Here is a 288,358-nt window from a genome sequence, read left to right as displayed (position 1 = left end):
ATGCTTAATTGCTTTTCTTTGGAAGAAATGAAAAGGCCTTGGGATTATTGCAAGATTCGGATACCTAAATACGCCACAAATGGAATCCCTTCTGAGTGATCACCAAATGAGTCATTTGTCCCCTATTACGTTTTTACAGAAAAATTAAAAATTGAAAATTAGGCAGCATAAGAAATTTATGAATTCAAAATATCTTGATATTTTACACTTGTTATCCATTTTCATAGACATGAAAAAAGAAGAGTATGAAAAAAATAGTTTTTTCAACAGCATTTTAATTTCATACTCTATATATTTGTTGCTTTAATTTTTTCCCTGTTTAAAAACTCTGCGAATTGAGAAAATTTAATCCTGTTATTTTTCGCAAATTTAAATAATTTAATCATTATTCGGAAGATCACATATATGAAGCTGAAATTTATCAATGATTTTTAATCACATGCGAGAAATTTATGTATATCTGCATCGAAACTGTTACGAATATTATTAAGCTGTAGATTTTCAAATGAATTTATATAGTTCCTTTTATATAAATTTGTCCTTTATTCATATCAACTTTTAACTTGGAATTTGATTTCCTGTATGAAAATCATGTCGTCCAATTAACTAGAAGCTATTTACATATTATTTCTGATATTTAGCAAAATATTCGTTGTTTTAATGAAAAGCAAATTTTATTTGCATTGCTGATCTATTGACAATAACATGTAAACAAAGTATTCTTGAAAACGCTTAACTTCTTGAACAATCGTGCGTGCAAAGCTTATGCACATTCGGTAAACATGGAAAATAATATTTTACTTTACTTCCAAAAGTTTTTTCGCAGAAGTCTATGAGCAAATGTTTTTGATTTCCTTAAAATTTTTACCCTGTGACTATGACTCATTCTCGAGGATTCAAAGTTTTACACCGAACTTGGATGAAAGGCCTCAGGTTCCCGCTGCTTTTGACCATTCTCAAACTAGCTTTCAAGACATCGTGGGGCGCCAAGTGCCTCGCCTGTGGCCACGTCTGTTAACAATAAAACTGATCTTTCTGGTTACCGACCGCATTATTTCCTTTTCACGGGATACAATAATGTTTACGTCCATTCCCAAAATGCCAATATAAAACAGCAATTGGAACGTTTCAAGATATTCGATGATTAAGAACTTTAGGCTTTCGTTATAACACTGTGAAGTTCATTAATTCCAGATTTCTACAACTTTTCAATTAAATCTAAAAGTGCATTTTATTTCCCTTTATAACTATATCCTTTCAGTACTTACTCTTATTATTATTATCATCATCAAAGAACCGTTTTTTGTATACTGTTTATAAGGAACAGAAAATGTTTTACATTTCACTTAGCACTGTTATCTCTGATGAAACAAAACTTAGTATCTACAAAATTTATTCACTTGTAGAGCAATAATCACATTTAGCCTACAAATAAAAGATTTAAAGAACTACCCAGATTTTTCAATTCAGAATTTAATATCTAGTACCAAGTACTTTAGAACTCTGACTATTTGGAGTTATAAAATACTTGTTTCGTATCCGTAATTAGTTCAACAATGTAAATAAATATTTTCTACATGCGCTAATCCAAACGTTAATTATGAAACAGAATATGCTCTTATTCAAGAATAATTTTATTTTAAATATGTGCATACTGCTCTACTTAGCGATGAAAATTTCAAATGAAGCAACACAAAGCGAGTTATGTGTTTCTTCAACAAAAGAAAAATAGCTTTCTGGCAACATGGTGGTTAAAAAGAAGATTTTTCTCTAATAAAACTGGCTAAAATAACGCTGATTATTGTTTAGAAACCAAACCTATATGTTCAAATATTTGATTACTATTATATAAATGTTCACGTAGAATTAATTAAAATTTACCATAAAATATTTTAAGAATATTTATTGTTAAAATATCCACATAAAATTATCGCCCCCCCCCCCAAAAAAAAAAAAAAGAAAGAAAGAAAAGAGAAGAAAAACTTAACTTAAATGGTGCAGTGTAATAAAATCTATAAAGACTTTATATTTTTAATAAGCGTGCACATATAAAATTTCAAATACACTCAAAAAATCCTTTTGCGACTACAGTATTTTAAATTGTTGCATACAATACGTCTGCATGCATATAACAGCATTCGAAATCTGTTAAAAATTTGTATATCTTCTTTTGTAATAAAAAAATTATGAGATTTTCATAAAAATTGCAATCTGATCCTGCAATATCCAACTTAATAGCTAATATGAGTTTAAACTGAAGGCATTCTGTACCATTTAAATTATACATGGCCATAAAAATTTTAGCTTAAATGACATACGGTGCATTTAAATGATGTGTATAAGCATAAAAACTTTTTATTAAGAGGGAAATTTATTATTTTCATAGTTATATGAAGCTAATGATCGTTATAACGTCATTTCGCATCCTTAGAAAATGTTTTTGAGTATCAACGGTATATGAAATATAAACCAAATAATTCAATTGAAAATAAAATTCAAAATAAAAATTGCACAATGTTATGGAAATAATGTTTAAAAAATATTATTCGTTTGTTCTATATTGCACGCTAGACGTAATTAACGTCAAAAAAAGTTGAATGTGATTTTAAGAGTGATGATGTGCGTTCTACATTCTAGCATTATTTCGATATTTTGAAACTGTTACGTATCATGGAAAAATGTTCGCTGAATTACAATTTTATTTATTACCTGATCTTTGGATACCTTGCAAATTGCCGTGTAGAGTCATATATGATGATGGAAAACATGGAAGGTAAAACATAGTCGGACACATGCATGAATTTTTCAGGAAAACACAGAAACTCGTTATATCTTGTTATGCTCATAGCAGGAATGAATTGCACTATTTATTTATTCGTAAAAGCAGGGATTTTTAATTTTATTTTCTGCATCTATGTAGCGCGAAAAATTCTGATAGTCATGTACAATTCACGCTGAAAACAATCTGCGAAACTAATTGAGAAATGAGAACTGAAAGCTGTAGTCTCAAATTCCGGGCATTCGTAACTTAATACATTCTTAGGAATGGCCAGTCTTCATCAGTTATTTAGCCATTCCATCACCGAGAACTTTACTGTGAGTGCGACCGATCTTCTGCCGTGAGAAAGGGAAAAGTTTCGTCGCAGTTTTGATGGAGAACACTCCGAGGGACTCTCACCTCTCTTTCCTAGCCAGCAAAACACTCGAGAAGACTTCCGACTCGTCAGTCTTATAAATGCTTCTTTAGAACTGGTAAGTAAGAACTTAAAAATATAATATATATTTTAAAATATTTTAAGGAAAATTTTAAAAGAATTTCCATATGTTTCTGTGAGACATCTAGTTAAATAAATTGCAGTGTTTAGATTTTATTTATCTCTTACGATCTGGTCTAATACTTATTTTCATTGCAATAGAGTTAATAAAATAATTCAGCAGAAAGGTTTGCAATTAGAAATCGCAATTTACAGGAAGAAAGTGCCGCATATGAAGAGTTCTTTTACTATGCTTCTATTCTATTTGGCTATGGAAAACAACGTAATTTTGAAAATTGTTGATGCACAAAATATATTTCATAAGTAACTTCAATTTTTAATTTCAGAATAATAGGATGAAGGGTAATAAATTAGGTGATAATCTAAACATACTATAGAAATTGCAACTTAAAAGAGAAACCCCGTTAAGGGGCCCTATGATCCAGCTTGCGAGGACTACCAAAATTACTTAAACCGACCCTAACGATACGATATGTTTTACCTAATTGTGGAGAACAGTTTTTCCTGCTATTCTGTTTACATTATAAGATTTTTTCGCCCTTCTTTCCGCATACCATCGTAGTGTAACTGCAAGCACGCTAATACGTATTCGGAGGATTCGGAATTCGAATCCTGGTGAGAGTACTGCGGATTTCTTGTTTCGTGAGTTCTAAAAAGCTTTACAAGGGGCGTCCGAAATAAAAGATGGTAGACAACAATTCGTCACTACCAGGATTTTTCGACTGAGCCACCTCATACTAATAAGTCACCCTAAAAGAGAAAGTATATAAGACTTCTTTTCCTCACGTGTTTCATGTTTCCTGGATCGATTTAACCTAATGATGCTACGATATCGTAACTGATCCTGCTATTCTGTTACTTATATAATCGACTCAAAAATAGTAACCAATGACACAAATAACAGGATCATGTTCCGAAATGTAAAGCAGGCGTTATTCACGGTAGTGTCAGTAACGTTTTACAAGAACGTTCTGAATTATGCCTATCTGTTACACCTTTTATCCGTATAATCGCACGTCAATTACCGGTATTAACAGTTTCCATTACATGTAAAGACAGTATAAAAGTGTCTCATAGACGGTAAAGTGGTTAGGGAAGCCTACTACGATACCGAAGGTCCCGGGTTCGAATCTCGGAGAAGACATGAACGTTTGTAAATATATAGTGTTGGTGCGGCATGGCGGCACTCTAAATATGCGGCGACCCGAAAGTCATTTCGTGGGGATTTGTGGAAGGGGAGAGGAGTGGGATATCCCCGGGATGCTCTCTCTCAAAATTTGGGGTGGAAAATAGAAGTCCAACCTCTCTTCGGAATAAGCTCTGGCAACCATTGTTCCATGTAATATGGACACGACAACAGCAACAAAGTATAAAAGTTTACGTAGTAGAGCACATTAAAACGTGTCACATGGACAGTGTATGTTCATGAAGTGTATCTTTTTTATATGTTTAAGTATGATATTCATAAATGTCTCTTAAGAATAGTTTAATATACATAAATCAAATACGTATGTGCATTTATGGATTCTTTGAAATACTAATGTTACCTTAAATATCATTATGATGTAATAAATAAAGATGTATGCTTTTTAATATTTCACAATGCATTTAAAAAGAAAGCTAAGAAAAAGGATGCTTTCTCGTTAAGCATTCAGATGCAGAATTCAAAAACACACACGAACATGCCCAATAAATAAATAAATAAAATTAAATTCGGAAAAGGACACTCTAATATTTCTGTGTTAATGGATTTAAATTTCCTACTACCTTGCAATCATGAAGATCAGCTTAATTTCCAGATATATTGGACAAATTTCAAAATATTCGAATATACTTTTTAACCAACTTTTGTTTACTATCAGATATAAAATATTTCATCATAGTCGTACTATGGTACGTTGATTTTTCTATGATAATTTTTCTAAAATTATAAAAACATTTGTTGATGTCGACGAGAATACGAAAATATGTTGGTTTTCTGCCATAATTATCTGAGTAAATTTTGAAATTAAAGTAACTTTTGCAATGTGTGGAACTTACATCACTTGCAAGGAAAGCTGCTAGTTAAATTCTCGACTTAATGAAAAATTTTAAAATTAACGCCTCCGTTTTTGATTAACTATTAAACTATTACCGTATAAAAACACTATAAAAGCCAAAACGTCTCTGCAGTGAATGTGTTGTAAATTGTAAAGTGCCTAGTAAAACATTTTTAATTTTTGGTCGATGGATTAATCAAAACAAAATGTTTTTTGTACGTTTACTTTTTTATCATCTCACTTGACTTATGGATCTGCACACAGTAGACTTTAGGCTGGAGCTCTTTCCGCTTCTCCATATGTTGTCCCACAGCACTATTTCTCTCAAGGACGAAATCACTTTTTTTCCCTCGAAGTACTCTCCCTCAAAGTATGCCCTGCGGTCCAAAAAACGTATGTAACCAATCAAATCCTGAAATTACTGACGTCCGGCTGACTCTGACCTCAGTCATTCTTAAAGAAGAAGGATTCGAAAGACCGGGGTTTGAGGTCATCAAGAACACCGCTAAAATTATTCCAGATCGAAGGGAAGTATTGATGTCTTTGTTTTATCCGCTCTACTAAAAGTGTAAGTATGCATATTTTCACATTTTTAATCGTATTTTTAATAATGAAAGTTTGCTAAAATTGTTTTGTATATGTCTAAAATCTTCCAAATGCAATAATCATGTTGATCTCAAACTTATCATAGCTCCCAACTCAAGTTTTCAACTCAGTCTCAGTTTTTCATCACATCTCAAGGTAAATTACCGAATCTCTAGATTTTAAAGTCTCGAAATTTAAATCTTTACTAAAGAAAATTTTTCCCAGCAAAAAAAAAAAAAAAAAAAAAAAAAAAAAAAAAAACGAAATTTATCAAAATAATGAAATTTTTAATTAGGCGAATTGTATTCGTCCACCTGTAATGATTTTCATAATAATTTTTCTTGTTAAACTTTATTTCACAAAACTGTATTTTTTTATTAATTTTATTGACCTTAATAAATTTTTCTTATCGGATTTCGTTTAATCTGAGTTGTTTTAATCTGCTGTAGACATCAGTAGATTTTTATGTGAAGATTTAGGCAATGTTTAATTAGTTAATTTTCGTGTTTAATTTTGTTTACTTTAGTACCTGGCATATTACTAATTTTATCTAGTGTTATTATGTATGTTAATTATTAATTTCACATGCATCATATATTTAAAAATACTTTGATAAATAAAAGCTTTGCTTCACTACTGAAGATTTCCTCAGCATAAAAAAGCGAGGAAATAAAAAAAAAAATGAAATTAGTAAAGAGCATAAATTTTAGACTATCTAATAAAATGCTAATGCATCTTACATCAAAATTGAATTACAAGTACTATAGTAACCTGAACCATCATGCATCATAAACTGAATCAAAGCGAGTTTGGAATTTCTTTGAAATGGTATAACCTCGCAGAGTGAAAAACCTTTCATTTTTCTAGAGCAAACCCGTCTTTAAAGAAAATCTCCCGTCTTTTAAGATTTTCCAAGGCTGGAAACTATAATCTGCATGCATGTACGATTGTGTTTATGGCTTTAGAAATACAATTTTTATACTATTCAAATGTAGTACTGGTATTTTATACACGTACTCTTTTCATTAAATTGTAAAGAAAAATTAAAACACTAAGAGAATTAGATATCTTATATTTACACAAGCAATGAAATAGACATTTTTTATTATTTAGAGTTAAAAACTGAAATTTTGGCTAGTTTTTTTAACTTTTTGATAACTCTTTTAGAGCAGTTTAAGTTCTCCAGCTAAAGCGGCAATAAATAAATAAACAAATAAATAAGTAAAAATTTTAACTGTCAATAAATCACTGGAACTGCACTGGAGCGATGTAAATGAAATATCCTCATCTCACATTGGTCTAAGACATTACGTACCAAGCGAATTTAGTCGTAAACCTAGAATGCTTTAAGAAATACAGAGTTGGAAGGCAACAAAGTTTCATTTATTTCTTTTACACACTAGGCCTGTTGTTATGAATTCAATTTTACCATCTGCTACGTACAACAACTTTCTTTTACTACATGTGGAAATTTTTATTTTAATAAAGCCTTCAGATATTGCTTTCTCTAATGATGCATTTGCAGAAAATGATTTAAGAGCTTTTGTTAAACACAGTATTCGATTACATGGGAAAATATTTATTTAATAATTTATTTAATAATGTATAATGTTCTATCTTTGATTCATTTAATAAATGATGTTCAAATATTTGGGCCTCTTGACACTTTTTGTTGAAAACATTTGAACTTTTTGGAGGAACTGAAAAATATGCTTTGTGCTCTTTCAAAACCTTTGCAGCAGCTTGCACGCAGATATGCTTAACAAACACGTTTTGACGAAGAAAAGGAATCAATAAGCGAAATTAGCAAAATATATCGTTTCAACTCTCAGAATTTAAGATATCTGCTGACACTGGTGATAATTGTTGTTTATTTATAGACAAATCAGTTATTATAATCAAATATCTGTTAGAAAATTCATCGGAAAAAGAAATTGTTTTTTTTACAGATTTAATAAACAAAAAGAATTTTAGTCATCCTTTCAGTTCTCTAAATTTAGGTGTCATTATAATTTCAGAACTATCAATAAATTTAGAATCTACATCAGTGGAATCTGTTAACTGTATATATATGCTACTGGCATATAGGGATTATTATGTTTGTTATCCATTATGTTTTTAATCAGGTGTACTAACAGAGTTTCCCTCAATTAGAAAATTTTAGACTGCCATGGAAAATACAAAATATATTCAGAAAGTCAGGGAGGAATTTTTCCAGAATGTCAGGAAGGTTGAGTTCGTATAAGACAAGCTTTTTAATGTTGATAATTAACTACATATAAAGTAAGATTGCTTCAATTCAGTCTCAGAACATTTACGGATTTATTTCATTACATTCACAGAAAATGGCATTTAGCGTTGTACATTTGCTAATGACCGATGAAGTGGCTGTCGTCTAAGCAAATGAGTGTCAGATGATAAAAAGGGACATGTAACTGGCCTTCGTATAAAGAAAGAAGTCACATGAAAAGAGCAATTCTGGAACACAGAGAACCAGATACATCCTGAGAGAATTTTTATATTGTTGTCGTGGGAGAATATTGTAAGTATTCTACAAATGATTTTTACGTCTGTTTTCCCATATTAATTTAATTGGTAGGAAGTTTTTCGAGAGCATAAAATTGAAATAATTTGTTTTCTGAATTGAAACATTGAAATTTTAAAAAAATGTTTTGATGCGTAGGAAAATGTATTAAGCTTACTTTAATTTTTCTAAACAAATATTATTTATCCTTATTCTGTCTAATTAATTGTGCTCATATTATATCAGCTTATGTTTTAATAGTTTCGCTCCGAAATAAATCATATCTACATTCTTAATTACGGTTCATAGTAAGACTCTAATATTAATATACTTTGCTAGTTTGTGAATTTTAAAACAACCTCTTTAAAAACTTATCCATATATAAAATAATGGATGCTCAAAGGAAGACTGAACGAGAGATTTTAGCCTGTGGATCCATATAAATGTCAAATTCAATTCCATTGAGTGAAGTCATGAATCAGGCTCCAGAATGTTAACACTGTGTTTAAATTTAATTAAAAAACGCCTATCTATATTTTATTTACAAATCTGAATAAAAATATAATTTTCAATAATAAGATTTGAGTTTTCTATAAGAAATGTTAAAGTGATTAACGATTCTAAACAATAAATATGCTGTTGAGTTGAAAGATGAGACTGTATCTAATGAAAAATGTATGCATTTTTGTAGCTAATTATGCTACAGTTGAATTTAAGTCCAAAACCGGCTTTAAAGACATTGAATTTTAGATTCAGGTTCAGACTTTGAAACACCAAAACAGAAGCGAAAGAGGCCATTAACATTCTGATATCAGAATGTTAATTCTTCGGATGATAAATTAAATACAAAAAGAAACAAAACAGAATTACCTCCTACTAAATTAAATTATAGCTAAATAAAAAGAAATCCCTTTTAATTTTTCCTCATGCGGTAGTAAATTAAATTTTACTACACTTTCTTAAGATTCTTTACTTAGTTATATTAATTACAGTAGTAGAAGATGTTTTTAATCATTTATTTCAGTTTTTATTTTTTTTATAATTAAATCGAAATTATATGTTTAATTCCATTATAATAATTTTGCTTGCTGATTATTTTTTCCTTTATCAAAATTAAATTTTATTTTGAAATTTTGCATTTTAACAATTTCACATTATGAACGTTTGTCTATTATAAGATTTTTGAATTCTACATTTTTCTTTTTCTTGGTGGCTTGTGCTTTATGTCACTGTACTTTGTCAAGTTCTTTTTATAAAAAGTTTGTACTTTAGTAGTACTTTTATAGTACATTTTATATAAAAGTTTCTAACTTTCAAATTAACAAAATTTGCTCTTTTCAAAAAAGTGTTGACTTTTTCATATTTTTATATATTGAGTAACTAATTTTGAATCACGTCAAAAATTAACTAGCTATTTAGTCATTTACTTTTATTTTTCAAGAATGTTCATTTCAGAGACACTTAGCGCTATGTTTAATTCCTCAGCATTAACTTTGCTTATTAGCTATTTTTTCACGATCTAAATTAATGAATCTTTTTTTGAATTTCATAAGTTTACTAAGTCCATATTTTCAAAATTTGGCCAGCTTTGCCTTCTCTGCGGTTTTGAATTCCGCATGTGTCTTTTTTTTTTTTTTTTTTTTTTCCGTGTACATTATGTCATTCCTATTTTCCAAGTTATTAATTTTTAAAAACTTTTTAATTTAAAATTAATAAATATGCTTTCACTTATTCTTCAAAATCTTCTAAAGAAGGCGCGTTAAAAAATACTTCAAAAGGCGAGTCCAGTCTATTTTGTCATTTATGTATTCGATTTTGAGTCACGTCGGAGCAAGTGATATCGTGATAAATACTGATTTCAGATACTTGCAATTTTTATCATTATTTTAATTTGCCTCATCGGTTGCTAAATGTATAACACTAGCGAAGACTGGGAGTTCGTCTTGGCTTTCCAGACGAACGGTTTTGTTGCGTAGTTGGTTTTCGTGGTTTTCCCATGAGTAGCATGAATACGAGCCAGTTTTCCTTAGAAATTCCTCCACGAATTCATTCCCTCCCTTAGGCAGATATCACTTGTACACTTCGTTATATTCGAGTATCCTTAAATAATCATTAAATAATTTTTAAACAGTTTTAAATTTTTTGAAAAATTTTAATTTTGAATTAAGGTTTTGGGCTTTTAATTCAAAGGACTCTTTGATTACTTGTACAATTCATCCAGATATAATTTGATTTCTCTGTTTCTAATTCTATTTTCTTTCGGCTGCTCTTTGACAAAGACCGAAGATATTTTTTAATTCTTTAAATTTCATGCGAACTTTGTTTTATTTATGTATTGATTTAATTTTGCTCCAATTTTGTTTTCCATGTTTTTGATTCATTCTTTTGATTTGTGACTTATTGTTACAGAGTTCATCATTTTAGGTTTATATTAACTCCATTTGTTTGAATTCACATGTCTCTCTGTATGTATATATATATGCAAGGAAGAGGAAAGTTCAAAAGCGATTGCTTAAAAGTACATTTGGAAATTAAAATTTTAAAATCAAAAAGTACCCTCCCTTCCAATATTTCACTTAAATGATCTTTGAGACTAAATCGCGATTTCAAAATACATAAAAATCATATTCTAACCATATTCTAATCATATTCAAAAAAATTTCAATGACTTTTTTCAAGGATTGTATATTTTTCTTCAAGTGAATTTAACTAAATTCAAATAGTGACATTACAGAGCGTGTTAATTTTCTATTTCAATCTCGAAAATGATTGCTTTAAACGGCGACCATTTCGAGAGCATTTTGACATAACTGACGATACATGAAATTGAAGCGCAATTTGTTGGCGACGTTTGGTGCTAAAAACAATTCTTGACCAATAATCTTCTACAAAATTAATTTTAGTAAGTGTTATAATTTGTTTGCTATTTCACTTTTAAACTTTGAAAAACCGTCAGTCATTTCTAGGATTAACCCATATTGATTTTTACTTTATATTTATTAATTATATACATATGTATAGATTTATATATATCCGTCGATCTGTTTTTTTATATGTGTTAACTTTTCACGTATCACATCGATAAGATTAGTTTTTAGTGCATTCACACGTTTTCCAACATTGATTCTAACAGTTTTATTTCGCGTGTAGGCTGTTTTTTCACCTTTCCATGTTAATATTTTTTTTTTAAATTACTTCCATGTTAATATTTTAAAAAATACTGCGTTGAACTATTTTATGGAGCCACAGCTTCTGGTAACTTTTTAGCAAGCTCACTAGAATATTTATTCCTATTCATATTTTTGCAGCATTTTGCCCAAAAGAATTTTTAAGAACAAATACGTCTTACGTCAAATTACTTGTTAGCTTTTCAATTTCTATTTCAATTTATATATATATATATATATATATTAATATATATGGCATTGCTTATTAAAAGTTTTTTGTGGTTAAAATTTATCAGATCTATTTTAGTAGAATCTAATGAGTAAGTATTATGTTGCGCTTCTTGTAGTTGTTCTCCATCACAGGTTTAAAATCATAAGCACTCATTAAATGAATCATGAAATAGCTTTAGCACTACTGTTATATTAATAGATGTAATTGTTGCCCCAAAATTTCGCTACTCGGCTTTCCTGAAGTCTATTGCTCTAAAAAAAGAAAAGTCTATAGTAAAATGCTTTATTCAATTTAAAACAAGGGTGCCAAAATTCCTAAATACATATTTGTAGGAATAGAATTGCATATTAAACGTTTTTCTCACTTACACATTTCTCCATTTACGTTGACAAATTTTCATGACTAAATACTACTTCACTTTTTGTTAAGATTATTTCACGTTTAATTAGATACCTGCGCAAATTTAATACAAATAAAGCACATTTAACAACATATAATGACACAATTCTAACTAATCAATGCACTAATCTCTAATATTGAATTGAATTTACATTGTAATTTGATTTTAAATTAATTGTAAATCTCTCATATTAAATTTAATTTTAATTTGAATGAAACACTAGGATAAAAAGTTATTCTGATTACTGAAATGTATTCATATATGCAAAATGTAAATAGCAAATAACATTTCAAATCAAATTTCTCAATTTTATATTTATACTTATTATATGTATAATAAATTTAAAAATATTTAAGGAGTCATTGTAAGATATTTTTGCTTGTGAGTCAAAGTTCTATTTAATTTCCTTAACATTCGTATTAAAATACATATATAGTGTGTACATACATACACACACATATATATATAATAATTTATTTCCTAAACAATATTGATTAATTGATTATATTATCTAAGTTTAATTAAAGTAGAATTATTTTAAAAGAGTATATATATATATGTAAAACATTTATCTTTACATGCATATATGCACATGTAGTTAAATTTTTTATCATAGTTGCACTGTATTCTGTTATATTAATATAAGCATTTCAAGGTGACAGTTTCCATGCTCTTTATTTTCGTTCGTAACATATATGTTGCCATCCTTTCAATGAAATAATTTTTTCTACTCCATGACTGTAACTCATATGAACCTTTAAGTGCGGTGCCGAAATAAAAGGAAAATAGGAAAAACGAATCTCCAGAATCGAAAATCTTTTGCAGCACATGTTACCCTTGTTTACTAGAGAAACTAAATGGGGAAATAGCTACTTGAAAGAAACACAATTCGACATTTTTTGTTTGTAATATTTCATAATTTTATGACCATTTCATTCTTTTCAAATATTTTAACTAGACCAGCATTTCATGATTTAAATAATCATTTTCGTTTCTTTTCTGGCAAGGAAACAAATTTCATTTTTTTATTGTTTATAATGCTATCTGAGAATGTCAAAAAATGAGGTATTTGTATTGCAAACCTCAAAATCTTTAACAAAAAATATCTGTTAAAAAATACTTTTTCTTAATTCCATTACATTTTTAGTTCCCGTTTTCTAAATAACAGTTCAATTTGCAATTATCTAATTTTTGAAAAATTGAAATTTATCTAAAATTTTGATTTTTTTTAAATCAACTCTAACGGCGAAATCTCAAATTGAAGCATTATTCAATAGTACTATTTCAAGATAACATAATTTTACATTAAACCGACCACATAGGATGAAACAGCATCGCTTTTATTAAAGTTTGAGAAAATTTATTATTTCTTGATTATTTAGTTTAAAAAATATATATTTTTTTATTCTTTTAGGTGCTTTCAAAGAAAATCGGGCCACCAGAGAGGTACCTTGCAATATTATTGAACATATTATAAAAGACTGGTTGAAAAGTGTTTCATTTAGAGTAAAATATCATAAACAAAAAGGGAAATGTACAACAGAAGGAAGTTTGTAAACAATGGAATAAAAAATTTGTGTATTAGCTTGTACGAAAATACTGTAATTAAAGTTATTAATTGTTCACTTTGTTTCCTAACTTTCATGAAGACTTGGATTGGTAGAGGATACTTAGCTTAAGCAAATATTATATCTTATACATTGTATTACTGAATATGAAAATAATTAGTTCATTGAATTTGAATGTTTGATTCTAGAAGAGAAATTTATTACATGAATATGCAATATGGAAATTAATTTCATTACATTTCCTTTAATACTTTTAATTTTGCTTTAAAATTTTATGAAATAATATAAAACTATCAGTTTATAGATTTTATGAATTTAATGCATTCCTAGTAGCTAAATTAAATTAAAACCTTTTGCAATAAATGCTTCAAATTTTAAATTATGACAATAATTATATTTTAACTGAAAATTGCTTGTTAAGAACCTTATCCATTGACTGGACCATCCACTGAACTAATTTTATAAATCAAATTTATAGCAAAATAATGAATTTGTGACAGATATATGTCATTTTATTTGTTTATTAACTTTCAAAATACGCCTTCTAACTTTATAAAAAAATTACATGGACAGAAGTAATTTTAACAGAGAACTGTTTAGTACAGTTAAATTGCTTGTAAACAGAACACAGGAAAAAATATTTATTATTTTTAAAATTTGCATACATTTAAATGCAAACTTTTAAATTTATTTTAATGACAAGAAATATCCAAGCATGCACTTTAAATTCCCATCATCCTGATGCTTTTAGTCTACTGCAATGACAAAAACTCTAGACAGCAGTAGTCTCATATAAAGTTTAAGTACAGTTATTAAACTGGCATATCAGTGTGTGTATTGAGAATACGGCAAAGCACACTAGGGCTATCTGCCTAAGGGAAGGGATGCGTTCGTGGAGGACTTTCTAAGGGAAACTGGCTCGTATCCACGTTACACATGGGGAAAACCACGAAAACGCCCATGCAGCCAGCCCGTTCGCGGGATTCGAACCTCGGACCGAACTACCAGTGTTCAGCGATTTTACCGCTCGGCCGCTGGTGGGTCTGGCATATCAGAGCTTATTAGTGTTGAAAGAAAACAATTTGTTTTTAATTTACTGCAAAAAAGTACCGAGGATTATATTTAATAAGAAATAATTATTTCGTCCAGAATATAATACAGTCTCCCATTAAAATAGTTTGGTGTATATGATCACATGAATAAGGTTTCAGAATTTTGAAAATTGCAATGATTCTGGCCATATATTAAAAATCGTGATTTGCAGTCTGATTCCTTTTCCTTCCAGTGAGAACAATAACTTAATTTCTTGGTTAATTTATTAAACTTAAAATACATTTCTATCATTAGAACTGTAACAAATCTTGTTTTTATATGTAGTTAATAAGAATGGTGTGTAAAACTTCTATGGGAATATAAGGTCTAGATAATATTGCATTGGAGGAATTGCATGTAAATGTAGAGAAAAAGTGTAAAGTTTCATTAATAAATGGCATGTACGTAATGAACTAAGAAAATAGAAAAAAAAAAAAAAAAAAAAATAGAATTTGAATTTTGATGCACATATAAAGCATAACATATATTTGTAAATGTAACATTTCAGGCTCAACTCTTCAAACAGATAATGTCTTTTCCAGAAAATTGCAGTGTTCTCTTCCGTTAAAGAAATGTAAATTATTATATGAATTCACTATTTGGAAACTAAGTTTCGCATTAGACGCAAATATTACAAACACAAATATTTCATGTACTGTTGTCCTTCAGAGTCTGTACATGTAAACCGGATTCAGAACGTTCTAGTTAGACGTAACTCAAAACGTTCTAGTTAAACGTGATTCGGAACGTTCTTTGCATGTTATACAGAAGTGTTAACAGTACAACTATTTGACGTGGTATTGCTCGTCATAAACCTTTAATCTATAGACGACATTCAGAACGCCTGCCCAAACGTTAAGAGAACGTTCTGCTAGCACGTTATAGAAACTTTTAAAGAACGTTATATAAAATTATTACTAGTACCACATTTTGACGTTCTATTGTCCATTAATGAACTACATCTTACAGACGTAATTCAGAACGTTTTGCCTGAACGTTAAAGAAACGTTCTGCTAGAACGTTGAAGGAACGTTCTGTTAGAAGGTAACGGAGCTTTCATATAACGTTCAAGGGACGTTTTATAAAATTGTTAGTAACACCATTTTTTGACGTTCTACTACCCGTTATTGAACTGTAACATACTGACGTGATTCACCACGTTCTGCCTGAACGTTAAAGGAACGTTCTGTTAGAACGTTAGAAGAACATTCATAGAACGTTATAAAAAAGTGATAGTAGTACCACTATTGACGTACTACTGTCCGTTATTGAACTGCAATACATAGACGTGGTTCAGAACGTTCAGGTAAAACGTGCCAAAAACGTTGTACTAGAACGTTAATGACACGTTGCATGAAAGTGTTACAAACACAAGTATTTGACGTGTTATTGCCCGTCTTAGAACTGTAACATGTAGACGGCATTTTGAACGTTCCCGACACGTTTGTGAAGCACTTGCTCTGAACGTTCTCTGAACGTTCTTGTGCTAGTTGGGTAAAGACATTTGTTGCTAATAGAGTATCTGTTATTCAAAGCATGACTGCTGTTCATGAGTGGTACCATTGTAAGGATCTTAAGTTTTACTAACGTTTATTTTATTTTAAATCTTTACTATCACTTCTTATTTTCTACTTCCGGCCAGAATTATAAGCGTTAAGGTTTTTATGCAAAGTTGTCTGGCGAACGCCAAGTATTTAAGTTGTGGCTTTTTGCCAAGCGAGAGAGAGGAAGCAGTTGAGTCAAAGCAGGCCGCTTACCTTAGAAGTTACGCAGTTGCTGTTTGCCTTCCAGGCCAGAGGTTTTAATCCTCTTGATAAATTTAAACGTATTGTAGTGTTCACAGTCTCTGTACTACATACGCTTCCTGTTAATATAAGGCCAATCTTCCACGTTTATTAGTTTAAAGTTAAATTAGAGTTTAGTTTTATTTTTATACTTTTACGTTAGACCCCAAGTAGCGGGTCAGTGAATTCCGAAGTACGGAAGTTATTGTATATAGAGAAAAATAAAGGGTTTTGTATACCCTACATGTGTATCCTGTCTACTTACCACAATTAGTGAACATAGCTTTAGTAAGCTCTCTGTTCCGAGTCAGGTCCTTGTATGTTCCCGAAGAAGGTAAGAAGGAACATTGACCCTAATAGTGGCGCCCAACGAAGAAGAATAACCATGGCCGAGTTTCAAGAAGAACCTGTGCTGCCTGCAGAAACGGCTCAGAATCCAGAAATGCCAGCTGCCGCCCTGGAAGGATTTGGTTACATCGTCCAGACCATACGCGCTTCGATGAAACCAGAAGCATCATTTAATGGAAACTCAACGGTAACCAGTTTTTTGGAAAAATTGGATGACCACTTCATGCTCTACCCCGTGCACGAATTTCAAAAAGTTACCTTAGCTACCAGCGCTTTGAGGGGCCAAGCGCTTAACTGGTTCAAATGTATAGGCAGAAGTCTCTTGGGTCAAGCAGGAAGTCCCACCTATACTCACGAGAATTTCAAGACTGCCCTACTAAAAGCCTTCCCTGTTGTAAGGGATCGTGCGAAATTAGAAACAGAACTTTTCAGTATATATCAACAAAGAATGGAAAACCTCTCGAGCTTTATTTTAAGAAAAATTCACGTTTTCAAGCTCTTGTATGGAAACCGTCCGGATCCTGAAATAATTCAAGTGATTTTGCCGAGGTTACTACCCCAAGTGCAAGACTTTATTGAATTAAGAAATCCGACTACACTGGAAAAGTTATTTGAGCTAGCAATCCAGTTTGAAAGTAGAAGAACGGCGGACGTCGAAAGAAGAAGCCAATATCAACAGCGAAACCAATTTGGTACGCCAAGACTACAGCAAACTCAAGCACACGGCTACGGAGGCAAAGCGAATCAGTGGGCAAGGAAACCCGAGCATTCAAAAACAGCCGGCGAACGTCGACAGTTCAATAGCAACCCAGGAAAAGTCTCAAGGCCAGTGGAAAAAGAAGGAAAGCACGGAAAGGAAAAATAATTTAAACTAAAACGGATTTCTGCTGACGGGAGGGTGCGGAAATCCGAAGGCCAAGAAAACCCCTCTTCCTACAAGTTAAATACAGTAATGGTGAAAAATCTGACTCTTCCGAAGATTGAAGTCTTGGTGAATAATATCCCAGCCACCGCACTCCTGGATACCGGCGCGCAGTGTTCCTGTGTGGCAGAAGATTTTTTTAGGAAGTATTTTCGCAAATACCGCATATATAATGCGGATAATACGACAGTGTTAGCGGCGCAAGGAGAAAAATATAAGTGCGTAGGTAAAGTACCTTTGTATATCCGTATCAAGGACGAACAAGTAAAGGTGATGTTTTTTATAGTAAAGAATCTGCAAGCACATTTAATTTTAGGAATAGATTTTCTTTCAGAAGCACAAGCTACGCTGGATTTTAATGAAGCGTCCCTTAAGCTGACAATGAAACCTGTTCGTACAGAAAACGCTGAACCGCCGATGTTAAAACTTGACCACCTCCCTAATGACGAGCAAGGAAGAATCCGACAAGTGGTAAGTGAATCTGCTTCGTTATTTAGTGATATTCCAGGATTTACTCAGGTTACTAACCATAGTATTGACACCGGAGATGCAATGCCAGTTCGTCAAAAACCATACCGGTATGATAAGAATAAGGAAAAAATTATAGAATGGCATATTACCGATATGCTACGTAAAAAGATCATAACGCCCATCTCAAGTAGTTATGCTAGCCCAATGGTTTTATGTAAGAAAATTAATGACTATCCTTTGACGCATTCAAAAAGATGGAGATTCGCTATTGATTACCGTAAATTAAACTACATAACTAAATATCCGGTATATCCGTTACCGATTATAGAAGAAATTCTAAGGAACATAAAATCAACCAAATTTATGACGACTTTAGACTTAACGACTGGTTATTTTCAAATAGGGGTGAGGCCTGAGGACGTGCCTAAGACTGCTTTTATAACCAAGTCTGGCACTTATGCATTTTTGCGTATGCCGTTTGGCCTTTCAGGGGCCCCGGCAACATTTCAGCGATGCATGGACATTGTGTTAAGACCTGTTCTTGGAAAATCCACATTTATCTATTTAGACGATATCATTATTACTAGTGAGAATCTCGACCAACATGTACAGGATTTAAGACAGGTGTTTTCTTTATTAAATGAGGCCGGTCTAAAAGTTAATGTCGAAAAGTGCAAATTTGCAGCCCCTGAATTAAAATATTTAGGTTACAAAATATCTCAAAAAGGGATCGAGACAGATGAATCAAAAATAATCGCTGTACAAAAGTATCCGACTCCAAACACGGCAAAGAAGCTCTCTTCTTTTCTAGGACTTTGTTCATACTATAGGTCCTTTATAAAAGATTTTTCGGCTATCGCTGAGCCATTATTAAAATTAAAAAGGAAAAAGGCAAGATTCTCGTGGACGGCCGAAGCCAATAGTGCTTTCGAAAAATTAAAACAAGCATTAACGCAAGCCCCTGTGTTGAAATTTCCTGAAAAGGATGAGAATTTAGAAATTTCAGCGGATGCTTCGGATTATGCGGTAGGAGCGGTACTTTCGCAAAATCAGCAGCCCGTGGCATTTTTTAGCCGAACTTTAAATCAAACACAAAGAAACTATTCCGCGACCGAGAGAGAGGCACTTGCAGTTCTGTTAGCAGTGCAAAAGTTCCGAGTCTATTTTGGAAAGGCGCCGAGAACAGTGTACTCTGATCATGCGGCGGTAACTAGATTGTACTCAGGAAAAAATTTATCCCCAAGGTTAATAAGATGGGCACTCAAGCTGCAAGAATATAATCTGGTAATCAAGCATACCCCCGGAAAGGAAAATATCGTAGCAGATGCCCTATCAAGAATTAAAATAGACGAACAAGGTAATACCGTAAAAGTGGCAATGCTTACAGCATGTACAATAAATTCCCGAGAAACTGTAATAACCGAACTGGGTAAGGATCCTGAGTTTGGAAGTATTTATGAGTATTTAAAGGATCCTGAAAATTTTAGCCACCAAGATATTGTGGCGATAAGAAATAGGGCGGCCCATTACGAACTAATAGATGGTCTATTATTCTATACAAAAACTACAAATTCCAACAACGAATTTCGACCTGTTATCCCAGCTAGTCTTAGATTAAATATCCTGCAGGAGCTCCATGACAGCCCTTTAGCTTCTCATGCTGGTATTCGAAAAACTATCCAACGCGTACGCGAGGCAGTCTACTTTCCTGAACTGCAAAAGTTAACAAGGGCGTATGTCCAGTCCTGCCCAACATGTCAAGCAGTTAATTATATTAATTTCCGCCCGGCCGGGTTTCTAAATAGTATTAAATCCGAATTTCCAAATGAAATAATTGGCATCGATTTATTGGGCCCTTTCCCAAAAAGTCAGTTAAATAAAAGTCGCTATCTCCTTGTTATGGTTGATCATTTTAGTAAATGGACCGAAATTGTTCCCTTAAAACGAGCCTCCGCGAAATTAGTTACTGATTCTATTTTAAATAAATATATTTTAAAATACGGGGCGCCCCTAAAAGTTATATCGGATAATGGTCCTCAATTTGTAAGTAATATATTTGAAGACATGTGCCAAAAACTGGGCATACGTCATTTAAAAATGGTCCCGTATCGGCCGCAATCAAATATAGCGGAACGGGTCAATAGAAATATAGTGAAAATTATCCGTAGTTATGTTAAAAATTTTCATAAAACCTGGGATAACTATGTCAGTGAATTTGCTTTCGCCCTTAGGACCGCAAAACATGATACAACGGGCAAAACTCCTGCTGAGTTATTTCTAGGCAGAAAGATTATAACACCGTTAGATAAATTATTTTATGTGCAACAAAGAGCCCCAGAATTTCAAATGGGCGATATAGAAAAATTAATTAAAGAAGCAAAGAAGAGCACTGAAGTAGCACAAAGAAAACAGAAATTATATTATGATTTGAAACGACGGGGAGTAACTTATAGGGGATGAAGTTTTAAAATTAAGCATTCACTTTCTTCAGCACCAGAAGATAAATCTGCCAAATTTTTTCCACGATTTGAAGGACCATATGTTATAGAAGAAATAACTCACGCTGTAGTAGTGTTAAAAGCCAGAAATGGTGAAACCTGTTCCGCAAACATTGATCAAATCAAGCCCTACTTCGATCGTAATAAAATGCAAATATTTTCAGATCTTTTGCAGGATCCGGCACGGCAGACACCGCAGGCACAAGCTCCAGAGGTGGAAAAACGACAAGTACAAGGGCAAGCCAATAAGAGGCAGGAGCAAGTGAAAAGAAAATTGAAGGTAGCAAGAAAAAGAAGCCGTTCCACCGTCCAGAAAAGAGAGTTCACGAACACCCCCAGAATGAAGAAGGGAGAAGGATGACGTATGTGAAGAGAACCAGGAGAAATGACGGCAACTATAACCCGGCTCTAAAACGGAAGATCTACTCATCCGACAGGACTCTCCGCAGCAAAAGTCGCCGAACTGCGGAAGGGCCATCAGCGGCGGAGAAAAAAGTACAAGGAAAATTTGAACGGCCAGCAACGAGGTCCAAGCAGGAACACGACAGAAGTTTCCCGGTTCCGCCAAGACCAGCTGCCATCAAACGGCCGAGACCACAAGCAGAGGAGAAAAAGAAGGTATTCAAGGGTGACCGAACTGGTGAAAAAAGGAAGCTTCCAGAGGAAAGCACTGAAGGGCGAGCCCGTACAAGAAGGAGGACAAATCAAACTACTATCTGCAATACCTTTAAAGACTGGGCCCAAAAAAGGATGTCCGAATATCACAAAGATAAGTAAAATTTTATGTTACTTTGCAAACTTAAGTTAATCTTTCATTCTTACTGCAAGTGGCAGATTTCAAGAAGTTTTACCTCATGCGAGGTCTACCTTTATCGCCAAAAGGGCGAGAAATGAGTTGTTACCGATTTTCGTATTATGTTTTTAAATTACTCGCGCGTAAAACTAAAGCTGATGTATAATAGCGTTGTGTAAAGACTTAAGTATTGAAAAAAGTTATTGTATAAATTTTATTTAAAACATTCTAGCAAGAGAGAAGTTTTAGTCTGAAAGACTTTTTGAAATGTAGTATTTCAGTGTAGAAAGAATTGGCACTTGCTTTGAAAAGAATAGAAGTTAACAATGTACTACTAATGTATGTTTTCAAATGTGTAAAATTAACGGCATGTTGATATGTTCTTATATACAATGTGAACTGTTATTTTAAATGTTAAGAAATACCGTGATATGGTAAAAGTGAATGTTAAAATTTTTTTATTTCGTGTGACTGTAAAAAGACTAAAGCATGGCGAATATGTGTTAAAGGTTGAATGATGTAGTTAGGCTCTGTGACGCTACACTTTAGAGTTAGACACTTTCAGAATAGTACCTCAGGGTTTAGAGTTGAAATTAGGGTGTGTTAAGAGGTCTTGTTATGTTGAATTTTAACACGTTAGTGTTTTGATTGTAGGAGCAAGTGTGGAACACGTAGACAGAAACACATTCGTGTTTGGTGTTCTGTTACAACACATGTCAGAGAGCACGGGGAGAGATAATTAAAATAGTCATGAATGAAATAAGAATGTTAAGAGAAGTATAATTGTATATGTTACTTGCCATTTCATTGTGTAACATTTCATTAAACTAGTTTTCCTTCCAGATCTCTGGAAGGAACCAGAATTGAATAAAAGCTCCTGTTTAGATGCAGTACAGATGAAAAAAAATTGTTGTATATCCTGGGAGCTGCTATTGTAAAAAAAAACAAATTTCTTTCTTTTAAATTTCTAGTTTCTAGCGAAGTATGTTTGTAAAAGATTGGCCTCGCGTTAGATTCTAGAGCTAAAAGTTTTCAACAAGGTCGTTTTAGACCTCAGTTTCAAACTAATTAACTCTGGCGGGAAGTATGTAAGGATCTTAAGTTTTACTAACGTTTATTTTATTTTAAATCTTTACTATCACTTCTTATTTTCTACTTCCGGCCAGAATTATAAGCGTTAAGGTTTTTATGCAAAGTTGTCTGGCGAACGCCAAGTATTTAAGTTGTGGCTTTTTGCCAAGCGAGAGAGAGGAAGCAGTTGAGTCAAAGCAGGCCGCTTACCTTAGAAGTTACGCAGTTGCTGTTTGCCTTCCAGGCCAGAGGTTTTAATCCTCTTGATAAATTTAAACGTATTGTAGTGTTCACAGTCTCTGTACTACATACGCTTCCTGTAAATATAAGGCCAATCTTCCACGTTTATTAGTTTAAAGTTAAATTAGAGTTTAGTTTTATTTTTATACTTTTACGTTAGACCCCGAGTAGCGGGTCAGTGAATTTCGAAGTACGGAAGTTATTGTATATAGAGAAAAATAAAGGGTTTTGTATACCCTTCATGTGTATCCTGTCTACTAACCACAATTAGTGAACATAGCTTTAGTAAGCTCTCTGTTTCGAGTCAGGTCCTTGTATGTTCCCGAAGAAGGTAAGAAGGAACATGGACCCTGATACCATGTTAGCACTCACAATAATCCAGCTGATTTGATATCACGTGGAGCTGAACCTAAAGATCTTCTTCATAATGATTTATGTTAGTATGGACCAACTTTCTTGACTAAGGAGAGGTTTTTGACTAATCCTTGTGAAGTAATTTCATCTGATATAGATGATGTGGAATACGTCAAAGAACTCAAGGGTAATGACTTAGTTAATTTAAATGTGAACTCTAATTCCCTTATTTTAGATCATATTCTTAACATCAGTAATAACTATATTCGTATTATTCGTGTGTTAAGTTTTGTTTGTAGATTTATAGCCGATTGTAAGGGAAAAAAATTTAATAGGTTCTCTAAATTTAATAGGTTTAAAGAATTGGATTACGCTGAGAAAATCATGATCAGGTATGTACAGTTACAACATTTTAGCAAGGATATTCTATCCTTAATAAAAAAGAATTGTGTTTCTCCCGAAAGTAAGTTAAAATTTTTATGTCCATTTCTTGATAATGATTCTCTTCTGAGAGTAGGAGGCAGATTTGTCAATAGTAATCTTAATTACAACCAAAAATTTCCTTATGTAATGCCAAAAGATCATGTATTTATTAGATTAATTTTTCAGTATTAACATGTTAAATATTTACATCTTGGTGCTCAAGCACTATTGCATCAGGTTCGCAGTAAATTTTGGGTTATTAATGGTCGAGATATAGCTCGAAAGGTTGTACATGAATATGTAACATGTTTTAAGGTCAAACCAATTGTATGTGAACAACTTATGAGAAATTTACCTGGTGAAAGGGTTAACCCAGGGTTTGTATTTAATACTTGTGGACTCGATTTTTCTGGTCCATTCCTCATCAAGTATAAAAATCAGAGAAAGGGTAATTATGCAAAATTATACGTTGCTATATTCATATGTTTAGCTACTAAAGCAGTACATTTAGAGGTAGTAACTGATTTAACCACAGATTCATTACTTGCTACTATTAAAAGATTTATTGCTAGACGGGGAAAATGCAATACTATAATGTCAGATAACGGTTCTAATATGGTTGGTGCAAAATCAGAACTGAAAAAAATTGCATAGCTTAGTCCTTAAATCTAATTCTGACATAGCAGATTTCTTAACATCTGAAGGTATACGAGGGCTATCCAGAAAGTAGATTACGTTTTGGAATAAAAAAATAAACAAAGTATAGGAAACAAATTTTATTATATACAGATGAAAGCCACACTCAAATACTACTTTTCTACATAGTCACCATACAAATTAAGGCATTTATCGTAGCGATGTACGAGCTTGGAAATTCCTTCGTCGAAAAATTCGGCCGCCTGCGCCTTCAACCACTTCGTTACCTCTTCTTGCAGCTGTGCGTCGTCATCAAAACGCTGCATAGCCAGCCACTTCTTCATTGCTGGGAATAGGTGGAAGTCGCTCGGTGCCAGGTCGGGACTGTACGGCGGATGAGGAAACAACTCCCACTTAAAAGATTCAAGAACTTTACGAGTGACATTTGCCGTGTGGGGCCGGGCGTTGTCGTGAATCAACAAGATCTTAGAGCTCAACATTCCTCTGCGCTTGTTTTGAATTGCTCTTCTGAGTTTTTGGAGAGTTTGGCAATACCTTTGAGAGTTTATTGTAGTGCCTCTTTCCAGGAAGTCCACCAAAATTACACCTTTTCTGTCACAAGGAACAGTCGCCATCATCTTCCTTGCCGACATTGTTTGCATGCATTTCTTGGGTTTTTGGGGAGAACTTGTGTGCCCCCACTGCATTGATTGCAATTTCGTTTCACAGTTCACATGTTTCACCCATGTTTCGTCACCAGTAACGATGCGATCGAGTAAAGAGTCACCATCCTTATGGTAAGCGTCCAAAAAGTTCAACGCTGCAGCCATTCGCTGATTTTTGTGGTCCTCTGTCAAGATTTTTGGAATCCATCTTGCACAAAACTTGTGGTAACCAAGCTTTTCGCTGATGATTTCGTGCAACAAACTTCGCGAAATTTGTGGAAAACTCAAAGAAAGTTCCGTTATTGTGAAATTTCGATTTTCACGGACTTTAGCATCGACCTTTTTCGAGAAGTTCGGCGGTCACTATGCTGGGTCTCCCACTTCGATCTTCGTCGTGAACATTGGTTCGGCCATTTTGAAATCTTATGACCCACTGACGCACTCCACCTTCAGTGATAATGTTGTCCCCATACACTTCACGAAGCTGCCGATAGATTTCTATCGGTTTACAGTTTTTTGCAGTCAGAAACCTTATTACTGAGCGCACCTCGCAGCTCGCGGGATTTTCAATTAACGCAGACATTTCAAACCGTCACAGTATCTGAACGGAGCACAGCACGAACCTCTCACTAGCACGGCTAGATGCAGACTGAGCTGCGCAACGCTCTGACCCCAAGATGGCCGCGCTAGCCCCACCCCTAGCGGACACAGAAGGCAACGTAATCTACTTCCTGGATGGCCCTCGTAAATTGGACACTGATTCCACCTAGAGCGCCAAATTTTGGTGGTTTATGGGAACCATGTATAAGTCATTTAAATATCATCTTCACCGTACAGTCAGCAGTTATAAATTAACTTTAGAAGAATTTTGGACTGTTGTCACACAGATTGAAAGTATTCTCAATTCTCGTCCAATTTTACCTTTATCAACAGATGCAAATGACTTTGAAGCCTTAACGCCGGGTCATTTTTTAATTGGACGTTTCATTACTTCATATCCTGAACCAGATTTGTCTCATCTTATAGATAATAGACTTTCTAAATGGCAAGTTATTACCAAGTTCATTCAAGTTATTTGGAAACGTTGGCAAACTGATTATTTAAATCATCTCCAACAACGCACCAAATGGTTTATTAATAAATAAAATGTAAAGGCAGGTATGTTAGTTGTGTTAAAGAAAGATAATCTTTCCCCATTTAAATGGTCTTTAGCTAGAATTCTAGAAGTTTTACCTGGTAAAGATAATAAGGCCAGAGTTGTTAAAGTGAAAACATCAAATGGTGTGTATATTCGATGTATTAGTAAAATTTGTTTATTTCCTATCCAGGATAATAATGCTTAGTTTACATAATGTTCTTATTGAAATTTGTGCCTTACATTAAAATGGAACTGTTTAAAGAGTAAGTTCGATTGTAGCATAGTGAATGTTAATGTTCTTGAATGTTTGTATAGTTTTATATTATATTCATGATGAAAGATTATCTATTAGCTTTCATATGGTACTGTAGAATTTCTTTTCTTGATTGTTAAATTGTATGTATGTTTGTAATTTTACATGTTGAAATTTGGAATTTCAACGGGCGGCGGCATGTTAAGTTAGAATACAGCGCCACCTATTGGATAAGGAGAGAAACGTTCACTTGGCCATCTGGATTCGGTTAAGCAACATGCCAGAGCATGTATTAGAACTGAATTTAGTTAATTACTGTCAATAAATTTAGTTAGTTCTTTTGCTATACAGTCCACTCATTAGTTTAGAATCATAGTACACCTACAATCCGCTTTAAGTGATATTTCGCGGATTTAATTCCAGATTCCCATAGTCCTCCAAAATTAGGTGTCCTTGGGGGAACTTCCAAAACGATTCCTTCTTCACCTAAATAATCTGCTAATTTTTTGTCGGGATTTCTAATTAAATTGTTAATTCTTTGCAATTCGGCATTTGCGCCAACGAAGTTTTTTGCGTTGTCTGAGAAAATGAGTGAGCATTTTTCGCGTCGAGCAATAAATCTCTTTAAGGTGGCAATAAATGCGTCACATGGACCTTATAAGAAATAGACCAACCCAAATGGGTTTTCTCCCTCGTCTGACGCGTTCTCGGCTCTTACCTTCATCATATTCCGGAGGAGTAGGGACGACCTGCAGAAATTTAACAGTGGTTGCCTATTGCAGCGTGTATAATTGTCAAGAAAATGCAGTCTGTAGCGCTTCATTTCAGAAATTAGAATTTCTCCATATTTTTATTTTTAAAACTGAGATTTATTTTTAAAAATTTAGCATATTTATCAAGCATAATTATAAAGCTATTGCATGCTTTCAGGGCTGGATATTTTTTTAGCTTTTCCTATGCTGTAAGGAAATTTGCAACTAATTCTTTTAGAAATTAATATTTTAAATCTGAACTAATAGAAAATTTTAAACAAGCAATTTTCTCTTGCAATTTTTATGCTTTTTATTGGTGTAAATAAGTAAAAAATACTAAAATATTTAAAAACGAATTTTTGAAAGTTTTGTTTAAAATTCTAAATTGTGCTGCTTTTTTAAAATTATAAATGAGTATTATAGCACAATTTCTATAAAGGAATTTTATGTCAATTACATTTCATAATACATCATAGTGATAAACACTTTTAACATCTTAATTTTTATACATTTAATTCTAATATTAAAATTGTATTTAACCGTAATAATTAATTTTGCTTGTATTTTATAGTGAACATATTTTTAATTTTATTTTAGTTCTGCATAAGATTTTTTTTTTACTTTTAATTTATTAGCTCGAAGCGGCATTTTGTGCTGTTTCACTATAAATGTCCGTGTCTCTTTGCAAATTGTTGTTACCAAATATTATCGCCCTGTATTATATTTAAAGAAACTAAACAATGAAGAATCTGCATGAATACATGTATGTTTGTCGCACTGTGACAAAAACGACGGTATCTAGAGCCATCAAATTTTGAATAATGTAATCCTCCACCCGAACTTGGGCATCTGGAAGGCCGAATTTCAAATTTGTTTTAATCTATTTCATATTTTGTAAAACTTTAACAAATTTTTGATTTACAAACTCAAGAGTTCAAAGCGAGAAATGATAACACTGTACAGAAAATAACATTTTTGTCTCCAGTGCGGAAACTCTAAAGATATGCTGTTTTCAAATGTATGTGGTTTACGGGCAAAGAACATGATATTCAATAAATATAGGTAACACAAACGTTAAAAAAAGGTTCCTGTTAGGCGTAATATAAAATCTGAGTGCTTCTAGATTTTATTTTATCTTTTTTTTTTTCCTTCATTACACTCAGAAAATTACATGCTCCGAATTTTATAAATTACTAAAATAAATAATCCACTTTAATGTTAATAATTTAATGATGATAAATGAAATAAATTATCGTTTTGTAATGTTATTATAGTTTTAAAAATCACTGCCTGAAAATGTCCATTATTATTATTTTTTTTTAATTATCAGATCTTGTTTAATTTTACCTTATTTATTTCAAAGCATCACGCACTATCAATCTTATTTAATTTTACTTTATTTTTATTTACGCAAAATTTAAGTTCATAAATTTTGTGCTTAGAGGTTTTACCGTTTTACCATAGTAAAGATATTTGTACAAGAATTACGCGTGGGAAAAAAAATGCGCGAAATGAAGTAAAATGTGCTTTAATGAGATATATTGAATCCTATTTGAAAACAACTGTGACTTCCATAATCTCATCACTATACAACGTATCACATTCAATAATTAAAACAGTTATGTGATACAAACGCCATAGGTTTCAGTGTTAAAGTAAACCAGATCGTCCCTACTCTTTCTTGCGGAATTGTTGGTGACGCGCGCACCGCCCACTGGGTTAGTCTATCTCTTATAAGTTCCGTGATGCCTCAGTGGGGAGGTCATTCTGAGCTGTGACTCCGAGCTAGTAGGTTGTGCTGTGGTTACGCTTAAGATTTTCGGATACTGACCCAGTCCCGTAGGCGGTCGGTGATTTTACCTTTGATTAGTACTTTCGGGTAAGTAAAATCTCCTTTTATAGGACAACACTCGATAGTTTTGATGAAGAGGACTACCGAAGCGAGCGTTCGTTCAAATCCAACAAGACCTATCCATTGAAGAAAGAGGATTTCATCCTTACGGCTAAAGACAAGAAAAATAAAACGAAAAAGGCGAAAACTATGTCAGATACGGAAAGCGGACAACCAAGTAAGAAGATAGATGTTAAGCCTGGTAAGGAAAAAAGAGACAGTCAAACACCGAATGGAGAAGCTACTCAGGAGCAGACACCAAAAATTTCATCAATGGAAAAAGATGAGGACATCCCAAGATTCGTGACATGTTCTGAAGAAGAAATACGGGGCCAGATCCCGAAATTTGGATTTGATGACATCTACAGTTACTTTTATAAAAGAGCTAAGGGAAATATGGACGTGAAAACTTTCACGAGAAAATTCGGTCCAGAGCAACTAACTGAAAGCAGAACAGATAGCAAGGAACAGGAATGGATTTCTTCTAGGAAAATCGCAAAAGTAACAGAAAATGAAACTCCAATGGAAGTTACGAAAGAAAATCGGTTTGAACAGCTGAGTGAAGTAGAAAATATGGAAGAAGAAGGAGGAGCCGATAAAGAGGAAATTCCACCTCGATAGTTTTCCAGCAGAGCGAAGTGGATTGGCCGAAAATTCACGAAATTCTTATCAACACCTGCAGTAAATAATTTGAAGATGAAATTGTTATACGTTAACACAATATCCGTGGATGATTATAGGAAAGCTACGCTAGCCCTACAAAAAAGAAGTATACCATTCCATACCTTCCAGTTGCTCAGTGAGAAGCCAATTAAGGTAATACTTAAAGGTTTGCCATCGGCGATGAAAGAAGAAGTCATACAGGCTGATCTGGAGAGAAGAAAATTCCCGATAAGCAAAGTCAAACAGTTTACAAGACGTTGAGGGGATGTTATCGAGAAACTACCGATATTCCTATTGGAAGTGAAGAAAACGAAGGAAGGACATGCAATCCATGGACTTAATATGTTAAGTGTTAACGTCAAGATTGAGAATTTTGCCCCAAAAGACGAGTGATCCAATGCTACAGATGTCAAGAGTATGGACATTCGCAGCATCTCTGCTCAAATCCTGAGCGATGCTGCAAGTGTGGACAGCAACATAGAAGTAAGGAATGCCCACTAAAGCCAGACGAAAAACCCAAGTGCATTTTCTGCTTACTATCGCATGTATGTTCCTACAGGGGTTGCCCCGTGTACAAGAAGCGCTTTGAAGCAAAAAAGCAGCAGACGAAGCCAGCAACCAAGATCCCTACTTCGGCAGATTTTCCGAAATTCATCGAAGCAGAGGAAGACTGCAGTAAAACCCAGATGAAACCCCTCTACAGTGATAGAGTAAAGAAGAACCCTCACCCAAAGAGTACAAGGAAGTCATAAACTGAATTCAAGATCCCAAAATCAAAAAATTTCTGAACAGTATAGTCGAGCACGTAGAGAAGATCTGCGCTGCAAAAACCACGGCTGAGAAGTTTACTGTCGGGTTCAAAGCAGCCATGACACTGATGAGGTTTGTTGAAAGTGAAGTATAATCATCAGCTTAGAAGCATATGAGGAGATTTCACTTTTTTACGATTTCTTTTACTTTTTCCAACACACAGGTTCCCCTGATTCCAGCAGCAGAGCTCAGTGTCAGTACTTGGGTGGGTGACCACCCACGTGACTGGCGTCGACGTATCATTTTTCTTCAACTAGTGAAGATACATCACAGCTTGTACGGCGGCCAATGAAGAACCATATGCTTAAACCCTCCTTCTCCTAAGTCAACTTGCCCAACTCACGTGCATTAGCGCATTTTCCAGCTTCACCTTCATCGGTGCCGTGTAAATCGCCCTAATTTTCTAATTCCTCCCAACGCCTTAGGGCATATCTCCATCAGAGACGGTTAAAGTAGCAGAGGCTACTAAATGCCGCCTAACCACTATTTCGATTTCAGTGGTGAGGTCACTCATTAGTTCGAGATGCACTTTGTTGTAAGGCAAATGAAAAGAACTAAATATACCTTATGAAGAGTTCCTTTCCTCTGTCCCTTGTACTTAATCAAAAATGGACTGCAAAAATCGGTTAGCAACAGAAAATTTTAGTACATGTGGAGGATTCTGAAGCCACGCTAACACTATGGTTGAGTCACACCACAGACATATTTTACTGATGTCCAATTTCAATAAAGGCACCACCTTTGTAACAAGCTTGCTAGCAGTACAACCGTGCAGAGTTCCAGTCGTGGTACTGTCAACGGTTTTAGTGGAGCTACACTGGACTTGCTGCAAAGCAAATGTGAAGATAAATTATTGTCACTTCACATAAATTATTGTCACTTCTATAACGTAAATAGATGGCTGCTCCATATGCGTGTTCTGATACATCTGAATATCCAGGAATTTGTATCTCAGAAAAACTGTTCTGTAAAACATATCTGCTCACTTGAAAATTGTTGATTGCATGGAATCAATAAAACGTTGCCACTTCTTAATTATCTTCTCGGATAAAGAATCGTTCCAATCAAGCTTCAATAACCAACGTATTTGGATGAAGATTTTTGCTTTTGTTATCTGGGAGCAAGCAGTCCTAATGGATCATAAATGCGAGCAATATCAGACAACACTGTTCTCTTTGTGTAAGTAGTTGGTTTCTTGATCGTTGATTTGTACAAAAAACAATCTTTCTTTGGATTCCATAATAATCCTAAAGTTTTGATGCTCTGATCGTCATCGAAATTACTGAAAGAATATTCCTCTTGTCCATCGGGAAACTGCAAAAGATCAGGATGATTAGCACAGCATCTGTGCAGACATATTCCTCCACGTGATAAAAGGTCAATCAATTGCTACTGTAATTATATAGCCTCTATTAGAGTATAGGCTTCTGTGAGTACGTCATCAACGTAAAAATCCCTTTGTACTATTTGCGCTGCTAAACGAAAAATTGTTTCTCTCGTCTTCTGCTAATTGGTTAAGTATGCGTGTTGCCAGATATGGTGCGTTGGAAGTACCGTGAGTTATAGTTTTCAGTCTATAAACTTTAACTGGTTCTTCTTCACTACTCTTCCATAAGATGCGTAATAAATCTCTTTGATGTTCCTTAATCAAAATCTGACGATGCATTTGTACATTGTCTGCTGTGAATGCAATTTTATGCCTTCGAAATCTGCAAATAATATCAAATAGTTTGTCTTGAACTAACCCTCCATTCAGTAGAATATCGTTTTACGAAATTCCAGTAGTCGCAGAAACAGTGGCATCAAACACAACCCTAAGTTTAGTGCCAGGTTTATCGGGCCTGAAAACACTATGATGAGGAAGATAATATGAGAAACTAGAGCTATCCCCTTCATCAATTTCTTCGGAATGGCCGAATTTATTATATTCCTTAATGAAATCTTCATACAAGGATTTCATTGTGGGATTGTGAGTTAAGCGTTTAAGTAGATAATTCAGTCTTTTACTAACGTTTTCTCTCGATTCGCCTAAAAGGCTAAGCTCTTCCTCCTTAGTTGGCATTTCCACTACATATCTACCGTCATCTTGCCTCCTGTGTGTACGAAGAAAGTGCTATTCACAAAATTCCTCTTTTTGACTCTTCACTTTTTTGTTTCATTAATACCTTCAGTCTCCCAAAACCTTCTCATATTGTCAGATGAATGATCCACAGTTTCAACAACTCCACAATAATTATCAACAATGCCTTGCTGCGGCATGCGTACTGACCCGCTAACGATGTATCTAAAAACTGACTGATCGAAAATCAGGTCCTGAATATTTGTTCCCAGTAAATCAAAAAAATATTTCGTTAGATAATAAAACATGTATTTTACCAGGTTTATAAAACTCTGGATCAGTAAAACAATAAGTTGCAACTGCTTAAGATCAGGAATGTCTAGATATCTAGCACGCGTTACGCAAGTTATTTTTGGAACATTGTAAGGTACGAATACTCGTTGTAAGGTACGAATACTCGTAATATCTCTAGTATCGTTAGCGATGGTTGCTATGGCGTTTTCCTTACCACCCATAACTGTACCATTGTTACCTGAAATAGAAGCGTTTATTTTCTTTTCTTCAAATTCAATAATTCAGCACATTCTTTAGTAATGAAATTATTTTGAGAACCGGAATCAAGCAAGGCTCTCAGCGAAATAAAATTTCCCTCACCACCTTTAACGAAAATAATTGCAGTTGAAAGTAGAACTTATTAAAAGAACTGGAAATATTCAGTGCAGTACTGTTAATGGGCTTTGCTTAGTTGGTTTAATTAGTGTCACTAACCTTTTGGCTGCTTGCAAATGGAGTAAATGTATCAACATTTTGAGAAAGATTACTGCTAAATTTATTAGTCTTGTTTGTGATTTGATTTGATGTGCCATTTGCTCTATCGAAATATTCTTCACTTTGATCAAAATATAAGAGCGAATTGTGAAATTTCTGACATTTTCTGCATGTATTAGAAATTTTACAGTCCTTGATTGTGTAGACCGAAGATAAACAACTGAAGCACAGTTTTTTTGTCTTTACAAATTCAAATCCTTTCTTGACTGTTAAATTTAAGAATTGCGCACATTTCAACAATAAATGATCACCTTTACAATAAGAACAAGTTTTTGAATTTTCCGAAAGTGATGTAAGAGCTTTGGTATTAAATGAACGTTTCGATTCCCCATGCGAAGGTTTGTAGTGTGATACGGTGCGAGCCTGTTCCTTCAAAAACATGTCAGTTGTTTAACTGTTCCTATTGTTCGAGATTTGCAAGAACTAACCGTTCGCCTTTCTCCTAATAAACTTAAATTAAAATAACTTTACATATAAAATTCCAAAGCGTCATATTTATTTTCAGAACTACAACAAAACTCACACGGTTGCCACTCTTACAGTGACAAACTATGAAAAGAAAGATAACAACTGAGGCTGAGTTCTGACAATACTCCCACCTTTTGATTGATGACATATACTTAATCAATCAAAACAAAATATAAAAATACTGTCCGCACAAATATTAAGGCTATATAGTAAACAAAAGAAAAAAAATTAAGTTCTTAAATTTCTACTCTAAAATAACTCAAGTAGTGTTCAGGTTAGAAATCTAGATGGAATTTTAATTTGTCGTCCACTTCTAGTCAAGACAGTCTTAATGTACTTTGATAAATCTGCAGCTGAATTATTTTTTGTTAATTTTGAGACTAAACTGTCTTCACCCTGCGTCTCAGTTTCATTTGCCTCATCTGACTCCAAAGACGAAGGTATTTCGAGGGGAAATATTCTCTGGATTGGTCGAACTGATTCTCCAGACATGGTTTTGACACGAACTACTCGAATGTTGCAGTCTTTTCCGGGGTATAGTTCAATCACTTTTGCTAGAGGCCACAACATAGTGCGTTTGTCATCACATTCGATAAGAACTATGTCCCCGACTTTTATCTGTTGAGAAATCGGCCCTGTAGATGGACGTTGCACTAGCAGGCCGAGATATTCATTTCTAAATCTCTTTCTCAAGAGCTTTCGTAAATTCTGTAAATGTCTCTTGTTGAAATCAACTTTATCAAGATGATCCAAATCAGGAACTTCAAAGACTGGAATTTCACCTAAAAACAAGATCGGTGTCAAAGGGATGAGGTCATCAGAGTCCTTTGACACATGAGTGAGTGGTCTGGCATTCAGAGTTGCTTCGCAGTCGCACAACACACTCATCAGTTTTTCATAATTCAGACATGACTAGCCTAGGACTCGACGCAAAAGCTTCTTAATGATTTGAACAAGTCGTTCCCAAAAGTCACTCCACCATGGTGATGCGGGTGGACTGAAATTCCAATAGATTTTCTTTGTGGCGGCTTCTGTCTCGATGGTATTCCAATTAATTGATCTCAAGAGATTATTGTTTCCTTTGTCGCTATAAATTATCGATGGCCTCCCTCTACGAGCAATAAATCTTCTAAGGCCAAGTAAAAATCCTTGAGTTGAAAGGGACAAAATCAGTTCCAAATGGGCCGCCCTGAAAACAGCACATGTGAAAAGTAAAATCCAAGCTTTTCTTTTATCCTTCAAAATTAATGGGCCAGCTAAATCAACGCCGACAATATCGAAAACATTATCATCTCTAACCGTTTTCTGTTAGAGTAGCAGGAACAGTCTGTAGTCGTTTACCTCCATATCTCCTGCACCTGACACATGCATATAAAGCTTTTCGAATCGTAGCTCTGCTTTTCAGGATTCAAAACGTCTCTCTAAGTGTTGACATAAGTACGTGAATTCCTGCATGAGATATAAATAGATATTTATCAATTATCAGTTTCTCCACAGTCTTATGATTCTTTGGAAGTAACATCGGATAAATAAAATTTTTATGGTCTTCCCTTTCAGTCAACCTAGACTTGGCACGTAAAATGCCTTCGTCATCTTTGAACACATTTATTCACTTCTTTTTAATATCATCAGATGAAAAAGAATCATGTTGAATTATCTTCACGACAGATTTCTCAGCCCTTGTCAATTCATAAACTTTTAACTCTCCTGCTTCTCTTTCTTCTTTCCTCTTTCGGTTCGACCAATCTTTCGGGTATTTCCTATGAATCTGTGTATCCACCCAATCATTCTAAGTATTTTCTTATACTTTAAAAAGTAGCCAAAGAATTGTAAAGACATATTGCTAACATTGCTTAACGAAACTATAACTGCTTTACGTTTTTCAGTATTAACCTCTTCTTTTTTATAGATTGGGATGGAACGAGGCCATTCTTCTTCCGGTAGTGCCAACCAAGGTGGGCTCTTACACCATCTTGATTCAATGAGTTTCTTCACAGAACATCCTCTTGATGGTATATCGGCTGGGTTTTCCGCACCTGGTACAAGTTGACAATTTTCACGGTCCGATAGGATTCTAATTTCTGAAACTCTGTTATGCACAAAAGAGCTCCAAACTTCTACGTTCTTTATCCAGAATAGTGCTGTTGAAGAATCGGTCCAGTAATATTCCTATGAAATTTCTATTTTAAGGTTTTTCTTGACAAATGAGGCTAATCGCACCCCAATAAGACAAGCAAGCAATTCAAGCCGTGGTATAGTTTTTTTTCAAGGGAGCTACTCGTGCTTTGGCTTGCAGTAGCGTCACTTTAACTTATTCTTTATTTTGACTTCTCAAATATAATACGTACGCAAACTAAAAGTTTGTCCTTCTGTCAGTAGAAGTAGTCTGGAAATCTTCACAGATGACAACAAGGCCAATTCTTTAACCCACTTCAAGAATTTTCTTTTGATATCTTCAGGTAGCTCTGCATTCCAGCTAAATTTAGTTTCCCAACTTTTTATGTCACAAACCAAACAATCTTAATATTTATCCTACAGAAGACCAAGCGCCTTCAATGGTTCGCCCCATTGTAGATTTTCCCTTCTCAGTTCTATTTATTCCCACCCTCTTAAGTTAAACTTCGCACTTGCCATTAACTGAGTTGATTTTGCAATAAAGTATTCTGCTTCTTTATTCGAATTCACTGAAGTGACACAGTTCTCACTGATCACATAGAAGAAATTTTTCAGTTTTGTAACCTCTTCCTTCAAAGAAGGTTCACATTGGTCTAAATGAGAACTGATCACTGCTCCTTAAAGAAATGGACTACATTTTAGCCCGAAGACTTCTCTGCAATGGCGAAATTTTCTTATTTCCTTTTGTTCCGAGTTTTTCCACCATAGGAATCTTAGGAAATCACGATCATATCTGACAAATATTTGAAGAAAAGCTTGTTTAATATCTGAGATAATCCCTATTTTCCCATGCCTAAATTCAAGAAGCAATCTAGGTATTAATTCAATTAAATTTTGACCTTTTGCTAAACAGTCGTTAAGTGATAGGAAATCCTTTTTGCTTGCATGAAGCGTCAATTACAGGCCTTACTGCTGTTGTACAGTTATCTCTGAAGACCGGTATGTGGGGGAAGATAATGATTGTTAACTCGTTCCTCTTCTTCTGTTACTTCTTCTATTACTCCAGATTCGAGCCACTCTTCGAACACTCCATTGTATGTTTCAAATTTATCTTTCAACATGAGCTGCTTTGTCGTGGAAATCAATCGTGTTTCAGCAACTTCTCTGTTACTTGGTGAAGCTTCTTTATTGTTGATCCAAGATAAATTGACTTCATATCGATCATCCACCCTCTTCAGAGTCTTGTGAAAGTGATCCCACATTACTTCTAACTCTGAATCAATTTAATTTTCTTTAGAATCTGTAATTCCCAGTGCTTCTAGCTTCCATAAATTTTCTATGTCACTGCTGTGATTCAAAATCGACGTTATTGTTCATAACATGGACGAGAAGTTTCATTCTGAAACTTTATCTTTCCCATGACTATCCATCCAAGTAGTGATTCCACAGCAGTTAGCCCATTTTCTAATTTCTGAATTCTTCCGGTAAGCAGAGCACCTGCGACGTCAGCTCCAATAAGAACTTCTTTTCAAATTCTTTTTTCCTACATCAGATGCATGGATATTCTTCTGTCTTAGTTCTTCTATCCATGGTCCAGGCTGTAAATTGACTACTGGTCCACAAATCTTTGACTGTTCCAACATGATTAGTCGTCCAGAAAAATCACCTTTCAGGCTTCTAACGTTCACTTCATAGCGGTTGTGAATTTCTCTCTTTGTTGTCACTCCTCCAAAAAGTGAATAAATTAAAGATTCGGATCCAATTGCGTGGCACCCTATGTCTACTGCAGTCTCCTTTAATATGTATGAATGTTGCGATCCTGTGTCGATAAGTGACCTTACTGTCTTCTGCTTTTTGTTTTCGTCTATATTAATTAATAGTGTTTGAAGAAACACTTCATCTAGAAAATTGATGCTCGCAAGTGATACGTTTTGTGTTTCCTCTTCTTTATTCTTTCCAATATCATTGCTCTTTTGATTGGTGAGTAAATCCGGACATATGACACCCCCAATGTATTTTCGAGCATATCAACATCGTCTTTCATTGCTTGGCTCTGTGTCCAAATTTGAGGCAGAAGAAGCAAACTTTCTTTTTCTTAATTTCATCATTCTTATCCTCAGAGGCATCTTCTGAGCAACAAAGCAATTTCTGACTTTCAGGATTTTTTTTTCACAAAATATGCAAGAATTCTTCTCACTATAATTGGTTGCTTTATTATGGCCTTAGAATAAATCATTTCCTGTAGGCACAAAATGTTCACTCTGGTACTTTTTATCTTTTCTACTTTTTTCTTGGCACCTGAATCAATTTATTTAAATCCAGTTTTTGCCAAAGAAATTCTCTGCTCACCTTCCACTTTTTTAAAAACAATAATAAATGTTTCAATTTCTCAGAGTGAGAATCTTCTGCTGCAATTATTGATGCATGACTTCTAACCCAAACTCGTAAAATTTCTTCGGGAATGCAAGATTCCACGAACGGAAACAGCATTGCAGCGTATTTATCGTTTTTCATTCCTATTGACACCAACGAACGTAAATGCGACTCTAACTTGTCATACAATTCTGATATATTGCATTTTCGCTTTTGATGAGTGACATTTTTAAAAATCAAACCTAATAATTCTCGAATATAGAATTCTACCAACAATTCGTCCCTGCCGAACCTATTTTTTAAGCTTTCTATAACTTTTTCATAATTTTCGGCAGTTGAAGGGAAGCTGTTTACAATATTACGTGGTCTCGTACCGGGTATGGTCGCTTGAACGAGGTAATGCATCTTATCCTCGTTTTCCAAGTTCCAAGTTCCGCTGGATGCGCCGCTGATTAACTTCCAGGATTTGAAAGTTTTGTTCCGGTTATCTGAGTTAGTTGCTAGAGCGCTGAAAGTAGGAGAATGCATGAGTGAGACCTAAGTAAGGATTGCAGATGTTGAGAGGGCGTGACTACCTTGTCACGTGAGGTGTGAAGAAGTCGTTAATACGTTGCGAGATTTCAGGTTAGAAATGCTGAAGAAAACATTAAATGTACAAATTTGAAGAAATAATTACATAAAAGTAAATTTTTTCTAGTAATCATCAGAGTAACAACATATGGAATAAACCAAATTTCATCACATAATACAGTCTAGCAGTCCTGTAAGTTGAAGTTCTGATTCCATGATAACGTGATCGGGGTGGCGTAAACAGAATCATGGTTTCATTATAACAGTCGAAGATGTTTCAGGAAAGCAATAATTTTAGTAAGAGTTACAAAATAACAGAATAAATGCAGAGCAAATGTTAATACAAAATACATATATACAAATTCAAGATGTCTATCCCAGAGCATACTTAGAATAAGTTACATATCACGTGAGCGGAATCAGGCATTACGATTCGCTTAGCGTAAACTTGTCCAAAACTGATGAAAAGAGTAAAATAATTAAATAATGGGTTGCAATAGCAAAAAATCACTATTTTTCTCATGTTTTTCAATATGATAAATATAAGGAATACCAGAAATTTCAGTCCTAAAAAATGCAGAAAGTCCTACAGCAAGGCTGAAAATAGAACTCAAGTTCTTAGGTCACGTGGGAGGTCACCCTCCCAGGCGCTGACTTTTAGAAGTGCTTCTTGAATATTGAAGAAAAGCAGTATTCTGGATTAAAGTAAAAGAAAATAAGAGTAAAATCACTATGTACACATAAAAATTTCCACTAACTTGGTATTAGGTGAGGAAATTTTCGTTTCCACTGAGTATGTAGGCTCCGAAAGGTCGAAGAAATCGATCATCGGTGAGAACTTCATATTAAAACATGTTGAAATGATTCATGAAGTTACATTCCTGCGCATTTTTTGAGGAATTTATCGTTAAGTTTTCGCAGATGTACCGCGATGGTATCGATTTTGAGGGTCTTGTTGCGCATATAATACTGTGCGTTCGTGATAATACGCAGGAGTTTATTTTGAACGATTTGGAGTTTGTTTACATCTGAGTCTTTGGCTGCCGCCCAGGCAGAAGATGCATAAGTCAAAATAGGTTTAATTGTGGAGAGATTGTAAGGATCCTAAGTTTTACTAACGTTTACTTTATTTTAAATCTTTACTATCACTTCTTATTTTCTACTTCCGGCCAGAATTTAAAACGTTAATCTGGCGAACGCCAAGTACTTAAGTTGTGGCTTTTTGCCAAGCAAGAGAGAGGAAGGAGTTATTGGAAGCAAGCCGCTTGTCATTGTAGTTTTACGAAGTTCCGCTCTGTTGCTGGTTGCCTTCAAGGGCAGAGGTTTAGCCCTCTTGATAATTGCAGACGTATCGTAGTTTTAGGAGCTCGGCGTACTACATACGTACCTTCTTTAAATACAGGCCAATCTTAGTACTAGGCACTTGCATACTAATTCAAAGTTAGTTTTTAGTTAGAGTTTTAGTTAGTGGTTTTTATATTCTTACGTTCAGACCACAAGTGGTTGGTCTCTGTATCCCGAAGTTCGGGAATACCTGTAAAAATAGAAAATAAAGGGTTTCGTATACCCTTCCTGCTTGTGTTGTCTATTTCACACCTTCCTGAACATAGCTTGAGTAAGCTTCCTGTTCTTATTCAGGACCATTCATGTTCCCAAAGCAAATCAAGAGAAATACAAGTCCTGATAGTGGCGCCCGAATAAGAATAATCATGGCCGAGTTTCAAGAAGAACCTGAGGTGCCTGCAGCAGCGGCTCAGAATCCAGAAATGCCAGCTGCCACCCTGGAAGGATTTGGTTACATCGTCCAGACCATGCGCGCATCGATGAAAATAGCAGCAACCTTTGATGGAAACTCACCGGTAACCAGTTTTTTGGAAAAATTGGATGACCACTTCATGCTATATCCAGTCCATGAGTTCTAGAAAGTCACCTTAGCTACCAGCTCTTTGAGGGGTCAAGTGGTTAATTGGTTCAAATGTATAGGAAGAAACTTTTGGGTCAACCGGGAAGTCCCACATATACTTACGAAAATTTCAAGACTGCCTTCATAAAAGCCTTCCCTGTCGTAAGAAGTCGTGCAAAACTGGAAGCGGAACTCTTCAGCATATACCAGCAACGAATTGAAAAATCTCTCAAACTTTATTTTAAGAAAAATACACGTATATAAACTCTTGTATGAAAGCCGACCGGATCCTGAGATAATCCAAGTAATTTTGCTTAGGTTACTTTCACAAGTACAAAACTTTATTGAATTAAGGAACCCGACTACACTGGAAAAGTTATTTGAGCTAGCAATCCAGTTTGAAAGTAGAAGAACGGTGGACATTGAAAGAAGACGCCAGTATGAGCAACGAAGCCAGTTTGGTGCGCCAAGGCCACAGCAAAGGCAAGAACACGGCTACGGAAGCAAATCGAATCAGTGGTCAAGGAAACCTGAGTATCCAAAAGCAACCGCCGAACGTCGACAGTTCAATAGTAAGCCAGGGAAAAAGTCTGAAGGCCAGCGGAAAAAGAAGGAAGGCATGGAAAGGAAGAAAGAAGATTTAAACTAAAACGGATTTCTGCTGAAGGGAGGGTTCGGAAATCCAAATGCCAAGAAAACCCCTCTTTCTTCAAGTTAAATACAGTTATTGTGAAAAATTTGATTCTTCCAAAGATTTAAGTTTTGGTGAACAATATCCCAGCCACCGCACTCCTGAATACAGGCGCGCAGTGTTCCTGTGTGGCAGAAGATTTTTTTAGGAAGTACTTCCGTAGATAGAGAATATATAATTCGGATATAACGACAGTGTTAGCTGCGCAGGGGGAAAGATGCAAATGCATAGGTAAAATACCACTCTATATTCGCATTAAGGACGAGCAAATAAAGATCATGTTTTTTATCGTAAAAAATCTACAAGCACATGTAATTTTAGGGATAGATTTTCTTTCAGAGGCAGAAGCAACGCTGTATTTTAACGAAGCGTCCCTTAAGCTGACCATGAAACCAGTGCTCGAAGAAAATAGAGAACCACCCACGTTAAATATCAACCACCTGCCTACGGGAGAGCCACAAAAAATTTGCCAAGTGGTAAGTGAATTTGCTTCGTTATTTAGTGATATTCCCGGATTTACTCAAGTGACTAACCATAATATCGACACAGGAGATTCACTGCCAGTTCGCCACAAGCCGTATAGGTACGATAAAAATAAAGAAAAAATTATAGAGTGGCACATTCGAGATATGTTACGTAAAAAAAATCATAACGCCCATCTCAAGTAGTTATGCTAGCCCGGTTGTGTTATGTAAGAAAAATAACGATTATCCAGTAACACATCCGAAAAGATGGCGTTTTGCAATTGACTATCGTAAATTAAACTCCATGACTAAATATCCGATATATCCGTTACCTATTATTGAAGAAATTTAAGGAACATAAATTCTACAAAATACATGACTACGTTATACCTAACGACTGGTTATTTTCAAATAGGTGTAAAACCAGAAGATGTGCCTAAGACTGCTTTTATAACCAAGTCTGGCACTTATGCATTCTTGCATATGCCGTTTGGCCTTTCAGGGGCACCGGCAACATTTCAGCGATGTATGGACATTGTGCTAAGGCCTGTTCTTGGAAAGTCCACATTTATCTATTTAGACGATATCATTATTAATAGTGATAATTTGGACCAACATATAAAAGATTTAAGAGAGGTGTTTTCATTATTAAATGAGGCCGGTCTGAAAGTTAATGTTGAAAAGTGCAAATTTGCAGCCCCTGAATTAAAATACTTAGGATACAAAATATCTCAGAAAGGAATCGAGACGGACGAATCAAAAATAATCGCTATCGGTGTTCAAAAGTATCCGCCGCCAAATACGGCGAAGAAGCTGTCTTCTTTTCTTAGGACTTTGTTCATATTATAGGTCCTTTATAAAAGATTTTGCAGCTATTGCTGAACCATTGTTAAAATTAAAAAGGAAAAAGGCAAGATTCTCGTGGACGGCCGAAGCCAAGAGTGCGTTTGAAAAATGAAAGCAAGCATTAACGCAAGCCCCTGTTTTGAAATTTCCTGAGAACGATGAGAATTTAGAAATTTCAGCGGATACTTCGGATTATGCGGTCGGAGCAGTACTTTCGCAAAATCAGCAGCCCGTGGCATTTTTTAGTAGAACTTTAAATGAAACTCAAAGAAATTATTCCGCGACTGAGAGAGAGGCACTTGCAGTTCTGTTAGCAGTGCAAAAGTTCCGAGTCTATTTTGGAAGTGCGCCAGTAACAGTGTATTCTGATCATGCGGCGGTAACTAGATTGTACTCAGGGAAAACTTATCCCCAAGGTTAATAAGAAGGGCACTCAAGTTACAAGAGTATAATTTGGTAATCAAACACACCCCCGGAAAGGAAAATATCGTAGCAGATGCCCTATCCAGAATAAAAATAGATGAAAAAGGTAATACTGTAAAGGTGGCAATGCTCACAGCATGTACGATACATTCCCGAGAAACTGTAATAACCGAACTGGGTAAGGATCCGGAATTTAAAAATATTTATGATTATTTAAAAGATCCTGAAAATTTTAGCCACCAAGATATTGTGGCGATAAGGAATAGGGCGGCCCGTTACGAACTAATAGATGGTCTATTATTTTATACAAAACTACGAATTCCAACAACGAATTTCGACCTGTTATCCCAACTAGTCTTAGATTAAATATGCTGCAGGAGTTGCACGACTCGCCATTAGCCTCTCATGGTGGTGAAAAACCATCCAACGCGTACGCGAAGCAGTTTATTTTCCTGAGCTGCAAAAGTTAACAAGGGTGTATGTCCAGTCCTGCCGAACATGTCAAGCAGTTAATTGTATTAATTTCCGCCCGGCCGGGTTTCTAAATAGCATTAAGTCAGAATTTCCAAATGAAATAATTGGCATCGATTTATTGGGCCCTTTCCCGAAAAGTCAGTTAAATAAAAGTCGGTATCCCCTTGTTATGGTTTATCATTTTAGTAAGTGGACCGAAATTGTTCCCTTAAAACGAGCCTCCGCGAAATTAGTTACTGATTCTATTTTAAATAAATATATTTTAAAATACGGGGCGCTTCTAAAAGTTATATCGGATAATGGTCCTCAATTTGTAAGTAATATATTTGAAGACATGTGCCGAAAACTGGGCATACGTCATTTAAAAATGGTCCCGTATCGGCCGCAATCAAATATAGCAGAACGGGTCAATAAAAATTATAGTGAAAATTACTCGTAGTTATGTTAAAAATTTTCATAAAAGCTGGGATAACTATGTCAATGAATTAGCTTTCGCCCTTTGGACCGCAAAACATGATACGACGGGCAAAACTCCTGCTGAGTTATTTTTAGGCAGAAAGATTATAACGCCGTTAGATAAATTATTTTATGTTCAACAAAGAGCCCCAGAATTTCAAATGGGCGATATAGAAAAATTAATTAAAGAAGCAAAGAAGAGCACTGAAGTAGCACAAAGAAAACAGAAGCTCTATTATGATATGAAACGACGGGGAGTAACTTATAAAGTAGGGGATGAGGTGTTAAAAATTAAGCATTCACTTTCTTCTGCACCAGAAGATAAAATTGCCAAGTTCTATCCACGATAGAACTTGGCAATTCCATGAAGGATCATATGTCATAGAAAAAGTAACTCAGGCTGTAGTGGTGTTAAAAGCTAAGAATGGTGAAACCTGCACCACAAACATTGATCAGATAAAACCCTTCTATAATCGTAATAAAATGAAAATATTTGAAGATCTTTTGCAGGATCCGGCACGGCAGGCACAATCTCCAGAGGTGACACGTCAGGCACAATCTCCAGAGGTGACACGTCAGGCACAATCTCCAGAGGTGGCACAACGACAATCACAAGGGCAAGCCATGAGTAGACAATTGCAATTGAAAAGAAAGTTTCCCCGTTGGAAAACTGAAAGTAACAAGATAAAGAAGCCGTTCCACCGACCAGAAAAGAGAGGGCATGTCCACCCCCAGAATGAAGAAGGGAGAAGTTCGACTAATGCAAAGAGAGCCAAGAGAAATGGCAGCAACCATAACACGGCTCCAAAACGGAAGATCTACCCATCGGATAGAAGTCTACGCAGCAAATGTCGACGAATTGACGAAGGAAACCCAGTTGCAGATGCAAGGAAGCAAGAAAAGTTTGAACAGCCAGCAACGAGATACAGGCAACAACGAGAGAGAGTTGTCCCGGTTCCGCCAAGAACAGCTGCCATCAAACGGCCAGGAGGACAAGCAGATGTTAAAAAGAAGGTCTTCAAGGGTGACCGAACTGGAAAAAAAAGGAAGCACACGGAGGAAGGAACCGAAAGGCGACCCCGCACAAGACGGAAGATAAACCAGACGGTAGTCTTCACCACTTTCCAGGATTGGGCAGCAAAAAGGATGTCTGAATATCATAAAGATAAGTAAAACTTTATGTTACTTTGAAACTTTACGTTAATTTTTCATTCTTACTGCAAGTGGCAGAATTTAAGAAGTTTTACCTCATGTGAGGCCTACCTTTATCGCCAAAAAGGCGAGAAATGAGTTGTTACCTATTTTGGTATTATGTTTTTCAATTACTCGCGAGTAAAACTAAAATTATTGTATAATAGGAATGTGTAAATACTTGAATATTGTAAAAGCATTGATAATATTTGAGAAAGGTACCTTAAGAAAATTGTAAAATTATTGTATAAAATTTTATTTAAAAAGATTCTGGCAAGAAAAAAGTTTTAGTCTGAAAGACTTTTGAAATATAGTATTTCAATGCCAGGGCAGTATCATCTGCGTAACATGCAAGGATAGAGTCTTTACTGTTGGGTTTAGGGAAGTCTGCAGCATAAAATAGAGTACAGGGCCTAAACAAGACCCTTGAGGTAGTCCACTTTGCATATTACGTTCTGAGGAGTAAGCTCCTTTCACGTACACTTTAAAAGTCCTGTCCGAGATAAATGAGAGGATGATCAGAAGAATTTCTCTTTCAAAATTAAGGTTGATTAGTTTTGCAATGAGTCCCTCATGCCAGACGCGGTCGAAAGCTTTCGTTACGTCCAGCATGAGGATAACAACATTCAATTTATTATGTAAAGCAGCTCCAGAATACTCCGTAATACGAAGAAGTTCTTTTGCAGTCGAGAGCTTCTCTCTAAAGCCAAACTGCTCCGGCGGAAGAAGTTGAAGATAATTTTTCATTCGGCTGAGAATCATTCTTTCAAATATTTTACTTAATACAGGCAGTAAACTAATGGGCTTGTATCCGTCAGCTTGTGAGTGGTGTTTTCCAGGTTTTGGTATTAAGATGACCTTAGCAGTTTTCCATAATTTGGGGAAGTATGAGGATGTAAGGCAAGCATTAAAAACACTTGCTATTATTCCGATAGTGTTTCTGGGAAGGCATTTCATAGCTTTATTTGTGATGCCATCTATTCCCGGTGCTTTCTTGGGATGGAGTTTCTTGACAATTTCTTTAATTTCAGTTGGGTTGGTGAATTTAATTAAGTATCTAGCAGTGGGGGAATATAACCAGTGTTTGACATGTGTCAAAATGTGCTATGTTCAAAGTCCTTATTATTTGGCCATTCATTGGGTGTCAATTGTTCCTCTAGGTAGGTCGCAAACACATTTGCTTTATCCTGATGAGTGACTGCGGGAGCTCCATTATGGGTAAGAGGGTGATTTGTAGTACAGTGAGATTTAAGATTCTTAATTAATGTCCATAATGACCCATCTCTAGTGTCAATATTAATTAATTTCTCGCACCATAATTCTTCTCTATAATTTTTTATTCTGAATTTCTTTATTAAGTTTATTGATTTCGCGTTTCATTCGTAGGTCCCAGGTCACGTGATAGGATTTTCTCATTCTGTTGCGTTGTCTAATCTTGATGCGAATGTAATTAGGGAGTCAAAGGCTATTATCTTTAAGTGGTTTAGTGTCACTTGCTTCTGAAATAGCACTTTTAATATTTTCAGTAAGTGCAGAAACCGCATTTTCAATTCCTTGCACTGTATTAAGGTTATAGAGAGGAATAATACGATCACTCATAAGATTTTCAAAAAGATACCAGTCAGTAATTGTGTTAAGAGTACGAGCTTCAGTTTTAGTAATTCCCAGATAAGCGATAACGGGCAGGTGGTCAGATGAAAGTTCTTGAAGTACTTCAGTAGTAATAGGAATAGTAGTGGTAGACAAAGCGATGTCTAATATATCAGAGTACTCGAGTATAACTGGACGATAAGTATAATCATTTGGTGCATGAATTACAATAGGATTATTAAGTATGTAATTATATAAAATTTTGCCATTTGCATTGGATCGTCGACAGTTCCAGGCAGTATTCTTTGCATTTAAGTCTCCTGCAAGGACGGTCGGGATATCACTTGACAAAAAAGCATTTAATAAGTTATCACTAAGCCTGTTATTAGGCGGGTTGTATAGAGCACTGAAATAAATATTTTTAAAAACTGATAGCGTCACACAAACTGTAACTAGTTCACAGTTAAAGTCTCTGCTTTCCTTAATTAAACATGATAGTAACGTGCGTTTAACGTATATACAAACACCTCCACCACGGTGACTAATTCTATCACACCTGTAAAGTAAATAATTTGCAATCCTGAGACTGTGACACTGTTGCGCATGAGTTTCGGTAATCACAGCAATATCAATATCATGATACTGTAGAAAATTATGAAGTTCATATAAACGGTTCTGGAGGCCATTGGCATTCCAGATGACGAAACGGATGGGATTCACAGTTCTGGTAGTTTTATCCATGTTGCTGGGTTTTGTCAGGAAGTGAAGCTTTATCAGTAGTCAATTGCTTGAAGATTTGAGTTATTCCAGATTCCTGAATGATGGAAACGATGGCCCGTAAGTCACAAAGCACTTTTTTAGCTTCCATGAGAGATTCAGGGGCTAATCCAGAGCTTAAGGCTTTAGCGTATGATTTGTTTATGATGACTCGATCTATGACTGGTTTCGGTTGAGAGGAAGTTTTCGTCTTAGGAAATCTTTCACATCCTCTGTAGTTTGCTGTGTGTCCTTCCATAAGGCAATTCGCACACTTTGGAGGAGTAGTTTTATCTTTTTTGCATGTGAAAGATTCATGCTCCTCACCGCAGCGAACACAGCGCGGGGTGTGATGACAATTACTGAGAGTGGTGGAACCCTTGACAGCGAAAACACTGTAAAGGCCCAGCTCTTCCTTTATAACCTTCGACTTTGATTTTCATTCCAAGCACAAAATGTTCATGGAAGATGGCATTGCTCTTTTCCTCTCTTTTTAAAGTCACAAGTGACAGTGGTAAATTTATTATTTCTCCGTCACGGCGACGCTTCATTTGGTTGACTCTGATAATACTATATCCTTTTTCTCTGAGTTCTTCCTCTATATCTTCCGATTTCATATAAGATGGGAGACTTCTGATGACTGCTTTTACATATCTGGTCTCTGGCAGCTCGTAACAATGATAAAACACACCTTTATCTTTGAGTATTTTAATGATTTGGCGGTAGATGGTAGGATTGTGAGCATGTATTTTAATTCCTCCGCTAATAAGTTGTTCGTAGTAATCTCTGTTAGTAGAGAGGTTATATCCGATTAATAAGGCTTTGAGTTGCATGAAATTTTTCCTTTGGTCTTTAATTATTATCGGCGGTGTTCTTTTTTCTTTATCTTCATGTATTCGCCGAAATTGTCCCCAAAACGGTAACCAATCTTTAATTTCGCCACCTAATTGTTTTAACTCTATTTTAGGTAATTTCAGCTTCCGTTTGTTCGAATTCGGCGGTACACTTCTAGTAGATGGTATCATTTGGAGATTGAAGAATAATTTCGTTTCTACTCGTATTAAATCTAATTTTTCTTTGTATTCTTCAACTTTCGCCCATTCACTTTCAAACTGATCATTTGAAGAAAATTCCGAATTTAATATTTGAGTATCAATGCATTAAGTTCAACAGATAAACGTTCTTAAGTAAAATTTTCGTTTTTACAGATTAATCATCAGGAATTTCATTTTCTAATTCCTGCAAAATTGCATTAATTGTTCTCGTAAAAGACGCTCTGACAGGATTTCGTTTCTCATTTAACGATTCCATGTCAATAAAAATAAATTCAATAAAGTCAAATAGAATTAAATTCGATAAAACCAATAAAATTACCTTGACTTGTTTTACCACTCACTTCCGTCGTCACCAAAATTGTTCGAGATTTACAAGAACTACCGTTCTCCTTTCTCCTAATAAACTTAAAATAAAATAACTTTATATATAAAATTCCAAAGCGTCATATTTATTTTCAGATCTACAACAAACTACAACAAATCTCACATAGTTGCCAATCTTACATTGACAAACTGTGAAAGAAAGATAACAACTGAGGCTGGGTTCTAACAGCAGTATTCAGCAATGAAAAGTTCTGCAAATCATTTTAATATTATAAAGTACTAGCTAGCAGCTACGCGGCCAGCCTTCGTCTGGCTTTTAAATGTACCGGAAAAATGCATGAAGGCAACACCGAACGTTAAATGCGAAAACTACGCAGAATTTTACTTTGCAGAACAACTTCACTTTAAAAAAAAACAAATTTTTTTAAATAAATTTATTACATATAACAAAATTACAACGAAATAAGCAATATCGCTTAATACAAATATTAGTTATCCTAATAAATAAATTAACCAACTTTCCGTTGCCTTGTCTCAACAAACATCCAGTATCCAAGAGAAACATTAAATTTAAAAACTGCACAGAATTATTGCCTTCATTTCTCCAAGTGGAAACAGTATTGATTTTCTACAGCCAGCAGTCCAGTATACAATTGAATGATAAATTGTTGCCAAAACCAGATTTCTAAAAAAATGGAACTATTCAAAATAATGCAGTAAAATCGAAAAGTTGAAATAAAAAAAATCTGATTCGAATTTTGAAAAAATTACTTCGAGGTACACTGGCTCTTGTCTAGATGCACTTATATACCAGATTTCGTAGCCTTGGGTCTATTAGCTTACGCGCAGCATGAACGGAAGACTCACAGGCTCTTTCTTTTATATACAGACATTAATTACTAAGTTAAGCATCATTAGTTTACATCAACAAGAAGTTTGCCATTCCAATTTTTTCGATAGTAATGCCAAAAGAGATTTATTATTGTAGCCTCAGATTTGGGGTCTACAAAACTAACATAATATACTTTGCCATAACATTTGGCTTATGACAAAGTAGTCGAGGGCTATCTGCGTAAGGAAAGGAATGCCTTCGTGGGGACTTTCTAAGGGTAGTAGCTCGTATACACATTACACATGGGGAAAACCGCGAAAACACACATGCAGCCAGCCCATTCGCCGGAACTGGAACTCCGGACCTAACTACCAGTGTTCAGTGATTTTACCATTCAGCCACTAGTGGGCTCCATCAAGTTTCTATGACTCAGTTATATACAGTTTGCAGATACTTATTATTTAGCTTTAAAATCACATAAAATATTCCCCTAATTTCCAGAATTATTTAATTTAGACATGTTTCTTTTTCTGTAGTATTAACATCATTTAATTGATACAAAACATCAACAAATTCATTATCAGTAAGATCATCATCATCATTAAAATCTTCAATATCATTATAAGAAAAGTGTTGTAAAATAAATGAACCTTTCTTAGAAGACTGAATTTTAAGTAAACTAATTAATTTTAGTTTTCTTTCCGACTCTATAATTTGCCGTAAAGATACGTGATAATTACAGCCACTCATTTGTCGAAATTGTCGGAAACATACCTCAAGGTCATCTGTCTGAAATTTTCTTAAAAGAATAAAAGGTAATATAAAATCTTTTAACAAATAATTTGAAAGTTCAGTCAATATTATTGTTGTATGGGAACAACCTGGATTTGTATTGGCAGTTTCCCAATTTGTGACTTTTTTTGTTGTTGGGGGAAAATCGTTTCATGATATGAGCCATGAACAAAACTGTGATAAATATTCTAAGCTTTTATCCTCTGATGTACTTATGGGCTGTATAAATACATCTCGAAACTATAAGGCCTGTTTAGAATGCTTAACATTTACAATTTTCCACCACTTTCAAATTATATCAATATAAAGTGTTTAGTTCCTAAGACATTCTTCTCATACCCAGTTCTATTATTCTGCGATTCTATTTGCAGAGCATCTAAAGTTTTTTCATCAAAAAGTTTCATAGCAGTACTTACTTTCTGCTTCTCTATAGAGGATGGAAAAAAAACTTTTCTTGACAAAGCTGGAACCATTTGTTAAGTCTTTAGGACTATTTAACTGTAAGATTACGTCATTTGTTCTCTTCTTGGCGCCTTGCATGGCGCAGATGTTCATTACAGCAACCCTGTAAACGCTTACTCAGTTTTATTTTTATTGCTGTTGTTGTTAGTAGTAAGTCATCGCTTGAAAGATGGCACGCAGTTGATTAAAGTTGTCGAATAAAATATTTAGTACAGTCCACTTCTAGTTAATTTTGAAATTGTTATATAACAACGCACGCATCGCATGAACACTTTATGGCCCGCCGAGCAACAGGTAAAAGAAATCGTTGCTAAAATTAACCTTTTAGAACATGTTGTATCTTTGGTTATATTACGCATAACTTCATATAGAGTGTTTGGAATGCTTTCGTTTTCGTGTGGATTACGCAATTAAGATTGGATACTATGTCATCGTTCATTTCCGGTGTTGCTGTCGAGAAATCTGCAATCACGGTAAGTGATAAATTATTTACTTGTTCATGATGAGTGAATTGAAAGCCATTAAAGCTAACAAAAAGAGTTTAAAATGCAGTATCACAAAGTCTGAAAATAAGGTAAATTCTACAGTGGATGAAGCAGATATTTCCTTATTAGAGTTATACGAATAAAAAATATTAGAATTTAAAAAGGAATTAAGTAACATTTTCGATTCTTTATTTGCACATTGTGAGGAAAAGGACACTGACGAATTCATTAAGGGAAAGGAAAATGTAATAGATAATCTCGATGAAATTCATTTTAAAATTAAAAGAAAAATTTCTGAGATCAGTTCTCAAAGGAATAGTTGTTCAAATGAAAACGGTTCGAGTAAAGACATAATTGTTTCGGATATAAAATTATCTAAATTGTCTCTTCCAATATTTAGTGGAAAAATCGAAGAATGGATTGAATTTGAGGATTTATTTTCCGCAGCTGTGCATAAAAATAGCAAATTAACTAATGCGCAAAAATTGCAATATTTAAAGAGTTCGTGTAAGGCAGACGCTTTAAATATTATTCAGTCCATTCCAATTTCAGATTCGAATTACGACATAGCATGGAATCTGTTGGTTGAGCGCTATTGCAACAAAAAAGATTTGATCAATTCTATCATAAAGAAATTAATTTCTATACCTCAAACGAGTGATTCTACTTCGTCGCTTTTAAAATTTATCGATAAGGTGCATAAATGTTTACAATCCTTGGAAGCATTGGAGCAAAAGGTGGAAGAATTTTCAGACACGTTAATTGTTTATTTAATTAGTTGAAAAGTTGGGTAGAAATACTCGGTGTTGGTGGGGAAGGTCACTAAAAGACGAGATAGGAACGGTTAAACAACTGACATGTTTTTTGAAGGAACACGCTCGCACCCTATCACATTACAAACCTCCGCATGGGAAATCGAAACGTTCATTTAATACCAAAGCTCTTACATCACTTTCGGAAAATTCAAAAAATTGTCCTTATTGTAAAGCTGATCATTTATTGTTGAAATGTGCGCAATTCTTAAATCTAACAGTCAAGAAACGATTTGAATTTGTAAAGACAAAAAAACTATGTTTCAATTGTTATCTTCGGTCCATACAATCAAGGACTGTAAAAGTTCTAATACATGCAGAAAATATCAGAAATTTCATAATTCGCTCTTACATTTTGATCGAAATGAAGAAAATTTCGATAGAGCAAATGGAACATCGAATCAAATCACAAACAAGACTAATAAATTTAGCAGTAATCTTTCTCCAAATGCTGATACATTTACTCCAATGGCAAGCAGCCAAAAGGTTAGTGACACTAATGAAACCAACCAAGCAAAGTCCATTAACGGTACTGCACTGAATATTTCCAGTTCTTTTAATAAGTTCTACTTTCAACTACAATTATTTTCGTTAAAGGCGGTGATGGAAATTTTATTTCGCTGAGAGCCTTGCTTGATTCCGGTACTCAAAATAATTTCATTACTAAAGAATGTGCTGAATTATTGAATTTGAAGAAAAGAAAATAAACGCTTCTATTTCAGGTATCAATGGTACAGTTATGGGTGTTAAGGAAAAAGCTATAGAAACCATCGCTAACGCTGCTAGAGATTTTATTCGTATCTTACAATTTTTTGTTATTCCAAAAATAACTCGCGTAACGCCTGCTGGATATATAAACATTCCTGATGTTAAGCAGTTGCAACTCATTGGTTTAGCTGATCCAGAGTTTTATAAAACTGGTCGAATACATATTTTATTATCTAACGAAATATTTTTCGATTTACTGGGAACAAATAGAATAAATATGCAAGACCTGATTCTCCATCAGTCAATTTTTGGATACATCGTTAGCGGGTCAGTACGCATGCCGCAGCAAGGCAATGTTGATAATTATTGTGGGTTTGTGGAAAATGTGGATAATTTATCTGACAACATGAGAAGGTTTTGGGAGATTGAAGGTATTAATGAAGCAAAAAAAGTGAAAAGTCAGGAAGAGGAATTTTGTGAACAGCACTTTCTTCGTACACACACGAGGCAAGATGATGGCAGATATGTAGTGGAAATGCCAATTAAGGAGGAAGGACTTAGCCTTTTAGGCGAATCTAGAGAAAACGCTAGCAAAAGACTGAATTATCTACTTAAACGCTTCACTCGCAATCCCGCAATGAAACACTTATACGAAGATTTCATTAAGGAATAAATGAATTAGGTCATTCCGAAGAAATTTATGAAGGGGATAACTCTAGTTTCTCATACTATCTTCCTCACCATGGGGTTTTCAGGCCCGATAAACCTGGCACTAAACTTAGGGTTGTGTTTGATGCCACTGCTTCTGCGACTACTGGAATTTCGTAAAACGATATTCTACTGAATCGAGGGTTAGTTCAAGACGAACTATTTGATATTATTTGCAGATTTCGAAGGCATAAAATTGCCTTCACAGCAGACATTGTAAAAATGTATCGTCAGAGTTTGATTAAAGAACATAAAAGAGATTTATTACGCATTTTATGGAAGAGTAGTGAAGAAGAACCAGTTAAGGTCTATAGACTGAAGACTATAACTTACGGTACTTCCAACGCACCATATCTAGCAACACGCACACTCAATCAATTAGCAGAGGACGAGAAAAACAATTTTTTGTTAGCAGCGCCAATAGTACAAAGGGATTTTTACGTTGATGACGTACTCACAGAAGCCTATACTCTAATAGAGGCTATATAATTACAGTAGCAATTGATTGACCTTTTATCACGTGGAGAAATATGTCTGCACAGATGGTGTGCTAATCATCCTGATCTTTTGCAGTTTTGCAGACAAGAGGAATATTCTTTCAGTAATTTCGATGACGATCAGAGCATCAAAACTTTAGGATTATTATGGAATCCAAAGAATGTTTGTTTTTCGTACATATCAACGATCAAGGTGCTTTTATTGAAATTGGACATCAGTAAAATATGTCTGTGGTGTGACTCAACCATAGTGTTAGCATGGCTTCAGAATCCTCCGCATGTACTAAAAACTTTTGTTGCTAATCGAGTGTTGCAGATCCAAGAGCTAACACATACATGCCAGTGGAATTATGTGCGTTCAGAGGAGAACCCATCAGACCTTATTTCCCAAGGACTGAATTTTGACAAGCTGCATGATGCTGATCTGTGGTGGAAAGGTCCTCCATTCTTGAGTGAGGGTGTCATACCTAACAAGAACATTGACTTTGAACAATTAGAAAAAACAGAGACATTTTCTAATGAACTGAGAAAAGAACTGACATTGCTTGTTTATGCACTTTGCCTTCAAAATTTAGTGATAATGTCCTAGATATCACTAACAATTATTTAAAATTATTACGTATTGTTAGTTATATTTTCAGGTTCATTTGGAACTCTAGGTGTGCAAAACAGAAAGGAGCACAGAGAAGAACAGGAGGGGTAAGTTCAAAGGAGTTAAATGAGGCAGAATCCTTTTTAGTATAAGAGGTTCAAAAATGTAGTTTTTATTCAGATTACAACTCCCTCGCACAAGGTAAACCCATTAATAATAAAAGTAATTTACTTTCTTTGAACCCTTTTTTGGATGCAAATAATGTAATGAGAGTAGGAGGCCGATTACAAGGGGCCAATGTAATGTTTTCACAAAAGCATCAAATAATTTTGCCTGTTAAATGCAAACTAAGCTGATTGCTGAGCATTATCATCGGAAATATTTACACGTAGGTTCGCAAGCATTATTGTGTTTTATGAGACAGATATTTTGGCCATTACAAGGTAGGAATTTAACTAGAAAGATTACCCATGAATGTATAATTTGTAGTAAAAATAAACCAGTCACTATCGAACAAATTATGGGGTCATTACCTGCAGAGCGCGTAAATCCGAGCTCACCCTTTAATCATGTCGGCACCGATTTTTGCAGTCCATTTTTTACTAGGTACAAGAGACAGAGGAAAGGAACTCTTCATAAGGTATATTTAGCTCTTTTTATTTGCCTTATAACAAAGGCAGTGCATCTCGAACTAGTGTGAGTGACCTCACCACTGACGCATTTATTGCCACCTTAAAGAGATTTATTGCTAGGCGCGGAAAATGCTCAATCATTTTCTCAGACAAAGCAAAAAACTTCGTTGGCGCAAATGCCGAATTGCAAAGAATTAACGATTTAATTAGAAATCCTGACAAAAAATTAGCAGATTACTTAGGTGAAGAAGGAATAGTATGGAAGTTTATTACCTCACGGACACCTAATTTTGGTGGACTATGGGAATCTGGAATAAAATCCGTGAAATATCACATAAAGCGGATTGCAGGTAATGCAAGGTTGACTTTCGAGGAGTTATTAACTGTAGTAACTGAGATAGAGTCTGTTTTAAATTCTCGCCCTATTACTCCCTTATCTTTCGATGTAAATGATTTAGAGGCCTTAACACCAGGCCATTTTCTCATTGGAAGACCCTTGAATGCTATAGTAGAACCCGAATTAATTCATATACCTGAAAACAGACTCTCAAGATGGAAACGAACTACCAGATTTATCCAGTTGATATGGAATCGTTGGCATAGGGACTACTTAAACACACTACAACAGCGTTCAAAATGGAAGGTAAAACAAACGAATATTAAAATAAGTATGCTAGTACTAGTTAAGGAGGATGAGCTTCCTGTCTGTAGATGGGTGTTAGGGCGCATTACAAGACTTTTTCCTGGAGCTGACGGTAAGGTTAGAGTAGTAGAAATACAGACAGCAAAGGGCATCATTAAGCGTGGAATTACAAAAATTGCAATTTTACCCCAAGAAGAAGCTTCCTAAGCTAGTTAAGTGTTAGCTTATTATTATAAAACTTGTATTGTACATTGTATTGTGTATAAAATATTGTATTGAAAATTGAATATTATTATATTGAATTAAGAGAAGTTATTCCTATTGCTTTATTGTATAAGGTAGTAATTGTACAATTTTGTAGGTTATTATGAGTATTATCGCACGAAATTATTGAAGTAACCCTTCAATGCCGGGGGGGTATGTTAAGTCATTAGGACTATTTAACTGTAAGATTACGTCATTTTTTATCTTCTTGGCGCCTTGCATGGCGCAGATGTTCATTACAGCAACCCTGTAAACGCTTACTCAGTTTTATTTTTATTGCTGTTGTTGTTAGTAGTAAGTCATCGCTTGAAAGATGGCACGCATTTGATTAAAGTTGTCGAATAAAATATTTAGTAAAGTCCACTTCTAGTTAATTTTGAAATTGTTATATAACAACGCACGCATCGCATGAACACCATTTTAATGTTATCATTCTTTTCTATTTCATACTGTTACGAATTTTGTAATAGCTAATTTTAGTAGAATTATAATTAAAATTGTTTTATTTCCCCATGCAATGCAGCCCGTGATAAATTTTAAAAGAAAGCTACGCCGAAAATGTAAAAATACAGAAGTACGTGCATTTAACATTTAATAAATAGATATCTCGTAATTTATATTTAAATTGAATAAATGTAATTGACTACCGTGTTAGCTGTAACCGTTATTCCACCGATTAAAAGCTGTAAAAAGCCAGAGAGAGAGAACATCTCAGTTCAGGATTTTGAGGCATAAAAGGAGGTTACAATATGAGGAGTCTCAGAGTGCTTCTCTTGATATTTAGTAAATATCATTTTTGCTTGTTCTCCTCTATATGGCCAGTAACAGCGAACCATCTGATTCATACTGTTACAAATTTTGTAATAGCTAAATTTTATAATTCTAATTAAAATTGTTTTATTCCCCGTGCAATGCAGCGCGTGATAAATTTTAAAAGAAATTACGCCGAAAAAAGTAAAAATACAAAAGCACGTGCATTTAACACTTAATAAAATGATATCTCGTAATTTATATTTAAATTGAATAAATGTAATTCATTACCGTGTTAGCTGTAACCGTAATTCCACCGATTAAAAGCTGTAAAAGGCCAGAGAGAGAGAACATCTCAGTTCAGGATTCTGAGGTATAAAATGAGGAGTCTCAGACTGCTTTTCTTGATTTTTGGTAAATATCATTTTTGCTTGTTCTCCTCTATATGGCCAGTAATAGCGAACCACCTGATAGCAGCCAAATTCCTTGGCATGCTATTTTCAGCGATTATGATTCTATTTATTCGAATTATTCAGGAAAATCGCCTACATCCAAAGAGATGCCTGTAATTGCTTGAGATAACTCGGCGCTTCAGAGTATAATTGCTACTTCAATTTCTACTAAGAAAAGTAAATTTCAGAGAAAAGAAAAGAAAACCACAGGAAGTCCTACGAAAATAGCCGATAATACTAAGAGATTCAAAACCTCCCCTTAAAATTTTGCAGCAGTAGTTAAAAAACACAGAAAAGGTTTTCCTAATTTAACAGAAGCTATCTCGCAAGAATATCTTAATACTCAGCATCCGACAAACCCAAAAGATCTCGCACTCAAATTAGAAAACGAATCACCGATAGATTAAACTGTACTGAGTCTATGAAGACATTTATCTCCCCACCAGCAATAGAAATGCGTTCAAAGTTACAAGAAGAAATTCAACAAAATCAGTTAATTTTAATAAGCATTCAGAACACCCCGAAGCTTGCAAATTCTAAAACAGGTGATAAAACAATAAATCAGAACGATTGACAAACTTCAAAGAAAACAGCAAAAAATATTGAGTCTATCCTACCACCAGATATTCCGCAAAATAACACATTTGAAACTCTTAACGAAAATAACGAAGCTATGGAAGTTACAGATGAATCGCAGACGACTACAACACAGAATAACGCAGAAAGTAAAACGAAAATTCCCTCATTAGTCATTCCGGAAAACGATGTTGATTGGCCTGAAATAGACAAAATGCTTAGAGAAATATGTAAAAACGAATTTAAAGTTACAATCAAAGATAGACAGCTTTTCGTTTACACTACCACCGAAGCCGATTATAGAACTACAGTTGATAAATTCCAGAAAGCACAGATTAGTTTTCATACGTGCCAAATTTTCTCAGCCTCTTCAATTAAAGTTATACCTAAGAATATCTCACGATCCTACACCGAGCAAGCAATTCACACAGACTTAGAAGGCAGAAGCTTCCCTATAATTAAAGTAAAGCAATTGACGAAGAAACAGAAGATCAAATTATCCGTTTATCTATATTTTTCTTTGAACTAAAAATAAATTCTGCAGTAGAGAAAATTCATCAATTAAACAATATGTTCGGATTCAATATCACAATAGAAAAATATCAGCCCAGAAAACACCCAATTCAATGTTTCAATTGCCCGGAGATCTGGCACTCCCAAAATAACTGCTTTAAAAAGGTCAGATGCTGTAAGTACGGACAAAATCACAGATCCAATACCTGTAAATTAAAACCAGGTGAAAAACCAACTTGCATTTACTGTCACGAAAATCACGTTTCTTCTTATCGTGGTTGTAAGGTATACAGAAAAAGATTAAATCATTTAGAGAACATAGAAAAACCACAAGAAATTTCTTCTAAAGATGACTTGCCCAAATTTATTCAAGCTCCAGCCCAAACTAATCAAGAAATGCCTAAAAAAACTTTACAGTGGCAAAGTTAAGTAGAAACATTTAGCAGAAATCATTAACATTTTCAAAGATCAGAAAACCCTTTATCTCATGAAATCAATAACCACAATAGCTCAGAGAATTAAATCAGCTAAATCAAATATGCAAAAACTTTGTCTAGCTATTCAAGCCATCGAGATTATTTTGAACTTTGCAGATCAAGATTAATTCGCAACTTATTCTCAAGACAAGCATAGCCGAGCGGCAGAAATTCTCAAGCTGCAGATCCTCACATCGTGGGTTCGGGCCTCAGTCCCGTTCCAGGCCAAAAATGGCTATTCGTTTCTCCTACAATTTTTGCCAAAATATGGCTCCGCGCTTACTTCTCTTCAGGAGACTCTGCACTAGGTGAAAAAAGTACGTTCCATCTCACTGAATTCAACTTGTGGAGAACTCTTTATTATTATTATTTGTTCGCTGCCCCGAGAGAGGGCGCTACCAGCTTTCTCCCTCTTCCTCTCTGGAGGAAAATTCGAATTGGTTACTCGGTTCTTGGCTGCCGTCGGTGAAGCACGCACTCACATCTCTTTCCCTCCGTGATGTTATCGTGGCTGTAATATGACTTTCTTGATTTTTACTCATGCGGACTTGCGAACTGTAAAAATACTCATCTTGTAACTACATGCAATGTGATTGTGTATAAGTGAATATATGTTAAAATATATATCATCCTAGAATTAAATAGTATAAATGTTAATATTACCGAGTCAGATTTTGTTAACATTCAACGTGCAATCAAAAATGGCATCCATCAACAATAGCCATAAATGGTGACTCGTCAAGTTAGTGAACACGTGCCTCCTGTAACCTGGTTGAATCCTCAAGTTCTGTGATTATAATGTGCTATGAAGTGAAAATTATTTCTGTTCATGCAAACTACTAGCGTAATCCATCATTATTTTCGTGTCATCAGCAATATAGTGTGAAACACAGTTGTGCCTGCTTAACAACGTGCTTGTGAATTATCATGTGTCTCATGCAAATCGTCAAAGTGCTTTGAAGTGATCTCCATATAAATCGTACAACGTGGTTACATATCATAAAATAAGTTTTTTCGGAATATTTTTTCTATAAGTGAATTGTGTTGTGCTGAATCTGCTGCTGACTGAGCAAATATTTCTCGTATAATTCGGAGGTAAGCCACGCAAATTCTTAGTATTACTTATGCTTATATTTGGATAGCTTACCTGCAAAAGTGTTTCTCTCACATTAATGGTTACATTATTTATTTTGCACTAGTGTCGTATGTGAACTTATTAGTGACTGATTATTGTGTATTTATTTGTGTCATATTGGCAATATATATTTGTTTTTGTGAATCATGGCTCCACCACAACCCATCGCAGACGATCTTAATATTTCACGTGTTTCCGTCAAACCTCCCCCATTTTGGAAGGTCAACCCTACTTTGTGGTTTGCACAACTAGAGGCCTAGTTTGATATCGCTGGAATCACTGTTGACTCCACGAAATTCAATCATGTGATATCTGCAATCGAATCTGATATTAAAAAATTTATATCGTTTCAATTCAGTAAAAAACAGATCATTCAAAATTCTAGATAAGCAAATAAAGAAAGGTTGCTTACCTATATGATCCGCGTTCTTCGATTCTGGTCCGCCGCTTTTGTAGACTCCGATTTGGTTTCAAACTCATCTAAAATTGGCACTCTTTTGTATGAATCACTTTATTTGACATTTGACACAAAAGAGGAACAATATCTAAATCATTACACTATCAAAAAACACTTCTAACTACTTAGCATCATTGTTCTACATATCTAACAGCGTCATTAGTCTACTGCGTCAGTGTTCTAAAACAAGGAGGTTAGAATAGAAGGAGGGAAGGTTCAACTCAAACGGTGAAGCTTGGCGGCCATGTTACTGTTATCACTGTGACTTGTGCAAGGAAGTCTGTAATTGTAACATTTTTTACCCCTTTTCTTTTTGAAGCATGTCAGCTTATATTGCATATGGATGCACAAATAGATTTTCAAAAAATATTCCTGAGATTACTGTTCACTCGTAAGTATTTATTTTCTTTTTGTGTGTGTGTGTGTAATTTCATAAATATGTTAAAAAATATCACAATGTCATGTTGTTTTCTTTCCAGATGTGAAAAAAAAGACTTAATAATAATCGAAACATGTTAAATACATTTTAATGTTTTTGCTTACAGCTGGTGTCTTCGTTCCTTAACATACAATGGTATGTGCTAGTAATTAAAATGTATGATTTCAACGCTTAGGTAAATAGTTTCATAATTTTCATGAAAAGTAAGAAATCAATTGTTACTATTTTTATGAATTGTAAAAGTGTTAAATAAAGCAACGCTTTCTTTATGCATGAATTATTATTCATTTTTAAGTTTTGTGAACTGTTGCGAATATAATTTGTGCATTTGATCGAGATAAACTGTTCAGTTGTTAAAATGTTTTTGCATAAGCTTACAAATTTCTGGGCAGTATTGCGATAAACGTAAGTAAAATATTTACACAATTGAACATGTGAAAAGATATATCCAAAAATTTATATAGGTACATTTCTGTAATTCAGCTTAATTCAGGGTAATTTCTTTGAGATTTATAAATATGAAACGCGCATAAACTGAAATCATTGAATTCACATAAATCTGGTTTATTTCATTAATATTTATTTGCTTTTTGATATAAGGTTGTTGGTTGTGAAAAAAATCTATTTAAAACATTCATTTAAAAAAAAAGCAACATGTTACCATTTTTTTAGATAATTATCTGCTATTAATTTCAGGTAAAAATTATTCTAAGTGATTCTTTAATAAATTGTAATAATATTGCGAATAAATCAGAAATATCACTTCTTAAAGAAACAATTGGAAAGTATACCCAACAAGTTTATAATAAAACCTATACAAATTCTTGAAGTTATGCAGAAACATCATTTAGATTTCGAACTATTTCTTAATGATTTTCTGTACTTAGTAAATTACGGATATCATCTTTATAACTTTAAAACAAAAAAACTAACAATAGCGAAGCATTTCATTATAAATTTAAGATATTTTTACTGAAAAATCCCTGCATTTAACAGCTGAGAAACACGTACGTTTCACTACTGTATGGCAAATGTTTTGAAGTTACAAACATGGACGCCGCTTGTTCCGTGGAGCTTCATTCCCCGATAGTGGAGGAAACTGCGAACCCTCCCTCCTTCTATTCTAACCTCCTTGTTCTAAAAGCATACACTTATCGTTGCCAGTTCTCAAAAACAAACTTTCTTTTTCAATTCTCGTCGGTCTGGAGGCTCAATCCGTTCCCCAAGAGCGGAGCGTGCGTCGTTCGCGACACACTCCCCCCGATGAGTTTCACCAAGTTGAAACTCAGCCACAGTCTGGTTGAAAGTTCATGAGGTTTAATCGTTCAGGAGTTCGAATCACTTGTCCACATCTAGTTGTTTTGAGGGGATTCTGATTGAGTTCATCTGACTGATCTTTGTCAGTGGCACGAAACTCTGTAGATCCAATAGAAGTTGTAGGCTTATCACACATTTTTGGATCAGAATGCTTCTTTCTCAAACAGTTTCCTATATTATCCGTTTGTAAATGGACTTCCAACGGATAAATTCGTTGTATGGGTCGAAGGATTTCGCCACTTTTGGTGCGTAATTTTACTAAACGAACTACACCATCATTTCCTGGGATAAGTGTTATAATTTTTCCCAGAGGCCACTTAATTCTTTTCTCAGGCGTTTCTATTAACACAATGTCTCCAACCGATAGTTTAACACATTTCTCTGTTTTTAAAATATGGTTTTTCAGTTGCCCTAAGTATTCAGTTCTGAACCGTTTTCTTAGATCTTCTCTAACCTTCATCTGATATGCATACCTTTTTTGTAAGTATTTGGCATCAATAATATCTAGATCTGGAACGCCACTTTCTTTTAGATCACGAAAAAACATTGCAGGTGTCAAGGGTTCCAGTTCCAAGTCCTCGGAAATATAAGTTAATGGTCTGCAATTTAAGATATTTTCGCAATCACAGAGGATCGTATAGAGTTCTTCATATTTCAGTGAGGCATTACCTAAAACTTTTCTGAGAATGTTTTTCATCAGGCCAATCATTCTTTCCCTAAATCCACCCCACCAGGGAGAAGCTGGTGGGATAAATTTCCATTTAATGCGGTTGACAACATGATTTTTAATAAGTTTATCCCAGTCAATCATTTTTAAGAGCGAATTTGTACCAATAAAATTACTACCGTTATCAGTGTAGACAATTTCAGGTCTTCCTCTGCGTGCTATAAAACGTCGGAAAGCCAATAAAAAGTTATCTGTTGACAAAGACGTTAAAGTTCAAGATGAATTGCCCTGTATACAGCACATGTAAATAAAACGATCCACGTTTTCGATCCATTTTTTAAAAACAAAGGGCCAGCTAAGTCGATACCTGTCACTTCAAAAATAGAAGAATCTTTAACACGGTCCTTTGGCAAAGGTGCGGATTGTACCTTGGAGGGCCTCGAATCAAATCTTCTACATTTAGTGCAGTTTTCAACACTTTACGAATAGTTTTACGACTTTTCAAAATCCAGAAATTTTCTCGTAGCATTGCCATTAAAGTTTGAGTTCCGCAATGCATTTGTTGTTCATGTTTTTCCATAATCAGTTTAGAGACAACTGGATGTTCAGGAGGTAGGATTACAGGTGTTCTAAAATTTTCGAAGTCTTGTCTCATTAATATTCTTGACTTTACTCTTAAAAGACCAGATGAATCAACAAATGGTTTTAAATTTCGTAAGCGTTTATCCTTTTCTGTTTTAAAGGAGACCCTTTGCACAATTTTCCAAACAAGGACTTCAGCTGCATTCAATTCTTCGATTTCTAAGTTCTTTGACGTTGTTCTCTTTTTATCTCTGCAGTTATCAATATACATTTTTATCCAAGCTGTAACTCTAATTATTTTCTCAAAAGAAGAAATTCGTGAGAAATGCGAAAATTCTTCATCTACATTTGTTAACGAGGATACAACTGTTTTTCTTCTTTCTCGATCAATCATATCCTTGTCAGGAGAAATATCACAAGTAGGCCAACAGTCTGGATTCAACTTCAACCATGCTGGACCTTCATGCCATCTTTTGGCTTTAATAGTTTCGACAGAACATCCTCTTGACGGAATATCCGCAGGATTCAAGTTGCCAGGAACATAATTCCATGCATCAGGATTAGTAAGAGCTCGTATTTCTTTCACTCTATTCATAACAAATACACCCCAATTTTCTTCATTCTTAATCCAGTACAATGTGTTCCTTGAATCTGTCCAGTAAAACGTAGGTATATTTTCTTCCTTCAAATCTTGTTTTATAGATTTCATTAATCTTGCACCAACAACACAAGCTAATAATTCTAGTCTACAAATTGATGTGGGTTTTAGAGGAGCAACTCTAGATCGTGCTTGAACTAAATGACAAGAAATTTCATTTTCATTTTCATTTCTTAAATAAACGCAGGTTGCATATGCCATTCGGGATGCATCACAAAATATATGAAAGATAATTTCAATTCAGAATCAATATTAAGCATCATCTGCCGAGGAATTTTTATTTCTGTTAAACGATTTGCATCATTTTTCCATTTCATGTATTTCCTTTGAATTTCATCAGGAAGAGCTTCATCCCAAGTCACTTTTAATTCCCAGCAGTTTTGTAACAGAATTTTAGGAATTAAAATTATAGGGCAGGTGAATCCAATAGGGTCATAAATTTTATGAATTTCAGACAAAATTGTTCTTTTAGTAACAGGTTTGTTTTTTGATTCATTACTCCCTTAATATCACAACTTAATGTGTCATCATGCAAATTCCAAAGAAGTCCCAAAATGTTGACCGTTTTAGCTTCACAAGGATCATCGAAAAACTCATTCTCATTTAATTTATCAAGCTTCGACTTTTCTAAAATGGGTTCAACAACAAATGCATCCCTTTTATTTCGAGGATAGTTATATGCCCACTCTTGTAATTCAAATTTAGCACTTGCCAAAATTTCAGTGGCATCATTTTTTAACTTCTTTAATTCTGATTCATCATTCACACTTGTAACTAAATTATCAACGTACCAGGATTCTACTAATTTATTAGCACTCGCACGATAATTTTCTGGTACTTCATTCATTAATTTCGTTAGTGTTGCATTTAAGAGAAATGGACTGCTGGTTATTCCAAAGACCACTCTTCTATGCCTGTATATTTTCAAACGCTCAGAATTTCCCTGTTCCCACCATAAAAATCTTAAATAATCTCTGTCTTTAGGATTAAGTGCTATCTGCAGAAAAGCCTTCTTAATATCAGCGCTCACGCCAATTTTTCCCAGTCGAAATCTATTTATTATAGCTGGAACAGTATCAATCAAATTTGGACCCTTTTCCAAACAGTCATTTACGGAAGGTGATCCTTTAGTTCTTACGGATCCATCGAAAACCGGTCTTATTTTTGTCGTGGTGGAATTCATTCGAATAACAGCACGATGGGGTAAATAATGAGAGGGGTTATTAACTTCTTCCTCAGGAACAATCTCTATTATTTTATCATCTTCCCAAGATTTAAAAATTGCGTTATAATCTTCTAAAAATACCCCATCCCTTAAATTCTTCACTGTGCTCTTTAATCTCTTTTCTGCTATTTCTCGATAGTTTGGAAGTAGGAAACGATTTTCAATCCAAGGTAAACAAACTTGAAACCTTCCTTCTTCATCTCTTTTCACATTGGAAAGAAAATGTATCATTGTTTGTTTTTCTAATTCACTTTTAGTTTGACTTTCTGAAGGGTCTAATATCCCAAGAGTATCAAGTTTCCATAAATCAGAAGTTTTACTATCTGATACTAACATAGAAAATGCATAAGAACAATCATATTTATTTTCCATTTCTACGGGAATTTTCCCCATGATACTCCAGCCTAAATAAGTTTCAATGCAAACTAATCCACATTCTAACTTCTTTATTTTCCCTGTAAGCAATTTTCCCGCTATGTCTGCGCCTATGAGGATATGAATTTCAGAAGGAGAATGCTCAAACAACAATTTTTTATGCCTACCTTCAACATCATTCAAAAATATGTTATGAGTTTTTAACTCATTTAAATAAGGCTTGATGTTCAATTGTGGAATATCAGAACAAATATTCGCTTGATCAAAAGCTTTGAAGTTACACTGATAATAATCGTTTTTGATACTACTTAAACGTACAACGAACTGTTTATGAGTTTCAACCACTTCAGTTCCTCCGAACAGACTATGAATCACACTGCTTTCGTTAATACATTCGTACTGCATAGCATTAGCTAAGAATTTAGATACATAGCTTCGTTGACTCCCAGAATCAATTAAACAGCGGCAGTATTTTTCTGGACCATTGCCACGCACTCTTACAACTAAAGTTTGTAATAAAACTTTCTCTAAACATGATTTGTTCGTCAAATTGAGATCCTTCTTATTTGATTTTTTCTCATCTAAACTATTTTTGTCATAGATTAAACTGTTGTGTTTCCACCCACATGAATCACACTTTATCTTCAAAAAGCAATTTTTTGCCAAATGGTTACTCCTTTTAAGGCATAAATAACACATTCCGAGTTTCCGAAGTGACGCCTTTCTGTCTGTTACAGACTTCGGACAAGCTTTGGAAGTATGTTTTTCTTTTTCTGAATCCTCGCAAAATATGCAGCTGTTAATTGAAACCTTTAACACAGCAGCCGTTGGAATAGAAATTTTATTTATTCTTTTTTCTTTAGGAAAGTGGCTCGAATTATGGTTGTTTATTTTATCTTGAATTTGTAGCATGGATTCGCGGCACTCAATTTCCGTTTTCAAGAACTCTAATAATTCGTTTACATCGAAATTATCTTTCGATTTCCTTTTTCTTTGGAAATCAAGATTCAGTTCATTCGGAATTAATTTTAATAAAACTGGTGTCAATAACGTGCCATATGTGCCAGAAGTTACATTAAGTGATTTTAAACTTCTTATCTGTATTTCGATGTCATCATATAACTTACGTAATGCAAATATGTTGTTAGCATTCCTAACAGGTTCTAAATTTAAAAGTTTTCCCATATGTGCATTTATAATTAAATCTGTTCGACCAAAGCGTGTTTTAAGTAACTCGATTGCGGCAAAATAATTTTCACTTGATAATGCAAAACCACTAACGGCATTACAAGCAGCACCTGATAAAAATTATATCAAATAATTAAATTTGTCTGTATCTGTTAAATCACTATTCTGATGTATCGCATTGTCAAACTGGTTCCAAAATGATAACCAATTAACAGGATCGCCATTAAATTTATTGATCGATAATTTAGGCAATTTAATTTTTGAATGAGATACAGAAATATTTGAAATATCATTATTCACAATATTACCAATTGTATTCGAAACAGGAATTTCAGGTTTCCTATTCTCTTTTAACATAAATGTTAGTTTTGATTTCATGGAAATTATTTTCTCGGAATAAACTTCACAAGTTTCAAATTCCGATTCATATTCAGTGGCCTCAATTAATTCTTGTATTTGTTTATCTAATTCTTTTAGGCTGTTATGTTTTGAATCTAATAAATCAATATTTTCATTAAGAATACACAAATCGTGTTCTGTTTCTTGGAGGTATTCTTTACAATTATTTATCAACTTTGTTGTCATACTCCTAACCACAGTTCGTCTTTTCTTTAATTCTTCTATTTTAGTACACATGTTTAAATATTTCAGATAGAAAATATTTCAAATTAAAAATCAGTACTCTCAAATCATAAATAAACTTCTCAAATCAAAAGGAGATATTTTTTAAACATTCCTAAATCTTTCACTTCAAGATAGTCTACATCGGCGGTCCCTGTTCGGGCGCCAAAAAATTTATATCGTTTCAATTCAGTAAAAAACAGATCATTCAAAATTCTAGATAAGCAAATAAAGAAAGGTTGCTTACCTTTATGATCCGCGTTCTTCGATTCTGGTCCGCCACTTTTGTAGACTCCGATTTGGTTTCAAACTCATCTAAAATTGGCAGTCTTTTGTATGAATCACTTTATTTGACATTTGACACAAAAGAGGAACAATATCTAAATCATTACACTATCAAAAAACACTTCTAGCTACTTAGCATCATTGTTCTACATATCTAACAGCGTCATTAGTCTACTGCGTCAGTGTTCTAAAAGCATACACTTATCGTTGCCAGTTCTCAAAAACAAACTTTCTTTTTCAATTCTCGTCGGTCTGGAGGCTCAATCCGTTCCCCAAGAGCGGAGCGTGCGTCGTTCGCGACAATTCTCAATAACGTTTGTGATATCGTTTTACACCCACCTGTGACTGACAAATATGACACACTAAAAACACGCTTAATTGAATTGCATTCTGAAAGTGAGGAGTCAAAGATACGTACACTTCTTCAAGGGCTAGAACTTGGCGATCAACGCCCATCACAATTACTTTGCCGTATGCGAAACCTCGCTGGAGAGACCGTTGGAGAACCTTTGTTGAAATCCCTATGGATATCTCGTCTCCCGCAAAATACACAAAGTATTCTTGCTCCCTTAGTGATGATCTTCCAAAACTAGCAGTTGTAGCTGATAAAATTACAGATCTCACAACTCTCCCGCACATAAATAGTGCTGCTACGGCATCTACCTCTCCCATTGAACAGCAAGTTGCAGAGCTGACAAAGCAGGTAAATGAACTTTCGCTAGCCCTCAAAAACAGCCGTGAGCGTTCCTGTGAACGAAGAGACTATTCCCAGCGCAACAGTAGGCGTAATAGATCTAGTGAACGCTATCGACAGTATAAAGAACCGTGCAACAACATCTGTTTCTACCATACTAATCTTGGTTCCAAGGCACGAAAATGTGTTTCTCCGTGCAATTTCCGGCAGTCGGAAAACTAGATCGGTGATCGCTTGCCGGCCAACGTTTCGACCGCCACATCAATCGAATTCTTTTGGCCGATTCATCCTCAAAGCTGACTTTTTAAATTGACACCGGAGCCGATTTATCTGTCATTCCCAAGAGTTGCAGTCAGCATGCCAAAATACCAGCTGCATTGGAACTTTTTGCCGCTAACGGCACTAAAATTGCAACGTATAGCACCAAACTTTTGACCATCAATTTAAACTTACGTCGCTCATTTATTTGGCCTTTTATCCTGGCAGACGTCAATCAACCCATCATAGGTGTTGACTTTCTCACAAAGTTCAACATACTCATAGACGTTAAAAACAACCGTTTAATTGATGGACAAACAAAACTATATTCTTGCAGTAGACTTCCTAATGTGAACCCGCTCAGTACTAGCATTCATATTTTGATGGGTAACTCAAAATTTGACAAAATTCTTGCCGATTACCCTAGCTTGACGAATCCTTCGCAAACTTTTGAGAGGCCATCAATGTCAACGATTTTCCATCACATTGAAACTAAAAGACCTCCTATTTTCTCCAAACCTAGAAGATTATCTCCAGAATTGCTTCAAGCTGCACGTCAAGAGTTTGATTTTCTCCTATCAAAAGGCATCATTCAGCCTTCAAAAAGTCCTTGGGCAAGCCCCCTGCACATGGTTCGTAAGGCTAATGGCGACTGGCGACTGGCGACCGTGTGGGGATTATCGTCGCTTAAATGCCGTTACAATTCCGGATCGCTATCCCGTACCCCATATTCAGGATTGCACTCAAATGTTTTCAGGAAAGAACATATTCTCAACACTTGATTTAGCACGTGCCTATCATCAAAATCCTGTTAACCCTGAAGACATTCCGAAAACTGCCGTCACAAACCCTTTTGGTCTTTTTGAATTTTTGGCTATGCCGTTTGGTTTACGAAATTCAGGCCAAACTTTCCAACGTTTTATACATGAAGTTTTATTTGGATTGGATTTTTGCATCCCTTATTTTAACGACATCCTTATTGCATCGAATAGCGAAGAAGAGCACATCCGTCATCTTCGTCAAGTGTTTGATCGTTTAAATAAACATGGTTTGACATTAAACCCTAACAAATGCGTACTCGGAAAACCATCTGTTTCATTTTTAGGTTGCCTCATTACTGCCTCAGGTGTAAAACCCCTGCCTGAGAAAACAAAAGCAATTGCCGACTTCCTAAAACCTACCACTATTGTCGATCTCAGACGTTTTTTAGCCATGATAAACATTTATCGCCGCTTCTTACCAAAGGCAGCCGAGACCCAAGCTTCACTGAATGAACTCTTAAAAGACTCGCGTAAAAATGATAAACGCCCTGTTCCTTGGAACGGCGAACTTGATCAGGCATTTGAAAAATGTAAACACGACCTTAGTAATGCTGCAACTCTCTCCTATCACTCTCCTAACCAAAATCTGAGTGTTATGGTCGACGCTTCTGACATTTCTATCGGAGCTGTCTTAAACGTTCGACATTCTAATGACTACCAGCCGCTAAAATTTTTCTCACGTAAGCTGTCCCCTACAGAACAAAAATACAGCACGTATGACAGAGAATTATTAGCTATTTACGCAGCTATTAAGTATTTCTGGCATAATCTTGAAGGTCAACACTTCACTATATTTACTGATCACCGACCTCTAACTTATGCATTCACATCAAAATCAAATTCTGCTTCCCCGAGACAAATTCGGCATTTAAATTATATAGCTCAATTCAGCACTAATATTCAGCATATAGCAGGTTCCAGCAATGTCGTCGCGGATACTCTCTCACGTATTCAGGGCATCGATGCCAATGCACCACTGGATTTCACGCTTATTGCTCACTCGCAAGCTACTGATGAGGAGCTAAAACGTCTGAGTGAAGACCCAAACTGCTCGCTGAAATTCCAGTCATTACAACTTACTCGGGACCTCCAACTATTGTGCGATACCTCCAACAACAGACTGCGACCTTATGTACCACTTGAGTTCAGGAAAAAAGTTTTTGACTGTTTTCACAACCTATCGCACCTAGGTATCCGGGCTTCCAAAAAGCTTATCAGGTTCAGTGTTTCTCCTTACTTGCTTGGGGAACATTGAGGAACCTGACCCGGAACAGGGAGCTTACTAAAGCTATGTTCAATAAATGTGGGAAGTAGACAAGATACACAGGAAGGGTATACGAAACCCTTTATTTTTCACTCTTTACAATAATTTCCGTACTTCGGAATACAGAGACCAACTACTTGTGGTCTGAACGTAAGAATATAAAAATATTAACTAAACTTTAACTTAAATTTGGAATAATAAACAAGGGCCTACGTGGAAGATTGGCCGTATATTAACAGGAAGCCGTATGTAGTACAGAGAACTGTTAACACTACAATACGTTTAAAATTATCACGAGGATTAAACTTCTGGCCTGGAAGGCAACCAGCAAACGAGTAAAACTGCTAAGGTAAGCGGCCTGCTTCGACTAACTCCTTTCTCTCTCTCGCTTGGCAAAAAGCGACAACTTAAGTACTTGGCGTTCGCAAGACAAATTTTGCATAAATAAGTTAAAGCTTTTAATTCTGGCCGGAAGTAGAAAATAAGAAGTGATAGTAAAGATTTAAAATAAAATAAACGTTAGTAAAACTTAAGATCCTTACAAGCTCATACAAGAAAGATTCGTTTGGCCATCCATGCTAAAGGACATTGCCAACTGGACTCGTTCCTGCATCATGTACCAACGTTCAAAAGTTACCCGGCACACACATAGTCCTTTGGAAAAAATTGCGATGCCATCCGAACGATTCGACCATGTCCATATAGACATCGTCGGTCCTCTGCCACCATCTGACGGTTATCGATATCTACTCACCTGCATTGACAAATTTACTCGTTGGCCTGAAGCTTTTCCCATTCAGGACATCTCTGCTGACTCTGTGGCTCGACAATTCATCACCGGTTGGATTGCACGATTTGGTGTACCATCAGTTGTGACTACTGATCAAGGTCGACAATTCCAGTCACACCTTTTCTCTTCTCTGACATCTATGCTTGGAATACGCCGAATTCTCACTTCACCATACCATCCTTCCGCCAACGGCTTAGTGGAACGCTTACATCGCGATCTGAAAGCAGCCCTGAAGTGCCGTAATGACACCCGTTGGACTACTTCACTTCCTCTTGTGCTTCTTGGTTTGCGTTCTTCTTTCAAGCAAGACCTCGCAGGTATCCGCTGAACTTGTCTACGGCACACCCCTTCGATTACCATCTGAGTTCTTTCAGCCATCCTCTGCTCCAGTCGATCCAGCATCCTTTGTCCAGACTTTCCGAGAGGCGATCCGGGCTTCCAGAGTCAGGTCGGAGCTTAAGGTCAGGTCAGGTCGGAGCTTTAGGCTACGAGTGCCGTACTACCTAAAGTACATGACTCGTTCTTTGAATTAATCCATTTAAGGTATTAGGAATGGGAAATTTTTTGATTCTTGAAAAAGATGTGTGGAATTTTAAGTTCTAAAAGTCTTGAGTTGCATTGAGTTCAAGATGTTATTACTGAAGTAGGCACTGGGCACATGATCCCTAACCAGGAGGGTGATTGGTTGGAGCGAGAAAAGCTTGTATTGTCATAATTTGCAATATTTTTAGATATATATACAAATATTTACATAACAAACGCTTGGAATTAAATACTAACATTCTTTGTTAGTGTACAAAATTAACATGATGATGATGATGATGATAAAATAGAATATATGAAAAATAAATACTTGATTATATGGGCGTGGCTGCTGATAGCCAATAAAATGCAGTAAAATATGTTAGAATCTTGGTTAAATATTTCGTTTACTTCAATAAAAGTTCAAAGTTTATAAGTTTGAAGTAAAATCTTGATTAAATAGAACATAATAAATGATGAATATTTACAGTTGAGTATATACAGAATTCACCACCGAACATTGTGATGAATTGTCCGGGGCCGTTTATACGTTTGATCGATGAGATAATCGTAATTTCCAATGTTTTGTATAATATTAGAGGGATGGTTTTGCATCTTATTGTAAACAGTTTTGAGGATTTCTTCATCTATTGTATTTATGTTTAAATCTCTATGTAAGACTTCGTTTCTGCAAACCAAGGGGCACCCAGCATGGTCCTAATTATTTTATTTTGAATGACTTGTAGTTGATTTCTATTTGTTCTTGCAGCTGCAGCCCAGACAAGTGCTCCATACAACATGACAGGTCGAATGAGCTGTAAATAGATAATTCTTTTGGTGTTGATGCTGAGTTTGGAGTGACTATTAATGATAGAGTAGACGCTCATGAAAGCCTGCAGTGCTTTAGTTTTAGTTGCTAGAAGGTGATCTTTAAAGTTAAGTTTGTAGTCGAGGAAGATGCCGAGATATTTGACAGTATATTCTGTATTTACTGGTTGATTATTTACATAAAGTTGTTCGCAGACCGGTCTTCTTGTAGTTCTTCTGAATATTATATTGTTACTTTCATGAGGGTTAATTTTGATTTTCCATTTTTTCAGCCAATCTAGGATATTGTCGACAGCATTTTGTAGCTTATGTTGAGCATGATTAGGGTTGATAGATATTGAGAATATTGCTGTGTCATCAGCATATTGTGCAAGCTCAGTGCCTGGATAGCTAGGAAAGTCGTTTGTATAAATTATATATAAATACGGGGCCAAATTTCCTCCTTGAGGGACACCCGCATTTATTCTTCTTTTAGTAGAATAATCATTATTGATGCGAACTTGAAAAAATCTGTTTTGTAGATAGCTGTGAATGATTTGGACTAAAGCAGCAGGAAATTTGTAATTAATTAGTTTATAGATGAGACCTGTGTACCAAACTTTATCAAACGCTTTTTCCACATCGAGGAAAAGAGCGGCTACTGTCTCCTTTTTATTAAAAGCTTCACCAATCTTTTCGACGAATGAAGAAGTTGTCTCCGACTCCTACTTCGTGCCACAACAAATCTGCCCTTTTCGTGCACCACGCACGGAGCACTTGCACTCATGTGTTTGTGCGAAACGACGCGGTCAAACCACCACTCACTCCTCCATACGATGGACCGTTCAAGGTCTGTGCACGTAACAATAAGCATTTCACCGTTCTCGTGCGCAATAAGGAAACCGTTCTGAGCATAGATCGTCTGAAGCCTGCTTTCTTCGAAGCTTCAAACACTCAGGTTCCTGTGACCAGCGATCCTCCTGACTCCCCGGATCCAACTGCTACTCCTCCTTCGACGGACCTTACGCTTCCTCCCAGTGCTCCACCAGTCGTCACACGATCGGCAAGACGTGTGCGCTTCAACACCAGATATTTGTGAACTGATTTTTTTCATCGTACCTTTGGTACTCGGGGGGGGAAACTGTGGAGAACTCTTTATTATTATTATTTGTCCGCTGCCCCGAGAGAGGGCGCTACCAGCTTTCTCCCTCTTCTTCTCTGGAGGAAAATTCGAATTGGTTACTCGGTTCCTGGCTGCCGTCGGTGAAGCACGCACTCACATCTCTTTCCCTCCGTGATGTTATCGTGGCTGTAATATGACTTTCTTGATTTTTACTCATGCGGACTTGCGAACTGTAAAAATACTCATCTTGTAACTACATGCAATGTGATTGTGTATAAGTGAATATATGTTAAAATATATATCATCCTAGAATTAAATATAAATGTTAATATTACCGAGTCAGATTTGTTAACATTCAACGTGCAATCAAAAATGGCATCCATCAACAACAGCCATAAACTCATCATTAAAGATACCATATTTGTAATATATTAGTAAAGGCCGCGCTAGGCCGATTGCCTCCTAATTGCGTTACGACATAGACATTTCAGTTCGGTTTCGGCCGCGTCTGGCATGAGGGGCTTATTTACAAGCTGATTTTCTTTGAAAGAAATCATTGAAATTATTTACTCCTTTATCAAAAACAGGAAATTCTTTGTCGGTAAATACCAATAATGATTTATTGCTCGACGTTACCAGCTCTGCTGAAATAGTGCAGTGAGAACGACAATTGAGATGGTAATCTACGTGAAGGGTATTGTGTCCGTTGGACGGTGACTTGAGTCCGGGAGAAGAAGGGGGTGTCGATGTTACACTATGAGGTGACGAGCAGCACGGCTACACCTGTCGTCGCTCAGGAGAAACACAAGTCGTCTAGTCTAGTCGGTACCAGTATCGCCGGGATATCGCGCAAAGCGCGATGGATCCGGCTCTGTGAGTATTTGCCATTAGAGGCCGATGACATAAGACCATCAGGACGGATGGTTGAAAGGTCAAATGTAAAGAGAAGGGGGTGACCGTGCATCACCAAGGCTTGTGAAGCCAAACTACAGCAAGTGAGGGACGAACAATGGAGATGCGTGCTGCGGCGAGTCTGACAATTTCTATAAGCTAGAAAGGAGTAATTAAGTGCAAGCACAAGACAAAATTTAGGAATTTCCGATAAGTATAATACTTACAAGCTATTTACAAAATTAATCTATATACAAAAATCAAGCTATTTACAGCTATGTACAAACATTAATACACAATACTTATAAACATTAATACTTATTTTTTGAATTACATGGAATATAAAATGTAAATTTAATAAAAGGAGATATAATGAAGATCAAGTATTCTGCAAAATCTGGATGGTAATTATACAAAATTAGTCATAAAGCAGGTTTTCGTAAAAAGTAGTTCCAGCAAAAAATAACATGCCAGCAATCTCCTGAAACTCTAAGTGGGCCTTTGATCTTCGCCCTTACGTAGAATCTTCAATTCTGCTTAACTTTTGTGAGAGCAAAGATCAAAAGTTTTAGGAGACTGCTGGCGTGTTTCCTTCGCTCGAACCACTTTTATGAGAAACCTTCCGTATAACTACTTTTGTATAATTACCGTCCAGATTTTGCAGAGTACTTGAACTTCATTACATATCTTTTCAGTAAATTTATATTTTTATGCTATGTAATTCCAAAAATAAGCTTCGAATAGGATGAATATTTGCACATTCTACTGAATTGCCTAGATCTGAAGAATTTCTTTTACATCCAGATTTTTACCTTATGTCTGCATAACCTGCATTTATTCCATTCCATGTCTGCATAACCTGCATCCATTCCATTTATACATTTATTCGTATTTCCATACGAATAAATGCACTCGTCTTCTTATTATTGATAGGAAAAATTAAAGTTATGTGAGAGATTTAGAATACTGAAGTTCATATGAATGTTGAATACTAAGAACATATCCTGCATTCTGTCATAGTTGAGTAATACTCTGAATAATAAAATTTTAAGAAAAGATCAGTTTCATTCACGGGAAAAAATACATTTTCCAAAAACACATCCAGGAAATCTACCACAAGTGTCAACATAAATGATCTACAAATATATTTTTAAGTATTTAAATTATTCATAAGCTGAAGATAAACCAAGAGAAAAAGTATCGAGAATTCATTGGCATATATCAATAGCAAAGATAAAATAGTTTCCAATAGCAAAGAGAAAACAGTTTCGAAGTGTTTAAAAGAGTACCGAGAGCACACTCTCTCAAAGCGTTTGCAAAAAGTCAACGACATCACAAATTCATAAATTTTATGGAACATGACATTATTTAAAAATTTTCGTTCTGATATAGTAAATGCTCATTAAATTATTAAATATGGGTATTCTGTACGTGTTTTTAAAGAAATAAATGTATACATTTTTAGGGAAATTTTGCATTCTATTTTGGTAATAATACTGATAAGTTAGAAAATTTTTTCTGTATTGAGTACATATATCTACGAAATTCTTTGCAAAAAGCAGATAGTTGATAATCATTTCGATACTTCATTAGAAATCAAGTGTTATAGATGAAAAACAATTTAAAATTAACCAAGAGTACAACGGAATACATGTATAAACTATTTTGCTAACCAGTTATGAACGTTTAAGTTGGATATATCCAGAATCTTCAAAATTAGTAATGAAACGTGCAGTTTAACGTTGAGATTTTACTAAAGAAGTCTCTGTAATAGTAAAATGCTCGTTCAAATTGTGCTAACAGAAGGAAAAAATGTGCCTTTTTTATAATATTCGCATGATATGTAATAAAAATGAAAGCATGGCCCCGGTTCAGCAAAGCAATGCAAGGTGTTAAAGTACGAAAAGGTTGTTTATGTCACATACGAAACTGAGTTTATGTCACATACGAAAGGCACTGAAAAAGCGAAAATTAGCAATATATTAGCACTAGACTAGGAAACAAATTTTCAAAGATAATCAAGTGGTATGAAAATTAATCAAAAAGTATAACATGTACAAATTTTTCTTCACAATAACTTAAGAATGTTTCCGTTTCAGTAGAATGAAGTCGGAAAGTACAAATTTGATAAACAAACAGCCTTTGAGATTTTATCAAAAAGTGCAATAAACACATGTGTGTGTGATAATAAAATTCCACTTGAAAAATGAGCATTTAGGGAAAAACATGACTTTCTGCTCATAGTCATTTAATATATAATACAATAAGTTAAAATATAACACTGGTTCATCAATACAATATATTACTTATGTACGGTTAGTTGTTCATTTAGAATATGATAAAGAAGAAACTTTTGAGTCAAAGAGAAACATATTTACAAAACAATGATTCTTAGTTTCCTAGTAATTTAAATCAAGGTGCTGATGTTTCTCATGAATGTCAGATATTTTCTTAGACATGTTTCTAATAAAATTAGTATATAAACTTCTTTTAAGAAAAAAATAGACTTCATGACAAAAATCTATGATAGTGCAAGTCAGTAATTCTTGGTAACTTCGAAAAAAATATTCTTTATGAGCTGGGTTAACAGTCTCTATTCCCATAGTATACTAAGATAAAAAAATTCCATTTCTTTTCTTAATTTTCTGATTCAGCGTGGTAGTGTTATTGAAGTCAAATCTTCCAAATGTGCAAAACGTTATTAAATCAAACAACATATCTATTTAATAAAAATTTATTCCCAAATCTTTACATGGCAATGTAAAAGATAAATAAGGAAATATTTGAAAATTCAATGATTTGCAGTGGCCGTAACATTAAAAATTGGTAATACTCGAAGTTTTCAAAAGGTTTATGGAAACACGATAACATCATAGTCATTCGCAAATAACTTCCATCGAAACTGAAAACTTTATGCACAAAATTTACTTGGAATGCAGGAAAAAAGAAACATTAGAGGATTCAAAATGAAGATACTTTCCGGAATGAAATGTACAGTATTTCAAGAAGAATTCACTTAACTTCTAACTTGGCTGTAATGAGCATATGTGAGACGCGAAATGCATTCGGATGTGAAAAAAAATAACAAACATTTAACTATCTGGCAATGAATCAAATTTCATTGGAAATGTAATGGCATGAAAAGCAGAAAATTATATTGGAAAAATTTTCACTTTTATATTTTAAGGCGAAAAATCTCCACTGTTATTTCGTCTATGGGAAAACCCATGTTAATTTCAAAATGTATTTAGAAAAATTACACTTTGAGTTTAAAAACGTGAAAAAAAATTCGTTTAGATTTTTTAAGTCGAAAAAGTTTCACTTTAAATTTTTTAGAAAGAAAAATCTCCACTTTTATTCTGTCTATGGGAAAACCCATGTTAATTTCAAAATGTAGTTAGAAAAATTACACTTTGAATTTAAAAACGTGAAAAAAAAAATTCGTTTAGATTTTTTAAGTCGAAAAAGTTTCACTGTAATTTTTTTAGGGAGAAAAATCTCCACTTTTATTTTGTCCATGGGAAAACCCATGTTAAATTCAAAATATAAGGGGCAAAATTTACACTTTGATTTTGAAAAGTCGAAAAAAATTCATTTAGAAATTTTTAGGTCGAAAAAATTTCACGTTAAATTTTTTAGGGAGAAAAATGTCCACTTTGATTTTGAAAAGTCGAAAAAAATTCATTTAGATTTTTTTTGGTGGAAAAAGTTTTACTTAAATATTTTTAGGAAGAAAAAAAAAATATTGGTTACGGTATACTTCATTCTCGCTCTAACCTTTTTTCTTTTGAGTTGTAATATTTCTGAACCTGAATCTTCAGAAAACGAAATCATTCTGATTTATTAAATTCCTTCTAAGTGTAGAATATAGTCTTCAAACAGAATATTTTAGTATAAATAAATGCATTATAGACAAAAAATAAGATTAAAAATACTTCATTATTTTACAGGCCCTATTCCTGAAACTGGTTAAGGTTCTTACTCCTGACTTATCCCATTCGGCACATTTTCAGAAAAAATGTTCATTTCTTGTTCATGTTTTCCATACTCAGACACTTTTCTCCCCTCTTCTTATATGTTATATTTCACTATTGCTGTTTGGCTTGGTAGGAAGTTTTTTCATGGATATTGCATACCTCTCCTATGCGTCTGCGGCTGTTCTAATAAATTACATTACCAACTAGTGTAAATAATATCTCTAGATATATAGTATTCTCTTAAATGTTTGCTTAATATGTAAATTTGTGAAGCATTTCTGTTTGAATACTTGCATTTGAATTTTTCTTTTTAAAATTAATTCATACTAAATTGTATTAAAGGTTCATTTAAGTTACCAACGTTGGACCATGATATGGAGTTCATGTCAATATTATATGTTTTGTATGGTACTTATGCAAAAATGTTTCTCATATCTGTGAAAAATTAAATATCAGATGTACTCAAAGAGCTGTAAAAACTCTAAGTAAAGTAATGTCAGTTTGAAATGCGTATCTTTAGTTAAATTGAATATATTGAAGTTACGTTGTATTATTATTTGGAAATTCATGTCAATATTTCCTGTTATGTAGGATTTTATTTGTTATGTATCATATAAATATAGGAAGATTATGTTTTGTTGGGTTTTCAAAAGAAATTTTAATGCACAACCACAAAACATTTTAAACATAGTCCTGTTAATTCTATTATTGCCTGCTATAGAGTTTAATTCGATAGCCAAAAGGCTGCACATGATCAAGTACTTGTTTTGTAAACATTAATAGTTGATGTGATAATAAGTTTTTTTACAGGAAACATTGCTACAATATCTCTTTTTTTTTTTTTTTTTTTTTGGATAATGTAGAGACATTAGGATTTTTTAAAGCAGGAGTGATGAAAAATGAGCAACACCCTCCCCTGGAATTGAACCACCGACCTCTGAAATACGCGCAAGCATGCTGACCACTACACTACGAAGGCATGCTAAGAAGGCGAGAGTAACAGTATTTTATTGTAATCCAAAGTATATTGTAAGTTTATTAAGTAAAAGTAAAGTTTATTGTTATTGCAAGTAGTAAAGTTTTTTTTTAACATTATATACTTAACCTTATAACTTTAATCTTAAACTGCTTACAAGACCCGGTACTTTGTCATAATCTGAGGCTTAAAAATTTTGCCGTATCACATCAGAAAAATATTAGAAACGATTTTATATCAGAATACGTATATTGGATCAGTACTATATATAAATCTTATACATATCCTAAGCAGCATTTTTGAAATATGAAAGACACAAGCTGAATTTTATCGATCGCCCACACAGATCAGAAACATATAATTGTTCCCTTGTTTCAGTCTCACTGAACATATAAACTGGGTAATAATTAAACTTTTTACCTTATATACCTTATATACTCCCCCTTTTAAAAGGCGACTGGGGTTTTATGGACCCAATCGCCAAATCCTGGGTGTGGAGAATCATCATCCACCACCCTTTTAATTCGGGCGCCACTGTAGAGACATTAGATCTTTTCTGAAAGTAGGCGACGTGAAAACCTCGACCACGAACCTCTCGAATACGCGTCGAGCGTGCTGGCCACTACACTACGCGGGCATGCTAAGAAGACGGGAGACATACCTTATAATAATATACAACCTAGCATAAATTTTTGCATATTTTGTTACCTCCATCTGCGAGTTATCCGTAAAACCTAAAACACGACCACTCTTATACGAGAATTGTGGTTTAATATATATTTCGTCTAATAATAAACTGACAAGCTTCTCAGTATCATTTATAATTTCACATTTTTTTCTTCAAATGCATCCAATGACTTGTTTGTAACCCAGAATCTGCTCGATCAAATTTTCAGAGATAACTTTCTTAAATATGATGCATGAGGTAATATAAAATATTTACTGTTACGTATAATATTGTAGCTTTTGGATTACAATAAAATATTGTTACGGATTTTGTATTTAGTTAGCTATTTTGAGTAAAATTTTAATTAAAATGACTTTATTTCCTCGTGCAATGCAGCGCGTGCCAAGTTTTAAGAGAAAGCTACGCCGAAAAAGTAAAAATACAGGAGTACGCGCATTTAATATATAGATATCTCGTAATTTATATTTAAACTAAATAAATGTAATTGACTATTGTGTTAGCTGTGACCGTAAGTCTACTCTTTTGCTTTCCAGAAATCTCGACAAAATGGAAATTACCAGAATATTCTCGTGCCCCATTAAAAAGCTTTAAAAGGACGGAGAGAAACATCTTGAGTTCAGTTGTTTAGTTAGTTGTTACTGATTGTAGCGAATTTATGATGAGATCGGATTACACACACACACACACAAAAAACAACAACAAAAAAAAAAAAAAAAAAAAAAAAAAAACTTCACTACTAGCTTTTTCTGCGCTTTGCATTGCGTTGTATTCTAAAGATTTTAATAGTTTAAAGTAGTACTGATTATACTGTGTGATATTGCATGAATATCTCTGTGAGAAAATTCAAGCGTTTTGTTATATTTCTTGTCATAAGAATAAATTTTATTAACCTTATACTGGACTTGTGCATTCAATCTATTACGAACCCGTACGCACTCAACAATACATACATGCCCAAGGAAGGAATTCTGTAATATCGGAAGACTGTTTCATTTGAATTAATTGAGTTTATTCATACGAAAATTTAAATTTCTCAGAATAAGGATTATTTTCTGCTTCTGTACATTTCAACAGTAGCATTGATATTTTACCTAAATTTAAATTGCAGTCATCATGATTATCATAAACAGAAAAACCATCTAAATGCCTAATCATTGTTTCAAGTTTAGATTACCTTTATATAGTTTTTCTTCTCCAAATATCCATCTGAACTTTTCAACGGGAATTTCATTTTCATTGAATAATCTTTTACATTTAAATGTTCCAATATTTTTAAATATACAAGCACTTCTGGGTAGTTTAAAAACTCTACTTTCGATAGCCAAAAGATCTTAGGGATAAGGTTCGGAGAACACCCTTGGTTGCGCCAACTTGGCTCCTTTAAGGATATGGGCGACATTTCATTATGCCAACGGAAGTGAATATCATGTTGGGAATAGGGGCTAGGGAGAAAAGGAAAATACATGTGGAAAAACGGGATTAAGATGTATTTATATTTGTTTGGTATCTGATTGCTAATTTTGTTCTGTTATGTTGCTAAATTAGCATTAAGAGTCGAGTAATGTGCGAAAACGCAGGGCAATTACTTTTCGATCCGATTTTATATATGTATTAATATATCACATTCCTGCTCATATGATCTACATATGTATCAGATAACTAGCTACTTTTGACACTTATTTCTGGATGTGTATTATTTTATAACTTTTTCTGCTTTGAAAACCCAAGTATTGAAACATTATGTGTATGCTTTTGAAAATATTATTTCAGATATTCTCGTATAACTAACTATACTATAATCTCATATTATTCAGTTCTCATATAACTACGATAGAAATATGCTTCTATTATTTACATTAAAAATGCAGTATTTGATTGCTTTCCACATAGTAGCCATTCTAGAATTAGTTCTGTAATGTTATATAATGTTAATTGTCTTATGCATTATTTTGTCTAAATATTCATTTTCATAAAGAATATATAATCAATGTAGAGAATGCGAGTTCAATATATTTTAAAGACAGAGATAATAAACAAAAAAGAAAAGGGAGACTACACGTGCAACCAGATAAAAGTGACCACATTCTAAAGAAGTTAATAAACTCAAAATGATGTGAAAGTATAGCCCATGCCACAAATTCGCTTAAGTATTATTTCTTAGTGGTAAAGCAGAACATATATATCTGAGTGCATTTTTTATATCTAAAATAAAATCTGTTATTAGTTGCTGATGAAAAAGTAAGAAAACAATTTTTATGGATAGAAATTTATGTAGCTGAGTATTGAAAGTCTGATACTTCATTGACACTAAAATAGCAATTTATATATTGTATGAAAGTGAAAAAAAGTGTTGTTTTTGGAAAACTTCAAAAATCTGAATAATTTTCAGAACATATTCTTAAAACAAATAAAGAATATACTATTTCTTAGAAGTTATTTTTTTATAATTATATGCGATATACTTTATGTACAGATCAAGCATGGCCAAACTGAGACTCGGAATTCATAATTTACTCACATAATAAGCGACTCAATACAATAAACCATGTTTGAACTAATACAATAAACCATGTTTGAACATCGATGAGTACAGGGAAGCATAACAAAGCAAATGAAAACAGAAAATAAAGCCTTAAATAAATATTTACAGGTGCAAGACACTTATTTTTACATATATTATCAATATTTTATTCAATTATGTGCTTTTCTAATTTAATAGTCTTTGCTTGATAAGCAAACAGCAAACATAATAATATTTTCCGAATACGTTTTGCTTTTGAAACATAATTGTCATTTGAAACAGAATTTGTGTGTCTTTTTAATAATTACTAATTTAATTTTTTGAAATCGCATTGTGTGTATAATAATTTCAAACTATGCCTTATTTGCTAATCTCTGATAAGTAAAAACAAAAGTCAAACAGTGCCATATCTGTAACTACCATGTTGATATTACTCTTGAAATGTGTAGTGGTCATCAGCGTAGCAGAAAAGATAAATGTTTTTTTATCCTGGTAGATGATTTTTATCCTGCTAGATAAATGTTTTTTATCCGGCAGTAGAATCAATCTCTGTTTCGTAAACAAGATCCACTGTCATTGTAATGCATGAAGTTTGCATTATCTATTTGTACAATTCATTTATAATAATTCTCAAATATCTTGCTGTAATCATAAACAATTACCAAGGACTTCAGTTTACTTAATTAAATTAAATCATGAAGGAAATACTGAAAAATTTTCACTATCACTTTCTGTAAGTTGGAGATGATTTATATTTATGACAATTAAAATTAAAAATGAAACAAACTATTTTTAGTTTATTCTTATAGCACTTAAATCCACTTTTATTAACTGCATACAGCATTACAGTTAAAAAATGAAATACAATACCATTGCATTTTGTCGAATTTTGAACAATTCAGACTTGAGACCATTACCATGTCTAACAGCACACAAATTTATCGCATACATATTTCTAAAAAGTTATTATTATTTCTAATTCGTACAATAAATACTAAAAATATTAAATGTTCTATAAACTAAATATCAGACTGAGGCTACACATGTCTCAGAACAAATATAATGCAAATATGTTTAGTATGAGAAGTTAGGTCCGTTTAAGCCAGATATTTCTAGCAACTGTGAAGTAAAACTGCCACCCTATAGGCAAATTTAAAGTTCCTCTGAATTCAGATTACTGTACATAACTATGAATATGATATGAAAGCACACATTGACTTATTTTATTGCACTACGGTATGAAAGCACACATTGCAAGAAAGAAAGTACAAGAAAATGTTTATAGATTACTTGCAATCAATGCACATAAAATAAATACTAAAAAGCTATACAATAAACCATGTTTGAACATCGATGAGTACAGGGAAGCATAACAAAGCAAATGAAAACAGAAAATAAAGCCTTAAATAAATATTTACAGGTGCAAGACACTTATTTTTACATATATTATCAATATTTTATTCAATTATGTGCTTTTCTAATTTAATAGTCTTTGCTTGATAAGCAAACAGCAAACATAATAATATTTTCCGAATACGTATCCCGATCTTCTGCTACGGATAATCCCTTAGCAGGGAAAACGTATCAAGCTGTCCTCCTAGAAGAAGTACGTCATCGGATGACAACTATAAAGTGGTTAATCGTAATAAGCTGTTTCTCCCCGTTTTGGCGTTAAGGCTGTTCTCCGAACCTTATCCGATCTTAGCTCTTGTTATGAATATCCATGAAGAGAGAAGTGATTCCTATCAATCGTTGCATTTCTTGTTTTATTATATCTAGTTGGCCTTGCTAATAAGGCTCGTATTTAAAGGTAGTAGTAGCTCTATCGTGACGTCAGATCACAGCCATAGCTACTAGAGATAGGAGCCTTTGAGCAAGCCTGTAAATCTAGTTGGCCTTGTCCATCACCCGACAGCTTTTCATTAGTCAGACACATCTACAGCATTATATTCTTAAATTACTCTCAAATTATATTTTGGAAAATCATAATCTGATAAATTTTATGCGATATGAAATCAATCTAATTCAAATTAAATATTTTGCTAGCAACATAGCCTCTCAATTAATAATGTGGATGCATTTTAGTCGCGATCGTCTGGCATTGTTTGAAGGATAAGCGTCTCGGTCATCTGGTGTTACTAAAGTTCATGGCAGTGTTTGATAAATAAATGATGCATAGATACGCCAATAGTCTTGTTTAAATAATTGCATCTGAATTTTAATGTGAAAATATGTCTGTATGTGTGGGTTTAAGTGCGTCTCAAGCAGATTTAGATGTTCAGGGTGAAATAGACTTTGATTTCTTTGAACAAAGTGATCAATCGAATATTTGTAACAAAACTTCTACTCTGCAGGATAGTGTTTCTACCGATTCTAAGGAAACTTCTAAATATATTTCTGATAACAATTCTGAAAACTGTATGCCAAATGATAAATTAGATTTCTCAGAACATGGACGAAATATATCGAATATTCCAGATTCTTGCTCAAGTCGTAATTTCAGTAAGCCTTTGATTACAATTTCTTGTGATGGTACCACAGGTATCGTTCAGACAACGAATATTGAGACTGTTATTCCATCTCCGTTTCACTATAAAGATAATAAATGCGATAGAATAAGTCCGTGCAACTCAAGGAAAGGAAGACGATTATTAAGCCCGCGATTAAAAAGCAAGATTTTTAGAGATGATAATGAAATATCAGATGACAGCTCTTTATCTAGCATGTCAGAATCCGAATCTGAATCGGATATATCTTCTGTAAGCGATGATTCATTTGAACTGAATGAAGAGTCTGATTCAATGACAGATGTGAGCCCATTAGTGTCACCTTTTGAGTGCCATAGCCCTGCTGTGACTAATAATGACAGTTCAGACGTTCAGGTTGCAGAAAGCAGTCCTAAATTACCCAAAAAAGACGGAGTTAAATTCACCGATGACATGGAGAAAAAAGGATGTGTGAAATGTGAAAGTATTGATCTCCATGAGCTACTAAAAGCAGTGAAACGTTTAGAAATGGAGCAAAATATCAACGCCGTCTCCCTTGAAAAATGTAGAAACCCTTCAGTTATTACACAGAATGCAAGATGCCGTAGAAATTTATCATTTTCCAATGAAGAAGTGCGTCGAATTGATAATGACAACCAGATTTTGCTTAAGAAAATTAGAGCACAAGAAAACCGAACAAAAGCACGTAATAATTCTACAGTTCGTGTTCTGTCATCATCTGCAGTAAACAGACAAAGACAACAACGTCAGATCGAATTGGACAATTTGGTATGTAAAGTACAGACTTTTTTTAATAATTGCGATGATTTAAAATGAATCACTGCAGAAGTATTAGAAATTGAAGCATTTTCTTGCAATTATTTTTATTCTTTATGAATATTATGTCACTCACCATGACCACTTCTTTAGAATGTGCAATTTTTATGAAACCTAAAATTATTACTGGATGAATAAATATTATTGCAGTTTCCAATTTTGGGAAGCACTTCCGGAGAGTACCCGGTGAATGTAAACATTGCCAAATTTGGCGATAATAGTTAAAATCTGGTAACCCAGCGGATTCAACCTATTCGCTTGTTGCAACCATTCATCTTGCGTCCATTTTGTTTCGTTATCACTGTGGTTCTTCGCATTTGCAGATTTCTATTATTCTTCTTTTATTTATTACTTTTTTTCTTAATTTTTTAACAACGAATAGATAGAAATATTTTCGTAGATCCCGGTTCTCGGTTCGGGATGAAAGGAAGAAAATAAAGCGGGAGGGGTGAATGCTAATTTGTAACACGGCTGTTCACGTTGTGTTCTTAATTATTAACAGCTGTACGCACGCAGAACCATGAGGTTCGAAACGCTCAAATAATTCGTTTTTGTACTCCGCAAAAATGTGCGTTTTAAATAATTAAGTAATGCTTTTATTTTTATTATTGTTTATTGTCACCTAAAACTATGATAATAAATCAATTTATGGCGTAAAATTGTAACAATATATTGTTAATGCTTTTCTTACAATAACCTTTCAGAGGATGGCAGGTGTGACATAAATAGATTATTAAATTTTAATAATAAATACTATTTATTACTGATTATCTGTGACAGAATAGTTTGATGTATTCCCATGGTCATCAAAATTAGCAAACCACTGCTGGTGTAAGGAATATAGTTCAAATGACTCTTGAAAAGTAATGAAATGTGTAATGTTCAAGTTTTATTAACAATGCTACTGAAGAAAATTTGATTACTGTTGAAGGTTATTAGTATTGTGAAATAAATTATGAAAAGGATGGGTATTTGTTTCAATGTAAATTGCTTTAACCTGCATGCAAGTAACTTAAAAAAAAAAAAAAAAAAACTGAAAACAGTTAATCAGAGTTCATACACATTTCTGCACACAGAAATTAAGGACCATTAATGAAAAAAAATTCAGTACCTATGAGTAAACGCGAACTGAATAAATTCAATTAAAAATATTAGCGATGCCTGCATTTCACATTTGTAATACCATCCTAAAAATAAAATAGATCCATAAGTAGTATGTATTATTACTAAACATGAATTAACATAATTATTAATAAGTTTGAAAATGAAATAAACTTTAAGTAATTGATCAAGTAGCATTAAATATTTTACACTTATAATAGTTGGGCATATTTGAAAGAAGTGACATTTACATTTTACTAACTTTATGTAACTTTTTTTTTATGTCTCATAATGTCACATACTTGGTCAGGCTAGCGGTTTAGTAAGTAGCAGGTTGATTTTATGTCAAATGGCATAGGTTAAAATGTGTGTATGTGTGTGTATTTAATTATGGCAAAGCACACGAGGGCTATCTGCCTAAGGGGAGGGATGCCTTTCGTGGAGGACTTTCTAAGGGAAACTGGCTCGTATACACGTTACACATGGGGAAAACCACGAAAACGCCCATGCAGCCAGCCCGTTCGCGGGATTTGAACCTCGGACCGAACTACCAGTGTTCAGCGACTTTACCGCTCGGCCGCTGGTGGGCCCCATAGGTTAAAATGAGAAGTATCATAATCAGCAAAATTCATAACAAAAGTTAATAATTTAATAATTAATTTCTGTTTAAATTTAATACCAATTTATTTCCTTATATCACGTTTAACCTGTTAGTTTTACATCTACATGCTTATTATCTGTGAATTTTTACTACCATATGCTTAATATATTGTTTAGTCTGCTAACTAGAATTTACATGCACTAAAAATCACGTTTACAAAGTATCACGTTTACGGCTTGCCTCAAGCGTCGATGAAACGCGAGCTTGGCGAGTAAAAATGGAACGGCGCCAACGGGTTCGCTCCCGAAGCGCCAACGGGTTCTCTGCGGATGAAAACCCAATTTTGGTTATACATAGTTAGGATATATATCCATATTATCACTTTTCATTTTTCAAAAAAAAAAAAAAAAAATATGCTAAATATATATTACTGTGTAAAATAATCAGATGTACTGAATTACCAACCATCTTTTGTTTTGTTTAAATTACACCAAATGAAAATCGTAAGTTGTCAATGGCAATATGGTTTTACATTAAAGTTTCTTAATCATTCTGGATTATGAAAGCTGATAATTTTGTAAGCTTCCTGTTAAATGTTATGTCTTTTATTTGTAATATTTTTTTAAATCTCTAGTTTGTATTTTGAAGAAAACACGCTTCTTTTAAACATCTCTTGCGAGAGAAATATTTAAATTAAGTGAAAACATTTGAAATTTTTATTCATGTTGAAGTGCAAGGAAGTGAATTGCATGATTTATTTCTGAATTCAGTAGTTTTTAATTTTTATATTTGACTGTTAGCCAAATGGAAAAATGTATGAAAATGTGATAAATTACCATATATGGTACCCATGTTAAACTGGATCAGAAATGAGTGTAGTTTGGCCAGTAATAAATTTTTGGGTCTATAGAACTATATTTGAGAGTGACAATTACATGCTGCAGTCCAGCTTTTTTTTGTGCATATTTATAGAAATCTGATTTTTGATGACATTACTGAATCTAATTGTATAGTGATATGTCTGTTGAGAGATATTGATGTAGCAAACTTTCATACTTGATGATTAAATTTTTTTTGGATATTTTTAATGGTGCTGTAAGGATTCCATGTATTTATTTATATCAGTCTGCCAGCTTTCTGTCCTTCCGACAGATTTCATGCATATAAAATTATAGTCTACATTTGGGGGGGGGGGGGACATTATTTGTCATAAGAGTCCGTTTCAAAATTGAGTGAGAATTCTTATCAGTATCAACAGATGTAACTATATAAACTTTTTGTTTAGTGGACCTTATGTTCCAATATTTATCACAATTAATGTATTACAAGTTTGAAGCTAACTTGCATATGTTTTGGTTATAGTGACCCTCAAGTTAAAAACCACCAATATTGATATAAATTGCCAAATGGGTTAACTATTGTTTACTTCAGATATTGTGTCATTATGGGAACCTTTCAACTAAATCTTCATTGCTGCAGAATTTAAATTCTGATTATCCATACTTTTATCCAAATTTCCCAAATCATCCAAGCCCTAATGATTCTGGATCTTGGACTTTGTACTATATTTATTTTATTCTTTTTGCATTTGAAATTTTATTGAGCTTTTATCTTTCACAGTACTGTTAGCAAGCTGCCATTTTGGAAATTATATGTGTCTTGGAGATTAGTCACTAGAATTAGCAAATGTAATTGCCAGGTTTTTAATATGCAACATAATTAATTTTGAGACTTTTGATGAATGTTGTCTTTCTCCTCTGAAATGTTTCCCATTCTAAATTTTTAATTAATTAGAAAAGAAGCAGTAATATTTCTTTTTTTTGGGGGGGGGGTATTTACACCAAGTGTTTGCAGAATATTTGATTTCCATACTTACTTTAGACTGCATATCATACTTTTGTTAATCATTCTCTTTTTAGAATGCTGATCACTTTTTAATTTCCATCAATCTGAAAATAAGCAGTTAGTTTCTTCGTGATATTTTTCATTAATAATTTTCCGGTTAGTCTATATTTTAGGGTGCCCCTTGGATTATCGCCAAATTGTTACATTTATGGTAACCTGAGTAGTTGAATGTTCTGGCAACCCTATTATGATGTGATTGGTAGTTAATTTAAATGATGGGAAAATATTTGTAAGGGCCTATTTCTGCATTGGATGTCAGTTAGGAAGCATGTTGCTTATTTTCTGCTGTACACCATAAAATGGCTGTATATGATGAGATTAATCTGAAGTTTTTGTATGATTTGGAAAGAAAGGGAAAAAAAGCATCAATTGACTGTCGTGTAAATGAAGGTTTACTTAGTAGTCATTATAAGTATTCTGTTTGTATGAAGGAAATGTGTATGGTCGAATGTAAAGATCGTTCAAATGGCTTTAAATAGGTTTGTCGCAAGAAAGATTCATGCAAGAAATGCCACTGACAGTCCAAGAGTATGGTGGATATTTTTTACTCTTATTTTTGTGAATTTGCATATTCTAGTTCAGATAATATTAGAAAGTTTTTGGATGCTGTTCAGAAATTTTGTGTGCCACAGAGTGAAGACAGAGAAATTTCTAAATATGGTAATATTCCCACGGTAAGTCTATATCTGGAACTACTCTTAAATGTGCCCTCAGGTCGGCAAATTTCTCGCCAAACAATTTTGGCGAGAAACTACACGCTGTCTTATTACTACCTAAATTTTTTGTCTGCAATTCAAATTTGAAGCCTAAAATATCTCCAAAAATGCGGTTTTCGCAAATGCAAAAACCACGTTTTGAAGACAGAATTTAAGCTAAAAATCTGAAACAAAAAGAAAAAATTTAGATAGTAAAAATGTAGTTTCTAACCAAAAATATTTGACAAGAATCCATGTACACAGTGGTACGTTTTAACTTCAAAAAACATCTACGAATTGCACATTCTAGGCAGAGAAGGAATCTACGAACTATGCACACCTCGTTTCAATAAATTAACATAATAACAATAAATTTCAAAGAAATTCTGTTTAAACTTAAAAAAGCATCTACGAATTGCACAATCTAGGCATTACAGACAAATCAACCAAATAAACTAAACTACAAACAATTCAAAAAACAACAAGAACAACAGAAATTCATAGTAAAAAAACAGTGAACATAACATTCTACAAAATAAAAACAGTAAAATTAAATGCGCTTACCATAATACATTCCTAAATAAAATTTCGCCAGTCACACAATGTCTCTGAACAAAAGTGCCGCGATTTTGCCATATGATTTCTGAGATTCAAAATTTTGAAAGTAAAGATAAAAACTTCCTCCAAAGTTAACATACTACACGAAAACCACAATCCATATCTTAAACTCCGCTGACAGCCATATACTTTACCAGTAACCATTTGATTGCAAATCCACACAAGAACTATTAGAAACGCCCTTCTTCGTTCATACGAGTTCTCATAGCAGCTCCACATTTTGGACTCCGTTTTAAAATTCCCACGGTAATTCCAAAAATACACTTCAATCCTCAGAAACACACTCGTGAACAAAAGACTCGTTAACAACTCCAACATCGTTTCTTTTAATACTAAATTTACTTTCCACACAATCTAAAATTTAAAAATAATAGCCTATTTATTTAATAGAGCCCTATATTTTCTTTGGAACTACTTCCTCGCTTGGCGACAAATTTCTCACCAAATATTTTTGTCCACGGTGCCATATTACTATCTAAATTTTTTGTTTACATTTCAAACTTTAAGCCTAAAATGTCTCCAAAAACGCGGTTTTCGCTTCATGCAAAAACCACATTTTAAACACACAATTTAAGCTAAAAATCTGAAACAAAAACAAAATATTTAGATAGCAAAAACTTGGTTTTTAACCAAAAATATTTGACAAGAATTCATGTACACAGCGATACGTTTTAACTTAAAAAAAAACATCTACGAATTGCACAATCTAGGCATTGCGCATAAATCAACAAAATAACTAAAATAAAATACAAACAATTCAAATGACAACAGGAATTCATAGTAAAAAAAACAATGAACCTAACATTCTACAAAATAAAAACAATAAAATAAAATGCACTTACCATAATATATACGTGAATAAAATGTCACCAGTCACACGTCTCTGAACAAAAGTGCCATGATTTTGCTATATGACATGTCTTTCTGTGATTCAAAATTTCGAAAGTAACGATAAAAACTTCCTCCAAAGTTAACTTACTACACGAAAACCACGATCCAAATCTTAAATTCCGCTGACAGCCATATACTTTACCAGCAATCATTTGACTGCAAACCCACACAAGTCTATCAGAAACACCATTCTTCGTTCGAATTCTCATATCAGCTCCATTTCAAACACACCAAACTCCGTTTTAAAAGTCCTGACTCCCACAGAAATTCAAAAAATGCACTTCTATCCACATAAACACACCTGTGAAAAAAGACTCGTTAACAACTCCAACATCGTACCTTTTAATACTAAATTTACTTTGCACACAATCTAAAATACGCGACAGAAATCTTGCCATCTCTGTTTCTCATTGCAACATTCAAAACACGCATGACACGAACCAACAAGCAATTAAACCACTGCAGCAAAAAAGTTAAGTTTCAACGTCAAAAGGGTTGCCATACAAACACCATCCCACAACACGGAATCGCATAAAAAACCAGCGCAGAACACATATCGCCGCATTTGGTGATCTTTGGGCGCATATAAGAGTAGAGCCTTTTCTTTTTGTAATACGTATATCCGATAACATGTATTTCCTTTCTTATGTTATTTCATTGTGTGATTTAAAATGCAGTTTATTGAGCTTCGATTGGCTACAAATCGTGTTCAGTTTTGGTGATGAGTAGCTTTGCTTTAACATTACATGATGTCATCATTCCTTTGATTTTTTTAAAATTGAAAATAACATCGATGTGTATATGGAGAAGCCAAGGGAGTATGCAATGGGATGTGTGAATAATTCTCTGATTTTTTATTTTTAAGTGAAAATGGATTGATGTGTACATGGACACTGAGTTTATGCTGTTCTTTGACTTGTTATTTTGGTTTTGTGTAGCAGCCTTCTTAAAATTGTGTTCTTGCTGTCCAATCGCCAAGGGGCACCCTTAAATATATTTTCACCAAGTTTCCTTTGAAAATGTTGCTTAATCTTTATTATATGGTGCTCCTTGGTTTTTGTCTGAAAAATTCGCCAAGCGGTATTGGTTGTTTGTGAAATCTGGAAGATTGTTGTGCTGTTTTGTAATAGTAACCCTTTCGTTATGGACCCAGGTTTTTGGCTCTTACTATTCTTTTCAGCTGCTGTGTTGCATGTGTGTGATATGGCCTTGTATTTTGAACTTGCTATTATTTTTCTGTGGGAACCATCATTTGAATATGTCTGAGGTGAGTAAGAGTATGAATGTTGATTAACAGCGGATGAGCCGAAATGGCGAAAAATTTAATTGATTTTCTTCCCTGGAGGATGTAATAGATGGTGGTGGGAAACCTAAATGTATGTACATGAAAAAAGGTATATTAAAAATTTGTCGTTTCATTTATTTATTCGTCTCTCTATGTATATATTTTTTTTTTTTAAAGATTTGTTATTTAATGTTTTTATGTTAGGAAATATGTATTTTTGGTTATTTTTTCCTCTCTGTTTGTGTATTTTTGGTTATTTGGGCATTTTTGGTTAAATGGGTACTGCTTGCAACCATTTAGAGTCATATTTGATAGAATTGATGTGGCGTCAGTTATATTCAAAAACTGAATTTTTTCTATAATACTGAGTGATTTTTGTAATTTTATGTCGCTTGTTTAGACTGTGATTTTTGTTTGTCATTTCTTATTTATATATAGAATATTCTAGATTAAAAAAATTAAAAAAGAAAAATTTACTTTCTTTAAGAATTATGAAATTAAAAAAAAACTACTTATTTATAGAACTAATTTTTTTTTTAGTCTTTTGAACTCTGTTATTATTTCATGATTTTATACTTGGCAATAATTGGCAGGGAAAAAAATAATGTAGCGCATTTTTTAACTCTTGCCGTTCTAACGGTATGGTACCCCAGCAAGTATTGAATTAGCTGCATTATGGCCTTCATAAAGGTAAATAAATGTTAGTTCTTCCCTTGCACATTATGATTTTTTTTTTACTCTTTGAATGTTAGCATAGGTTTTTCTTGTTTCTACCAGATTAACTTAAAATTTTGCCAAAGCGTATGTGCTGGAAGGAACCAGTTATTTTTGTTCTTGTATAACAATTATCACTTGTGATCCATTTTTCACCTAGGCCAAATATGTGCCAATTTTAGTTTCTCTTCAAGAGCTACTATATAATAGACAAATATTCTAAATGCTAGCCAAAAAAACTTAAAATTATCATAGTGAAAGATATAAACTGAAATAAGGTGAGTGTTGCTTATAACCATTATAACTACACAAGGTATAACAAAGAGGTAATGATGCTATTTCTCTAGTGCAGGAACTGGCATATGCACCTTTATGTGGAAAGGCGATATCTCTTTATGTGAAAGGTTACGTGATCAAAATTAATTTCTACTTCCTGCCAAGCATAATTATACTAGTTGGAGTTAATTTGGTGTCATGTGCACTCAGTCAATTATTCCCTAACAAATGCATAAATTTAAATTCACATAACTTGATTAGGTAAAAGTATATTTACGGGTACACCTTGGTGAAACTTGGTGATTTTTGGCGGTACATGGATACCGAGTTTGTGTGATTCTGCCAAAAATCGCTGCTACACAAAGCTAAAATGACAAAACAAGGAATTGCACAAGCTCAGTATCCATGTACACATCGACCTACTTTCACTTAAAAAAACATATCAGAAATGCACAAATTTGGCATTGCGCACTCCCTTGACTTTGTCTATGTACATATCGAACTATATTCACTTAAAAAGTCAAAGGAGCAGCCAGTAAAAAATATATATAATTTCAATAAACTACATTTTAAATCAAACAATGAAATAACATAAAAAAGGAAATTCATCTTTGCACTACACAAAGGAACTATCCACTTACCTGATTTACGAATTAACACGTCTTCAGTCAAACAAAATTCCTTAATAGCATCCAAAAACTTCCTAAAATTATCTAAACTTGAACCTGTATACTGGCATTGCCACATAAATTCGCAAAATAAGAGTAAAAAATATCCTCTGTAGCGACGTTTGACCATACACATTTCCTTCCTACAAACAGGACACCTAATAATGGCTACTAAGTAAACCTTCATTTACACATCAGTCAAGTAATGCTCTTTTCCCTCTTTCTTTCCAAATCGTACACAAACTTCAAATTAATCTTACCACTTTCAGCCATTTTACTATCTAAACCACAAAACAAGCAATACTTTCTAACCAACACACTCACACCACAAGCCCTTACAAATTTACCACAATCATGCAATTGATTATGTCTTAATAGGGTTTCTATTAGCATTCAACTTCCCAGGCTACCATAAATGAAACAACAACTTTGCGATAATACAAGGGGTACCCTTTTCTCTACTATAACCAAATTCATCATTGCACTACACAAAGGAAATATCCACTTACCTGATTTACGAATTAACATGTCTTCAGTCAAACAAAATTCCTTAACAGCATCCAAAAACTTCCTAAAATTATCTGAACTAGAATCTGTATACTGGCGTCACCACATAAATTCACAAAATAAGAGTAAAAAATATCCTCCGTAACCACGTTCGACCATACACATTTCCTTCCTAAAAATAGGACACCTAATAATGGCTACTAAGTAAACCTTCATTTACATACCAGTCAAGTAATGCTGTTTTCCCCTTTCTTTCAAATCGTACAGAAACTTCAAATTAATCTTACCACATTCAGCCATTTTACCATCTAAACCTGTAAACAAGCAATATTCTTCCTAACCAACACGCATGACAAGCCCTTGCAAATTCACCGCAATCATACAACTGATTATGTCATAATAGGGTTTCCATAACATTCAACTACTCAAGCTACCATAAATAAACCACCACTTGGCGATAAATGAAACAACAACTTAGTGATAATACAAGGGGTACCCTTCTCTGTACTCTAACCCTTGATTATTATGTGCTCTTCTTGGCTGTCTTGATATGCAGGTGTACGTATACATTTTTTTGATATAATATATCTCAGATTAATCTCCAATACGTAACCCTGGCTTTCTTTGACATGTTGTACAAAAAATTCCAAATTCTGCTGTTTGACCTTTCTTCTGTCAGAATGAATAGTGTAGGCCTTATTCTGACTTCTATGGTTTCATTTGTATAATATGTAATTTTCGGTTTATCTTTCTTCTTTATCTAATATCAGTGGTCTGCAGCTTGATTCTTCCAGTGCATTGGGAAAGTAGCCAGTTCATTTGAGCAATCAATTTTCTAGAAAAATCTTAAATCCCACAGGAGAATTTCCAGTTCTTCATTAAAGACTTTCTTCTACAACATGTAACTGTTGATGGAAAAAACTTCTAATCTCCAGAAAAAAGCTTTCCCTGCTATTTTAAGTGACAAAAGAAATTATTTCTGGTGTCATATTATTCAAAAAATGTTTAAAAAATTTTGCATGGAAATATAAGATTAGTACTCTTTTTTTTTTTTTTTTTTTTTTTTTTTAAATTTTCTTTTTATAAGATTTTTACAACATAAATGACATGTATAAAATCTATGACTGTTGTGGTCATGACCGTAAAAATAAGCTTGCTGGAAATATTTCCTTCTGAAAAATGGTTCTGAAATATTGTGTTACATTTTCATTGAACAATTGAACTACTCTTTTCATCTTAGCAGCTGCCAAGTCACTGAATACTAATAGTCCCAATGAACGAGCTGGTTTGGACATTTTCATGGTTTTCTGCATGTGTGACCTGTATATAAGCCAGTTTGCCTTAGAAAGCCCTCCACAAAGGCATCCCTGCCCTTAGGCAGATAGCCCTTGAGTACTTTGCAATAATTAGATACATCAAACCAAACTTTTCATCTCAGCTTATTAAGAAGCTGCTGTTTTTATATGACATGTTTGGCTCATTCCACTTCAGATTAAATAAATTTTTACTTAGAGATGATAATTTAATTTTCATTTCTTTTCATGCTTGCTGCAGTTACTTGATAATTACAACAAATGTTAGAAATGTCATCATCATTTAAAAATTTTTTCTAGGCTTTACTTAAGAGGTTGGAGTCAACTAAAGCTTCGCGTGATCTCAGTCGTTTCCATTTACTTCGTGACTATGATCGTCGATCATCAGGTGTGCTTTCTAGAGCATCATCTAGATCATCACAAGTGGGCAGCTCTTCGCAAACATCTTGTCGAACATCATCTCAGTCGTCTGGACGTTCCAGTGCTGTGAGTCTTAAGCTATCAAATACATCAGCAATGCATTCTCGCCCAATGTCATCTGTAAATAAACATTGAGCTGTTATAAAAATGGTTGTCTTTTAAAGAAATGTCTGTGTTATAAATAAGTATAGTTTATTTGTGCACTTTTCATTCCTAAATTATTATGAAATGTACTGAATTTTGCATGCTTTATATAATTTTATGCTTTGGAGTTTGTTTTTAAATATACAGGAGTTATTTACGAATTTGAGCATTTTTGTGAATTATTTTATTGCTGGCATAGATTTTTTGTGCTGTTTTCTCATTTCTGGGAAGTATGTAATAATATATTACTTACAGTTAATTAATCCTGTTTTTATTGTGTTTAATGTTTCTGGTAATGCATTTATATTTTTGAACTACACCATTTGATCTACACTCATGTCCAAAATTATCTTTACATACCCAAAAATGATGATATTCAATGAAATATCGAATCAATGTGATCCGTATTTGCAGGGAATGTGTGAAAACCAAGCCTAATTAGCATTATCCAATCAAAAGTAATCAAACGGTTTGTGATATGCAAATCTAGGCGTTACGTCATCCAAGGGTGAATCAAGCGCTTTGCGCAAACTGAATATTTGAGTGAATTTCTGCAACATAGCGTTTGATTTCAGTGTGTAGGGATTCAAAGCGGTTTGTTATGGCGTCGAAGTATCATTTGGAAGAATCTGTAAAGTAGCAAATTATCGGCCGTTTAGAAGAGGGCAGTCAATCATGGAAACAGCCACATGTCTGAATATTTCAAGACAGACAGTCTCTAAGCTATGGAAGCAGTTTCAAAATGATGGAAGTGTTGTAAGGAGGCCTGGACAAGGTCGGAAACGAATGACAACTGCTTCTGAAGATCGGTATCTGGCATTAACTGCCCGTCGTAACAGAAAGGATACTGCTCGCCAGTTAAGTTCAGAGTTTGCAGCCGCCACTGGAACTGTTGCATCACGGCAAACAATATACAGAAGGCTTAATGAAAAAGGCCTTTATGCCAGAAAGCCAAGGGTATGTGTTTTACTGTCTTCACAGAAAAAGAGGGATCGCTTAAATTGGTGTAAAGAACATCAAAACTGGACTGAACATCAGTGGTCCCATGTTCTCTTTATTGATGAGTCGCGGTTTAGTTTAACTGGTGATTCTAAACGTGTTTACATCTGGAGGGAGTCAGGAACACGAAATGATCCCTCGAACATTGTGGAACGTGACCGTTTCGGTAGTGGAGGTGTGATGGTATGGGGTGGAATAATGATCGATGGACGTACGGCCCTACACGTGTTCAGCAGCGGATCTGTGACAGGCCAGATATATCGAGATGAGGTCTTAGATCCTTATGTAAGACTTTTCAGGGGTGCATATGGACCTGACTTTTTATTTATGGATGATAATGCCCGTCCACATCGAGCAAACCTCGTTGATGAATTCCTTGAAAGTGAAGACATTAAGCGAATACCTTGGCCACCAAACCCTCCTGACCTTAACCCGATAGAGAACTTATGGGACTACCTTGGAAGAGCAATTGCACGTATACATCCTCCTCCTAGAGATGTAAATGCTCTGAAGACGGCATTGCTGGAAGAGTGGAGATTAATTCCCCAAACTGTGGTTAACAACGTTATTTCCAGCCTTAAAACACGTTGTGACATGTGTGTACAAGTCAGGGGAGATCATATTCCATATTAAATTCGTAAGACTTAATTCTTTTTCTGAATCATTCCTTTCTTTCTTAACTCTCTTTGTCACACTTTATTACCATTTTTATTGTTTCATGCTACAATTTCATATCATATGAGGTGATCTTCAATTTTTTTCTTTTGCATTTATGTGTCATCATGTTATGTATGATTCCACGAAAATTCATTAAATTATAAGTCATAGTCTCTGAGAAATCCGTGAATTTATGCATGTAAACATAATTTTGGACATGAGTGTATCCTCAACAAGCAGCCAAAAACTTTTTTTTTTTTTTAAATGTGTGTGTTGCATTATTTTATAATAGTACGTAAGCAGAAAACTATGCAATTTTTATATTTATTGTAATAGTATAGTGTTAGTTAACTTCCATGATATGCTGAGTGTGCTAATAATTTGTTACTTATTTATAAATTTTATAGCTTCTAAATCAGTCATCTCAATTACATTAGAGAATTCAATTTCAGTAATAACCATGTGTTGTATTGTACTGATAAATTGGTAGACTATTTCACATTGAATTAGTTTTTGCATAGGTGTTGCATATACCCATGTGAAATGTATATTGGAAAAAATACACATTTAAATATATTAAAGTTAGGGTCATTTTTCCATTCACATGTATGACCTGTGCTGATGTTTGTCTTGCTTCAAATGAATGTTTATTAACACAGAGTGCTGCAGTACAGTAGTTAAGTAATCTTCTGAACATGAGTTGTGCCATGACTTTGATAAATTTGTGTACAGTCATATACCCTTATCTACTGATTCGGTATCTGCAGTATAGAAAGGTTAAGATTGAAATAAGTTATTGTAAATTATGTAAGGGACAACAGTCCTTAATGTAACCAATATTCAGTTCAAATTGGCCAAATTCTGTCTTGTTACACATTTGCACGATCATTTGGAGCCAATATAGCCAAGTTCAGTGACTGGAAATAATCACTGCAACACCTTGTGTAATCTGGTTACAGAAAGTCTGGGTTCACATCCTAGCTGGATGATCTAAAATGTGGTGGTAGGTATTTTGTCTATCAGTACTACAGAAAGTGTTTAACATACAGGCAACTCTGTTCTTGTTTAAAGTTCTTTTTGCAACAAAAATAATCTCAGATCCTAAGATTATTTTTGTTGCAAGTTTATGCGAACTACTAATATGCTATTAATGTTAGAAAAATGATTAATTCTTATTTCTACCATCCTTTTAAGCAATATTTTATGCTATATAATGTAAAAACTGCATTTCTTGATTTCTCACTTGTTTTTGTAGATGAGGCTAAAATGTTTTGAATTCTTTTTCTGCATAAGCAGATGAAATATCATAATGGTGTTTTATATTACTTTCTAAGTGTAGATCTTAGTGCAGGGCTGCCAGCTTGTCTGTTTTCTCATGACATCACCTGGTAGATCACCATATTTCTAGGTTTTTTAGCCTTGATGAAGGACTAAATAAAATTCATAGCTCTCAACTCTTGTTTTTTTTTTTTTTTTTTTTTTTTTTTTAAGTATACTGCTAGACTCTCAGCAGATCGACAAATCTCTCAGGTTTCTCTTTTTAGTTTTTCTGCAATAAATGAAATATATTGGATTATTGAAACTTAAATTATACAAATTTCATTCTCACACTTCATTCTGTTTAAAAATACTTTGATGAGTTAAAGCTTTCTTTCCCTGCTACAAAATGTTTTTAGTGGAAGGGTGTAAAAAAAAAAAAAAAAATACAATATGAAATTATCCAAGAAACAAAATTTAACACTAGGATCATGTTATAAATACTTGAATAACCTGAATTGAGCATTATGAAGCAAATTTAAACCAATGTGGATTTCTTTTGAAATGGTGCTGCCATGAAGTTGAAAACCTTTTTCAGAATTGAAAGCAATTTAAATGTAATGTCTTATTGCATATGTTATATTATGACAATATTTAATGATGATCTTTTCTTTGCATAATTTATCAATCAAACTTTATTACGGGTGTTAAAATAAAAATCATGTTTTGCATTGTGTTCTCTATTATCCACACAAGATCTCATAATATATTACCTGTGAATACGCCACTCTTTATAACAACTGATAAAAAATATTTTTTCAACTTAAAAAAAAAAAAAAAAAAAAAAAAAAAATTAGAGGAAATTCTGTTGCATGAATTTTTGTACAGACCAGGGCTAGAAATGAATATAAATTTTTAAGAAAAGTTAATAGATTAAATTTTACATTATTTGTCTAAGTACACATAGAATTTTACTGATAAATATTTTCAGGTTATAGAAATTAACAAAAATGTAATTATGATTATTTATGTATATTTTTAGTACGTAAGTCATTATATATTTAGTTATCTTTTAAGATTCAAAAGATTTTAATGTAAGATTGTGAAATTTTTCCCTAGTATATTAATAATGATTAAGTGTTTAAATATTACCTACAAGATGCATGGAATACAAGTATTTCAGATTTTATAATACAGTTAAAAGTCTTTAATCCGGGCGATTCCGGATTATAGATCATCAGTTTAAATCTGGTAAGATGGCATGCAGAAATTATAAAATTAAAAATATGAAACCGTAATTTATAAAATAATGACCAATTATGATGCAATTATGATCTAAAGGGTATAAAAATTTACAAAAAAAGAAGTTAATATTTATTTGTTTACTTTATTAAACATTTCTTTCAACCCGCGCATGCGTAAAGCATACATTACGCATAGTCGAAATTAGAAAATTGCAACCAGAAAACTATTTGATGTGTATTAGTGATATTTATAATGATGAGGAATTTGATTTAAATCAAATCAAAGACGAGGAAATACTATATTTAGCAAGGAATTATAAGCCGAATAAAATAAAAACATCTGCCCTGAAGATAACGATAGTGCTGACAGATCAACTTCCAGTTCATTGCGTGCCGCAACGTTCCCCCCCCCCCACACGCAGAGCAGCGTGAAATTGATAAACAGACTTTGGAACGGTTAGATAAACAAAGGATGCCTTTATTCATTTTTTGTAGCAATTCCACTTTTTGTTTGATGGACATCGAAACATACTTTCGTTTTGTAGATCCTTTGGGAGCTCCAGCATCGGAAATTCTATTTGACATAATCGAAAGTTCAAGCTTACTTTTATAAAATTGCTCTTACAGTCTGCAAAAAATAATAAGCCGGATCCAATTTAAAGATTAAGGAACAACGCAATCATCAACATTAACTGAAATAGATAATTTTAGCTTATACCTTCCGTTATACATTAAACGCACATGCGAAAACGTATTCTGCGCTTGCGCAGACGTAAAGGTCTTGCGCAGAAAGATTTTAGCTTTGAGGTCTGGATTATAGATCATTCCGGATTATGGGTGTCCGAATTAACGACTTTTGACTGTATTTATATATATATATATGTGTAAGAAAAATAGGGAATATGTAAAAGATTAAATTAGCAGCGTAAATTAATTTCCCTACTCTGTTCTAAAAATAGTAACCCCTCTCTGATCTGCGTAATTTTGAGAAAAATCTATGTCATATGATTCTTACATAATTATGATGATGTAAATGGAACTTAACCAGCCAATAGTAATTTTAGAACAATATTAACTATCCAATCAAAATGCTTTGAGAACCAAAACTAACTCGGTTTGACTTAAGATTTCATCCTGAACATTACACACTTGCTTTTCTATGCTTTGGCCTGGCCGCACTGCAGTCTGTCTGCTCTTTCTTTCTTATTGCAAATTTATCTAAAATGTAAAATCTCTTGGAATAGGCACGATTAATGTCCTGACTTAATTGTCGCCACAACATGCTTGCTAAAATAAAAAATGAAGATTTTAATCTGCCTTCGCCTCCAATATCCTGGTCATTGCTTTTGAGCCTGAATATATTACATATACAATACAAAGTCTTTAATCCAGACGTCCATAATCCGGACCTCAAAGATACAAACTTTCTGCGCATGTGCATAATACCTTTACGCATGCACATAATACGTTTATGCATGTGCGTTTAATGTATAATGGGCGGTATAAGCTAAAATTATCTAATTATCTATTTCAGTTAATGTTGCAGATGGCATTGTTCCTTAATCTTCTAATTGGATCCGGCTTATTATTTTTTGCAGACTGTTAGAGCAATTCTATAAAAAGTAAGCTTGAACTTTCGATTATGTCAAAAAGAATTTCTGATTCTGGAGCTGCCGAAGGATCTACAAAGCGAAAGCATGTTTCGATGTCCATCAAACAAAAAGTGGAATTGCTGCAAAAAATGGATAAATGCGTGAAGAAAGTGACAGAGAGGTTAGTGAAAACGAAAAAATTTCGATTGACAAGTTGATTGGTATTCTTGGCACAGCAATTACAGGACTTGAACAGCAGAACTTTGTAACTGAACTGAACAAGAAATTATGTCTGTTTATAGAATTAAAGAGAAAGTATTAGCATATACAACGAAGCAACTTAAACAAGTTACATTGAAAGAAATGTTTAATAAAGTAAACAAGTAAATATTAAGCTTTTTTTTTTTTTTTTTTTTTTTTTGTAAATTTTGAAACCCTTTAGATCATAATTGCTCTTTATTTCATAAATTACGGTTTCGTATTTTTAATTTTATAATTTCTGCATGCCATCTTACCAGATTTAAACTGATGATCTATAATCTGGAAAATTGATAATCCGGAATTGCCGAAGAATCCGGATTAACGACTTTTGACTGTACAGGGTTTTTTTATTATCAAGTAAGGATTAAATGATACATTGTAGATTAGGTATTTTTGGAAGCAGGCAAGATGAAAAATAGCAAACGCCTTCGCCGGGAATCGAACTGCGCACCTCTCAAGTGCATTGAGCTTGCAGACCACTACACCACGAAGGCTCTCCGAGAAGGCAGGAGAAATACCTTATATACTATCCCTTTTTAAAGGGTGACTGGGGTTTTTAGGGGATCCAATCGCCAAATCCTGTTGCTTTGCCAAAATGGTTGCTTTTATGTTATTTCACTACAATATCATTTTGCTTGAGTTTTATTAATATTTCTGTTGTAAAATCTGTTATTAACACTATAAAACCTGAATTTCCAGATTAACTTAGATCATAGCTCATCTAGATTGCTCACCCCTTTTTTAGTAATCCAAATGCATGTTTTGTCTAAGTTGCAATATTTTTTTTCATTAAACAATATTATTTATTTACCTGTACACACATAACCCATTTCTATTTGAACTAAACTAAACTAAAATTAATTTTTATTTACAGAGGCCTAAAACCTAAAATATGTTTTTATAGTACTAAATTTCAACTGATATTTTTTTGATACAAGATAATAAAATGAACAATGAATGAGTGCCAAGCGTATTTCTTAGGCAATCCCGTTCAGGCCACGCACGCCGCTGGTATTGTAGGGCCAGCGATTCTTATCGCAGTAGAAGATAGTTTACGTTTGGAATGTGATTCCTATAGGCATTCATTCAACATGTTACGTCTGTTTTGTAAATAGTTACATTCTATGCAAAGATATTATGAAGCAGAAAATTAGCATTACTGAAGTCCAGAAAGAATTAGCGCTATCCCTTACAAGTTGTGAAAAAGAAGATATTCCATCGAACAGAAATGCAAGAATATCTAAAAAACAACAACATTTACTAAGAGAACCGGGAAAAGCCTCTGGAGTACGGAAATATTGTAAATTATGTTATGATAAAAATGCAACTGAAGCTGGTAGAGTAATGGCCAGAAAAAAGATTAAGACAGTTGTCACATTTTGTAGTAGCTATAATGGAGAACTGTTTTTTGTGCTTACCGTGTTTCAATGAAATCCATTAGTCCTGTAATGAATCAAAATTAAGTAAATTCTAAATAATTTTTCTGTAATTCCATAAAACAGTGTAAATTGTATAGTTATATATCATGTTACACACTGTCAGCCAGTGGCGGTCAATGCGGCCTAAACGGAAAGTCTAGTGTAGCCACAGATTGCTGACACGGTCTAAACGGAAAGTCTAGCGTCAGCCACAGATGGCTGACGCGGCCTAAACGGAAAGTTTAGCGTCAGCCAAAGATGGCTGACATGGCGCTCAACGTGTTAATGAATTCAGATTACATTTTATTTTATTTAAATTGTCTTCATCTATTCTAGATATTTGTAAAAAAGTTTATGGAGATTCAACCTGTGTTTAATCACTTAGTATTTATTTATTTTTGTTTACTTCTGCATATGTGCAATACCAAATTTATCTGCACAGTGGTATGCGAATAATTAATTTTGCTTCAATCAGGTTTAAAAGTACCTTGATAAATAAAAGCTTTTCTTCCCTATTTAGAATATTCTTTGTATAGAAGTGTAAGAAAGTTCTAAAATAAATACCCCAAAGAACATAAAATTGAAAATATCTAATTAAATATTAATATATTTTATTTCAGAGTCATATTGTGCATAACTGAATAACCTGAATCATGCACTATAAAGTGAAGTTAAGTCAATTTACAGTTCTTTTGAAATAGTAGCGTAGTACAGCGTGAAAATATCCCGAAAAGTCCTAGTTTTTCGTACTTCAATGTTCGGCAACTATGACATAAGATGCATCTGCAGTCTTTTGCAATAGTTATATTAAAATAGCACATGATAATGAAGTAATCTTGCTGAGAATCAAATATTTCCAAACTCTAGCATCTTATTGCACTAGCAAGCCAAACTAGTAAGTTGTTTCTTAATTCTTGGTGAATAGGTTGTCTGCATAGAGTTTCCTTATATATATATATATATGTATAATTTATTTACTAAAGAAATATTGATTTTATTATCACCTAATATAAATGTAGTAGAAGTATCAAAAAAGAGTGAACCCATATGTAGGAAGTTTTATTCCGAGAATTGTTTTTAAAGTAACTTGAATCTAAATTATTAAAAATGTTTTAGGGAACTGGAATTAAATCATGAATAACAAAATTTCAAACTTTGAAAAAGAAATTAAATTAAAAGCAAGTAATTATTGCTATTGATCGAAATTACTTGACTTTTCAAGGGAAACAAACCAACTCCCGTTCAATGAACAATAATTAATAAATACGAAAGTGTTTCATCTTTTATTCAAGTAAGAATGGTAATGCCAACCTGGCAAATTAAGTTAGGCCAAATTGTAGTTCCGTGAAGTGATAGGATTTAGAATCAAAGTAGAGTGCCAAAGAACTCGTTCTGAATTATGCATTTTCGCTAATACGAGATTCTTTATAAATTTTGAGTGAGTATTCCTTAAATAGTCGTCAAACTAAAAGTATTCTAGCATACCTTTTGCTAGAATATTTTGCACATTGAAAAGAAGTGAGTTTGCAGATGTTGAGTCATCCAGAAAGTTCTGCGGTTTTTCAAATCGAAGTGCATTTCTTCTAATATTTTTACTGCTGTCAAAGCAAATGTTTAAATTTTGTCTTTTCTACTTACGGTGCACAATTTTAGCATATGCTACGGTATTTTTTGTTTCAGTGCAGTGCTTTAGAATGGAGAATCTAGAAGTCCATTTTCATCATATTATGTTCTTTTTTTTTTTTTTTTTTTTTTTTTTTTTTCTTAAAGGAAAAAAAATGTCAGACTACTTATAAAATTTTGCTATATATGGACAAAGTACTGTTTTTTATGACATAGCTCGAAGGTGATGTGTGAAGTGTGGGAATCAGCATCGAAGATGACTGGTGTTGATTACGATCGTCAGTAAACAAGAATTTATTAAGAATACTATCATTGAAAATCCACATTATACAGTTAATGAATCATCAGATAGAATAAATATTCCAAAACATACAGTATGTGATCATCTGAAGAAGATTTTGTATGTAAGCTGCTATGTTCTATGAAGAACAGAATATGCTTGCTCAAATTGTGATTCTTTGCTGGAAAAAAAAAAAAATTTTTTTTTTTTTTTTTTTTTTTTTTTTTTTTTTTTTTTTTTTTTTAAAGGCTCATTACTGAGAATGGTTCTATACAATAATTTTAGAAAAAAGATTATGGGTAAGTTGAAAGAAGCTTCTTTATTAACATTGAGTGGGGTACTGCATTCCAAAAAATTGTATATATATATAAAGGAACTATATGTTATGAATTGTTGCTACTGCATCAAACAATAAATTAAAAAAAAAAAAAAAAATACTGTTCCCAAATGGCAGTTTTAAAAGCAGAAATCGAAGTGAAGTTATCAGAACCGACCAATCTTCAAGGTGTCTTCCATCATGACTATGCCCAACTGCACATATTGATAAATATCAGAAGACTTATTGAAATGGGTAAGATGTGTTGTATCCCCACCTCCACATGCGCTAGACCTTGCCTTCTCAGATTTTTAACTGTTCAGGTCACTTCAAAATTCTCTGAATGGCCTACTTCTTGAGAGACTGTGCCACAGTACATCCAGAATTTCTTTAGGAGTAAATCTAATTTTTTTTTTTTTTTTTTTTTTTTTTTTTTAAGAATTTTCTGACTTACTGAGAGATGGCAGAAAGTCAGAATAAAATGGTATTTTGCAATTCAATGAAAGATTCTTATGGTTTTGTACTTCATTTGTATTTATCATTAAAAGGGAAGGGGAACAGCAGAATGTTTCAGTTGACCTAATACATATTTTATCAGAAAAGCTGACTAATCCTTTAATTTTTTGTAGAAAATAAAAACCCTATAATATATATATATATATATATATATATATTATATAGGGTTTTTATATATATATAAATATTTTATATATATATATATAAAATATTTTTAGATTTCTTCATTGTAAAACCTTGACAGGAAAATTATTATCAGTATATATTTAGTAATTATGTTCATCAATATATGGAATATTAAATGAATTTTTATTTGAGGTACGTTATTAGAGATCTAAATACGAAAAGTACTTTTAACTGTGCATACTAAATATAGTAAATAATTATATAACAAATCCTGAAAATTATTAATATGCATTTTAAAAGACTAGAACTAGGATTCACATTAGAGAATTGAGTTCACGAGAAGAATGAGGTGCATATTGCATTGTATCTTGATTTTTGCTCAGGCTGGAAGTGTGGAGTACCATTTTGATTTGCCCCCACTTCCCCTTGTAAAACAAATTGAGTAAGTTTGTAGAAAAACTGGTTTCTGTAATGAAGTTATATTTTAGATACGTATACATTTTAATATTGCAGAAAACCCAATTACAAATATTTACATCTTCAATATTGTTAAAATAGAACACAAAATAGTATTTTTCTAAAATAATTTTTTATGTAGTTGATATATACCAGAACTTTTAACATAATTTTGCTTTTCAAAATTGTGTATTATGATGTAAAATGTTTTCATATTAAAATATCTAAGACTAAATGTATTAGCTGTAGTTTGATAAAGCTTAGGAAATTTTTGAAAATCATGTATTAAATAGTAATATAATGTGCTATTTTAAATCTGTAATCACTAAAGTTTTGTTATAAAGTACTTAATAATCCTTTAAATACTATTAATAAAGATGAATTTCTATATAATATTTCATATATAGAATTGTTTAAGCTCTTTGAATGGTTAGAAATATAAATGTATCTCAACTTTCTATTTAAAGAAACTAAATAACTAAAGTCTAAATGTGTTAAAAGCAATTGATTTCATTTTGTATTTCTATGTTTTAATAAACATAGTTGTAATAGACAGATATCTGGTTTTATTATTCAGTGGTAATTCAAAGAGAGAAAAGGATACTGAGCTTAATTTAAGTCTGTACTGCAATATGGATAGCACTAAATTTGTATGTAATTTTTTCTAAATGGTTACCCCTTTTTTTGTACATGTTTTGCATTTAGATAAATAAAAGTGCTGTGCACTAACAGACTTTGTCTTTTGTTTTAATGCTGAAAAATCAAGCAGTTTTATAAATCTAAATCAGAAGTGCTCAGTTTTTTGTTATTGGGATCAAATTTTATATAAAAATTCGTTTCCTAGCTACTTAGTCAAATTTGCAAAATTCAGCACTGATTCAAAACCCTAAGGGATTAATCATGATTGGGTGTTAGAGATGATGTATCAAACAATAAAATATTGATAATAAAATGTGTTCATACTATTGGCAATATGATTTGTGTGTTAATCTATAAAAATAGTACTTGTTATCAAGTAGAATTTGTTTTGTATTCAAATTGATCATATTTAGTTGTAAATTTTTATTACAGATTATAAGGGAAATCATTAAGGATGGCGCCATAAAAGAGTCCTTTACAGTGTAACAATAATTTATTAAGGTTTAAGTTACACACAGACATCACATTTAACTTAAGAAAATTACAGAGCAAGAGTCTGAAACAACCTATCAGGCTCATCACTTGGCTTTTACTGAAGTATTTCTCTTTCTACTCACCAGAGAGTACCCTCGTTGCTAAAGTTAGTCCAACAGTTTATATTAAAGGATTGGTTGCAAGATGTAATATATTTACAATAAAGAAATTGTTAAAAAGTAATTTTTAAACCACATAGAATATTAATGATATCTTGAAGTTAAATCAAAATTATTAGCAAAACAACTGTGTAGATCTAATTCTTACAAAGTGCACCCTTTTTTTATTACATTAAATAGTACCAATATTGCTGCAGCTTTAAAACTCGTGTTTTGGGGTGGAGACATTTGAAAAAAAATTAATGTCATGCAGTTGCTAGTTGTATATTATAATGTAAATATTTCTCTAAATTAACCTTTTGAGGCCAGGGCTTTGGTAGCAGTAAAAGCTACCAAAGGATGGGGAATCTTGAACCAAATGTTTTCCCCCCTTTAAGAAATCACCTCCTATTTGCAACAAAGATTCTTGTGTGTAGTTTAATGGTTTCTCAGAGGGGTACATCTATGTCGCAAAAGGAAGACCTTTGAAAGAGATAAGTGGTTAAAACGTCAAATTTGACATTTCACCCCACTTTTCAGCCTGGAAAATGGGGGAAAAAAACATGGCCACTAAAGTGGACAACCCCATCTTTTCAAAGAGAGAACTCTATGGCCACTATAATGGCCATCCCGTCTTCAAAAGGTTAAATTTTATAAATTTATTTATCTGATATGCTATTTGGTGAGGAGAATTTGTGATGCACTCATTTTAGACGCTCAATAAAAGGATGGATGGTCTAAATTAAGCCAAGCAGTTCTTTTTTTTGGGGGGGGGTATATGGTACTCAAATAAGGATGCCATTGAATTTAAAGAATTATTTATGTTTCTAACTTCGTATCTTTAGTGTAAAATTAAAAAAGGACTTCGTTAAATGAAAACATCAATTTAATTTGAGAGATTAGAACTGGAGCTTAAATGGAAATAGCCAAAGTATAGCAAAAATCTGTTGTAAAATTAATTTCGAAGCAAAAACTTTAAAAAAACAGCACAGAAGAAGGAAAGTTGGAAGAACTGTTACAACAAATAAAATTTAAACTGTTAAATAGAAATCACAAATTTTAAGAAAATAAAACTTTAAATTATGAAGTGAACTGTCACACATACACACACACAAAAGATCATGTGCACATGCAAATTAATCATTTCACCTACGACTTCATCATAAAGAACTAATGTTCTGTAAAAACTATGCAGTTTAATAACAACAAACAAAACAAAAAAAAAAAAAAAACAAAAAAAAATCGGTAATGATTTCATTGATTGGCAGAGATTTTTAGGTTGGACAGTTTGAACCCACCATTCATAGAAAATAATATCAGTTAAATTACATTCATATTTAACTAGTTTTCTGCAAATGCAGTCAAAAGATTTATGCTTCCTAAAATATAAATTATAACGAAATTATAGAAAATAACTTTTTTGAACAAGAAAGTTTCGCTTATATAATTATTATGATTCATTAAATGGGCTAAATGATAGATTTGAGAACAAGGCTTTAGTTGTTAATTCTCAAGCTGCTGTATCTAATATCTGTTAAGAAAGCATTGTGCAGCTGTTTGCTCAGAAACTTATTAGATACCTGTCAGGCAAAAATCTGCAATTCAGGTGAGTTAAATATTAATTCAGAAAGTTATAAACCTTTGTTGTGTATTATATTAATCAAATACCTAGAGATATTGTTCTAGAAATTACTAGAAAATGTGAATTAGATGAGACTGGAAGTTTCAAAAGCAATTAATATTCTAAGAGCAATACAGAAAGTAGACAGAAAAAGTTATTTTTGATGCGAAAGAAGCACTCAAGCAAAAATCCAACCCCCACTATACTCTGTTACTCTAAAATAGGCACTTTAAGGTCATAGCGACCCTTCCCTAATATATGATCATAATGAATGTCATCATCACTGAACTCACAGAATTAGGGGATTTAACAAATTTGAGGATTCAAACTTTTCCCCAAAGCAGTCATTGCTATGGTTATGAGGGAAAAAAATGGCTTTGAAGTGCCTATTCTGGAATAACAGACTATAGGGGGGAAAAATGGTCTAAATGCAATGTTTGGAAACTGAAAGATTCTCGTGAAGAAAAAGGTAGAAAGAAAACTTCCATTTTAGCCTTAAGTGCAGTTGAAGGATACTGTATTTTTGTTAGAAATTAAAATATTTTTCCAATAATTGCAATAAATATATAACCGAGAAAGGAGATTTCGAGATGTTACAAAAAATGCTTTCACCTAAAAAAAGGGGCATTTAGTGAAATGATGGAGTACAATCAGCTGTTTAACATGACAGAACTGGTATAACATAGTTGCGTGTGAAACTAAAGTCAGCAATAAATCCGTAATAAGATCACACCTCAAGCTGTAAAGGGCACTTGTTATTTCTATAGTGAGAAATTTCTCTGCTTAAGAATATCAATGTATTGTTGCAATAAGCATGTGCTATGCTTGAAAGTAAATAAAAAATAATCAAGAAATTGCATCGTGTACTGGATGATTGAAGGCAATGCATATTAAATTTTTATGATTATATATATATAAGTTAGATGTGTCTGGTTAAAAAAAAAAAAAAAAAAAAAAAAAAAAACAGTATGCATTTATTTGGGAAAGATAAACTGATGACATAAAAAAAGGGTTTGCTTGTCTTTATAAAAATCTAACAGTCTCAATGATCCAAGCCACTAGCAAAACATTCATGGAAACTTGACATTTTAAATGTCACGTTGATCCTTAGGGACCGGCCTTATACCAAGCAAAATATCCTTTAACATGCTAATGAAATAGCAGAAATTTGTTTGTGTAAAAAATAAATGTATCCAATAAGAAAGTTGCATTATTAATCAGATTAGATTTTTATCAGAAGAAAGTTTGTTTAGAGGGGAGGGAACACAAAGATTTTTCAGGTCTTTCGTTGTCACTGAGACTCAATTGGGAAGGGCTACAAATGGAAGGACGACTGTTTCTGCCAAGCATGAGCTCTGAACACTGTGAATATCATATCTCAGATTAAGGATGAAACTGAGAAATATTTTTGAAGAAAGAAATTAGAAGGCAATTAAACTCCTGAACCGAAGCATATATGTAGATGATCTGTTAGGTGATATGAAGACAAAAATGAAGCTAAAATTGTCTGTGATGAACCACAGCCATCAGTTTCAATGTGTAAAATAAAAGACAAATTGTACAAATCCACAATAAAGTTTTAAATGAATATGGAAATGAGGAAATATAGAAACTGAAAACAGAAGACACTGAGATGTAAATAAAATTATTAGGAAAATTTTTTTAACAACAGAGATACAACTGCAAGATCTAACTCAAGCTAAAAAGAAAACAAAGCAAATTAAAAAGAGGGGTGTTTTAATTAGAAAAATTTATGATCTCATTGGACTTTAAAGAGCTCTACATCAGCATATCCTGGGATGACCTACTGCCATCAAACTTTTAAAAATCTAATGAACAGTGAGAAAATTTGGCATCACTATTTACTGAAGAATAGTAAAGCTGAATTAAAAGATATTCAAATGCACATTTTACTGACACAAGCCAAAATGTATACAGAACAGTGATATATTTGAAATATATCATAAAGGATGGTGAAATAGTTTTATCTAAAATAAGAAAGCCTTGGGGAAGAGGAAATGCCATTATCAAACTGGAAATGATGACAACACTCATTGAAACAAACTTTGAATGTAAGAAAGCAATCAAAGAAGTTTAAGATCAGTGTATAGTTTAGAAATTCTTGTGCAGTGTTACATTAAATGAAGAGTGGTTTAGAAAGGTGGAAATTATTCATTTAACACCGAGTAATGGAAACATTAAAAATGTGATACTTAAAATTACTGTCTTGGAGAAGAAAATCCGACATATTAACCAAGGGAATGAAAACGGAGAAAAAATAATTTCTTATAACATGGATTTATGTTATTAATTGATGAATACTGAAAGTAGCCAAATTATGAAATAAAGGTTTCAAGTAAAGAAGCTGATAGAGTAAAGAGGTAATGAAGTTGCCAAAGTAAGAAGCATTATTTTTGTTTTACAAAAATACAGCAGTTAAAGAAATATCATTTGTGTTACAGCTTGTATTTTAAGTTTTGTGAATATCAACAACAGAAGTAGTCGGACATATTAAATCTGAAACTACAGTAAAGAAAATCTAAAGAGTTCTTAAAAAAAAAAAAAAAAAAAAACTTCAAACTGAAGATCTAAAAAAGAATGGAGGATATGGAGGAATAGCAGAAATGCTTACACAAGTTACAGGTACTCTATGGATTGTCAAAGAGAGACAAAGAAAGCTGCAGGTATGTCAATGAATGAAAACAACGCTATGACTCTCCTCTCACCAAGCCAGATTAGGAAAGCTATGCCTTTCAAAGTAAATAGAGAGAAGGTGTATATTGCATTATTTACCTATGCAGTGACAACTTCTAAGTTCCTCTTTGCACTAGAAGATTCATTTCTAGATTTGGGATTTGCAAATACGTATACTATTCAGACACTACTTAAACATTAAAGAAAACTGATAAAGACCTCAAACTACATCAGTTAACCACAGTTGTGGCTGAAGCCTTAGATTATTTCAGAAGACATGGAATAAAGTGTGCATTAATTGTTGGAAGAGTGGCTGATGGAAAGAGTTAAGGAAAAAGCTAGTACAGTTCACAAAAACTTGCCTGGAGATCATGTGTGGAGAAGCAGCACTGGTATAGAGAAGTTAAAGACAATCCTAAAACTAGAAGTAAACTCCAAATTTTTTATTTATCTATACACATGATAGGTCAAAGATCTGGAAAAGCAAAATGATTTAGGAACCAGAATCTTTTGTATCCTGGGCATCTTTATCACCAGAAAATACTAAATAAATTTCAAAGAATAAACTAATAAATTACATCATGGCTCATAATTTGACATGCTCTAAATCAGTGCAAGAAATCAAGAACTCTGTGGTGCTGGCATACAGTGGAGATTATTTCTAACTCAGGATTATTATAGTGCATCCAGGAAGAGAAAGGAAAATTGTATGTGTGTAGGATGAGAATGCCAAATGAATGCCACTCCAAAAGAATTGTGAAACACCTGAACCATTATAACTCTATTGATTTGAAAGAAATGTATGCTTAACTTTTTCTGGGCAAGAGGATGTTGCAATATCCAACCCTACAAAACTCCTAAATCAATAGAAGGAGGTTTACAATATACCACTTCTATGCTTACTAGCTCTTTGGAATGGAGATGCTTAGAACTGTTAAACAATACAGATTTGTCTTGCAGTTATTTGTTCTTAGTTACTATAATGTATCCTAATTAAATCAAAAGTATTCATTTATCTGATGTATTATTAACTAATTAATGAGTAGGATTTGTTAGTCACTTGTAATTCCAATGTATACTCAGTTAGAAAGCCAAGCCCAAGATAAGCTCACTTTACCTTGATTAATAATCTAATGGCAAATTCTATGAATGCATATATTCTGTATAATTTTAAAACTATTTAATTAGGTAACATTTTTATTTAATAGTTTCATATTACAATAATTATTAAATTTGTTCTCCCAAGATTTAACTTTTTAGACAACAATTTTAAATACAAATTAACTTTTTTGCTTTATATACATATTTAATGTTCTCCATTGTGATGAGCATTGGTTATCATTACAGGAAAGGCTCAACCTATATTGAACATATTCAAAGATTTAATTACTGCCTCAAAAATATAGCTTCTTATGAAATTTTTAAATTTTAAATTAAGTCATTTCAAATTCCGAAGTAAATAACTGCAGAATATTTTGCTTTGCGAAAGTCCTACAAAAGACATAGAATATTTTTTATTAAACTTATTACAGTATGAATATTTTACAAACCGGAATTTTTGCTTGGTGGGAATGCTATAAGAAATTTAGATTTTATATATAAGAACCCTCCAACTTAAAATGTTGAAATTGTTTTCACAGAATTCTCTACCTCATTTTGAAAAACTTGAATACAACTTAAAACAGGTATAACTAGATGTACATGTCCATGATCAGTATCTATGGAAATAAAGTCTGTGGCCCATCATTTTCAAACACTACGCATATCAGTGTTTTACCCCAGACTATAATTAAGGTATTTTGAAAAGAATTATAAGAAAATTTTCAACATTTAAATTTTTATTTGGATCTAGGTATTAAATTGCGAATGTGTTTAAATTGTATTTACATAAATAACTGAAATTCATTTTATTCATCATACTCATTGGTAGAGACATTCCCAGAAATGAAGTTTTGTATAGGTGAGCATAATGTTAATATATGCAAGTGATTACAATTTTAACAATTTTAGAGTGAAAAGATATGTTTGAAAAAATCTGTACAATTTAAAAGGAGTTTTAGTATCCTACTGGGCTGCCTATAGTCTGGATGCAAATTCAGATGTGTTCAAGCATATAAGTTTCATACAGTTTTCTGTAGCACATTAGCCCACAGATGTTGCAGCTGGGCCTCTAGATCCTATAAGTGTTTAAATCCTTATACAGTCAAAAGTCTTAAATCCGGAATGATCTATAATCCGGACCTCAAAGCTACAAACTTTCTGCGCATGCGTCAACGCATAATGCGTTCATGCATGCGCGTAATATGTTTATGCAGGCGCATTTAATGTATAACGGGCAGTATAAGCTAAGCTAAAATTATCTAATTATCTATTTCAGTTAATGTTGCAGATTGCATTATTCCTTAATCTTCTCATTGGATCCGGCTCATTATTTTTTGCAGACTGTTAGAGCAATTTTATAAAAGTAAGCTTGAACTTTCGATTATGTCAAAAAGAATTTCCGATTCCGGAGCTGCCAAAGCCTCTAACAAAGCGAAAGCATGTTTTGATGTCCATCAAACAAAAAGTGGAATTGCTGCAAAAAATGGATAAAGGCATATCCTTTGTTTCTCTAACCATTCCGAAATCTGTTTATCAATTTCACGCTGCTCTGTGTGTGTGTGTAGGGGGGGGGGACGCCGCGGCGCGCAATGAACTGGAAGTTGATCTGTCAGCACTATCCTTATCATCAGAGCAGACGTTTTTATTTTATTAAACTTATAATTCCTTACTAAATGTAGTATTTCATCTCGATGTACTCCATCTTTGATATGATTTAAATCAAATTCCTCGTCATTATAAATATCATGAATACACATCAAATAGTTTTCTGGTTGCAATTTTCTAATTTCGACTATGCGTAATGTATGCTTTATGCATGCGCGTGTTGAAAGAAATGCTTAATAAAGTAAACAAATAAATATTAAGCTTTTTTTTTTGTAAATTTTTATACCCTTTAGATCATAATTGCTCTTTATTTCATAAATTATGGTTTCATATTTTTAATTTTATAATTTCTGCATGTTATTTTACCAGATTTAAACTGATGATTTATTATCCGGAATCGCCGAAGTCCCGTCGAGTCCGGATTAAAGACTTTTGATTGTATCAATGTATTAAATCATTTCAAAAGCTTTGCTGTTTTAACAGGGACACTCTGAAGTCAAATCACATTGTAAGGACTAATAGTTAGTCACTAATGTAGTGACTGCCATTGCCCATGAACTGTTCCTACTGGTAAACTAGGCTGTTGCTACCATTACCAAAAAAAAAAAAAAAAGAAACTTAATATGTTTGAAATTGCCGTAGAGACAGAACAAAGAGTAATCAGATAGTATTATGTCTTGGCTGATGAGTTAAGGCTCCAAATCTTTTGAAACTGTTGCACGCTTCATGAGGTGTGTGTGTGTGGGGGGGGATCAAGATTTGACAATAGGAATTCATACACAATTCATCTAAAATTTAATTACTAATATTTTAAAAAGGGAAGAAAATTCCAACAAACTGAATTTTTTTAAAGTCTTCTACAACCAAAAATCCTTTTCATTTTAATAAATAATTCTGGTCCTTAAAGTTATCAAGACATGATTCTACGATAAAGAACTTTTTATGACATTTTGAATATTCACTCTTCATTTACAATTAGATTTTCTTTATATTTTCACAAGAGATGGCGGTATTAAAAGTTTGGTTTTGAGCATTTGCTAGCTCCTTGGTGAAAAGATAAAACACTTGCTCTGTAAAATTACATCAGTAAATTTTCAGAGTATTAAAACAATTCATGTTATTTTTCATTAATCTTTCAGGTATATTTCAAATTCATGGCATTTATTCATGCCAAAAAAAAAACTTTTATTTCATATATCTGCTTACTGCATAGGAAGAATAAAATATTTTCTCCAAAATGCATCCAACATTTTTATTATGGATCAATTTATGTTTTTATTAAATTTTAAATCTTCAACACAAGATGTCATTTCAAGTTTTTTATGAATATTTTTATTAAATGCAGGTATATTATATATTAAATAAAAATTTGCTTAGATTACATAAAGGACATCTGTATAAGATCTATATAAAAGTCACCTAAAACACAGAAAATTAATTTTTACTTAACATTTATATAAATTAGAAAGTACACAGAATTAAAATTCTAATTGTCAGTATTTAAAGTATGTTATAGTTTAAAAGTCAGATTAACAACCACTTTTTATAATCTTGATGCTTTCATTAATGGTATACGTAGTGGATTATCTGGAAAGTTCTGCAGTTTTTTTATGACAAATACAAATGAAGCAGTAGAAAAATATAAGCAAACCTTATTGATTCACACAAGCATCATTTTATTCTATGACTTTTTGTGATCACTCCAAAAGCTGAAAAATTCTTTATAAAAAAACATATTTATTCACAGAAAAGTTACTGAGGGCTGTTTGACAATTTTCAAAGAAATAAACTCCAGGCGGTTCAGAACATTTTGAAAAGACCTAAAGAAATGAAAATTTGAGAGGACAGCATTTGATGAATATGGGGGGGGGATAACATAAAACACCCCAGAAACTTTCAATAAGTTTTTACTTAGCATTCATCGAAATGTGGGCCAAGCATTGTCATGACAGAAAACAGAACTATATTTTTCTAAATTTATTGTGTGATTCGGTGGTGGCAATTTAAAATATATAATTCCTTTTAGTCCCATTATACACAAAGAATTACATTTTTGGATCTACATTTAAGTGTTACTAAAAGAAGTTAACTTGGCTTATTCCAGGATCTTTTTCTTTTAACGTTATTATATAGTATCCACTTCTCATACTAGCTTTCAAAAACGGAGCTTCTTTATTTTGTTCCAGCAAAGAATAAAATGATGAAATTTGAGCAAGTTTATTCTGCTCCTTTAAGTATGGGGTACCCATACATCATAACGGTTTATATGGTCAAGCTCCTTGAAATTATCATGTACTGCACTTTTCGGGATGTTCATTAAATCACATTCTGTATCACAGTCACTAAGCAAGTTCTTATCAACAATACTGTTGTTTCTCAATATAATGTAATTTATTACATAGGTTGATTTGAAGAATATGACCCAGAGCTCTTTAAATATTTCATCACATTCCTAAACTGTTTAAACTTTTTTTTTTTTTTTTTTCCATTTTTTTGTCTGTGAAGCTGGTAACAGATACTTTTCTGTTTAGGACATAATTGCAGTAAATTGCATTTATTTCAAATTTAACATTTTAATGCAAATATCTGAGTGTGTGATTTTATTATTATTTAATATATCTTAAGTAATTAACCTCAGAATAAAATATCTACAAAGCAAAGCACAAAAGAATTAAATTTAGAAACAAATTACAAGTTACCAAAGATGCCACTGGGAGTTTGTCCCAAAGGTTGTTGGCAAAACATGATAGATAAATGATTATTTTAAGAAATCCATACTGATTAGAAAATAGATTATCTAAACCAGGAACTAAAATAAGCAGACTTCATTAGATTAATGTTTTAATAAAAATTCAATATTTTAGAAATTATTAAACAAATTTGTAAGATTTTTGTAATTTTTTTAATATTGATTTCAAATTCATATTTTAAAACATTATTTACACACTTTACTTCACAAGATTTAAATAGCTTTAGCTATATTATTTTCTACTTTTCTTCATTATTAATGTGTAATTTTATTGAAATAACAAATAAAATAAACTTTACTTCAATATTTTTCTTAACAGACTCCAAAAGTCTTGAACAGAGTAAATCTATTGTGCAAAACAATAAGTGTCCTTAATGACCATCATTCCTATAATGATCATTTCCACATGATAAAATTATTTGGAATCATGGTTGGTCATCTTAGATGGGGTACATTATATAATTTCAAGTTTTGACATTTCTATGAATTCATTAGTCATACATTCAAACAAATATATATAATAAAAGAAATTTTACTACAATTTACATACAAATTATTTCTTAGCAGGTGAATGGATTTTTGAGAACTCTACACAATTTCGAATTTCAAAATTCTTATCACTTGATCAAAGGAAACCAAGTAGAGATTTGATTTTTGTCCTGAAAGGGAAAAAAAAAAAAAAAAAAAATAATAATAATAATGTTCAGCTGTTTCTTTAAATTATACATGCAATTTTTAAAAATATCAGAAGCACTGAAACTAGATATACCTTAAGTATTAAAGAAATGCCCTTTATTTCAAAACCTCAATAACTCCAGAGAAAAATAAGTGGTATGCAAAGAAGCAATATATTTTTAACTTTTAAATGTAAAAATTAAGTACCCCCAAATCTTGTTCAATTTTTTTTTCACTAACACTCGTCAATTTATGCGATCTGAGCTATGCTCAAGTTCAATAGCCATTCATAGATTTATTAGTTTTAATTTTTGCTAATATTTTATTAGCCATAGACATAACAAAATTTGTCATAATGTTTTTAAAAGGAGTACTAAAAATGGATGTTGTATTTAATAGGAAATAAAAATAAGTTCCTATAAAAATAACAGTATCTCATTAATTTTTTTTAAAGTTGACTGTTTTGTTAGCACATCTGCACTTTATGTGGTCATTATTTCCAGGCTCATATTACTTTATATTCATTTAGAATAATTTTTACGTGGTTTTGCTCTGTCTAACAGCAGGTATTTTGTCTTCTTGTTGCTTTGTATTCCTTACTTTTCTAGGCAATTTGAGAATATCGTCGTTTGGTTTTGAAGAACATGTAACATATTACGTGTTTAAATATTTGTGAAAAGATAATAAAACAAACTTAGATTTTTCAAAATGGAAAAAAAGGGCTAGGATTGACTAAGCGGAAAAATGTTGATTTACAGATGATGGATCCAAGACAATCTACTAACATTCAGAATATTGAAAAGAAAAATTGCTTATAGAAAACTATAATGAAAGATATTTATCATTTGGATTTACTTGGAATGGAGATGAAATGGACTCTCAACCTCAATGTGTTGTTTGCGGTGAACTATTATCCAATCAAAGTATGAAACCATCATTTCTTAAACCACATCTTGAATCTAAGCATGCCAATTTAAAGGATAAAACTCAAGAGTATTTTACGAGGAAATTATCAGAGTTCAAAAACAGTAGACAAGTAATGAAAGGTTTTGTTACTTCCAGGGAAAAAGCTTTGGAAGCTAGTTATTTGGTAAGCCTAAGAATTGCTAAGACAGGGCAGGCTTACACTGCTGGAGAAAACCTTATATTACCAGCAGCTAAAGGTATCGCTTTAACATTATTCAACGAAAAAGCAGGTAATGAACTAAATAATATTTCTGTTATCAAATGATACAGTAAGAAGACGAATTCATGCAATGGCAAATTTCATAAAAAAGAGACACTTATTCAAAAAATAAAAGACAGTGAGTATTTTGCATTGCAATTGGATGAAAGTACTGATATAACGAACTTTGTTCAATTATTAATTTACATACGTTTCGAAGAAGATAAACAAATTGCTGAAGAGTATTTATTTTGTGAATCTCTTCATGATAGAGCTTTGCAAGTGAAATTTTCAAAGTAATTAACAATTTTCTCTCTGAGAATCCTTGGAATAAGAACATTGCCGTATGCAAGTGACGGAGCTTGGGTTTTAACAGGAAAACATTTCGGAGTGATTTCTCAAATAAAGAAAGTCGCACCTGAAACTAAATTTACTCACTGCTCCATACATTGTGAAGCTTTAGTAGCCAAAACAATCCCTGAAATGCTGAAAATTGTTTTAAATCAAGATGTGAAAATTGTTAATTCTATTAAAAGCCGAGCTTTAAATTCAAGAATATTTACGATTTTATGCCAAGAGATGGGCAGTGAATACGAAACGCTTTTGTTACATTTCAAAGTAAAGTGGTTATCCAAAGGCAAAGTTTTAAATCGTCTTTTTGAACTTCAATCAGAAATTCAAATTTCCTCTGTAATTCAAAATTTGAATTGCAAAAATTTTTATTTAGTGAATTATGGTTGGCATATTTAGCTGATATTTTCTAAAAATTAAATGAATTAAATTTAGGATTATAAGAACAATTGTTGTTTACCATTAGAGATAAAATAAAAGCAATGAAAAAAAAAAAAAAAAACTCGGAACTCGATAATAATATTTTAAGCTTTTTGCCACTTTTAGAAAGTTTTCTTAACTGAAAATAATTTGAATATAGAAGAATTAGCAACTGGCATTAAAAATCATTTTTTTCATTGATAAATAATTTCAATATGTATTTTCCTGAGGACTGTGAAAAAGAAAATTGGATTAGAAATCCATTTTGTTAAAATATATCTGAAATTTTATCTTGTAAAGCACAACTGATAGAAAATTTCTGTGATCAAACTCTAATTGAAGATTTCAAAAATAACACACTTGTTAACGTTTGGCTTAACCAAATAAATAAATAAATAAAATTTTTAAAAAATAGAAGCATTTGAAATAAAACTATTAAACTTTTATTGCCTTTTTGCACAATCTACATGCGTGAAGAACAATTTTCTTGCATGTTATATTTAAAAAATAAATACAGAACAAAATAAAATGTGGATTCTAGTTCTAATTTACAAATAAAACTAAGTGAAATGAGACCAGACATAAAGAAATTGATTTCTCTTAAACATAGTCAAATTTTGCACTAATTTTTAGAATTAAATTATTATAACTTAAGTTTTGATACTTAAAATGGTAACCAATTTTTAATCTAATATTTTTGTGTGTATATTTAATTCAAATAGCCAATAGGTTGTACAAATGGCAAAATATTTTTTAGCCCAAAAGGCATTAGTCCAGCAGGGCTATTAATTTCAAAACGACATTTTGCGTTGATTCACTTTTTAAACTTTGTCATTAATATAACCATCATGTGTTATATTTAAAGAAACTAAACAATGAAGAATCTGCATGATTGTTTCTCACATTGTGAAAAAACAATGGTACCTAGAACCATCAAATTTTGAATAACGTAGTCTTCCAACCGAACATGGCCACTTGGAAACCCGAATTTTGAATTTGTTTTATTACCTATTTGAAATTTGTCAAAACTTTAAGGAATTCTTGATTAACAAACTCAAAGATTTCAAAGCAAATAACGGCAAAACCATAAAATAACCAACACGAAAAGAAATTTTTTTTATCTCCAGCGAACGAGACTGTGTATCGGAAAATCTAAAGGTATGCTGTTTTTAAATACACTACTGGCCACCGTAAATGCAACACCCTGAAGGAAGCATGCAAATAACATGAAATTTACAACATGCATTATCGGAGGTGAGATATGCAAATGATTAGAATTTCAGCGCAGACACACATCACGCACGCCTGTGGCGTCACTTCAAAATGCTATTTAAGGCTTGGAGTTTTTGACAATTTTAAGTTCAGCAATTGTGTTTTTCTTGTGGTTTTTTTCATTAAAAAAATCAATTCTTCCTCATAGTAAACAGCGATCATCATTTGATCAAGTATCCGAGTTCGACAAAGGAAGAAGAGTGGCCTACCAAGACTGTGGATTTTCTTTCAGGGAAATCAGTAGTCGTGTTGGACAAAACCAAACAACTGTAATGCGGATATGTGACCACTAGATGCAGGAGGGTATGACGGACCACCGTGTTCGATCGCATCCACCTCAGTACACCACTTCACGTGATGACAGGAACATTGTGCGCATGGCAATGACGGATCGTTCAGTAACATCACGAACCATAGAACAGCACATTCAGTCTATAATGCATCATCTCCAGTATCTACACGTACCATTCGACGCCATTTACAGCAGTGTGGTCTGTCCTCAAAACGGCCATTGCTTCGTCTATCCTTGACGCAGAACCACAGATGTCTCCGCCACCAATGGTGTGATGAAAGAAGGATGTGGACGGCAGAATGGAATAAAATTGTCTTTACTGACGAGTCATGCTTCTGTCTGCAACACCACGATGGTCGGATTCGAGTCTGGAGACAGCGTGGAGAGAGGATACTAAACAGCTGCATTATGCACCGCCACACTGGTCCTGCACCGGGTATTATGGTATGGGGCAGTATTGGATATCACTCTTGCACTCCTCTAGTATGCATTGCCGGTACTTTAAATAGTCAGTGCTACATCTCTGAGGTGTGGAGCCAGTTGCCTTCCTTACCTTCAGGGCTGGCCCACAGCCATATTTCAATAGGATAATGCGTGACCACACATGGTACACATTGTCCAAGGGTTCTTCGTTAATTGCCAGATTGAATTGCTTCCCTGGCCGGCTCGTTCTTCGGATCTTTCGGCGAGAGAAAACATGCAGTCCACGGTTGCTGAACGATTGACCCAGATTACATCCCAAGCTGCCACACGAGATCAACTTTGGCAACGTGTGGAAGCTGCTTGGTCTCTGTACCCCAAAAACACATCCAAAGTCTCTTTGAATCAATGCCGAGTCGTGTGGCAGCGGTGATCTCCAACAATGGCAACTACTCTGGCTACTGATTCTGGAAGGAACCACATGTCACAGAAGTCTATAAATTTAATCATTTGATACTTGGTCAACATGTTATCTATTAAATAAATTTTGTTGTGATACCTCTTGTCTTTCTTGTTGTTGCAATTTGTGTAGCCAGCAGTGTATATTGTGATATTGCTGTTGAATTGATTTTATGGTTTTAGTGCAAAGAACATGATATTTAATAAATAAAGGTAACATACAAAACGTTTAAAAAAGGTCCCTTTGTGCGTAATATAAAATCTGAAAATTTAAAAAAATTTTTCTTTTAATATTTTTTATTTAGAAATTGAAAAATATTGATCATAAAATGTAGTGGTGGTACTAAAGGTTTTCAATTTTCGTTTAGGTGGTATGCATTAGTCAAAAGGTTGAGAACCACTGATCTAAACTACTTAATATCAGAAAAATGGCATAAAAGAATATTGTTGCAAAACGCCTGACTGTGGTAAGATAGCTTCCCCAGAAAGCAGGTTAGGTTGCCAAACCAAAAATTGGCAAGGAAAGGAAGGGTTAACAGCTTTGGCACAAAATTGGCGATATGCCATAGATGGAGTGAGAAGCTTCTAGAATGCATTCTTAGATTAGCTGTTTTCTTGGCAATATTCTCAAGGTAGGTTAAAGCTATATTTATACACCCTGCCTGTATGGAGAGAGTAGTAGTGTCTTCAGTTCAGAGATTAGTGTGTCTTGAGTTCAGAGATTTGCTTGAAAGCAATCAACCGAGTTGAGAGCTGTATTTTAGTGCTTTGCTGTGAAGCTACCTTCACCATAATAGCCTGAAGGCTGTGTTACTAATTGTTTCAGTGTTTTCATCAGAGTTTTTTGACGATTGTAAGCATATCTTTTGAACTGTCCTGTATAACAGTGCTTACTCGTGAATAAATTGTGTTTTGATGTTTGATCAAGTGTTATCATCAATTACTCCAATTCCACGAACCCTTAAAGGGTTATCACATCTAGTGACGGTCCTCGCTAGATGGAACTTTTATGAGAAACGAGATTCTGGTAGCACTGGTTTAAACAGGAGGATTCCTAGAAGAAAAAGCTCCACTGGAAGCGAAGTCCTGCTTAGTTACAGAAATGATGTCCCGGCTACGCGGGATATTTTGAAACTTCGCCAAAATTGTTCCAGCTGCAGCTCTATCCCGCGTACAATCTATCAAGCAATCATACGAAAGCCTGCTTCTGAAGGATCACGCGATCCCAATCCAAGTGATAATCGATTACTGTTTGACATTTAAGTCTGCTTAGTAAGTGAAAATGGTAACCTAGGTAGGCAGGTTTTGTGGAAATGTGCAGGTTCTGAGAAATGTCCCCTTCAACGCCCAATCCCACCTAGTGGAAGCATATGTGATAGGGACTTTAGAATGCAACAATTCTTGTCAGAAGTGGAATTTGTGAGTGAATGCCAGTGACCTGCCTACTGGAGAAAGCCATGGCAGAGGAAATGAAGCCTCTGATGTACAAAAAGAAATGAAAGCCAGACATTAAGAGATGAAGGCTGAGATCAAGGTTGGACAAGAAAAGTTAGAGTGAAATGAAATTGTGTCAAGAAATAAAAACTGGTGAAGAAAAGCTGCAAGAAAAACTTCAATATATGAAAGTGGAGCAAAATAAGATTAGAAGCGACATTGTGGAGCTTAGACACAAAAACGAAGCTAAATTAGAAGACATGAAACAGAATGTGAAGCAAAGTTAGAAGAAACTGGAGCCAAAATAGCAGATGTGGAAGAATGATTTGAAGAAAAATTGAGAAAGTTCTAGAAAGAAGTAGAAGTTCTGAAAGAAAACCGGACCGAGCCCATGAAGGAACCTGAAGATTTTAAGGTTTTCCCAGTTTCTTCTCATATGGTATTCAAACCAAGCATATATGATGGAAAATAATCATGGAGTGTATATAAGACCCAGTTTTCAATCACAGAGGAAACTAACAAGTGGGACTCCCACATGAAGACGTTGCAGTTGGCTGTGTTACTCGGCAATGCTGCAGACATTTTAGGAGTCCTGTCAGGAGACCAGATTTCGAACTTCAACAACCCTCGAATGTACTGGAACCGAGAAAATGCATAAAAGAATCACCTGCAGTTGAAAACTTGCCAGCAGGAAATCACAGAAAGCCTTCAGCCTTCAAGAACTGGTGACTAACATTGAGAGGCTCGTGCATCAAGCATATATTGACTGTCCACCTGATGTCTGCAAAAATCTGGCCATGATGCATTTTGTCGAGGATACAGGCAAAGATTCAGAAATTTAGAAGGCTGTCAGATTAGAAGATCTGAAAGACCTAAAATCCACCTTGGTCTATGCCATGAAGTTCAAGTAGGCTCAACAAGCGACTCAAAAACGTTTGTGATCCTATTAGAGTGACTCAAATAGAAGAGCCAATGTTTCTAATTTCAGAAAAGAAATAAAAAAGATTTGGGAGGCGTTAAGAAGTCTGAATACAAGCAATACAAGAAAAAAATTAAGTGATAGAATTGCGGACTGGAAGGAGATCTCCACAGGAATTGTAAAACCAAACCAGGGAAACTAACATGCAAACTCTCATGAGGTAGAGGTTGCTAGACAGAGATGCAGCCCCTTTGAAAGTTCTCCAGATCTCTTCACTATGAGGCAAAGGGCTGTTCATTAAAAGGTATGTGAATAAGCATCCCTGTAAGATGATCAGATTATCGATACGGGAGCAAATATAACAATCGTCAAAACAGATACAGCAAGGAAACTGAATGAAACGTTGCGACAGACTCTGCCCTGTGTGACTTTACAGACAGTGATAAGATCCTGATTGTAAGTAAAATTAATATCACCATTACTTTTGGAAATGAGACCTACCAGCCCCCGGCTTTCATCACTAACATTGTGGAGGCATTAATACTCGAACTGAACTTTTTATGGAAATACGACTTTACACTGGACTTTAAACATGACGAGATGCATTCTGCAAAGGAAGATATAGTTATGTTTGAAATAAAAAACAGCATTTCTTCAGCTCACCAAGTAACAACAAAAGCAGCTGTCACCATCCCTTCGATGACAGTATTATTAATAGCCAGCTTTATAGAAAACACCAATAGCTTCAAATTTGGAAGAATTGAAAAACCCTGAAAGTAGCCCAAGAGATGTATTAGCGGTCACGGCATTAGCAGATCTTTCAAGAGACTTTGTGAGAGTGCAGAATGTTAGCCACAGACCGAGAACCATCCAGAAGGGTTTAAGTGCTACCAACATGCACACTAGTTATGTACATGTTACAAAGCCCCACCTGTAGTTCCGACTGAGGCGACTGGAAGAACTTCTGCAGAGTGCAAATTTAACCAACAAACTAAGACGTGTGACAGAGAAAACAAATTACAGAATTTGAAGATCTATTTTCTAGAACATCCAGAGATGTTGGTCGCACAAGACAGACACAACATCAAACTGATACAGGGGATCACTTTCCGATCAAGCAATATCCCAGACATTTGCTGTTTGTAAACAGGAACAGGTTAGAAATTTTCTGAAGGAGATGCAAGAAAATGACCATCATTGAACCATCCACAAGCCCCAGGCATCTCCTATAGTTTTCGCCAGGAAGAAAGATGGCTCGACAAGATTTTGTATCGACTACCAGAGACTAAATAATGTCACTATGAAAGACAGTTACCCTCTTCCTAGGATTGATGATATTCTAGACACACTATCAGACACATAAGTGACAGACACAAGTGGTTTTCCATTCGGGACCTCAAGAGCGGATACTGGCAAGTGGAAATTATCCTGATGATACAGAGAAAATTGCATTCACTACCCGCCAAGGAGTCTGGCAGTTTAAAGTTATGCCATTTGGACTTTGTAATGCCCCTGCAACATTTGAACACTCGATGGAGATGGTGCTTCATGGCCTATCTTACGAATCTTATTTGGTCTACCTAAATGACAACATTAAAGTAGGCCATAATTTTGAGAAACATCTAGAAAATATTAGGAAGATGTTGCAGAAATTGAAAGACGCCAACCTTAAGCTGAGTTCTTTGAAATGCAAGTTGTTCCACAGTGAAGTCATCTATCTGGGCACATCATCTCTGTCAAAGGTATCCATACAGATCCAGAGAAAGTGCGGCAGTTAAAGACCGGGAATGCCCTATGGATATTCATCAACTACAGAGCTTCCTGGGACTTTGCACCTATTACAGAAAACTTGTAAAGGGGTTCTTCAACATCAATAGCAGAGTATAAATTAACAGAGTAAACAAATATTCATGTGGAATGAGGAGTGTGAAAAATCCTTTAATCAGTGAAGGCGGCATCAACATCTATGCCTGTGCTCGCATATCCCCAGACCAACAAACAATTCATATTAGGGACAGATGCGAGCAATGAAAGTGTGGGAGTTGTCTTTTCCCAAAAGACTGATGGTTAAGAGTGAATAATAGCCTATTGGAGTAAGTGCTTGTCCAAGGTAGAAAGAAATTATTGCATCATCCACAAAGAATTGCTCACTAACATAAAATCCATAGAACATTTCCATCATTATCTCTATGGCAGAAAATTTTTGTCGTGGACCGATCATGCTTTCCTAACCTTGCTAATGAATTTCAAAAATCCTGACGGGCAAATAGCCAGATGAATTCAAAGACTCCAGGAATAAGACTTTGAAATAAAGCATCATAAAGGCTTCTCCCATGAAAATGCAGTTGCTTTATCCATAATATATCCATATTGCTTTATCCATAAAGCCTGTACAGGCACTATTCAAAAGCTAAGGCTAAGTATGGGTTGACGAATCCTAGCATCCAGCGAATAACGTCTTCAGCATCAGCTGATCTAGATCCATGGAGTGATAAAAAAGTTAGAGATGATCAATTCGTGGAGCCTGACATTAAGCCAAAGATAGAGATGAAAGAATCACTCAGTACAAAACCCAACGGATAGGCCATTTCCATCTTCAGACCTACAACTAAAAGGTACTGGGCTCACTGGGACTCACTGCACTTCCGAAATGGTGTCTTATATCGACTATAAAAGTAATAAGAGATGACGGCTGCTGCTTTCTCGAAATGGAATACCTGATGTTTTGATGGAAACACACATCAGTCCAACAGGAGGACGTTTTGGCTATATGAAGACACTAAACAAGGTTTGAGAATGCTTCTTCTGAAGTTTGATGAAAATCAATGTTGAGAAGTGGTGCCGATCTTCAGATGCTTGCCCAGCCAAGAAAGAACTGAAGGGATATAGCCAGGGAAGGCTGCAATGATACAATGTAGGAGTGCCTTTCAAGCAAATTGTCTTTAATATACTTGGACTTTTTCCACAGACCACAGATGGCAACAAATTCATCCTCAATGTCATAGATTATTTTACAAAGTGGCCCGAAGCGTACCCAATTCCAGATCAAGAGGCTGTCATGCCAGCTGAAGTTCTGTTACAGCACTGGGTGTCCAAATTTCGGACTCCCCTCCAGATTCATTCCGATCAACGCAGGAACTTCTTCAGCTGTCTTCAAGGGACTCTGTGACTTACTGGAAATCAAGAAAACACAGATGACCCTGTTACATGCACAGTCTGATGGCATGGTGAAGACATTTAATGGTACAATCCTGAACCACCTCTTGCTCATGGTTTCTAAGAACTAAGAAGACTGGGATCACAAGCTGCCCCTGTTCCTGCTTGCTTACCGTAGTGCCATTCACGAGAGCACTGGCTATTCTTCATCCCAAAAGCCCTTCAATCATGATCTCCGTCTGCCAAGTGACTTGCTTTTCAGCTGCCCTATAGATGTACATTCATCGCCTAAGGAAAACATGCAAGACCTCAAGGCCCGTTTGGAAACGGTACACAGGTTTGCCTGGAATCAAATCAACATCTGACTGACAGGATGGAATTAGAGATATGACGCAAGAGCCACCGAACATCAGTTCCATGATAATGGCAAGGTGTGGCTGTGGAATCCAAATCGTCGTACAGGTATTTCTCCCAAACTGCAGTCACATTGGGAGGATCTTAGACAGTTCTTAACAGATTGAGCGATGTTACGGTACGAATCCGTCAAGTCCCCCAATTCCAAACCAAAAAACTTTTGATTATGTCAAAAAGAATTTCCGATTCTGGAGCTGCCAAAGGATCTACAAAGCGAAAACATTTTTCGATGTCCATCAAGCAAAAAGTGGAATTGCTGCAAAAAAATGGATGAAGCATATTCTTTGTTTCTCTAACCATTCCGAAACCTGTTTATCAATTTCACGCTGCTCTGCGGGGAGGTAACGTCGCGGCGTGCAATGAACTGGAAGTTGATCTATCAGCGCTATCTTCATCTTCAGGGCAGATGTTTTTATTTTATTTGGCTTATAATTCCTTACTAAATGTAGTATTTCATCTCAATGTACTCCATCTTTGATATGATTTAAATCAAATTCCTCATCATTATAAATATCATGAATACACATCAAATAGTTTTCTGGTTGCAATTTTTCTAATTTTGACTATGCGTAATGTATGCTTTACGCATGCACACGTTGAAAGAAATGTTTAATAAAGTAAACAAATAAATATTAAGCTTTTTTTTTTTTTTTTTTTAATTTTGATACCCTTTAGATCATAATTGCTCTTTATTTCATAAATTACGGTTTCATATTTTTAATTGTATAATTTCTGCATGCCATCTTACCAAATTTAAATTGATGATCTATAATCTGGAAAAACCGATAATCCGAAATCGCCGAAGTCCCGACGAGTCCGGATTAAAGACTTTTGACTGTATATATCTTGCCAGTACAAAGTAGAATTGAGTAGTGGCTTGAGTTCAGAGTCAGAAGCTGTACATTAGTGCTTTGCCGTGAAGCTGTCTTCACAGTAATATCCTGAAGGTTGTGTTGCTGATTCTTTCAGTGTGTTTGTTGAAGTTCTTTAACGACTGTAAATGTGTTTTTGGAACTGCCTTGTGTAATATTAGCAAAGAAATAGTTTTGATTCTACATCAAGTGTCATCATCAATTACTCCAAATGCATGAACCCGTAGAATGCAACAATATTAAAACTAAATGTTGAAAACATCTAGCCGATACTGAAAAGTTAATCCATTTTCAATGAAACTATTTATATGCATGCATGTACCGTCACTTTGTCAAATAAAGTCTTAAATCCCTAAATGTAATGTCACCAGTCTTAAACTATTAACAAATTGTGAATTGCAAGATATACAAAGAGGTACCCCAAAGTAAACAGAATGATATCATTGCAAAGAAGCATTTTGTAACTATGAATTGTGCCTCTAGACCTTCTTAGCTTAGGATTTCCTATGCCTATTTACACTGTTCATCAAAATTAAAGGGTAATGGCAGAAATAAACGTAACTGATACTTAAAGAAAAATTATTAATAGAAATTTGTACAAAAGCATTAGTTAACATAATTTGTTAACAAAATATTAAAATTAAAACCAAATTTATGGAATCTGGAGAATGTCGGAAAAATTAAGTCACCTCTCATAGAAAAATTTTTTTTCTTTAATATGGTGCATGGTCACCTAATACAGATATGCTTACCTCACATCTTGATTTCATAAATTTTACCAAAGTGTTGATCAAGTCTCATGGAACTACATGCCACTCATCTAAAATGAACATTTCAGCTCCTGGAGGGTCCAGGGGGGAGAATCCGGCACACTGAAATTCAGCACTCTATGGCATTCCACGTGTGATCTAATGGGTCCAAGATGGATGAGTAAGGTGTTCAGTCCATTTGAGTGGTATCTTCTATTTGCAAGTATTCTGACAACACATATGTTGGATAAGGCTGAGCATTGCCATCCATTAGCAAAAAATCTGGGCCAACAGCACTCCTAAACAGTCTAACTTGGAGTTGCAATACCTTATCCACATATCTCCAAGTGGTTACAGAATATCCGTGAAAGATATGTAGCTCCGGTGTGGCCACTTGTCATCATTCCTTCCCAAAACATTAAACCCCAATCATGGAAACAGGATATTTCATGGACAAGGGAAGGTAAGTTGCGTGTTCCTCCCTCTGTCCAGATCAAAACACATCCAGAATCACTGTTCAGACCACATCTGGACTTGTCAGTAAATAATACTCGGACGCAGTTTTCTTTGCTCCACTGAACATAACGATGGCACCAGTTTAAATAAGCCTCTCTGGAAGCTGGATCTTGGCTCCATTGAACATGACAATGGCACTGGTTTAAAAATGCCCCTCTGGAAGCTGGATCTTGGCTCCATTGAACATGATGACGGCATCATTTTAAACGTCCTCCTCTGGAAAGGAGTGAATGGGACACAAACCATTGGTTTTCTCACGTAGTCCAACTCTGTTAAGACTTCATGCAGCAGTAGAATGATTAATTTGAGTTCCTGTGGCAGCCTGAAGGTCTAAAACCAAATCTCTTGTAGTCGCTTAGCAGTTTTTTCGAGCCGACAACGACAGAAAATGATCTTCTGATGCAGTTCTTGCTCTTGGTCACTCTTGAACAGGCAGTCTATCAACTGGTCCAGTGCTTAAAAAGTGGCTCAATCTCTTGATATGGCACTTTGAGGGATATTCAAATCTTGGGTGACCTCCCTCAATTCTACCAATTCTTTGCCACTTTTGACCTTCACTTAAATGATGCCTTTGAGCCATAACTACTGAATACTAATCACTCTCAAGCCCCGTTCACATGCAACACTCCTTCGCACAGCTGCCGTTAGCAAGAGGAGAAAAAGGAGACATGAAAGAGTTTCGTCTTTAGGACCCGTTCAGAAGACCACCGTCTTCCTTCCCTTACACCTAAGCCTATGTGAACAATCACGCTTCCGAAATGGCCAACTTCTAATACTGTTTACACATTTTTAATGTTTTTTCACTGTTGTTAATTTTGTAATCTGTGCTTTCTCAACTGGTACCTGAAAAATATATGCTTTTTAATTATTATTATTATTATTTTATAAGCTGTTATTTAGTTCACTCTTGGTGCTTGTCGCTATGGTTAAAAGGTGGTCACGGATTTTTAAACTGCTTCCCGATAAGATATAGAACTCAAACTTTGTACATACACTGCTTGTGTATGTGGTGTCACACTTTTGATTTTTAGAGGATTAGTTTTATTTTTTTCAAATTTAAAGTTGAAATGACTTTTTGCAAATATTACCAAATAAACTGAGAATCTCATATTATAGTTTGCAACACACTGTGGAGGAAAAAAAATTAAATGAAATTTTTAGTGTAATTTTTTTTTTAAATATTTTGAGAGAATTTTTGAAAATCGTTCATATTTTTAGACTTTTTGATGCCCATTAATTTTAAAATTTCATATCTAAAAATATATCAGTTACAAACTTCCGACATTTTCACAGCTTATAAAACAAACTTTTTGCATTTAAAAAAATGATAAAGGAAATTAATTGGATGATTTTTTTACTTTTTTAAAAGATATGCAATGAAGCAGAATGGGAAATATTGGTTTTTCTTGGGCATCAATTCGAAGCATCGGTTTCAAAGTAATAATCTCATTTTACCACACTATTTTTATGACATTATTTATACTATATAAGTTGTTATTGTTGCCAGTTTTTAGTTCAGCATGAGATTGGAGATATTTATGAGTTAACTTTCTCTTAAGATGCGTTTTGTATTCTGTTGTGTTTAACATTCTTATTAGATTGAAGCATAACTACTGATTATACATAGTGATATTCTAAACACTTGTACGAGTATTTCTGTGGAAAATTCCAGAACTCTGAAGTGTTTCTGTTGATAAAACTAATTTAATTAAGTTATCATCCGATTTGAGTGCAATGACAATCATTTATGAACTATTATCAATCTTCAATCTATTACAAACCCGTACGCACGCAACAATATTATAATTCATTAATGTATTAAAATTGTTTTGAACATGTTTTGCAAAACAAAAACAGGCAAAGAAAAATTTTGCTAGCATTTTATGAGTTTTTGCAAGTTTTCTGCCCACATAAGGTTTTAAAAAAAGGTTTATATTTACCAATTGAATTTTATGCTTATATTTACCAATTGAATAAATAGTACTACGTTTGATTTATATATATGTGTGTGTGTATTGAAATTCAGTAATAAAATTTTAAAGATTTCAAATGATTAAATGTCTATTTAGACCGTTTGTATTCTTTAAACTGCAATTGCAAACTGAGAAACCTTTTGCATTTTTTTCGATAAATCCTTTTACTTAAAGTCCTAAAACATATACAGGTATGGACTAAATTATTTATTATTTTTACTGCTTCTTTAAAATTATATACTTTATAGAAATGAGGATGGGTTTTGCAAAATACTGAAAAGAAACATTATTTGAAATGAAAATGTGACTGAGATTATATTTGTTTTAAAGATTTTAGATAAAAGTGTATTTTTATGTTTTTCTCAGAAATTAATTCATTAATTGCAAAATCATTCCTTGAAGTTATTAAAAAAACTCTAATAAATACAATAAAAAAACTGGGGGGGGAAAGACACTGAAAATTGTAGGAGAAGAAAGACATTTTAATTGTAAAACTTTTCTTCAAAAATTTTAATTAAAAAAAAATTGCTAGCAAAAACTTTTTTTTCAGCTTAATATTATTTTGTCTCTCAAAACCATTTAATAATATTCATAAAAAGTAGATGAAAATGCTTAAATTTTTTTTAAAAAAATCATTGAAAAGATACCGAGTTCCTTGTCGCGTTGAAGCCGATATGCACTTGTCTTAACTTTAGTTTTAATTTGAACGATATTTCTGGAATAACTAGCATCAGATAACCTTATCTGTATTTATCTATAATTTCCATACCTTGGACAGTTTTATCTAATTTTTGGGTGGATGCTATCACATCCCCAGACATCTATCAGCGTGATTGTTTCACTGACAGTCCAGCAAGCAGTAACTAAAATTAAGTGAACTGTGCATTTGCACAGTAAAGTACGGGAAATCTCTCCATTTGCCCTGCTCCCGAGAGGTAAGGAACATTCAACAAAGTTCTACCTCCAATTCGGCGAGGCAGTTAATGCTTGTTCCCATGTGAATGGGACACGTTGGAAGAACCGGTTTTCGCTACCGGTCGAATCTGCTCTTGTGAACGGGGCTTCAGAAACCACATTCACTTTACACAACACTATAGACCAGAATTACAATATGTGTATAATGTACACCACATTGTCAATCAACAAATTTGCATGTTTCCAGCACAAACGTATTAGCGGAAATGCAATTTTGTGTTCAACTGTTATTTAATTCACATAAATAATTACAGCACTGGGCATTGGTTGCATCATTAAAATAGTGAGCATATTTTTTTGCATTATCTTTTAATTTTGATGACCAGTGTATTAAGCCATATCAACCTGAATAGAATGGTTAATCTCCGATGGATTTTTTTCTGTTCCTGCTTGCAGCATTCTGCCATTTCTGCAACATGTTATACAGTATTTTCTCCCTCCTTTCCGCATGTCTTTATGGTGTAATTGAAAGCATACTCGACAGGCTCAAGTTCGATTCCCAGAGAGAGCATTGCACATTTTTCATGTTTCCTGTTTTGAAATACCTAATGACTCTACATTGTGATCACAAAGAACAAAGCATTCATGGAATTCCCCCCCCCCCCCCGAGTAAAATGCCTGTTTTACTTCAGCAAACCTTCAGACATGATACATTGAGTAAATCATAACTGAAAAAAAAGTAACATGTCCAAGGAAGAGTGCTATGACTTGGATAACCATTGATGAACAGAAAATATTAAGAAAAAGTAATAGGTTTTTAATGAAGACTGTCAGAAGTTTATTCACCAAATTTCTGAAGGAACTCTTGTTCTTGGGAAAAAGTAACATAGTTCTTGTGTCTCACTTTGCTACTCGCAAAATCTTCTAACTTAATGCAGTTTTTTTTTCTATTTCCATGGATAAAAATAGCTCTCAGAAAACAATTCAGCGGCTGAAAAAGGCCACTCAGTGAAGCAGATGTAGTGCAAGAGAATTTGCTGCTAGCCTTGAATAACATTATGGATCAAGAGTTCGAGAACTGTTTCCATGTTTCCAAAAGTGGGGGAAATACAGTGATGATAATGGAAAGTATTTTGAAAAGAATCTAAAACATTTATGTGCAAAGTATAATTACTTTAAAATAATTCCAGTTATCTTGGATACCTCTTGTGTTTAAATTTTGTCTAAATCAATATAATAACAACAAATGCATATATTCATAATTATTTATACAATTTTACAGCACACTGTTTTATTTTAAGGATGAATATTCTAGGCAGCAAAATCACTAGAAGCAGGGACAAATTACTTTTATATCACCATAATAAGAAAAAAATTTACCATGGTGTACTAATCATGATCTCGGATTCTAGAGTCCTTAGGTTCTGGAACATGATCATGTTTAGTTTAATTGATGATATGATAACATTCCTTTCAACATGTTTAAAATTTATTAGAAAGTCCATGTGGTCATTGTATTCCACAGGTAGTCTTGTTTTTGATTGATTTTTTAATACTTCAATTACAAATTCTTTACTGTCAAACTGACATACATCTGTTAAGACATATGCAATTACTTTTGGCATTGCTTAGATGAAAATGTCAAATGCAGCGACTCCTAAAGAGCAGACTACATGGCAGATAAAAAATTCAGCATAAGATCACTTGTTATAAGATAAATCTGAACCCTCATGAATTATGTATGCTACAAAAAAAGAAGAAAATATTCTTCACCAAATCTTGTCATCATGACGGCCCAGACAGATAAATACAGTTATAATCATCAAATCTCTCTATCAATACCCGAATGCCTGTAGATATTAAACACACTATCTAAAATTTAACTAACATCACTACAAGGGATAATGTTCAAAGGTCTTTCTCTTTTTTAAACCAAATAAAAGGACATCTGGACTTATTTTATGTTTGTCTACCTAAGTTATAACTCACAATGAAATATGAAAATGATTTGGAATTCATGTTATATACAATCCTGAAGGAACAAACTTCAGAATTTCTTTTGCTTAGTTCATCAGTGGATGAAGGCCATTGCCCCTTTTGCAGTTTACACATAACTAAGCTCCAGTTGGGATGCATGAAGATGTAGTGTAAATATGCACTATTTTCATTTAAAGACAGCCTTTGCTTATCTTCCATAGACGACAGTCTTTGCTTATCTTCCATAACCAGACAGTCTTTGATTATTTTCCGTAGATATTTAAATATCTTTGAATTGTAAACCTCATCAATTTTCCATGCTTAGTAATTTTAACAACAGCAATACTTTATTTTTTTTAACAGTCACAGGAACAAATCCTAAAAAAAGGAGAAGCAATTTGAAAACAAGAAAAAGAAGATAATAAAATCAATGGGTTGCTTATAGGCAATTTCAAAAGCTGCATTTTTTTACCTCACCAGCCTACCCATGGAAAAACAAAATTTTTTTTTAATGTTTCAATAAATGAAATATATATGAAACGAAATGAAAGAGCTGATTTCTTAGCTAAAGATGCCTTAAATTTACCCATTGATATCAACATTAGCATTCCAAAGAGCTATTGGAAGTCCTTTCATTATAAAAAGCTTTTAGCTATGTGGAATGAGGAATACATTTCATCTTGTAATGCTGAAGTCACCAAAAAGTTCCTTCCTTCTATTTACAATAGACTGAATTCCGAGTCTTTCCTCTCGTTAAATTTTAAAGTGTCTCAGTTTTTATCTGGTCACGGTAAATTTGCAAGTTATCTGTTTCGTTTTAATTTACGATCAAACAATTTATGTGAATGTTCAAAAAGAGTTCCTCAGGATGTGGAACATTTGATTTTCTCGTGCCCTACATTTGATGGCCCTAGATTATGCTTACAGAACGATTTGAAGATGTTCGGAGTGACTTGGCCAGTGAACTTATCTGTTTTCATGAAGTCCAGACTGCTGTTCTCTGCTTTTGTTCGCTTTATTTATGCATGTAATTTTTAATGTTTATTTATATATGTAACCTTTAATGTTCTAGTTAACTTACTTCTGTAAGCCCCGTGTTGTACATATGTGGTGCACGGGGAGGGAGTCTGTATGTTCTCAAAGGAAAAAAAAAAAAAAAAAATCTGAAATGTTTCAGATTTTAAATTACGTCCAAAGGGGCGTTTTTTAACATCTTGTGTGTTACCTTTCTTTATTAAATATCATGTTCCTCGCACTTAAACCATAAGATCCAGTGCAACAGCAATATCGCAAAATAGTTTTAAAACGAGCATATCTTTAGAATTTCCAATACAGAGACTCACGCGCTGGAGATAAAAATGTTTTTTCTGCACAACGTTGCCATTGCTCGCTTTGAAATCCTTGAGTTTGTTAATCAAAAATTCGTCAAAGTTTTAAAAAATAGGAAATCGATCATAAAACAAATTTCAAATTTCAAATTTGGTCTTCCACATGCTCATATTCGTTGGAGGATTACGTTATTCAAAATTCGATGACTCTATGTACCGTTGTTTTATCACAATACGAGAAATATACATACATTTATGCAGATTTTTCATTATTTAATTTCTTCAAATATAATGCAGGACTCTAACATTTTGTGGCAACAGTTTGAAAAGTGAACCGACATTTATGAGTCTGACGCAAAATGCCAAAACGAAACTAATAGTCCTTCGGGATTCAAATCCCTTTGGACTAAAAAAAACATTACTTCTAACAAAAAGTGATGCTTCTTTTTAACATAATTTTCTAATCAGTTGCTGCATTACTTAAAAAAATATCCATCTAATTACCAAATCAATTATATAATAATAATAAAACATACCTTTATTCCAATCCCAAATTTTTCAAGAGATGAACGAAATTCATCACAAAAGCAAAATAATGAAGATAATTTTCTGTTACTACAGTTTAAAGCTTCCACCATGTTTTCTTCTGTTAAGATTAAAAATTGGAGCATATAATATACAAAGCAAATAAAATTCAGATATACAGAAGGAATCATACATATATACAAAGTATATGGAAATGAAATTAACAAAGTTTTGTACAACATACTCCAAAAGTCAGAAACTTGTTGATAAAAGTTATCACAGACTTCAACAATAGGTGAGATATTCAAAGACTGCACCTGTTAAAAAAAAGAAAATTTTAACCAAGTAACATGATCTGAAAAACATTGTTCAGTGGACTTATCAAAGATATACATAAATCAAACTATTTACTATATATACTTTTTTGCTACAAACTCAATTTAACATTAAAAATGAAATTCTTTCACCTTCAATTTGTGGCCAAGATATCATATTTTGCAGTGATGATGATGATAGTGACAGCCACAAATTTGAAGGTTTTTAGTTAGCATAAGCAAAAATAAAAATTTTCCAATCGATGAAATTTGTGGAGAAGTGATAATAAAAACAGACGCTATGACAGAAGTTTTCTAGTGTGATGACAATTTCCCAATCATCAGTCAACTAATAAATGACAAAATCAACAGTATGATTTTAAATCCAGAAAACATCGCTACCAATACTGAAGAAAATGACAAGGAAATTGTTCAGAATGAAAAGATTTCGAATGACAGTTCAGAATTCTCAACGTAACAATTACAGAACTTGAAAAATGGATCTTTGTAACTGAACAAGAAACTATCAATTTATAAAATTAATATAAAAGTATTAGCACAAAAAAATAAAACAGCTTAAAAAACTTAACATTGAAGAAATGTTTAATAAAACTATAAAAGTATTTTCTCCTTCCTTTCTGCATGTTTTCGTGGTGTGATGGTAGCACACACTTGGCGCTTATTCAAGTGGTCTAGGTTTGAGTCCCGGTGGGATCATTCCTCATTTTTCATGTTTCTTGCTTCAAAAATAACCTAATGACTCCACAAAACTAGGGGAAAAAAATACTGAGCGTCCCTTCCCTACCAAATTTGGATTCCTTTAAGTTTATAAATGCTTCATCATTTCATATACAACTATTTAATTTCATAATTTCTACATATTATCTTATTTAAACTGATGATTTAAAGCCTGGAAATATCTGAAATTCAGAATTGCTACAGTAAATATATATATATATATGGGCTAGAATTTCCTTTTGACATCCAAAAGTGGCAATATGGCCATAAGCAAGTGGGCCGACTTCTTCTTCTTCAAGCTGCATGAATGAACTCTTTCTTCTTTGCGTGAAAGGATTCCACCAATTGAGACGGAGACGAGCAATGGCGTGAAATTTACGACGTAGTTTTGAGGAACCAGACACTCTAAACCTTTTTTTATGTGATGTGGCCCCACTTGTGTGATGCTATGGACTCATTTTTTCATTTTTCTATGTTCTATCTTTAAAACACTAAATCTTATTGCCAGTGTCATCATTGGGACAGAGTAAAATGACAGCTCACATGGAGGCTCGACCCCTTTGAACTCTGTGAAATTCTTTACTAAATTCCCCTAGAGGCCTGCCATTTTGAATACAAAATCTTTTCTCTTTTTTTTTTTTTTTTTGTATGTTTCTCATGGAATGCCATGATGAATTCCCATTCCGTGCTGTGTCAAACATGCAAGTACGGATAATTTTATTTAATGTGCCTCTTGGATGAAATAATAAATGCTGAAGCAATAAATAAATGAAGTAACCAAATAAATTTGATGACGTTAAATGTCTTTAACCAAACACTGCTCTTTGATAACGTTATTATGAATATTTGATGAAGCCTCTGTGATGAAATTTAGTTTAATAAACGAAAGGAATTTAATTTTGATGAAAATGAATTGAAGAGTATTGTTTTGAAGATGATTATTTTGAAGAATTCTTATATTATTTTTATTTTGAATTATTGAATATTATTTTGAAGAATTAGTTTGAAGTATTATCTTGAAGAATTGTCGATCCTCTCATAAATTCTTTCATTCTTTAACACATTCGTTTTCAAATTTGATGCATATATTTGCTTATTTCTTTCGATGCCTACATTTTGAAAGCATTATAAAATGCTATTTGGAATTATTTGAAGTTAAAACGTATTTGAAGTTATTGATTTTGAAGTAATATCTTGAAGTGAAATTTAACACATATTCTCCATTCATATAAAGCTAATTTAAATTTAAATTTTAATTGCAAATATAAAAGATTAAACTTTTCTGTGAACTAATTTACAATATCATTTAAATTCTAAGAGGATATGTAAATACGGAAATTTATGTGATTGAGACGAGCTATTATAAAAGTAAAGAGGGAGCTAACCTACAATACAGTGAATTTTTAAAGTAAAAATTCTTAACTCAATTTTTGGACAGGAAAATTAAAAAAAACTGGGAATCTAAATGGTATTGCTAATTTAAATCACTAAAATTTTAAAATTTAAAATGAACTATTATTATTAAAAAAGATACTGCAAGTTAAATTTTTTTAATAAAGTTTTTTAAAAATAGAATTAAGTGTATAAAATTATTAAACCAGTAAACTAAAGAAATTAAATTAAATAAAGAAAACCAAACTATTAGAATTTGAAAATGTAGTTACGTTTTGAAAAAAGTGAAATCAAATAAGGTAATTAGTGTTAAAAGCTGCTAAGTACAAACAAAATTGTTTCACAAAAATATAGTAAAGTTAAAATAAAATTTGAATAATTCTCTTGTGCCATTGCTGCAAGGAATGAACTTTGAATTTAACAAATATTCTCTATTTGTATAAAGCTAATTTAAAGTTAAAATTTAATTATGAAATTTTAATTGCAAATATAAAAGATTAATTATTGCTGTGAATTAATTTGCAATATCATTTAAATTCTTTCATTTTCTATTCTTACAATATAGTTTACAATTTGTTTGAATTTGTATGCTCAAAATTCTAACTGTAATTTTTTAGTGTTTTAATATCATTGTTATTAACATTCCTTTAAGAATATTTGTGTAATATACTAAAAAGAATTAAGAATATTGTGAAGAATAAGAAACATTAGGAACATATTTCAGAATATTGTGTAACATAATAATATTTGTCTAATACATTTAAGAATATTAGTGTGCTAATTTCTTGAAACTGATAAATATTTTGCGAAACTGATATTTGGTAAAATCGAAACTGATAAATAATGGCTACCCTTAATGATTATCCCAACATTGCACGGCATTAAAAATCGCCAGTACACAGCATATTAAGCTCTTACATCATTTCATTTTTGGCACAGAAGATGATAGACAAAATTGTACTCGATTATGTAAATTTTCAAGCTTTCCCAAACCATTTAAAACTTTGACGATATGAAGCAAAAAATAATAAAATAATTTTCACTCATGGATTTAATTGCTATATGTAAATTACTATATTTAGAATTTTCTACTGATATTGAAAAGTGTGCTAATACAATCTTTACAAATCTTGCTGACATTTCATAATTAAAATGAGATCTGCTTGACCTTAGTGAAATTGATGACGAATTTTGGTGCAAAGTTCACCCTCAATGAATAGTGTAGCCAAAGTGAATATTAATCACACACCAGATGAATCTTTATGTAAACCAAAAATCTGTCTCGAAAGTTTTTATGGAACCAAAAATCTGTCTCGAAAGCACACCTCGAAATTCATTACTTCCAGCTAATCCACATGCTCAAAGTGTTTCTTTTCAATATTTTGGTTTGAAAGATATTTTTGGTTTGATTAAACCATTTTCCTGTTGCGATAATTACAGCATTGAAACTTTTATTTCTGATATAGAAGATATTTTTAATCTCTATCAGATAGTGAATCTTCACCAAGTAATTTTTGTTTTAAAAATGCCTTACAAGTCCAGCTTTAATAAGATGAATTCATGGATTTACTAATTGGGAACAATTAAAACACCATTTGTTAGATGAATTTTCAGAAAAAATTAATAGCCTTCAATTACATCAAATAATAGAATCTTGTCATATGAAACCATTTGAAACCTTACAAAAATATTTTTTAGCCATGACAGATCTCATGCATAAAGGTTGTATGGATGATTCTTCTCTGATTGAGTATGTTATAAATGGTATTCCTGATTCATCAAACAAAATAATTTTATACAGCTGTAAATCCATTCCTGAATTTAAAGAAAAACTGAAGATTTACGAAAAACTTTTTAACAGTTCAAAACATTTGAAGCAAACTACTCAAAAGAAATTTTCTAATTCTCTTCCCAATGTTAAAGAAGGGAATAACAACAGAATTTTTATAATCTCCTAAAACAAGGGTGTGTCTTTTGGTGTGTAGAGATGAGAATTTTTTAACTGCTTGATTAATAATGTTGGGTGAAAAGCCCCTGTCAATAGCTATTGCTTTTAAATAATTTAGTTCTTCATCAAGGGATAGTTTGGAGGAGCAAACTTGAAGAGCACGGAAAACATAGGAATAAAATGAAGCTAACTTTTGTTTAGTCGGATGACATGATTTGAAGTGCGATTAGTTTGGCCAATGTAAATTAAAGCTTCTTTCCATCAATTAGCTATAAAGTTGCACGTATTTTGTAGAAATTTAACTTTCGAGTCGTTTATTCTCCCATCAATAAAATTCCGAGTTCCATACTCAAGTACCCCATTCCGGATATGAATTCATGGGGTATTTACAGGATTCCTTGCCAGTGTGGTTTAATTTACATTGGCCAAACTAAGAGAGCCTTAAAATTTCGTGTTATGAACATGAGGCATATGTTAGAAAAAAGGGAACACAGAAGTCTTCTGTTGTTTAACATTGTTGGTCCGAAAATCACACTTTTCTGCTGCCAAAATATTCAAAAAACATCTTCCAGGGTTTGTACACATTTCTGCACACAAAAATTAAGGACTTTTAAGGACCATTAATGAAAAAAATTAAGGACCTATAAGAAAATGGGAACTGAATAAATTCAATTAAAAATATTAGTTATGCTGAAGTTCACTTTTGTAATACCATCCTAAAAATAAATTGGATCCATAAGTAGGATGCGTTACTATTAAACATAATTATTAATAAGTTTGACAATAAAATCAGCTTTATGAAATTTATCAAGTAGCATTAAATATTTTACACTCATAATAACTGGACATATTTGAAAGAAGATAAGTGACATTTTATTTAGGTTTTACTAACAGTTAGTTTTATGTTGATTTTTTTTTAATGTCTCATTTTGTCACATACTTGCTCAGGCTATGGGTTTAGTAAATAGTAAGTAGATTTTAAGTCAAGCGCCATAGATTAAAATGGGAAGTAAAATCACAATCAGCATGATTCAAAACAAAAGATTGGCTGTTGTCGCCACCCCTGCTTCCCTAGAGAGAGACCTGCTGATCAGAACAACCTGAAAGACCTGATATAAGCACTGTTCGCAAGTTTTGAAAGTTAGCTGGGCTCTGTCTGATGCAGATACTGTCATAGCTTTTTGTAGAGTTTGAGGGCTTAGTTAACATACTTTAAGGTCCTAATTATCCACTAAAGCACCAGAGGTGATAGATAAGTTGTTTTGCATTATTTTAAGTCTCACTAGATGCAAAGAAAAGGTTTTATATGAATTTTTACATTTTTGTGTTTTATCTTAGTGACCACGATAAAGGTTAATAAAAGTCAATAACTCGCTTTAAAATGCAGAGGCAATTTTTAATGGTAACCAGTTAGTTATAAGTAATTAAATTAGATAACCTTAGTCATTATGCATTTATATGGGCACTATTAAATTTTATTTATTTTTTAACAATAATTTTTAAAAAAGCCCTATTAAAATCACAATCTAATAAAATTCCACAGTTTAAAATACATGTAATTTATGACATAGATTCTTAAACGATATTAGAATAATTACACATTAAAAGTTACAAAATATTTATGTTCTGTAAGCAACAACACTCAACAAAATATTTATGTGTCTTTTTAATTTAAAGCCCTCCCAGACATTTTGGCTAATTTATATCAATTTCCTTCTCTTTAAGCAACTTTTCTAACAGTTCGAACTTTGTCTCAATACGCAAGACAATGTTCTTACTAGTTTCTGCGTGTTTTATCTCCTAACCTGTCAACCTCTCCAAAATGTACCTATGAGGGTTTACTTGATCTGGTAAAAGTTAAATAGTCCAAAACCCTCCAGACAGATGTGAAGCAAATTATTGCTATGTCTGAAAGTAACTACATTCAGTCAGAAAAAGGTTTAAATAAGCTTCTTATTTAAAAAGAACTTAGAACACAAAGGCATATTCTTATGCTAACAAAATCAATTACAGCTTGTGGTGATGAAATTAAACAAAAATAATTAAATTCAAACTAAAAATATGACCTAGTGATTAAAGACTATACAATTTAATTTCATTTTAAGTGGGCCCAGTAGCTCTATCATCACAACAAATTCAAATGTCAGCAGCGGTAATGTAAAGACGAATAATTACAAATTATCAGAACTAGCAGGAACTAATGCAGGGAGAAAGTGGAGGTTAGAAACATACTCTTGTCTCATACTCCAAAAACCTCAGTTTAAAAATTGTCTAAGTGACTTGCAATCTGGTGAGAAAATAGAAATGGGAAATTATAGCAAAGGGTGAAATTGTAAACAACTGGGTAATTTACATAATAATATCTGTACATATCTTTGAAAAACAATTTCCCTTTCTCTTAATGTATTCAGTTTCTTTCTTCCACATTTCCTTTTCATATTAGAATTTTTGGATTTACTTAAAGATTTCTGTTATTCTAAAAACATTAAATGTATTTAGAATGTGTAGAGAAAGCTGCTAATTTTATTTCTATAGTAATATGAACATTCAGAAGAAATATAAAATATGTATGGTGAGGTTCAGTTACAGAGCTGGTGTGGCAGAATTTTTAGAATTTAGTGACACACCAAAAACAAAATCTAGAAATGTCAAAAACTTTTAGAATTTAGAACAGGCATTGGAAGCAGAATTTAGAAAAGCATCAAGCAGCAGAATTTAGAATCCACAGAGATTGCATCAGGTGGGAAAATGCCTAGCGCCATCCCTGTGTATTATGCATTAAGACATATTAGATGAAGTGTTTAAATTGTCAGTTTTCAATTTCTTTATTAATAAAAAAATTATTTTCTATAATGCCTGTCCATATGATAAGATTAGAAGCATTTTTGATATTTTCCATGTTTGTGTCTAGTGAAAAGTAGAGAAAATAAAGGGAAGATAAAAATGTTAAGAAAGTGTAAAATTAATTTTACAGAGAAAACTGACACATATTCTGAGAATTCTGAATATTTTGAGACAAACTCTTACCATGAAAAAACTAAAAAGACATTTTTAGTTAATTACATAGCTATTTTGCTAAGAACTGTTCTGTAAATTATGCTTTATAACATCATATCTTGCTTATTTTGTATTAATAATTATATTATATTGTATTAATAAGTGGCCAAAACGGAACTTTATAATATGATAGTGAAAAATAAAAATGCTTTATTTAAATATTATTTCTTAAATATAATTACAATATATTACCATTATTTTAATGAAATTTATCAATGTTACAATGTTCTAAAAAAATCGTTGAAAAATTCTCAGATCTCGGAATTAAAAATTTTCTACAGAAACTGATCTTAAATTCGCCAAAATGTTGATAAGTTGCCAAATTTAGAGCAATTTAATAAAAGAATTCACATCCCCCAAAGCGAAAAGTTGTTTAAGAGCTCTTCACTAGAAAAAATGAAATAATTTCGAAATGCTTGTGTTTCACTTCTTGCTCAGAAACTCTATCCCACCATTTATATTAGAAATAGGAACAAATTATAACCCATGAACGCATTCACCTACAGCGAATTGCCAAAAATATTCCTCCAAAATGCTAATTCACACTCAGAATGGCAGTCGTAAAAACAGACAGAGATTTCAGATGATTAAAATTAAGGACCTTCTGCCGATTTTGGCCGAAATTAAGGACTTTTAAAGATCAAAAATCGATTCCAAAAAACTTAAGGACTTTTAAGGGCTCTTAAGGGCCATATGAACCCTGTCTTCCATTCGTGAATTGGATTTTCTAGAGGCATTTCACATTCAAAAAAATCTTTCTGTTCTAGTTAATGACCCTAATTCATATTCATCTTTGCCTTCAGCCTTTAAAGAAATTATGTTTTAATTCTGATTTCATCAACAGATGGCGCCAGTAGCTTATCTCCTGTCCAGGTTTTCTTGCCTTATCTTAGCTCGTTCATTTGCACTTTTGCAGCTGAGGATGTTGGTTTGGTAAAAACATCGAAACTAGTCCTGTGAAAATTTGAAAATATAACGCTGATTTGTTTTGTTGTTTGACTTCTAAATTAACAGTATTGATGATCAACAATTTCCATTTGAGCTTACACACATCACGAACTCTGACATTCGCGTGAAGTTCAACATATCCTTACTCGTTACAAATCACACAAAGTTAACACTGCTATGAAAGATTTTAAGGGAATAAAAGAAAATGAAAATCAGTTGAAGAAAAGAGTTAAAGATAAAGATGATGATACTGATGACAATTTGAAATTGGATTTGGATGATGGCAATGACAAACATGATGATGATGGCAATCATGAAGCTCATGATTATGATGTTGATGTTGACGACAATCAAATAACTAATGATGCTACCGATGATGATGGCAATCATGAAGCTAATGAAGATTATGTTGATAATGCTGATAAAGATGTTTATGAAAATGCTGCTGATGATAATAATGATGATGACGATGAAAGTCATGAAGTTCATGATGATGATGAACAAAGTGTGAAGAATACTGAAGAAGCTGTAAAAAATACACCAAACCAGTTTGAACAATAATATGCTGAACAAGCAAAAGAGAAAACACCTGCTAAAAGTGCAGAAACTGCCAAAGAAAAGAAACCAGACAAAACTCTGAAGGTGGAAAAATCTGTGAAAACTGAAAAACTTCTTTTTTCACAGAAGACTCTCGATGATAAAGTAACAGATACTAGAACCCTCTATCCCGAATATTTACCTAGTCATATCACTACAGAAGCAATCAACACTACAATAGAAATCCAAAGGTTTGCATTCTGATATTTTAGATGTTGCTATGCCGAAAAAAGATGCAAAGGAGATGGAAGAAAAGGGATATAACCCAAGAAAATAACTTTTCTCTGACATTCTAGCAGATACTAAAATTTCTCAAATTGTTGAACTTTTTCCAAAAGCATCTCAGACAACTTTGGATTTATCACCTATATATTGAAATGCAATCGTAAGCTACATACAGGAAAAAGATGCACTTGAAGCTTTAGAGGCAACAAAGAATGCTAAAATATCTGGGGAAAAAATTCTGTTTCATATTCTTTAGCTGCTTTATGCCTAAAGAAATGCAAGAAAAGGGCCTGGATGTATATAGAATTTAAAAGGACTTCATAGAAAATGAAATTAAAGACACAGCCAGATGATGAAAGTGATGCATTACATATTCAAGCTAAGTGGAACACACATTGTTTACAGAAAAAAAAATATATGACAGTATAAAAAAAGTAGCAAACCTGCCTCCAAATACAAACTCGAAAAAAAAAAAAAATGCCAATTCAACCTGGACTAAAACTTCATCCCAAATTTTTCTGTCCTTATGAGACAACAAAAGTTCATCCATCTGATTGTTACGAAGTACAAAAGATACAAGGGCTATCTACATAAGATGAGGTATGCCTTCAGGGGTTACTTTCTGTGGGAAACTGACTTATATCCATGTTACCTTTTTGATTAAACAGTATGCAAAATGAACAATCCATCTGATATGCCAAAATATCACACGTGCCTTATGACGTGATCCCTCACAATCTATCGGTGACTAAATGTCAAGACATGGTTGGTTGACTGGTTAACAAAGCCAATGAAGATATCTATCTTCCAAAATTTGTCTTAATAAATGGCCTTCTAAGAAAAATTGGTTTATTTCATGCTATACAAAAGGAAATCTACAAAGATCTCACATAGCCAACCTATTTGTCATTCTGCAATAAGTAACTTAGTTGCGTTACACTGCATGGACAGATTTATTGATCACAGATATAAATATACTTATGGTGTCTCATAAATGCTTCAAGGGATATTTCAGAAGATTAGAACCAAGTAATGGTGTTAAAACCAATATGAAAGTGTCTTTGATCAACTTCTAACAATCAAAGACAAGAAATGCATTACGTTAAAATCTTGTTAAAATACTCTTCCATCATCATGAAGCTTCACAGTCATGAAGAGATTCAAGTAATGTGCACAAATGCTTGTACCTGCCAGGAGTTGCTTTAAATGGATGAAATAGCTATAGCCTAATGCAAACAATAATGATGTGCACCTGTACTGATTGAATTCTAATATGAAATAAACATAGCCATATCTCATAATATCTACTTCCAGGCTGAAAAGTACCTAACAAACAGAAGGAGTCTATGGCTTTGCGAGTATACTCCACGCACATAATATGCCTGGCAGCACACCACAATCAGAGTCTTCATTCATCATGCTATTAGACTGTACTGTTTTATCTAACAATTCTGATAATTTTGGACACAATTTAGTTACAAACCACCATGCCCACATCTCAATAAATGAGACACTATAGGATTTCAACTCTTAAATTTGGTTAAAGGTAGTGGTTGTAGATAATTCTTTTAGAAACCTCTTTTTTTTTTTTTTTTTTTTTTGTTTGTTAGTTCATACAAAAATTTTCAATGATTATGCATAATGTAACTCCTCTGTTGCTGACAACCAGCCACATTATTTGAGAGCACTATATGTCAGATGCACATAAATATTTGCAGCAGTTTCTAAGTGGAAATGCCCTCAGTACAATATTTAATTATAAACTTTTCATCCACAAATCTAGAGAAACAGAACTCCATCTTTGTATTTGAAATTGAATATCTATCACTGATTATATGCCAAATTTAAACCTTTGCAGTCATATACCTATTCTCAGCCACCAAAGTTTTTTGGTTCCCCCATCGTTCCAGCACGTCTGTTCTCAGCCACCACAGCAAAGAACCACATATAATACATTAAGTCTTATAATACATTAATAATCTTATAATTACATTAATAATTAATTATCTTATAATACATTAAGTCAACAAGCTTCAGAGATATGTAGAATTCAATATATTTTCCTAATTGTGGTTAAGTGTAATTACACAATTTTGCTTCTTAAAATATTTTTTAAATAATACTCTAAAATACCAAAAAGAGTTACCAAACTAATTAACCACATGATAGAAAACTATAAAATATAGTTTTTACACAAAATTAAATCACATTATTGTGTTAGATGCAATTAAAGTTAAAAATAAGAATTAATAAAATAAAATTTAAAAAAATCTAAAGGCTTTCAGATTTCACATTGCGCTTAAAGGGGCGTTCATGGGGATACGAAACAGAACTTGAAAAGTGATACTGACATTCCACACAAAATACCATCAGACACTGTAACGTTTTTGTGTTGCTATGCTACCAACATAATACATACATTGCTATGCTACCAACATAAAAAATTTAAAGAAACCTCGCGCATAAAATATCCATGCTTGAAGATGCACACAATGTTAATGATAATGGAACACTTTGAAATCAGTGAGTTTGTTAATAAAAAACTTGTTAAAGTTTTACAAAATATGAAGTAGATAATAAAACAAATTTTAAATTTGGGCTACAGATGCTCATATTCTAGTGGAGGACTATGTTATTCAAAATTTGATGTCTCAAGGCACTGCTGTTTTTTCAAAATGCGAGTAACATACATACATTCCTGCGGATTCTTCATTATTTAATTTCTTTAAATATAATGCAGGGCTCTAATATTTGGAAGCAAAATTCAGAAAGTAATTCAGACCTTTTATAGTGAACCAACAAAAAATGCCAAAACGAAATTAATAGCCCTTCTAGGCCCGTTTGGGCTAATAAATTTTGTTTTTCTTTTTTAATCTTGCATACAATGTAATGCTGTTCACTCAAAGAAAATTAATTCCAACCAACATGATACCTATGTATAACCTCAATATGATCGCAAAGAGTTAAAGTTAACATGGAAGAAAATTCGGGACATGCAGCCACACTGAAGGAAAAACATGAACTGAATGCTGTTTGCTTTGTAAGTTACTACAAAACTAGCCACAATTCATATCCAAGATATTACAGTCAAAAGTCTTTAAACCGGACTCGGCGGGACTTCGGCGATTCCGGATTATCGATTTTTCCGGATTATAGATCATCAGTTTAAATCTGGTAACATGGCATGCAGAAATTATAAAATTAAAAATATGAAACTGTAATTTATAAAATAATGAGCAATTATGATCTAAAGGGTATCAAAATTTACAAAAAAAGAAGCTTAATATTTATTTGTTTACTTTATTAAACATTATTCTTCAATGCCCGAAATTAGGAAATTGCAACCAGAAAACTATTTGATTTATATTCGTGATATTTATAATGATGAGGAATTTGATTTAAATCATATCAAAGACGGAGTACATCGAGATGAAATACTACATTTAGTAAGGAATTATAAGCCGAATAAAATAAAAACATCTGCCCTGAAGATAACGATAGTGCTGACAGATCAACTTCCAGTTCATTACGCGCCACGACGTCCCCCCCCCCCCGTGCAAAGCAGCGTGAAATTAATAAACAGATTTCGGAACGGTTAGATAAACAAAGGATATGCCTTTATCCTTTTTTTGTAGCAATTCCACTTTTTGTTTGATGGACATCGAAACATACTTTCGTTTTGTAGATCCTTTGGGAGCTCCAGCATCGGAAATTCTATTTTACATAATCGAAAGTTCAAGATTTTTATAAAATTGCTCTTACAGTCTGCAAAAAATAATAAGCCGGATCCAATTCGAAGATTAAGGAACAACGCAATCATCAACATTAACTGAAATAGATAATTAGATAATTTTAGCTTATACCGTCCGTTATACATTAAATGTGCATGCGAAAACGTATTCTGCGCTTGCGCAGACGCATATGCGCAGTCGTAAAGGTCTTGCGCGCACGCGTCAACGCGCGCATGCGCAGAAAGATTTTAGCTTTGAGGTTCGGATTATGGGTGTCCAAATTAACGACTTTTGACTGTATTAGGTACACAACATATTACTTCTACTGTCATTGCAATTTCCATGACTTCTGTTTTCCCAGCATTTACCTGTGAAACAATAACATTTATTCTGCACAAAATAACTTTTTACAAAAGCCTTTCTCTTTACCTCACGTTTTTCAATCAGGTTGAGTTTTTGCTTGAAGCATTCATAAGCAGAATCTATAGATATTTGAAATGCTTTTTTGTCAACCACAGTTCCACCTACAAAATAAAATATGCAAACATTCTTGTGATTTTACTAGCTTATACTAACTACAACATACAAAATATTTGGGGTGAGGAACACTCTGCATTTTGTTTAAAAAAAATGTTACATAATTATCTATTGCCCAAAGCTTTAAAATATATAATAAAAAGTAACAAAATATTTATCTTCTGAATGACCTAATACCTTTTCCTCTAAATTAAATACCTTCTACAGTATGTTTTGCATTGCTTTTAAATTGCCTATATTTTATAGTAGTTTCTGATATTAATTTATGTGATTTTTATATTTTATTTTATATATACTTTTTTACATTTTGCCTTGAAACTCTAGATGCTTTTTCTCTTCAATATTTTAAAACTGGAATAGTAAACTTTTAGGAAAGTGTAATACAATGGCTTCAACAATATCTTCTAAATGTGTCTAAAATTAATTTTTGATGAAACGTTCATTTCCCCATTCCAAGATGCACTCTTATCTTTCGCATTTTGCTCATACTAAAAAATGATAATGTTGTGACATTATCAAACTCAACGTACCACATGCTTAAAAATTTTTCAAAGATATACAAAATCATATGATGCATGACTGTTTAAATAAATGCAAGAAATGCCAAAAACATATGTAACTTTTTTTTAACTTCTGCACAGCTTCACAAAACTGGCTATCAGTTACTCCAAAATGTGTATCAGGTTGGCTATTAATTATTCAAAAATATTCAATTAAAACACATTATGACTAAAGAAGGTAGGACATTACTAACATAAATAAGCCAGCATTCAATATATAAACAGTATGTGAAACAATCAAGAAACATGAGGTTTCTTAGATTACAATAAAATTTTAAGAATTAATCATACTATTAGAGATCAAAATTGGTTTAAAAATAATTATATTTTCATTTATTTACATGAACTGTAATATATAATGTATTATTAAATTGTATATGTTATACCTTTCTTATTGTAAGAATGAGCCAGAAGACGAATTTCATTTCGAAATTCAACAACAGCATCCACTTGGTAAACAAACTCCCTGCTCAGTCTCTAGAAGAATAAACATGTCTATGCATAACTCTTTAAAGATATAAAATTTCAAATTTTAGTCGACTAAACTTTTTCTCCTTGATCATTTTAAAATACAATTGTGAAAAAAATATATTTCTAAATCTTAGAAATAGATAAAAACAGAAAGCATTTACATAAGTGATTTAGTTTAGCAAAATAAATCCACAACTGAAAGAAACAGCTATAAGAAAATAAAAAGTTTTTTTCATTTACAAGTATTTTTGCACTAATGTAATTCAAGTTAAGACATTAATATCCTTTAATTCAGAAACTATTACTCATAATATCTGTATTCCTTTTAAATTAAAAAATAATACAATTATTCTGGAACTAGGACAAAAATGTTAAACACAGTTTTGAGACTTTTCAGCACATATTTAAGTGAAAAATACATCCATTGAATTGTAAATATAATAAAAATATTGGCAAACTACTAGATCAAAATTAGCATTTCCATTTCAGAATTAAGTTTTCAACAATTTTTTCCTTCAAAGGGCTAAATATTCATATATATATATATAAACTATATCTTTAAACACCTTAAAAAAGTTTTACAACAAAAGATTGCAGTAAAAAATAAGCTTTTGTAACAAATTTTGTTCCAAGCTAAGTGCATCATGAGATTGATTTATGAATAAATCAAAAATCAGATTGAAGCAAAATTTTGATTCAAATACCATCTGCACATTCATATTACATACATTCTTAAAAAAATCCAACAATTATTAAATGCAAAAGTAATTCTAAATAGTTACATGTAATTTCATTTCACGCATTTCAGAAAACTGCCTCAGTATGCATTTCCTATGAAATATGTACAACTTAGTACATGTCCTGTTTTAACATGAAAATATTTGCTTGCTATACGACTTGATTCGCAACAGTGCACACTACACTTGCTTACATCTTTCAAGCCAATGCTACAACTGCCCATGAGCATCAGTATGCCTGTTGCTACTATTCAGTAAAAAACTTGTGCTATGAATTTCAAAGTGATTTTATGTTTTTCTGCATAATTTTTTAAAAATTAATTAACAATGAGTTTTAGGAAAATGAATTAGAAGAGTCAAACAACGGAGAAAATTGTAAGGTGGACCACAAAGGCAAAAAAAGAAATCACTGAAAAATATGAAAATGGCATGCATATTTGGGACTTGGATATTGCTTACCATATACCTAGTACAACTGTGGGAAAAAAACACTATTATGTCATCTAACACTGCAAAGGGGATGAAACTGATTACCGAACAAAGATCAGAAATGTTACAGTATTTTGAAAAACTACGTTAAATAACACAAAAACATTTACATACAGTGTATAAAGTACAGTATGCAGTGCTTCATTTATGTGCAGTATAGATTTTCACATTAAATTTGTATTTTAATAGTAAACGGTATAAAAACATGATTTTTTTATAAGAACGGATTAATTATTTTCTTACTGGAAAATTTCATTTGGTGTAACTCCAGTGATCTGGAATAGATTAATTAAAGTATCACTGCATTAACTTAAAATAAAAAAACTGCACTTAATAGAGATATGGAAAAATTTAGCCTCAGACATGCCCAGCTTCAGGACTTTATATGATCAGCAGATTACAATCCTGCAATTATTAATGTGAATTAAATATATTCACAATTCAAAAATAAATTCTGCAGATGCCCTATATGGCTGCCTACATTGCTGTGCTTGAAGCTCAGCACTTTATGTGTACAGCAGATTAGCATCCTGCAATTATTAATGTGAATTAGTTATATTCCCAATTCAAAAATAAATTCTTCAGATAATCCTACATGGTTGCCTATATTGTTTAAGCTTGAAGCTCACCCTGGCCTCAATGGTAATGTTATAATAGATAATTCATAAAATCCCCTTCCCAAATAAATCACTTTAGTGATAAAATGTAGCATGCAGCTTTAAAAAAGAAATGAGAATTGTGCAACATTTAAAAAACACTCACAGCAGATTCATTACTTTAAAATATTTAAATTATAATTCCATATTTATTAATTTAAAATCTTTTAATTCATTTATTCCCTGCATTTTAAAATATTGATAAAGAATACATTAATTTAAATTATACTTAAAACAATGGAAAAATAAATTGAAGAAAATTCTTACACTTTTCCCCGTAATATTAATATGGATTCTTTATCACATACCTGCCATAATTTTACTGAAGGTTTTATTTGCAAACTACATAATTAACCTAATTCATTATAATTAATCACATATTTCAGTTTTCCAAATAAAATTTTTCAGATGGTAAAACTCCTCTTAATCAAAACTGTGAAAACTGCATTATTGAGCCCTAAAGTTGGTCATTTCTAAGTTTTGTTAAATGGACTTATATTCATTTCTTAATTTTTAAAGAAGTTACATCTTTGTAATGGGGGGAAAATTAGAGTACACTCACATGTAAAACTAATAGTCATCCATGAAATAACCTTTAATTATGCACATTTATCGAATTCTCTCATAACAATCTGAGTTCTACCAAAAAAACTGCTCATTCTTTTAGGTCATTACAGACGAATAGTCCCTTTTTATAATTTTTTTTCTTTCAGCTTCAGATGCATTCAAAAATAATATTATTAAAGGAAATAAAGAGTGCAAAAAATGCATCATAACTATTTTTATGAAAAGAACCTAACCTTCAAGTGTTCTGCACTGAGTTCAGATAAATGGGGCTCTATCATATTACAAACAGGAAATTAATATTTTTTTTTACATGTACCTTATAGGTAGCATAGCTAGTGAACTTGAATTAGGAAAACCAAGAGGTTCTTCGATGAAAACTGGGAGTTTGAAGAAGGGTTTTAGCAATGCGATGACATCATTTCAAAAGAACTCTAAACTGACTTAAATTTATTTTATAAATGCATGATTCATGATTCAGGAGTAAGGTGATTTAAAACAACAGATCTCTCATGGTTACACTAAAAAAATTTCAGATCTCTGTAGAGATGAGAGAGAAAGGGAAACAAACTTTTACTGGAAATACAAGTAGGCAGGAGATTGCGGACAATGACAAAGATAACACCACAAAAGAAATCTGCATAACTTCACATTTTATGGCATCTTTCAAGTCTGACAAATATCATGGATTTAATGCATACACCTTAGATTTTGGATAACCTCAGAATCAGAAATCCATCTGAGTGAGGTCAGGAGATTGTGATGGCTACGAAACTGCAAAGTTATGGGAGATGACTTTTAACTCCAAAGTGCTGTAGCAGCACTTGCTGAACATACATGGCAACATCCATACAATGTCATGTGGCATCATCGATAAAGAGGTGGCACATAAAAGAGTCATGTCCAGAGACATGTGGTTCATTCATGAAAAAGTGGAAGCACGTGACACAAGTGGCAACATCCATACAATGTCAAAATGGCATTTCTCTGCTGCAATTCTATTATGTAATTCTGCAGTATTGTTGAATACTGAGCACTTGGGATGGAGCACGCTTTCATACACGTGGAAGAGACCTCTTTAAAGAAGTATGGACTGAGAACAAATATGCTAGAGCATAACTGTACCATACAGCCACTTCAGCCCCTGGTACCCCATCATGAGGATTCTCATCAATCCAGTGAACAGTTCTTGGAGTTTACATCCTCAGTTAAGAAATGTGCCTCAACTGTCCAAAATACCTGTAGCAGGCACCTGCTATCTTCATCCCATCTGATAAGGAAAAAAATTCACAAAGTCAACACACTGTTGCTTGTCTCTAGGTTATGACATCTGGATGCACTGAAATTCATATGGAAACATCTGCAGAACAAAGCACAGAAGCTTAAGAATTGTGATTTTTGGCACATCCAAACTGCGGACAACATTTCTTGCAGTATACGATGGACCTGCAGTAATCATATTGTGCACTTCTGCAATAACTTCAACAGGAATGTATGATCATCTGGATCATGGTCTATCACATGTGCATCTAGTTTCTTTAAGTTTGTTTTTATCAAATCTTGTTCAGTTTTTATGGAACACAGGCAATGTCTTAGCTTATAATTTCAGAGATAAACTCAGTTTATAACTTGAGGTTCGAATACTTCGTCCACATATCTCCGAGAGGTTATAGAACCTCCTTGAAAGATATGCAGCTCAGAGTGGTAATTTGTCATGACTCCTCCCCAAACCATTAAACTGCGGTTGTGAAAATGGGATACATCATGCACAAGGGAAGGCAAATTTTGTGTTCCTTTCTCTATCCAGATCAAAACACATCTAGAATCACAGTTCAGACTACATCTGGATTCATCTGTAAACAATACTCAGACCCAGTCGTCTTGGCTCCATTGAACATAACGACGGCACCAGTTTAACAGAGCCCTTCTGGAAAATGGAGTGAGTGGGACACAAACCATTAATTTTCTCACATACAGTCCAACCTCTTTAAGTCTTTGTGCAGCAGCAGAATGACTAATTAGAGTTCCTGTGGCTGCCTGAAAGTCTAAGACAAAATCTCTTTTAGTTGCTTTGTGGTTTCTTTGTGCTGACAACAGCAGAAAATGGTTTTGTGATGCAGTTGATGCTCTTGATTAGGTGGCCTATTAACTGATTCAGTGATTAAAAAGTGGCTCAAACTCTTGATATGACACTTTGAGGGATATTTAAATCTTGGGTGACCTCCATTTGTGTTTCACCTCCCAAATTCTACCAATTATTTGCTAATTTTGACCTTCACTATTTGACCCATTTTGACCTTTGAGCCATAACTACTGAATACTGATCACTCTCAAAAATCACATTCACTTTAATCAACACTACAGACAGGCATTCCAACATGTGTCCATTGCGCACCACATTGTCAATCACCAAATCAGCATACTTCCGATGCAGATTATGCTCAGAAATGCAATTTTGTGTTCAATTATATTTAATTCATATAAATAATGACAGCATTGGGCATTGGTTGCAACGTTACTTTTGTTAGCATATTTTTTCTCATTATCCTTCAATTTTGATTTTGTGAATTACCTCCATATTGAAGAAACGATCATTTATTAGCATACATCTCTAAGACCAATAATTTGACTCTGAAGGTGCATTTTTTTGTTTCAAACCCATCTCAAATTGAAACATTCTAAATTGAAATATCATCGATTTTACACCTATTGAATAATACATATAAGCCTGATGTCAGCCTTGAAAATAATTTATTATTATTGTTTTCATCAGCACATGGCAGCTTGAGAAATGACTCATGCAGCAATGTCTACACTACTAGTAACTGAATACCAAACGACATAGTAACCCATGGTGTTGAAATTGTACCTGGCAATGATTGCAGAATTCAGCTGTTAGCTAACCGTACCGCAAGGAGAAATTTAACAGAAATTTCTTTCCATATGCAAAATAGATTTTGCAAATGATGTTGATAGACCAATTTAGGGCTGTATAAATTGAGATTAACTGATTTGTTATTCCGATAAGCACAGGGCCAGTGCATGAACTAATGCAGCAGAATTTAGGGGAGGCAACATTTTTAGAATTAAGAGAAGCACCAAGCAACAAAATTAAGAAAAGGTAAAAAGTTTTATATTTAGGGAAGGCACTGGGATGTAAAATAATTAAGAATTTAGGAAAGCACTTGGCAGCAGAATATAAGAGAAGACTGCAAAGTGTCTAACACTGGCCCTGGATAAGTCTTAATTATGTAATCTGCCGACAGATGGCATTGTAAAAAAGGAGCTGTTAGAGGGCGTAGGTGAGAGAAAAAGTAGTCTAGAGGACACGAGCGAGGTGAGCTGCATAGCTCAGCTTACAGCTATATGTAAATATGTATATAATTAGTTTAGTAATAGACAAAATTTATTAAATACCATGAGTCATCCTGTAGAACAAAAAAGAAACAATCACCTTTAATATCTCAGAAGCAAGATTATGATGTGGATTACGATGCAAAATGCCCATCAAGTTACTCGCATAAATAATGAGCGTCAAAGAAATGGCAAGTTTTGATTTTAAAAATTTGAATGCATGCGAACTGTAGAATAATTATATTGAAATACCTGTGATAATTTTAACAGAGTATAGAATTTAGAAGTATAGAATCATATTATTAGTTAATATCATGGATGAGAATACCAAGAAAGTTTTAGATAAAGCGAAAATGAAACACAAAACTTTGAGGAGATCAACAACATAAGTACTTAACAGAATATCTGAATTCCTGGCACAAGGGCACTGTATATATAAAATCATTAGAAGGATGCGATATGAATCTACAAGAAAAAACAGATTGTCAATCACCAAATCACATTATATATTTATTTATATTAATATTTAATAACAGATATTTAAGTTAGATCTAGAAATTGAGGATTTTATTCCTGAAGTGTTGGATCTTGAAACAGAAATCGAAAATAATCAGGAATATATAGAGCAAATTATTTATTTACATGAAAGTGAAAGTTAAGAATTGTCTCCACAATTCAGATAAAAAGAAGGCAGTCACTTACTTTGAATACTGAACCAGAGAAACCCAAAATAAATTTGCCAAAACTTCACGTAGAACATTTTGAGGGTAATTTCGAGAAGTTTCAGGAATTTTGGTCACAGATTGATAATGCGATTTACAGTAATGGACGCTTAGCTACAGTAGATACATACAGTCAAAAGTCGTTAATTCGGACACCCATAATCTGGACCTCAAAGCTAAAAACTTTCTGCGCATGCGCCGCGATGACACATGCACATAGGCGTTTACGCGTGCACGTAAGACCTTTACGACTGCGCATATGCGTGTGCGCAAGCGCAGAATACGTTTGCGCGTGCGCGTTTTATGTATAACGGACGGTATTTAGCTAATTATCTATTTCAGTTAATGTTGATGATTGCGTTGTTCCTTAATTTTCGAATTGGATCCAGCTTATTACTTTTTGCAGACTGTAAGAGCAATTTTATAACAGTAAACTTGAACTTTCGATTATGTCAAATACAATTTCCGATGCTGGAGCTCCCAAAGGATCTACAAAATGAAAGTATGTTTCGATATCCATCAAACAAAAAGTGGAATTGCTGCAAAAAATGGATAAAGACATGAAGAAGGTGACAGAGAGGTTAGTTAAAACGAAAAAATTTTGATTGACAAGTTAGTCGGTATTCTCGGCACAGCAATTACGGGACTAAAACAGCGGAACTTTGTAACTGAGCAAGAAATTATGTCTGTTTATAGAATTAAAGAGAAAGTATTATGAAATAAAACAAAGCAACTTAAACAACTTACATTGAAAGAAATGTTTAATAAAGTAAACAAATAAATATTAAGCTCTTTTTTTTTTTTTTTTTTTTTTGTAAATTTTGATAGCCTTTAGATCATAATTGTTCTTTATTTCATAAATTACAGTTTCATATTTTTAATTTTAGAATTTCTGCATGCCATCTTACGAGTTTTAAACTGATGATCTATAATCTGGAAAAATTGATAATCCGGAATCGTCGAAGTCCCGACGAGTCCGGATTAACGACTTTGACTGTATAATTATCTTAAAGCTTTCTTAAAAGAAAAAGGAAGCCTTAATAAGTATTCAAGGATTATTGGTATCAGAAAGTAATTATGATTTAGCAGTAGAATTGCTTAAAGAAACATATGGAAAAAAGAAATTATTATAAAATCTCATATTAACCATTTGTTAAATTTAAATGCTGTAAAATCAGCTTCATATTTGAAACAGTTACGGGAGTTATACTTTACAACTGAAATCCAAGTATGCGGCCTGCAAACTCTTGGTATTTAACTGAATTCATATGGAAGTTTGTTGTTCCCATTACTTACCAAACTTATTTCAGATACTATTTTGTTAGAGTTCTTTAGACATCATGGGGGGGGGGAAATCTTGGAATATAGCAGAATTACTAAAATTTTTTAGGAGGGAAATAGAAATGTGAGAATGAACATTTTTGTTTCGACAAACAGGGGACAATAACGCTTCAGTGAAAAGTGTAGAACATAAACAGTCATTTAATAAATTTTCAGAAAAGGGAAATAGATTTCAGAAGTTTAAAGGGAAGAAGCAATATTTGATTCCTAATGACACCGCACTGAGCACATATCAGAAAATTTCCATTTTTTGCAAGAATTCTGAGCACAATTCTGAAAATTGTGATAAAGAATGTGAGGAGAAAGTACTAAGTTTAAAATGAAATGGAAGATGTTTTTGCGCCTGCAAATGCAAAAAAAGTCATGTGGTTCGGTCATGTATATTAAAAAAGCACTGCTTGACATGTAAGTGTAAGCATTCGTGATGCCAAATGTCTTCCACGTCAGACAGAGAGTCGTGAAGAATTGATGAAAGATAAAAAAAAGGAACAAAGTAGTCTTGTGATAAATCATGATGAATTTTCTGATGTTTGACCGTATTTGAAGAAATCAAGGATTAACGACAGAGAACCGATTGAATGTTTGATAGATACAGGAAGCAATATTAATCTAATAAAGACTTCAGTTCCTTCAAAATTACGACTGCCAATACAACTGGAAAGGGGGAAAAAAAAAATCAGAATTGGAAATGTGAATCATGCATCTGCAGTGACCTTGGGTAAAGCTCAGATGTCACTTCGAATTTCGACAAAATCAAAACAACTATGAATCTGTTTATCGTAAATGATGAGGCATAGTTTTATGACTTACTTATCAGGAGAGATATTTTAAACGATGAAATGTTAGTTTATGGAAAATAGGGGATACGTTTTAACATATGGTATGGTAATAAAATTCCATTTGCGCAACTGAAAAATGAAGTGGAGTGTAAACCCATCAAGTTATACACTGAGAAACCAATGGAAATAAAAAGTAATATAATAAACATTGTGCAAGCTGTAACCCTAGATATAAATAATGGATTGATTTTATTTCAAAACAAATACGGAAGTTCGGATTCAGTAACGGAAGTTACTGATGGTAGCGTAATAAGTCCCAGTCATAAGCAAGGACATAATAGTATTAAATTAAAAGGAAACCAGTGTATTAGCAGAGTAATAGATATAACAGAAGACTGGGAATTAAATAGACATGTCTAATATAAACAAGGATGAAGAACATTCCATTTCTCAAAATATTTGACCAATTAAGATAGATGATATAAAATTTGATGAGACAATTACGGATGGTGAAAGAATTGATATCTTAAAGTTATTAAATGAGTTTGGGGATTGCTTTGCTTTTAAATGAAATGAATTAGGTTGCATGGATATAATAAAAGTGGACATCAAGGAAATTGACGGAAATAAGCCTGTATCTTCTCGCCCCTTCAAAATGAATGCAACTGAACATAATGTGATAAAAGAAATTGTTAAGGAATGGAAAGATAATGGGATAGTTTCCGAAACTATATCCCCTTACGCTAGACCAGTGTTACTAGTAAATGAAAAAAAATGGGAGAACATTGATTGGTAATTGATTATCACAGACTTAACAATCAGACAATAAAAGATAAGTTCCTTTGCCTCGACCAGATGATCTGTTAGAGTGTTTAGAAGGATGTAAAATTTTCACTACTCTGGATATAGCCCATGGCTATTTGCAAATACCATTAAGTGAACAAGCTAAATTGAAGACAGAGTTCATTACTCCAGATGAAACAGGACAGTGAGAAAGAATGAGATTCAGGTTAGTCAATGCCTCTGTCGAGTTTCAGCGCTTAATGTTGCATGTCCTAGGTCCCTTGCTGAACACTAAAGTGTTATGTTATATGGATGATATAGTTATTCCTGCAAAATCTTGAGAAGAGATCATTTTTAAACAAAAGGAGGTATTAAAATGCCTAAGAAAGGCAAAATTAACCCAGAAATTATCTAAATTCGACTTTAGAAGAAAAACTGAGGATTTAATTTCTGAAGTATGAACTTTATTAGTACTTTTTGGGTTATACTATAAACAAAGATGCTATTAGACTAGATTCTAGAAAAATAAAAGCCATAATAGAATTTCTAGAACCAAAGAATGAACACGAAGTACGAAGATTCTTAGGTCTAACTGGATTTTTCAGATGATTTGTGTCAAAGAATGCATTAAAGCTAACCATTGACCAGATTGACACACGAATTGAGACATCACGCGGAAGCAGGAACAAAAGAAGTCATTTGAACTTTTAAAGAAACAACTGACTGATACGCCCATATTAGCTCACTATCAACCGCATGCAGATACTGAAGTCCATTATGATGCAAGCAGAGAAGACAGCAAAATTAAGGAACTGTATTGGTTCCCAGGCATGAAACAATATATAAGAAGAAACAAATAAACATGCATTTAATGTCTTATGTATAAAGTGAGAGGTGGCAAGCAACAAGGGCTGTTACATCCCATAAAACCTGGTAAAAGACCTTTTGGTATTAATCATATAGATCATTTAAGTCCTTTCAAAGAGTTCAAAAGGTGATCAAGAACTGTTACTGATAATTGATAACATGACTAAGTTTGTGAGAATTTTCACAGTTAATACTAGTGATAAAAATGTTTTACAGTCTTTGAAGAATTTTGTTAATTATTTTGATCTACCGGAAAGAATAATAAGCGATAGAGGATCTTGTTTTACTTCTCATCAATTTAAGCACTAATGTACAGACAATAGAATATATAATACTTTGAATTCTACCAAAAACCCCAAAGCTAATGGTATAGTACAGCATGTCAACAGAATAATTTAGAAATGATAATGACAAGCCTGTTGAATAAGCAACACAGAGATTGGGATTTGAAAATAAAAGCAATGGAAAGAAATCTGAACAACATGGGAAACAAAATTACGAATAAGACACCATTTGAAATGTTATATGGATATTTGCCCAAATTTAATGATGGTGTACTTAGGAAGTTAGCATATGAAGAACAATCCGTGAGAAATCCAGAACAAGTGTGAGGAAGAATTGAACACCAAGCAAAAATGAAAGAGGGATTTGATAGAAAGAGATGTCATATACTGATATTTGAACAAGGAGAAATCATTGTGATGAGATGTGCTCCTAAAGCTACGGGTCAACCTACCAAAACACAGATGAAATAGCGAGAACTATTAACAGAAGTATTACGAGACGTATTCAAAAACTAAGTACCGTTTTGAAAAAAAAAAAAAAATAGTAAAACAATTTTTTCGAATCCATTTTTATTTTTACATGAAAATACATATCTTAAACTATTTTTCAACATAGTTTCTGCCAATGATCAAACACTTGTCATAGCGGGTGACCAGTTTTTGTATACCATCGTCAAAGAAACTTCCGGCCAGTTTCGATAACCACGACTCCACAGCATTTTTCGTGTCATCGTCAGATCCAAAGCGCTTGCCACCAAGCTCGCGCTTCATCTGCAGGAACAAGTGATAGTCGGACGGTGCCAAATCCGGGCTGTACAGCGGGTGATCGAACTGCTCCCAATGAAACTGTCGAATTAACGAATGAGTGACACCAGCAGTATGGGGCCGAGCATTGTCATGGAGCAACACAATTCCTTTACTGAGCAATCCTCTTCGTTTGTTTTGAATGGCACGCCTTAGTTTTGTTAAAGTCTCACAATATCATGCCGCATTAATAGTTTCACCTCTGGGAAGAAATTCAGTAGGCAAAACGCCTTTCCTATCCCAGAAGACAGTGCACATGATTTTTTGTGATGACATTGTCACTTTGAACTTTTGTTTTTTTGGAAAATGAGTGTGTCTCCACTCCATCGATTGTTGTTTCGATTCTGGTGTGAAATGACACATCCAAGTTTCATCACCTGTCACAATTTGGTTTAAAAAGTTTTCTCCCTCATCACTGTATCGCATGAGAAATGTCAGGGCACTACCAAGTCGCTTTGTTTTGTGAACATCAGTGAGCATTTTTGGAACCCATCGGGAACAGTTTGCAATAACTCAAGTGGTCAGACACAATTTCGAACAAAACAGTACGTGAAAATCCTCTGAAAGAGTTGCTATTGTGAAGCGTCTGTTTTCATGAATTGCTTCATCAACTTTCCTAACCAAATCATCGGTGACAACAGAAGGCCGACCACTCCAAGCCTCGGCGTGGACATTTGTTCAACCTGCATTAAACATTCTTACCCACTTTCTCACCATTCCATCACTTATAGCGTATTCACCGTAAACTTCTGTCACTTGACGATAAATTTCGGCTGGTTTAACATTCCTCGCGTTCAAAAATTTAATCACGGCACAAATTTCACAGTCAGTGGGAGAACTAATTGTCTTGAACATTTTGAATGCGCACAGCAAACTGAAAACACAACATAGAGCAACCAAAATGGCGACAATTGAAAGTCAGTGAACAAGAAATACTAGTGCGCATGCGCGGGATGCCTACCATAGCGCTGCAACGGCGCTAGAATGAAACGGTACTTAGTTTCCGAATACGCTACGTAGATTTTCTAAAAGCCACAAGTTCATATTTACATCATTATCGAAGTAGTGGAGGAGGTTTTAAATAGAAAGAAATCCCTGATAACTTTGTAAAAAGAGTCTAAACTAATTAATTACTTACTTTTGGACAATGAATAGTTTTAGTTTACCATATTTCATACATATATTTTATATTCATGAGCCGCAGACATCAGGCTCGCGAGCCGCACTTTGGGCACCCCTTCTCTAGAAGATAATAGAAATTTATTTTAGGTTTGATTAAGATTATTTCTCGTCTGCTGAACATGTAACTCTAAGGTTGCTTTCATTAATGCATTTATTATTCGCTTACATCTGTTGCATATTAAACTGCCAGTTACCACTAGGAATATTGCTGGATTTTATTCTCACCATTTCCATCGCCAACTTAATTCGCGAACCGTTTAAATACGTAAACGCTGTTGCCTCAACGTTTCGCTGTTCTACGCCCAAAAAACCACAGACACCCAAAATATTTATTCCAGTTGAAACACCTTCATGTGCTTGCTAAGTGTGGATTAGCAGCCGTTTTTACTTCCTTGTATGAAGTAAAAAGGAAGTATTGTAATCGCGAAAAGTTTCAGGCAGCATATTTCAACAAAAATATCCATTTTGACCGCTATCGAATGCAGTTTAACAATGTTTTTGCTTGATATCTGTACGCAAGGACAGAATAAAAGACTTGTTTCCTCCAAAAAAAATTATAAAACTGCTTTAAAATGAATTCTGAAGAGAATTCACCGTGGCGTCTGTACGAACATATGTATGTACGTACGTATCTCGCATAACTCAAAAACGAGTAGCCTCAGAACGTTGAAATTTTATATATAGGATTGCTATAACATGTAGACGTGCACCTCGTATTTTGGTTGCAATCGGCCGCACCAAACGTATATAAATATATTTATATATATATCCACTCTGTTACCCAGCTCAGCGATCTCAGTTTCTTTACGCTTATATGTTTGTAAATTGTACATTTTTTGCTTTAAAAATGATTGAATTATGTTGTTTTTATCTTCCGGTTAAGGTTTTTATGCATTTAGTAAATCTGTATGCAATATTTTTAGAATTATCAACAATTTTAAAGATGTTTAAGTGCCGCTAAGCCTTTTATTTGATGGCGGTCATTGATTGTTTACATTTGAAACAGCAGACTAGTGGATTTGTTGCCAATCTAGAGAAACTTAGCTTCACAACAACAAAGATAGCGCCTTCCTTTATTATTGCCAATTAAATGATGCTTAATCCTTTCTGGAATTTTTTTGAGGAAATAAGTGTTTAAGATTTACTTCGTAATTTTTAATATAGATATTTTGAGTTTTTATGTATTTTTGCCTTCTCGCGAAGTGAGAACTGAATTAATTGAATGAGAAATGCTCAATCATCTGTGAAAAACTGTTTCTTTTTTTGTTTTGTTTGCTTAATTTCTTTTATACGTCATTTTAGCTATATTACAGTATTTGAATAGAACATGTGGCAACGATTAGATAATTCTATTCTTTAAATGATATAAATTTTGTGCATTATGAGTTATAATATGAACGAAATATAATACTGTTAAGTGAATCTAGCGCCAGAGTATCGCTATGACAAACAAATACTAGAGTGAATTTTAAAGAATGCATTTATTCTATTGTGGTTTATGTGCTGTCGGCGAAGTAGATTTAATTCAATCCAATAAGTTTAAATGAAATGCAAGAAAAAAATGCGTATAATTTAATATTCCGTACAAGGAAGTCATGTGGTGTACACATCAGATTTTTTTTTTTTATGTTTATACATGCATGCTTGCTGACAAAGATTCTGAACATTTGAGAACTTTCAGATATTAGATTGAAAGACTTACGAAGCATTTTAGGACTGATAATGAATCAGTGTTATTTCAAATTCACCGTATTTAGTAATAATTTAGAGAAAAATTTCCATTATTATGCTAGTGTATTTTTTTTTTTTTAATCTGAAAGCTTTCAGATTTTATATTATGCCCAGAGGGGCATTGTTTTTTAATATGTTGTGTGTTAGCTTTATTTATTAAATTTTGAGTGTTACCTTTATTTATTAAATATCATATTCTCTGCACTTACACCATAAAACTCAACTCAACTGCAATATCACAAAATAATTTTAAAAGGAGCATATCTTTAGAATGCCCGATACACAGTCTCGCATGCTGAAGATAAAAATGCCCCCTTCCCGCACAGTGTTGCCATTGCTCGTTGAAATCGTTGAGTTTCTTAATAAAAAATTTGTTAAAGTTTTACAAAATATGACAAATTTTTTATACAGACAATAAAAAAAATTCCAAGTTCGAGCTTCTAGATGCCATATTCTAGCGGAGGACAGCTTGTTGAAAATTTGATGTCTCTAGGTACCTTTTTTTTTTTTTTTTTTTTTTTTTTTTTTTTTTTTTTTGCAGCACAAGAAAAATACATATATTCATGCAGATTTTTCCTTATTTAATTTCTTTAAATATAATGCAGGGCTCTAATATTGGTGGCAACAATTTGAAAAGTCAACATTTATAGTGAATCAACACAAAATGCAAAATGAAATTAATAATTCATCTGGGCTAACACTCTTTGAGCTCAAAAATTATGTGAATTTAAGTATATTATCATATTAAATTTTAGCATAATGTGTATTCTTTTTAATGTATCAGTAATATATATGTTAATTAATGGGCATACGAGTTAATATAAAAACATGTATTAATTAGAAAATTAATTTTACTCCCAACAATTGGGAAGATTGTTGCATCAGAATGACCGAATGTAATCCACCAATAGATGGCATTGTAAAAAAGCTATCATTAGGGGGTGCAGGACAGGGAAAAAGTAGTTTAGAGAATGCATCCGAGGTAAGCTGGATACCTCAGCTTACAGCTATATGCTTACAGCTATAAATATGTATATAATTAGTGAAGTAATAAACAAAACTTATTAAATACAGCCTGTAGAATGAAAGAGAAAAATCACCTTTAACAAGTATATGTAGAAATTTATTTATTCTGCTCTAAAATAAGCCTTAAACATATGCAGGAAGTAAGTGTAAGTATAATAAATCTCTACATATAATAAAACAAAGAGTCTGTCTGTTTGTGTGTGCCTTTCGTTAGTGCTGCACGTAAGCTAATAGACTTACGGCTACGAAATTTGGTACATAGGTGCATCTAGACAGGAGCCAGTGCACCTCGAAGCGATTTTTTCGAAATTCGAAATAAATTTTTTTTATTTTATGTTTTGTGACAAAATCATGTCATTTTGAGACATAATGGGCTATAGGAAAGCGAGATTTTACTCTACACACTCCATTTTCACATCGTCATGAAATGTTGGCACCTAGCTAATTTACGAAATTAAAATAAATTTCGTGTTTCAATAAATCGATTAAATACGAATTTATTTAACAAAGTGAGCTTAACACCTTCTCAACGGGATTTTTTCTAAAAAAGTTTGTTTAAAAATGTACTAGTTTATTTTTCTTTGATTTTTGGACATGTTAAACTTTCATCCTTGCGACTGCTTATACAAAAAGAATTTTGGAAAAATGATAATATTTTGTATTTTAAAAAAAAAATTTTAAATGAAGCTTCCGAGTACACTTCTCACATCTCACATCTTTACAAATGTGATTTTGGCAACAATTTTCCTTTCTTATTGTTGTTGATAGATTTTTGATGAAATCGCATCATTTTGAATAGTTTCCCTCTTTTAGAAATATGGGTTTGGCAACAATTTTTTATCGTATTTCATCGTATGTCACTGTTTTTAAGAGATTGGCATATTTCATTGCTGTTTTTTTATATATATAATACATTTTTATTGATGTTTTTTATAAAATTGTTCTGCAGAGTAAAATTCTGCACGGAATTTTTTGTTTTTTGACTTTCTTTCATGTTATTTTTTGCTTATTGCACTGTTTGTAAGATATTGAAAAGTTTTGCATGATTTTTTTTTCTTCAACAGAACCACTACAAATCAATACTTCTAGAACTTTTATTGTCGCCCAGTATAATATGGATACCTCTTTAGCAGCAAAATTAATTTTCATCGCGTCATTCTTTTAATTTGAATTTTAATGGCGGAAAGCCGTCACTTTGTCTTAGTTCTACAAACTTGTCCGCAGCTGATGATAATGTGGTAACTAAAACGGGGGAAAGAGAGAAGCTGGATTTTAAAATCTTCTTGGGCATCTTTCAGAAATTCATCCTTTTGTTCCCTATCTAAACATAGTTTCTTACCCACTTTCAAATTCGGAAAAATGCTTTACCTTGTGGATTTAAAAAGGGAGGGCGAGGAGGAAGAGCAGGACCTATTTATAAAAGGACCAAAATTACATTTGTTACGACTGGTTGTATACTACAGGCTATTATGCATATAATTCAAATACATAAATTTTCGAATGCAAGTTTCTGCATACATGCCTTGTATGACACTGCGATGATTAAATATAGGTGTCAAATTTCCATTCACATTCAAGAAATGTTATATTTCAAACATTTTGTCGAACAAAAGTTTTTATTTTTCTATCAAAAGTTTTCTACCATCCCTCAAATAGTTCTTTTTCATTAGGTAAAAGGAGTTAAGAAAAAAAATATTAGCATTCTCTTTCACATCCAATTCTGCATGTTATAAAACCATGTTCTTTATAAAAAAGGACATCATCTGTAGCATAAAGAGGAACTTAGTTTCAATTTACTGTATAAAACGTCTATGCAAAAAACTAAATTTCATATATTTTTACTACACGATATCACACAAATGAAACTGTCGTAATCGTGAGTGCCAATTCTTTTTTTAAGTGTAAAACTGACAAGTTAAAATAATCCGAGGAAAAAATGGAAAAGGAAAAATTCTAATGAAGTAAGTACTTATCAAGTTGAGTTTCTTATTTTCTTATATGTCACATCAAAGGGCCAGGATCACTGCTATGGAAATATACATAACTTCAAAAGACATTTAGAGTCGTGCAGTCATTTTGAAACACTTAACATATGGACTTTTTTGGTGTCTCATCAAAGATGCTATCTAAGTTATGCAGGTCAATGGCATTTCTTTTTTCGTCTTTAGGTAGTGTATTTTGCCTCTGCAACGCAAATATCCCCCATATTTTTCCCTCAAAGGAAACTATGTACATTTCTTGATAAGTTACAGAGATATGAAAATGGACTTCTTCCCAGGTTTCCCTCTTATGGAATGAGACACGTAAAGTTTTCCCTCAGTATGTCTCACAAAATAGATTATTATTTTTTTTTAGTGATACTCTTGCTAGTTTCTAGAAACATTCAACTGGAAAATTATAAATGCATAGTAAATGAAGGAGCTATGAATAACTAAGTTGCTGTTATACAAATGGATGCAATCTCTACATATAATAAAAGAAAGAGTCTGTCTGTGTGTGTGCGTCTTTCATTCGCGCTGCACGTAAACTAATAGACCCACGGCTACGAAATTTGGTACATAGGTGCATCTAGACAAGAGCCAGTGCACCTCGAAGCAATTGTTTCAAAATTCGAATTATAATTTTTTTTTTTTTTTTTTTAATGTTTCGTGATGAAATCGCGTCATTTTGAGATATAATGGGCCATAAGGAAAGCCAGATTTTACTCTGCACACTCCATTTTCACATCATCATGAAACGTAGGCACTTAGATATTTTACGAACTTAAAATAAATTTCGTGTTTCAATAAATCAATTAAATATGAATTTATTTAACAAAATGAGCTTAACACCTTTTCAATGGGATTTTTTCTAAAAAAGTTTATTTTTAAAAATGTACAGTTATTTTTATTTATTTATTTATTTATTTTTGATTTTTTGGACACATTAAACTTTTATCCTTGTGACTGCTTATACAAAAAGAATTTTGGAAAAATGATAATATTTTGTATTAAAAAAAAATTTAAATGCAGCTTCCGAGTACACTTCTACATCTCACATCTTTAAAAATGTGATTTTGGCAACAATTTTCCTTTCTTATTGTTGTTGATAGATTTTTGATGAAATCGCATCATTTTGAATAGTTTCTTCTTTTAGAAATATGGGTTTGGCAACAACTTTTCATCGTGTTTCTTATGTCACTGTTTTTAGGAGATTAACATATTTCATTGTCATTTTTGTTTATATATATACATTTTTATTGATGTTTTTTATAAAATTGTTCTGCAGAGTAAAATTCTGCACGGAATTTTTTGTTTTTAGAGTTTCTTTCATGTTATTTTACTGTTTGTAAGATATTGAAAAGTTTTGCATGATTTTTTTCCTTCAACGGAAAGTTTTTTTTATTAGGATAATTAATATTTGTATTAAGGGATATAGCTTATTTCATTGTAATTTTTGGTGCTTTTTTGGTAGACGGTTGCACGGATTTTGGTAATTTTTCTTTTGGCGAGTAATAAGACTTATGGTAAACCCATTGCTAAATAAGTTATTTATGGTAACCGATACGTTGTTGTCTTTTATTTAAAAAATAACGTGTTTTATTATACATAAATTCCGTGTTTTAAATATCATTTATGGCTTCTAAATATTAAAAAACAATTTAATTTTGCATTTTTATTTGAAACAAAAATTTTGTTGTTTATAATATTTTATATAATTTTATGCTGTGGATGATGTAATCAATGACATCACCTTACTTAAAACGTAATTGGTTTTATTAATATCTATAAATTTAATCTAATGTTTTAAACATTATTTATGGCTGTTAAATATTAAAATACAATTTAATTTTGCATTTGTTTTAAAAATGATTTTATTATGAATGATTATTTAAATAATTTTAATTCTATGTGTAATGTAATCAGCTCCCTTATTGGTTACTGAATATTTGTGCATTACCGCGGCATTTTAAAATTTTATTATTCATCTCTTCGAATTCCTCAGATTTCAAATGGAATGGATATGTCCGTTTCGAAGATGACTGTTGTTATTGGCAATTACCAAGAATTATTGGTATCGGAATAAAAAAATTGCCCTTTGAGACCTTATTTTGGCCAACCTGGCTTTCCTAATCAAATATTTATTTATAAATTGTTAATAGCATCAGAGGAAATTTATTTTAAATTTTTGGAGAAAACCTCGCTAATTGCTTCTCCAATGAAGTGTGAGAGATGTGGATCACAGATGAAGATCGTTTTTTTCCTGGTACTTATCAGTATACGACAGGTAAAATACTTTAAAAAAATGTATGTACATAATTTTCTTTTACTTTTTAATTGTACACTTCAACTTTTATTAAAAAATTAATACAATATTTTCAAAAATTCTTGAGATTTTTATTGCTACATATGTTTTAATGTTAAATAATTAAATCCTATAAAACTTATTTTAAAGTATTTAAGTAATATTTTAATTCTTTTAAATGTTGGTATGATGTTTTTAATTCGATATTCAATTTAAGCAATATTTTAATTCAATTAAATGTTGGCACAATGTTTTAATAGCGGTGTTTTTATTCTATTATATGAAAGTAATAATTTAAACTTACTTTAGCTTTTTATACTCTTAGTAAATGTATTTATTTACATTTGCCAGCCATATTAAAAAACAACGTTTTTAACAAAAAATTAATCCATTATTTTTAACGATGTTTATTTTTTTAAAGTTTCTAATACTTTACTATATGCGTAAAATACGTAAAAACAGCATTTTTCAAGATGGCTGAGGAGTATATAAAAACCACACCAACAATTGCGCCAATGTAAATCGCCAAAAATTCGTGCAACCGTCTACCAAAGTAGCACTTAATTTTTTCTCTTGAAAATAAAAGATAAAATATCATTAATTATACTTTGCTTTTCAGATTTTTTTTTTTATTATTATTTTTTTTATTTTTTTTTATTATTTATTTTATTTATTATTATTATTATTATTATTATTATTATTTTATTATTATTATTATTATTATTCTTTTATGTTATTTATTGCTCATTTAACTATTTTTAAGATATTGAAAAGTTTTGAGGGATTTTTTTAGGAAACATAGTTCTTAACCCCTTAACTGCCGCGGGCGTATATATACGCCTTGCTCAGCCGATGTGTTAACTGCCCCAGATGCACAGCCGATGCGTTAACTTTGCGAATAATTTTAGGTGTAGCAGCGCAAAGCAAATGATAGCAGTTTGGAAGGACGTATATATACGCCTGGGGCAGTTAACGCATCGGCTGAGCAAGGCGTATATATACGCCCGCGGCAGTTAAGGGGTTAACCTCCTTTATACCATGAGTTCTTAAGATTTTGCAAAGGGAAGTTGGTTAATTTATTTATTAGGATAATTAATATTTGTATTAAGGGATATTGCTTATTTCATTGTAATTTTGTTATATGTAATAACTTTTTCTTATGAAATTGTTCTGCAGAGTAAAATTGTATGCAGTTTTTAAATTTAACGTTTGGTGTTCCCTTCAGCCATTTTTCCGGTACATTTAAAAGTCAGACGAAGGCTGGCAGCGAAGCTGCTAGTAACTAATATAATTCAGGTTTAACTTTGTGAACATGTCATAGAAAGAAGAGAAAATTTAGTGGAACAATATGTCTTTAGTAGCCAATCTAATGATTCATCAGCACCAGTGTTTAGCAGATGCTAGCTAAGCTTTATGATAATAGCCATTAATTCAAAGGTGCTCAGATATTACTAACAAAATGCTAAATTTTCCAATTAATTGAATATTTGAAGAAATGTGGAGAAATGGTAATAAATAAAGATAACATAGCAGAAGGTTTTCTTTGCAATGACAATGCCACAATCATTAGTCAAACGACAAAATCTGTAGTGGTTCTAAATCTAGAAAATATCCCAACCAAATAGTAAAGAAAGTGACAGAGAGGTTGTTGCAAATGAAAAAATTTGGAATGGCAATTTAGTGGGAATCCTCGATACAACAATTACAGAACTTGAATAATGGAACTTTGTAACTGAACAAGAATTTATGTTTATCTAAGAATTAAAGAGAAATATTACCACCAAAAAAATGAAGCAAATTAAAGAACTTACACCAATGTTTAATAAAGCAAACAGATAGGGGGGGTTACCTTTTATCTTACTATATTTAAAGCAATGATTTAATACGCAGAAAATTGCCTATTCCAGAATCGCTTAAGTGTCAGAGTCTGGATCTCAGATTTTATACTTTACAAAAACTATATTTTTATGATAAAATAAAACATTGTATTTATACACACCTGACGTTAATAGCCGATCATAAATCAACTGTAACATAGCAAACATGCATTCTTACCATAACAATATTAATGCTACTACCTGAGACCAACAGCAAAACTAATAAGTCACATGAACTGTGAAACAAAGGCCAATGCTGATTGGCTAAAAAGTGTCTGCATTGTGACAAATTAACCCAAAAATACCAATACTGCATGAGATTTCGAGGAATCTCAATACTGCCACGTAATACTGAAATATCAAGCAGGGTCTTATTGTACTTTTAAATACAACAAAATAAATTTAATAATTAATATACATAGTATTGTATGGATAAACTTGATAATATACCATACATTATACAAAACAAAATAAAATATGACTATTAACTGATTAAAAGTTGCTTGAATCTTTGTAAATACCATAAATGTCTACAACAGATTAAATAAATTAAGAAACAAAATTTAGCAAGAAACATCATGCTGAAAATCACTAGAGGCAAGAAAGCTGTTTGCACAATTTATGTTTTATTAATTCAATAAACTTCATTAATTTCTCCAAAACATTTTCTTTAATTAAAGGTTAAAAATTAAAAATTGGAAATTTGGTAATCTACTAAGAGATGTGATGAAAAACCAGCATCTAGCAGTTATATTAATCACGTTAAACTCATATATTGAAAACAGATTTAAACAGAATGCATATCATAAATTCTGATATAAATTGCAGAACCTTCAGATAATGACAGAACACTTATGTCACCACTGCACAATGAAAAGAAATATTATGGGGGTGGCAGAACCTACTGTAAGATTTTAGATAGTCTGAATATAAATTATTCTTAATATACAATATACACAGCACAATACGGAAAAAACTTTTGAAATACGATAATTTTAACCCCTCAAAATAAATCAAAATAATTCCTTCTAATATGAAGATAATGTATAGCAGCTTTTATAACATTTCCTTCAAAGATTACTAAAATAACCTGATTAAATTATTGCAGAAATATAAATATTAAGGTTATAGCATGATTTTGAAAACATATTTTCAGTTACACCAAATTACTAGCACAGAACTAAGACCAAGAAATTTTAAAAAGAAGAGAAAAAAATTAGACATTTTGACTATGGAAATGGCAAAGGGGGGAAAAAGTGTTGAGCAACATTTGAAATACCAACAAATTATTACCTTCTTACAAATGATATTAACTCCCAGCATCTCTAAAACTGAATCTACATAAGATGCACATGCAGCAACAGCAGTACTTCCTTCTGGATTTGATGAATTGTTGACAGATGAACAGTGAAGGCATCTGTTCACTTCATCTATTAACTGAACTAAATTTAATAAAGCTTGACTTGTGTTGAAATCCTTAGAAAATGAAAATGTAACTTGCTCTTTCACAGAAGTTAATCTAAACTTAATAATAAGAATGAGTAATTAAACAGAAGTTTTAACAGAATTAAGAGAAAACATATATACTGATTAAGTTAAAATTAAAACTAAACAGGCAAAAGAAGAGTATTATCATAAGATAGCTTCATCTTATGATGAAAGTGAAAATGTAACTCGTTTGTTGGCATGTTTTATTTGCGTATATTTGTGTTTATTGTTGGCAAGTTTTTTCACAGAAGTTAATCTAAACTTAATAATAAGAATGAGTAATTAAACAGAAGTGTTAACAGCATTAAAAGAAACATATAACATATATATTGATTAAGTTAAAATTAAAACTAAACAAGCAATAGAAGGGTATTATCAAAAGATAGCTTCATCTCCTCTTGACAATGTAAAAGTCTGAAGATAATAATCCTGCTTTTTTCATTTTAGTAATTTATACCACTATATTTCCATTTATTGTTTTTTTATTATTATTATTTTATTATGCAAGAATTCTTTTGACATAATTTTAAATTTTATTTCACAAAAACTGTTGACTCCACTTACAGTTTGTAGTACCAATAATTTGTTCAAAATATTTGAATTCTCTTACTCGTATTTTTTTGCCTGTTTACTTTTAATTTTAACTTAAATCAAAATTTGCAAATTATATCTCAGCAGCATTATGCACAGGAACTGTTTTTTTTTACGTCCTTATTATTCTCCCTAATTTAGATATATTTATATATATCTGTGTGTGTGTATAAGATAAAAAATAAGACAGCAAACTTTTAATCTTAACAGGCAATAGTCCCCTTATATTCTTCATTTTAATTTGTCCTTTTTTTAGCTTAAAAATAGTTACTGTTTATAATATATCAATCTAAAGTGCATGATTTCAAAACTAATCCGCTTCATATTATAAAAGTTTCTTTGGAATTAAATTTAATACTTGTGGGTTAGATACATTCTACTAAATTTATATTAAGAAATAATATAATCAATATTTCTTTAGCAATTAAATTATATATACAGTCAAAAGTCTTTAATCCGGATGTCCATAATTCGGAATGATCTATAATCTGGACATCAAAGCTACAAACTTTCTGCGCATGTGTAAACGCATGCACATAATACCTTTACGCATGCACAAAAAACGTTTACGAATGCACGTTTAATGTATAACGAATGGTATAAGCTAAGCTAAAATTATCTAATTATCTATTTCAGTTAATGTTGCAGATTGCGTTGCTCCTTAATCTTCTAATTGGATCCGGCTTGTTATTTTTTGCAGACTGTTAGAGCAATTGAACTTTCGATTATGTCAAAAAGAATTTCCGATTCTGGAGCTGCCGAAGGATCTACAAAGCAAAAGCATGTTTCAATGACCATTAAAAAAAAAGTGGAAAAAATGGATAAAGTCATATCCTTTGATTCTCTAATCATTCTGAAATACGTTTATCAATTTCACACTGCTCTGCGGGGTGGGGGGAGACGTCGCAGCGTGCAATGAACTGGAAGTTAATCTGTCAGCACTATCCTCATCTTCAGAGCAGATTTTTTTATTTTATTTGGCTTATAAATCCTTACTAAATGTAGTATTTCATCTCGATGTACTCGGTCTTTGATATGATTTAAATCAAATTCCTTGTCATTATAAATATCACAAATACACATCAAATAGTTTTCTGGTTGCAATTTTCTAATTTCGAATATGCGTAATGCATATTCGAATGCATGCACACGTTGAAAGAAATGTTTAATAAAGTAAACAAATAAATATTAAGCTTTTTTTTTTGTAAATTTTGATACCCTTTAGATCATAATTGCTCTTTATTTCATAAATTACGGTTTCATACTTTTAATTATATAATTTCTGCATGCCATCTTACCAGATTTAAATTGATGATGTATAATCCGGAATCGCCGAAGTCCCGACAAATCTGGATTAAAGACTTTTGACTGTATATATCTCTTTCAGGACAGGCATGTCACATATGCATCAGCCGTCAAAGTTCTTCCACTGCATGACAGGTCAAATATGAACTGCTGTTTAAATTGACTCTCAGGACGGGTGTACTATATACGAATTTTTAAACAGAACATTTAATTATTATTATAATTATTATTTGCCACTTGACACAGCCCTATGTTTGTTATGGTGAAATTTATCGATACTGGAGAATGTTGACCCTCATTTTGCTGCAGTGTTTTTTAGCATTTTGTTTCAGAATGAAAACAGAAATTGTGGGAATGAGTAATGTAATTAAACACAGGCAATTTATTACCTGCATCGGCTAATATAAACACATGGGGGTGCTCTCAATGCTTCTGAATACTTTTGGTTTTATTTTTGATAATATTCATTCTTCTCGGAGTTTGGCTAGCTCTTAGGCGAATATTTTGTGTACTGTTTAATTAATTTTTTTTATATTTCAAATGGCAAGGAAAACATAATGATCAAATTTTTAAATTATTTCTGACAATAACCTATTTTTTCTATTTACACCAAAAACTGGACCCTAAATTTAATTTATGAAATTTTTTCTCCAAAGTTAGGCTTAGCAGTGCAAACTGCCCACCCTCACAAGGCAATGTATCCTTTGTCCCGAAACAGCAATTGGGTGACTCAGGTGCCCATTGCAAACGAGTAATATATATGTATATACCATATGTGTGTATTAGATGAATATATGCAAAGCAAACTTCTAATTTTAATTGGTAATAACTCCTTTTATTCTCTGCTTTAATTTGGATATTTTCCCTTTTCTTCCTTTATATAATGTTGGATGATATAAACTTCAGAACTTAAAATCTGCAAACCAAAATCTTTCTCTCTCCTTTTGAATTAAATTTCCACATTGGATTACTACTTTGGTTATTTGTATTGGGTTAATGAAAAATGCGTATAAATCATAAATTCACCCACGTCAGCAAGTTTCTTCTTCATCCTTTTACTACACAATTACACATTCCATATTCCATGATTAAAAGTGTTTGTCTCTCTTCTTACCCACATTTTAAATTATTACAAAGAAAAGCAAGAAATTTATTTTCGAAAAGGAATTGTAATTGATTTCAATGTACCTCTTCCTGATCACGATATATTGAAGTTGACTGAATTCCTCTTCTTTCTGTGTTCTTTTTTACTATCTCTTTGTTTTTGGTTTTTCTTGTGATGGTTTATTTTATCTTTTCATCTACATTTTATAATTCTACATTTATAGGATCTTTTGAAATTTATTTATTTAAATTCTTGTTCTTTGTGAAAAATTAGCTCTAAATTTCTTTCTTTATTTTACTGCTGATAAATTTTCTGCAACATAATGCACGAAAATTCTTGGAATAACTACATTTTATATTTATAATTTTTTTTCCATTTATGTATGCATATATGTAATATTAGCACAAAATTTGAAAGCACTGAGATGTAAATGCACAGAAATGCTGATGGCGCATATGCTTTATGCTTAGAGCGTCCATCCATTTTGATGAAGAAAGAGTCAAGCCGAATTAAATTCCATATTTATTTAAATTCACATTTTGTGGCCACAATTCACTTGGCACTCCAATCGTTCCTATCTCAAGAACAATTTTGATACTATAGCAGCAGAAGCAAATTTAGATGATTGCAGCAGCATCTTAATAGGATAACAGCTTAAGCCAGGAGAGAGCGTGTTGCAGTACTTCAGGGTAAGAAAGGAGTTTCATTTTCAGTTCGAGTTAGTTTTGGTTTACAATTATTTTGATTGGGCAAGAGATATCTGCAGTAAGCATTCTGCAAGACGGCAGGATTAATTTGAATGACGCAGTATAGATTTATGGCACTATTTCTAAGACAGAGAAAGGAAGTCCCCAAAATAGATAAAACCAAAAGAGGTTATAGCCAATTAAAATTAGAAGTTTGCTTTCATATTTTTTTATCTTACACACACACACATATATACATATTAATATTAATCAAATGTAAGGACTTTTAAGAATCCTGCACCTAAGCTGCAATGATTTAATTAAACATAATTATGATTTAAGGGGAATACTGCTATTAAAATTCTTATATTTCAAATTAAATTAAGAAAGCTAATAAAGTAAAAGGATTACAATTTTAAGTGTAAATAAATCCAATTTACAAATTTGTTAATTTTAAGCAATATTTAAATAACTGTTTAAATTTTAAAACATTTAAGAAAAATTTTTACAAGTATTAAATTTATACTTAAAATTGTAATTATTATTAATTTAATCTAAAATATAAGAACTTTACTTGATATTCAAGAGCATTTTAATTTTATTAATAAAAATATATATGAATTAGTTAATTTAAAACTATGCTGAAAATCTTTAAAATAAGTTAAAATTTATTTTTTGATATCTCTCCTGAAATTCGTAACAGAGTAACAGTTACACATGCTTCTTTGGTTAAAAAAAAAATATCTTAAATCAAACTTTACCAAATGAGCACTAAACTGACAATTTACAAATATTTAATAAGATCTGTTTTGATATAGGGAGCTGGATCTGGACATTAACTGAATAGGATTCACATGCACTTCGAGAAATTTTTTGGGAAATATTTTGAGAAGCATTGTTGGAGAAATTCAAATATATGACATTATCAGAAAAACAATGCAGAAAGCTACCATACGTGTGGGTATTCGGACAGTATAAATTTTATAAGATCTCAAAGATTAAGAGGGGCTGGTCACCTAAATGGAATGCCCAAAAATAAAACTACTGAATAAATATATTATTCACGTACAAGTCAATAGGAACTTGAAAATGAGGGAGACCAAAACTCAGATGACTAGAGTGTCTGGAGAGAGACTTGTCTAACTTAAAGACCATTAATTGAAAGACTAAGGCCAAAAGTAGAACACCTGAGAAAGAGTGTCTGAGAAAAAGAACATCTAAAGAGTGCCAAAGCCTATAATGGGCTGACATTAGTAAAATAGAAAGTTGCTAGTGTTTCTCCTAAAACACTTATATTTTTTTGCCCCCATTACTTACAACTACATACAGAATTTTGATTATTAATACACTGAATTCTGTCAGTATTTGATTATAAACCTTAAAAAAAAAAGATACACAATAAATCTTCTGGAAATAAGATTCATTACACAATAAACAGACTGAATTCTCCCAAGATATAAAATTACTTTTGTGTGGGGGGGGATCATTTACTTTTTCTTATCAAACACAAATTTAAAACATTTAGTCTTTCTATATCTGCCTGGCTTCCAATGACATGCCAAAAACCTAACATCTTAGGATATTACGTTAATGGGCAAAGTGGACCATTATTCTACCAAAGAAAAGTGAAACGTAAATTACTTAGTTTAAAAAAGGATCAATTCAATAGAGATAATCATATATATTTACTGAACTGCAGAATGAATATTATGATTTTAAATAGGAGTGATACATTTCTGAGATAACAGTGCTTCAAAACACAAAGCACTGATATATCTGAGAACTGAGCAAGCAGTCAGCCACAATCAATATTAAGGTGCATCACCATTGAAAATTTTAAAAATGCTATCTATTATTAGCTGCATGAATCATATCAATAGATTGGCAGAAATTTCATAAATAAATTATCAGACACAGCAAAAATCTAAAACACTTTGCTATTTCTCCCTCCATGAGAAGCAAAGGGTATACACATCACATTTCATCACAAGGAGGAAAACCCATCTATGCAGTATGGTGAAACAGAAAAAACAATCTCAAGAGCACTTCTGGTAACATACTTGTTGGCAAACACTGCAAGAGAAAGCTTCATAAGATCATTTATTTGCTTTTAACAAACATCAATTTATAGATGCATTATAATGCTGTGAAGCCCTCCCTACAATCACCTATGATTGGAACCAACCAAGGAACTTTATTCTGGAACAGCCATCCCGCAAACCGGAACCAAGGCACTTTATTCACTGGGCTGCATGCATCCTTCTGAAGTGGCTGGAAACCGCTCACTCAAGTGCCAGAAAAGCAGGAACTAGAAGGGTTGAGTCAGAACGACGCGAGATACTTATAGCAGAAGTAGGAATGACATCATCTCACGGCAACCAATCAGCTATCGGCACGAATCGGCTTTTCAGATGACGTAACATCATGTTTCGTTTTTGCATCTCAATTAGGTTGAAACAGTCCGTTCTCAATGCAAACAGTGGCAGCAAGAAAAAGAAGTAGAAGTAACTACTATATTACATTAAAATAAGGACTAAACTAAATAAACATTTCAAGGAGGAGAGATGATGCAGTAAAAGGTTTAAAAATAAGCTATATTTTCCAACAAATGCCCCCCACATCATCATCTCCGACCTGAAATAAAAACTGAATGCCAGTATCTTTACAAAATTCAAAACAAGAATAAATGAATATCACAATTTCATTCAGAAATTTTTAAGAAAATTTTTCTATGGGAAAATCTTATCCCATTATTCAAAAAATTTTACCGTAGCAAGAAAGTCCAACATGTTACAGAACAATACAAAGACATATATATGATCACACACTCAATACTTTTACCCAGGGCCCTGGTCACTCATACAACATTCTACACTATACAGTTTTACATTTACCTAATATCCATCATAATATGACTTATAACATATTAGTTTCAAATAAACAAAACTTTTAATTTAAATACACACAAAAACAAATTTCATAGGAAAATTGTTCCGCAAAATCTTATCAGGTTATGCTTAGTCAGCGGTTTTGTCACAGGATCAGCCAGATTATCTTTACTTGGGACATATTTTAAATCAAAAATTTCCCCATTTAATAGATCACGAATGAAAAATAGTTTCACATCTATATGTTTTGTCCTTGAGTTTTCAATGGGTGATTTTGTAAAACATATAGCAGCCATGTTATCAGCAAACAATATTGGCCTCGAAACATAGTTACTTGCAATTTTAAACTGAATGCATTCATCCAAAATGTTTTTAAAACCAAACTAATTCTTTTGCTGATTCAGTCATGGAGATAAATTCAGCCTCCATAGTAGACAAACTCACTCCCCTTTCTTTAAATGTACGCCAAGATACAGGTGATTCTCCCAACAAAGCTATTTGTCCACCAATAGACACCATATCATCCCTGCTTGAAGCAAAATCCGAATCTGAATATATATTGAGCTTCAGTTCCTTGCATACCAGTTTAAGTTTGTGCTGTCTGGTATTGAAAACGTACCCTAAAAGTTTAAGTAATCCTTCCCAGTGAAACTTACCAGGATTACTTTGGAACTGAGGAAATAAATTAACAGCATAAGCTATATCCGGACGAGTACGATTGCAAAGAAACGAGAGACATTCCAAAACATTTCTATAAGTATAATTCATCATTTCAGTCGTTTCTTCTTGTGTACTGGGACTTTGAGACTTTGAGTATTTCACACCTTTAACTATTGGAAGGGAAGTAATTTGTATTTTAAAAGACTTAAATCGATCAACTATGTCTTCAGTATAATATAATTGCTGATGAATTAAAACACTATTGTTCTCATATTCAAACTCCACACCCAGAAGCTTTCTTGTTTTACCTAAAATTTTCAAATCAAAATGTGAACTCAGGACTTTTAATATCCTTTTGGCCTGAACTTCACTTTTCCCAAACACTACTATATCATCAACATAAACCAACAGAATGACAAAATCTTTAAAACAATAGACACAATTACACCAGTCAAACTTGATAAACCCTAGGTTACATAGTGTTCTATCCAACTCGTAGTACCATAATCGCCAACTCTGATGCAAACCATACAAGGCTCTATCTAAGTGACACACAAAAGTTTCTTTATCTCGCTCCACAAAACCCTGAGGTTGGGACATGTAAATTTCCTCTGATAAAGGAGCGTAGAGATAGGCACTTTTCACGTCACATTGTATATTTGCCCATCCAAGGTGTGCAACTAAAAGGGAGAAAAAGAGCCTTATTACTGAAAAGTTGACTACAGGAGAGTAGGTTTCATCATAGGTATCGTATTTAATTTGCCGATAACCCTGAGCCACTAAACGGGCTTTAAAACGAACAATGTTTCCAAATTCGTCACGTTTAATGTTGAAAATCCACCTGCAACCTAATGGAGTCTTGTCTTTAGGAAGTGGAACAAGATGCCATACCTTATGCTTTCGCATGTTGGCCATTTCCTCTTCCATTGCCTCTATCCATTTAAGCTTTTCTGCAGATTTCATTGCCTGGTTATAAGTGTTTGGAATTGAAACCTCTAGTCAGCTATCTCGGGTATACGACGTTGAAGGAGTACCAGTTGGGTCGATTTCACCACTATAAGTATTGCTTCCCTTGAAATCAAACAAGGTAGGATCATACTGAATATTATGTTCAGTGCAATACCTTTCTACATCATTTGGTGATCGTAGTCTTTGATTAGACCCCCTCTCAAAATAATACACATCCGTACGAGTTCCGTCTGGCCTTGGAACAGGTTTACGAAGCCAAGTTACTTGTCTCAATGTAGATTGAGTGTCAGTGCCAATTGTAGAAGGTACATTGGTATCAGTTCTTTCCTCTATTTCAGGAAAATAGCCAACTGGAGTATCATTAGATTGGAACTCTACCCTTTCTTCAGATTCCAAATCAGGAAGGGTGCCCAGTGCAGCTCCACTGCCACTTTTCTGCATTCCAATTGACTCTTTAAAAGTAGCATTTAGGATTTCTACTACCTTTTGCTCATTTTCCAACCAAATCTTGTACCCTTTTGTTCATACACTGTACCCAATCAATCGGCCCTTCGTTGCCTTTGGATCAAGTTTAGAATTTCTTTTAGCCTTTGGAATTCCCACATAGGCAATCGTTCCAAATGCCTTAAGATGACGTACTGATGGTTTCCGCTTAGTGTATAATTCGAATGGGGTTCTATCTTGGCCCTTATGACAGATTCTATTAAATGAATATGCAAAATACATTACTGCATCTGACCAAAATTCGGAACTCATTCCACTATCGTGTAAGATTGCACGCACATTATTGAGAGCTGTCTGATTAAATCTCTCACAAACTCCATTCTGTTCTGGAGTGTAGACATCTGTAAATTCGTGCTTTACACCATTTTTATTACAATATGACCTGAATTGATCATTATCATATTCTCGCCCATTGTCAGTCCTAAAGTATTTCAATCTAAGGTTCAAAGATCTTTCCGCACGTGCTATATGCCTTTCAAATACTTCAAACACCTGACTTTTCTCCACAATGGGGTACACTACCACGTAACGAGAATATTCGTCAATAAAGGAAACGAAATAACGTTCACCATTCCTACCTGGAATGTTAATAGGTCCCCATACATCAGAAAAAACCCTTTCAAGCGGTCTCTTTACTTGAATACCTTCTAAGGGTCTATAGGAGATTCGTCTTTGCTTATTGATTTAGCAATGTTCACAAAAGAAATTAGGTGAGTGTTTTAACACAGGAAGACCTCGAACTGAATGTCTCTTACTAGTCCTGACAATAGTATCATAATTTATATGACCAAACCGACCATGCCATAATTCACTATTATTATGCTGAACTGTGGATGCCTCAAATTTTACAGATTTGCCCCCCTTTTTGATTATTTTGGGGAACACATGATAGTTACTTCCTATCAACTTAGCCTTGTACAAAGTTGAATTTTCATCATCAGTAACTTTAATTTGCCCATTTTTACCATAAAATCTCGCTCCATTGATATCCACCCTAGGTCCAGATATTAAATTTCGTCTCAGTTCCGGTGAATATAACACATCTTTAAGCAAAATAACCGTATCCCCAAATTTCATTTTAACAGTACCCTTCCCATGAATTGGAAAAGTTACCCCATCAATAGCTACTAGCATATTCTCATTTTTCACAGGAGAAAAAGTATCAAACAATTCACGACTTTTACAAAAATGATGAGATGCAGCCGTATCAAAAATCCAACTATCATCATTTTCTTCCAAATTGTTAACATTGGCTTGAGCTATAAAATGGGACTGTGCATGGGAATTATTTTTACTTTTACTCAACTTGGGTTTATTTTTACACTTAGAAGATGTTTTATTACTACTAGATACAGCTGAGGAAACAGAAGAAGCAGGTGAGGGTGATCTGGAAAAGTTACCTCTCATTCTACAGTATTTTTGAATATGACCTGGACGGCCACATTTATAACACTTGAGCCCTTTAATCTGCTTAAATTTGGGTTCACAGTGAGTACTTTGAACTTCTATAGTCTTATTGGAGTTTTCCCTATCTATCTCTCTTAAATTAAGACGCATTTCCTCTGCTAGAATTTCAAGTTCAACATTTTTAAAAATGAACTTTTCATCTGGCCACCTCAAAATATTCTGAACTACTTGATCAAATTTATCTGGAAGGAACCTAAGAAACTGGAAACATATATATACGTCTCTTACAGCCTGATTAATATCAGCTAACTGTTCAGTTACGCATTTTAATCTAGAAGAAAAGAAACTAATACTTTCATTTGGCTTAATTTTGCAATTTAAGAACTCTGAAAACAGGGACGTACGTCTTGACCGATAATCTGGCTGGAAGTATTTGGCAAGCGTATTCCATGCCACTACCGGGTCATCAATTTCACATATCAAATTTCTATATTCAGGGCTTACATTCATATAAATTAACGATAATGCCAATCGACTTCTATTTTGATAGTCGGCAATAATTTCTTTTGCAATACCCTTAACATCATTTAAATCAGGACATTTTTCAATACCCTTAACCAAAAGCCATGCATTTTTTTCATTCAAGACAAACTTCATATCTTTGGACCATGTAAAGTAATTACATGCCTCAAGTTTAGCAATATTATGCATGACACTAACACTAGCCATATTTGAATTTTAACAAAAACCGCCCCCAATCTCTTGAGTCCTAAATTAACTTTAAATTTCAAAAGTCTGCACTAAAAATAACTCAGGAGCTGGTGGCCCATAACCAAAATGATGCTAAAGCAAAGTTTAAAGTTTAAAGAAATTAAACATTTAGCAGTAATAGCAATAAAAGCTCCCTGAGATATGTTGTGCAGACATTGAAGACAATAAAAGATTTTGAACTTAACCAATTTATTAACAATATAATAAAGAATAAAAACACAGAAAATAAATGTCAACAATATCAGAGTCTTAGGAAAAATATAATATAACCATCATTCATCAAATAATATTTTTACCTGGTCTCCAAAACACTGGCATTCTATACAAACAAAAATGTCCTAAACAGTAAATATGCGGCCTAAAAATAAAGCTGGCTACACATTCAATAAGTTCATGATTAATGGTCAAGAAAAACACCTGAAATTTAAATCAAGTTCTTGAAAACACTTAAACCGGCCTAACTCTGTTTACACAAGGAATCGGCGCTCAAGTATTTTTAATTGCCGCCTTTATTGAAGAACATGGATGCCGCCCACGGCAGTCACTCACATGGTAGCCTCTGGAACCAAGGAACTTTATTCTGGAACAGCCATCCCGCAAACCGGAACCAACCAAGGAACTTTATTCTGGAACAGCCATCCTGCAAACCGGAAACAAGGCACTTTATTGACTGGGCTGCATGCATCCTTCTGAAAGGGCTGGAAACCGCTCACTCAAGTGCCAGGAAAGCAGGAACTAGAAGGGTTGAGCCAGAGCGACGCGAGATACTTATAGCAGAAGTAGGAATGATGTCATCTCACGGCAACCAATCGGCTATCGGCACGAATCGGCTTTTCAGATGACGTAACATCATGTTTCGTTTTTGCATCTGAATTAGGTTGAAACAGTCTGTTCTCAATGCAAACAGTGGCAGTAAGAAAAAGAAGTAGAAGTAACTACTATATTACATTAAAATAAGGACTAAACTAAATAAACATTTCAAGGAGGAGAGATGATGCAGTAAAAGGTTTAAAAATAAGCTATATTTTCCAACAGAAGTCACTGGTGGTCATTTTAGACAGAGTTAAACATATTAAATTTTAATTATAGAAACATATATGGGAATTTACACAAGTTAGAAAATGCATTATATTTAACAAGAAACATGATTTGAACTTACTTTGACAATAATCTGCTGTGATCTACGCAGTTATTCTGTATCATACCACTGACATATAATTCACAATCATTAATAAAACTGTGAAGTTTTTTATGAAGTCCTTTAGCTCCAGCTAACGTTTCAGCATTGTAAGAAATATCTAGAAAAATTATAATTTTTATTCCTTTTTAAAGTACTATTATACAATTACAGAAAATTAGTTTTAGCAGCAACGGTTTTTCATAAAAGTATTTTAAAATGTTTCTATACTATTATTTATGCATACTTAAGTACTGAGCTTTTTAATTCTCAGTCTTCAAAGCTTATTAACATACAAGGATAAGATGAAAGTTCTCAGTTTGACCCAGAGATGGCACTCCAATCAACAAAAATTTGTTTCCTGCCTGGGTGCGTGTCATTAGTTCATATGATCAGTTTCAACTTGTTCTCTCACATAGTTTGGGTTGGAGTTGACTTTAGGGTACCCCTTGTATTATCGTGAAGTTGTTGTTTCATTTATCACCAAGTTGTTGTTTCATTTATGGTAACCTGAGTAGTTGAATGTTATGGAAACCCTATTATGAAGTAACCGTTTGCATTATTCTGGGAAATTTTGAATTATGGGATGTTTTGTAAGGGCTTTCGCAGTGTGTGTGTTTAAGAAATACATTGCTTGTTTCATTGTTTAGATGGTAGAATGGCTGAATATAGTAAGATTAATTTGAAGTTTCTGTACGATTGGGAGCGAAAGGGGGGAAGGGCATTAATTGACTCCGGTGTAAATGAAGGTTTACTTAGTAGCCATTTTCGGGACAGTCTGGAATACATAGGATATTTTTTACTCTGATTTTTGTGAATTTATGTGACGCCGCCGATATACGGATTCTAGTCCAGATAATTTTAGGAAGTTTTTGGATGCTGTTAAGGAATTTTGTTTGCCACAGAGGTAAGTGGATATTTTGCTTTGTGTAATGCTTAAATGCATAATGTTAATGCATAATCCTTTTTTATGTTATTTTATTGTTTGGTTTAAAATGTAGTTTATTGAGATTATGTATTTTTTGTTTGCCTCCTACTGTAGAATTGGGTGCTTCTTTGACTTTTTAAGTGAAAATATATCGATGTGTACATGGAGAAACTCAAGGGAGTGCGCAAAGCCTAGTTTGTGCACTTCTCTGATGTTTTTTGAAGTGAAAATAGGTCGATATGTACATGGATAAAGTCAAGGGCATGCACAATGCCATTTTTGTGCAACTCTGGGATGTTTTTTTAAGTGAAAATAGGTCAATATGTATATGGATACCGAGTTTGTGCAGTTCTTTGTCTTGTTATTTTGGCTTTGTGTAGTGGCGAAAAAATCGCCGCTACGCAAGCCAAAATAACAAGACAAAGAATTGCACAAATTCGGTATCCATGTACCGCCAAAAATCACCAAGCTTTGCCAAGGGGTACTCTAAAATATACTTTTACTGTAGTTTGTTTACACGAATTTTTGCAGTACACATCTTGCATGTCATTTGTTAAAATGGATAAACTGATTTTGTGCAGTGACTTGTCACCATGAATGAGACACGGGTCCACCATGGCACGCTAGAAACGAAACAGCAGTCCAAGCAATAAGTGGAAGCTGGCGGTGCGAAAGGGATCCTGTTAATTTATTACCTTGAAAAGGCAGAACAATTACAGGTGAATATTACTCCAACCCTCTTGACCAGCTGGATGCCAAAATTTGCGAGAAGAGGCCCTCCTTAAAGATAAGAAAAAAATCATCTTTCACCAGGGCAATGCACTTCTGCATAAGGGTACGTTGGTGATGGGAAAACTGCTGGATTTGGGGTACGATTTGTTCGGCTATCTCCCCTTTATTTTCCTGATCTGGCACCCTCAAACTTCCACCTATTCCCAAACTTTGAAATTTGTTTCTGGGAAGTGCTTTGCATCTAATGAAGAAGTTGGAAGGGTCATAGATGAATATTTTCACAACTTTCCAAACTCTCATTTCTGGGAAGGAATACTGATGTTGGAGAAATGCTGCACCAAATGTGTTGAAGTCAAGGGAGATAGATTATGCAGAAAAATAAAATCTTTTCTTAATGGAAAGTCACAGTTTTCATTGTCAGGCTGAGAACTTTTCACCTTACCCTCATATATATACACATGTACAGAAAGAAGAAGACAGTAAAAGTTCTGCTTTAAAAATATGACATTTAAAAACAAAACTTACTTTTTCTGTACAAGGACTGAAGACAGAGAATTCGAAAATCATTTACAGAATTTTCCTTTAAATAATCTTTAATTGATATTGTGTTCTTTAGAGACTTTGACATTTTTTCACTGTCATCTATTTGTAGAAGACCTGAAACCATTTCATGATATTAAATGAAATATTTCAATACATGAACCATATGAATTATAAAAGCATGATACTTAATAGTTAAATGCTTAAAAATAAGAAAACAAATAATTAGAACTTTGACTGAAAAGGGAGTTTTGAAACCTACTATAGGTTCATAGTCTGAATAATACCACTACAAGTTTAAATGCACTCCAATGATTTAACAATGCCAAAGATAAAATCTAAAACATTTCAGTCAGAAAGTCTTTTTTTTTTAATTCTTTAGAATTATCAAAAATTTGGTTTAAAATACAGTAAATTACAGATTTTAAAGCCATTTTTAAATATATTTCCACATATTCTCTTTAATAATGAAAACATAAAATGATAACATCTATCCATATTTTAAATGAATACTTATCAATGTCAGCTTATGCTCATATACAAACCACTTGGACAACAACAAATACAACTTACAATGAACAAAAACCTTTTGATATTTCCCAATAATTTAAGCCATACAACATAATAAAATAAGTGGATTTATGCATAGTTTTTTTTATCATTTTTACAAACCTAAACTATCAAAATTTTGTGAATTTTGTGTATCTGCAATACTTTTGCTTTTGCGGAAAGTTTTGCTTAAAGAGAGAAGTATACTATAAGTTTCAAGATAAATTAGTAAGATTACAGAGGAATGAATTTAAATAGTTGAACTTGCAAATTCCAGCTTTTACTTCTGTATCTCCAGAATCACAAGTTTTCAAATTTTATAAACTTAGTAATTAATTATTAACTTTACTAAATTAATTATTTATCTGACATATAAGTCTCCTGTCAGAACTGAAAAAAAGGAGGATTTTTTCATTTTCTTTCTTTTAAATCTTCAGTTATGTTTGGCTAGGTTTTTTAAATATGGTAGAGGATATGAGGGCTATGAGGGAGGAAACTGGTTTTCTACGGGAAACTGGTTTGTATCATGTTACACAGAAAACCATGAAAAATGCAGACAGCCCATTTGCCTATCAAATTCAGGACAAGGTCTCAACATTCAGCAGTCTTAACCACTTTGCCACTGGTATGGCCTTAAGCCTTTACTTAACCCTTTGATGGTTATGAATGAGTTCAGCTCGCAATCGAATCGTGCTTCATAATGCGTGCAAACGAATTCTGCTCGGGAACAAGATTTCGACCGAAATGGTTAGAAACGAGCACTATTCGCTTAGTTAAATTTTCTCCCATTGCGCATTGAGGAGCTGAGCTTGTTCGCAATTATTATTCTGCATTGATTATGTTACAAAGGAATACTACTCGTGAAATTTAGTTAGTTTTACTGTCTACAGATGGCAGTACGGGTTCCATGAATTTCTTTTCATAATGAACGGGGATTTTTTTTTTTAAACCTTGTTTTTTTATGCGTATTTTGGCACGTTTTTTAGGGTGTTTGTAAAGTAAAATGGCTCAAAAGTGAAAGTTAGATAATTATGATGGTGATTATGATTGTGATACAGAAAACTTATCAAGACTTTGTTCACAGTATATTAGGCTCAGAAGACGATTCAAGCCATGAGGAAGATTTTCGTGTTCCACAGTGGTGTAGAATTGATTCAAGTTCTCACGCTCCTAGCCAATTTAGTTTACTGGTGATGTGGGCATGAAAGCTTGTATGACAAATATTTCTGATCCACTAGAGTACTTAGAACTGTTTTTCGGTAATTACTGTATTTAAATGCTTCATAAAGTTTTACATTAGTTGCATATATTCAGTACTTTCAATTTATTATTTTTCTTATAATTAACTATTATTATTTATATAATTGATTATAATCATTTATAATTTACCATTTAATAATTATCATTTATTAATTATTTTAAAGTACATAAAAACTGTTATTTATGTACTACAAATACTTTAAGAAATTTTTAAAACGTGCGAGGCAAGCTATCTACGGCATCGCCAGAGAAGGGTGACATTTTCGGAAAAACGGCAGGGGAAAACAGCTGCCACTTTCGACTACTGTTTACTCATAATACTGCGAGAATTAAGTAAACAAAAGCTGCTTATTTTCCTAACTGTGAAAGGGTTAATAACAGGGTGTTGTCTTACGGTATGCGGCACAAGTAAAATCTTTTATCACACTGCATTGCCTTGAATCATGGATTTTATTTAGAATTATATACTTTAAAACAAAACAAACTGCCTGTTATCCTATCAATTTTCTGTCTCTGTATGTTGTCAAATATTGACTTCATTAACAAAATAAGACATTTTACTAGGTCAAAGGGAAAAAGTTTCCCTCCTGTCTTGCTGTAATGAGATAGAGCTGCCCATTTTTTCCCTATCTTCATGCTGCATGCTTATCACATCAGTGGAAAGTGATGCATTAATGCATTTAATTTGCTGGAATTTATCATTACTCTTTAGGTATTACTAATACTTAAAGGTGAGTTTACAGCTTCAAAGTTTACATTGTATTGCACATTTAAGTTTAAAGTTGTTTAGTTTTGTTTAAAATCTTTTAAAATTTAAAACTGGCTTATTTTAAAAATGTTTACTGTTATTTATCATGTTTTCCCTAAGTTTCATATGATAATGAAGCTTTTTTTTTTCCCCTCTTGATTTGAATCATGACAGACTGAAAATGAAATAGAACGGCTTTTAAAGGATTTAATTCAACCGATGTTTAAATTTTGATCATCTTATGAAAAACAAAGAAACTTAATGGGTATGCGCAGTGATAAAGTAAAAAAACAAAACACACACAAATTACATGAGGCAAGCAAACTAGCTAATCAATAGTTTATATTAATGAAAAGTTTCAGTTTTACGTTAGGAACTTAACAATTTCTGTGTGTAATTAATATCTGTCTTAAGACATGGTATGTTTCACTTTGATCAAGGCCTGATTTCAGCCGATGTCTAATTTTGATACTTCTGAATTTTTTTGTGCAAAAGTGTAATTCTAGCCAGAATGCAATGCAGCTTAATTATGACAGACTCCACTGTACAACTGAACTGTAGCATTAACAGAAAAGTTTAATGTTATATTTTATTCAGCAGTTAGTAAAACTGATATTGATACTAGATACAGAACGAAGGCTATTTAATAATTATCATTTATTAATTATTTTAAAGTACATAAAAACTGTTATTTATGTACTACAAATACTTTAAGAAATTTTTAAAACGTGCGAGGCAAGCTATCTACGGCATCGCCAGAGAAGGGTGACATTTTCGGAAAAACGGCAGGGGAAAACAGCTGCCACTTTCGACTACTGTTTACTCATAATACTGCGAGAATTTTCAGGGAATAGCAAAATGAGCAGAAAAATTTCAGCAACTAATTCAAAATTCGACTAAAACTTATTTTAAATTTTAACTTCAAAATTCAACTTGAGCAAGAAAACCCTCTCTGTCAAAATCAGAAAGAGGAGTTTTATGAGCTAAATTAATTTCACCAAAATATATTTAAGCAGATCAAAAGCCAACATAAAAACTCGCATATGTCTCTGTTTAATGAATACTTATAGTGTACCCTACACAAAGTAATGAGACACTTAAACTGAGCAGTTAGGTTATTCATAATGCATGAGAAGCAAGTGTCTGGCTATTTGGGAATAAAAAAAAAGAGAGAAAGAGTGAAAGAAAACCTAGCTTTTATGCTTAGTATCATATGTTATTATAGTGAACGTTCATGTGAAGTTTCATAATGAACTTTCTTTAAATAATGAACCTTTCATTTCTTTAATTATTTCACTTAGTATGTTACAAAATGACTTTCATGTGTGTCACTGATGATTCACAGCAGCCCTACTTTTCAGAACTGTGTGCATTAAATGTGATCCACAGGCTTTGTACTGTTTGAAGCTGTGGAGTCACTGGTGCTTCATAAACACACATGTTTTTAAAGTTAAAATTACTTCTGTGACCTCAGAAAGTTGCTCCGTATTCTTGGTTTTCAACTTCTGGAAGCTTTTTTCCATAAATTATTATATCATTTTAATATATATTTTCCTGCAATAACTTTTAAATAATTATTGTTAAGTGTGGAAGTAAGATACAAAGCTGTAAATAAAGAGGATTGTGTTGGTTAATGATAGAGTACAAGACTAGTGCCCATTTTAACCCATTATCCGCTGGTGTTGCGTTGACGCAACAGTCAAAATAAATGCGTATATAAAAATAACTACCTATGATATTTTATACCAGCAGATGATTTTGTGTAGGGAATATTATGAAGATTATTTCTGTAAAAAAATATTTGCCTTCAACAATCACTTTGTTTATAATAATTAATCTCATACTTTAAGCAAAATTTTCGACCTGGTATTTTTGCTGAAAATATTTAACGAAAGAATTGCCGTCTTTATGAGTGATCTATTTTTAGTCAAGGTAACCATTTATCAGAACATTACATCAGTCAGATGTTTATATTTGTGTTGGGAAGGAAAGAAAAACAGGTGTTGCGTTGACACAACGTCAGCAGGAAACGGGTAGTCAATCTCCTTTTGCACTCATTCCTTTCGATGTTCTGTTTCATGTTCTGGTTGTTTAAAAATGCCTAGAACGAGGTATCTTACATTAGAAGAAGCCCTTCAAAGATTTTTTGATGAAGAAACAGATGATGATAATGTTAATAATGACCAGAATGAAACTGATGTTGTTGTTGTTCTCCCAGAAATTGCAGAGGCTAGTGGCGAAGAAGAAAGGAATGGCAATGTTTTAAATAATGATAATGATATTTTACCAAATGATACTGCTGGGGAAGTTTAATGTCATGTAAGAAGTAAGTTTCAGCCTTCTAAAAGCAGTTATAGTCATACTAAAAAGTTTAAAAAGCAGAAGACTGAAATCTTGACGTGGATAAAAAAGGAACTGTTAGTTATGTCTCAGGAAGAACATGAAGAAAGAGATAGAAGAGAAATTAAAAGACAAAACACAAGGTATAACTAGTGCACAGATTTTTGATTTTCTTTTTGGTTTAGACATTTACTCTCTACTCTCTTCTCGTTGAACAAACAAATATATACGCTCAGCAAAAAAAAAAAAAAAAAGCTCAGAATTTATTGCATCTGAAGCCTATATGAGAAGATTTATCAGAATATTATTGCTTACAGGATATCATTCTTTACCTCAAGAAAAAATGTATTGGTCTTTTGATAAGACATTTCTGTTCCTGTTGTAAGAGAATTGATATCACGTTTGTAGTACAGGAATATGAAGCAGAATTTGCATTTGACAATAGTCAAATTAACAATACTGATAAATTACATGAGGTGAGACCGTATCTAAACTTACTCAATATCACGACTTTCTACCACTGGGAACAAAAAGTGTCTTTTAGATTTCACACGTGAGTTTGCATTATTCTTTTTGCAAACTCCTACTGAGAGTTTAGAATTAGCCAGAAATAGATCTGCAACAGGAAAACCTAGTAAATTCAGCATTAAAAAACCATTGCATGGAGATGGTAGACTTTATATCGTAAAGTCCGATGATAACAAAAGACTTCGTTGTAAAGAGTGTCATAGCCAGACTGTTTATAGATGCAAAGTATGTAATGTAGCTTTACATCATGATTGTAGGAGCTTTTCATGCTTGAACCTTTATTATATTAAATATTAAATTAATATTAGAATATTAAATTAATTACAAGTAAAGTGATTTGTAGATTTATAAAACGTTATACAGCTAAAAAGTAATCCTGCGCCCCACTCAAAAGAAACGTCACACGAGTGCAATCCTACTCACTAAACATCTGTAGTCTTATTCCGCTGATGTTGCGCGAACGCAACACTCGCGTTTTCCACAGGTAAGAGCATTTATTTTTTTTTATTTTCAATGTAAATTTATGTTATAAATGCTTAATTTAATATTTGTTATTATTTTCATGAGAAAAGAAACATTCCTTGTAGTTTTGGCGGTTAATGGGTTAAGATGCTTGTAACATACTACTTGTCTAATTTTACTAATTTTTACTATCAAGACAATGAACTCTTGTATTACTTTAAGGTGAATTAAATTGTAATCTATTTATTATTATTTAATTATCCATTTATTTATACATGTATATTCATATTAGGTACTGAACTAATTTTTAGGATAAATTAGACAGGAAAACACTAGAATTAAAAAATGGCCCGATACAGTATTTACCAGATTTTGCTGTGGCAGTCAACATGGTAATTGTTTCAAATTTATCTTATTATTAATTTACTCTCTTTCATTTGATTTTTATATTTCAATTCATTATTTACCTCATTATTATTAACTTAATTTATTAATATTTTTATCCTTTAGATTTCAATTAATTATTAATTGCGGTACTTTTCCGTTTTGCCAGCGTAAACGATAAAGTCGCCAATAATGGTTTAACTGATGCCAGACGGAATATCTTAGCTGGTAACCTTTTACGCCTCAGTTTCAAAACAAGTTGAAGCCATTTCTTATCAGATTGTTTCTTTCAATACTGGCATACAATAATATAGAATTTTTACACGATATTTAAATTTTATCCCCTAAGACAATTCACGGTAATAAGTCAATTAGTTCTAAGTCAATTAGGTTCTAAGTCAATTAGGTTCTAAGTCAATTAGAACGCAATTACACCGCTCATCCGAAGGCGAAATCAAGTGTTAAATTCATCAATTCTAATGAGAATGCACTAGCGAGGTAAAGCACTGCGGTTTTACATAATTTCTGAGTAAGCTATTCGTACGAATTGAAATAATTCTTGCATTTAAACTTGTGTTCCAAATTAAGATTTAACTTGAAATTAATGTAGATAATTACTGAGCGAATTAGATTTTAGTAGCGTAGTTTACGTGAGATGAGATCACTTGGGGTCACATGATACGAACCGGCGAATCAGGATATTGAACCATGAAATCATAGTAAATTCTTAAATTAATGTCTTTTTACAAATTTATTGTCTTTTTACAAAATTTTAAACCATATTAAAATGTTTATGCCTTCAAAATAAAAAAAAAATTCTTAGAATTAACATTTTTTATGTGTATATTGTATGTTGTCGCCAACAAAGTCTGCTTGGCGAGATTTGCGCCGGCGAAACGGAAAAGTACCTTAATTGCTTTACCTAATATTTTATTTAATATTTTTCCCCACGGAAAAGTATTAAATAAAATATTTATAATATTTGTTGTTGGTATTCTATAGAGATATAACATTTTTAATTTTAGAAATTAGGTCTTGGCTCTAATATTAGAAGTTTAGAGATCTTCACACATGAGCAATAAAGCACAGATATTCAGTAAAATAAGCAAATATTTGTGAAACTTTATAAAGATGTGATAAAAAGGCAATAAAATACCAAATTGATTTATAAATTCCATACATGTCTTCATAAAACAAGAGCTGCCTTTAGAATACTGACCAGTCTGCTAATTACACAAATAGACAAAATTGCCTAATTTTAATAAATATGAGCAGAAAATGTAGGCACAATTTAGCATGGCTAATTCTTATTGCTTAGAATGATTGGTACTACATTTTGAGGACCGTAAAAAATTGCAACGAAAATGTATGCGCAAAGGTGCCAAATCTAGCAAACGCGCCCATTTCACAGCGCGCCAAATCTAGCTATGTGCTGATTTCAGATTGCGTAAGTTTACATAGTTCTATATTTCTCAATATGTCATTGAAATACTAGTTTAACTTTTAAATCCTTTTTTAATATCCTAGGGATTTAACAATTTGGGAATTGCATATGACGAAAAGTCGGCAATAGAATTTTGGGTAAAGTACAGAATCCCCCACTGTTTGACGCGTTTTTAAGAACTGCACATACTCGGTATCCATGTGCACATCGACCTTTTTTCACTTAAAAAAAAAAAAAATCCCAGAATTGCACAAAAATGGCACTGCGCACACCCTTGGCTTTATCTATGTACCCATCGACCTAATTTCACTTAAAAAGTAAAAGAAAACTTACAAAAATCTAATTGTTTTTACCCTTGTAAAACGCGGCAAACAAATAAGTGAGTGATTCTGCACTTTACCGAGAATATTTTCAAAGAAAAGGCATCATTCATGTGGGAATCATGCCTCAACGAAGCACCAGATGTCGCTATCTATCACTACTCTGTAGGAACTCTCCAGGTTCCAGGATCTTCAGTTGGTTCGAGAAGTCCAAGAGAAGCGGTCTGACAGAACGCTCGCGAAGGAGCTACAACTAGACGCTTACTGGTCGTGTGTAGGCAATTGGACTTGGAACTTATCTAAAGTGACTGCACGTAAGTGTCAGCTGTGACTTTTACATCTCCATAGTGGAACCAGTGTGATTACTCTCCTAAACATATTTAATCCCTTTGTACATACTCATTCCGTTTATCTTTACTTCTATAATTCAGGAATAAAACCTGATACTTTGAATCATGAGTGTGATCTCTGTTTGATGATAAGACGTCACCCTCACAACTATGGGGGCTCCAAGCCGGCAAACTTCGAAAAAGGCACTGTGAAAACTTTTCCCTCTTTAAGATAGTGATACTTGTTTCATTTTAAAATGAGTTTCTTAAATAATTCAAACAAGAGTGATTTAAAATTAATTGCCGAAAAAATTGGAGAGAATGTTCCAGAAAATGCTAAAAAAGCTGACATTAGAAAAATTATAGAAAATTCTGATGTCTTCAAAACGAATACTGAATTTGTTCGTGGCATCGTCAAATTGATCGTCGAGGATCGGACACCTAAGACAAGTAATGAACACTATCTGTTAGAAATCGAACGTCTTAAATTAGCCCAAATTGAGAAGCAAATTGAGCTAGGAAATTTAAAATCACAATCATTATCGGGTGATAGAAGAAACGGACAGACTAGTGTTGAAAATTTACTGAAAAGCGTTAAAACGCTTACAATCTCTGTTCCTGAGCGGCCAGAGGCATTGCATTTGTTTTTCATTACTTTGGAAAAAGGTTTTGCCACCAAAGAAGTTCCCAAAGACTTACAAGCTGAGATACTAATTAATTTGCTAGGGGTTAAAGCAAATAATGTTTTAACGTATGCAACTGAAGAAGAATTGTCGAATTACGAAAAACTAAAAGAGTTGTTTTTAGTTTAATTTCAGCCGACACCTAGAGAGATTCTCAACACCTTTAAGCATGCTCAACGCGCAGCAAACGAATCGCATGCTCAATTTGCTTCGCAATTGACCGCAACATTTGAATACTACTGTCAGGTTAGGGAGACACAAAAGGATTTTAAAAAGTTATTTGATTTAATTTTTGCAGACAAATTGTATGAAACTTTGGATTTCAAAATGAAAGAATACATAGGTGTTCGTGAGGGCAGAACATGGTTTAATCCAACACAGTTAGGGCGAGAATGTGATTTATATTTTTCATCCCGAGGAAAATCATTGTCTGAAATACATAAGCCTAAAGTTCAGTCTAATGAATCGAAAGTACCAAGTGTTCAAAACCAAAGTATTAAGAATGACTCATTCCATCGTAGCAAACCTAAAAATAAACCGGATGTCATTTCGTCGACGCCAGAGAGATCATGTTACGTCTGCGGGGGAAGAGGTGAAAATTTTCGTTTCGCTAAGGATTGCGTAAAACGTAAACAAAGCGAATCACATAAGGAAACAGAAAGAAAAAACAAAACAAGTGAATAACATCAGTTTTATTCACGAGTTGCAATATGCTGATATTTTCGTAGAAAATAAAAAAATAAAAGCACTTATCGATTCAGGCGTTGAAGTTCCGGTCATAAATTCATCATTCATTCAAATAAAGACACCACTGGATGGTAAAATAATATTTAGCTCATGTTTTGATGAAATAAAAGAGGCAGATGTCGCTAGAGCAGGATTATCTTTAAATAGCAATTCACCAAGGTTAGAAATCATTGTTGCAGCCGTAAATAAATTATCTGTTCCTTTAATTTTAACACCAAACATTTATTCTCAACTTCTAAAAGTAAGTCGGGAAGACAAAAATGAAACATCTAATCCTGATACCGAAAATGATTTTAAAAGTGAATCATCATTACAAGAGTGTTTTTTATTAAATTTTGCAAATGTGATTGACGAATGTGATGTGGATTTCTTGTATGTTACTGATGTGAACATTTGTAAGGATCTATCATTATTGATTCGTAATTGATTCGATCCAAATAAAACTAAGGACACAAATTTAAAAATGAATATTGTGTTAAAAGATGATATTCCAGTATTGCAACGGTCTTGGAGATTACCGTTCGCTGAGCAAAAAATTGTTGATAAACAGATAGACGAGTGGTTGCAAAAGGGGATAATTAAACCATCTTGTTCCGAATACGCATCTCCAATTCTGTTATGTAAGAAACGTGATAAAACGTATAAAAACGTGATAAAATAGATTATGCGTAGACTTCAGACAGTTAAATAAAAAAGTAGTGAAAGATTCTTTCCCTATGGCCCAGGTAGAGGAAGTACTTGATCATTTGGGGGGAAGCGAAAGTTTTTTCAACTTTGGATTTGAAAAATGGCTTTTTCTACGTTCCAGTCAATGAAAGATGTACCAAATATTTAGCATTCATTTGTCATGCAAGTTTATTTGAATTTTTAAGAGCACCGTTTGGTTTGACCACCAGTCCTAGTGTATTTTTAAGATTTATCTATAATGTATTCAGGGAATTAATAAGGGATAATACAGTTGTAATTTACATGGATGATTTTATCATACCTTCCCGTGATGAAAATGAGGGATTAGAAAAACTTAAACGAGTTTTAAAAGTAGCTTCAGAAATTAGACTACAAATTAATTTTTAAAAATGTCAATTCCTTAAAAGAAAAATTGAATTTCTCGGTTATTTAATTGAAGAAGGTACAATTCGTCTATCTCCAAATAAGACCCTTGCAGTTAAAAATTTTCCTCAACCTAAGAACGCTAAGCAATTGCAACGCCTCCTAGGTCTCGCAGGCTATTTTAGAAAATTTGTACCTGGTTATTCGAAAATAGCCAAACCATTGAGTGATATGCTTTGCTATGGTGTAGAATTTGAATTTGGGCCAAGACAGAAGCAGGCATTTGACCACCTTAAAGAACTTTTGAGCAAAAGTCCTGTACTTAACATCTTTCAGCAGGGAAAAACTTTGGAATTACACACGGATGCTAGTCGTCATGGTTTCGGTGCAGTTTTGCTTCAACGCTCAGATGATGGACAGCTGCATCCTATCCATTACATAAGCAAGAAAACATCACCTCAACAAGAAAAAATGTCAAGTTATGAACTTGAAGTGCTAGCGATCGTTGAAGCCTTGAAAAAATTTCGAAGTTATCTCTTAGGCACAAAAATCAAAATAGTCACAGACTGCGATGCATTTCAGAAGACAATTCAGAAAAAAGATCTGACACCAAAGATAGCTAGATGGGCACTGCTACTCGAAGAGTTCGAATATGAAGTTATCCACAGACCCAATCAAGAGATGAGACATGTCGACGCATTAAGTAGGCATGCTGTGTGCATGGTCAATCGTTTGCAAAGTGAAATCACTACTAAGATCGCAACAGCGCAACAGGCTGATGAGTGTCTTCAATTATTGAAAACTCTGGTCGAGAAAGGACTTAGAGATGACTATCTGCTAAAAGATAATGTGTTGTACCTGCAGGAGAGAGGTCAAGAACTCATCGTTGTGCCGGAAGCGATGGAATTCGAGATCATCCGTGGCATACATAACAAAGGACACTTTGCTGTACAAAAGACAGAAGATCTGTTGAAAAGAAATTTTCACATTTTGAATGCTACAAAGAAAATAGACCACGTTATAATGAACTGTGTCGAGTGCATCCTCTGTAATAAAAAGCGAGGCAAAGCGGAAGGTCTATTGAACCCAATCCCAAAGGACAATATTCTGTTAAGCACATATCACATAGATTTTGTAGGACCCCTGACATCTACAGATAAGAGATACCAAAATATATTCACAGTGGTAGATGCTTTTACAAAATTTGTCTGGTTTTACCCAGTCAAGACAACATCAATGGCAGAAGCTGTACAGAAACTAAAAATCCAACAAGCTGTCTTCGGAAATCCTTCCAGAATTATCTCTGACAAGGGATCTGCTTTCACTTCAAAGGACTTTGAGGAATACTGTAAAGATGAAGGAATTCAGCACATACAAATCACAACAGGCGTTCCAATAGCCAACCCTTATCCCAGTGGAACCCTTATCCCAGTGCTTGCAAAACTGTCAGTAGATGATACTGCCAAATGGTTCAAATTTGTGCCTGACGTCCAAAGAATCATCAACAGCACCGTCAGTAGATCAACGAAATTCACTCCTTTCGAGCTGATGACAGGCATGAAAATGAGAAATAAGGCAGACCAAAGAATTAAAGAAATTCTCGATGAAGAATTCCTGATCTCCACCATCCAGGAGAAAGAGTCTATTCGTGAAGAGGCTAAAGCGAATATCTTAAAACTGCAGGAGGAGAACTGATGACAATACAATCGACGTCGTAGAACCGCTCCACTCTACAAAGTCAACGACCTAGTAGCCATTAAAAGAACCCAGTTAGGAGGCGGTCTCAAGCTAAGACCTAAATGCCTAGGACCTTATAAAGTGATCAAGATTAAGCCATATGATCGATATGATGTAGCCAAAGTAGGATCTCATGAAGGACCTGAAGCAACTTCCACTTCGGTAGACCACATGAAGCTTTGGTCTGATGACATCGCAACTTGAGATCATTTTGAAAACTATTTTTCAATTTTTTATTTTTTTATTTTGTGTTTTACAGATGTATTCAAGTGTTTGAAGGTCCTCATCTGTCGATGGCCGACTGTGTGGGAATCGTGCCTCAACAAAGCACCAGATGTCGCTATCTATCATTACTCTGTAGGAACTCTCCAGGTTCCAGGATCTTCAGTTGGTTCAAGAAGTCCGAGAGAAGCGGTCTGACAGAACGCTTGCAAAAGAGCTACAACTAGACGCTTACTGGTCGCGCGTAGGCGATTAGACTTGGAACTTATTTAAAGTGACCACACGTAGGTGGTCAGCTGTGACTTTTACATCTCCATAGTGGAACCAGTGTGATTACTCTCCTAAACATATTTAATCCATTTGTACATACTCATTCCGTTTATCTTTTCTTCTATAATTCAGGAATAAAACATGATACTTTGAATCGTGAGTGTGATCTCTGTTTGATGATAAGACGTCACCCTCACATTCATTATAAAAAATTATGTTTGAACAACCAACGAGATGAAATTATGCTTTAGCGATAAGTTGGCAGCGAAATAGCGATGCAGGCATCCATTCAGTTATGTTTAGCAATTTTTATATAAATTATAATAATGATCTGAAATAGTTATTTACTCTTATGCTTCCATTCAGTCATGTTTAGTCTTTTTCATATAAATTATAATAATAAAAAAGTATTATATGAAATTAACCTTTCATCTAAATTAAAACATCAATCTTAGATTGTTATTTACTATTATACTTCCTTTCTTGCCACAATTATTTTTGGCAGCATTGGCATCAACAATAGTTTGACGATTTTTTACGGCCCTCGAAACCGAATAGTACCGAATGATTTTACAAATAGCAGTCAAAAAATTATATGAATGGCATATAATGGTAACAGCAATTTCTCAGTTTGTTTCCATCAAAAGCACAGTCATATGTCACAAAATGCCAGTCCACACACAAAAAAAAATAAAATAAAATAAAATAAAAGTTCCCCCTCCCCTCCCAACAGAATACGTACTGCAGAAAAAGTAAAACCTGTACTGCAAGACTGTAATATGTCAAGAAAACATGTGAAAAGTTGAATGAATAATTTACGAACTTTTTGAAAGCAGAAAAATTTCCATTTTCTAATTCCAGTTTTTCCAAAATTTTAAGCCCTTGAGTTTGAAAATAAATGTTTTAATAAATTTCTTCCATGTATAAATAAACCCAGGGGAATTCGTAACATAAATGCGAGTCACTGATTTTACCAATACTAGCATTAACTATTCCAGTATTTAACTTTTTATCTGGCACTAAGATGAATTAACAATGGATTTATATAATTGATTTACTGATTAGGTTTGGAAATATATTAGAGTGCAATTTACATAAATCAAGCAAAGTTGAACTATAACCTTACATTTGGTGAATATGTGCATTTCATGATTTTGCATGTTACATGATATTTAACACTATATTAATATGCCAATACTATAGCCAACTTTCAAATACATGTAATTAATCTTGAATTCATTATCATATTTTTTTGAAAATTTGGTGTTCAGCAGCATGCCCTTCATGAAAAATTAGGATATGCTCCTGCTTAATCATTACTTTTTGCATAAAAAATGGGTTATTACAGGCATTTTTATGAAGACAACAAATCACGTACAAAAATTAAATAATATTTTACATAAATATTATAATTCTATGTGTGCTTCAATAGTCTTATATGTTTCAGCAAATTTGAGTAAAACATTACAGACAATCCAAGTAAAAATTTTAAGTTTTTCAAATAATCAGTAATTTGACGCTATGGGTTAACAATAATGTACATAAAACTAGAAAGAAAACCTGAGTGCATCCAGTAGTTGACCCACTGAGAACAACCATGAAATGCTTCAGACTGTGATTTTTCATTAGCATGATGAGGAAATAGAAGATCATAGCCTCCAGAGTGTAGATCAAGTTGAGATCCAAAGATATGACTAAAAAATAAAAAAAAATAAAAATTAAAAATTAAAAAAAAAAAAAAATACACATTTCTATCAATACTGTTATAAGAATTACAGAATTAAAATATTTAAATTTAAAAAAATGTTTCTTTAAAAATCAAGCAAGAAATTAATCTATTAGATAGCTTCATAAAAGTATCAGAATAAAACTATATTTTCTTCATTTATCATAATAAATTAAAAATTTAAAAATTACCAGAAATTCACCTATTGATATGAAAATACAGTAGTACCTGAGTATACATCTTCTCTGAAATACAACTTGTCCAACTTGATATGCTCCCTATTTAGATGGGGAAAGTTTTGTTTGGTATATGATATTTGTTTGGAATATGATTCAAGTTCAATGAGTCCAACTGCACACACTATACTTGTTTACCTCTTTTGATACAATGCTATGAGCATCAATACTCCTACTGCTACTATTAAGGAAAGAACCAGCATTATAAACAACTGAATTTTCACATGCCTTTGTGTTCCTTTTATCTAGAATTTTTGTAAATTTGTTTATAATGAGTTTCAAGAAAATTAGCAAGGAGAGTGAAGAAATGACAAAAATGGTTAGAACCAACATAGAAGTGAAAACAAAAATTGTTGAAAAATATGAAGATGGCCCTGCATGTTCGAAATTAAGCTTTCGCATACCATATGCCAAGAACAACAATACCTAAGACTGTGAAAAACAAAGATGCAAATTGGCAAAAGGAGTGAATTCAATTACCAAACAAAGATCAGTGACATTAGAGCATAATGAGAAATTGTTTTTGATCTAGATAACAGTAAAATAGCTGTCAAATAAGCCATAACTGCATTGTCTGCAATGACCAAACAATGGCACATTTCCAAAAGGCAGAAGCAATGTTTTTCAGACAAATTTTTGATGACCTGATGAACCTCAACAAAGTCCGAGTAAGGACCCGATTGAAGAAAAGAGACAGAAAAGATAAATAAATTTGGTAAATTTTCATTTATGCACAGTGCAGTCATAAGTAGTTAATTCGGACACCCATAATCCGGAATGATCTATAATCCGGACCTCAAAGCTACAAACTTTCTGCGCATGCGTCAACACAGCTGCGAATATGCGTGTGCGCATGCGCATAATACGTTTACCCATGCGCATGTATTAATGTATAATGGATGGTATAAACTAAGCTAAAATTATCTAATTCAGTTAATGTTGCAGATTGCATTGTTCCTTAATCTTCGAATTGGATCCGGCTTATTATTTTTTGCAGACTGTTAGAGCAATTTTATAAAAGTAAGCTTGAACTTTTGATTATGTCAAATAGAATTTCCGATATATATTTACTAATATGTAAAGGATCTAAAAAGCGAAAGTATGTTTCGAAGTCCACTAAACAAAAAGTGGAATTGCTGCAAAAAATGGATAAAGGCATATCCTTCGTTTCTCTAACCATTCCGAAATCTGTTTATCAATTTCACGCTGCTCTACGGGTAGGGGGGGGGGTAAACGCCACGGCGCGCAATGAATTGGAAGTTGATCTGTCAGCACTATCCTTATCTTCAAGGCAGATGTTTTTATTTTATTTGGCTTATAATTCCTTACTAAATGCAGTATTTCATCTCGATGTACTCCGTCTTCGATATGATTTAAATCAAATTCCTCATCATTATAATTTGCTTCTGATAGTGAAAAAAGTGACACAGAGGTTATTGAAAACAAAAAAATTTCGATTGACAAGTTAGTTGGTATTCTCGGCACAGCAATTAACGGGACTTGAACAGCGTAACTTTGTAACTGAACAAGAAATTATGACTGTTTATAGAATTAAAGAGAAAGTATTATCACATAAAACGAAGCAACTTAAACAACTTGCATTGAAAGATACGAGTTATTTAATAAAGTAAAAACAAAAGCTTCTTTTTTTTTTTTTTTTTTTTTTTTTTTTTTTGTAAATTTTGATACCCTTAGATCATAATTGTTCTTTATTTCATAAATTACGGTTTCATATTTTTAATTTTATAATTTTTGCATGCCATCTTACCAGACTTAAACTGATGATGTATAATCCGGAAAAATCGATAATCCGGAATCGCCGAAGTCCTGATGAGTCCGGATTAACGACTTTTGACTGTATGTATTTCCCCTATTCTGTTTTTATTTTAATGCTAGATAGTATTATAATAATAACAACGGAGTTTTTTTTAATAAGAACAAATTATTTGCCCTTTATATCTTATTGGACAGGTTTGTCTGGCATATATCTAGTTTGGTAAAAGTCCAAGAATTGAGGATGGATTAATGACCTATGCCAAAGTAACACTGAATGCTACTTTTATTTCAGGACTGTATAGAAAGGTAACAGAGATGTTTCACAAGAACAATTGTACATCAAGCTGTAGCTGAAACTGCTATATATTCAAAATGTGTTGAATTGTGTGACAGTGATAAATACTTTTTGTTTTTCAGGCCCAGAAGCCTGTTTTAATAACAACAGTAGTTCAGAGTAGCACATAAAGAAAATTCAAGAATTTTCAAAGAATGTTTAAAAATACCATTACAAAACTGGAACTGCAAGCATTTGAATATGGAGTTTTACGTTAGAAAATAAACATTTTCATTTAAACTATTAAAAGTTTTTCTGAATTTTAAAATAAAATATCATATTTTGTCAGACTCAAAACTTAACTTAATTTTTTTTATAAAATAGAAAATAAATACTTTTCAAAAAGAAAAGAGGAATACTGGATGAAAAAAAAATTAAAAATCATTTACCTTTTATATGCACCAAGAATGTGAAATCAAAATTTTTAACATGAGGATGAGGAAATTTTCAAATTAAAAAACAGGTATTATCATGCATGAATTATAGATTTGATTTAGCTTAAGTTTTTACAGTTTTAGAAATTTGAATTTGATTCAAATTTCTAAAACAAACTTGATTAAATATTATTTGATACTTATTTACACTTCTTTAGTGCTACATTCTCAGTTTTCATTTTGGCATTAACAGCAGAAATAAGTTGTTCCCCCCCCCCAATCTAATTCAGAATGCAAAGCATATTAAAACTCTGCATTTGTATAAACTCGACACCAAATCTTTGATTTAATACACAGCTGGAATAAAATCTAAAATTTCTTTGTAGCAACTGGATTCTAACTCTCTCAAATGGCTAGTGTCAGCCTTTTGCAACAATCTCACACAGCTTCTACTTCTGTGCAAAGTTTAGAGCAACCAACATAACAATACCAAAATTGCTATCTCTAATTTAAGCAGGATTGCAGCTTTAAACGCAAGCAAATTAGGCCACTATCTAAGGTGCCATTTTTGGCACCAGCTAAGTTGTTCTCAGAACTGATATTTATTTCACTTGATTTATATGAGGTGTGAACTGTAGCCTCAGCAGTTAACAGCCCACAAATGGTACTGGAGAAGAAAATTTCAAAGGAATAAGGCATGTTTCAGTATCATGGTCAAACAGATACAGCTTACTATCCAAACTTAGAGTACAATGATAATTTTTTTATTAATGCACAATCAGTGTTAGAGCCAAAAATGATGGATCTTGAGTGAATTGACATACTTAATATATGCTAAAAGTTGACTCTATTATATTTAAGGAAAACTAATATTCTGTGTACCTTCAAATATTGATATCTGATGGCTGTACATTAAAATTTTCTATTGCAATTAAAAGACATGCTTTAATATTTGATTAACTTTTATACAGAACATTAGACAGGGAAAATGTTTTGAAGTACTCGATACAGTACCAAGTCTGAGATCCAGTAGGATTTCAGTGATTCCAGACTTCGGAATTTTTTGGGTTTTAGATCATCAGTTTAAATCTACTAAAATGGGATATAGAAATTATAAGATGAAAAATCTGAAATAGTTGTTTATGAAATAATGAAGCATTTATAATATCAAGAGAATCAAAATTTACTCCCCCCCCCTTCCAGCCAAAAGAGCTGAATATATTACAGTGAAATTCTCAGCTATAACAGATGAAAGTGGAGCAAAACAAGATTACAATCAACATTGTGGAGCTTAGAAAGGATACTGAAGCCAAAATAGAAGATGTGAAAATGACAGTATTGGCAGCTGAAGAATCAAAGAATGAAGAAATGAATGATGTAGCTGGTGAAGTGTCTGAGAAAGATTAAAGAAATGAAGGATGAAACACTTTAAAAGACCTAAGAAGGAGAACAAAAAAATGAAGAAATGAAAGATGGAGAAAAAAACTTTTGATTCTCAAGTGGCTGAAGTGAAAATGATTATTTGTAAAGATGAAGAAATAAAAGAAGTGCCTAGTAAAGCATCTGAAAAAAGATGAAGAAATAATTCATGGAAATAAAGTTCCTGGTTTTCAAGTGCCTGAAGTAGAGATGGAAGAAAGTGAAAATGCGACTATTAAGTTGCTAGAAACTGATAGTGAGGTTACGAAGTCACAGCAAGTACTGAACCACCTGAAAATTCATGTGATGCAGAGATAGAAGAAGCTGATATACAGCTTAAGCACACGGTTCTAGTATTGCAAAAAAATACACCCACTTCACAAACTGTGTGTCTCATAATACAAGTTGAACAGATACAAACTTGATTTTAAAACAGAATACTTCAGTTTGTAAAAAATCAGATTCTTTTTATAACTCTAATGCAAAAATCAGAACTGGTTTTCAGGAAGTAGAGGAAAATAAGCATGTATCAACTGCTAAAAATACTGAGGTGAACTGTACACATAATGCGAATAAACTACAGAATGGAGAGCAAACTGTTTCAGATCTTCCTGTGGATAAGAAACCTGAAAGGACTTTAGATTGTTCAGATGTGTTGCAGATTGTTTCAGCCTGTTTATCGTAGTTTTTTGATGACTGTAAACATGTCTACCTACTGTGATATGCAAAACAGAAATACAACTGAGAATGGCAGTGAAAAAGTAATTAACCAGGGTATAACTTGATAAAAAGCCTGAAATTCATTCTGAACTTTAATTTAAAATTGTTATGTAGTTAATTTGTGTATATTATTTGTATGTAGTTATTTGTAAATACTGTAAACATTTGTTTCTTTTGTTTTTATTTACCTTTTTGATTGTTTTGTTTATTTGTACTGAATTTGGCTTCTGACCAAGCATTGTACTAACCAGAAAGTGCAGTCCTTGGGAGGGGGCAGTGTTGCAAAATGCTCAACTGCGATGAGATAGCTTCTCCGCAAAGAAGGGCTGGGAATGCTAGATTTGGAACGAAATTGCCCATTTGGCGATATGCCATAGACAAAGCGAAAACATATTGTTAAAACTCTCACCATTAAAACTCTTACCAATTACCACGTAATTTGCGCATCCATACGGCCAAACTAAAAACAGAACTATAGAGCTAGTAATAGATGCATGAATGAAAGATGCAACTCATAAATTTTTCTCTACCAAATACCACGTAATTTACACATCCATGTGGCCAAACTAAAAACAGAACTTTAGAACTAGTAATGGACGCATGAATGAAAGATGCAATTCATAAATTTTTCTCTTCTAATACTCCTTCTCTAGTTGGTAATATGTGTGTCAAAATATATTATATTATAGAAGTGCCTTCTTTTGTGATGCATAGTGATTATCTTCAATTAATAATAAATTATTCCCAGATTATTTTGGATTAGAACAAAGAAAGATCTTCAAAAAAGGTAAGTCTTTATTTTTAGAATGTTTAGTCTTGAGATTAACATCACACATTTTTTGGCATCTCCTGTTGTGATGAGATTGAATTAAGAGAAGATAATATTATTGATTTTATGTATTTTGAACTTGAAAGGCATTCTTATTGGATTCATAAGATTTTATATTCTTATGAATAATTTATTTAGTTAGATATTTTTAGTAGAATTATAATTAAAATTATTTTATTTCCCCGTGCAATGCAGCACGAGACATAGTTTAAGAGAAAGCTCTACCGGAAAAGTAAAAATACACGAGCACATGCATTTTACATTTAATAAATAGATATCTCGTAATTTATATTTAAACTGAATATATGCAATTGACTGCTGTGTTAGCTGTAACCATAATTCTACTCTTTTGCTTTCCAGAAATCTCGAGAAGCAGAAATTACAAGAATCTCTCGCGACCGATTTAAAGCTATAAAAAGCCAGAGAGAGAACATCTCATCTCAGTAGTTGTTTAGTTAGCTGCTGTTGTTATTATTTGCGAGTTCAACGTGAGATCGGATTAGCTTTTTCTTTGCATAGCGTCGTATTCTATTTATTGTTTTTAGTAGTTTAAAGTATAATTACTGATTATATTGCATGATATTTTGAACAACTGTATGGATATCTCTGATGAAAATTCCACCATTTTGTTATATTTCTTTTGATAAGAATAAATTTTATTAACCTTTTATCGGACTTATGCATTCAATCTATTACAAACACATATGTATATTATATGTTTTGATTCAGTAAACATGTCGTTACAAGATATTACTAAACTAAAGAAAAAGAGAGGTGGTTTGAGAATGTCTATTACCAGAATTCTTAAGAAAATAGAATTAGAACTAGATAAGTCTTCTATTGATATAAATTTGCTAGAAGAAGATTTAGAGCTGTTGAATAATAAGTTTGAATCTCTTAAGATAGCTGATTCTGAAATCGAAAGATTTTTGAAACCAGAAGTATTAGATGAAGAGATTCAAACTACAGATGAATATCGTGAAAGGATTCTGCTATGGAAATTTACAGCCAAAAAATGGATTCAGTTGTTAAACCAAAACTCTACCGTAAATGATACAAATCTATGTAATTCTCAATTATCTTCTCAAACATTAGAAAAATACAGATGAGAATGCATTAAATTGCAGAAAATATCTATTCTGAAATTTTACAACGATGTCAGCCAATGGCTTTCATTTTGGAACTGTTTTGAACTGGCTATTCACAAAAAGAATCCTTAGAAAAAGTAGATAAATTTATTTATTTGCATGCACATTTAGGAGGAACTGCATTAAAGTACAATGAAAGGATTTTCACTTTCTTCCGAAAATTATGATTCAGCTATTAATTTACTACAAGCTAGATTCAGAAGTAAAGACGTGTTGATTAATACACACCTGGAGAATTTACTGAAAATTAAAATTTTCAGAAATTCTAAAGAAATTAAAGCGTTTAAAAAATTATTTGATCGCTGTCAGACTCACATACACAGTTTAGAAGCATTAAATGTTGCATCTGACACTTATAGAAGTATTCTATGTCCAATTCTCTTTAAGTCCCATTTCTGATTTAATCCTTGAATATAATAAACAAGAAAGGGAAAGTTTAAAATATGATTTACACAATCTAATAGGATTTATTTCTCAGCAATTAACTGCAGAAGAAAAAACTGCTTTACAATCAAAACAAGTGGTGCCGATAATCTCTCCTCCCTCCCCCGACAAAAAAAACATAAAAGCAAGCTGTCAATTTGGCATAATAAACGGACACCAGATGTAGCATCTGTGTCACAATTATTGCCTAGGGATGAGAATCGAAATTATAAACATTCAAAACTACATATTTTGTGATTCAGATCATCAAAGTTCAGAATGCCTGAATGCAATTCGTTTAACCTTAGCGGCAAGAAAGTGAAAATTAATAAACAACGGAGGTTGTTTTAAATGCTTGAAACCGAAACATATTTCTCATTTGTGTAAAGCCAAAGTCAAATGTTCCATCTGCAGTAAAGCTCTTTTTGCAATAATGTGTCATACTTTTAATGATGATTCTCAAGGAAATAATTCTACAGACATTAATGGGATAGAAAATGATAAAAAGGACAGTGCTCTGACCAATAGATCTTGCATGCAGTTAGTTAATTTGCAAACTTTACAATGAGCATTATCAAGTCAACTGTGAACATTATCAAGTCGGAGAACCAGAGCAGGCTCAATGATTCGCATCTAGACAATTGCTTGCATGCAGGAACCTCAGAGTATGAACCTAACGTACATATGTTGGTGGACGAAATTCAGTGTCAAAAATCGCATTAAGTGCAACATCATAAACAGAAGAGACACGGCTATATTGTAAGTAATAAAAACTTTGTGCATGAAATGTATATTTTGTTTCTATCTCAATTCATTTTTTCGATCTTCTTTATGAGGGCATGTTTTTTTCTTACGGGCTAGCATTAACTAGTAACATGATAATATCGTGACAGGATGGCCTGAATATCACACGGGACAGAAATGTTATACAGTGCCTGCTTCGCTTTCTGAAACTGCCTTGTGTGCCCCACCACCAAAATAGGTTCAATACCACTGCTTTAACTGCATTCAATGCCATTTGGTTAAAACATTTACATACACTGTTCTCTTCTGAGGTGTAAGCATTTGTACATTCAATACTAATTCCATTTTCGGTTGAGAATTGCCTGTTACAGAATTCACTACCGTTACTGATACATATACAGTACAAAGTCCATAATCCGGACTTCGATGATTCCGGATTTAAGATCATCAATTTAAATCTGGTAAGATGGCATGCAGAAATTACACAATTAAAAATATGAAACCATCATTTATGAAATAAAGAGCAATTATGATCTAAAGGGTATCGAAATTTACAAAAAAAAAAAAAAAAAAAAAAAGCTTAATATTTATTTGTTTACTTTATTAAACATTTCTTTTAACGTGCATGCGTAAAGCATACATTATGCATAGTCAAAATTAGAAAATTGCAACCATAAAACTATTTGATGTGTATTCGTGATATTTATAATGACGAGGAAATTGATTTAAATTATATTGGAGTACATTGAGATGAAACACTACACACATGTTTAAGTTGCTTCATTTTTTGTGATAAACGCTCATGTGTAAACATTAAAATCGGCGTGCGTAAAGCATAAAAAAAATAAGTTTGTGACTTTGAGGTCAGGATAATAGACGTCCGGATTACAGACTTTGTACTGTACTAATTAATTTTCTAACCATCCATTTTTTAATTTGCCAATGATAGTTTCTAAAGTTACTGAAGCATTAATTTTTATTTTTCATAGAATATACAATTACTAATCTACTACAGTCATCTATGACAGTAAGGAAATATTTACTCCCATCTTTAAAATGGAACTGGGAGCAAGCCACAAACATCTAAATAAACCAACTGCAATGGTTTATTTATTGGATGTTTTTGGAACAGGTTTAAAAGATATTCTACTAGATTTAGCACAAAGGTTTACGTTTCTCCACTGGTTTTTCAGTTTTGGGTAATCCTTTCAAATTTTCATTTTTACTAGCATTCTGAATATAATCAAAATTTATGTGACAATATCTTTGATACCATAACGTCACATCATCTACTAATTTAACTTCCATATTGTGGCCAGCTTCCTTTTCTCTGTTACTTACATTTATATGACTGATTTTTACATGACAGTCTGTCATACCATTTCACGTAATACAATCTATCCAAGTTATTGAAGTATATTCACATTTCACCATTTGGACCTACAATTGGGCACTTGCTTTTTCAGACATTGCTACCAATAGTAAATTTTTTTTTTAGATTTGGATACTTTAGATACGGATTTTTTTTTTTTTTTTTTTTTTTTTTTTTAAATACAACCTATAGTGGAATTCAAACCAATTTATTCAATTTACTACTTTTACTGCAAATCCGACAGTATCTTTCCTTAATACATTACTTCGAAAATTTCTTACGGCTAGAGATACACATATATCACTCATTTCTTCAAAATATATCTTTAAATTTCTGTTACTGAAGAAGTGAGTTGTATCGGCTGTATCTGCAATTCAATTAAAATTATCTGTTGTCAAAACATAATTTTTTACTATTTTATCATCTGTTTTAAACTTCTGATTTTTATTTCAATTTTCTTTAGACTGTGTAATTAAGTGTTCAAATTTATGACATCTATGATAAGGCCCTTGCCCGTATGATGAGCAAGTGTGAAAGAAAAGTCCCAAATGTAGCTCATGCATGTTGTAAGAGGCAACTACAATGGGAACCCAGCATCTAATAGCTGGAAATACTGCCCCTGGGGATTATATCAGGGGACTAGTCCTATAGAACATCCCCATTCCTGGAGGGAAAAAAATCCTGTTTTGAAGTCTCAACTAGTGAATAACCAGTACCCTTCTCATAGACAAACTTGAAAAAGGATTAAGCACTTAATTTTTAGCTTGTGGAATGTCCTCTATCATTCTATGGCCCTGCAGGAGCTTATACAGGAACTTGTTAGGTACAAAGGTAGATACTGCAACAGTCCAGAAATTGAGGTGGGCTTGGCAGGGTATAGCTGACAAGAAATCTTATAGACTACAGCTGTCATAATAAAAAGCACACAGAGGGAACGGGTGTCTTGGTAACTAGGAGAATAAAACATTTAATTTTGGATTTTAAGGCTATAATGCAGAGGTTATGCAAGTTAGGCATTGGGAGGGGGGTAGATTTTTCAATTATAGTATTATTAACACATGCCCCTACTGAGGAACAGAAGATGAAGAGAAAGATATATTTTATGAAGAGCTCTCAGAATGTTTTAGGAGCTGTCCACTTAATGATATTAAACTTTTACTTGGTGATCTGAATGCTAAAGTGAGTAAGAAGGATGACTTTAGCCCCAACATTGATATGCATAGTGCACATGATAAATCTAGTGATAATGGAATCTGCCTTGCTGTGTTTTCTATTGCATATGACCTAGTGACTAACAGTACCTGCTTTGAGCATAAAAATATGTACAAATATAACTGAAAGGCACCAGATGGAGCAACTTTTAATCAAACTGATCCCGTTCTTATTGATATTAGGCATTTCACAAACTTGATTAATGTTAGAACTTTTAGAGCAGCTAATATGGATTTCCATCACTTTTTAGTTCTAGCCAGAATAAGAGAAAAATCTCCAGTGCTAACAAAGAATGACTTACGAAACTACAAAGGTTAGATTTTAAGAAATTTAACCCCTTACTCATTGCGAAATCTTGACAAAATTTATTCAAAAATCATCATTTTTTTTTTATGAATGCTTTTTAATGCTTATGAAATTTTAAATAAATTCACATAAAAACACTATATTTTTCGTTAAATTTAACAGTTTTTTTAAATATGGAAAATTTTTTATTAACTTACTTTGTTTTATTTTATATTTGGCTTTCCTCTTTTACCCAAGTGAAATGCTTTAATATAGGCATTTAGATTACATGTAAATTTTGGAGAGAGAAAAATCACGTGCATTTAAATAACGCACACTATTATCTGCAAATGGTGAGGCTTTTATTCAACATCAATAATAGCTGTAATATTTTTTTCAAAAATTAATAATTTTTCTGGGTATGGTAAAGTTTGAAACATGGTATGCACAGTCCTACATTGCAATCTTTACAATAATACCTCGTTTCTCTCCTAATTAGTTTTCCATTTGCATTTTTCTTTGATGAACACACTTTACATTCTCTGAAACGAATTTCTTTCTTTTTCTGTAGGTGGTATAGTTTCCAAAAAATGTCATTCAAATAAATGATTTGATGGCGTTTCACTCGATGGATGACATCGTCTTGAAAAACTGATAAAAGTATGGTATTTGTCAATTATTTCATCGATTAAATCCAGTCTAAACTTTAGATGTGACTTTTTTCCACCTACTTTTTTATAAACTTGAAAAGCGTTGAAAACAGCTTGGTCTAAAAAGTGAAAGAATATTTTTCTATAATATTTTTTTCCACCGTTTCTTGCTACTTGATAACTAGAAAGATACTGATCTACAAGATCCACACCTCCCATTGTTTTATTGTAGTCAATTACTACCTTTGGTTTTGTTTTCAGTTTTTTACTTTGGATCATTACTTCGACAGCTTCAGAATCATGAAAAGATGATAACGTTGTTTCCTTTTTGTCCTTCCATTTGAGAGTGAGGATTTTGCTGCGTCTAAATGATATAACTTTGTAAGTTTTTAATTTTTTTACTTTTGAATGCTAAAGGTAAATCTTTCTTGTTTTGTCTAACAGTTCCAACCACATCTGCTTGATAAGTCAAAAGGATATCACATAATTCTGGTAAAGTATAATAATTATCTAAGGTGATGCAGTAACCTTGTTTCAATAATGGCATCATCAGAGTCATAACAACTTGTGAAGGTACCGAGAGAGATCGGAATTTAGAATGAAACAAAGTACCTTTTCTGGTATATATGATAAATGACCATATATAATCAGAGCTAGATTCGCTTAGCACGTATGTTTTGATACCAAATTTTGCTTTTTTCAAGGGTATATATTGGTGCCAGGATAAACGTCCTTTGTACAACATCAGCGTTTCATCTATGGTAATATCTCTTTCTGGAGTAATTGTTTCTTGATGTACTTTAGTCAGATGCTCGCAGATAGGCCAAATTTTGTAGAGTTTTGGGTTAGGATGAGTTTTTGGATCATAAGAATAATTGTTCACAAAATACAAGAATTTTTTTATTTCACAGTATTGATTATATGACATTATCTTATGGAGAAAAGGAGTTTCTACTGATGTTTACTTAGTCCAATGCATACTTTCTTTAGCTTTTTTTACAATACCTTGTAAAACTGAAAGTGGAAGAAACAAATGGATTTCATGTTCTGATACGGGTTTCCATTCTCTTCTACTTTTCAGTTTCCTTTTCCTGATAACATTACCTGATTGCTCAGCATAATGATTAGTCTCTTTTACAATTACATCAACTATTTCATCATTTATAAAATGTTCATAATATTGTAAAATGCCTACACTGGCTTGAAATGAAATATTCACTTCAGGCAACAATTTGAACTGAAAACGTGGAGGACAAACATCTGGGACATCCGATATAATTTGGTTCCATTGGTACCCTTGTAAAAGTTGTGCAAGATCGTCACTATGTTCAGAATCAAAAGCATCTGAAAAAAAAGCTGCCTTCTGAATCACTTCCCGATTCTTCAAGACTTAAATCCTCTTGAAAATTTAATCCTCTTGAAATCTGCTTTCATTCTAAATTCACTTGAACTACACATTTTACAAACATTAAACACGAAAAAGCGATGAACACTGAAATTGAATCCTTTCAAAATATGTTGTAATGGAAAAAATATTCTGAATCTATATACTACTGTTATCTAATCAACTTACAAGTATTGTGCTGCCACCTGAGTAAATAAAATTGATACGGGCATAATAAAAATTGGTATTCCTTGACCTTTTTATTGGGAAAGCAGAGCCCATGTGAGATACGAGCGCAACAAAATTTATTCGTATTGGTTGCTCGTACGAGACACGGGCACAGTGAGTAAGGGGTTAAAGAGGAAGAAATGACTACAACTTACAGAGAGACATTGAAGAGGAGTATTTCAGAAGCAAAAACAGACATCCCTGATCTTGAAGACTTATTGCTTAGGTTTAGAACAACAGTATCCAATAGTGCAGGTGTAATTTTGGGCCACAGAGCTCAAGGGAAGAGTAGTGTGATTTGATGACGAATGTACTGTCACAAATGAACAAAAACTTGCCGCATACAAAAGAACATTGCAACACAGTACTAGAAATATGGCAGAGGAATACCGTGAGGCAGAGAAAAATGAAAAAAAGATTCTTAGGACTAAGAGTACAGTTTTTGAGAAAAATAGATTTAAGGATATTGAACACCTGAAGAAGACCAATGAATGTGAGCAACTTATTTGGAGCTCAGCTACTGTCGAAGAAACTTTAAACCCAGAATCAATTTTTGTAGAAATAAAACAAATGATATCCTTAGTGAGAATTTTCTGATTTTGGAAAGATGGGTCGAGCAATTTGAGGACTTATTAAAGGGTAGAGAAAATTTTAATTCTTTTGACATTTTACAGAAAGAAATCTTGGCCAATTCCAAGAAATTGGCACCACCAAGTTTGCAGGAAATAGTAACTGCTTTCAAGGAGCTTAGAAACTACAAAGCACCTGGAATCGATCTCATATAGGTAGGTAGAGCTTCTAAAATATAGAGGGCCAAGAGGTATGGAATTCTCTGATAGAACCATTCAGAATGTTTGAGTGAGAAGATGCCAGAGAATTGGCTCTTATACATTGTGTGTCCAATCTAAAAGGAGACTAAAAAAGCTTGTAAAGAGGGAGAAGTTTACTGTGCAACTGCTACAAAGCTTTCTCCAAATTACTATACAAGAGTTTTCCTTATGTAAATATAATTGTTGGTGACTATTAATGTGGATTCTGTACAGGTAAATCCACTGTGGACCATATGTTTGGCTTTAGATTAATTATGAAGAAATCTCAAGAATTTAATACTGATATGCATCTCTTTGCTTATTGACTACAAAGCGGTGTACAATTCCATTGGCAGCAATGAATTATTAAGAGCCATGCATGATTTTGATATTCCCTTAAAATAGATCAAACTGAAAAAAAAAAAAAAAAAAAAGTATGATTTTTTGGAAGGCTCTGATTCAAGGATACCTTTCTAGTGGTTTCCTCATCAATAAGAGAGTTAAACATTATTAGTTCTAGGGTGTTTCATTATTCCAAAGATGCGATTTTCATATGACTTTGCTTATGCCCTAAGTCTCAGTAATGTAAAAGATATACATTCAAGAAGATTGGATAATATTTAGAGGCTGCATATGTTGATCACCTTTATCTCAAACTAGTGATCATGCTTTGTACTAATAGACTTCTCAAGTATTTCTCAAAAATTTCCTAATTTCCAATACTACCATTTACCGAGCTCAGGCAATCAACAGAAGTAAAATAGCAAAGAAAATCGAAGAGTTACTCTCTGAAAATCCTTCTCATTTGGTCTTGCATTGGGATAATAAGCAGTTGCCCTGAGTTGCCCATGTGAATGTCAGAACTTTGGAAGATATAATTGCAGGTCTAGTGACTAAGATTTTGAGCATTTACTTGTGTACGTGTTGCCCTGAAACGCATTGGTGAGCAGATGGCTGAAGTAGTTGGCTTTAAGTTCTTCAATTTGGACTACATGACAATATCATCAGCATGCCTTTTGACACTGCAGCATCTAATGTAGGACTGATCCAAGAGGCATATACCAGTACTAAAAGGGAATTCGAACAAGGTTTGCCATCATCAGACCCCATGAACTAATAATGAAAGGGGTGTTGTAGCATACCATCAAGTAAGTGGTCCTGACATCCAGATGATTTGGAAGTTCCAAAGTCTGTGAGCTTCACTTGATAAGACATCATATATGACAATGCTGGATGAAGAAAGTTCCATTCAAGGCTTTCTAGAAGAACAGCGATAGAAACTGATTAACTACATCCAAAAAATCCTAAAAGATGAACATCATCCAAGAGAAGACTACAAAGAATTATTATAACTCTCTCTCCTAGGAGGTTAGTCTCAAAACAATTTCATTTTTAGGATCCCAGAAGCTCTGCATCAAGCAAGATGAATGGCAGAGGCAACATATGCACTTAAAATTGTCCTCTTCACTAACAGTTGAATATTCCTCAACAAAAATTGGAAATAACAAAACAGGTTGCACATTAGTCAGCCTCATATATGTTTACTTTTGGCACAAGGCAACTGTATATAGATGGGCTCTAAAGAATGATTTGGATATACTACAGCTTCTGAGTGCTTATGCACTTGCAGACATCAAAAAAGTGCTTTCACAGTTGCTGAGAGACACCTTTGGTATTTGTCAGAAACAAACATAGGATAGGCATTTTTGGATGAACATATTACTCAGGCTAGAAGGAAATAAATAAAGGCTGTAAGAAAAATATGACAAAAACATAGAAACCAAACCTGCAAAGAAAAAGGAAATTAAATTATTAGAGAGTTAAAAACCTAGGTTCAGAAGTAAAAGACCTCAGCCATTTTTTTACTAATAAAACAAAGATGTTCTTTGAATTTTTTGGGATCCATGACATAACAGGGTATTCCAGTGGTTCTCTAAGAAACCATGTGAATGCTCTTAAGGTAGTCAGTGATACTGCAGAAAGAGGAGTAGCTCTGATAAAAAAGTTTAACAAATCGATCAGGGATGAACAACAGATGTTTTGCCTATCATACTACCTATTAATCTTAGTGTCTAGTTTTAATATCATTTTAAGTTTTAGTTTTCCCAAATGAAAGTAATAAACATTGAAAAATCATAATTTTTGCTTACTTTTATAAAACTGATCAAATTGCACAACCTCTAAATATTACCCAATCTTCTTAAAATTTGGCATATATATCTTTCACCGAGACTCGAGGAGTAAGGATGCAAAAAATTTACATTTTATTTTTTGCCTTACGAAATGAAACACCCTAATGCCCTCTCATGCCTTTTATTTAAGATTGCATTTGAGAGAATTATCAGGAAGTCTGGAGTATATAGTAGGAGCAGTATTCATGCACTAGCATTTGCAGATGATAGAGCACTAGTGGACAGAAGCAAAAGATACCTAATAAAAACGTTTGAAACTATTGAGAGGGAAGCTAAACCAGTGGGCCTTATTTAACTAAGATAAAACTAAATACATGACTACTATTGGAAATACGAGGGCTATCCAGAAAGTAGATTACGTTTTGGAATAAAAAAATAAACAAAGTATAGGAAACAAATTTTATTATATACAGATGAAAGCCACACTCAAATACTACTTTTCTACATAGTCACCATACAAATTAAGGCATTTATTGTAGCGATGTACGAGCTTGGAAATTCCTTCGTCGAAAAATTCGGCCGCCTGCGCCTTCAACCACTTCGTTACCTCTTCTTGCAGCTGTGCGTCGTCATCAAAACGCTGCATAGCCAGCCACTTCTTCATTGCTGGGAATAGGTGGAAGTCGCTCGGTGCCAGGTCGGGACTGTACGGCGGATGAGGAAACAACTCCCACTTAAAAGATTCAAGAACTTTACAAGTGACATTTGCCATGTGGGGCCGGGCGTTGTCGTGAATCAACAAGATCTTAGAGCTCAACATTCCTCTGCGCTTGTTTTGAATTGCTCTTCTGAGTTTTTGGAGAGTTTGGCAATACCTTTGAGAGTTTATTGTAGTGCCTCTTTCCAGGAAGTCCACCAAAATTACACCTTTTCTGTCCCAAAAAACAGTCGCCATCATCTTCCTTGCCGACATTGTTTGCATGCATTTCTTGGGTTTTTGGGGAGAACTTGTGTGCCCCCACTGCATTGATTGCAATTTCGTTTCACAGTTCACATGTTTCACCCATGTTTCGTCACCAGTAACGATGCAATCGAGTAAAGAGTCATCATCCTTATGGTAAGCGTCCAAAAAGTTCAACGCTGCAGCCATTCGCTGATTTTTGTGGTCCTCTGTCAAGATTTTTGGAATCCATCTTGCACAAAACTTGTGGTAACCAAGCTTTTCGCTGATGATTTCGTGCAACAAACTTCGCGAAATTTGTGGAAAACTCAAAGAAAGTTCCGTTATTGTGAAATTTCGATTTTCACGGACTTTAGCATCGACTTTTTCGAGAAGTTCGGCGGTCACTATGCTGGGTCTCCCACTTCGATCTTCGTCGTGAACATTGGTTCGGCCATTTTGAAATCTTATGACCCACTGACGCACTCCACCTTCAGTGATAATGTTGTCCCCATACACTTCACGAAGCTGCCGATAGATTTCTATCGGTTTACAGTTTTTTGCAGTCAGAAACCTTATTACTGAGCGCACCTCGCAGCTCGCGGGATTTTCAATTAACGCAGACATTTCAAACCGTCACAGTATCTGAACGGAGCACAGCACGAACCTCTCACTAGCACGGCTAGATGCAGACTGAGCTGCGCAACGCTCTGACCCCAAGATGGCCGCGCTAGCCCCGCCCCTAGCGGACACAGACGGAAACGTAATCTACTTCCTGGATGGCCCTCGTAGTTACATCCCCAACTCCTGAAATGGTTACAGATTTCATTTATATGGGATAAAGGTTTATCAAAAAAGATTAATTTCTCATCTGAAATAAAGACATAATGTTGCAGCTAATAAAGCTCTTTATGGATTAAAGCATTTATTTAGATTTGGCCTTTTTATTTGGAAAAACAAACTCTACAAGACTCTAATTCAACCTGTCCTGACTTACGCTTCAGAGACCTTGACTGTGACCATGAAGGAGGAAGGGATCTTGGGCACCTCGGAACACAAGGTCTTGAGAAGTGTTTTCAGAGAAATTCAGGAAAATACTATCTGGCGTAGATGATGTAACACCAAATTATACCGAATGTTCAAAAAGCCAGATGTTGATTATTATATTGAAATAAGTCACCTTGTTTGGACTAGGCATATTTGCATGAAAAATAGTTATGTACTAAAAAAAATATATTTTTAGTTAGACCAAGTAACACAGGAAGAGGACAACTTAGACTTCGATAAATAGCTGCTGTAGAGAAGGTTTATTTAGTTCTTAAAGCTAGAACTGGAGGAGCTTGACTGCTAGTAGAGGTGGTTGGAAACTTCTAGTTCAGGCCCACCCTCGGTTGTCCCAGAGGAAGATGAGGAAAAGTCCTTTTGTATTAATCCCTATATTTTCTAAAATTTAGTTTTAGTTTCAGATCATTTTACCCTGTATTTGTGCTAACATTATTAAATATGCTTACTTTGCTGTCCTCGAACTCAGCATGTACCTGATGAAGTCAAAAATTTTCTTACCAATTTTTCAGTGATTTTTTGCCAACATAAAATCTTCATCTCTCCACCTATAAATCAGCTGTACTATCCTGGAGTATTTCTTAGGTAAATGTCAAATTGCCTGAAATCCTTTAAAAAGACCTAAGTAGTTGCACCCACCATCCACTAGCTTATTCGGAGTCATTTTTATCCTCGCGATGAATAACCCCACTTCTTCATTTCTATTCAAAAAGAGCATCTTTACGTCAACTTTCTATCAATCCTAGTTGTCATGGTTTAACAGTTCAAACCTTTCTGGTTCTAGTGACATCTTTGATTACACATAAGAAAAACAGCTTGAACCAACTTCTAAATCTGAGGATTCTGTGCCTATAAGATATATTCCAGGCAGAGAGTTACAACACCTGTGGAAGACGGTTATTTAGCTCTTTCGGCCACAGAAGAAGCAACATTACTGTGCTTGAGCTTAAGGAAGATTATTTAGTGGTCACAGGAACAAGAATTTCAGCTATTACAGTATGCAGATGCCTGCACAATACAGGCCTGTATGTTAGACAACCAGTTGTTTGAGTCCCCTTGAGAACACATCTCCTGGACCATTCAATAATGAGCTTCTGTTACCTTCACAAAAGAGTCCAGGTTTACATGTGAGAGTAATTCAGGTCGTCAGCTGATCTGGAGGAAATAACACACCCGATGCAACCAATCCCACATTGTGAAATGACACAGTTACAGAGGTGGTGGAATAATGGCTGGAGCTAGGATCTCTCTCGGTGATAACATTCACTTGCATGTGTTCCATGAAGAAACTTTGATCAGTGTGAAATATCAAGATGAGATTCTTGATCAATATATCCGCCCATATGCCACTGCTATTGGTCCTGGATTTTTTCTGAAGGACAACAATGTGCGACTGCATCGAGCTTAGGTTGATGAAGAATATCTTGAGGGTCGTGGTATGGAGTGGCCAGCTAAATCCCCAGATCTAAATCCAATAGAGCATATATGGGACTACCTTGGAAGATCAGTAGCTGTTTTAAATCCTCCTCTAAGGTGTTAGATGATCTTGAACAAGGATTATACCGTTGTCTGATTGTTGTTTCAAATTTCACTGACCAACAACTTAATTGACAGCATGGAACGTTGCTGCCGCCAATGTAGAACCCATTTTTGTAATGTTTTTATTTTCCTCGAAAAACTGTGATATACTGTTTCTCCAAGACTGGATTTCTTTGCCAAGAGCTCAAATTTTTGTTGTAATTCATGTTTGTGTTGATCTTAAGAAGTATTCTACATCACATTCATCAAAGAACTGTTTGGTGAACATGTTTACTAAATTTCTTGTTTCTATGTTGCTTCATTCTCAAATCAGACACCAAAAACATGTTGTTCCTTAACTTTTGAAGGGCAGTGTATATGCCGAGCAACAAGGTGACAACGAAGCTAAATTATTCATCATACAGATTTATGCTAATAGATTATCTGTGTTTCTTTAATACGAAAGTGTTTTTATAAAGTGAAATTAAGAGCTAGAAAGACCTAAACGATGTTCTCGACTAGAGAGAACTTTGTTAGCAGACTCCTCACACTACGAGGACTTTAATTCCTTTTTAATACCTATTTTAAAGAACTCTGAATGGCAACAATGTAACTGAGTAATGCACATGCGTAAAGAGAAGAGATTTCTGGTCGGGGAGAGAGTTGGAAAGCTCCGCCAGCGAGCTGAGGTGTGGAGACTTTATTCGTCCAGTGATGACGAGTGCCATCTTTGTTAACATCTCTGATCGTGTCACCAGCTCAGATAGCTACTAAAGTTTTCTAAATGTGTATGTGCTGTGAATAAAAAGTGAATGCATCACCAATACCAGTGTTATTTCCCTTACAACTGGAGCATCCACGACATCATAGACAAAATAACTTGGAGGTTCCACCGAGATTTGTGTGACAAGAGACAAGGTATGTGTTCTCCACAATATTCATTTTCCAGGCCTGAAGAGTATAATTTAGTTATTAATTACTTATTCGGGAAATCAATTCCCGAAGCAGAAGTAGCACGTCAGTGCATACGAGTTTAAGCACTAAATGTGTTTGGTTTATATATCTAACAAGATATTTTCCTTTTGCTATATATTCGGGAAATCATTTTCCCATTAACACGTAGCCTATCAGTGCATTTTATAGCACGTCAGTGCATAAGAGTTTTTAAAACAATCAAAGTGTAGCATTTATATATCTAACGAGATATTTTTCTTTTGTATGATAATGGGGAAAATCCCTTCCCGTAAATAAACAGCATGGGGTAAATCCATTCCCATAAATAATTAGCACATCAGTGTATTTATGTTTAAAGTTTAGCTATAAAATTTTGTGATAGAATCTGAACTGTATATTTTGTGTATATGTGGAGCACATCAGTGCAATATTGCAATTTTCAGTTCTTAGTTAGAAGAAAATTTATATTAAATACTTGGGAAAGAAATAAGTTGTTGAATATATTAAAAACTTGTTACTTTGATTTTCTCATGAAAGCACACCAGTGCTGTATTTTAATATGATGTGTATTTTCTGATAAGTAGAATGTTAAAATTTTATCATTTCATTGTATAAAAATTAAAGTTTGTAGCAGTAAGGAAAAGTTCTAATAGTGTTCTGATTTAAACCTGCTCCCATCAAATCACGTAGTTTTGGGTGGGCCCTGTGGAAATAGAAATGGCTGTTTATGAAAGCGGAAGTTAATTTAGCGGTGTTTATACCTATTAGCGCCACTCTGTTTAATCTCTGTCTGGCTGTACTGGATGAAAAGAATTTGTTATTAAGTTTTTTATACGAAATATTCAGTAAGGATTTCATTCATTTTATGTTTTAATGGAAATAAATTCAAAATGCTTTTATTAATCTTTTATTTCCATTTGCCTAATTTTGTAAGAAAGAAGAAAAGTTAGTGTTTTTTTATATCTCTAATATATTTTTATGTGTATTATTTGTGAATAACAATTTGAGTTCTTATTTCTTTTTAACAATTACTTTTACAATTACCACAATTACTTTTGTGAAAATGATATTTGGGGGCTAGGAAAAAGGATCTATTCCTTGTCGCGACTGAACTTGGGGAAATAGCTTTAGAAGATATGAAAGTAATAGATTTAAAACAATTAATAACGAATAGTAAAAATTATGAGGAAGAATTTGTTAAAAATTTGTTAGAAAGTATTATGACTGATAGGATAGAAAATTTAAGCAAACAAGAGCGAAAGAAGGAAGCTAGGGAGAGAGAATTTCAGATACTACAACAAAATAAAGAAATTGAAAAACAACAGTTAGAACTAAAATGCCTTAAAGCAAAACAGAACACTGAATCTGCTAAACCTGGTTGTGAAATCGTATTTAATCAGAATTTTTAGAAACTTATGCCCAAGTTTAATTTAAAAACTGATGATATCAGTTTATTCTTAGAACTTTTTGAGAGGCAAGCTAAAGTTCAAAATTTGCCCATGGATCAATATATATCGGGATATCTCATTGGTATCCTTCCAGTTGAGGTAAATAATATAATTGCTAGGGAGCCTGAAGAACAGACTAGAGATTACCAACATATTAAAAAATTACTACTTAAAAGATTTAAGGATTTAAGTTAAGTGCAGAGAAGTTTCGGCAACTTCTTGTTAAGACTTAAAAAAATCCGGATTCTACGTGGTACGATTTTTATCACAAACTTGAGACATTTTTAGATGGGTTGCTCAAGGGATTAAAAATCGAAACATTTTAGCAACTAAGGGATTTCATGTTGGTAGATCAAATTAAAAGGTTGCACGCCACATGAGTTTAAGGAACTTTTTAAAGTTGAATGGGCCACGATCACTTCGGCAAAACAGTTGGTGGATAAAACAGAGGAATTTGAAGATGCGAAAAAGACAATGGTTGGAAAAACGAAATTGGATGAACTGAAAACGAAAACATCAGGTAGACAAATGGGTGTTTTTCAGTCCACTGGTAATGTTTTCAAAAATAGAAAAAACCCACAAGGCGCACAATTTAAAAAAGATGATGATGATGCACGCAATGTTGGGAAAAAGTCAGACTCGAATTCTGATAGGAGAAAAAGACTCTAGTGCTATGAATGTGGATCTTTTGACCATTTATGTCCTCAGTGCCCTAATTTTAAAACTCAAAAGGCAGATTTGTATCGGATAAGCGGGAGATCAGAGAAGAAACTGTTAGATCCCTATACATTAAATGGAAGAGTGAATGGTTTTAAAGTACCTATTCTTAGAGATACAGGAGCAATGGTAGATATTATTTGTCAGAAATATGTAGACAGAGATAGAATGGGAGAACATGTGTGGATTCGACATTTGCTGCGTGATCATATGACTAGTTTACCTGTTGCTGAAGTAGATATTGAATGCGATTTGGGTACAATAACCACCAAAGCAGTTGTTATAGGAGACCACTTAGACCAAGGGCAATATATCTTAGGCAACCAAACAGCGGCTCTTCTCAGAAAAACTGAGAAAAATTGTTCTTCGCGTGTCGGGAATGTTAATGCAGTCGTTACTCGATCTCAAGCATGACAATTTAAGGAAACGGAAAATTTAAGTGAGACGAATCAAAATTCTGAGCAGAATGAGTCAGAATTGGAAGAGGAGGACAATGCTCATGAGAAGTCTGAAAACAGAGAGATATTGCCTCCTGTCGACCTTTGTGTCCCCACAAGTCCTGCGATTCAAATAGACTCAAGTACTTTTATTGATGAACAACAAAAAAGTAAAGAACTTGCCCCTTTATTAGAACTAGTATAGTTTTAGTAAAAAAGAAAGTAAATAAGTTAGGAGGAGGAGAACATTTGATTGTTGTTCCAGAAAACCTCAGAGCAAATTGAAGCAATTTTTTCGAACTTCAGGTCACTTAGGAGTTCTGAAAACAAAAGCCGGTTACTAAGACATTTTTTCTGGCCAAATTGTTATAAAGACATTGAGAAATTCGTTAAAACATTCGACTCCTGTCAACATGCAGGAAAAGCAAAGGACAAAAGGAAATCACCGTTGGTAATGGTACCTGTGATATCTGAAGTCTTTAGTAAGTTTAATGTAGATGCTTGCGGGCCTATGCCTACATCTACTGAAGGTAATAAATATCTTATTACAGTTATGTGCTTAGCCTCTAAATATTCTGATGCCATCTCGGTATCGGATATAATGCTGAAATCTGTTGTAAGTGCACTCTTGCAGGTATTTAGTCGGATGGGCTTTTCAAGGGAGGTTCAAACTGATCAAGGGAAATCTTTTATGAGTCGCTTAACCATTGAACTTTTGAAGAGGTTTGGTATAAAAATTTCCAGAAGTTCAGTTTACCTACCCCAGAGCAATCCTGTGGAATGGTTCCATAGGTCAATAAAAAGGGTCTTAAAGGTATTATGCATTGAAACTGCCCCAAATTGGAAAATACAAGTACCTGCTGCTCTCTTTGCTCTGCGGACAGTAATGCATGGTAGTACAGTCAAAAGTCGTTAATCCGGACTCGTCAGGACTTTGGCGCTTCCAGATTATCGATTTTTCCGGATTATAGATCATCAGTTTAAATCTGGTAAGATGACATGCAGAAATTATAAAATTAAAAATATGAAACCGTAATTTATGAAATAAAGAACAATTATATTCTAAAGGGTATCAAAATTTACAAAAAGAAAAAGCTTACTATTTATTTGTTTACTTTATTAAACATTTCTTTCAATGTAAGTTGTTTAAGTTGCTTCGTTTCATGTGATAATACTTTCTCTTTAATTCTATTAAACAGACATAATTTCTTGTTTAGTTACAAAGTTCCGCTGTTCAAGTCCTATAATTGCTGTGTCGAGAATACCAACTAATTTGTCAATCGAAATTTTTTCGTTTTCAATAACCTCTGTGTCACTTTCTTCACTATCGGAAGCGAATTATAATGATGAGGAATTTGACTTAAATCATATCAAAGACGGAGTACATCGAGATGAAATACTACATGGAGTAAGGAATTATAAGCCAAATAAAATAAAAACATCTGCCGTGAAGATAAGGATAGTGCTGACAGATCAACTTCCAATTCATTGCGCGCCGCGGTGTTTATCCCCCCCACCGCAGAGCAGCGTGAAATTGATAAACAGATTTCGGAATGATTACATAATCAAAGGATATGCCTTTATCCATTTTTTTGCAGCAATTCCACTTTCTGTTTAATGGACTTCGAAACATACTTTCGCTTTGTAGATCCTTTACATATTAGTAAATATATATCGGAAATTCTATTTGACATAATCGAAAGTTCAAGCTTATTTTTATAAAATTGCTCTAACAGTCTGCAAAAAATAATAAGCTGGATCCAATTCGAAGATTATGGAACAATGCAATCTGCAACATTAACTGAATTAGATAAATTTAGCTTAGCTTACACCATCCGTTATACATTAAACGCGCATGCGTAAACGTATTATGCGCATGCGCACACGCATATTCGCAGCCATAAAGGTCTTACGCACAAGCGTAAACGCCTATGCGCATGCGTCAACGCGACACAGCTTTGAGGTAGCTTTGAGGTCCGGATTATAGATCATTCCGGATTATGGGTGTCCGAATTAACGACTTTTGACTGTACAGAATTTAGTTCAGCTGAATTAGTGTACGGGAACAACCTCAGAACACCTGTCGCATTACTGTACGAGAAATGGTTAGATCCTCAGGAAAAAGAAGACACCATAATAGAATACGTTTTCTAATTAATCAATAGGCTAAAGAAATAGCTACAAATGGAACAAATGGTAATGCCATGAAAAGGGAATTCCAGCAAGGAGATTCCGTATTAGTATTAGCAGTGAACCAACCCCATAAACTCACTCCTTAATGGAAAGGGGTGGGAAAAATAGAGAAAAGATTATCAGAAACAAACTATGTGGTTAGTTTTGAAGAGAATCAGGAAGAGAATAAAGTGTATCACATCAATATGTTAAAACCTTATCATAAGAGACCTGAACTTTTGAATATGGTGCTCCTTGACAATGAGGAGATAGTTGAACCCTCGAAATTAGTGGAGGATTTTCCTTATATGTTAACCGACCCCAATGTGTTTGATTTCAACGAAATAATAGCAAAAGATAATCTTAAAGAAAGACTTAGTGATGAACAAACCCTGCAGTTGGGAAAGTTGTTGGTAAAGTTTTCTGCTATATTTTCGAATATTCCAGGGAAAACAAATTTAGTCGAACATGATATCGAACTAATCAGTGACAAACGTGTAAAGTATAAGCCTTATAGAATGACCAATCGACAGAACGAAATTCTTAAAGTCGAGATTGTAAAAATGTTAAAATACAAGATTATTGAACCAGGACCCTCTTGGTATACTTCACCCATGATCCTTGTTGAAACACCAGGTAGGGATCCTAGGCCATGTATTGATTACAGAAAGTTAAACGAAATAACACGTACTGAGCTCTATCCGATCCCCAATATAGAGCAATGTGTTGAATTGCCAAATTTATCACCTTGATAGACTTGACTAAAGGTTATTGGCAAATTCCGCTGACCCGCGCAGAAAATTGCTGCATTTGCTACAAATTTTGGTGTATATAGGCCTTTGCGCATGCCATTTGGGCTTAAAAATGCTCCTTATTATTTCAGTAAAATGATGAGCAAAATAATGTGCAGATGTCAGAAATATGCTACCCCTTATTTAGATGATATTGCTATTTTTTCTGAAAGGTGGGAGAAATATTTACAACATTTACATGAAATTTTAAAAAGAAAAGCCAATTTAACTATTAAACCCTCTAAGTGCAAGTTTGCACAAGAAGTGCAATATCTCGGTCACATAGTCGGTTGAGAAAAGCGCTCTCCAGCAGAACTAATAATAGAAGCGATTCAAAACTTTCCTGTTCCCACAACTAAAACTGAGATTAGAGCTTTCTTAGGGTTAGCTAGATACTACAGACAATATATACCTACGTTTTCTGCTATAGCCACACCTTTGACAGATTTTTTAAAAGAGAATAAGAAAAGGGGTAAAATTGTATGGAATGCTGAATATAATGAATCATTCAAATTGTTAAAAGAAAAGCTATCTAGTAGGCCTGTGCTACATGCACCCAATTCTTCTAAACCATTTATACCACAGACAGACGCATCAGATCAAGGATATGGTGTTGTTTTAGCCCAGAAAGATAATAAAGGGAAAGAACATCCCATATTGTATCCCAGTAAAAAATTTACAGATAGTGAGCAGAAGTATTCCACCACTAAAAACAAGTGTGCCGCAATTCTGTATGGAATAAAAAAACTGAAAAGGTATATAGATAGGCAGACTAAATTTTCCATTCAAACGGACCATAATCCCCTAATATGGCTAAAAAAATAATGCAGGTAGTAATGGTCAATTATTACGCTGGGCCTTAGCCTAGCAATCTTATAATTTTACGATACATCATAAAAAGGGAAGTGACAACTTACATGTAAGACTACTTAAGTAGAAACTTGTACATGCCAGTTAAATAGACTAGTTATCATTTCTTTTAAATTGTCTTGTTATTTGCTTATATATATTGTATTTTTTTTAATTCATACTATATTGTAAATTGTTAGCTTTATTCATAAAGACAAAAATTTTTGTGTTGTTTTTTCATATATTGTATAAATATATGTATTGTTATATGCATTTTTTTTATGATGACCTGGTTATGAGAATGGAGAGCCTTTGTAACGGTGTGATTTTTAAATTAACTGGTAAAATGTTGAACAATCTCTATTGAAACCAGAAACTGTAAACTTTAAAAAAAAAATGTTCTCCTGTTTCCGGAGAAACAAAAACTGGAGGCAGAAGGTGTTTGTTTGTAGCGAACGCCTGCTTGAACTTTTATTTTATCCTGTAGGAACTTAAAAAAGTTTTGTTTCCTCTGTGTCCGAGGAAAACAAAATCTGGAGGCGAAAGGAGTCGGTCTATAAAGAATGCTCCTGAACTCTCTACTAGAAAGACCTACAATGCTCTCGACTAGAGAGAACTTTGTTAGCAGACTCCTCACACTACAAGGACTATAATTCATTTTTAATACCTATTTTAAAGAACTATGAATGGGAATGACATAACTGAGTAATGCACATGCATAAAGAGAAAAGACTTCTGGTCAGAGAGAGAGTTGAGAAGCTCCGCCAGCGAGTTGAGGTGCGGAGACTTTATTCGTCCAGTGATGATGAGTTAATGTCTCTGATCGTGTCACCGGCTCGGATATCTACTAAAGTTTTCTAAATGTGAATGTGCTGTCAATAAAAAGTGACGCATCACCAATACCAGTGTTACTTCCCTTACAACTGGAGCATCCACGATGTCACACATGCATTCATCAGACTACCGTAATTTCCGGAAGAAAGGCCGCATCAGCGTAAACGGCGCACTCGAGAAAAATGGCGGGAAAAAAATTTAAATTACACAGAAACGCCGCATCAGCGTAAATGCCGCAATAGATTAAATTGCGCGTGACATCGTCGTGGGCTGTATAGATGCAAAAACTCAACCTAAGTCCTGATATATGACATACCAGTTAAGAAAAATGCATGAAATGAAACCATAACTCAAAAATAAATTAAAGGTAAGAAATGTATAGCTTCTGTGCCGTTTAGAGACATTTTCAAAAATTTTCCGCTCCCTTCTTACTTAAAAACTATCAACAAGTACTTGTACCCAAACTGATGGGATCTGTATTTGGCAGAATGCCAAGAAAAATGCATTCATGCTGAAGGGAAAATACGTCAGAGTTGTTTTTGTGAGGCAGGTGGAGTCATGTCCGCCTTTGAAAAAAATTACAGAAAAGGCAGGGGTCGGGAGAGGATGGGTCCTGGAAGATTCATCGAATGGCAGAGGAGAGAGACTATTCAAACTGATGAGAATGTTGATTTGAAAGGTGGAAGTAAGTAAGAAGTAAGATTTGGGCTTCCCTGCCTCGTGGAACTAAATCACATTACAGGTCTGCTCCCCCTTTGGGCACGTTGTGGAGGTTCAACCTCCACTATTACCCTCCAGAGGAGCAGCGCACCACCTGGAATTCACCAGGCAGCACCGGTCGTCTAATGCTCCTACCAGTCGCTTGGGCGAGCCCGTCGCAGCAGGACATTACCCAGCGAACCCGGGCTACTAGTACCACGCCGCGCTAGGACGTGCCAGACTCCGAGGCCGGCCAATAAGTGACCTTTCCCAGAGCCTTCAGAAACACCAAGTTCATAAATTTTATACCCCCGTGGCCGAGACTGCCTAGGTACAGATCCTAGCCAGTAGCTTCGCAGAATTCTCTACCTCGACCCCCGGGGGGGGGGTGAAAAGGGGAAGAATGTTATTGTTCTGAGATCTCGTTTAGGGTGAATAAGGCATGTAGGTCCGTTCAAGGGAAAGAATGTAAACAAAATAACGTTCGCAGAAAGCAACTGAGTGGTCTTTTGTGTGGGAACAGCACCAGTCTATGCACAATGACAAGGCCATCCAAACTATGTACAATGACCATCATAGGAAATATTTTATTTTTAGTGCACCTAAACACCGCATGGGTAGAAGCGCCGCACCCGCTGAAAATTTAAGTTTTAAACACGTAAACGCTGCGGCGTTTCTTCTGGAAATTACGGTATATAATGGTGCTAAAGATAATTTTAGCATGTATATAATCTATATTTTTAATTCCAAATTGCATTTATATAATTAACCATTCACATGGCCTGCTGTCTATAATGGTTTATTATAAAAAAGTAAATACACAGAAATGATTTTAATGAGTCTAACCAGTATAATTTCATCTTTATAGCTAGTAATTAATAATAACTGCATTTATCATTTTTAAATTGCTTAGTAATCTACAAAACACAGATTAAACTTAAAAGAAAAATTAAATATCCAATACTTTGTCGAATGACAATATACTGGCAAAAGGAAGAAAAAAAGTATTTTATTTTGGGCAGCGGCAAAACATTTCTTTTAAATCACTGAATTTGTTAATCAAATTATCATTAAATTTCCTCAAAATATGAAATACATAAATGATAAAAAATTTTGAAAATTCAAAATTTGGGATTAAAGGTGCAATTTGGGATTTAATGTGTTTATATGAAGGATTATGTGTGTGTTCAAAATTTGGTGGCTCTTAAAAGTTGCTACTTTTCCGCAATGCAGGGAACATACAGATTCATTATTATTTAAAAATAGAGATTATAACATGGTTGTTATGCCATATTTACAAAGATAATCATAACTATTACCATATGGGCTTTACTTTCTCAATTTTTATGCCTTTAGGCAACATTTTCACATAAAAGCCTAAATTATTAAACAAATTATCCATGCAACAAAGGCTCAAAACCCAGGATTTTACCTAGCCATTGCTGAGCATTCGATGTGCCAACCTGGTCTTCCTTTTCCCCAAGGAGATAACCAGTATGGTTCATCAGGTTTAGCTGCTTTCCATACAGCAAAATCTCGCTGATCTTTTTTTAAAGGGTCAGTAACTAATTGGCAATCTTCAGGTAGATTCGACAATATATCTGCTGAAATACCTTTGGATACCATAAAGTAAACATTACCTACATAATGATGAATACAAATCACTGTTACCGTAATGTCTGGGAAAATATTATAAAATAAAATTCATAATTATATAATTAAAAAAAAAATAAAAAGTTAACTAAAAAAATGGAAACATTAAATTTTGTCAACAATTAAAATTTACTTTAGCATGTATCTCTTTGTTCTTCTTAACTACTTTCAACTATATTTACACAAGCAGACCAAGAAATTAAAATGAAAAAAATTTCTCCTTTTCATACAGAATACATTAGCAGAAACACAAAAGATTTCTCAACTCTGCACTTCTTGGATATAAAAAAAAATGTATTATAAATTTAAGTCACATGAATTTAATGCAAACATAACTATTTTATGTTACTATTGAAATATTTATCACTGAAACTGGTAAGGAAACAAAAGGACAAAAAATAACCTAAATAGCAATTGTTAAACAGGGTTCATAGCCACATTTTAGTTAAAAAAATAAGCACCTATAAGCACTTTTCAAGCACATTTTAAGGAAAAAGTAAGCACCTGTCTAATTACATTATACACAACTGCATAACCTTAAAAATTAGATTTGTAATTTAAAATATGAGCAATGCAATATTTATTAAGAGAATGAGCATTACCTCAACCATGGAAAACAATTAACTTTTTTTTTTTAAATTTTAAATGACAGTTCAATTTACAGAATTAGTTTACAATGAGAGAAAAAAACTATGCAGAACTAAACTATATTACAAAATTTAATGATGAAATTTCAGTTCAAAATATAGAAAATAAATAATAATAAGCCATATTAATTGTATTCGTTTGGCACCTAATAATAAATACAATTTATTTTTCCACTCATATTAATATTTAAATAATTTAAATCAAAATTCTGAACATTTTCTAAATTTTCATTGCATAATAGTTTTTCCTTAACATATATCCCAAGCAAAGTAATTTAAGTAAAAAAGAGGCACATTTCTGAAATCAGAAGACAGGAAATTGCTTCATGCAGTCATCCTCTAACTGTAAAAGCTTAATTAACCCGCATACTCGGAAATTGCCGAATATTCTGGATAGTAACTGGAAAAAGAGGAGTGGCAGGGTTGCCACTCAAACAGGAGAATGAAATTCCCTGACTTTTCCAGGTTTTCCAGGTGCATTTCAAGAAAATTCCAGTCTATCCGCGTAATGTACATTGGCTACGCTAAGAGGTAAATTATGGTATTACTTGTATTGTGTAGCAAATTCACTTAATTATTCAATAAATCCCAGAGGACATTTATTCTTAATTATTCTTGGTATACTTTGTTTGATAATTTTGTTTACTTTTCCACTGAAGAAACTTAATAAAATTTAAGATATATACATTGGATAACAAATGTATGTTTTATTTAATTATTACTCATGATCATCACCAGTTCAACACGAGGCTAATCCGGTCTTTATAAATCACAACGCAATGCTAAATAGTTAGGTTAGATTTTAGGTAAATTTAATTTGTGTGAGGTATGTTCTTAAAAAGCACCTTAACACTTGAAAACACAAATATAATTATAATAGTTGTTGTTTTCTCCATTGAAGATTGAGATTAGAATCTTCCCAATCTGGAATAAAATAAGGCTTTTTTTGCAGACATTCTGCTGCTAAACGAAACAAAGAAATCTATTTTAATAAACTGAGGTATTTTATATTTAGTTCGCAGCATACATAAGAAAAAAATATGTGCATTAAATTTCGTGATGGTATGTCATCATACTGCTAGAATTAATTTCAAGATTATGCCAGAGAAAATTTCCTGAAATTTAGAAATATTATTTACTAATAATTAATAAATTTAGAGGGAAGAAGCATCATTAAATTATACGAATAACATAAAAATAAAGATAATTACTTAAAAATTGAATTAGAATAATCAACGATATTTTAGCGAATATAGTTATATTACATGGTTAGCCTAGATGACAGATTACTATTTTTTATTTTACTGCAAAATGGCAAGGTATTTATTAAAAAGAAAAGTTTAAAAAGATTTTGCGGTAAAATTCTAGTATACGGTAAGGCTTTGGCACGATTTTGAAAATTGTCGCCAAGACCAAAATGACCCGTTTACTGCGCATCATCATGTCACCAAATCCATACATGGAGATTATTTTAACCAAAAAACGTCTATGCAAAGAATCTCTAATTCTTTGGTCTATGTAAAGAAGAAAATTTTCCATACAAGTAAAATGCTATTACGCCGCTAGAATGCGGAGGGAAAATTTGCCAAGGGATTTGGCGACGGAACCTGGCGGCCAGAATTTCCCTCTCCGCGATGTGTACCGGAAATTGAGAAACGTGTTAAGAAGAAACGTTCTTTGACAAAAAGAAAGCTACGAAAATCCGTTTTTAAATTATTGCGAAAAATCCAAGAAGAAACATTTTATCAAAGGACGTTTCTTCTTGGATTTTTCGCAATAATTTTAAAAACGGATTTTCGTAGTTTCCCCCCCCCTGAAAATTACTAACCTATGAATTAATTTACTTGCGCCAAAAAATATTTTCTTTTAATTTAGAGTTTAACTACTTGCGCTAAGACTAAACTTCACGGTTGCGGTGCCGTGCGCTACAATATAGCAAGTGGTAAAGTGTCTCATTTACGCCGCTCCGCATGTGCGAGTGCAATCCAGAGCTGTAACTCGAGAAATAAACAATCTCGTTGTTAGGCGACGTGTGCACCATGTTATTTTCATTTTTGCGATAAATGCTTATCGACGTGGGGTTCACGTCGCTCGCAGTTTGAGACAAAAACATCTCGACGTGCGTGGCACGTCTTTTTAGCGCAAGTGGTTAAAGAAATTTTAAAGGATATTCATTTAATGAACTCTTGATAACGTGACCTTCGAACTTCGACACCAGTTTCCAGCTTTGGCGGCAGACATATCACGCATGCACAGATGTTTCCCTCTATGATGGAACGGAGCCACGTCTGTTGCAGAGAGGTTTTCCTTCTTTACAATACATATTCTTTGATTCTAACCTCCATGGTACCGTATACTAAGATTAAACCCATTTTGTTTTATACGAGAACAGGTACTTTCTTTAGTTCATGCATTGCACATGCGATTCTCGAGAATACTGGAAACCAAAAGTTGCGGGAAACTTGCTTTGCTTTTCTAAAAGGCAATCAAATTGGAGCTGCGAAAATTGGCTCTATGCCAGCAGACACTCACGTGATAGGCAATTCGCCAAAAAAGTTATCTCTTCCGACGTCGGCGCAAAAATCGCTTTTTTTGGCGGGATCATTGTATGAACTTCCCTGACTTTTCCAGATTTTGACAAAAATACTTAAATTCCCTGACTTTTCCCTGAATTTTTTGGTCAATTTTCGAATTCCCTGACTTTTCCCGGTTCTCCCGGTTTTCCAGGTAGCGTGGCAACCCTGGGAGTGGGGAAGATTGTAGCCGTTCTTTAGATTTCTCGGCTAAATAAATGATTTTGACATTTCGATATGTGCATCATATAAAAATAGACCAACGGAACTGAGAAATATTCTGCTTAGAAAGCACAGTAAAACTCTTTTAAGTGTTCATAAACAATTCAGACTGAACATCAAAATTAATTATCTCTGCAAAATACCGCAAACGTTATTGCGCAATACGTGCGGCGTAATTCTTCCGCATGTGATATTACGCAATCGGAATCAACAGCTGCCGGTATTGGGAGAATAAAGAACTAAATAAAGGAAAAGAAAGAGACAACCTTTTACACGCCAATGTTCCATAAATGGAACATCGAATTTAAAATTCCATAAAAAACACAATTTTATTAATATTGCTTTGTATAAATTATTACATGGAGAGTAAATATTGACTGATGTTTTAGTAGCAATATAATTCTTCTAAAAGAAAAATTATCTTGATAAAAATATTCATTATTTCACCTTTTTTCCTTCTTTTCTATGAGCAAAATTCAGAAATTCACATAAAATTAAAAATTCAACAAATGTTTTTAAAACTCAATGAGGATATTTAAAAAGGATCATTTTATGCATAGACAGTAAGTTATCATAATAAGATGATGATTATTTTTTACTCTGAGGTAAGAAATGTGGATGTTCCAGAAAGGTAACATTGGCGTGTAAAGGTATATTTTTTAACATGATGAAATTACTTTGATTGCCGTGAATAGAGGCATGGAGAAAGATTTTCCAAATGTGAAAAGTTTCAGTAAGTGTGGAAAACAGATGTTTATGACTGTTAATCTGTTTTCGACTCCCGTATATCCCCCTCCTCTCCTTTCACACATTCCCATAAGGGTTTGAAGTGAGTTACTCAAAGCTGCTAGAGAAAAGCACATGGCGTTTCATGATAGGCTAGATGCTAGAGGTTGTTTATGACTCATTGAAAAAGGCGCATATTTTGAAGTGTGGATTTCATTACTTTCCCATTGTTTGCTTTTTTTTTTTTTTTTTTTTTTTTTTTTTTTTTTTTTTTTTTTTTGTTCAGTTCGTGAAGATACACTACGCTGATAAGATGGCTCATTCAGAAGCATTTCAGTCTATGAAGAAGCATTGGAATATTTTTATACATAATCAGATGATGAAGAGTGTATTGATATTTGTCTGCTGCCTCCAAAAGAAACTGGATGTTTGACAGATGAGGAAGATGTAAATGAAGATATTTTTTAGCCTCTTCTGCCAGCGGATGTATGTGGAAAAATCGAATTTTCTAATAAAATAGATGATGATGATGAAATATCTCAAGAAATTTCATTCGATCCTCAAGAACCTTCATCTTCAAAGGGAAGAAAGAGTTTGAAGTGAAAACTAATAAATGCAAAAGAGAAAATCATTGAACATCGGTGGGGGGAAAATTTAAATGTTAACAAAAGTCTAAAAACTGGCAGCATTGAAAATATTTGCGAAGTGTTTCCTGAACTAGTTACTTTATCTCCAGTTGAAAATTTTCACAAATTCCTAACTAGAGAATATTTGCTGCATTTAGCAAATGTGACAGGTCTTTACGCAATGCAGAAAGGAGAAGTTTTAGTTGCAGATGAAAGCGTTATTGGACAGTTTTTTTTTTATTATTATTATTACTGTTGTTTAGTGGGTATCATGGAGTACCCGGCGAAGATTTATACTGGAGCACTCAAGAAAATTTATCTGTCCCAGTAGTTTCTTCTGTGATGCCAAGAAATAGATTTCGAAAACTGAAAAAATATTTTCATATTATAAATAATACCATGTTGGCATTAGAAGATAAAACAGGAAAGGTTTTTCCTTTTTATGAAGAACTGGAAAAAAACTTTCAACAATTCCGCATCTTCCAATCCTGCAGTGTGAATTATTTGTTACTTATTTCTGCAACTATTTCCCTTGTTTCAGTATAAACTGCTAACAATTAATGTAGAATTCTTTTATAAATTCTTGCTTATCAACTATGTAATTTTTGTTTTAATTTATTACGAAAGCTTTTTTCTGTGGAAGCTTCATATCTTCTCCTAAGAAATTTTGGTGGAGTAGCTTTTCGGTTATAAAGGTGTAGGCTCCCTATTTTTCTGCTTAATCTATGTTACTTCCGAATAACGTTGACAAATTCACTTGCTAATGCTGAAAAAGTGCAGTCAAAAATGAAGCTTCCAATTAGAAAGTCGATAATCATGTTTTACAAAAATCATGTAAAAAAACTAACTGTTTCCTGCCAATGTTCCATTTATGGAACGTTATAAATCATTAAAAATTTTTTTTTAATTTTTTTCTTTTTTCATAATTCTTATATTTGAGTTTTAAAACGCATTTTCACAATAAAACGTTTATTTTACTTTCGCATCATAGTTTGGCGTGTACAAGGTTTTAACTAATTGGGGTGTTTCTGATTCTAATTTTCAACAGACTGTGCTAAATTTCCAGAATAGAATCAATCTTCGCTTGGGTTGGATAGACCGCAAAAACTTTTAGTCCTATTCAATTAAGATTGGACAGTGACAAAAAAAAGTTTGCTGCTTCAATATTAAAGATTTTTTGGAGAAAGGGGAGAACCTACCAACCTGCGTACTGTATAATGTATTGGCCAAAAAAAAAAAATTATTTTGTCTATTCGATTACTTTCCTTTCATTTAAGCCATTCCGAATATTATTCCTTGGAAAGCTAATCTGCATAAAAACACACCCATTTTTGGAAGTTTATCTATACTTCAGCAGTTACTGCAACTATATTATTATAAATATTCATACATATGCTCATAATATAAGCATAATGATCATAATAAACACGAATATGAACTGACCATGCAGAACGAGAATGCAAATTATTAAAGCCTTGATAGAAATTCAAACGTGTGTAGTATTTGGGTGGGAGGAAAAGAATACCGAATGTACCGGAATTTTCTACCATTTTCCCAATTCTTTGACCAATAGAACGACGTGCACCTGTCTGTACTCTCAAGCGCACCATAGGTTAAGTTAATGCAGAGAAAGGGGGCAAAAGCAATTTCCGGGAGTATGATTCACCATCTGACATTGCATTATGAGGAAGAAAAGTTGTTTATTTAGTTTCGGCTTTGGTACGGGGAAAAAATGTGCGTTCATTTAAAAAAAAAAGGGGGGGGATTAAAAAAATCACTAAAAGCAAAATATAAGCACTAAAAACAAAAAAATACACGCTTTAAAGAAATTATATTTTATTTTCAAATATAAGGACTAATAAGCACTTGTAAGGACCGCTACGAACCCTGTTAAAACAATACCTATATGGCTTCTGAAACAAAAGAAATGGAACTAAATAAAAAATTGCAAAACAACAGCACATATTTACCCTCATCTGTGACATATGCATAGCCCTTGCTAATAAGTCTTTCACAAAAAGAAATAATAAGAGGTATATTATCTGTTACACGGCATATTATAGATGGCGGCTTGATTTGCATAGCTGCCATGTCATTAAAGAAATCTAACTCGTATTTCTTAGAAACTTGAGAAACGTTCTTTCCCACCTAAAAATATAAGTTTAATAGAAAAATATTTTATGACATCTCATTGGAATGATTTTTACCATACTGTTAATATAAAGTATGAACATAGATATAAATATTACCTTATTTGCTTCCTTTATAATTTTATCATCAATGTCAGTAATTCCCATTAGTAATAAGACATTGATGCCAAAAATATTTTCCATAATTCTCCTTATGATGTCAAATTTTACATAGCAACTGTTAATAAAAGATACTTAAATTAAACTAAAAAAATCTGTATAATCATTAAAATATCAAAAATACAAGATATTTCATTTCGAGGGAAAAACTTAATAATCAAAACATATTGTTTTTTAAATATCGTTACATGCTTTTAGGTTCATAATGGATTAAATGCATACAGAATCAAAGACAGCTTGATAAAATTTATTTATCACCACAAGACACCATTTCGAATGTGAAGTGAGTGCTACACAGCCCAATATTGTTTTGTCATAGGAGGTTTCTTATCCAAGAACTCCATTAGGTCAATTATTCGGTTTAAAATAACAATCTTAAACTTCCTGACTTCTTTGTCACTCCCTGAGTCTCGATCAACCAATGTTGAAGTTATAATTTGATGTGCGACCAGATTAACCAGTTCACATTTCACCCTGAAACAACATCGGCAAATCTTTTAGGCAAAGCTCAAATGATCCTTTAAAATGACAACAGTAATGTCATATTCCAGGAGTCTCTATATCCATCTGGCTGTTTGGCCTTTTATATTCTTAAAATTTAATAGCCAGGTCAATGATGTACGATCTGTGCGGAGCAGGAGTTTTTTGCCATAGAGTTGATGGTGGTTTCATACTGCATTATGGTCATATTATGTACGGGCCTTCGATAAAAGAAATGTTCTTCATAAATTTCCTACAGTAAATGCAGAGCCCAAGGAAACTTCTCAGCTACTGGACATATTTGAGACGACTCCAATCTTTAACTGCCCACATATTTTCTGGTTTCCTATGTGCACCTTTGCAAGAGATGACATGTCCAAGGTAAGTCACTTCCTCTCTGAATAATTTATATTTGGCAGAATTTAAATTTAGATTTACATCTTTCAATTTCTGAAGAACCTTTCTAAGATTTTCTGAATGCTCTTTGAACCTTTTCCCGAATGGTGATGATGTTATAGACTTTATCAGAAAGAATTCTCAATACAGTCCCTAGGAGGCATTCAAATGTTGCTGATGCATTACATAACCCAAACAGCATCACCTTGAATCGCCAAAGTCCTTGTCTAGTAGTAAATGTAGTCTTTTCTACCCGCAAGCATCCACTCTTTAAATCAGGAGTTGAAAACCACTTGCTTCCAAAAAGTGTGTCCAGAATATCATCAGTTCTAGAAAGAGGGCAGCTGTCTTTCTTCATGATGTCATTCAACCTGTGATAGTCAACGCAAAATATAGTTGAAACATCCTTCTTTCTGACCAAGATGACGGGAGAAGCCTAAGGACTTGTTAGAAGGCTTGGTAACATTGCTTTCTTACATGTCCTTTAAAAGTTTTCCCTTCCTCTTCCTATGTAATCGGTAAACGTTTTGGATGTTGCTTCATTGGTTATTGTTTTCATTTCATGTACCAATTCTATGTAGTGCCAAACTAGTTTGAGGTATACCAGATGACTGGGAGAAAACATCTTGAAATTTTAGAAGGATATGTTCAGCAGCACACCTCTCTTCATTGCTTAATTGGGCATTCTACAATAACTCCAATGTTACGCTCTCCAAAGACACAGAGACTGAAAGATTTTATTGGTTCATTTAATGTGGGCCACTGGAGTACATGCTGCAACCATTTTGCCTTTCCTAATGACTTATCACTTACATTTGCACCTCTTACTGGGATGACAGTCCTCGATAGGTCGACATGACAAGATATCTATATTTAGATGGAAATCTGATACATTATATAGTATATAGATACCTTTCTTTAATATTATGTCTATTTTCTATAACACCCTCTTAAATTTAGGAAAAGATCATGTGATATCGACATTGTTTGAGAGCATTAACTATTAACAGGTGGCAACTTTATGTTGTCTTTAAGAAAATGACAAGTCTTCCTGCGGCCAAGTGATCACTGAACACTGGCAGTTCAATCTAAATTTGAACCTAGATGAATGACCTAGTTACATGGTGGTTTTCATTCCCTTTCTCATGTGTAATATGAATAACTAGTTCAAAAAGTTTTTCTATGTTATGAAGGATGTTTAAGCTATGTGATCCACATAGGTATATCTTCCCTTACACAGATAGACCTTGTGTGTTTTGCTATAATCAAATATTATAAGAAAATTACAGCAATCCTGTCTAAAAGGAGGAAGACCTTTGTGGTGGGCTTTTTAAGGTAACTGACACTTATGTTGCACATGGAAAGCCAGCCTTTTCATTGAGATTCAAAAATTGGATTGAACTATCAATCTTCAGCATTCTTAACCAGTGGGCTACTGGTAATTTGCTAAAATCTTTAATGCAATGGAAAATCTGGCAATGTAAAATGTATGGCAATTTATTCACTGAGAGTAATAGTTTAGAACAGCATACATTTTAATTATAAAGTATTGCATCAAAAAATGTAGGTACTGAAAATAGTACTTTCTAATTACCTGCATCCCTGATTTCAACATTTGGTAGAACTGTTGTTTTTTGCCATCTTTATTTACTGAGAGCAATAGTTAACAGGGTTCGTACACATTTCTACACATGGAAATTAAGTACTTTTAAGGACCATTAATGAAAAACATTAAGGACCTATGCAAATATAGCAAATTAATAAATTCAATTAAAAACATTATCTATGCCTGAACTTCACTTTTGTAATACCATCCAAAAAATAAAATAGATTTGTAAGCAGGATGCATTATTAATAAAAATAACTTAATTACCGTAATTATTAATAAGTTTGAGAATGAAATATACTTTATGAAATTTATCAAATAGCATTAAATATTTCACACTTATAATAGTTCGGCATATTTGAAAGAAGATAAGTGACATTTTATTTACGTTTTACAAATAGTTAGCTTCATGGTGATTTTTTTTAATGTCTCATTTTGTCACATACTTACTCAGTCTAGTAATAGTAAGTAGATTTTAAGCCAAGCACCATAGGTTAAAATGAGAAGTAAAATCACAATCAGCATGATTCAAAACAAAAGATTGGCTGTTCTCGCCGCTCCTGCTTCCCTAGAGAGAGACCTGCTGATCAGAACAAACCTGAAAGACCTGATATAAGCACGGTTCACAAGTTTTGAAAGTTAGCTGGGCTCTGTCTAACGCAGATACTGTCATAGCTTTTTGTAGAGTTCGAGGGCTTGTAACTCAGATAACATACTTTAAGGTCCTAATTATCCACTAAAGCACCAGAGGTGATAGATAAGTTGTTTTGCATTATTTTAAGTCTCACTAGATGCGAAGAATAGGTTTTATATGAATTTTTACATTTTTGTGATCTTAGTGACCACGATAAAGGTTAATAAAAGTCAATAACTCGCTTTAAAATGCAGGGGCAATTTTTAACGGTAACCAGTTAGTTATAAGTAATTAAATTAGATAAGCTTAGTTATTATGCATTTACATGGGCACTATTAAATTTTATTTATTTTTTAACAATATTTTTAAAAAAAGCCCTATTAAAATCACAATCTAATAAAATTCCACAGTTTAAAATACATGTAATTTATGACATAGATTCTTAAACGATATTAGAATAATTACACATTAAAAGCTACAAAATATTTATGTTCTGTAAGCAACAACACTCAACAAAATATTTATGTGTCTTTTTAATTTGAAGCCCTCCTAGACATTTTGGCTAATTTATATCAATTTCCTTCTCTTTAAGCAACTTTTCTAACAGTTAGAACTTTGTCTCAATATGCAAGACAATGTTCTTACTAGTTTCTGCGTGTTTTATCTCCTAACCTGTCAACCTCTTCAAAATGTACCTATGAGGGTTTACTTGATCTGGTGAAAGTTAAATAGTCCAAAACCCTCCGGACAGACGTGAAGCAAATTATCGCTATGTCTGAAAGTAACTACAGAGTCAGACAAAAGTTTAAATAAGCCTCATATTTAAAGAGAACTTAAAGGCATGTTCTAATGCTAACCAAATTAACTGCAGCTTGTGGTGATGTAATTAAACAAGAACAGTCAAATTCAAACAAAAATTGTGGACTAGTGGTCAAAGATTGTACAATTTAATTTTAATTTAAGCTGGCTCAGTAACTCACTTGTAACTCAGTGGGCTCACTTGTGCCATGGTTTTGGAAGTAGGGCCTCGATTCTTAGCTTCTAGTTGTGTTATTTTGTAGGTATCACTAGATACGTAGCGTATTCGTAAACTAAGTACCGTTTCATTCTAGCACAGTCGCAGCGTTGTGGTAGGCATCCCGCGCATTCGCACTAGTCTTTCTTGTTCACTGACTTTCAATTGTCGCCATTTTGGTTGCTCTAGTGTTTTCAGTTTGCTGTGCATATTCAAAATGTTTAAGACAATTAGTTCTCCCGCTGACTGTGAGATTTGTGTCGTGATTAAATTTTTGAACGCGAGGAATGTTAAACCAGCCGAAATTTATCGTCAAGTGACAGAAGTTTACGGTGAATACGCGATAAGCGATGGAATGGTGAGAAAGTGGGTAAGAATGTCTAATGCAGGTCGAACAAATGTCCACGCCGAGGCTTGGAGTGGTCGGCCTTCAGTTGTCAACAATGATTTGGTAAGGAAAATTGATGAAGCAATTCTTAAGAACAGACGCTTCAACTCTTTCAGAGAAATTTCCACAAATTTCACGTACTGTATTGTTCGAAATTGTGTCTGACCGCTTGAATTATCGCAAACTGTGTTCCCAATGGGTTCCAAAAATGCTCACTGATGTTCACAAAACAAAGCGACTTGGTAGTGCCCTGACATTTCTCACGCGCTACATTGATGAGGGAGAAAACTTTTTAAACCAAATTGTGACAGGTGATGAAACTTGGGTGTGTCATTTCACACCAGAATCGAAACAACAATCGATGGAGTGGAGACACACTCATTCTCCGAAAAAACAAAAGTTCAAAGTGAAAATGTCATCACAAAAAATCATGTGCACTGTCTTCTGGGATACAAAAGGCGTTTTGTTTACTGAATTTCTTCCCAGAGGTGAAACCATTAATGCGGCACGATATTGTGAGACTTTAACAAAACTAAGGCATGCCATTCAAAACAAACGAAGAGGAATGCTCAGTAAAGGAATTGTGTTGCTCCATGACAATGCTCAGCCCCATACTGCTGGTGTCACTCAATCGTTAATTCGACAGTTTCATTGGGAGCAGTTCGATCACCCGCTGTACACCCCTGACTTGCCGCCGTGGGACTATCACTTGTTCCTGCACATGAAGCGAGAGCTTAGTGGCAAGCGCTTTGGATCTGACGATGACACGAAAAATGCTGTGGAGTCGTGGTTATCGAAACTGGCGGGAAGTTTCTTTGACGATGGTATACAAAAACTGGTCACCTGCTATGACAAGTGTTTGATCATTGGCGGAAACTATGTTGAAAAATAGTTTAAGACATGTATTTTCATGTAAAAATAAAATTGGATTCGAAAAAATTGTTTTACTATGTTTTTTTTTCAAAACGGTACTTAGTTCCGTTCTGTAGATGTGAAGTAGGGAGCTACGCTCTGCCCCCCAAGAGGTGTTTGCCAGTACTTTTAAAAGATTTAGCACTTTGAAACACTTCTTCCTCAGATACATTACATGTGGCATGAAGGTTAATTTTGAATCAAACATTACTCCCAGAAACTTCACTTCCCGTACAACTGGAATTAATGATCCTTCAAGATGAAGCTCAGGCTCAGGATGAAAATGTCTTTTTCTGCAAAAGTGCATGCAAACAGTCTTGTCTTTTGAAAATATAAAGCCCTGCTTATTTGACCATTTCACAATTTTGTTAACAGCGACTTGCAACTGTCTCTCTACATATCTCATATCCGAACCTTGACAACTTATTATGAGATCGTCAACATACAATGATCCTGAAACGGTACTGGGAAGCTCATTCAACACAGAATTAATTCTTAAGATAAAAAGGGTGACACTAAGCACAGAGCCTTGAGGCACTCCCTCTTCTTGATAGAAAGTACCTGAAAATACATGGCCAAGCATTACTTGAAATGCCCTAGACTTCAAAAAGTTCTGTATAAAAACTGCCAGATTGCCACAGATGCCACTGGCATACAGGTCACACAATATGCCATACCTCCATGCCTTATCATAAGTTTTCTGGATGTCGAAAAATACTGAAACTAAGTGGTTCCTTTTGACAAAGGCTTCACGGATGGAGGTTTCCAAAAGAAGTAAATTATCCACTGTTGTTCTCCCTTTACGGAAACCATTTTGATAACGTGAGATTACATTGTTTTTTTCCAAAAAATAGACTAAGCGGCGATTTACCATTTTTTCAAACAGTTTGCAGATACAGCTTGTTAAAGCAATTGGTCGATAGTTCGACTGATTTTTGGGGTTTTTTCCTGGCTTAGTTATAGGAATGATGACAGCTTTCGTCCATGATATTGGGAATGTATGCTCTTCCCATACTCGATTGTATAGTGCGAGAAGGTTCAACAACGACTTGCAAGAAAGATGTTTGAACATTTCGTAACTAACACCATCCGGGACAGGACTAGATCTGTGTGTGTCGGACAATGGTCTCTTCAGCTCGATCATAGTAAAATCAGCATTATATGGTTCCAAGTTGGAAGAGGTGAATGCAATGGGAGTGTTTTCTGAGCGACGCTTGACAGAAAGAAATGCTTGTGAATAACTTTTGCCACTGGAAGTGGCAGCAAAAGTCTCACCAATAGTATTCGCAATTTCTTCTGCGTTGCTAATCACTTGGCCATCTTTTTCCAGGATGGAAAGTGTAAGGTCTTTATATAATCCACATGCTTTCTTAACACTTTCCCATACTTGTTTACTTGGTGTAGAAGATGTAATTCCAGATACATAGGCTATCCATGAAGCTCTCTGGCTCTGACGGCGTACTTTCCTTGCATTCGCTTTGGCTTTCTTAAAGGCTATTAGGTTTGACAAGGTGGGGTATCTACGGAAAATTCCCCAAGCCTTTCTCTGTTCCTTTACTGTGTCTCGGCATTCATTATTCCACCACGGCTTTGAATATTTTGGGAGCTTATTTGATGACTTTGGGATAGAGATTTCAGCAGCTTGAAGAATTTTGTTTGTAACAGCCTGCATTGCTTCATCTATTTCCGCATTGTTCACTAACTCTTGTGTAACTGTGGCATTAGCATTAACGATATCCCAGTTGGCACGATCAAATATAAATTTTTCTGGTCGTTCAATAGGAGAGTTAATTTCTCTGGGTAAAGACAAGAAGATGGGGAAATGATCGCTATTAAAGGGATGATTTCCCACACTAATTGTAAGAAGAGGCAAGAGGGCCGGTGAACGAATGGCAAGATCAAGCGTATGGAATGTTCTCGTAGGCTGGTGGAAGTAGGTTTTCTCAGCATTATTCACAAGGCAAAGAGAATGATCATCTATCATTTGCTCTATCTGTCGTCCACGTGAGTTGGTGTCTCTACTTCTCCACATAGGACTATGACAGTTAAAATCTCCCAAAATTAGAAAAGGAGCAGGCAGCTGCTCTACGAGGTCATCTATTTGTTGCTGATCTATGTGTTCGTTGGGTGGCAAGTAAAGAAAACATATCGTCATTAGTGTTCTTATATTTATTTGTATTTATTTGTATTGCTGTAGCTTGGAGGGGTGTTGTCAGGGGGATTATGTTAGATGGGTAATTAAGTAAGAATAAAATAGCTACACCTCCAGAGGCTCGATCATTACTGACGTATTCCTTCCTTACTATAGAGTATCCTCGCACTTTTACAGAACTTTCAGGTTTTAGGAGCGTTTCCTGTATTGTCAGGTATGCTGGATGGTGAATATTGATTAGCTCTTTTATGTTATCAAGACCGTGGTGGAAGCCACAACAGTTCCAGGAAATGAAAGAGGCCATCAAAAATGCTTATCTTTCCGGTGCTCTTTCTTAGACTTGCGGGGAAGCAGATGCCTTGGGACACTGAATCCCCTTCCACTTCCAATATGTCTGAGTCTTGCGAGTCAAAGCTCAGACTTTGCAGAGAGTTATTGCTAGGGCTCCTTACTTTTTCCGATTTTTTATTTTCCGATTTTGTTTCTTTATTTTTAGATGTTATTTGGTGTGGAGATAGGGCAGGTTCACTTTTATCAGAATTTTCTTTTCTAGGTTTCTTTGTTTTGCTGGTGAACTTTTTGGGAGACTGCATATTGTTTGACAAGCTATTGTTCTTTTTGATTTAGTTACACTAGCATAAGAAGTATTTGATCGCAGCTGAGAACTCTGTACTATTCTTCTGGCTTCTGCATATGAAATGTTTTTCGTAACTTTGATAGTCTGAACCTCTTTTTCGGCTTTTTACTTAGGGCAAATGGGTGAGAATGCTGTATGTGCCCCCTTGCAGTTAATGCACAATGGCTCGGCTGTACAATTATTGCTGTCATGGCCTTCCCCAGAGCACCGGGCACATGTGGGTTTACCATGACAGGACATTTTAGTGTGACCAAACAGCTGGCATTGAAAGCATCGCATGGGGTTAGGGACATAAGGTCTCACAAGACAATTTAAATAACCAGCTTTAATGCTAGTAGGCAGATTAGGCGTGTTGAAGGTCAGGATAACGTGTCTGGTGTTAATCAACTGACCCTCCTTACGCATCTTGATCCGCCTAGCTCCACATACATTTTGTGACGCAAGTTTCTGCATGAATTCCTCTTCTGAAACAGATGAAAGATCGAATTCGGAGATAACGCCGCCACAACTATTCAAGGTCTTGTGGGCAGACACACATATATCTATTTGTCCTATTTTAATAAGCACAAGAAGAGAGGCAGATTGTATAGATGATATGGTTTCGATAAGTATATCTCCAGATCGTATATTTATTATATAGATATTTTTTGTATATTTAAAAATATAGATATTTTTTGGCTCACTAACACTAGCTGTCATATATTTATGTATTAGAAATGGAGACATTTTTTTCAGCTCATCAGAAGAGTTGCTGATTACTACAAAGCGTGGTATTGTAGATACTTTGTCTTTTATAGGGATACTCAACTTGTATAATATTAGGGTTTGCATTGGTTCTTGCTTTTTTTAGAGGGATATTGTCTGATTTATCCATATTAAAAGAAAAAAATTTGGACCCGGAAGCCCCACCCACCGTGGAGTCCAACAAGGGGACGCAGAATCCTGCGCCAGGGTTAACCGGGTCTATACGCAAACTGAAGTCCCACAGTCGGCTTTCCCGAAAGTAGGTACTCCCGAGAGCTTATCCCCAAACCACTGACACAAGGACTAGTGACCAGCCAATTGACACCCGTGAGAACGACTAAGGTGCCTCCCGTTTAGCTGAAGCAGAGGCCAAAGCAGTGTGTTGAGGACAGTACCTCGCCCCTCAACTACCAGGACCCTCCTTTCCAGCGACACGGGTCTCCACGCATGGCAAACACGTGGGCAGTTTTCTCGCCACTCGAAAACTAGAGACAAGGGCTGCTCCAGTTTCTCGTGACGAGCCCCAAACTCCGTAGAGAGAAACCACAAGGGAGAAGGGAAGGAAAAAAGTTCCAGCCAAGAGGAGAGGAGATGGAAAAGAGGATAGATCACTGGAGCTCCAGGATCGTGACACCCGTCTCACCAAGAAGATGATCCCCTAAAGAGCTAGGGTACCTCGGATTGCCACACCCGTACTCACAAGAATGAGCCCCCTGAGGGTCTACAAAGCGAAAGCATGTTTCGATGTCCATTAAACAAAAAGTGGAATTGCTGCAAAAAATGGTTAAAGGCATGAAGAAAGTGACAGAGAGGTGATTTATTTCTCTAACCATTCCAAAATCTGTTTATCAACTTCATGCTGCTCTGCGGGGAAACGTCGCGGCGTGCAATGAACTGAAAGTTGATCTGTCAACACTATCTCATCTTCAGGGCAGATGTTTCTATTTTATTCGGCTTATAATTCCCCACTAAATGTAGTGTTTCATCTCAATGTACTCCAATATAATTTAAATCAATTTCCTCATCATTATAAATATCACGAATACACATCAAATAGTTTTCTGGTTGCAATTTTCTAATTTCGACTATGCATAATGTATGCTTTACGCATGCACGTTAAAAGCATGCTTTACGCATGCACGTTAAACGCATGCACGTTAAAACAAATAAATATTAAGCTTTTTTTTTTGTAAATTTTTATACCCTTTAGATCATAATTGCTCTTTATTTCATAAATTACAGTTTCATATTTTTAACTGTATAATTTCTACATGCCATCTTACCAGATTTAAACTGATGACATATAATTTGGAAAAACCAATAATCCGGAATCGGCAAAGTCCGACGTTCCGAATTAAAGACTTTTGACTGTAGTTTAATGTTATTTTTTAAATATAATTTCCATTATTTTAATGAAATTTATCAATGTTAAAAGGTTTAAAAAAATCGTAGAAAAATTCTCAGATCTTGAAATTAAAAATTTACTATAGAAACTGATCTTAAAAATCACCAAATTTAGAGCTGTTCAATAAAAGAATTCACATCCCTAAAAGTGAAAAGTTGTTTAAGATGTGTTCATTAGAAAAAGTGAAATATTTTCGAAATGCTTATGTTTCACTTCTTGTTCAGAAACTTGAGTATCCCACCATTTACATTAGAAATCGGAACAAATTATAACCCATTCAAAAGATAACCATATTTATCTCTGAATCACCAAAAATATACCTCCAAAATGCTAATTCACACTCAAATTGGCAGGCATAAAAACAGACGGAAATTTCACATGATTAAAATTAAAGGCCTTCTGCCGATTTTGGCTGAAATTAAGAACTTTTAAGGACTAAAAATCTTAAGAACTTTTAAGGACCACACAAACCTTGAGTTAACCCTCTCGCTGCGCATCCCGCAATTTCCACACACAACATAGAAGTAGCAAAATTTGCTCAACCTACGATTTCTGCAGGGATGAATTGTTGCCTCTAACTGTGCAACCCGCTCTTTCCCCCGTTCAAGTTTTCCTTTCGGCTTTTCTGTGATGTTTAATATTTTATTTAGATGCGGGCTTACAGTTGGCATTAGTTGCCACATTTCTGCCAAATATACAAGAACACATAATGTAGCATTTTATGCATGCTTTTCACAGCTCAAAGATGTCTGACAGGAATCGTTTCGCTAGTGATATAACCTATATTCCTGACGATATTTCCAACACTGATAGTGGTTCTGACTCTGATTTCAAGTATATTGAAGATAGTTATAAGCTGATGAGAATTCCTCTGCATACAGTGGTGAATCTGAAAATTCATTTTCTATTGAAAACTTTCAACAGTGATGCAAAATTGATATGAAAAATACTACATTATGCAAATATTTTCATTAGTATATATGTTTTACCCTTGTATTTTATAAAATAAATCATAATTTAACCAATATTAATTTTCAAAATTTTCCTTTTATATCATTATTCTTCAATTTCAGTATTCTGACAACCTGTGATCTAATTCTATATTTAAAAAACTCTTTTACAAAAAATTTTTGTATATTTTAACTTAAAAATATATGTAGATTTGAAATATGTGATAAAAAAAAACGCAATTTTTGAACCTATTTTGATAAAAAAAAAAAAGTACGTAGTGAGTGGGTTAACAGCAGACTTTCTCAACCGGTGATACGCAAAAAAGCAAAGCATTTTTAACTCTTAAATTCAAAAATTAAAACCCCGACATCTTGATTGAGATTTTTTCTCTAGCACACCTAAATTTATGCGATCTGAGCTTTGTTCAAGAGTGGTGGTACTAAAGATTTTCAATTTTTGTTTAGATGGTACGCGTTAGTCAAAAGGTTTACCATACATTTTAATTAAAGTATTGCATCAAAAAACGTAGGTACTGAAAATAGTACTTTTTGATTATTTGTAACCCTGATTTCAACATTTGGTAGAACTGCTGTGTATTTTACCATTTTTATGGTATATACACTCACTTCCAAAAGTTAAGCACGGAGAGGAAAATGCTAATTTCCAGAAGCCAATCAGAATTGAAGAGGATGCAATTCGCTGCAGAGGTAGATGGAAGTATGCAAATATGTTAGGTAACAGACAATCGCGCTTTCATGTCAAGAAATATGCAAAAAAGGCAGTCTTATAAGAAACCAGCTTTATGAAGGGGTACAGAAGTTGATTGTAAGTGCTGATAGAAGGTGTTTAAAATTTTCGTACAATTTGTTTTCAAGACATGTGTTTCTATGACTTCCAGAAGACGAATGGAAGATTCTGAGCGCTGGCATGCTGTGGGGCACAGTCGATCACAGATGTTACTTTTTTCTTTCGTCATTCTGTAATTTCACATTTATGGAAACAATTCCAAACCACACAGACAGTTGTCCGAAGGTCCGTAGCTGATCGGCCAAGGGTTACAACCCAGGCGGAAGATAGATATATTGCCATTGTAGCCAAGCCGAATCGCAAAGTGACCTCCTCACGTGTGACATCTATGGTTACAGCGTCCAATGATAAGGCGATATCTGCAGCTACTGTACGCCGAAGATTACATATAAGTGGACTGTATGCCTGGATACCTCAAGTTTGTGTTCCTCTATCTATCCAATCAAGAGGGGCACGATTACAGTGGTGTCAGGAACATGTCAACTGGAATGTATCTGACTAATGTCATGTTTACTGATGAGTCAAGATTTGCTCTGGAGCCAGATGATATAAGGATATGGCGTAAACAACGAACACGCAATCAGTCCCAAAATATCACGCATTCCGAGGGCAAAGCATTATGGTGTGGGCAGGGATTTCATTAGGATACAGCACCGACCTGCACATCTTTAAACGGGGTTCTTTGACAGCTGTTTGGTATGAAGATGAAGTCCTAGAAACCATTGTGAGATTGTACACTGCAGCAGTTGGCCCTACTTTTGTTTTAATGGACGATAACGCACATCCTCATAGAGCTGACATCGTAGATAACTACCTGGAGAGTGAAGGAATTGTGCGTATGGTGTGGCCAGTATATTCGTAACCTTAATCCCATTGAAAATCTTTGGGACGCTCTCAGCCGTGCTGTATCTTTCCTTTTCCCACCTCCCGCCACTCTTATTAAGCTGGAAATTGCTCTACAAGAATAATGGCAATTGCTTAATTCTGAGGTGGTTGACCACCTAATTGAAAACATGGTCACAAGGTGTAAACTTTGTGTACAGATGAGCGGAGATCACATACCCTATTAATCCTTTTTTTTTTTTTTTTTTTTTTCCATTTTATGCAGTTTATTTTCACTTTATACATAATTCTGTTTAAGTCTCCAGTATGTCATTATCTGATAACTTACAAAATTTTAATATTGTTTTCATTTCTGTACATAATTAATGATTTTGTTTTATGCATAAATATATATGCTACTTTCCTGCCGAATTTTGAGTCAATCAAAGCAGTTTAGATTTTTTTTGCATTTTACACCTTCGTGCTTAACTTTTGGAAGTGAGTGTACATGACAATAAGTAAACCTCTTTATACGTGTATCATATACAGTTCAAGTTTCCATGTTGAGACTATGTTTTGATGCTGAAAAGACAAATACATATTAAAGCACACACGGATTTCGCATGTTTTGTATCATACCATCATTTTCCAACCAGCGTTTTCAACAATATAGACTTTTCCCACAAAATTTTTCTTCTTTAACTGTTCAGTATCACTGAGAAGTAAAGACAGCCAAATGGATTTCACCAAATCATAAGGTCAGCAATAAGTTGTCGAAATTTTATAAGGGTTAAAATACAAAGAAAAAATGCTGAACTTTTGCCCATAGCTATGCTTTAAATGTGATTCATTATCTCCTGATCACAAAGTTTCTTCCTTTAAGAATGGATAAAGCTTGCTACTCAATTTTGAAATGGTTTCAGAATGAGATAGCACGGTTGTTTTTAAGAGAAACAACCTATTATTGCTTCTTAAAATGCTTTGTGAATTTTGAATTTGCAAAGACATTTAACACTTCAAACAAAGTGTACCCAAGTAGCACACGATGTTGCAAATTGGTCCAAGAGGTCGCAAAGTGGTCGTGGTAACTTTTATGACGTCTTTACAACGTTACGAAAATGCAAAATATTTGCCGTTGCATCTTGACAATTTGTCGACGTCGCTGAAACATCATGATATGTGATCACTTTTCATTTTAGCATTTTTTTCATAGTTCATCAGCATTACTTTTAGAATGAAAAGAGACTAAATCTGCCCTTTCAAGAATCTAAAGTATGCATAAGATTTACTTTGCAATATTTCATTACTTTATTTCATCTAAATATAGTAATCTAAGGTAGATTCATCTAATAAAATATAAATACTTTTGATTTATTAAATTTAATCAGAACCAAAATACGTGCAAAATAATTGTTTAAAATTTTGTTAAAATAATTAATATTTAAAATATTTAAAAATGAAACTAATCTATAAAGTTATTAAGTTATGCATTTTATATACTTTAAAAGATAATATTTCCAAAATCAATGCAAATCACGTGTGAGCAATTATTTCACTACTGAAATATGACATTATTATTTTTGAAATAAGGATGAATTTATTTGAATTAATATGGTGACTTTATATGAAACATTTTACCACATAGAGTGCCAAAAGTAAAATTTTTTCCGAAAATATGATTGTGCATGAAGATGTATTCACGGATGAAAATGGGGCGATTTTATGAATTCCGAGAAAATGTCCCATGTTAAAAGACGATGCATATTTAACAGCTGTCCAATAAATACGATGGAAAACTCGACAGTCAGGAGAAGCAGAATGGTACATTGCTTACTGAATGCTTATATAAACAAACATCTCGAGATTTGCACGCTTTGGCTAGCTGCCAAATTCGGACAAGTAACTGTGCAATTAATTGTGATTCTAGCAGTTCTTTCAAGTAATTTGGTAAAGATGCCATCTGTAAGGCATTTGAAAAGACTGACTTAATGTTTCAAATTGAATCAAGCAATAACTGATATAAATAATACTGCTTATATTACAAGTAAATGTAATGCACTGTCAATCAAAGAATGCATTGTGAATCTTCTCATTGTTCTGTATCTACTTACTTCAACTGCCTTCAGCAAGTGAAATTCCTTTGTTGTGAGCTCCTGTTTGGAAGCCTCTGAATTGAGGCGAAATCATCAAGAGAATGCTCAATTTGTGCTTATTTTGTTTGTGAATACCTGCTCTAAAAGAAATGCTACAATGCTAATTGTGAATATAGTATTCATGAAATAGTGTTGTGTTTTGGTGTTTTATGTGTTTCGGTGGTGTTCTCCAATCTCTGTTGTTCCAGTACAATATTTGGATACCCTTATTTATTAGCTTTGTGCTTCGGTTATAACGTCCTAAGTGCTATATCACATATCATTCATATTAATCAATTATTGTGTTCATATTGAAAGGTTGGGTCTCAAAATTAATTCATATAAAACCAAAAATAACATACTACAGTAAGGCACTTTCTGGCTTTGCTAAAAATGCAATCAATACAGAAGCAACAACAATTCAAGCTGTTATGGTATTGTTATGTTACGGGGTTCGTGCGGATTTGGAGTGAATAACGACGACGCTTGATGAAGTATCGAAAAACAGACTTTATTGGTATTAATCAGGATAGCTTCTATGTCACTTTTTACAGTTGTCGAAGATCTGCTATAAACACGCTGGAACAATCAGCGACACAGTCTTCACACTGTCAGGCAATAATGGTGGAGAGATCTTCACTGCAAAGCACCAGAATACAGCTCAAGACACTGCTCGGTCGTTCTCGGAACTCCAAGTACTCTACAAGTCGCGATGCACTCGACAACACACAGAGCACAGCACCCGACTCTTCGGTTCAGTCGTTCCCAGAGCTTAACACACTCTCTCAACGATGCACTAGCCGCAATACACTAAGGGACTCTACGATGCACTTGACGACCCACTCGGCACTCGCTGCCCAGCTGTTAACTCGATCGACTCACTAGACGAGACACCAACTATCTCACACTCTAGATGAGGCACACACAGACTGTGGACCAGGGTTTATATAGCTTTTGTATTGTGTTTGAGAACATTTTGGGCTAAACCAATAAGAATTCGTTCCAGAAGGATCTCTATCCATCCATGGCATATCGCCAATTATGTTGTCAAATGGGTGATTTCTTGCCAAATGTGGCAACCCTGCCTTCCCTTGCCATTTTATGGCAACTCTAAAACTGCTTTGCAGAGAAGCTATCTTACCGCGCCTGGACATTTCGTAACAGTATGTTCATTATTTTCAAAATACAAAGAAATTATTGGACTGGTACCAGTACTTAATATGACTGCTGAAGATGAATTAGATATATGTAATAGCTAAAATTAATAATAATGCACATTCTATAGTGTGTTGTCTTTCGTATAGTATGCAGAAAGGGTTAATGATTTTAAACAGTGTATGAAATGTATGATTGAAAAACTAGTGTTAAGGAAACATTAGCATTTTTATGAAATATTGTAATCTATAATTATGTGATATTTAATTGTGTAATATTAAAAAACACTAAGTATTTTTTATTGATTGCAAATTGCAGTTTTATTACTTTTCGTTTGGTATCTATTTTTCCAAACACTGTGTAATTCGCGCTTTTTTAAATATTGCCGTTATGTATGTTTATTAGATCAACTCAATAAATGAATACTGGAAATAAGGTTTTACTTTTTATTAAATTTAAGTATATTTTATTTTCTTTGCTTACTTTTTATGTGCTTGTGATAACAAAGAAATTCATAATAAATAGAAACAAAAAGTTTTATTGTGTGCTATTTAACAAAGAACTTACTTTAATGTACTTAGCTTACTATCATTATTTAAATTATTTTTGTACAGTAACAATAGGAAAGTTATTGATTATAAAAAGTACATGAAATAATCATTGTAATCTACCACTATTCTAAAATGTAGAAACTAAAAATAAGTAAATACCATTAATGAATAGAAATGGTAAGAAACATCAGCATTACAGTAGCGTCTCCACTCTGCGGGGTTAATGCTTCCCGCATGCACAATGATATGATTCGTTAGCATAATAGGCTGTATCTGTTATACACTATTGGTGATGTATCATAAGATTGGAGATTAATTTTGTTCCGTTAAATATTGTCACACTAGAGTTAACCCAGAATTATCGGTTCACTTGTGTTTTATAATTAGCGTGATTATTACGGAAGAAAATTTTTTTGTGTTTGGAATGTTCAAAGTCCTATTCATTCTGATGAAATCTACGAGTGCATGTTATTAAGTACCATCCTTCGAAATTAGAGGAACTAGCTTCTATATTAAGAACTGCTAGCAAACTTACATGTGATGATTGTGAGGAAGTTTTTTCAAAACAAAACCTGCTTCGTGCACATAAATGCAAAGAGCATTGTAAAAATGATGCATCCAAACTTGCAGAAGATAGTAAAAGTTACAAATGCAAGCAGAGCAAGCGGAAGTGCTCGATATGTGATTTTGCATCTATAAAGGCGGAATTCAAATTTTATTTCACAAGAACATTTTGAAGGGATGATAAAAATTGCATTGAAATGTACTATTTATGGTTTGTACAAGGGCAACTCGCATTATTTAACAAAGCTATGTTGATTATGGAAAGTACAAAAGCAACTGATATTGCAAATGAAATTCAAAAAATTTGTGAAGAAAAATGGACACAAAATTTCAGTAATTTCAAAGAAAACACATTTCATTGCATAGTGCCATTTAAATGATAGAATATATTTTCAAGCATGCGAGACACACTAGCAGCAATCAAAAGAATAATGTCAATTATGGGAACATCGTAAAAAAAATTGAAGAAAGAAGTAAACTGATTGAATCAACAGTAAAAGCTTTACTAAGCTACAAAATTAACAGCCAACTAAATTGCAGTGAATTTTTGATACTGTTAAAAGTAACAAAGAATTTTTTAACAAAGTTCACACTAGTGATAAAACACTAGTGTGAACACTAGACACTAATGATAAATATATTGAACACTAGACACTAATGATAATATAATTAATGAATAATATATTGAGTTACTAAAAATTTATTTTAACTCATTGTTATTTTTTGTTAATAACTTCTTTATTTAGGCTTTTCAATCCTTCTTTATTTTCCTTTTTTCTTAATAGTTGCTTTTCAGGTTTTATTTTCTGATCGAGTATTTTCTCAAAATTCTTCTGGTTTGAGCAAAAAATATTATGGTAAGCCTAGTCGTAACAGGATCGATGAAGAATAAAGTGTATGTCTTTTAATCAAGAACAAGAAAACATAGATATATAATATAGAAGATATAAATTTAAACAAATTTAAATTTAAATTTTAACAAACACGTAGAAAGTAAAAAAGCAAATTTAAAGCCATAATTTTAAAAAAAAAGCAAATTTAAAGCCAAAAAAAAATTTTTTTTAATTAAAAAAAATGTGTAAACATATAAAAGATTTAATTCTCGAACTAATCTACAATATCATTTAAATTCAGAAGCATAAGCAAATCAGGTGCAAAATCATTCCATGAAAATAAATTCACTAATTTAGCAAATTAAATTTTTTTTTAAATTGTTTGGATTAATTTAATTTTTTTAAAAAAATTTTTTTTTTTTAAATTGTTTGGATTAATTTTAATTTGCTAAATTAGTGAATTTATTTTCATGGAATGATTTTGCATTTGATTTGCTTATGCTTCTGAATTTAAATGATATTGTAGATTAGTTTGAGAATTAAATCTTTTATATGTTTACACACTTTTTTAAATTTTTTAAAAATTTCTTTTGGCTTTAAATTTTTTTTTTTTTTAAATTTTGGCTTTAAATTTGCTTTTTTACTTTCTACGTGTTTGTTAAAATTTAAATTTAAATTTATTTAATTAAATTCCATTTTTTCTTATGAAACATTATAGAAGATATAGATATATAATACAGAAGAAAATATAGATATATAGATAGCTATAAAAAATGCATTAGAAAAAAATTGAAAAATGAGTTTCAATTAATTGATTATGGCAAAGCACTCAACAACTATTTGGATGGTTTGGTTTATTTAATTACAGCAAAGCACACTAGGGCTACCTGCCTAAGGGGAGGGATGCCTTCATGGAGGACTTTCTAAGGGAAACTGGCTCGTATACACATTACACATGGGGAAAACCACGAAAACTCCCATGCAGCCAGCCCGTTTGCGGGATTCAAACCTCGGACCGAACTACCAGTGTTCAGTGACTTTACCGCTCGGCCGCTGACGGCCCCCAATTATTTGGATGAAGGATGCCTTTGTAGAAAATACGAATTCAAATAAGTTTCAAAAGAAATTTTATAACACTAAATATAGAATGGAATATCAAACAAAAATTCATTACGAAATAAATATGAAATAAGGTTAAGTGAAATGATTATTAAGCGTTACAGAAACCTACAGTATTAATTTAAGGCAATTAAGAAACATCAACACATCAACAAAGAACGTTTGTTTTGAAGAAAGAACAGTGTAGGCTTCCGCATAAGCTTTTAAATCCCCAGTAAATAAATTCCACATTTCTGTTTTTATCTGAATAACAAATCAGTAATTCTTAATCAGGGTTCGTACACATTTCTGCACACGGAAATTAAGTACTTTTAAGGACTTTTAAGGACCATAAATGGAAAAAATTAAGGACCTATGAGCAAATGGAAACTGAATAAATTCAATTAAAAATATTATTCTATGCCTGAATTTCACTTTTGTAATACCATCCTAAAAATAAAATAGATCCCTAAGTAGTATGCATTATTACTAAACATGAATTAACTAACATAATTATTAATAAGTTTGAGAATAAAATAAATTTCATGCAGTTTATCAAGTAGCATTAAATATTTTACAGTTATAATAGTTGAGCATATTTAAAAGAAGATAAATGACATTTACGTTTTATTAATAGTTAGCTTTATGCTTTTTTTTAATGTCTCATTTTGTCACATACTTGGTCAGTCTAGAGGTTTAGCAAATAGTAGGGAGATTTTATGTCAAACGGCATAGATTAAAATGAGAAGTGAGATCATAATCAGCCATGCTTCATGACAAAAGACTGAATGTTGTCCCTCTGCTGTTTGTCTATAGCTGCTGCTTGTCTACCTGCTGATTGGAACAAACCTGAAAAGCCTGATGTAGGCACAGTTGGCAAGTGTTGAAAGTTAGTCAAGCTCTGCTTAATGCAGTTAATGTCATAGCTTTGTGTAGAGTTCCAGGGGTTATAACCCAGTTAATATACTTTAAGGCCATAGCCATTAAATAATAATAATGGCTTTAATGGCCAATAAGCCATTAAAGCGCCAGAGGTGATAATTTGTTTTATATATAAGTCTCAAGTAGATGCAAAGAATAAGTTTTACTTGATGGTGTTGATGGTTATTTGATGGGTGATAGTTACTTGATGGGTTCTCCACACAAATGATTTGACGATTGGATTCCCTAAAAACCCCAGTCGCCGTTTAAAAGGGGGAGTATATAAGGTATTTCTCCCACCTTCTTGGCGACCCTTCGTGGTGCAGTGGTTTGTACACTGGTAGTGGTATTCCAGAGGTCCGCGGTTCGATTCCCGGCAAAGACGCTGTTAATTTTTTATCTTTCCTGCTTTCAAAAATACCTAATGTCTCTACAAGCCTTCCCAAACATTTTGGCTAGTTTATATCGATTTTCTTCTCTTTATTTATCGATCTTTTCTGACAATAATTAGAAATTTGTCTCAATATGCTCTCTCGCTAGTTTCTGTGTGCTTTATCTCCTAACTTGTCAACCTCTCCACAATGTACCTATAAGGGTTTACTTGATCCGGTAAAAGTTAAATAGTCCCTCCCCCCCCCGGTAGACGTGAAGCAAATTATTACTGTATCTGAAAGTAACTACAATATCAGACAAAGAACTTAGAATATAAAGGCATGTTCTGATGCTAACAAAGTCAATTACAGCTCACGGTGACGTAATTAAACGAGAACAGTCAAATTCAAACTAAAAATGTGGACTAGTGGTCAAAGATAATACAATTTTATTTTAATTTAATCTGCTCAGTAACTCTATTATATGAGGAAACAGAAATGGTAAAGGCTGAAATGATAAACAATTGGGTAATTTACATAATAATAACTGCACATATCTTTGAAGAATAATTTTCTTTATGTATTCGGTTTCTTTCTTCAACGTGTTTACTTTTAATTTTAGAAATTTTGGACTTAATTAAGGATTTCTGTTATTCTAAAAAACACTAAATGCATTTAGAATGTACAGAAAAAGCGGCTAATTTTATTTTATAGTAATATGAACATTCAGAAGAAATATGAAATACATATGGTAAAGGCCGATTACAGAGCAGGTGTGGCAGAATTTTTAGAATTTAGTGACACACAGAACAACAAAATCTAGAAATGGCAAAACTTTTAGAATTTAGAGCGGGCATTGGAAGCAGAATTTAGATAGGCAATAGGCAGCAGAATTTAGGATACACAGAGATTGCATCAGGTGGGAAAATACATAGCACCAGCTCTGTGTACGATGCATTTAGACACATTGGATGAATCTTTTAAATTGTAAGTTTTCAATTTCTTTATTAATAAAAAAATCTCTTTCTATAATGCCTGCCCAAGTGATAAGATTAGAAGCATTTTTGATATTTTCCATGCTTTTGTCTAGTGAAAAGTAGAGAAAATAAAAGGAAGATAAACATGTTAAGAAAAAATACTCTAGTATCAGGAGTAAAACATTCAAATATTATGTTTCCATTGTTCTTCCAGACGTTCTCCAAAAAGTAAGAAATTCATCGCAAACTTTCTGTAAAATGCATCCATTACGTGTTGATATGTTGATACCATGGAGACATTTTTCATTTTGTCACATATTTCACGAATCTTCTAGAATCGTGAGTCTATAAATCTTGCCTTCAAATCCTTCTAAACTTTCCATGCTGCAATGTCAAAAATACTAAAGAAGAATTATCCCAACCAATTCTGTAACAGCAAAAAGCCAGAAATATTTAAAAAAAAAAAAAAAAAAAAGTGTAAAATTAATTTTATAGAGAAAACTGATGCATATTCTGAGAATTTTGAATAATCTGAGACAATTACATGGGAAAAACGCTTACTATTAAAATATTAAAAAGAAGACATTTTAATTAATTACATAACTAATTTTGCTTTTATTAAGAGCTGTTTCGTAAATTATGCTTTATAGCTATATACCTATAGAATTTGTTTTTGAGTTTATTTTTGAGATTTAAAATATTGTATAATAAGTTGCCAAAATGAAATTCTATAATATGACAGCGAAGAATAAAAAAGTTTTTAATGTTATTTTTTAAATATGATTCTAATATATTACCATTATTTTAATGAAATTTATCAATGCTATGTTGTTTTAAAAAAAATCGCCGAAAAATTCTCAGATCTCGGAATTAAAAATTTTCTATAGAAACTGATCTTAAAATCGCCAGAATGTTGACAAGTTGTCAAATTTAGAACCATTTAATAAAAGAATTCACAACCCCAAAAGCAAAAAGTTGTTTAAGAGCTCTTTATTAGAAAAAATGAATTTCGAAATGCTTATGTTTCACTTCTTGCTTAGAAACTCGAGTATCCCATCATTTATATTAAAAATAGAAACAAATTATAACCCATGAACCCATTCAAAAGATAACCATATACGTCAGTGAATTGGCAAAAATATTCCTCCAAAATGCTAATTCACACTCAAAATGGCAGTCGTAAAAACAGAGAGAAATTTCAGATGATTAAAATTAAGGACCTTCCACTGATTTTGACCAAAATTAAGGACTTTTAAGGACCAAAAATCGATTTAAAAAAATTTAAGGACTTTTAAGGACTCTTAAGGACCGTTCGAACCCTGTTAATTCAAACAGTACTGAATATTTATCTTTTGGAACATGAATACTTTAAAACTTTTTTTTTTTTTTTTTTTTTTTGTGTGTGTGTGTGTGTGTGTGTATGAATAAAAAAACACAGCACACACAATTCGCAGCAATTTACAATGGGTGCCTGAAGTCTACATTCGTCACCAATCGCCGAAGGTTGCCATGCTGAAAAAATGTGTATCGCGCGTGCGTGAAGCGTAAGGCCAGCAGAACGGAGAAGCTACTCTGCATTACTAGTAAATACTGCAATCCATAATTATTGCTCTTTTAATTGCTTACTATTAAAAAAACACTAATAATTTTTTATTAATTGGAAATTTTAGTTCTGTTACCTTCCTTCTGCTATTTATACTTTCAAACACTACTAGTTCTTGTATTTTCTTAAATAGTGTCGTCATGCATGTTGTTCGTTAGGTTATTATTTCATTTTAGATATGAATATGGAAGGTTATTAGATGTAGGTATATTTTTGTCTGAAATATTTTTTATCACATTTATTAACTACTTTATGCAGTCTTTCATTTGCATATCTTGGAGATACAGAAGGTAATGGTTATATTTTTTACTGTGAAACATGAATAAATTTATACTTGAGTTCAGGTAAAATACTGATTATGTTACCTTAAGAACCGCTTCCTAATTTTCATGACAGGGGCAATTTTCAATGACTCTGAGATTTAACAGAAATAAATGTGATAATGCTGTTATCAGAAATGCTCTTTTTTTACCCACATATATATCTTTACTTTTATTTATGTCTAATTAAGTTTTATTTATTTAAAACCTACTATTAATGTTATGGATTTATAATAACCCCTTTCATATAATTACTCTCACTTAAGGGGAAAAAATGATGAAATCTTATAATCGTAACTTAGAATTTAAGTTATTTAAAAAATACAGTTTAAAGTACTGAAAATAATTAAGGCTATTATTAATTATGCATATTTAGTCTAAAGAGAAATTTAAAAACTATAGTTTAAAGTATTGAAAATAATTAAGGCTATTATTAATTATGCATATTGAGTCTAAAGAGAAAAAAATTGTATTATCTTCTGGTTTTCAGGAAATGAAAAAATATTTAAACTTTAGAAAAATACAAGGAATACAAAATTTTAAAAAAGAAGAAAAATATATTAATTAATAAGCTTATTTTTCTGCATAAATCAGTATGTAACACAAGAACATAATAATGACGTTTTCACAACCATTGCAAAAAGGTGGAATTTCGCAAACATTTAGGCATCGTGATACAATGTTTTACAACCAAAATATCACCTACAATAATGATGTTTATGCGACAAAAACCTCATCTGCAAAGACATAATGAAGACGTTTTTGCAACGGTTGCAAAACAGTGGAGTTTGACGGACATCTGGGCATCTTAAAGACAACATATTGCGACATTTTTGCAACATGACTTGCAACCAGTTTGCAACGTCGTTACGACATTGCCGTACTACATTGGGTACACATTTGTTTACTTTTTAGCCTAAATTGGCATATATATTTCTCATCTGTTTGTTCCTTCTGCAAACAGTATTCTGATTTTGCTTATTTATACTTACTTTAGGATATTGAAAACACTTAAGATAATGTTTTATTTGAAAATTGAAAACATACTGTTAAAAACTCAATATTTTTTGAACAGCTTGTAAATATTGTATATCATATGTTCATCACAATTTTAACAGATTTGAACATTTTTATTTGGCATACTTGGGTTTTGGTAGGACATAATTTTTGACAAAGGTATTTACTTGCTGCACTCAAATTTTTCTTGCAACTGCAAGTGCAAACTAAATTTTTTATAGTTCAAAAAGTCCTTAATTTTAATTTCTTTGAAATGAATAATCATAGCATTACATTAAGTCAAATTCCTAATGGCTGTTAATAGACTGATTTCACGATGGTAGTTATATGGAATGCAAGGAACAGTTATGGGATTAGTATTAAAATAAGCCTATATGTAAACACATATTTCTTCCAAAAATAAACATACATATTGCTTTGTTAACTATCAATAAAAATTATCTTAATAAATAAAGGTTCAATTATTTAGATATCTGAATGAGGGTAAATAGGTAATTTAGTATGGTAAAGAAGCTGAGAACTATTTGCCACGAAAGAATGACTTTATTATACTTTTGCAGATTACTCACATGTGCATCATACATACAAAAGGAAAGGGATGGACACAAAAGCAGATCTGCAACCAGCTTATTTCCCTATGGATGGCACCTTTTGGGTGTCAATAGACTGGATTAAAAAAGAATTAAATACTGTTCAATGCATTTTTCCCATTTGACAAAACCGTTGAATTCTAGAAGGGATAAAAATCAGTGAATTACCTTGCATGTCCAATGTGAGATTCTGCATATACAGTAGGCCCACAAATATACCTAAAACAAAAATGTTTAACATAAACAAATTAAATACTACTGAGAAACTACAATCATTATACATAAGAATATATTAAAACGAATTTCACTTAACACTAAGTTAAGGACAAAGATAATTGGGTAATGATGTGATATATTGCCTTTAGTTAATTATTTTTTAAATGGCAGCACTAAAATGTTCAAATAGCCTTCTATAACTACATTCAATATTTCAGGAAAAATGGATGGAAGGGAAAAAGAAAATTGTAAATTTCTGTTAATGGAAGAGAGATGCACAAATTTTCAAAATTATAACAGCTGATCTCCTTTTAATTCAACATTTTTAAGTGTAGAAAGAACAGGAACGCTGTTCTTAACCCTCTGACTGCTCAATTTGTAGGCTGAAATCGCTTCAAAAAATATTTTATTTTATTTTATTTTATTTTTATTTTTTATTTTTTATTTATTTATTTATTTATTTATTTATTTATTTATTTATTTATTTATTTATTTTTTTTTTTTTTTTGCATATTTTAAATCTATATATACTGGAGAGTTGAAAAATGCACTTTTCTTTTCTAGAAAATTTTTTTTTATATATATATATAGATTTTCATCATGAGAAACTAAGTTGTAGAAAAACCAATTTCAGATGTTATCATGAAAAAATAAATTTTTTTTTAAATAAATTTCAGTCGAATTACAGTTAATTTCTATTTATAGCATAATATAAAAAAGTAAAATACATAAAATTTAAGAAATTATAAAGCACTGAGGGAAAAATAGCTTAGAAATGCAGTTTAGTATGATAGAGTTCAAAACAGGTTTCAAGGCAAAGTCCAACTTCACAGTCTTTGCACCAGATTCAATAAATCTAATTAATAATTCAATAATTTAATTAAATAATCAAGATAATCGCTGAATGTTTTCTAGCAACCATTTCTGTAAGAAAAAAATTGTAAAAAGTGGAGTTTGAGTGGTAATACCACGTGCCTTCAAATGGCGCAATTTAGTGGACAATTAACGATATCTGTTGGCCAAAGCGTAAACTAAATGCCTAATACTGCATACAATTTATTTCAATGGTTAAACGGGGGAAAAAAACGGGATATGCTCCTCAATAAAGAAAGAAAAACACATGCCCTCAGAAATCGCGGGATGAGCAGATTTTCTACATTTGAGTTGCCTGAGGAAATCGCGTGATGAGCAGCCAGAGGGTTAATAGCCCAATTATAATAGCACCCTTTATTGACTGGTGGAAAAAAATAACAGTGCAAATTTCTTTAAGCTGAAGAACAAAATTGCAAGAAGTCAACTGATTACAATTTTTCTAAATCAACATTTTCTTTTATAATAGTTTTTTCTTTTTTTTATCCACTCTAAAGGATAGTATAATCTTTTCCTAGTAAAAAAAAAAAAAAAAAAAATTTAAAAAAAAATTTAATTTGATTTTTACTGATAGATTTTATTTTATATGCCCTGAATTATCCTAAAATAGATTAATTTGTATAATTATATTATATATATATAGATAGGACAAAATTGTTTCAAAAGAATATATTGAGTTTAATTAAAAAAATTAAATTTAAATACATATTTAATTAAATATTCTTTTTGCCATTGCTGCAAGGAATGAAATTTAAATTTAAACAAATTTAAATTCTAAACAAATACGTATAAAAGTAAAAAAGTAGAAAAGCAAATTTAAATTCTAAAAAAAGGAAAAAAACCAAAATAATTTAAAAGGAAAAAAGCCAAAATAATTTAAAATAACATGTTTGCATATTTTTAAATTATTTTAAATTATTTTGGCTTTTTTCCTTTTTTTAGAATTTAAATTTGCTTTTCTACTTTTTTACTTTTATACGTATTTGTTTAGAATTTAAATTTGTTTAAATTTATATATAGGACAACATATTTTGTCCTATGAATTCTATTTATCACTGCTAGATATTCTAGCCCTCATTTCCTAAACTCAAGAAACAGACATACAGTTATTTAAATTTAGATTATTTTTAGCACTTTTTATAAAATAAACTATAAAAGGTATAGCAAATGTTGATAAAAACCAAAACTTGATTGAAAGTAGTTTTTCATATAGTACAAAGTCCAAGATTCGGACTCACTGGTACTTCCGCAATTCCAGATTTGAAATTTTTCTGGATATTATATCATCAGTTTAAATCAAGTAAAATGATACATAAATATTATAAAATTAAAAATAAGAAATAATGATTAATGAAACATTTATGACCTTCAGGGAATCAAAATTTAAAAAAAAAAAGGTCAAGACTTATTTGTTTGCTTTATTAAACATTTATTTCAATGTAAGTTACCAAGTTGCTTTGTTTTTCGGGTACTGTTCTGTTACCAGGATTGGGTCCAGAAATGTATGTATGTATGGATACATATATGGACAGATGTGTTCATGTATGCATGTATATATGTACCCTGAGGCAAAAAAAAAAAAAAAAAAAAAAAAAGGGACAATTCTATATCTCCCATTCTACTGGGTCGATTGACGAAATTCAACTTGCGTTTTTCATGTCTTGAAAGCACGACTTAGGATATGTATTAGATTTATATATATAACAGTGATGACGAACCTATGGCATGCCTACCACAGGAGACACACAGAGCCTCATCAGCCGGCATGCAACTAAAATATTACTTCCTTAATAAATAATCACAATAAAATGATACTATGTAATTTAAATAAATATTTTAGTATGTTCTTGAATGTTTCACTTACTTGCTTATCACATAATGCCACTGGCATAGGGCTTAAGCCTAGCTATAAGATTTCCATATATCACCATAAAAATTGTATACATATTTATTGACCCAATTTATAACGTTTCAATAGCTTGATCCAATCATGTTACTTGTTACATGGCAAAGAATATGCCAAAGTTGAAGCAGCTAATGTTTGCTAAACGAATTCAAATTTATTGCAGACTTCTGGTAATTTTTAATACTTTCATAGTTAAATAGATTCCAGTTTCCATATCAAAGCATTTTGAGGTAAGTTATAAATAATTCTAATTTAATCTCTTAAATGGAATGTACAAATATAATGTAAAAACATGCAATTTGATAATATAGCAATATACAAAAGCTTAGTAGAGAAACCAAGCTTATTCACATGCACTCAGCCAAAATAAGCCCAATAAAGCCGAAAAGGAGCATATGAAATCTAAAGTTAGAAGTTTAGCAAAGAGATGTTTGGGTTAACAGTTATTGCTACCTGTTCATATTTGAATCTGCAGCCATAGATTGTTGATTCGTGAAAAATCCAGTTCCTTACTATTAGCTAATAATATTACCTCTTTTTAGTATACGATCGATTTATATTTAATGCTTCATTTTTAAATTTTGTGTTTTTCAAATTTCTTTTAAATTTTGCTTTCTTTGTGCAGCAGAAAATGTAAAATTCAACACTGATAGTATAAGATCACTTCAAGAGACTTGGACAGAATCATTTGGAGTTACTGAATACAATAGGAAAGCATTATACATTATGTACAGAGAAAATGTTGTGTGTCGCACATCTTATGTCAGAAGGCACTTTAACACCAACCACAAGATTGCTGCTGAACTTGAAGTTGAATGGAAGGTGTTTATTGAAGGGAAATTGAGGAATTATAATTACCAGAAAGTTGGTTTTTGCAGTTCTTTCTAAAACAAACCATCTAACAATGGCCAGCTTTCAAATTTCACCATGCCTGGCAAAACATAGTAAACGCTCTCCAATGGGGATTTAATCAAAAAGATTTGCCACCACTGATACATAGCATTGTTCTAATATAGGATTTTTGACACAAAATCGGACTTTTTCTGAAATGACATGTCAATTTTTTTTTCCATATTTCAATTCTACCACTAAAATTATGCCAAACTGCCAGGTTTTGTAAAAATCGCACAAGTAATTTAAAAAAATTAGCTCTCAAAATTTTAACTTCCCAATGTTAATTGAGTTTGGTATATATTTATTAACATCTCCTTCTTATTAAACTTATTTGATTCTTCATTTCACATTTCAAAATTTAGTTTCATTCCAAATAAAATTCGCCCATTTTAATGATTTATTTTTTAAATTTGTATTTTAAAATATTTTTTGTAAATTTTTTGAAAAAAAAATTTGAATTATAATCTATAAAATTTTTCATTCAAAATTTCTGAAGATATACGTGAATTTATATATTGGCACATTTTGATATTTGGCATATTTGTTGAAATCAATAATAACATCAAATGTGGTTTAGGCACTTTGTTAAATTATTTGAAAGGAGAACGATGTGACTTTTTTCTGGTCCTTCACAATGGATGGAAAAGGAGAATGAGTTGCCATATATTAAGAAGTTTGCCAAGTGAATCATTCTTGGTGCAAACTGAAAAAAAAAAGACGCTAAGATAAATTTGTAAATTTCTCCATAAATTTTGCACCAAATTTTGTATGGAAAAACTGGTATGTTATTTCAGAAAAAGTCCCATTTTGTGTCAAAATACATATGTTAGAACAATACTATATATAAATCTAATATATATCCTAAGTCGCACTTTCAAGACATGAAAAACGCAACTTGAATTGGTACTATTCTTTTATGAGCCCTCAGTTGCCAAATGTGGCGATATGTGTTCTGCGCTGGTTTTTGGCACGATTGTGTGTTCTGCAATGGTTTGGGGGACGATGTTGTTTGTATGGCAACCCTTTTGACGTTGAAACTTACTCTTTCACTGCAGTGGTTTTATTTGCTCGTTGGCTCGTGTCGTGCTCATTTTGAAATGGAATACTGCAATGAATGACATGGTGTCAAAATTTCAGTCATGTATTTTAGATTGTGTGCAAAGTAAATTTAGTATTAAAAGATACGATGTTGGAGGTGTTAACGAATCTTTTGTTCACGGATGTGTTTATGCGGATCAAAGTGTATTTTTGGAATTTCTGTGGGAGTCAGGACTTCTGAAGCAGAGTTTGGCGTGTCCGAAATGTGGAGCTGATATGAAAAGTCATACGAAGAAGGGCGTTTCTGATAGACTTGTGTGGGTTTGCAGAAAAATGGTTGTTGGTAAAGTATGTGGCTGTCAGCAGAGTTTAAGATTTGGATTGTGGTTTTCTTGTAGAAAGTTAACTTTGGAGGAAGTTTTTATCGTTACCTTCAGAATTCCGAATCGCAGAAAGACCTGCGATATTGCAAAATTGTGGCACTTTTGTTCACAGAGGTTGTATGACTGGCGAAATTTTATTCACGAAAGTATGCTGGATTTTGTATGCTCTTGATATTTCTGCTGTTCAAACAAGCATTAAGTGCATCTTATTTTATTGTTTTTATTTTATAGAATGTTATGTTCATTGTTTTTTTAGTATGAATTTCGTTCGTTGTTGTTGTTTTTTTGAATAGTTTGTAATTTTTTAATTGCACAATTTAGGCAATTTGTAGATTTTTTTTTCAAGTTTAAACAGAACCCTATGTACCTGGTACTCTTTCAAATTTATAGCTGTTATGTTAATTTATGTAAGCGAGGTGTGCGTAGTTCGTAGATTCCTTCGCTTCCTAGATTGTGCAATTCGTAGATTTTTTAAACAGAACGCTGTGTACACGATATCTTTTGAAATTTATTGTTGTTATGTTAATTTATTTAAGCGAGGTGTGCGTAGTTCGCAGATTCCTTCGCTGCCTACATTGTGCAATTCATAGATTTTTTTTTTTTTTTTTTTTTTTTTTTTTAAGGTTAAAACATATTTCTATATCCATGGATTCTTGTCAAATATTTTTGGTTAGAAACTTTATGTTTTTGCTATCTAAATTTTTTGTTTCGGATTGTCAGCTTACATTGTGTGTTCAAAATGTGGTTTTTGCAGGTGCGAAAACCGCGTTTTTGGAGACATTTTAGGCTTAAAGTTCGAAATGTAGAAAAAAAATTTAGGTAGTAATATGGCAACGTGGAGTTTCTCGCCAAATGTTTTTGGCGAGAAATTTGTCGCCAAGCGAGGGCGTATATAAGAGTAGTTAGTTCTCTTGAATTTCGTCAATCAGCCCAGTAGAATGGGAGATATAGAACTGTCCTTTTTTTTGGGGGGGGGCGCAATGTACATACATATGTATCTGTGTGTATACACATATATATGCACATACCTACATACATACACTTCTCAATCTGGTCCAGATAACAGAAGAGTAAAGTTTTTATGTTAATACTTTCTCTTCAATTCTATAGGTAGATATAATTTCTTGTTCAGTTACAAAGTTTCCTTGTCCAAGTCCTGTAATTGTACTCTGTCTATTCTCCACTAAATTGTCAGTCAAAATTTTTGCATTCTCAACGATCTCTGTCATTTTCTTCACTATCAGTAGCAATATTTTCTGGTTTTAGAACCATAATACAGATTTTGTTATCCACTAGTTGAATGATGATTGAGGCATTATCATCACACTGAAAAACTTGTTACATCATTTTCATTTATTACAACTTCTCCACATTTCTCACAAATTCCACTAACTGGAACATTTTACTTTTTGTCTGGAAAACCTTCAAATTCTTGGCTATCATCTTAAAGCTCACCTAGAATACACTACTGGCAACAAAAGACATATTATTTTGCTAAATTTTATCCTGCTTTTATCAAACACTGACAAAGTTAAGCCTGAATTACACTAGTTTAGTTATCATACAATGCCTATTTCCCACACATGTGCTGTTTGAATCTGAGTCCTGAATCCTATCCTGGTTTATCCGAGTCCTGAATACATAATTTCCCCACATATACTTAAGGCTTATTCAAGGCTAGAGCTAGATATTTTGCAGCCCAGCGCAGTCTTTACAGGACCAAAATTCTGCTGGTAAGTGCCTTCCTAAATTCTAAAAATTTTGCTTCAAAGTTTCTGCCCTAAATTCTAAAAATGTTGCCTTTTCTAAATTAAGTTACCTGGTGTGGCCTTACCAGCTCTGGCAGTCCTGGGCTTATATAAATAACAAATCAGTCATTCCTGTTTCCAACAGCACTAAAGGTAATTTTTAGTTTAATATTCATTCTAGAATAATTTTCCCCTTATCCCACAAATAAATATATATGGAAAAATATCCAAACAATCGCAGATTTTATTTAACACAACACATAATTAAAATTAAAAAATATTAAAACTGTCTTTCATAAAAATTGAATGTGAAAACAACGAAAATGAAGCAATATTTCAAAAAAGAGACAGTGTATGATATTCTTTAAAACATGGGTGTATGCAAAGTCCAATGTTGCAAATGTCACAGGAATAGAATATCAGCAAATTTGACTTATTTAGCATTTGTATATCTTCTACGGTCAGATAGTGCTATGGTTTTGCCATTAAAAAATAGAACACCAGCACAAGAACATTAAAAAAAAAAAAAAAAAAAAAAAACTTTCAAAAAAATAAAATAAATTAAATTAAAAAGTATTCCACAGCCACAAGAACATGCTCATTTGTTTATATGAAATGATGCAGTAAGAGCCACCACGTTTCTCAACACTAACGAATTAGCATTTGTGTATATTCTTCTACGTTCAGCCACCTACATCGCAAAAATAAAAAGTACCTCAAAGCATCCAGAACATGTGCATTTGTTTATATCAAATGACGCAATTAAAGAGACATTACATTGCTCAACACCCACCCATGAATCTCCCTCTCATTCCGAAACAAAATACCAAAAATAAAAAACATTGCATAGGAATGAAGGTACACATAACTTAACTTTCGATATATTTCCCCATAACAGACATACAGCTATATCTAGTGGCAACAAAAAATACTAATTAAACGCTCTATCAAAAAAGTCAAATGTGGTACGCCGGCCCATAGAGTGAATTAAATGGCGATTCAAATATGACACACCCGGCCGTTAGGTAATGTTCGCTGCTGATGCATATATGACACGCCCGTATTGAACAGGTTAATAATGAAAATATCAACCGCATAAATTTCTTTTTTAAAAAAATGTTTGCTGGCAATTCAGAGGTTTAGATTTTAGATCATTCTAGATACTGGATGTCCGGATTTCCAACTTTGTACTGTATTCATTAATTAAAACTAAATATGTAACAGCTAAATAAAAGGCTAATTATATTACCCTTGAAAATGTGAATTTCCTTTTTGACTGAGAACCCCTTCTCTAAATAATACTTATAAACAAAGCCCAGGATATAATACCCTATTTTTAGAAAGACTGGTTTTAAAAAACTGCTGCAACAGAAAATATTGTTAGAAATATAAAGGAAATAAAAATAGTTGCATACCATGTAGCTATTCCTTTGTCCCTCAGGATCAGAGGAACTCTTTTATTTACTGCAGAATTATACACAGTAATTCCAGTATCATATCCCTGAGGCAATTTCCACTTTCCTAGATAACTAGAGCACAATTTAGCTAGAAATAATGTAGGTATTGATGGATGTAGAATATTTGATTTCCCACATAAGGACAGGAACACTTGGCGCATCATTATACTATCTTATTTCTGTAAAAGAAGACAAGATTAGTAATAGCAAATGAACTATTTCATGTTTTCCTGTTATATTTGCTTAGCGATATATGAGTTTTTTTGGTACTCTCCGAGTAGCATAAACATATGCATTAATAAGCTTAAAATATACAAATATTACAATAATTCAATTAATATATTTTTGAACATTTTAAAACTTAATACATTTAGTATAACACTAGTAAGTCTGAATACAAAGGTTAGCAGATTTAATAAATACAATGCACGTTAAAACACAGTGCAGCCACAGCCTTTGCAGCCCAAGGCAACCTTTGAGTTTGCCACTTAGCAATCCCTAAATTTGCCATTCCACTTGGTACACAAGCAAATGACAAAAATGTCAGAGTTACACATAGGGAAAAAAATTAATATTTAATATTTATTTTTTAAGTAAAACTTCAGTTCCAATATTTTAAAATTTTATTGTTGTTTTTCTGTTGAGAAAAACATGGACAACATTGTAGAGGTATACTGCAGACAGAAAGATTTTTTGGGACTTACGGAAAATCCCGTCAACCACGTGAGATAGCGCCAAACCAAAAAAAAAAAAAAAAAAAATTTACTAAATACAAGAAAAAATTTTCTATTCTTACTTTTCTTTCAAACTCATTATTATAAAGAATAAATAAGAATGAAAATGAAAATGCATGATAGAGGGAAGAAAAGGAGTCTTTACTCAAGAATAATAACAAACAAGTATAATCAAGGTTACACCAAACCCAGCGTGTTTGAAGAAGCCTTTTCCATTTTTTGCCAAAAATCACGTAGTTTGGCGTCTTCTCTTGAGTAGGCAAAAATGGTCAATGGGATTTTCTGTAAGAAGAGAATTTTTTTTTTTTTTTTTTTTTTTTTTTTTGGTTGTAAAATATAAAATTGTAATTCTTAATGATTTTTTAATTAGAAAACTCTTCTCACAGTTAGCACTGCAAGTAAAAATTGACAGGAAAGTTCACAGTAGTATTATGATATTTGGAATTTTACTCTGGATTTTATAATTTAGGAAAAAACAATAAAATTTCAAAAGAACCACTCTTCAACATCCCTGTTTCTCTTCCTTGACGATTACAAAAATTACACTTTGAAATATTTCTCTTTTGACAAGAAACTATTTTTTATTAAATGTCAGCATGACCGTAACTTAGTTGATATCTGTATTTGTCATTCAAAAGTTCAATGAAGGGATGATTAAGGTAGTAGCTATTGAATTAAGGTAATCTCAACTAAATGTAGTTGAACATTTTATTTAATATAAAAGCCACTTTTCTTCTTAATCTATTTCCATACAATTCAGAATCACATTTTTCTTCACCTGCTTCAAAGATTGATATTTCTGATACCTATAAAATAATGTTTTACATGAAAAACACTGCCTTAAAAAATGTACTACTCAATACAGATGGGCAAAACTGCTCCTTTAAGGGATAAGATCGGAACCATTTGTTCTCTGAAGTGAATCAGTTGTTTTTAAAGATTCACTGCTCACTAACAATGACCTTGAATGTGCTGGGAAGAGGCATGGATCAAGAGCAGCATGCAAAGATGGGAGGGGGTGAAAGCAGCAAGAATTGAACAAAGAGTGGGATCGCTGGAATTAACTCAAACAAAATGATCACTCTCTGGACTGATTTCTTTCAACTGTACTTTTGAGATTCTAAAAAAAAAAAAAAAACTTTTCTACATAGAGCAACAATAAAATTCTGAGATAAAAAATAATGAAAATTAAACTCACTTGTTAGAGATCACATTATTTTATTACTAAAATTGATATTTCACTGCTACTAGAAAGCACAGTGTAAAAATTAATTTTTAGATTGGAGGCAGATCCCAAAGAAACAGAAATTGTCTGCCACCAATATCGGCATTTTCCTTTTTTTTTTTTTTTTTTTTTTTTTTTAATCTAATTTGAGAAAATGATATCGAATATCGCTTGAGGTTCTTCTATTCAGTAAGATCTACATTTTGTTCTGCAACTTTGATAAAATTCATTACATGAAAAAATTTGTGCTTAGAAACATATAATAATTTTGAAGAAGATTAAAGACAAATTCACAGCTTTTGGTTACAAGACGTTAGTAAAATAAGTAAATAAATAAAAATATAATTTATTATTTTACATAAATATTACAGTAATATTGTACGAAAAAGTAATACCTAATATACATAGCTTTACTATGATACAGTATTTAAAGGATCAAAATGAAACTCAAAGGAAAGCTCAAGAAATGAAAAGAACAAATAATCAAGACTCCGCAGGAGCCAGATTTGCAGCTAAAGCAGACATTTGCTATTATGAAAACAGCATGTAATGAAGATTTAGGAGCAATGAAAAAAGCAAATAATCATGATTCCGAAGGACTCAAATCAGGGACTAGCGTCAGAGCGCTGACAGCTGGGAATCCAAGGAACTAGTTCCTATAATCTACTTACTTTATGCAGATCCTCACACTGCAGATGGGGGGGGGGACTCCATCAATTTGCAAATAGGGGGTGGTCAGTTTATTTAATGTTTTGTTTTCTAAATACTAAATGGAACACAAGCAAACCAAAACCACACATATATGTAAAATATAAAAAAAATATGATGACTTTGCTCTATGCGAACACGCAACCTTTAATCAACTTTCTGCAATTCAGGATCTTTCCTCTAGACTAGTACTTTCTAGCCTATTACGTAACCGCTACTATAAATACCGAATGCGCGCCATTTTGCGTAAGAAGCTCAACTCTCCTCCTGTGCTATACTCTGTTCTGCTCTGTCCATCCTTCTTTTCTTTGTTAGAATGTTATGACGCAGAAAACCAACATTTAATTGTACTTAGCAACACATTATTGAATATGTAATTTGGAGAACTTTGTTGGAAAAGGAAATTGATCTGCTATTTGAATTAAATAAATATGTGCAATTAAAAGTGAAATTCCTCTGTGTCTTCTTTGGATATAGCCTTACCACTCTGCTAAAACCATGCCTGAACTCTGATGTCAAGCTTCACGAGCCAAAATATCACATATATACATACACACATAAGAAATAGGTCAGAGAATAATAGGTAAATAAAAGAAAAGAATGCTAGTCTTTACATTAACAGAAATAAAATTTTTGACACGTTTCCCAACAATAGATTTCTGAACTGTTAAAGAAATGCTGTGCTGTTTTCACTGCACAGCTGATCATTCACTCAGTAAAGTGAATCAGTTCTGGAGTGGATTGTCCATCTCTAGTACTCAGGACAGACCACTAACCTCCCTCTATCTATATCAATGTTCAAATACAAAGATTGGGTTTTCATCCGCAGAGAACCCGTTGGCGCTTCAGGAAAGAACCCATTGAATTTTTACTCGCCGTTCATCGATGATGAGCCGAGACGTAAACGTGATTTTTAGTGCATGTAAATTCAAATTAGCAGACAAAACAATATATTAAGCATATGGTAGTAAAAATTCACAGATAATAAGCATGTACATGTAAAACTAACCGGTTAAACATGATATACGAAAATAAATTTGTATTAAATTCAAGTTAGCACAGAAAAGAATATATTAAGCATAAGATAATATATAAGGATTTATAACGGAAATAAAAATTCATTTAAAAAATATAAATTACTGAAATTAACTGGTTAAGCGTGATATACGAAAAAAAAAATTGTCTTAAATTCCAGTTAACACAGAAAACAATATATTCCTTACACCAGAAGTGGTTTGCAAATTTTGATGACCATGGTGATGCACCGAACTATTCTGTCATCTTAGATAATCACTAATATTTTTTATTTCAATTTAATCATCTATTTATGTCACCCTGCCATCCTCTGAAAGGTTATTGTTAGAAAATATCTAACATATATCTACGAAAATATTTCTATCTATTTGTTGCTAAAAAATTCAGAAAAAATAATAATAAATAAGAGAAGAATAATATAAATCTGCAAATGCGAACCTACGACAGTGATAATTCAACAAAATGAACGCATGAGGAATGGTTGCAAACTTCGAACAAGCAAATAGGATAAATCCGATGAGTTACCAGGTTTGAACTATTATCGCCAAAGTTGGCGATGTTTACATTTACCGGGTTCTCTGCGGAAGTGCTTCCCAAAGATTGTATAATTAAATTTCAGAGTATCTTCAAAATTAATACAGTAAAGCCTCCGAAAGTCAGGAATATTTCTTCAAGCATAAACAAATGTTGGTACTGAACATAAAGTTACTATAGCAAACATCTCCACAGAAAGCCAAAATCATTCACAATCATATGGGTGTTTATTTTCAGTAATCTGTCATCAAGATCAGATTCAGAAATGTTTGTATTCATATATATGTATGAGTATACACATGCACTTACATACATACATTTCTGAATCTGGTTCCAATAAAAGAAGAGTACCTTATTTTTTCGGCATAAAAAATAAATATTCTTACATTCTTTATACCTACATGTACATAACAAATAGTCTTATCATCAATTAATGGAATATTTATATAAATAGAATGATTAACAGACATACTGTCTGGCACTTTTCTGGGAAAAGTATTTAACAAATAGTAATCGTGATGGACAACTAAATTATTTATATATTTTTAAAAATTAGTAAATATATCTTGCATCTTAAAATAAGGGACCTCTGACTTCACATATCTGCTACTGGCTGATTAGAGAATGCCAATTCTCTTTAATAGCAGAAATATTTATTATTACTGATATAACAGGATTTAGGAACTTATAACAACCACCTTAGTAAAAGTCACCAAACTCTGGCAACCATTCACATAACAGTTCTTTAGGTGACCATATCTACTGTAAGTTGCAATCCGAAAAATTCACTAATTATCTTTTGTTTCTGCAAAAAGTTGCCAAATGGTGGCCAGGTGGTTGTGTTAATATGTATGTACTCAGATCTAAAAGCTATGATAATGCACATAAGTATCAGCTTGAAAAGGAAGCCTAAATGAACTTGCTCAGGGAAGCTGATGATGTCAAGTTGTCAAGAAGCAAACTGGAATATATCATTAGCATCTGACTGCTTATGTTATTTGGTGATTGGAAGCCTAAGATTAATCAGCTATCTTAACTATGAAAAAAATATAACTGGGATCACTTTAAAATTGTTGCACAGAATCTAAACTAACAGAAACTTCAAGGCCACATAATTTAAAATATAACTGGGATCACTTTAAAATTGTTGCACAGAATCTAAACTAACAGAAACTTCAAGGCCACATAATTTAAAATATAACTATAGTCTTTTGAAATATTTACAGTGTTAGGAATAACAAAAAAAAAAAAAAAAATTAATTAAAAAGACAGCGTTCACAATGAGATTTTAATAATGAACTAAATACCTACAATAATCATATGAATCGAACAGGAAGAGAGAATTGTCCGGAACTTGCATTTGATGCTCGTTCGTTTGACTAATACGGCAAACACAATCTACAACTCGCACTCTGAGTAACTTATTTTAATTGCATTATAAATTTAAAGCTGTCATTAAGGTTAACACAGATATAAGAGATTTATAACGCATTAACTATATAACTATTAATTCAATTAAACTTATGGCGATCATGAAGTATTTATGGAGAGAGAAACTTATTTGATATGTTGACAGATATTTGAATGTATTTATAATTACAGTGTTAGGTGGTTACTGCAAAATATTAAAATATTTATAGGCGAAATATGCTACTAAAAATCTAGCAAAATAATACATGTCGTGGATACGGTTTCAAAGCGCTCTGAAAATAATATATATGTGTACCAGTCTGATTATCCGATGCGGAATTAGACAGTTCAATTTTCTTCACAGCAGCGAAATCATAATAGGCGATATGAGTCAAGAAGAAAGCTGTAGTGTTTTGTTCTCAAATAAATCATACTTCATTGACAACACTAAAGCTTAACAAACAGAAATAATAATATATGTTTGGTACCACAAACACATTTTCAAAACAGGAGCACAGAAATATTGTTGCCAGAAAAGAAATTGTAAATATTTCTCCTTCAGAATAATTTTTCGCAAAATGGAATGGATTGTCAGTTAATATTGATGAATTTAAACAGGTGATTGCTACAGACATTTAAACAACCAGTTTAAAATTATTATACTATGGCCTTTTACTTTACATTTAAAGAAAATGCCTGATGTCTGGCAGAACATGAAAATAGTAGCTTCGCGTTTATGTTCATAGATGTGAAGTCTGCTGCATAAAATCTAAAGTATTATTAATATAAAGAACAAACTTTTTAAAACAATTTTACTAACGAGAAAACAGGGTTGGGACAAATGTCACGCAGCCTTTTTGGAAACGAAATTCCCAATGAATGTTTATCTTTAGTCTTTTTGTGATGCCATTTTACGAAAATTAAAGATAGGATGACGAGGAAACATAGAGGACGCTACACACTTTCCCTTCCTAGTGAAAACGATTCCCAATGAAACTTTAAGTGGGATGGAAACCTGAAAGTCCTTCCACTGCGGGTGGTATGGTTATGACTGACCGGCGGCGAAATTTTCCCCCAAGGTTCGCCCTGTGTGTGCAGATCTGGATAATCCATGGCTGTGGGGTTTCAAGCAAGGATCTAACCTCCTTGGTTTCAAGAGGCTGCTTAACATTGTCCTTTATGGTAAAACACGGTTTCAGTTAATCAATTGAAATTCCTTTGACAGTTCCATTAATTTCAATGTCAAAATACTTTGGGGCTCGGTGTTTGACAACATAAGGCCCAAGATAAACTGGTGAAGGAGGTAGCCGCGTTATTGTAGACGAAAACATTTGGAAAAAATTTGTAAAAACAATTCAAAAGGTCTTTAGAAACGAATGCGGTTGTATTACCATGGGTGGTCGTTGCAGAAGGTTTCATGTTACGGATAATATTTTGTAGCCTTTATACGAACTCCAGCGCTTAATTTCTAAGATTAGAAGTGCCGGAGCCCTATGGAAGACCATCAGCAGAGAGGAACAAGAGTAAATAAATAAATGAAATGACTATTAAACACATTAATAAATTTAAAATTGAATTATTATCAAATTAATTAATAGATATTTAATTAATGTTTATAAATCGTTATTTAATAAATAATTATTATATAATTAATTAATTATAATTTAATTGTTAATTATCAGATAATTAATTATTATTTATTGAAATAATTAAAGGTTGAAGTAATTAACTAATTAAAATTAAATAAAAATGTAAAGAGATAAAATGAAATTTAATACGCGATTTTTAATATAATTTTATTGTTAAAATAAAATTTTCGAGATAAAATTTCTACTGAAATTATTATCCAGTTACATAAAAGAAGTGCCGCAGCCTTCTTATTCGGGGCTCCGGTGTGTTCCGGCTAGAATTATGATTTATTACAAAAACTAAGAAGCACCGGAGTTGAGATCCGGTGGGTTCCGGCCCAATTTAAGTTCAATCGTAGGGGGGAGTTCTTTTATTATCACAAAAATTAAATATACTTAAAGTATAGCTGATGAAAATTCCAAGGCGAAACAGAATGAGGGTATGAGTGGGTGGAAACAAAAAATGAGAGGAATCTTGGTGAGAGAGAACGTTCTCTTAGACCGCGGCTCTCTGTTGATATAATTATAGCCATCAAGTAGATGGGTGTCAGGGGTAAATGAATTGGACTCCTAAATGTAAAGTTGCTGGTTACGCTTCCCCCCCATTAGTAGATACTGTGGGAAGACGGTGTATAGGACGTGCTTGAGCAGTTTATCTCAGTATTTCACTCTTATTGTACTCGCTGTCACTTAACGCACATTTAAGAACACAAATTTTCCTTCCTGCGAGGATAACTAACTGTAAGCATCGGTAACAATACACTAGATACAATGGCATGGCGGGAAATTTAGGCGTTCCTAAACAAACTCCCCCAAATTTATTGCTTTTCTTCCGCATGCATTTTATTCCACATGCATTTTCTTCCGCTTGGTTTCCACATGTGAGTGAGGGGACTTTACTTGAACGTCTCATGTTGTCATGAGTTCGTATTTCTAGGGAAATAGAGTATTGCAAGGTCTGCTTATTGTTAAACTAAAACGTTAGGAATTCTAAATTTTTTCCCTTTAAATTGTGGTTCAGTTTTATAAAAAGAAGTACCGGAGCTCATCTTATTTAGGGCTCCGGTGCGCTCCAGGGCTCCGCTGTGCTCCGGCTAAAATTGTAATTTATCTTAAAAATTGAGAAGCACCGGACCCCGCAATTTAAGCATTGAACGAACTCTAAGTATGTGACATTAGGGATTGTGGTGATGAATTCTCCGGGTGAACATAGGGGACTTCAGTAAGGAAGCTGGGTTGAAGAGTATCATATATCTTCTTTCGGTGCAGAGCGTAATCCGAGAATAACCAAAGGTAAGCGTCTACCCAAGATTTGCTTTGTTGTAAATGACATTTCAAGCTTGCCTTTATAATCTTGTGTTGTCGCTCAATCAATCCATTTTGCCAAATTGGTACCCTTTTTTTTTTTCACTTTTCACTTTTTGGTTTTCACAAACTCAGATTTTATTTTAAAGGTTTTTTTTGCTTCAAAAATAAATCTTAATTTTTCTTTTCACTTTTTCCTTTTTACAAATGTAAATTTTTTATGCTTTTGAAATGTTTCTTGTCACATTATGATTTTATAATTAATTTTCCCAATCGTTTTAACTACTCATTGATATTACGTTTCCATTTCTCCAATATTCAATTTATTTACCCGCTGGTGGGCCAATAGTACCTATTTCATGTACTATTGGCCCACCAGCGGCCGAGCGGTAAAGTCGCTGAACACTGGTAGTTCGGTCCGAGGTTCGAATCCCGCGAACGGGCTGGCTGCATGGGTGTTTTCGTGGTTTTCCCCATGTGTAACGTGTATACGAGCCAGTTTCCCTTAGAAAGTCCTCCACGAAAGGCATCCCTCCTCTTAGGCAGATAGCCCTAGTGTGCTTTGCCATAATTAAATACACCACCACACCACATCCATTTCTCCAAAAGTAAATTTACACATATTTCTTTGTCTGCGATATTTAAGCTAAGATTTTCATGTATATCGTTTCATTCTACTAGCCGTACTGGCCCTCATGGATAATATCCTCAATAACGTTAAACTAATACATTCTCGTTCTATATAGTTTAGTTCGAAAACATAAGTGTAATATCATCTTTGTTATTTTTTATACTAATTAATCGCAGATACTCAGAACTTTCTCTTCGAATGTACAATACAGGTTGTACTAACCTTTTGCAAACTGTGTGAAATACAATACAGGTTGTACTAACCTTTTGCAAACTGTGTTAAATATTACGGATTTTTGTTTACACATCTTAAATTTATTCAACAGATTTACCAAATTATGTCTATGCAATACGTAACTAATTCTTTTTTGCATATCTTAGTGTTATTCAAAGGACTCACCAAATTATGTCTAAACTTAAATTTTACATTTTTTAGTTTCTATTTTAACATTTTTCTTGCATTTAAAACATTCGCGATAAATTTCCTTTTCCTTAAAAGTAAGGACAAATTTACATAGCTTTCCTTATAGCAAGATGTATCGGCTTTCAGTCAAATATTATACGAGTAATTCAGGAATGACCGCTTTTCTTGAAATAAATTCTACTTAAACTAATGAATGTGCATTTCTACTAAGTTTATTGAAATAGAGTCATCTTTGCAAATTTTACACATTATGCTACATATATGCATGCAAATATACTTAGAATACTCTTTTTTATTCAGCAGACTTGATCTTTATTGTTAACATAGATTCTGTGAGCTATTTCAAACACTTTACAAAAATATTCTAGATATTCTTATACACAACCTGGTTTAAACCCCTAACCATACGCTAAAACTTGATTTCAGTGGCGTAAATAAGGGTATGCAAGGAATGCCGTCGCATAGGGGCCCGAAGCCTTAGGGGGCCATGAATGTCCTGCTGAACTACATTTACATGTTTAAGCCTAAAACATGGATTTTATTACACTGTAGAGACTTTAGTATATTTCGAAGCAAGAGAGATGAACAATGAGCAATGCCCTCACTGGAACTCGAACCTCGGACCTCTCGAATACGCGCCGAGTGTGCTTACCATTACACCACGAAGGCGGGAGAAAAATCTTTTATAATCCGTCTTCTTTTAAATTTTAAGGGCCCCTAACTATATAACGCAGATAGGGGGTCCGTTGGAAGCAGATGGAAGCTGAATTCATTGTTGCACACACCTGAACTTCAATTGAAAGCAAAACAAAAAAAGCTGTATGCTTTCGTTTTGAATCCCCTCTAGGACAGATTTCAAGTTATTAGTGTAACCGGACCAAGCTGTTACTCGTCTGTTGTGAGAATAAGTTCTGAATTTAAGGCAAGCACGTGCAATGATGCAGTGGGAGGTGTAAGAGAGCTACGTAAATACTATTTCGAAAATCTTCAAATTATTTGCGTGTATTTCGGACAAAGTTTAAAAAGATGGAGTGTTTGAGTGATGAGTTTCTTCGGGAGACTTTGATATTGCTGTCAAAAATCTAAATCCTACAAGGTAGGTTGGACGATAGTCATCTTTGATATCAATTAAAATACGACACTTTGACATTTTGAAAGCATTAAATTAAATTATATTAACTTGAAGAAAGCACATGAAAAATACATTGCAAATGGGTTAAAAAAATAGAATCTTTCGAATTTCAATTCTTAACAATTTTTACCTTTTACTAATGCAGCATATTACCAGGACTTAGAAGAGAAGGGCTAGCTCATAGAGCTTTTACCCCTGAAGCAGAAAGTGAGAAGTGATGACGTAGCCATGAGCGCGCCAATATAATTCACAGCTTGGAAATTAGCGTTTTTGAACCAGCGTTTAAAATGAGCTGTGTGTGAAAGATAGCTATAATTTGGAAGAGGCAATGTTACTGCTTTATGCATTTTAGACTGAACCATTAAAAAATTTAATAATGCTTACTCAATTTTAAAATAATAGATAAAATGTGCTACTCTTTTAACATAAAGTTCCGTGGATTTTTTTTTTATTTTTATTTGCAGGT

At 33.2% G+C, this 288,358-nt stretch overlaps 2 protein-coding genes and 1 pseudogene across 6 annotated transcripts; 2 read left to right on the top strand and 1 right to left on the bottom strand.

The window, feature by feature from the left end:
- Positions 1-60,655: 60,655 nt before the first annotated feature.
- On the top strand, positions 60,656-69,239 carry LOC118194174 (uncharacterized; annotated as a pseudogene).
- Positions 69,240-85,750: 16,511 nt separating this feature from the next.
- Positions 85,751-98,107, top strand: hmw (hemingway). Its single transcript, XM_035370664.2, has 2 exons — positions 85,751-86,930; positions 97,853-98,107. Exons 1-2 carry the CDS (start codon positions 85,887-85,889, stop codon positions 98,105-98,107), a joined length of 1,299 nt encoding a protein of 432 aa, XP_035226555.1. The 5' UTR covers positions 85,751-85,886.
- CysRS-m (cysteine--tRNA ligase-like protein, mitochondrial) lies at positions 97,959-283,767 on the bottom strand. Of its 5 annotated transcripts, XR_015042169.1 has the most exons (16): positions 283,090-283,312; positions 277,086-277,306; positions 268,784-268,834; positions 243,475-243,592; positions 243,196-243,373; positions 236,211-236,418; positions 206,117-206,250; positions 191,469-191,600; positions 189,266-189,404; positions 177,026-177,251; positions 154,168-154,258; positions 153,114-153,208; positions 139,979-140,051; positions 139,746-139,855; positions 120,453-120,561; positions 97,959-98,090 (listed from the first exon to the last, which is right to left on the bottom strand). XR_015042169.1 is itself a non-coding variant. In XM_035370666.2 (15 exons), exons 2-15 carry the CDS (start codon positions 277,289-277,291, stop codon positions 120,520-120,522), a joined length of 1,803 nt encoding a protein of 600 aa, XP_035226557.2. In that variant the 5' UTR covers positions 277,292-277,306; positions 283,594-283,767; the 3' UTR covers positions 120,417-120,519. The 5 variants fall into 5 exon arrangements, 4 of the variants coding, with proteins under 4 accessions (XP_035226557.2, XP_035226558.2, XP_035226556.2 ...); XM_035370666.2 differs by lacking the exons at positions 97,959-98,090; positions 283,090-283,312 and adding an exon at positions 283,594-283,767 and having other exon boundaries at positions 120,417-120,561; XM_035370667.2 differs by lacking the exons at positions 97,959-98,090; positions 283,090-283,312 and adding an exon at positions 283,455-283,574 and having other exon boundaries at positions 120,417-120,561.
- Positions 283,768-288,358: the final 4,591 nt, after the last annotated feature.

The sequence above is a fragment of the Stegodyphus dumicola genome, chromosome 7 (assembly GCF_044657685.1).
Source record: "Stegodyphus dumicola isolate Sdum_Otavi_A_Nest chromosome 7, ASM4465768v1".
In the NCBI taxonomy this organism is placed as follows: domain Eukaryota; kingdom Metazoa; phylum Arthropoda; class Arachnida; order Araneae; family Eresidae; genus Stegodyphus; species Stegodyphus dumicola.
The sequence above is the reverse complement of the archived record's forward strand: the minus strand, read 5'-3'. Positions and strand labels throughout refer to the sequence as shown.

What these genes read in the sequence shown, in the direction of transcription:
- hmw (XM_035370664.2), top strand. Translation starts at nt 85,887, where the DNA reads ATGTCTGTATGTGTGGGTTTAAGTGCGTCTCAAGCAGATTTAGATGTT. An exon ending in AGATCGAATTGGACAATTTG is followed by an intron (nt 86,931 to 97,852) that starts GTATGTAAAGTA and finishes AATTTTTTCTAG; the next exon opens with GCTTTACTTAAGAGGTTGGA.
- CysRS-m (XM_035370666.2), bottom strand. Translation starts at nt 277,291, where the DNA reads ATGATGCGCCAAGTGTTCCTGTCCTTATGTGGGAAATCAAATATTCTA. An exon ending in TGCATATGTCACAGATGAGG is followed by an intron (nt 236,419 to 243,195) that starts GTAAATATGTGC and finishes ATCATTATGTAG; the next exon opens with GTAATGTTTACTTTATGGTA. An exon ending in TCATTCTTACAATAAGAAAG is followed by an intron (nt 153,209 to 154,167) that starts GTATAACATATA and finishes TTTATTTTGTAG; the next exon opens with GTGGAACTGTGGTTGACAAA.